The sequence below is a fragment of the Vitis vinifera genome, chromosome 17, assembly GCF_030704535.1.
Source record: "Vitis vinifera cultivar Pinot Noir 40024 chromosome 17, ASM3070453v1".
NCBI lineage: Eukaryota > Viridiplantae > Streptophyta > Magnoliopsida > Vitales > Vitaceae > Vitis > Vitis vinifera.
Window position 1 is genome coordinate 7552000 of NC_081821.1, and position 288358 is coordinate 7840357.

Consider the following 288358-nt stretch of genomic DNA (forward strand, 5'->3'; position numbering starts at 1 on the left):
AAGGCTCCAATTTTGACGCGTTGTAGTAAAGCTGAAACATGGGGCATTTACCTTCTCTCCCTTGAAAAGGAAGGTTGGGTGACATTTACATCTTTTCTTCCTTTTTTAGTAGTAAATAGCAAATGTATGAAGAATGGGAAACTCATATGTTGGTTCTCTTCACTATTATCAGCAGTGTGTAAAATGAAAAGGATTGCAAGAGTAGCAACTTTTAAACCAGAGTTTGTAACAGTCCTTATGGAAAGCAGTGATGATTCTAGCCTAGCAAAGGCAGGGATAGCCTCAGAGAATCCAGTTTCAAACATACGAATCTCAAATTTTCTACTGATTGGGGCATCATAAAGCCAAGGAATTTCCTTATGAGATTGGGGAGTTTAATTGCTTGCTGTGATACTTAAACGCAATGGAAATGATTATGGTATAACAGCACTAGCAAAGGGGCAATAGCAGGACAATATGCGGTATAAGCCAGTCCAGAAAGAGGAAAAAAATTCAGGGGAAAAGATGATGGAAGTGAATCACGATCTCCCGTAGCTACGAATGCGTGGTGTAATATCTGAGTCAAGAGAAGCAGGTCTGCAAGGCATGACTAAATGCCAAACTGAAAAGAAAACCGCATTGAACTCCAGCACCATCAAATGCAGAAGAATTGAATTTGAAGAGGAATATTTCTATTAACACAAAATGTTCAGCCTTCTATAAATAAAGGCAGTTCCAGGGAAAAAGACGTATAATAAAATATTAAAAAACATATAAAAATAAAAACAAAAGTGCACAGGAATCAGCCATTTAGCTGCTTCAAAGTTCAAACTATTTACATTTGATGGTAGTCATCTCCCAAGTGAACTGCTGAGCAGAAATCCACATTCTAGAACATGCAAATTTCATCACCTGGACATATGAAAGAATGAAACAAGTTGCAAGGAAGGTAAGGAAAGAATATCAGAGTGTAATCCAGTAGCATGGGAGTAATAGAGTCTTGAGAAAAAGACAAGAAAACCTTTGCCATTTAATAAATGAGAATACTTTTAACTAAAGATGAATCAAATGAAAGAAACAAGCAGTTTCCAACCCGTAGCCTATATTTCGGTTATATTACAACTACACTAAATGGAAACCCATCTCTAATTTCTCTTTCTGAACCTGACCTATACAACATATTTCGTGACGGGTTCCTGTCAAAATCTCCATAAATGAACAAAACCGGACCAACTTTTTTATGTTACATGGAAAAGAAAAGAAAAAAGAATCAACCTCATGTGTAAGTAGAGGGTTAGAGCTTTGTACAGGGTCTGATGGTACATTCTGGGCCTGTGCTATACAATCCTGACGGCATTCATTCTTGTGCCGCAAAGAAATAATGCCATATGAATGGTGAAAACCAAAACCAAATTGCCTTTCGTTCAACTGACCTTACCAAAAATTTCTTCCATCGATGAGAAAGAGAGGCCAGATCCATCATTTTGATAAATCGTAAAGAGCAGCTCTGCTACTGGGTCAACACAGTACTCAACCAACATTTGTAAGAATCTGGTTCCTGTGACATATAACCTTATACAACAGTACCACAATCATCTGATTGACCAAATGGCATCCCGCCCCAGCACGTCCAGCTAACCCATGCAAGCCTCAAGGATTAGCAATTTTGCTTCATTTTCTTGAAAAACCTATAAAGGCTTATGATTGCACCAATACTGGAGAAAGAGACTTCATGCCTGGATTTGAAGCAGTGCTCTTTGCAGTCACTCAGAGTTACCATGGTGAAGAACTCTGCCATATGGTGGGAACTCCGTTTCCCATGGAGGAGGTAGAGAGAAATCAACATCTGCTACTTTACACCCTTCTTTGTTAGGTTAATTCCCTTTGCCTTCTCCATTTCAACCTCTTTCTGAGCCTTCTTCCTCTCTAATTCAGCTTGCTTGCAGTTCTCTTCATGCGCTTTCCGGAACAGTCTTATAAAGTTTAAGAGGGTTACAGTGACTGCATCAAAATGCACCAATAAATATGATGGAGAGTTAGGATTCAGCATTACCAAAAAAAAAATGTATATGGATCACATAAACATTGAGTTCTTGACTTAGATGATAACCAAACACGAAAAAAAAAATACAACAAACCACCAAATTTTAAATATTAACAATAAATTGTGGAAGCATTAGCTTTGCAGGTGGGGAGTTTGGACTAGGCATTGCATTCTTCTTTCTCCTATTCTTGTATTGGTGGGTAACAAATACTCACTTTCCCAATCCAGCATATGGAGTGGCAAATCTGGCTAGATTCCAACTCCTGCAGTGGAACATGCAAAACACTGGTATCTCACTAGTACATTGCATTGAAATTGTCTGCAGCTACAAAGTCAACATGGACCCACCTAACGGTCCTAACCATTTAACATGATATTGTTTTCACCTAAACCACATTATTTCTCTAATCTAAATTGGTCCAAGATGTAATGTTTCAAGTACCATGAAGTTCACAGGAGGGAAGAGCAATCCACATGATAATACAACCCACTCCCTAGAAAGAAAAAGCACAACATTTGTTGTGTCCTAGCTAGATTGTCTCTGGATCTTCTAGTAAATTTGGTGAAACTTGATTTAACTCTAAAAGAGATAGCACACAAGTAAAATGTGGATGATAAGTCTGTTGCCAATAAAGAAATGCAAACTCAATGATAAAATGAACAAGAACAATGGTGATGTGGGCCTTCAAGTAAAAATGGAGAAAATTGCACACAGTTTTTAGGTGGATAAAGAATTATCCTTCAAGCTAACATATCATACGTGATTTTGGTCAATTGAAATAAAGGACAAGTAAAGAGAGCATCAGATATTGAAGACAAAGTTTGTAAAGTTTTCCATGTCTGTGACCAAGGCCATAGGAAAAGGCAATCATGTTACGCACAAAATGCAAATATTTGGCCAATAAAAATTGGTGGGGTAACTAGGCATCATTCTGGTATAGTGCTAAAGCCATCTCTAAACCCGCAAGTGAGGATTTTGCTATCAAGGCTGATATTGTAGCTCTTCTGGAGGGCCTTGTGCAAGCCAAAGTTTTGGATTTCTCCAACTTTGTAGTGGAAAGAAATTCCTTTCATTACTTATCAAAAAAAAAAAAGAAATTCCTTTCATCACTTCATGGACCTGGAGAGGCCTTACAGAAGCTGAGATTTTAGCCCTTCTACATGGCTTTGTGAAGCCCAAAATTTAAGGGTTTTAGAACTTCATGGCAGAGGGAGATTCTGTTTTTGCCATTTCATGGGCAACAAACAAGGAAAGGGACCCATAGAGGTTTGGTGGATGGCTTCACCAAATTTTTTATACCTCTAAGAGTTGGAATGTTTTCTTTCTTGGACTCCTCACTTAACTAATCAAGTGGCAGATTTTTTAACCAAACAAGGATAAAAACTTTTGGTTTCTCTTATAGGAGAATATTAGCCTGCTTGAGCTATTTTTGGTGGTCCTTTGAATTGTTGTTGTAATCTCTCTCAGTTGTGCAGATTGTTTTGGTTCTCTTGTTGGGATGTGTTCTTTTTATTTATTTTGTCATACTTATACTTCACATGAGAGGGTAATGTAGCATCTTAAGTTACCTTGTTCAAATGGGCAGCGGACAGGATCCTCGCCAAAATATAGTGCAAGTGCATCTGCATTTCTGCCCTGTCCACCGAGAAAAGATGATTAAAGACATGAACAACTTTATACATATCGACATCATCGCATAATATACCAAAGATATAGTTAAATGCTTAGCAAATTACCACCACAGAATATAGATTTGTCACAGACCCCACCTGTCCCTCAGCAACACCAATGAACTCTTTCAATGTCTAAATAAAAGCAAAACAACTTGTTAAGGCGATAGAAATATTAACAAGCAAAAATATATAATCAAGTATAGAAGACAAATGCCTATAGTAAGAATGCATTGGTCAAAATATGGAAAAGAACGAATAATCTTTTATAAAATGTCACAGTATCAACTATAGAGCTTGCATTAATAAAAATAACTTTTCCCCTAGTACTCTTGACTCATTGGAGCCTAGAATCCTTTTGAGTATCAAATGATAGATGCATTTAACAATTAACATCCCCCTTACAAACCTAACAAATTCCTTTATCTCACTTTTTCTTCTAGGAAAGGAATTTACCAGAAAGGAACAAAATGCATATGAAATTTTCCAAAGAGAAGTAAATATAAATGAATGCAAGGGGCAGGGAGGGAGGGAATCCTAGAAGAAAACACAGGCAATCCAGCAAGTCAGAACTGAAAAGAGAAGTATCCGTTTGGATATACTTCCTATTTTCTATTTTTAAAATCAGAAAATAATAGTAACTTTTATATAAGATATAAAAATTCTTAAAGGTTTACATTAAAATTGTAATGGTTTTAAAAACTGATTAAAAATTGAGGTATCAAAAAAAAACAAAAAATTAATATCTCAAATCTCAAAATTTTTCAAACTAATCTTTAAACACATAAGGTAAACTTGTATTTTTTATACAAAAAGTTCTATCTTTTATATAGAATTTATTACAACTTTCTATTTTTAAAAACAAAAAATAAGAAGTGTATTGAAAAAGACAATAAGCAAGTTTCAGATAAAATTCAACTAGAGAATCACTTCTCTTTTCAAAATAATACACTCCAAAATCTGTACACCCAAGTGGAAAAGGCAATATATTTCGAAGGGGGGAAGAATTACTCTCATCAAGAGCACTTTGGCCAGCATATCCATCTATCTTCTTTCCCTTATTCGCATTCCTAAGGCTGTGGCAGAAAGGATTGAAAAAATTCAAAGAGACTTCTTGTGGGGGGGGGAAGCTTGGAGGGGAAAGTTCACTTGATTAATTGGAAGGTGGTCTGCAGCCCTAAGGAGGAGGGTGGTTTAGGCATCCGAAAGATAGACTTGTTGAACAAAGCCTTGCTGGGAAAATGGGTTTGGCGATATGCCTATGAGAAGGATAACCTTTGGAAAACAGTGATAGGGGTGAAATACGGTCAAGAGGGATGCGGGTGGAAGACCAAGGAAGTGTGTGGGCCTTTTGGGGTGGGGTTGTGGAAGGAGATTATGAAGGAGGTGGATTGGTGCTGGGAGAGCATTGATTTTAAGGTTGGGAAGGGGAATAGAGTTTTGTTTTGGATGGATAAGTGGTGTGGCAATGAGGCGCTTGCTCAATCTTATCCGCAGTTGTTTACCTTGGCGGGTCACAAGAATGCCAAAGTTTGTGAAGTGTGGGATTCTAGTATGGGTCAAGGAGGTTGGAATCTCAGTTTGGCTAGAGACTTCAATGATTGGGAGATGGATCAGATAGGAGATATGCTGAATCTTTTGAAGGATTTCAGGACTTCTCTTGAAGAGGACTCGGTGAGATGGAAGCGGGAAGGCAATGGAGTTTTTGGGGCCAAGGGGGCCTACAAAATTTTGAGTGGCTCTTCAGCCGGGGTTTTTCCAAATAGGCGCATTTGGATGGATAAGGTTCCAACAAAAATGTCTTTTTTTGCTTGGGAAGCCTCGTGGGGGAAGATCCTTACTTTGGATAAGCTTCAGAGAAGGGGGTGGCAACTCCCAAACCGGTGCTTCTTATGCGGCTATGAAGAGGAAAGTGCGAATCACATTCTCTTACATTGTACAGTGGTTAAAACTATTTGGGAGATTACCCTTGCCATTTTTGGAGTTCAATGGGTGTTCCCAGAGACAGTTATAGAGGTGTTACTTAGTTGGAGGGGTTCCTTTGTGGGGAAAAAAAGAAAAAAGATATGGAATTCCATTCCGGTGTGCATATTTTGGACGGCTTGGAAGGAAAGGAATAGGTTAGCTTTCAGGGGAGGGTCTTTAGATATTCAAAAATTCAAAAATTCTTTTGTATGTAACTTGTGGAGTTGGGCTAGGGTGTACAATGGTGAGGAAACCTACTCTCTTTTAGGTTTTTCGGAGTGGCTTGCGACCACTTGAGGGTGGGTGGGGCTTTTTTTTCCCCTCTTTTTTTGTTTTTTCTAGCCTTGTGTAGGGCTGTTCAGTATACCCCCTGTATACGTGTGGCTTTTTAGCCTTTTCTAATATATTTGGTTGTTTATCTATCAAAAAAAAAAAAAAAAAAAATCTGTACACCCAAGGATCCACAAAACAAGCACCATCTAAGAATAAAACTACATTGATTCCTATTGTTTTAACCCAAAAACCTAATGCTATGTTTAAATAAACCATGCCAACTTGAACTCAGGTCAAGGTGAGGGTGACTTTGGCTTGGCATGAATGAACTGATCATCCTTGTTTTCTTTGCATTAAAATACTGTCATAATTCTACATAATAAATTTAATGGTACATTTTCAAAAACCCAAAATCCCTTCACAAATTGGAAGCATAAAGTGGAACGCCATATCTGCAGTCCATACATGCATAGTACATGAATGAATGGGAGGAACCATCTTATTGTGTTGGAAATGGGAGACCCCCGCTTCCAAGTGACATGAGAGGGTGGCGCTTTCCCCATATGGTATAGTAAGTTGATTTCTCAGATTGGGTAAATGATACAGGACCCACCAAAATTCAGCACTAAGTGTAAATTAGAGTTAGGGTTGGCTTAAGTTGGTTGAATAGTGTTTGGGATTGATAGACAAGAGTTTTTGGGAAAAGGAATGAGATTTATTAGGCTTAGTTGAGTGGTTTTAGGTATGGTTTGGTTCATAAGCAACAATAGTGTGCTTAATCACAGAAGGATGAATAAAAGAAATGCAGGGAAGAAAGAAAGAAATACCCCTTGAATTTAACCATACGTCCATACCTTCAGCTAGGTAAAAGGCTGTAACCACACCAACTAGCCTGCCGAATTTCCATCTACCAACTAAGATTGGGCTGCAATTTACAGCTAGTTTTAAGCTCTACTGGCTCAGGAATCATGTTGCATTTGACTGCGGGTTTTTGTCTTTTTTGTCTGTGTCTCTTCTTTTTTCTTTAATAAAAAACCTTTCAGTCTTTTCTCCTAGTTGCTATTTGTATTTGACTATGCCATTTAATGTTAGACATACTACTTCCCTGTGACAAATTCACCATGCCAGAAGCGATTGTTTTTTCTCTATAAGCTTATCCAAGTGAAATATTCGTTAAACCAGTGCTTTGAGGGCTTAGAATGCGATCATGTTTCAACAGGATCTCTGAACTTTCAACGAAATTCGTTTATTTTCCAATCTTCGTATTATTCTCCCACTTTATGCCAAAACAAAATTACCCCCATTAGTTTTATGGACTAGATTTTGAGGGATTGAAATTCACTGCCTTGCTTATATACATCAAAAGGAAAGAAGCAAATAGCTAAAGCAAAAAACCCACAATCCCTTCAGGAAACAGTACAAAGTAAAAAACATTTAAAACATGGACAAGATACAGCTTTCACAAAATCTGAGTAACTGCAATGTAGTGAAAAAAATTAACAAAAGAAAAGTGGATACCTTACGAAAAATATCCGATACAGGACCATCATTTTCAGATGCATTCAGCTCCTGCTTGACCTTTTCCAACCCCTTCATTATAGCCTGCATTTCTTCTGCTAAAGATTTCAATTGTATCTGCAAGGAAGCGCAATTCAGATCCCATAGTCTTCTAAATACACTGACTGAAATAGCATAGAAAAGAATATAGAATTAGAACCTTTGATGCAGCCTCCAGGCTAACAAGATCCTCATGGAAATCTAGAAGTCCTGGTGACTTAGAGGCAAGCACCTGAAGCACAAGAAAACCCATCTTGAGATTACACATGGTAAACCCAAAAACATATGATGCAAGCAGAACCCATATTTGACACGCAGTCATAGCTGATTCATGACTAGTGCATTAGACAATAACACCCAAGACCACTAGAGCATTAGTGAATTAGCCCACAGATATTTATGTTTTTCTTTTTTTTTGGAAACCATTTTGTTGGTCTAAAATAATCAAGCAAAAAAAGACTGAGTACCCATTTACCATACTAAAACAATATAAAGATGTAGTATGAAACACATTATCAGAGTAAAATTGAGAAACACTTTGAAGTGACATGGACTTGCAGTTGAGAAGTGGCTTTCTAGTTGGAAGTTAGATATTGGAAAGCCTATGATCACATCAACTGGAACTTCCTTTGCATTTGCTTTACCAAATGGGGTTTGGAGAAAAAGTTGATTAGCTAAATTAGAGCTTATGTCTCTCTGCTACACTATTCTGTTCTTGTTAATGGCCATCCAACTTCTTTGATAGATCCAGAGGTTTATGGTAAGGGGATCTCTTCACCTAATGCTCTTTCAATGTTGTGATGGAACTTGGAAGCCCTTAGTAGGTTGGTCGAGAGGGCTGTGAAAGGAGCCATGTTTCAAGAATTTCAGGAAGAGGTGAAAAGAGGGGTGAGTCTTTCATTTCCACCTCTATTTTGCTGATGACTCACTGCAGATGTGGGCATATCTCAGGTGTGTGCTGCTTTGTTTTGAGGCTGTTTCTAAGTTGAGTGTCAATTTAGATAAAAGTGAGCTTCTTGAGAATAGCTTCCTGAAAATGTTCATACCTCTTAAAAAGGCAATCAAGTGCCCTTGAGGCCTGGCTCAAGTGGTAAAGGGTTGGAGAGGGTTTGTGGGAGGTTATAGGTTCAAGTCTCAATGGGGACCAAAAATTTACTTATCAAAAAAAAACAAAAAACAAAAAAAAGGCAATCAAGTAACCTTGATCAAGAGCACATTGTCAAAGTTTACTATCATATTCATGTCTACTTTCATAATGCCATTTTCTGTTTCTCACATTGCAGAGAAACTTCAACAGAACTTGCTGTGAGGCAATCTTGAAAAGGAAAAGCCTCACCTAGTTGAATGGAAAATGGCATGCCTTCCCAGGGGAATGGTGGCTTGGGAATGAGAAAAATAGACATTCTAAGCCATGACCTCTTTAACAGATGATAAGGAGGTTTTCCATTGAGAAAAGCAATCTTTAGGAGATGGAGACTGAGGACAAATATGAGGCAGAGAGAGGAGGGTGGTGCATAGACTTATTTGGACAGTTACTATCAATAATCCTTGGATCAAAATTTCCTATCATATTTATTAATGATTTTATGGTTTATGTAAATTTATTACAACATCACAAATAATGCTATTTCATATTTCATAATTTTACCAAGTTTTAATCCCCATTTTCAACTGAATTTATTTATCATGTTATGACAGTTTTAGACATCCTTGCTCTTGCTTTATTATTTATCAGATTAAAGATCAACCATGTTTTCTTTGCTCATAAGAAGCAAATTTGTTAGCCCTTGAAGCATTATATTTATCAAGCGACTTTTATTTTGCAAAAATATAGTTTTTGATTCCCACAAGCTTCCAACTTAAACCAAATTTAGAGTATAAGATATTCTGTTGCACCAGAAAGAAATTTAGAGTATAAGATATTCTGCTGCACCAGAAAGACCTGATTTCAGAGGCACCACAAGGAAACATAATATGCAACCACCTTACCTTACAAAGATAATGCATAAGTGTCATCTTGCTGTTAGAGGCACGTGTATCAGTGAGTTTTAAAAGACTGTCCAACTTGAATCCAACCGCAGAACCTGTAAAACTTGGAAGTCAATGGATGCTTCACATCAACACATAAAAGTGGGCTATGTTTGAATTTTTATCCAGTCAACACTAAAAAAACACAACAATGTTGATACAGCTAAATCAGTATATAGAAAATAGATATGACAGTCTTGACTAAAAAAGGTTGTTCCCACTAAAACCAGCAACAAAGGATACAAAAAGTTGAAAAGAAGGCAGAATCCAATGGGGTATGCTCAACATGGGGTTGCAGGGAAAAGAAAGTCTATATGTGCTTGTGTACTTAAATGACCAATAAAACCTTTACTCCAACTAAAGATTCATAAACAAGTTCCTAGTGCCAACTTAGGCAATTATACCTACTTATAGTATGTAGAGTGCATTTCACTGGAAATGAAATTACTCACACGGTTACCTTAACCATTCACTAAAAGCTCAACTAGGGATGAACGAGATCCAAAAAGCCTCCAATTTCATACCATACAGCCATGTAATAAAGAACAGACAGTTTACTTCTCCTTTCATGTATATTATAAACATTTGAGATTTATCTTCTTTCCATTGTAAACCCAATGGCCCATATATTTGGTTGTTTATCTATCAAAAAATTGTAAACCCAATGGCCTTGCACCCTAGATGCTCCTAGTCTTCATCCTGGCTAGCCATTATAATTACTAGGCAGACAATAACTATCAGAATCTATTTCTTTCACATATTGCACATAAAAGTGAAATAAATCTACTAAACCAGTGATATTCAGTAACTTGGATCAGAATCGTGTGAGTAATTTAAGAGAATTGGAATTAATAAAAAGATATCTGAAAGGAATTAACAGAGAGTATGGTATTGTCTTCATGGTGCATTAGAATCACACAAAGTTCTTCATGCTTCCAATTCACAACAATTGCAAATGCAACTCTTAAGAATGTAAATTTAACTCCACATTTCACCAGAAAGCCCTAAATCTTCTTATCTAAATAAAATATATATATATATATATATATATATATATATATATATATATATAGTAAATAAACAAAAGAAATGGAAAATGTTTTTAATTTTTTATAAAAAAGCAGCATTACATATAATCATATGAACTCAAATTTCTATAGTAAACAAGGCACACAACCTCACCTTAAGGCAAGATAGAATAAAATCTTTGTATATGCCCTAAAGTAGCAGCTGGAATAAAATTAGATCTTCTAAATAACTATGAAAGTCCTCACCCCTTGCAGTTCCTTGGTTCAATGTATTCCCGAGGTAAAGAATTTTCTTCATGATTTCCTTCAATTTCACCGAATTGCGAACCTAATTAACCAGTAAAAGTACCTTAAAATTCAGAAGAAATAATGGCAACAAGAAGGAAGGTCATCATTGTCAGAAACATACCTCTTCACATGCAGAGTTTACAGTGTTCAAACTTTTTCTAAAATCTGAAATCTGCAAAATAAGTAAAACAATAAGACGGCTAAGGCAAGCTTACTTGTTCAAAGAAGGTCTATAAATCTTTCAAAATCAGATAACCAATGCAGATACCACCAAACCTGAGATCCAAATTGAATCTTGAAGGAAAATACTCTTAATTTAGACTCCACACGGGGCACTTTCATCAGCTCCAGAAAGAACTGAAACATGAAAGACATACAGATAAATCACAAATGAGCTTTCACAGTTTGGTCTACATAAACTATCAACAAGAAAAAAGTTAAATATGCAAAGTAGCCTTGTAGAGTATTTCAGAAATAAATAACGGTTTTCCAGGATAAACATGATAGGCATATACAAGCAAAAGTTCAAAAAGGAAAACAAAAACAGAAAAAATAAAAAATAAAAATAAAAAAATGAAAAATGGAATACATCACCAAAATATATGAACATGATAATAAAATGAAGAATTATAATCCCCTATGTTTGGAGCTAGTTTAGGTTTCAAATGAAATAGGATTCTTATTCGTTTGGTCATATATTATCTGATCCAAAAGACCATTATTTCTTTGATCAAACTTATCGCTCTAACTTTATTGCGTGGAGTTTTGATACACTTGTATATAATCTGACAGATTACATTCTCATCCTCTTTTTAACCTGAAACATCCTTCCAGGTTTTCCAATTTCATTCATTTTCCCAAGTAGTGACAATTTTTTCAAAGGACATCCTGAACCTTCTCATTAAAATTTTAAATTTCTACATTCTATTTTCCTTTGGATTCTCATAAAACATCTTTCCCAAATCTGCTAATACATTTTTCCATTTCAAACCAGTATTACACAATCTTAGCATCCAATGGTCAAGTTCCATCAATTATATCTCTCAAAAGGCATTAGCTTTTCTCAGTTCAGGTGACCCATCACTTTCATTCAGGGCTCCCTCTGTTTCTCATTTCTTCTCTTCTAACTCTTAATGTAAATATCAATATCAACAACAAATATTTGCATCATATAACTATACATTCTTGCATGGAATGCTCCTAATCCAGTAACAGAATAAACATTCTTGCACCTATCATCCATTCAAATACTAAATACTCTGGTGACAGTTACATTAAGAAGGGAGTATAGAGCCATAATAACTAAATATCAAAAACCATTTCAACTGCTTCAACTGAAATTTACATATGGATATCTGATAAGAGCTTATAATGACTTTAACAACAGAAAACTAACAAATTTTTGCTAGGAAAAAAATTAATTTAAAAAATAAGAACAACAACAACAATAACTATAATATGATTAAAGGCCCAATGAGGCATCACCTAAACCTGTCAGATTACATCATCATCATCATCATCATCATCATCATCATCATCATTATTATTATTATTATTATTTTGGTCAGAAACAAGAATTGTATTAGTATCATATAAAGATTTCATGAGAGGGATGAGGAATCCTTCCCATAAATACGCAAACCTGATCTAAACCACTAAAAACCTCCACTATACAAGGAGATTTGTACAGAAAGATAAATCACAAAAGAATGTACTAGAGGAACCTCTCCTGAAAAAACAACTAGGCTCCCCTCAAAGGTAGCCCAACCAAGGACGAGTGAACTTCTAGAATATCTGTGTTCCTTAGCCAAGGGCACAAGCATGCAATCTCTCATCAAGATATTAAGAAAAACACTGATTCCAAGCTACACATTCAGACTGACAAAATACTCAAGATCATAAAAGCACTGCCATGTGATAAAGAAAGAAAAGTTGACAGACCTGTTCACACTTTCCCAGGGCCTCCTTATCACCAGTATAGGCCTAAATAAACAAACAGAAATCATTAGTCTAAGGGGAAAAACTAAGAAAGAAAAACAGGTAGACCAATATACTCAACAAACATCCTCACAGCAGAGAACGTCTTCCATTGAATAGCTAATGAAACATAGAAGAAAATTATGACTTGTGTTATTGCTGCACCTTAAGAAGTTCCATCTCCTCTTTAGTAGGGCAGAACTTTATGAGATTTTCCACTTGATCAACATCTAAAATTGACTCATCCATTGCTAGAACTGCAGCCTGAGAATATGTACAACAGTAAACAACAGCTACTGCCTAACAATAAAAAAAACTAATAATCAAACTATAAATCATAGTTGGACCCAAAAAAGAAAGCAATTCAAAGGATTGGTACAGATATGATACATAACAAGACAACATATAAGATTCCATAATCAGCAGTCTTGCTAGCTAAAAAGTAAGAACCAACAAGGAACCAGTTCAGGATGCACAAAAAAAAGTTCTCTCACAGCTGGTTGGGATCACAGATACTAGAAAAACTTTATTAGTTTCAGACGGTTCAACAGAGATAATGGAAATTGTGGATTATGAATCATACTGAACCTGGTGCATGAAGATGGTTTATTTTCTACAATTTCTTTTTCTTTTTTCATTTTCTGATGTACTCCGTATTTTCAAAGTTTCCCAATTTTATAAACTTTCTTATCATTAAATTTTCTATATTTATATTGATTTATATTTAAGAAACTAAGTCGATTATGATTACAATTATGTTCCAATTATTTCTAGGACTAGAATGCCTGATAAGCAGCTTATCATAGTTAGGGTTTAGAGATTATTCATCAATAAAATTATTGTTTTTTTTTTGTTGGGTGAGGGGAGAGAATTCTATTCAAAGGAAACAGTATCATCTTACCTATTTGTTATTGTTTTTGGTATTTTTTGGAATCAACAAGACTTTAAATGCACTGATCCTGGTATTTTCTCTAAGAAAATCACCAAACTGTAAGAAAGATAATGACTCAACTTACGTGCTCTACAACTTGCTGCAACAAACTCAAAGCAGAAAGCAATTTCCTATTCATGTAGGCATCCTCCAATTAACTACATAATTACAAATGTCCAATAATATATAGACAATTTCTCCAGGTCAATGGATAATTCATCAAATAATTAACACAAAATGCAAGTCAATGAATGCAGCTAAAGTCTGACCAACAACCACTTAAGATATGCCCATCCTAATTTGCTTCAGATATGTATGAGAACTTGTCCATTATGATTTCTTATTGAAAACTACTAAGAAGTTATTAACTTCTTACTTTTAAAAATTGATATTTTACAGAGCTTTGATGCAAAGGGCACCAATTATATTGTTCATATGTAGCAATTATTTCTTGCTTTAGTTATCAGTAACAACTTTCTATGGTTCTCCTGCACATCTAGAAACAAAAATCTAAGACATACATTAGTAATCTAGTTCCTATTTATGATTTATATCAGAAAAAATGCCACTGAATCATGACAATCTTTTGCATCTATTTCAGAAAGAAATTTAAAAAAATAAAATAATGAATATAAGAACTTTGACTATATCCAGCTTACCATCATATCAGAAAGTGGCATCTTAACTTTTGTGAGCATAATTTCAGTGTTATTGGCCCTCCTCAGGTCAATCTACAATACATAATAAGAATATTCATTAGTAAAGGCAGAGAAATGAGAGAGAGGGAAAAAAAGTGGTAATCCTCAATCATGAATGTCATTTAGGCAAAATCTTCTAACAACTTTTATCCGGAATAACTACCCAAACTAAATGAGATATTGCCATCTACTGAAAGTAAAAAATTGATAAACTTCCAACTACTGAATAAATCATAAGAAAAACAATTATCACCAAGCAAGCGAAGAAAAGTATAGCATACATGGATATCTTTTTTCAAGAAAAAAATATTTTCTAGGGCACAGCAATAAATTCTTAATCAAATTACCAGGTTGACTCTGTCAGCTTTAGATCCAACAGACTTGCGCCTCCCACCGGATTTACCTCCTAAGCTATTAGCCGAATTTGGGACTGTGGCGGAGAAAAGAGTCTCCAACTCTGAGACATCAAATTCTGGCGCACTAGGATTAAAGGGTGATATCAGTGATCAGTAAGAGAATAACTCTAAGATGCAAAGCCAAAATACAGTCATAGTTTGGAGGCCATGATCTAAAAATACTAACAAAAATTTTTTAAAAAAAATGCCAAAGGAAAGCCAATAAACAAAAACCATACTAAACAGAAAAATATAGGTTATTAAAAATGCACCAAAGAAGTTCAACATTTAAAAATTAAATCAAGGATATGATAGTTTGGAAGTTAAGTAAAGATGGTGTTCATGCCAGGGGGCAAAATTGATCATGTTCTGAAGGGAAAAAAATCAGCAAGAGAAGTCACAATACATTTGAGGCTCTCCATATCTTTGCAACTCCTCCCATAAGCTTCCTTGCAATGCCCTTGTTACCTTGCTCCAGTGCAATGGCTTTAAGGAAGATCTACGAGGTGCTGTAGGACCCAAAGGGCGTGAAAGCCCTCTCCCTCTTCCAGAAGGCAAGCCTCTTGCATCAGTCGATGATCCAAGTGAATTTGATCCTTTGGCACCAAAGGGTGGAGGTGGAGGAGGTCCACCACCTGGAGGCCGAGGTGGTGCAGGAGGACCAGGTGCACGACCTCCAGGAGGAGGTGGTGGAGGTGGGCCTCTACCAGTAGGAGGTGGCGGAGGAGGTGGTGCTCCACCAAATGGGGGAGGTGGTGCTCCTCGCATTGGAGGTGGCGGCGGAGGCGGTGCTCTTCCCATTGGAGGTGGTGGAGGAGGTGGTGCTCCACGCATTGGAGGAGGTGGCGGAGGCGGTGCTCCACGCATAGGGGGAGGTGGTGGAGGAGGCACCCCACTTCTGGGAGGAGGTGGTGGAGGAGGTGGAGCTCCATGTAAAGGAGGCGGAGGTGGTGGAGGTGGACCTCCACGAGAAGGAGGTGGGGGTGGTGGAGGTGGACCTCCACGTGAAGGAGGCGGGGGTGGTGCAGGTGGACCTCCACGCAAGGGAGGAGGAGGAGGTGGTGGGGGAACTCCAAGGACAGGGGGTGGTGGAGGAGGAGGTGGCCCACCTCGCATGGAAGGTAGAGGAGGAGGGGGAGGGGGAGAAGGGACTCCAAATCCAACAAGCTTTGATGCAGCAGCTGTACTCATAGGAGGAGGAGGTGGAGGTGGAGGAGGAGGCGGCGGCAGAGAACCTGCTACCATTGTAGGAGCATTTGAAGAAGGCCTAGAGTTCCAAGATGGTGGAGATGGAGAAGGCGGTAAAACCATCCCAATATTATGCCTACTAGATGGAGTAGGAGGGGGAGGGGGAGGTGGAGGTGGAGAGGAAGTTACAGGAACTGCATTATGAGCATGCACCCGAGGTGCAGGTGGAGGGGGTGGGGGAGGGGGAGGGGGAGGGGGAGGGGAAGTTCTGCGGACAGCATGATGAATGAGTGGAGGAGATGGAGCAGGTGGAGGAGGTTTAGGGAAATAAGCATATGTTGAAGAGATCGAAGGAGGAGGTGGTGGTGGTGGTGGAGGTGGGGGCGGGATTGGGGCAGCCTTTGTTTCTTTAGCATATGAAGGTGTGGCTGAAGAAGACTGAGGGTTCAAAGCATATGAAAACACATTGGAAGATGGAGGTGGGGGTGGTGGAGGTGGAGGAGGCGGAGGTGGAGAAGGAGGAAGGGCTATAACTTGCTCTGGGCCAGGATGTGGCAATCCAAATGAGGAAGCAAGTGTATCTGATGCAGAATCTGAAATCTTCGTAGCATCCTCCCCATGACTTGCCGGTACAGGTTCATTGCCAGTTGGAGCCACTACTTGAGGAGCAGCAGCAACAGAAGGAACCTCTAGATTGCCATCAGCATTAGAATCCTTTGAAAGAGCAGTGATGACTAGAGCAGCTGGTGCACTATTATACCTTGATGGTGGATATGAAATATGCATGGAATTAGTGTAGGAGCCTTTATTAGGAGGAATCCATCGAGATACCAATGGTTTTTGCTTTGTAGGTTTTGCAGCAGCACTCTGAGGTTCTTGCTGTTTAACTTTTTGCTTGGCTATGACTGACTCTGCAGCTGGTGGTTTTGCAGTTGAAGCAGGCTGTTTCCTGGGTGCAGGTGGCAGTAATTTATCAGACTTTTGCCTACCAGAATCAGCATTCAACTTTTGCTGCGGCACCCTATTGTCAATCTGCTTCTGCATAGCAATGTCTTCTCTATCACGATTATTCTCCACCTCTTCTGATTTGCTAGATATGTCTGCAGCCACTAAGTTGGTTTCTATGTTTTTGGCCCCATCAGCAATGCCTTCTCTATCAAATTTATTCTCTATGTCTTCTAATTTGCTAGATACATCTGCAGTCACTAAGTTGGTTTCTATTACTTTGATCCCATCAGTAATGTCTTCTCTATCACATTTATTCTCCAGTTCTAATTTTCTAGATACATCTGCAATCACTACATTGGTCTCTATGTTTCTGATCCCATCAGCAGTGTCTTCTCTATTATCCTCCATCTCTCCTGATTTGCTAGACAAGTCTGCAGCAACTACCTTGGTTCCTATGTTTTTGAGCTCATCAGCAACTACTACCGGGGAATCTAATATTTTATCACCATCATCCAGGCACACATCTGCAGTTACCTCCTTGGTTTCTCTATTTCTAAGAACAGCAGAGACCACTACCATGGATTTTAACTTGTCATCCCTATTACCCAACGCAATGGCTTTTGCTGAAGGAAGATTAGAGTCTACTCTTCCATCTAACTTGTGATTCCCATCATCTGATGCACAGTCTTGAAATGCCTGAGGATCCAAATCCTCCTTCCAGACTTCTTTATGATTTCCATCGTCCATCATAATGTCTTGAACGGCATGAATATCATAGTCCCCCTTCACCTCCTGTGCATCTGCAGCATTGCTGAAGATCTCCTCAACCTCAAAAAACTCCTCAGGCGAAGCGCTTTCATTCTCATTCACATCTTCACCAGCTATTTCTGTGGTGCAAATAGACCCAATGGCATTGGCATCCGAAAAAAGTACCTGAAACAGATATGAGTATGCATTCAACTCCTACAGCTTCAGAAAAGGTCATTCCACAAGACAAAAAAATTGACCTACCTCTGCTTTGAAGTCTTTCGGGAACTGGTCCTTCACATCCCACAAGACATCAATCTCATCACGGTTGAGTATCAAAATATTTGAACGGACAAATGCTGTGTGGAACATAACTCTGAACATCATTTCCTCACGTACTAGATCTTCATCCAAATGGATACATTCAAGAACAACATCCCCTTGAACACGGCAATGAATACCTATTTTCACTACTGTACACTCTGCCTGCAAATAGAATTCATAAGAAAACTGTAAAAAAATTCAAGTTTCAGATATGTAATCTGGCATTACCTGTTGGTAGTGACGAACATGTTTTTTTGTCTTTGAAGTTGAAAACAGAAGCTTAGAACTTCTGTTTGCCATTGCTGAAGCATCCTGACCATAAACACGAACCACCGGCCTGCAACCCCTTCCCCCATTAAACAGAGGAAGGATTCTAAGAATAAGATAATCCAACTTTAGAGGTGTATCCGATGGAGGCCAATCTGAACCAAAGTTTCTTCTGGAAATATACTGAAGATATCTCAACTGGGAAGGCTGTGGATTCAAAGGGGACAACAGATGGAGCAGTTCCCTTGGAGCTTGCTTGTAGACCATTTCAAGAGTTCTCTGTTCCCCATTATACTGTTTTCGGTATAATAAAAGACCTGCAAGCATGAAAGCAAGCACCGGCCATCCTCCTCTTTCACAGTGCATTAACAAGACATTCTGTTGCCCCTCCAGTGACAACCAACTCTCACTTGATCGCAAGAAATGGTGGATCATCTCCAATGGTAGAAGAGGACACCCCTCATATTGCCGAGGGTAGTCCATAACTGTCATGTCATACTGAGACAATATGTCTGAGATTTGGCTTCGCCTATCCCCTTCTCTAAAGTTAAACACCATGAAAGAAGCATCAGTAAAGTAGTCTTGTAGTTGTGCTACAATGCCACCCATGTAAACTTTGTATTCATCTTCTTCCAATACGTCAGTGGAGAAACAACAATCAAATACTGCAAAGAGAGTAAAAATGAAATGGGAACCAAGACCCATAATTAGTATGAATAAAAAAGCAGCCCCCTAAAAGATAAAGAAAAAGACAATAATAAAAACTGCTCCAACGTTCAAACTCTGACATAGCTTCTTCAAAGAAAAGAAAAATTAAATTGCAATAACAGTGAAACAAGTTCAGAATTCTTGAGAAAAAAAAAAATAGAATCCAGGGAACTTACAGCCTGCACAATAGGACTAGTTCTAGGATTTTTTTCTAGAATAATTGCTAATTTACCAAGCTAAGACAAAAGCTTGTGAGGCTATAAGTCATGGATGACAAAAGATAAATCTAAGGCAACTAAAAAGACAGGACAAAATGTTTTCTTTTAAGACAGTAATATTATGTAGCAAAACACCATATGTTTCTCCAATGCAAATGAAAATTCTTTTGAGACAGCAATACCATGTAGCAAAGCAATATATGTTTTTCTAACATAAATGAAAATCTGATATTCATTGCCTGGAAGAACCAACTCAGCAGAAGAAAGCTTAATTCCAACTCCTTACCACATGAATCCTAGTACACCATTCAGCTCTACTTAGGACCTCAATACTTTACATACAATGTGACCCAAAATGGTGAATTTGTAAGCGCATAATTCCTCCCTCAACCAAGCATCACCTCAAGCAGATGCAAAACCGACAAGGGTTAAAAAAAGAGGGGGGGCGGGGGGCGGGGCGGGTGGGGGGGGTGGTGTTGTGGAGGAAACCTTTTTGGGAATGCTAGTCCACTAGATGTACAATCAAAAAACCAAATTGTATTTACTGAGTTCAATTCCTCAACTTTCCACTGATCTCACAACTCTGATTTCCCAATTAGTAAGCCATTTTTCACAATTGTCAGCTCAAAGTCATGTACAATTCAGAGTGAAAAATGTAGCAGGAATAATTTCCTCTTAACATATCTCTCAATTTTCTGAAACAACCCATTTGAAAGGCAGCCAACTGCAACTGCTTCCTCACATTCCTCTCAACCATCTGAAACAACCAATGTGAAGAAACCAAAAGCACGTAGAACTACTACAAAACTTCAAAAAGCAGAATATCCAGCAGTACCTCAATTTTACAAAAACTCAGATGCATCCGCCAAAATCAATGCCAAAAACTTCAAAGATTAAGCAAATTAAACACAAATTGCACAGGAAGAACATAAAACTGCGAATCGCACGCAACTGGGTGCATTCTGGTTAGAACGGAAGAGTCGAATCACAAAATTGACACCAAATTAAAGCATACCGTAGACTCGCTCGGAGATCTCGAGAAGCCGATCCGGTGGCTTCCGATAAAAGAACCGTCTGAACAGCGCCATCAGATGGCGCTGTTGCTTCCCCGATCGGATCCAAACCGCTGATTCGTTACACCCAGATCAAAATTCAACCCAATCCGCGCCAGATCTCCGCAATTTCCCAAATTGATTTCCACCCCAAATCAATGAAATTAAACCCAACAGAAATCAACCCAATTCTAGACACAAAATCACCAAATTGATCCAGTCGAGAATGTCAATTCAGACAGAAACAGAAAGGAAAAAAATTATATAAAAATGGATTAGGGTTTTGATAAATGCACGGTGAAATTAGCAAAGAGAGAGAAAGAAAGAGGAGTAGTGGACTGAAAAGGAGAATACTTAAGACCTGCAACTTAGGTAGGCTCGATCGATATGGAAACAAGTTGACACGTGGCAGCTGTGACATAGATTAACAGACAGATGAGAGAGAAAGAGAGAGAGAAAAAGGTCTGGATACTGAAGAAGGCAGAGAGGTGCATGGGCTTAGAGAGAGAAAAGAAAGGTAAAATAAATTGTAGACGGCAACCACTGTTAACTGTTTTGGGGATGCTCGCTGGTTTTGCAACTTGTGGTCCTCTGTCGTTTCTATGCGTTTTGTTGTTCCACTCCAGCTAAAAAAATTAACCTCTTGTTTGGCTACTGAGAAACTTTGGGAATTTTGAGATTCTCAAAAAGATTTTACATCGTATGTTGTTTTATTTTTCAAGAAATGGGCCACCAGTTGGGTGGATGATTTTATTTTTTTCCCTCCGTCGTTACTCAACGCTTTTAGGTTTGAAGTTTTTTTTTATTACACTTCCTTACCATTTTGAAGCAAGAGAGACAACCGTAAGGTAATCATGTAAAAGATCATGCAGGCAATCTCCACAACGGCTCCAAAAAGAAAAGGAAAACCAAAAGATCCAATTCAAAGTTGTGACCTTGGGAATAAGAAAGGATTTAGGTGTTTGTTTTTTTGAAATTAAAGTTAAATAATATTTAATAGTATTAAGACTGAGTTTTAATAGTGATTTTAAGAAGCCGTTTTAATATTTTTAGTACTTAATATAAATTTTTAAGCATTAAAAATATTAAAAATACTTTTTAAAATTATTATCAAATGAGTTTTAAATATTAAATTTTATTTTAATATTTTATTTTTATTGCATATTAAAAAATAATAAAAAAATATTCAATTATTTTTAAAAAATTAAATATTTTAATTTTTTTTCTATTCAATCAATAAAAATAAGTAATCCATGAAGAAAAAAAATTTAAAAATAAAATAAATGAATTAAAATCCGAAAACAAATTATTTTTAGTAACAAATTAAAAATTAAAAATAAACAATACCTTAATTGTGAAAAATTAAAACCAAAATATAAAAAGATAAAAACTAAATATAGAAAAATACCCTTGTGAATGTATTAAAAAAAGTCTTTTTATAAAATTATATGTCCTCTTTTCTAAGTATTTTCTAAAGATAATTTTATTCATAACTTAATTATTTTTCATATTTATATAATTATTTTTTAAAAATGAATAAAAAAAAATCAAAACAATTAAAATATATTTTTAGAGAGCAACTTTTATTAGAATACTTTTTAAATATATATTTTGAGAAAAAATGATAATTAAAAATGTTTTCTTATATTTTTATTTTAAAAAAATAAAAATTATTATTAAAAACAGTTGTTGTACATAACTTAGTCAACAAGTATCTTTGATTTATTACAAACTTTTTATATAAACCTAAATGTTGTATACTTAAGTTTTTTCTAAGCTCAGATTTTGGAGCGTAATATGACATAAAGTTGACCTTTTGAATTATGGGAAAACACCTAAATTATTTGTAGGGATTTTATCATATGGTATCCGCTTAATAATTATGAAGACCGACTTATAATGGAAATATTATGGTTTATGCCAAGGTGAGATGTTGAATGGATTGAGTAATTAGAAGTTATAATCTAAAATCATTCAAAACAAAGAATGCTTTTTATGTATTGACATGTGTTTTATATCATGATGTTTGGTTTCAATGATGAGGTGGTTAAAGGTCAATTTTAATCTAGTAAATGTTCTAAGGTAATAAGATTTTGTCCCTTCCCATAAGGTACATGCCCCTACTAATTTCCAAATTGGAAAAATTTAATCAATAATTACTAATTATTCCTAATAAATCCTATGATTAAGATTAATACCAACACTCTATCTCAATCACAACCTACTCTTACAATACTCTCTTCTAGTGAAAATTAGCATTTTTCCCACAATCATAATAAATATGCTCATAAATTGTTTTTTAAGAAACTTCCATTTAGAAATCATAATTAAAGTTAAAATAGTTGGAGAAAAAAAAGGTACTTAATAGATCCTTAATCATTTATTAGTTGTTAATAAATATAAAAATTAAATATTTTTATATTATTAATGAGTAGTGATAGTAATGAGATAAGTTTTTCAGATACCATTTTTCCTTTTACGTCCTTAATTAGAAAGGTTTGAAATAAAGAAAAATAATATTGATATGAATTTGAAAAGGTTTTAAAAACTCTCATCCCACCCCAATTATATAATTTTAAATAAAAAAATCATTTTAATTTTTTTTAATTTTTAAAAAATTTTAAACATAAAATAAAATATTACTTTTTTCATAAAATTAAATTATAAATATTTTTATATTTATAAATGATATTTATTCTTAATAAAATTTAAAAATGAGAAAATTAAAAAACATTAGAAAATTTTTAAACAAGAACGGTAAGAAAATTTCCTATACTTGTCTTATCCCTAAAAAAAAATGATTAAATATAATTAAATGACATGACATTGGGACGAGGGTGACCTATTTGGAATCTGGCTTATTATTATCTGATTAGATATTTTTAATATATCCTAATAAAAAGAATTAAATATTAAAAATAAGAATTTGAAGGAAGGTGGTAATATTCTAGTTATTTATTTTAATTTTTGGGTGTAAATGAATTTATTTTGTGAAGGTGGTAACACCAATGATGAAGAGGGTCTAAATCCTAAAATGCTGGTGAGGTTGCTAACGGGTAGCTTTGCCTGGTTGGTGCCATCCTGATAACGAGTGTCCCACACGCGGTCAGTGTCAACTTTCCTTCTTTCGTCTTGAGACGCTTACGCCGCTTCCTTGCTAGCGTGCGCCGTGGTTGTATCGCCCTCAACCTGTTCCCCACCCCTGCCTTATCATTGCTCACGTGGCTTCGTTGGGTCAAACTTGAGCTTTTTACCGCTTCTTTTTACTTATATTTTTTAAACACGTAATGAGCATTCTTTCATGCCTCATTGGAATTAACCAATGTGAAGTGCTTTTAAAGAGAAATTAATCAAAATAGTTTTAAATGAAAAAAAAAAAAACAGCTAGAGTTTGATAATTTTTTTAAAAAAGCGCCTATAGTATAAAAACGTTATTTCTAAAGAAATAATATATATTTTATAAAATTTTAAAAATACTTTCAAAAAATATATAAAATCAATGTGCTTTATAAATATAAACGGACAATTGTCTTTTGGATCCAATTGAGTCCAAAAATTAAGATTTTGCTCATAAAAATTGCATAATTGATAAAGAGGAAAAAACTAATATACTCTTCAAAACTATTTTCTACCTTGATAATTTTTTTTATCTTAATTTTTTTTAATAATTATTTTTAAAATTTATTATTTTTAGAAAACTAATTTTTTTTAAAAATGTATTATAAAAACGTATCATTTAAAAAAAATAAATTTGACATATTTTTAGTTATTTTTTTATGTACATAATTTTAAAAATAATATTTTATAAGATGTTTGATTTTTAAATAATAATAATAATTTATTTTTATTTTTTTGGAAAATGGTGTATTTTTTTCCAAATCACTAAATTATATTAAAATTTATTGAGATTTGCAAAATAAATAAAATTTAAATTAATATTTTTCTATTTTTTTATAGTCAATAAAGGTCATTCTTTGAAAGATAAAAACTTTCGTATCTTTTTTCTCAATTTTCACACTTTCTCTAGGTCTTAGGTTTAAATAGTGAACTTATACGAACCAAAACTTAATTTTTGGACCCGTCCAAAACACAATTATCTCTATAAAATCATGTTCATTAATGTTTTGATTTATCACCAATTATTCAAAAAATACTTATAAGAAAAACATTTTCATTGAAAGTACTTATAATAAAAATATTATCAAACAGGGTATTATAATGTATTTCATAGTATTTATCTTATAAATGTTTTTTATTAAAACATTTTATAGTTTTTTTAATTTTTAAAATTAGTTTTTGAAAAAAGAAAAATGTGGTGTTAAGCAAAATTTAAAAAATATTTTTAAAAAATGGAAAGTTGAATAAATAGAAAATCTTTTCAAAACTTATTGTTAAAAGTGTTTTTTGAAGTATTTTTCGTTGAAATCTTTTTCTCTAAAAACTTTTTTTTAAAAGAAAAACCATCAATTGAAATGTTTATCTTAAAAAACATTATTAACAAAAAAACAATTTTCAAGTTTTTAAAAATAAATTTTAAATTTTTTCAGAAACCATAATTTTCTTTTATGTTAAAGGTGGTTTTTTTCTTAAAAAAATTATTGTGAAATATTCTATTAAGATACATGCATATCACACTTACGGCATGTGATTTTGGTCACAACATGGAGTTATTTTGAAGCTTAATTTATGTCTAGATGTTTTTTTTAAATTATATTATTTTAGTGATAAACTCAATATCACTTTAAAACAATATAATTATTAAAAAAATGTGAATTTCCACACACTTAATAAAAATAATTACAAAATATGAATTTTTAAAAAATAATTCAAGTTTAATACATTTTTCATTACAATACTTATATCATTAAAAGATAGTACCTAAAGGGTCAAATGTAATTGTGGACCCCGCATTTCGGCTCAATGCATTTCCCACTCGATGGCGAAACTCGATTTTGATTTCGAAAAATTGATCTTTATTGATTAAGAAAAATGACTTGGAGTCGCCACTTATTTTTGTTTTATTTTTAAAGAGTAAACAAAATAACAAAGAAAAACCTTAAGTGTGACTCCTTATTTTGGAAAAGGCGATCTGTGAAAAACCGGATCGGGTTCGGGGGTTAGGTTACTTATCGGGAAGGTACGGTAAAGACCGTAGCACCCCTCTAAGCCCCTAAAGTCGGGTCTCTACTAATAAAATGAAGCTGACATGACAATCAATAGGAAAATCAATGGATACTAGAGTCGATTATGTACATATAGGAATCAAAACATGCATAGAGAATGACTAGAATAGGAACAGATGCATACCTGAGCCACGAACGAGCGATGCGCTATCATAAAAGCAGAGTCAGTGCACAATATAGAGCACGAAATATATCACATGCATTACCAAACATAAATTAAAATTGTTCGCAGGAAAAACTAGCTTTTTGAAATTCATTTTGAAAATCGGAGTCTTAGAGATTATTTGAAAATTGGGTTTTTAGAAATTAAATATAAAAATGAGAATTTTAGAAATTAAATTTGAAAGGAATTGGAATTTCAGAGAACTAAGTTTGGGAATCGGAATTTTGAAGAATTATTTAAAGACGAAATTTTAATAAATAAATAAGTGGATAAATAAATGAATGGAATAATAATAATGATGAAATTTTGGGAAATTATTTGGAGATGAGATTTTAAATGTATGAATAAGTGAATAAATAAATGAACGGGATAATAATAATAACGAAAATAATCATTAAACAGTTGAATGTGAATAGTGGAATTTTTGAGATTGAAAATTAAATTCGGAAATCAGATTTTTCAAGAATTGAATTTTAATGATTTGAATTTTAAAAAGAAATAAATAAATAAATATGGAATAATAATAATAATAATAACAAAAATAATGGTTAAGCGAATGAACGTGAATAGTGGAATTTTTTTAGATTGAAAATTAAATTCGGAAGTAAGATTTTTGAATAATTAAACCTTAATGATTTGAATTTTTAAAAGCAATAAGTAAATAAATATGGAATGATAATAATAATAACAAAAATAATGTTTAAACGAATGAACGTGAATAGTGGAATTTTTTAGATTGAAAATTAAATTCGAAAAAGGGAATTTTGAAAAATTGAACTTTAATTATTGGAATTTGTAAAATAAATTAATGGAATAATAATGCTAATTAACGGAAATAATATTTAAACGAACAAAATGAATAGTGAAATTTTTGGGATTGAAAATTAAATTAGGACACTGGATTTTTGAAGAATTGGATTTTAATGATCAAAATAATAAATAAATATGGGGTAATAATACTAATTAACGAGAACAGTATTTAAACGAGTAAAAATGAATAGTGGAATTTTGGGATTAAAAGTTAAATTAGGACGCTAGATTTTTGAAGAATTGGATTTTAATGATCAAAAATAATAAATAAATATGGAGTAATAATACTAATTAATGAAAATAATATTTAAACGAGTAAAAATAAATAGTGAAATTTTTGGGATTAAAAGTTAAATTAGGACATCAGATTTTTTTAATAACTGAACTTGAATAATTTGAATTTTTAAATGAAATAATTAAATAAATATGGGATAATAATAATAACGATAATAAATAATATTTAAACGGATGAAAGTGAATGATGGAATTTTTGAGATTGAATATTAAATTAGGAAGTCAAATTTTCGAATAACTAAACTTGAATGATTTGAATTTTTAAATGAAATAATTAAATAAATATTGAATAATAATAATAATAATAATAATAATAATAATAATAATAACTAAATAAACGAGTGTGAAAAATTGGAATTGTGGGAATTGGAGATTAGAATTTGGAATCCGGAACTTGGAGGAATTATTTAAATGGGTACACAATAAACTAGAAACATACATAATAATAAATAAGTAAAAAGATAAAACTCATGTCTTATATGCTAACACCTGGACCATAAAGAGGCTTGGGGTTTTTTTATTGTTACCCCAAGAACATTCCTTTGGCTTGCACGTGGCCATTAACTTTTTGCAACCAATTAAATAATCTTTTCCCTCACACTCTCCTTCTTCCACAAGAATTATTACAGAATTCCACAGTATTTATTTCTACAGAGATACACTATATATCACCAATCTTCAACATCAAAACTGAAAATATCAACTATGAAAACGACATCTGAACTGAACATGACAAAATCACCCAAAGATGCACACACAACATTCAACGTCAAACGCAAAAATTATATTAACTATCAAGGCAAGAGACGAGCTGAAAATGATAGAATCACCCACAGATGCCCACACTTCGCGGCCCCCGCAGCGTCGAAAACCGGGGGAAATTCAAAGACAACCAAGGCATATAGAATCATTTTTTTTTGCAGTGGAAGGCCGGGTTTCGAGCAAAATTACTTTTGAAGCCTGGAAACTCTGAAAAATCAAAAGCTAAAGCTTCTGCTCATATCCACCATTGAGGCAAGAAAGTGGAGAAGAAGGCAGAGCATGCATATATATATATGTAAAAGAAAACTGTTGGGTCTTGCCTCATTCCACAGATGCTGCCGGGAGGGGTTTCAAAAATCAAATGCAATGACGAGTCTACACTCGGGATATCCCAAAACAAGAAGCAAAAATGCACAAGTGGTCTCCAGATATCAAAGGGATCCGCAAGTGACTAAAAAAAAAAAAACAGAGGAAAACAGTTCAAAACAGGGGAGAAGCAAAATAAATTAGAATCATACCTGAACCCAGAGAAGTCAGGGTGAGTGGATCCTCAGATCCTTTTCCTTTCTCGTTTTCCTCCCGGATATCTTCCTTCTTGCAACCTCTAAAATCCCTCAGCTTCCTCTGTTTTTCCCTCCGAGCTCCTCCTCTCTCCCCCCCGGATTCCCTTCCTTTCTCTCCTTCTTCTTTTCTCTCGTGTCTTCCTCAGCAAGCCAGCCGTATCCCCGTCCCATCTGCCAGCCCAAAAGCTCTGCCTTCTCCCCCCGTTTTCGCTTCCAGCCGTCCTCGGGTGGATAAAGAAAGCAGCAAAAAAGGAGAAAAAAAAAAGAAAATCAATGCAAAAAATGCAAAAAAAAAAAAAAAACCTGCCCCCAGTTGAGGGGGTCTACAAATATGCCCCTCTTCGGTAGAGTTTACAAATGTAAGGAATATGAACACTAGAGTGAAAAGAAAGTGTGAATAATGAGTGTAATGAAGTGAACTCTACCGAAGAACCAAAGAGACCCCCACAGGGACACTAGTAAAATAAGAACTCACTCAAGCCAAACAGATGAACACAAAGGCTCTAACCCTAAAAGAAAAACGCATCTCAAAACGCCTCTAAGTTTGCATCAAGGATCCACACTTTCTCTAAGATGTCTCCAAAAGTGACCCAAGAGATCAACGTCAAAGATGAGTAACGGTCGAACCACCCTGGAGTACGAGATGAATATGCGATAAACACCGGGTAACGAAGTGAGGAAAGCCGAGGACGAATGCAAGACCATGAAGGTAAGATGCGCAATGCCAGTGGACATGAACGCCAGGAGTTGTGACTCTGGATGACAAGGCCGACTCTAAGCACTAAACTGAGAAAATAAAAGCTCTGGAAGCCAAACCAAAAAGCTAACTCTAAACACTAAACCAAGAAAATAAAAGCTCTGGAAGCCAAACCAAAAAAAAAAAATAACTCTAAAAGCTAAACTAGAAAACAACAGCTTTGGAAGCCAAACCAAAAGCTAACTCTAAACACTAACTAGAAGGTAACAGCTATGGAAGCCTAAACAAGACGACAGTGATGGCTCTGGAAGCCTAAACGAGATGGCAGAAATGGCTCTGGAAGCCTAAACGAGACGACAGTGATGGCTCTGGAAGCCTAAACGAGATGGCAGAAATGGCTCTGGAAGCCTAAACGAGACGGCAGAAATGACTCTGGAAGCCTAAACGAGACGGCAGAAATGGCTCTGGAAGCCCAAATAAGATGACAGAAATGGCTCTGAAAGCCTAAACGAGATGGCAGAAATGGCTCTGGAAGCCTAAACGAGATGACAGAAATGGCTCTGGAAGCCTAAACAAGACGGCAGAAATGGCTCTGGAAGCCCAAACAAGATGACAGAAATGGCTCTAGAAGCCTAAACGAGATGGCAGAAATGACTCTGGAAGCCCAAACGAGACGGCAGTGATGGCTCTGGAAGCCTGCATGAGACGACAGTGATGGCTCTAGAAGCCTGCATGAGACGACAGTGATGGCTCTGGACGCTGATACTGAGAAGTGATAATGACTCCAAACGCCAAACTGAAAATAGTGATGGCTCTGAACGCCGAAACCGGGAATGCGGCTCTGAACGTCAAACTGAGGAAGTGATGATGATGGCTCTGAACGCCGAAACTAAAAAGTGATGGTGGCTCTGAACGCCGAAACCGGGAATGCGGCTCTGAACGTCAAACTGAGGAAGTGATGATGATGGCTCTGAACGCCGAAACTAAAAAGTGATGGTGGCTCTGAACGCCAAACTGAAAATAGTGATGATGATGACTCTGAACACCGAAACTAAAAAGCGATGGTGGCTCTGAACGCCAAACTGCAAATAGCGATGATGGTGACTCTGAACGTCAAACTGAGAACAGATAACGGCTCTAAACGCCAAACTGAAAATAGTGATGGCGCTGAACGCCGAAACCGAGAATGCGGCTCTGAACGTCAAACTGAGGAAGTGATGATGATGGCTCTGAACGCCGAAACTAAAAAGCGATGGTGGCTCTGAACGCCAAACTGAAAATAGTAATGATGATGACTCTGAAAGCCGAAACTAAAAAGCGATGGTGGCTCTGAACGCCAAACTGAAAATAGCGATGATGATGACTCTAAACGTCAAACTGAGAACAGATAACGGCTCTAAACGCCAAACTGAGGAAGTGATGATGATGGCTCTGAACGCCGAAACTAAAAAGCGATGGTGGCTCTGAACGCCAAACTGCAAATAGCGATGATGGTGACTCTGAACGTCAAACTGAGAACAGATAACGGCTCTAAATGCCAACTGAAAATAGTGATGGCGCTGAACGCCGAAACCGGGAATGCGGCTCTGAACGTCAAACTGAGGAAGTGATGATGATGGCTCTGAACGCCGAAACTAAAAAGTGATGGTGGCTTTGAACGCCAAACTGAAAATAGTGATGATGATGACTCTGAACACCGAAACTAAAAAGCGATGGTGGCTCTGAACGCCAAACTGCAAATAGCGATGATGGTGACTCTGAACGTCAAACTGAGAACAGATAACGGCTCTAAACGCCAAATTGAAAATAGTGATGGCGCTGAACGCCGAAACCGGGAATGCGGCTCTGAACGTCAAACTGAGGAAGTGATGATGATGGCTCTGAACGCCGAAACTAAAAAGTGATGGTGGCTCTGAACGCCGGAGCTGAGAAATGATGATGATGACTCTGAATGTTGATCTGAAAACCGATAATGGCTCTGAACGCCGAAACTGAAAAGTGATGATGGTGACTCTGAACGTCAAACTGAAAAAATAATAGCTCTGAAAGCCTGATAAAAAAGCTAACTCTAAACACTGAACTAGAAGAATAATGGCTCTGGAAGCCAAACAAAAAAACTAACTCTAAATGATAAACTGAGAAAATAATAGCTCTGGAAGCCAAACCAAAGAGCTAACTCTAAACACTAAACTAGAAGAATAATGGCTCTGGAAGCCAAACAAAAAAAACTAACTCTAAATGATAAACTGAGAAAACAACAGCTCTGGAAGCCAAACCAAAGAGCTAACTCTAAACACTAAACTAGAAGAATAATGGCTCTGGAAGCCAAACAAAAAAACTAACTCTAAATGATAAACTGAGAAAATAATAGCTCTGGAAGCCAACTAAAAACTAACTCTAAAAGCTAAACTATAAGGCCCATAGGTGAAGACCTACGGTGGTGAGAAATCTGAAACAAAGGGAGATGCCCTAAGCGAACTGACGGTAGGAGAATGCCCTAAACAAACTGAAAATAGGGGGATGCCCTAAACAGACCAAAAATAGGAGGATGCCCTAAACAAGATGACGGTAGGGGGATGCCCTAAACAAGATGACGGTAGGGGGATGCCCCAAACGTAAATAACAGTGGAGAGATGCCCCAAACGTAAATGACAGTGGGGGGGATGCCCCAAACGAAATGACAGTGGGGGGATGCCCCAAACGTAAATGACAGTGGGGGGATGCCCCAAATGCAAATGACAGCGGGGGGATGCCCCAAACGTAAATGACAGTGGGGGGATGCCCCAAACGTAAATGACAGTGAGGGGGATGCCCCAAACGTAAAAGACAGTGGGGGGATGCCCCGATATGACATCGGATGTGTGATAGGTCAGAAGAACCAAATGAGCTCAGATCACCCGTCATCGAATGCGCGATCCAAATCATCCACGTGTACAACTGAATCAGACCCATAGATCAAAAGGGCGTCCCCCGAAAGGAAAGCATGATGACATCGAGGCGTCGCGAAGTGCAGCCCTAACTGGGTAACTCCTGAGAGGCTCCACGGAGGAAACATCGTGTCAACGTGTATCTCGTAAGTGGGGATGAGCATGCAACTCCATGAAGATCCGTAAATCTCAATCGAAACGGAAATATGCCCCAGTATGGCATCAGGTGCGCGACATGTCCGAAGAACAAATGTCATGAAATCATCCATCATCGCACATGCGACCTCCATGAAAGTCCGTAAATCTCATCCGAAACGGAAAAATATGCCCCAGTATGGGCATCGGATGCACGACAGGTCAGAAATTGAGCGACACGAAATCATCTGTCATGGAACATGTAACAATGGTCGTCCGAATCCATAACTGAATCATGCACACATGCCCAAAATGTACCTCCCAGGTGGAGAGGCATGATGGAATCCAAGTGTCGAGAAGTGCGGACCCGGCTGGGTGGATCTCAGAGGCTCCGTAAGGTAAACAATCATGTCCATGTCTCGATGAGCATCCAGTAAGTGATAATGATCGTGCAGATCTGTGAGGATCCATAAACCTCCAAATGAAATGGGATACGCCCCAGTGTGGCACCAGAGGTATGATAGGTCAAAAATCAGGTGACACCAAATCAATCATCATCAAACTCACGATCCTGGTAATCCGAACACAACTGAATCAGACCTACACATCAAAGAGGCGACTCCCAGAAGAAGAAGCATAACAATATCTAAATATCAACCAGATCTCAATCACCTGTCCAAGTAGAGGCTGCTGAAGACGACATCTGATCCCATGGCCTCAGGGTGGTCTTAAAACACGGGACGTAACGTAGGCCAAGGTGATAGGGTGATAGAAACGAAAGAAAACTAGGCTCAAATACCCGATGATCAAAGCTCATGCCCTCATATATGAAATGCAACATGTATAGTGAATCCCATGAGCCATGGACCCGAGAATGCCTAACGTGAATATGATATCGATAAGGAGACAAATGAAACAGGATGAACTGATAGTGATATGTGTAATGATAATGTGAAACGAGCATCGAACCTGAGATGGGTCGACGCGAAGGGAATGAGGTGAATCACAAGCAACGATAAAAATGATGGCGAAACAATGAATACGTGAAGAAAAGTGGTGATCGACCCAGATCAAACATGAAGTGAAGTCACATCAATAATGAATGCAATGATGGAAAGGACAATAACTCGGAGTCCTTAGGAGAAGGTCACTCATCTCTCTCACAAATAGATATGATGAAGCAATACAAATAACATGGGATCTCAGAGAGCTCACATACGAACTCCCAATAACGAACATACTCGATAAAAATGACCCCCAGACATCAATATACATACTCAATGATCGAGAACACTATGCACATACACACATGTGCTAATAATAATAATAATGATTTGATTTTTTCTTTTTCTTCTTTTTTTTTTTTTTTTTTTTTTTTTTTTTTTTTTTTTTATACATATATACAAATACGCATACCCTGAACATGAACAAATGAACCCCAAAGGTGATGTCGATAACGGATGGACACCGACCCAAGTGCTAAGGCAACCCAAAACTCTCTCTAACGAGATGACCTTCTCAAACTAAGGATCTCTAAACCAATGTCCGTGAGATAGATGGTGGAAATGATGTGACTATCCTCCATGTGATGAACTAAGGAGGCTCACCACTCGAGGTGGAGAGAATATGAGACAAACAAATAGTAGATAGGATAAGGAAGAAGAGATGAATAGCATAGCCAATAAGCTGAGATGAAAATGCAGAGATGTAGTGATAGGAAAAGATAATGAGAAAAACATGCCCCTAGGTCCAAAGCTCATGAAACTACCAAACAATGCATGCATACATAAAAGGGCCCCTATCCCGGTGTGAAAATGTGAGCAAGGCGATAAGAAAGAAAGGCTATAATGCACATGCGAGGCTCAATGGGCTAGCAACGGACTATGTATCACAAATGAATAACAAGGTAATGGCTAACCGAAATGACGACCACCCATCCTGCGACCATGGTCTCAAACATAGTACCTCTTTAGCTGATCCACATTGGTTGGCTCTGAGAATCGGTTTCCATCTAAATCCATCAACCATGCAGCGCCCTCTGGGGTCAACTCCCTGATGAAATAAGGTCCGCTCCAGTTGGATCTGAACTTCCCTCTAGGATCTCTGATCAATCCCCTGATGACTTTCAGAACTAAGTCACCTATCTGTAATGGTCTGGGCTTGACCCGCTTTTTGAAAGCGCGGGCCATCTTCCTCTGATACGCACGAACATGGTCTGCTGCTCTCAATCTCCTCTCATCTAGGAGATTGAGCTGATCGAATCGAGCCTGAGCCCAATCTGCCTCGGGAATCTGCTGCTCTAGTGCTACTCTCAACGAACCCATCTCAATCTCAACGGGTAGCATCGCCTCCATGCCATATACCAAGGAGTAGGGTGTGGCGCCTGTAGAGGTGCGAAAAGAAGTCCGATAAGCCCACAATGCAAATGGGAGCTTCTCTGACCAATCCCGAGAAGTCTCGACCATCCTCCGTAATATCCTCTTGATATTCTTATTCGCGGCCTCTACTGCCCCATTCGTCTGCGGCCTGTACGCAGACGATCTATGATGCCGGATGCTGTATCTCTGTACTAAGGTGTCAACCTCTGCTCTGAAATGTACTCCTCTGTCTGAAATCAACTCATGAGGGATTCCATAGCGACAGATAATGTGTGATCTGATGAAACTAGCAACTCCAGACGATGTCAATCTCGCATACGAAGCGGCCTCCACCCACTTGGTGAAGTAGTCGATGGCGACCAAGATGAACTCATGACCACTGGAAGATTTCGGCGAAATCTTCCCAATGATGTCGATACCCCATACTGAAAACGGCCAAGGTGAAGTCAGTGCGTGCAACTCTGAAGGTGGCACGTGAATGAAGTCCCCATGTATCTGACACTCGGGACATCTCTGAACAAACTGGCAGCAATCCGTCTCCATGGTCAACCAGAAGTAACCGGTCCTCATGATCTTACGGGCCAACATATGTCCTCCCATATGTGGTCCGCAGACTCCCGCATGAACCTCCCTCATCACCCGATCGGCAGAGGCGCGGTCCAAACACAATAATAGCATCCCGTCAGGTGATCGCCTGTATAGTGTCTCGCCGCAAATCACGAATCGAGTGGCCAACTGTCTCAATGCTCTCTTATCCTTGGCCGTGGCGGCCTCAGGATATACGCCGAGTCTCAAAAAGTGATATATGTCGTGATACCATGGCAAACCATCATCTGGCTCTACATCATCGATCAGGCAACAGTAAGCAGGAGCAGATCTCGACTCGATCAACAAAGGTCGAACAGTGGCATCAACGGGAATATCGATCATGGAAGCTAGAGTAGCTAAAGCATCAGCGAACTGGTTCTGCGCTCTAGGCAGATGGGTATATCTCAAATCATCAAATCTCCCAACCAGTAGCTCCAAATATGCATGATAAGGCTTAAGCTTCACATCTCTAGTCTTCCACTCGCCCTGAATCTGTCTCAATACCAGATTGGAGTCACCAAACACCTCCATCTGTCTAATCCCGAGCTCGAGGGCTGTCTCTAATCCCAAAATACAAGCCTCATACTCAACAATGTTGTTCGTGGCAGGATGTCGATCCGAGAATGCCAACCGAACAGATCTGGGAATGTGATCACCATGAGGGGATATCAACAGGACGCCTATCCCGTATCCAGAATGGTTGGCTGCACCATCAAAGTACATGCGCCAACCTGACAGACTAGTCACAGCAGCGACATCCTCGTCTGGAAAATCATCGTCAATAGCTCTGGCATCATAAACTGGTAATGAGGCTAGATGATCTGCTACAATGCTCCCCCTGATGGACTTCTGAGTGACATAATGGATGTCAAATTCAGTAAGAAGTACCAGCCATCTCATAAGGCGACCAACCAGAGCGGGTCTGTCAAACAAATATCTCAGAGGATCCAAGCGAGATATCAAATGCACGGAATACTCGGTCATGTAATGTCTCAACCGGCGAGTGGCCCAAACCAATGCCAAACAATAACGCTCAATCATGACATACCTCGTCTCGTAGTCTAACATCCTCTTACTCAAATAGTAAATGGCTCGATCCTTGCCCGAATCATCGAGCTGAGCTAACATGCAACCCAAGGCCACGTCTGATACGGACAAGTATAAGAGTAGAGGACGGCCTGGTGTAGGAGGCGCCAAAACAGGAGGAGATAACAAATACTCTTTGATCCTCTCGAAGGCACGCTGGCACTGGTCATCCCAAATAGTAGGTTGACTCTTCCTCAAGAGTCGAAATATGGGCTCGCAGATGTCTGTCAATCTGGCTATGAATCTACTGATGTACTGAAGTCTGCCCAGGAAGCCTCTGACCTCTCTCTCTGTCCTCGGCGCAGGCATGTCAAGAATGGCTCTAATCTTATCCGGATCTACCTCTATGCCTCGCTCACTGACCATGTACCCCAAGAGTTTCCCGGAAGTCACTCCGAAAGTGCACTTCTTGGGATTCAGTCTCAATCTGAACTGTCTGATCCTCTCAAAGAACCTCTCAAGAGCTGCCAAATGATCTGATCTATCTCGGGATTTCACTATCATGTCGTCTACGTAAACCTCGACATCCCGATGCATCATGTCATGGAAGAGTGTGGTCGCTGCTCTCTGATATGTGGCTCCTGCGTTCTTCAATCCGAATGGCATGACTCTATAGCAATAAGTGCCCCACTCGGTAATGAAGGACGTCTTCTCCATGTCCTCTGGAGCCATCAAGATCTGACTGTACCCGGAAAATCCGTCCATAAAGGACAACATCGAATGACCTGCCGTACTGTCAATTAGCATGTCGATGTGTGGAAGAGGAAAATCATCCTTAGGACTGGCCTTGTTGAGATCTCGGAAATCAACACAGACTCTCACCTTGCCGTCCTTCTTGGGAATAGGGACAACATTGGCCAGCCACTCCGGGTACTCAACCACTGACAAGAATCCTACACTGAGCTGCTTCTGGATCTCCTCTTTCACCTGCAAGCTCCAACGAGGGTGCAATCGTCTCAACTTCTGTTTAACCGGTCTGGCCTGGGGCAGAAGTGGCAGACGATGCTGGACGATAGAGGGATCAAGGCCTGGCATGTCCTCATAGGACCATGCGAAAACGTCCAAGTAGGATCTGAGTAGCTGGATGAGGCTATCTCTCTCATCTGTAGACAAATCCGATCCGATCCTCAACTCCCTAGGCTGATCCGCCGTGCCAAAGTCAACAATCTCGGTGTCCCCTACAGCAGGTGAAACTCTCTGATCAACGGGGTCTGAATCGGAAGCAGAAGACGAGTCATCGTCTGAATCGTGTTGCGCAATCTCATCATCAATGTCAAAAATCTGTGATGTGGGTGAAGATGGTGCAGATAAATCAATATCACAAGAGACAGGCAAATACTAAAAAATGCTCAAATCCATAGATGGAACATCGGAAACGATGTCAGAACGGGAGACGAACCCCGACAGAACGTCAAATGAAAGAGGTGGGTCCACAGAGTCGGACGCTCCCTCAACAATGCCAACATGGCTATCAATCAAATCATAAAAAACTATAGGGTCCTCAACAGACTCCAGAGCAGGGGCAGTCACGCTCTCCTCGGCAAGCTCGATGGCGGATACCCCGAAAAGATCGAATGATGAAGCAAGCCCAGGATGAACAGTCTCCTCAATCTGGCTCATGCTCAGGGCGAGCATCTCGTCGATGTACTCGTCGTGTGGGGCGGCTCCGTCCACTACGTCCCCGACCTCATCAAAGGTCCCATGCTCATCGGTCTCGTCCGGGAAGCAAAGCGTCATAAGGCTAGTGCGATCTGGAGAAGAAGGAGCAATCAACACAGAAGTCGAAGGACCAGGGGCTCCGTCTCCCAATCGTAACTGCTGGACAAGGCGCTGAAGCTCAACCTCCTGGGTGGTACTAAGTCCGCCAATGATCACGTCTGCGCGGGTCAATGGCTCTGATGCCCTCACAAAGTAATCAGATAAGCTCATGGTGTATGGGCGAAGAGGATAGTCGAAAGGTGTATGAGTCAGCCGAGCCCTCACTCTCTCCTTACGCAAACGCGCCATATAGAGATAATCGGCCTCAGTGGGGGTGAACCCGAGTCCGAACGGTACGTCATGATCAGGGATGGCTATGAACTCGCTCGGTCCATGCTGACGTCGGCCCAACCCCATGCCGGGTAGATAGGACATGCTCCGCATAATATCGAGCACCACTGTGCTCCCATGCTGGTCAAATGACATGGCCACAAAATCTCGGCAGAAATCCTCTATCTCTACGGTCTGCACCTCATCGAAGGTGAATCCAGTCAGAAAAAGATCCTCATCAGTGTGACTAATCTCGAGCACAGGCTCGGCAGCAATGAACATGTCTCCCACAGACTGCACCACGACGACCTGACCATCGTGAATAAACTTCACCTTCTGATGAAGGGAAGAAGGAATGGCCCCGGCTCGGTGGATCCATGGTCGGCCCAAAAGCAGGTTAAAGGATGTAGGAATCCTTAAAACCTGGAATATAGCGACAAAAGTGGCCGGACCGATCAGTAGCTCGATCTCCAATGTACCCATGACCTCCCTCCGAGTACTGTCATATACGCGAACGGTCTGAGTAGAGGGACCGAAATCAGAAGGAGCGTATCCAAGGGCGATGGCAGTGGCAAGAGGACATACGTTCAGGGCCGAGCCATTGTCCAAAAGGACAGATGGAACTCGACGACCTGAACAACCAACAGATATATAGAGAGGACGCGTGTGGCCAGAACCCTCTGGTGGCAAGTCGTCATCTGAAAAGACGATACAAGTGGCTCTGCCAGCCGTCATCATATGAATGAGTCCCTCAGGAGTGGTCGTGGTATCAACTCTGATCTGGCTCAGAGCTCGAGTCAGTGCATCCCGATGAGTACTGGAGGACGCTAAAAGGCTCCAGATAGAAATACGAGCCTGAGTGCTCTGCAACTGCCTCAAAATCTCGTCATCCTCTGCTCTGACCTCCTCCTGGGAAGCAGATGTACCCTCAACTGGCCTAGCTGCCGCGAGAGGTGGCTGTCGCATCACTCTACCCCCTCGGAGGATATACTGGATGTCCGGAGTCTGAGAAATATCAACATGTGGAGCTCGAACCTCCTCAACATCTGGGATCAGAATGTACGGCGCCTGAACGCTATAGCGTGTGAATGTCAAAGGCTCGGAAGTGGTAGTCTGTACAGACGCTGCCTCATGAAATAATCGGAATGGAGCAGGCATCTGTGGCTCTAGAGTCACCCCACTCGTCTCATAAATCCCAGCTGGCATGATAGGCTCTGGGTCTGGATCATCCCAACTCAACATATGGACATGATCATCAGTCTCATCAAAGTCCAAGAAATGAATACCACCAGCTGGTGGAGGAACTGCATGTGTGGTGTGGGTCGGCAACGGGTTTGTGGTCACACTCGGCTGGCCCAAGTGTACCAAACCCTGGTCTATCAGATCCTGAATAGCGTGCCTCAGAGCGGTGCATCGATCGGTCTCATGTCCAGGCCCCTGATGATAAGCACAGTGTAAATCCATCCTGAACTGAGCTGGAATCGGCTGAGGTAGTGGCCGAGGGGTGAGAGCAGTCAATAAACCAGCCTCCGTAAGCTTCCGAAGAGCCTGGCTCAACGGCATGCCTATCTGCGAGAACTGCCTCTGCGTCCTCAAAGCAAACGGAGCAGAAGTTTGCTGGGCTCCAGGTCGGGGATAAGGCGCCGCAGGTCTCGCGGTGAACTGAGCAGCGTAGCATGGCTGCCCTGTGGCTGTGTAGGAGACCGCGGGTCTCTCAATGCCCTGAGTGGCATAAGAAGGTACAACCAATGTCTGCGGCATGTGTGTCTGATCATAAACCGGACGAGGTGTCCGTGGCCTGTACTGATGAGATGCATAGGAAGAATGAGGCTCAGAAAACTGTGGGATCGGCTGATGGCGTCTGAAAGGCCTCTGACTGGATGAACTGATAGCGCCAACCTCTGTCGGTCTCGGTCCTATGAATGGTTTCTTCCCCTTAACATCACTAGGGGAAGAATCTGCCCATAAACCTCTCGTGATACCGTCCTCGACATCATACAAAGCCATAACCAGAGACCCAAAATCTGTGAACGGGGCCCCAACCACATGTCTGGCGATCCTCGGCTGTAGGCTCCTCAAAACCATCTGAATCTGGTCTCTCTCTGATGGTCTATCCACTATCTCAGCTATCTTCCCGCGCCAGCGGGAAATGAAAGAAGAAACGGACTCCTCTGTCCTCTGCCTCAGAGCCTCGAGCTCTCTCCTCGATACGTCTACAACAGTGTTAAACGAAAACTGTCGTAGGAACTCCTGGGCCAAGTCATCCCATGTACGGCGTCTCGAGGACTCCAGAGACGCAAACCAGCGCTGAGCCGCCCCACTCAGAGATAGGGGGAAAAGGGTGATCATCTGAGGCTCGTCTAGTCCATGAGCCCTCATCACGGTGCTATAAAGTCTGAGGTGGAGGCGCGGACAACCAATACCAGTGTACTTCTCAATATCTGGCATCCTGAACTTAGCCGGTAAACTGGCTACCGGCATACCCCCAAAATCATCCCAAACGACGGATCCATCTGACACTCTCATCTGTCTCATACACTGCTCGATGCGGTCCATGCGCGCATGCGTGTCATCAGCGACAACGGCCTGGGCGGCTGCGGGTGGAGCGATCTCAGAACGCCCGTGTAATACATATGGTGATGCCTGGTGCACTGAAGGAACGGGTGGGGGTGGTGGAGGTGGGTGTGAGTCATATGGCGTCTCATCCTGAACTGTCGGTGGTCTACCCTGCTGACCACTGATCTCCTGCCTGAGGCTAGCCAAAGCCTCCTGGATAGAAGCCATAGCGGCCGTGAACTGATCGACCGTGACAACCTGCTGATCCATATCAGGTGTATCTGAAACCCGAACTAATCTACCCTCTACTCTGATCCACGAAACTATACCCAGACTGAGAGTAAAAATCCTGATCCTGAAAGTACTCCTCCTCTGCTCTGATCCACAAAAGGTATATCAAGACGAGGAATCAAAGGTCCGATCCTACAAAGCACGAAGAACGGAATAAGGATATGGCTCGGGGAATGTATAGAAGAAAAGATAATCTGAACAGGAACAAGCAAAGCATCCAAATGAAGATGAGCGGTCCGACCGTACTCAAACTCGTCATGATCTCAGTGCACTCTCCACTGGAGACTAAACAGAGGGAAAATCGGATCCAAAACTGCGGCTACAGAGGCACGGAAAGCCCTCAGATGCACCCACGTGTAAGGAGGGAATCCTAATCGAAGGATCTACGGCTCAACCTACAAGGTCAAGGTGGCTCTAAATGGATAAGGGTGGACTTTAAAATATCCCTAGCAGAAGCGATCATACCCTCCTGCGGTACGCAACCCTCTGCACGCCTCAAAAAGAGACGGGGTGCTTCCATGCAAGGTGGTCATCACCTCCACACATGCACTACCTCGGCATCCCAGGGGGTTTCCTATGGTGAAACCTCTCAAACTCTCAACGCTCAATGGTCAACTAAAGTGCATAGTGAATGGTGTGGGTGCATCCGAAAATCCTAAGGATCTAGAGCAGAAGATGAAACACACTGGTCGCACGACTATCCATGAAACCTAGCTCGGGGCTATACAGGTCTTCAATGATCGGACTCCAATCGACATCAAAGTGCCGCTCTCCTCCAGAATGCTCCCGTGCATCGATATAGCCCGTCGCTAGACCCTACTCCTAATCTCTGGCTCGGTCAGAGAGCAAGCACACGGAAGGTCTCACACTTGCAATAGTGAGAACCAAGATGAAAGGAATGACCGAAACCAAGAGAGTTGGAGATAGGGGGATAGAAGTGAGACCCACATAGACAGACGACATGCAATCATGCAGAGGGAGGGCAGTCATGCATCATACAGTCAGGCAAAGCAGGATATATCACTCATGTACACACAAGATAAGCGAGAATACGACAATCAAGACGAATAGTGGTACAAACATCCTGCTCAAAGACGATCAAAATAGTATACAAGTCAAAGAATCAACATGTCAAGCTGAGTGATGTACAGTGGTGATTGTATGCATGTGAAGTGATCAGAACAATCATGGAAAAATCAGAGTCAATATGCTAAGCAAGGCAATAAGATCGATCAATATAATCAGCATGTCAATATCTCAAACGAATATATCAATGAAGCACAGGAGAAAACATGGCATCGAAATCCTCAATCAAGACAAATCAGTCAACATAATCAACATGTCAAAATCCCAAATGGACATATCATCTAAGCATGCATCAAAAGCTCTCAATGTGCAATCAAGAAATGAGCATCCACTGATCGTCCAATCGAATGCGACGTCTGCTTCACTCTAAGTTCAAGTTTGACCCTCTAAGTCATCCCCAGTGGAGTCGCCATTTTGTGGACCCCGCATTTCGGCTCAATGCATTTCCCACTCGATGGCGAAACTCGATTTTGATTTCGAAAAATTGATCTTTATTGATTAAGAAAAATGACTTGGAGTCGCCACTTATTTTTGTTTTATTTTTAAAGGGTAAACAAAATAAGAAAGAAAAACCCTAAGTGTGACTCCTTATTTTGGAAAAGGCGATCTGTGAAAAACCGGATCGGGTTCGGGGGTTAGGTTACTTATCGGGAAGGTACGGTAAAGACCGTAGCACCCCTCTAAGCCCCTAAAGTCGGGTCTCTACTAATAAAATGAAGCTGACATGACAATCAATAGGAAAATCAATGGATACTAGAGTCGATTATGTACATATAGGAATCAAAACATGCATAGAGAATGACTAGAATAGGAACGGATGCATACCTGAGCCACGAACGAGCGATGCGCTATCATAAAAGCAAAGTCAGTGCACAATATAGAGCACGAAATATATCACATGCATTACCAAACATAAATTAAAATTGTTCGCAGGAAAAACTAGCTTTTTGAAATTCATTTTGAAAATCGGAGTCTTAGAGATTATTTGAAAATTGGGTTTTTAGAAATTAAATATAAAAATGAGAATTTTAGAAATTAAATTTGAAAGGAATTGGAATTTCAGAGAACTAAGTTTGGGAATCGGAATTTTGAAGAATTATTTAAAGACGAAATTTTAATAAATAAATAAGTGGATAAATAAATGAATGGAATAATAATAATGATGAAATTTTGGGAAATTATTTGGAGATGAGATTTTAAATGTATGAATAAGTGAATAAATAAATGAACGGGATAATAATAATAACGAAAATAATCATTAAACAGTTGAATGTGAATAGTGGAATTTTTGAGATTGAAAATTAAATTCGGAAATCAGATTTTTCAAGAATTGAATTTTAATGATTTGAATTTTAAAAAGAAATAAATAAATAAATATGGAATAATAATAATAATAATAACAAAAATAATGGTTAAGCGAATGAACGTGAATAGTGGAATTTTTTTAGATTGAAAATTAAATTCGGAAGTAAGATTTTTGAATAATTAAACCTTAATGATTTGAATTTTTAAAAGCAATAAGTAAATAAATATGGAATGATAATAATAATAACAAAAATAATGTTTAAACGAATGAACGTGAATAGTGGAATTTTTTAGATTGAAAATTAAATTCGAAAAAGGGAATTTTGAAAAATTGAACTTTAATTATTGGAATTTGTAAAATAAATTAATGGAATAATAATGCTAATTAACGGAAATAATATTTAAACGAACAAAATGAATAGTGAAATTTTTGGGATTGAAAATTAAATTAGGACACTGGATTTTTGAAGAATTGGATTTTAATGATCAAAATAATAAATAAATATGGGGTAATAATACTAATTAACGAGAACAGTATTTAAACGAGTAAAAATGAATAGTGGAATTTTGGGATTAAAAGTTAAATTAGGACGCTAGATTTTTGAAGAATTGGATTTTAATGATCAAAAATAATAAATAAATATGGAGTAATAATACTAATTAATGAAAATAATATTTAAACGAGTAAAAATAAATAGTGAAATTTTTGGGATTAAAAGTTAAATTAGGACATCAGATTTTTTTAATAACTGAACTTGAATAATTTGAATTTTTAAATGAAATAATTAAATAAATATGGGATAATAATAATAACGATAATAAATAATATTTAAACGGATGAAAGTGAATGATGGAATTTTTGAGATTGAATATTAAATTAGGAAGTCAAATTTTCGAATAACTAAACTTGAATGATTTGAATTTTTAAATGAAATAATTAAATAAATATTGAATAATAATAATAATAATAATAATAATAATAATAATAATAATAATAACTAAATAAACGAGTGTGAAAAATTGGAATTGTGGGAATTGGAGATTAGAATTTGGAATCCGGAACTTGGAGGAATTATTTAAATGGGTACACAATAAACTAGAAACATACATAATAATAAATAAGTAAAAGGATAAAACTCATGTCTTATATGCTAACACCTGGACCATAAAGAGGCTTGGGGTTTTTTTATTGTTACCCCAAGAACATTCCTTTGGCTTGCACGTGGCCATTAACTTTTTGCAACCAATTAAATAATCTTTTCCCTCACACTCTCCTTCTTCCACAAGAATTATTACAGAATTCCACAGTATTTATTTCTACAGAGATACACTATATATCACCAATCTTCAACATCAAAACTGAAAATATCAACTATGAAAACGACATCTGAACTGAACATGACAAAATCACCCAAAGATGCACACACAACATTCAACGTCAAACGCAAAAATTATATTAACTATCAAGGCAAGAGACGAGCTGAAAATGATAGAATCACCCACAGATGCCCACACTTCGCGGCCCCCGCAGCGTCGAAAACCGGGGGAAATTCAAAGACAACCAAGGCATATAGAATCATTTTTTTTTGCAGTGGAAGGCCGGGTTTCGAGCAAAATTACTTTTGAAGCCTGGAAACTCTGAAAAATCAAAAGCTAAAGCTTCTGCTCATATCCACCATTGAGGCAAGAAAGTGGAGAAGAAGGCAGAGCATGCATATATATATATGTAAAAGAAAACTGTTGGGTCTTGCCTCATTCCACAGATGCTGCCGGGAGGGGTTTCAAAAATCAAATGCAATGACGAGTCTACACTCGGGATATCCCAAAACAAGAAGCAAAAATGCACAAGTGGTCTCCAGATATCAAAGGGATCCGCAAGTGACTAAAAAAAAAAAAAACAGAGGAAAACAGTTCAAAACAGGGGAGAAGCAAAATAAATTAGAATCATACCTGAACCCAGAGAAGTCAGGGTGAGTGGATCCTCAGATCCTTTTCCTTTCTCGTTTTCCTCCCGGATATCTTCCTTCTTGCAACCTCTAAAATCCCTCAGCTTCCTCTGTTTTTCCCTTCGAGCTCCTCCTCTCTCCCCCTCCGGATTCCCTTCCTTTCTCTCCTTCTTCTTTTCTCTCGTGTCTTCCTTAGCAAGCCAGCCGTATCCCCGTCCCATCTGCCAGCCCAAAAGCTCTGCCTTCTCCCCCCGTTTTCGCTTCCAGCCGTCCTCGGGTGGATAAAGAAAGCAGCAAAAAAGGAGAAAAAAAAAAAGAAAATCAATGCAAAAAATGCAAAAAAAAAAAAAAAAACCTGCCCCCAGTTGAGGGGGTCTACAGTAATACATTTGACCAAAAAGTGAATGCAATACTAATTATCTTAGATAGTTGGTTGAAATTTATATTTTATAAACCCGAGTTTCTATTTTATGGTTTTTTTATATATATAAGTGTATGAAAATATATTGTTTATGCTTAGACTTTATTTTTAAACTTAAAATTTTGGACTAATTTTTAATATAGAGTCAATTATTTGATGATAAAAAATTTTCAAATATAGTATAAAGTTTGATTTTAAATATTATTATGATTGGTCTTTCAATCGATTTTGTAGGTATTTTATTTCGTAACTATGATTTTATATAAACAGATGAAATATATTACTTATATTTTTAAAACAAAAAAATATACAAAAAAAAATTTACTTTGCATAAAAATAAATAAAATATTAGATTTCATTAAAAATGAATTAATTTATATTTATTTTAATTTAATTAAAATTCTTAATGGGAGCATGGAATTTTCTCAATCTTACCTTGTCACGCTTGGAATGAGATAATATTTATTTAAATTAAAAATTCTTATTAAAGAAATTACTGAAAAAAAATAATGTTATAATATATAAAAATAATTTAAGTTTTATTTCTGATGTCTTGCAACCCAAGTAATTCAAACTTATTTTGTAATTCCAACCTCCTCTTACTTAGCCGAGAAATACGAACATTTTTCGTAATCTCCCTCTAAAATAAAATTTGTTGTTGAAAAGACGTGATTGCCCCTGCATTTCCCAATAGTATTACGACACGTGGTTACTTGAAGTCAACGATTTGACTCCATTACTCAAGGCAGCCCACGTTGCTGAAACCTCAGAAACGGACCTTCCTGGACTTAGTGCTTTTCTGTCACCTTTCAATTATTTATTAATCAACCTTATTTTTTTATTATTAAAAATTATAATAAAGTAAACATCACATGAATCGCACGTGTGACCATATTGATTATAACACCCAAATTAAATCCAACGGTCGGTGATCCAATTCATACTTCATTTAATATAATAATAATTATTTTTAATAATAGTGATTACATGCAAAATCGCTTTTATTATATTTCCAATAAAAATCTTTTTATTTTGCAGCAATTGAAAAAGTTGATGCTCAAGAAAATATAACGGAAAGAAAATAAATACAAGAAAAATAAGAATAAAAAATAGATTTAAAAATAATAAATTATTATTATTATTTTTTTTCATTTTTTTTTTCCTGGTATTAAAGGTAACACTGAATTGAAGAGGAATAGAGGATGGAATAGAAAGAATGGTGGAATGAAGAGATAGTCCCTGCTATGAGTATAGCGAAGAAATTTGTAGTGGATAAAATGATTTGGGGCAGAGAGATGAAGATGTTGGGGATATCAAAACTTAAATTGTTTGGAGTGTTGAGGAAATGATAATGTGTTTGTTAGAGTCATGATGGGTGTAAGGGAGGGAGGTGGGATACAGGGAGTCAGGGACCACTTCCAAAATTCCAAATGGAAGCTCCTCTCTCCTCTCTCCTCTCTCCGCCCTTTCCAATTTTCGAAGCAGAGCAGCACTGTTAAAACAATAAAGCTGAAAACTGTCAATAAAATTTAATAATAAAGTCCTCAGACTCACACTGTCATCATTTGGCCTCTCATGGGTGTTGTCACTTGTGGTATTCAATCTCACCAAGTCACCATTAGGCATTAGACCTCTTGCTTCTTCAACAGAAGGGTTGAAGATTTAGTGAAAGCAATTATCCAACCGCCATATTTAAAAAAAATGGTGGTGGTGACACATAGGCCCAATGCTCCCTCATCCATCCCTAAGTCCTGTCATTGTAACCATGGAGGAGCCCGCTCTTCCAAATGCTCCATTGCAAACACACCCCTCCTTTAATTCGCCATTATCTCCTTAGTCCATAAATGGCTCCATTGGATTTGTCGTATGATTTTGTAGTTTTGTGCATGTGTCGGCATTGCATGCAACCACCCGATGTTGATTGATTTCGAATTCACATTCGTACATGCGCCTTCCTTCTCACCTGCTCTCTCTTTTCTTTTCTTTCTTTCTTTTTTTTTTTTTAAGTGTCGAGGATAATGAAGATTTGGGTCATTCTCATTTAGTTTTGAGGCTGAACATTGGTAAAAAAATTTCTAAATTCTCATTGGGAATACGTGAATGATCAGGATCAGGCCCAATAATGGTCCATGAATAATTACCAAGCCTGGCGGCTGGTGAAATAGCTAATAAGGTGGGCCAGGCGGGTAGGCTCGGGCCAAGCTTTTCACTTAACAGATGTGGTTTACCTAATAATGGGCCATGCACGGGTGCACAAACCTTGGAGAAGGGTAATCCGGTTGAAGATTGGGGGAGGATTATAAGAAAAAGGTCATTCCAGTATACTAAGGAGGCATATATATACATCCGACATGTTCAGATGGATCAAAAAAACTTCAAACAATCAGAAAAGTATCCAAGGAAACCGGATGTGATGGTGAGAAGAGGAAGCCTGATATCACAAGCCTTATGAACCATTGAACATGTACAAGACTATTCTCAGGTCCTAACTATACATTGCTGGGATGATTCCATATAGCTTGAAGACAAAAAAATTTTGAACAAAAAGACAAAATTTGAAAAAAAAAAACTAATTTTGTTTAAAAGATGAGAACGAATCATAATCCCAGACCTTCATTTGCTCTCCCCAGACTTTTAAAAGCTCTGTGGGCTCAACTAGCAGTTGCATCGGATTGCATTTTCTCAGCTTTTGTTGGTCACAAGCCTCAAGATAAAGATGCTGTTTGGTTGTTGAATCATTGGCATGACTGTCGCGTTTGGCAGCCTGGTTGGATGTCTTTCTTGAGTACATCCTGATCATCTGGTCCCTCATCCGAGGCTTCTCGTTCCTACATCCTCAATCTGAGCATATCTGAAGACTACTTCCCATTTTTCTTGCCTGTAATACAAATATTATTATTGTTATCTTATACTTGTCCCTCAAGTAATTATCTGATTTAGAGCATATCCACTAACCAAATCCTGGACAATAAAGGGCAAAGAGGCAAAAAATTGTGATGGTTGATCTAAGGATGGAAAGGAAGACAAACGAATAAGAAACTAGACTACAAAAGCCTAAGCTGGAACTGTACTTCCAAAAATAAACCTGTACCTCTTTGGAACCATGATCTTCTGACTGCTTGGCGGATATGGCGTTCATGTCTCTCTAAGAGTTCATCAACTCTATGTGATTGAGATAACAAGGGTCCTGAAAATTCAACCTTTTCCCCTTGATCCTGATAACTCTGCAGCAGTCCAAAATTGAGATAGTCGAAGAATTGAATCAGAAAAAGGATGAAAAATAGAATTGATACACATGGGTTCACAAGTATGTTCATTGGTAAAATTAGGGTTTGAATTTGCAGGTTAAAAAAATCAAAGGATTTAATTGAACTAGTTGGAGCCCAAATAGGCATCTCCATTTTGGTTAGTGGTTCCAAATGTTATAAATTTGGACAGAAATGGAAAATTTGCAAATTTCTTTGGACTTTAAGCCACTTCAAAATTTTGACAAGTTTTGGGCTTCTTTCTACAAACAAGCACAATAATCATTATCCATATTCAATTTCCAAGGAAACCAAGATTTAAAATTGTGATTAGTGCTAAAAACACCAAACTTACCAAATGATTTCTCTTAGCTGCCATTTCCTCTCTTCGATACATTGGCAGTGATAGTTCCTGTGAGTGGTACATATCAGAAGCATCAAATGAATCCGGACGCTCAAACTGGCCCCATTGTTTTAGCATCACACGCTTGGCAATTTCAGATGAATCATAGCCTCTAGAATCAGTGCGGCCACCATTTGAAACATCAGAATTTTCCAGCCTATTTGAATTATTCCTTGCATGCAATGCAGCGTTAGGTTCCAATGCATTACAACCAAGACCTCTTGAACTGGACCTACTGTGTGATCTTGTGGACGCATCATCTTTCCGCCTTTTTGCCCATGCAAAGCCACTTGATGTTGAAACTTGCAAAGGGCCAGAAAAGGGAATGTCCCCTTGAGATGCATTCTTCATGTGAGAAGCCTCTGTCAGTACATCAATTGAGGGCTTTGGAGGCTCTCCACCTAACTTGCCATCTCCTTCCTTGAAAATATGAAAGCCATTTCCATTAAGTTTATGGGGACCTTGGGTTTGAGCAGTAAAATTCTGCACAGAAAGGAACAAAACAATCAATGAGAATTACCGTTCTTACTAACTAGTGATAATACACAAAGGTGGTGGGGATGAGTATAGGGGGGAGGAGGGAGGTAGAGAGAGAGAGAGAGAGAGAGAGAGAGAGAGAGACCTCTGCTGGTACCAGTTTGTTGATTCCATTTGGTTTTCTTGTTGGTTTTTCAGACCCACGTACTCTTCCACCAACCTTTTTCCTGAAAGTCCAGAGCATTATTCTTTGATAATCTTTTAAAAACATATTACAGTATTAGTGCTAAAAGAGTGAATGAATTCCTAAGTACTTGCAATTATGTGGAACCTTCATCAAGTTGGCTTCAGTTAGTGCAATAATAATATGGAGAAATTTCCTAAACTTCAAGAAACACAATCTCAAAGGTAAATATAATGATGGGGCTTTCAGATGTCACATGGAAATTGAATACGTCCCTAGGGTTTCCATAAGATACAATAAGAGTCCAATGTGAGTCCAAAATGCCTTGAAACAACACGGTCTCTAAGGTAAGTATACTAATGGAGCTTTTAGATGTTCCATTGAAATTGAATCGACCCTTAGTTTCTGCATAAGATACACTATGAGTCCAACATGAGTTTGTTTTTCTTAGCACTTCCTTGAAACAAGGCTGTCTTAGAGCTTCAATATAAGTGATCAAATTTCCATTTTCATGTTAGTGATTATGGTGATCATATTAAGTACCAGCAAATGTATTCAAATTCTACGTTAAATGCATTGGATGGATTCAATTTGATTTCTTGCCACCACTATCTAAGAGATTGGACTCACAACACCCAAATCAAGTCAATCTAGAACAAATCCACATGCTTATTTTAGACTAGATATGGACAACAACCAAAGAAGAACCATACTTGTTTAAGCAAGGCTATCTAACAAAAATCTTTCATTAGATAGAGAAAAATGAGAAACCTCACCTCCTTGACTCCTCGCGATTTTTAGCATCAATCTCTTTGTTAGGTGAATATTTTGGCAAGCTCGAGGGGTCACATGCATAAGGCTTTGTTTTGAAATACTGAAGATGACATATAAATTCATGTTAGAGGGATTCTAGAGATGTAAATGAAACCTTCAACATGGATATAAAATTGGCACATGCATGCTTTATTTGGTTTAGTACCAAGGTCAAGGTGCAAGAACTAGAATTTTAGTGCACTTGATTAGAAGGAAAATAAATAACTAAATTTATCAATCATGAAATATAGGCTATGCAAAATAGAAATAAACTTCTTGAGCATATGGTAGGATAGAATTGCAATTGAATGGTAGGTTAACTTCTATGCATGCCAACGAATCAAGTTCATTTGGTGCAACCTGCATATCAAGAATTCAAACAAGAAACGATATGAACATTGTTTTGTATAAATACCTCAGATGCAAGAGCAGAGGAGGCAGTCCCACGCTTATATGGTTCTACTGAAAGCAAAGTTTCTATCAGGTCCACAGAAATTGTTGGGAGATCTTTAAAGGACTCTCGAAGACAACTCTCATAAGGCTGCTGTGGTTTGAATAGTGTTGCATGAGGAAGTTTAGACTTTTTCCAGTATTCATCTGGAGGGGAACCACAAAGCTTGAAAATCTTGTGTAATTGTTCAACCTGTGGGTGGAACAATAAGATTTCTTTAAGAACTTCAGCTGGCTAAAAATCAAAACTAAATAAATGAGAGCTATTCCTCACTTAAATTATTGTTATAATACTTTCTTGGAAATGAGAGCTATTCCTCACTTAAATTATTGTTATAATACTTTCTTGGATAAGTTCTTTTATATTTCATAATATCGTCGCATGGTCAGGGTATGTACATGAAATTTTTTGACAAGAAATGGTACAGGTACAAATATTTATGATTTCAGTCTTTGTAGATGGATCTGTAAAAGATTAAGACAGAAATCTTATACTTGTTTTCAAAAAATTTGATGCAAAGTATCCAGTTTTGATAATCAGGAATATCTGCTAAATAAGCAAAAATTATAAATTGAATGAGAATACAATTGAACACCATAATAAAGGGTCTTTAAAAGTGACGGATAGCCCCCAGTTACTGAGATTTTTAAAAAAAAATAGAGTTACCGATTTACCCTCTCTCTCATTTATAGTATACACACATACAATTTGTTTATTCCATTTTACTTTTATAACAATCACCATACACATCAGTTGGCTCAAGTGGCAAAGAGGTTGGTGAAGAGAGGGGAGATTCTAGGTTGATTTCATTTAAAAGAAAGTTCCCTATAAAAGGTATGGTAATGGACACTGCTTAACTATTACCCAATCACAATCACATTGTGACTAGCTGCCCAGTCATTGGATTATTGTCCATTTTTAGGCTATGACAACTAATTTAAATGTGCCTTAAGTAAGATTTTCATCTCCCTCCTATACCCAACCATTAAAAAAAAAAAAATCGCTTGAAAAACTAAGTTGTTCAAGTCAATTTATAATTCTTCAAGGGTGAAAAAAATTTGGTTTTTGAGGTTGTTTTGTCTCAGAAATGGTCTGAGAAACTTAAATCACACTTTATTTTTTCTTTTGGGTAAAATAAGGGTTTTAGACATATATGCTAGTTGGACATAGTTTAATATCACAAGGAAGTTTTACCCAATGTGAAAAACATAGAAATGATAGGTACTCCATGAATTTAGTGTGTTCCGCTTCATTTTATTTTGAATCTACTTCCAAATTGACCTATGAAACTAGAAGGTCCGCCAATCCTCCTAGTCATCAGAAGTCATTCTTCCTTAAAGTTTACACCATATGCATCTCTCCCCCGTTTGTGGATTGTTATACGTCAGTGGAACTAATCATCTGACCTAGCCAGTTCTGGTTAAAGAGCCCAATGTTGCTAAATCTACAATTTTCTCATCCTAGTCTCCATCCATTGAAATACTCAGATTATTGAGATGCTAAATTAACCCAACATATTCTTATGGGAAAACCATGTGCTTCAGTTAAGTAATTACCTCAGTTCTCCCTTTAAGGATGGGTCTACCAACAAGAAGTTCGGCAAACACACATCCAACACTCCAAAGATCCACAGATGCTCCATAATCTGTTGACCCCAGCAAAAGTTCAGGAGGACGGTACCATAAAGTCACAACGCGACTGGTTAGAGGTTGCCTGTACACAGAGCTACAGAAGTTTGCCAACCCAAAATCAGCAATTTTCAAAATCCCTTCATTATTAACCAGAAGATTTGCTCCTTTAATGTCCCGATGCATCACACCACGAGAGTGACAGTGCTCAAGCCCAGATAACAACTGCTTCGTGTAACACTTGACCTACAAAAGAAATCAATTTTCTTTTGAATATAGAAATAAACATAGCTAAACTCAGGGGGTAATCAAACACCAAGTGAAATTGAAATCATTTCTTTTGCTTTTATGCATTTAAATGAACTTTAAGAAAATGTGCCTGGGCAATCATGTTACTGTTGTTTTTTGGTATTATAGTAATTATTCCAGTTTATATAATTGGCTCATTTGTCTAATGCAATGGAATAAGAATAGAAACCTTTTTTTTTTTTGTCCAGTGCATTGTCCAAATACCATCACATAGAACCCTTAGAGAACTAATCCATGAAGAACAAACCTGTGACTCACTGAACTTGATGTCAGGGCATGACATGAGTCCAGAAAGATCGTGTTCCATGTACTCGAAGACAAGGTATATGCTACACGATAATCGGGAAGTAATCAAACCGTCCAATTTCACAATGTTTGGATGGTCAAGCCTGCGGAGTATCGTTATTTCTCGTGCCATAAACCTAACGCTCTCAGGCTCAAAGTTGTCAAACCGCACCTTCTTTAAAGCAACTACTCGCCCAGTTTCTAGTTCACGAGCTCGGAACACAGTGCTATATGTACCTTGTCCGATCTGTTGAAGCAGTTAAATTGAATAAGCTTGTTGCAAGAAAGATAATCTTGTAGGGAATCTAGAATTTCATGGAAGTGGAACCATGTTCTATCAATGAATACCCAAAACAGGAAAAAGAGACTATAAATAAAATTAGGAAAAAAAAAAATACATGATGGCATATGGAGAATCTACTTGTTCTCAAGATGTGTAATAGAGGAGTGAGACACCCGGGTGACTCTGCTTAGTCCTTTCATAAGGAAGTACTTTGGAAAAATAGTCCACCCATAAACTTTGTGATTAGTAAGGAAAAATCCATAATAAAAGAAGAAACTCAGCACCTAATTTGCTCCAAAAAAAACTACTATAACAGAAGTAGGTGGTCAAATTAGAGGAAGCTCAAAATTAAAACATTTACATGTTTAGAAGTAGGAGAATAACAGCTGCCTACTGAAAATTCAAAAGACTCTGTAAATGGAGGATTAAATATTGCCAAATGCCCTTTTTTTTTTTTTTCAAATTTCTGGTCCATGGAGAGGGAAGCTACCAGGACTCATCACAACACATTGGCCAACTCCAGTCTCCAATCCAATCGCTTGGGAACTTTACTACCCAGCAACTTCAAAGTTGTCAGGCAGTAATGAATTGGAAATCATCAGACATAGGCTCCCAAATGTCAGTGCACATTGGTAGACTGCATTGATAGCAAAATGCAGAAATTTTCAACTCTAACACGTGAACTTACACATCCTCCAAGAAACAGGCAATTGAAGAAACAACACATTATAGTCATGATACTCAGTTTCTTCACAAAATTCTAAAACTCACCACTTAAAACAAGATTCATGCATGAACTTATTTTTATCAGAAACTAATGTTTTATTACGCTGAAATTAATTAAGAGAGACACCAAATTAATCTGTGGACTGATTACACTCAGATCAAATTATCTGCATTAGACTCAAAAAATTAAGAAAAAAAAAATCTTAAGTGGAAGATGGGTGTGATGATTAATTTTAATAGAATTTATATTAATTCATTCAGTGCGAAACGGAAGTTGGAAAATTTATGTACTACAAACCTTCTCCAATGTCTGGTAAGAATCGGCTCGGAGAGGGACCCAACCCTGAATGGCTTCGCCGGCGACGGCGCTGAGCCATGCCGGCCATCCGGCGGCGACTTGCTCTCCCTCCACATACTTGTGCAAATTCCCCAATCTGAAGCTCAAGGAGTCGCCACCCCCATTCGAACTCACCCTCCCTGACTCACCTAACTCGCTTCCACTCAGCCCCGACTCACCACCACCGCTCTTTTTCTTCTTCTCGAATTCCGCGGCCACCACCCTACCTCCACGGCTCCGACCCGAACCCGCATTGTCCCTAAACGCAACCGAAACATCGAAAGCAGGCGTCACCGACACCGCCTGTTTCGAGCTCACACAACCCATCAGTTAACAGTCACGAGCCACGAGCCACGACCCAGAACCATGGACCGGAACTGGGCAAACCCAGATCGACCCAGATCGGGAAAATGGGTCAATTGGGTGAGTTTCGGCAACCTCAGCTCCGATGGAGGTCGCGGAACAACAAAAACGAAGATCACAGGAAAATAGCCTTTATACCAGATTTCCAAACATAGAACTTTCACATTCCTTGTCTCTCCACTTTGGTTTCTTTTTCTCTCTCTTCTCAATCTTTGTTGAGTTGTGCGGCAATTGCGGGAGGTGGAGGATAGAGCAATTTAATGGAGTCTCATAAACGGAATGAGCGAAATCAACGCAAAGTTGAACTTGTGGTTTGAAATATTTTTTGTGTTTTTGTTTTGTGAAATCATGAAAAACAAAAGTAAACTCCTTTTTTGTTTTGTTTTTTTTTTTTCCTTTTTCCTTCCCCTTTTTTGTTTTTTTGCTCTTGTCATTGATTTTAAATTCTGTGTCTTTGTTTTCAGCTGCCTTTGCTTTGCTGTTCTCACTTGTCAAAGCCCATACCAATACACCAAGCCCAACGTTTTGTTTTCATTTGCTCTATAAGCTTTGTCTCATCCTCAATTCCAACTAAAAAACAATTCTCATTAAATATATATATAATAAAACTAAATTTAATTATTTTAAATTCCATCAAAATTAAAAATAATTTAAATATGGGATTGTCACAAGTACAATGTCTTCATAAATTCTTTTACTTTATTACCCATCTTCTCATATGTGTAACATTAATAACGAAGCTGCATTACTCACATTTAAAGAACAACTGATACTTAACAAATTTAATTAAAACCATATGGAATGAATTTGAATTTGAATTAATAAATGGGTTGCTCAGTAGTATGAGTTTAAGACCAAAATAATATATTTGTAAAAAAAAATGATAAGAATAGTATCCATTTGAAAATATTTGTCAAAGTAGTCTTCTTTATCCACGTAAGCATCCACATGGATTTTAAGTGTAAAGAACCACCGTTGGTGACTGTGGTTTTAGAACTTACAAAAATTTCCTTAGAACCACAGTTACAAACTGTGGTTTTACAATTTCTCTTAGAACCACAGTTACTAACTGCGGTTTTAAAAGAAGTTTCCTTAAAACCACAGTTACAAACTGTGATTTTACAATTTCCCTTAAAACCACAGTTACTAACTGTGGTTTTACAATTATTTTTAATCCGTTCCCATTTTAATGGTGTTATAATTTTAATATTATTTTTAAAATATTTTTTTTATCAAAACAACCATAAAACCACAGTTAGTAACTGTGGTTTTATTAATGGTGTTGTAATTTTAATATTATTTTTAAAATAATTTTTATCAAAATAACCATAAAACCACAGTTAGTAACTGTGGTTTTATAATTATTTTCAATCCACATCTATTTTAATGGTGTTGTAATTTTAATATTATTTTTAAAATATTTTTTTTTATCAAAATACCCATAAAACCACAGTTAGTAACTGTGGTTTTACAATTATTTTCAATCCGCATATATTTGAATGGTGTTGTAATTTTAATATTATTTTTAAAATATTTTTTTATCAAAATTACAATTATGTTGTAATTTTCACAAATATTTTTAAGGGGACTCATGTATAAAAAAGTATGGGATTTTAGAACTTTGCTTTTCACAAATTTTTTTGTTACGACTGTTTTAAAAATATATATATATATATATTATCTTTATTTTTTCATATTTTCCTTGAAAATTTGAGAAAATAATTTGGTCTACATGCATTCCCATAAAAATTTATATATTTATAGTAAATAAAATATTTATTTGTTTTACAAATATTTTCACATATGAACTAAAGAAAATTATTTATTCATATTATTTTTAAATTTTAAAATAACTAAAGAAATTGTTTATATTGTTTTAAAATTTTATCTTTTCATATGAAAATTAATGCCAATGATTATGATTTTAGGTTATTTATTATTAAGTATGATTTGAACTTATGTCTTGGTTAAAATGTATAATTTTTTAATTATATGAAAGAAAAATAGGTAATGGTTGTAATAATTTATTTAGTTAGAATTTCTTTCATTTAGACTTTAGGATGCATTTGAGTTTTATTTGTTTAAATTATCAAGAAAACATGTGAATAACATAACATCACTAATTTGAATTACAACACCATTAGTAAAACCACAGTTAGTAACTGTGGTTTTAAGGGAAATTGTAAAACCACAGTTTGTAACTGTGGTTTTAAGGAAACTTCTTTTAAAACCGCAGTTAGTAACTGTGGTTCTAAGAGAAATTGTAAAACCACAGTTTGTAACTGTGGTTTTAAGGAAATTTTTGTAAGTTCTAAAACCACAGTCACCAACGGTGGTTCTTTACACTTAAAATCCATGTGGATGCTTACGTGGATAAAGAAGACTACTTTGACAAATATTTTCAAATGGATACTATTTTTATCATTTTTTTTTACAAATATATTATTTTGGTCTTAAACTCCAGTAGTATGGTCTGTCACAATTCTATTCAATTAAAATGATGTGACATGTTTTTATTGACGATCCAAAGCTGGGTACATGTGTCCTGGCCCAAAGGTAGGGCTAGTGCATCTTCTAGTAGGGGGTGGGGGGGAGGTGGTCACATCCCATGAGAGCCAATAAGAGAGCGCGTAGTGGAGGACTTGGTTGGATGGTTGGTTTGCTTGTTGTTGACAAATGGGGGTGTGAGAATAAATATGGGTTTTTCATACTCAGTTTTCTTGGGGTGCTTTGTCTGTACGTGTGAAAAGGCACAAGAGGGAGGGGGAGGTGGAGAAAAGAGGAAATTGATTAAAGGGGGGAAAGCAAAAGAAGTTGAGAGGGGAGATAATGAAGAAGACCACTTCTTCCTTTTTCAATGACCTCTATGGTGCAGTTCCCACTTCCCCCTCCTTTACTCCTATGGAATTGGGTCCACACGTTGAGTTGGGTGGGGGCCCATGAGCCAATATGGGTCAAAGCATCTCTATGCTAGATTTCTTTCTGCAAAAATGCCCCCCATCTTGTTGGTGCCACTCCTAATCAAAATATCTTTATTCAAGTTGTATTAAAGGGTCATATTTTGTACAAGCAAACCCACTGTATTGAGCTCATTTAACAATCAAAATATGCTTTTGGTGAATTAAAAAGTGATACCAAAGTTCTACCAAATGGGACCTCAATGTGGTGAAGAGTGGGTTGTCATTTTTTAAAAAAAAAATTATTATTTTTATTTTTTTAAATTGGTGGTTGTTCCTGAAGAAATACTTTGTATGTGGGGAATCTCGTAAGGTTGGAGACTTGGGAGTATGCACAGTGATGATGAGAGTTGGGAGCATTGATGGATGAGCAGTGATTGGCCAACAGCCTTGTTGGGAAAAAGTTTGAAAAGGGCACTCAAAAGGGCATTGTAGGCATGAAAAGAAGTGGCAATCCCAAAGCACATGCTGCACACAATTGAGGGTCTTTGCTTTCCTATGAAATTGGGAGGAGCAACATTCTCACCTTTACCACCTGTATTTTTCTATTCTTTTCTCTTTCCCCACCCCCCTCTTTTATTTTTCCTAAGATTAATTATATATGAATATGATGCCACCATCATCATTCATATGATCATCATAACAACATATTTCCAAAGAGTATTTTTCATCTACTACATTATTTAAATTAGAGCTCAAGTTTCAATTTTCAAGCTCAATAATGGGGTGGGTAGCTCATGTTTGGAAAAATAATTTACCCCATCTACTCTACTACCCAATTTTAATCCACAATAAAATGAAAAAGGAAATCCAGAGCTAAAACAAAAATTAAACATTATTAAAATCCTCATTAGCAATCTTGTAATAATAGAAGACCAAAACTTATTAGAAACCCACATGCATGCAGTGTTCCTTTTATCATAGTTTCACTGCTTTATGTTCTCCTTTTAAGAGTAGTTGCCCTTTGGGTAGATTTTATATGATATAAACCTTCTTTTAGCAGTTTGCATGTTGTGTGATTCCACCACTACTCCAACTCTCGTATAAAACCATGATTGCTGCCTCCCATGAGCTAATCAGGATATTTCTCATGGGACAATTGCACTCAATAGCACTCATTCACAATGATAAAAACAAAATATGAAGCCAGTTGTAGAAAATTTTGACAAGACCAATTTTCACTGTGCTCTAAACCATCTTCACCTTCTTGCCATTCTGGTGAATTCCAAGTAAATCTAGTGTTTATTTTCCTTCCCGACATTTTTCTTTGATGGGTAAATAAGGGTTTGTTTTAAAAGGGGTGCAGCAAGTACAAGAAAAATATCCAAAAACATTCTATGGAACATCCAAAAATAACCTACTTTCCACCTTCTTTTTTTTCCCTTGGTGGAGAGGTGGTTTGGGTCCATAAAGAGATGCCTGAGCATCATTGCTACCTTGTTCATTTTTCATTATCTAATAAACTATGCATAGAGGAATATTTAAAGACAACTGGCAAAAGGAATATGCCTATAGCCTTTTAATTTTGCTTAAAATTAGCTTCAAGGTTCAAGAACAAACACTCAACTGAATTGTTGAGTTCAATGAATTGCCTTTGGGTCTGATCTCTAAAGAGCGGAGGAAGAAAATTAGATTTGAATGCCCAAGTAGATATGCTTTATTAATGGGCAGATGGGCAAAGTTGATAAGCAATACCAAAACCAACTAAACCAAATTCAATGGCAAGTAGACAATGAAATATCAGACAGAAAAAGTGGTCAAAGGTAGCTCTGGTGGGGTGGCTATCTCCAATCACAATCCAACCACTTCACTCATCAGTAAGGGAGCAAGCAATATTAGGATTAGCTTAGTTTCAATTTGGTTGGTGAAAGCATTACATGGCATTCATGTGCATAAGAGAGGAGAGATGTGGACATAAATTTTGCCATTATATCAACTGTATATTCATAGACTCTATGAGATGGTTATTTTTCTCTGGAGATTGCAAAAATATGAACAAGAATGACTGGGCAAAGCAGAGTATCATGATCATGCAGTCCAGAATTATATGCCAACACACAAATCTGTACACAATAGGGTTTTGTGTGTGTGTGCGCGCGCGCGCGCAGATTGGTAATCATAAAGAAAGTTTAGTCATTACATATAGATTCCTTTCAATCTGGTGTGGACCCTTTACATAATGTTAAGGGGGTTGTCAGTGGAATACTCACAATGACATAAGTCAAAACTTCTAAAGAAAGCTAATGGTTGACAGCTTTGAGTTTACTATCATAAGGATCATTGCACAATACCAAACCAAGGGTTGAAGGAAATGATGGACTCAGAAGAGTGGTTGAGAAGGGACAGAAGGAGCTTCAAGGCATGCTTGATTTGAGGACTTCAACTCTAAATTTTTTTGACTTTTTCCACCTTTTGTGGCCTAAAACAAGCTTCTAGAGGGGGCGAAGTGGAATATTTGTACATTTGTCTAAAACAATGGCATGTATGTCCAGAAACCACATTTTATTCAGGAAAAACTCATTCATGGACCAAGAAGTTATTCCGCTGCTGCAGGAAAATAAGCTTCCCCATGAAAATCTGAACCATTCCCTGAGATATTCCCAGCAAGAAGTTTTTCAAGGTTCATGGGCTGCAGGTTAGTTGGAAGGCACAGCAGCAGCCCTGTGTTAGTTTCTTAGTTACCTGATGATCCACATATTGCCAAACTCCAGCAAGCAAAACTTCAATGTCTTGATCTGGCCCAGTTTACATGTACAATGTCTACCATGTCGGCTTGAACCCAGATTCATTTCATTGAGTTTTCCATGTAAATGCATGATGAAATAACAACTGCTGAAACAAAGTTTGTCCCCACTATGACTTCAATTAAAATCCATTTCAGACCTCATACTTTTGTAGTGGGAAGTCACAAATCCCTTTTCCATTATAGCCCACAAGTATTATATTCCTAAATATGTGCCTGAATCTCATCTTGTTCTCAACCAAACACCATTCAGCAGGGAAAACAAATTTAAAAAAGAAAATAGCTTTTATTATAAAGCACAGCTAAGCACCCTTTCTTACAGGGTTTTGAATGAATGTTCATTACAATCTGCTTACAGGTCAGATGGAAATTTCAATTACAATAATGCAAATCAAATGCATCAAGATGTACTTATCAATTAAAAAATGTTATTCAAGATATCTTGTGTGTCCACAAGTCAGAAATGACAAATTCAACAGAATGCCTGGTTCAATTTCTTCCAATGTAGATCTGCTGAAAAAGTTCAATCAGTATCTGTTATAGAGACTCGTCATTAAATGGCAACTTGCAAGCTGCCATGCGATCTTTGGGCTTGTATTGCCCAAGCATCTCAGCAACAGTTCTACAACGGCACTGGTTTCCTGGGCGAATCACATCCCCATAAACAGCCATTTCAATTATGTCGAGCTCCTTATCTACAAGGTGTAAAAAAAATGGGTTTTTTAGGCATATATTCCACCATTTTAGGCAAATGTTTCTACAGCAGCAAGATGTAAACACATTCAACTAAAGGGGAGATCAATTGAGAGGTGCAGCTTAGATCAACAGTAGAGCAGGAATGTTTTGAGGATGGGGTTAAGACCCAACCAAACTCAAGTTAAACCTCAAGCCCAACTACTAACTGTTAGTACTGACCACTAGTAAGTATGCATGACACATATCTTTAAGTAACTTTATTGCCTTGACTAAAATTCCGGTCAATGTACTTAACTTTTAACAAAACGAAAAAGATACAAATAGCCTAGCACAACCATACCAACATTAAACAACCTGCACGAACCCATGGTTCCACCCTTAGGGCAGTGCCACTGTTAGTTTCCAATCCAAACCAGTGTCAAGTTGCTGCTCTAGTTGAGTCTATGATGCACTGTTTGATTGGTACCAAATGGAAGGTTCTTCTGGGAAAATGCTATGTAATTCAATGATTATTAACTGAAGATGAAGGCAAACAATCTGCAAAGATGCCAGATCATTCTAGGATTCATGAAATAAGCATTAACTACTGTTCCCATTATTTTCTGTTGGCAATAGGCCAAGAAGGAGCCATGATCCTTTTTCAATATCTGTCATTAATCATATCTAGATAAACTAATTAGTGCATATTTTACCAAACTAAGTTCTTGGAGAAATAACTTAAGGCGTTTAATACAAATAATTACAAGGGATATCCACATCCATGAGCAAGGGATGAAAATTGGACAATTTTTTGTGTCCAAGGGACAAAAAGGCTTTGGAAAAATGGGCAGGAGAAGGTTGGGATATACAGCATAATGACATCAACAGAACATAAGACTTGCTCTGTTGGTGGATTGGTGAGTTAGTTTCAAGCCAATCTAGAGAAGAACATTGAAGAGCTGCAAAAACAATAATTTAGCCCCTAGAAACCAAAACAACAGTTCTATATTGGACCTAGTGACCATGTACTTAAAGGGTATTTTGATGCAAGTTTTCGCATGAGACCTGACTGAAAAATCTAAGAGCAGCCATGTTTTCTTGTTTGGCAGCAGAATATTTCTTGATAAAATAGAAGATTGTTGTGTGGTTACAGATATATCAAAAGTAAGTATATGGCTTATAATATGACAACAATTAAATGAATATGTTGTTTCTTAAGCAAAATTGAAACTTGACATCCCAAACAGAAAACAACAGTTCTATTTTGGACCTAGTGACCATGTACTTCAAGGGTATTTTGATGCAAGTTTTATCATGAGACCCAACTGAAAAATCTATGAGCACCCACATTTTCTTGTTTGGCAGCAGAATATTTCTTGATCAAACAGATTATAGATGTGTGGTTACAGCCTTACAGGCATATCAAAAGTAAATATATGGCTTATAATATGACAACAATGTATACTAAATGAATATGTTGTTTCTTAAGCAAAAAATTGAAACTTGACATCCCAAACAGATCAATCAATGTGTATTTTTTTTTTCTTCCTTTTTTTTTTTTTTTTGCCAAAACGTCCACCGTGTTTCCATACAATGGTGAAGTAAAAGAACACATTGATATAAATTTTAATAAAAACTACCATCTAGCAAAGCGAGGAGAGTCATATTCTCAAAAAGATGGTGACATATTCTAAAGATATAAGCATCAACTCTGGGGGGATTCATAGTGCTTTAAGTGTTAAACATAAGCGAATTACAAGTCTATTGGGAAGATCTCGAGGATGTTTGAGAATAAATGGAAACATCATTTAACAAAACCTCAGATTAAAGCTCATTAAGAACTGATGTTTTTAATTCGGTTAACAGCAATATCACAATTCCAAGATACCAGAGACCGGAAGCGAAGGATTTGTACAATGTTCAATAGTAGCAGTAATCGCGCTTTAATGGTCATCTAGAAGATGAGGCAGCCTTCAAATAAGTTGATCAGTTAAAGTTCCGTGAAGCGTAAGGGCAGACAACATTTTTTTAGCAAAATCACAATGGATTTTCAGGCAGAAATAATCGAGTATATACTATTCCAAATGGTGGTACTTGCATTGTCCCACTAAAGCATCATTGTCCACCAAATCATAGAAATACAGGAGAAGAACACAGATGGATATTAAGAGTGTAGGAAAGGAAAAGAAGCATAAATACCAGTGAACTTGACATCGCAAGAGTAACCTTGCAACTGAGTTTTGTCCACATTGTCTTTGTCTGATTTAAACCTGTTTACTCTTGTTTGAAGGATCTGACAATTCTCCGGTACGGACTCACCACCTGCAACCTCAACCCAAAAAACCCAATTCACAAAACTTGATAAGCATTCAGATCAGTTAAGTAAGAAAGAAGAAGAAGAAGAAGGAGAAAGGGAGAGGAACCTTTGGAGAAAGGAATGATGTGATCGTACTCAAAGCAGAGACAGCCTTGGCAGTTGCAGAAGCGCTTGCAGACGATGTTGCCGGCGGCATCTTTGCGCCATCGATCAGGGTGACGACCTGGCACTGCATCGGCTTTAGCCCAGCACAGACTCTTGGCTTTGGGGTCGAAGAACCTCGGTCTTTCCTCTTTGTCACGAGAACGATGTGGCGACGACGAACTCATCTCTCTCTCTCTATGCGCGATTCGTCAAGGTAGGAGAGAGAATTGAATAGAACTCTCCAGACATGGGTTTTTGGTCTTTTAAACTGTATTGGTATTGGAGGCTGGAGGTTTTGTCAGGCTTACGTGTGCCAATTGCCCCTTTTTATGCATTCAGCATTCACTCGTCTCTCTAGTTAAACATATTTTTGATTTATCGTGTTGAGTTAAACAATGAATTTAACTATAAGCAAATATATTATAAGCCCTGGGAGATTAAAAAAAAAAGCCCCAGGGAAATAGAAAAACAGCCTTCGGGCGAACTGACATTATCCTCTCGAAGAAATCAAGAGATTGATTCGTTATCAAAGCAAAGCGAGACGCTCTCAATAGCATCACAATTTCCTTTTCACGTTGTCCACTGGCAATCCCGAAAGACAGATCCGAGAGGCTAGCTTCTCCCATCCAATTCTTACTAGAACTGCCATTTCCTGAAACCACCTCCACCTCCTCCAAATAATCCTAGGGCGGCACACTCTGCAACGGCGCATAGCCATTGCCCTTACATTCTTCTGAAGACCCCTCGAAACATAACCCCCACCATGGAACTAAGCCATTGTGGCACCGGGTATGGCCCCCGTCAATGGAAGTAGAAGTCCGATCCCCTAACTATACGTATACTATATATTTAGTCAAAGTAATTACCCACATGTAAGCGTAACATGAATAAATGCATCTTCACCCACCTGAAGACTTAGACGACAGGTCAATGTTTCGGAAAACAATTAGACTGCAAGATTTTTAGTTAAATGCATGCTGGGTCCTTAGCAGAAGCAAAAAATAAAATGACAGACAATACAATTTTTCAGAAACAGGAGACTACAAGATTTTTAGTTAAGTGCATGCTGGGCCTTTCGCAGAAGCAAAATGTTACATGTAGTAGGCCATCATTTATCTTCCCAGAGTGGGATGGGCATCACATCAGTCAACAGAACCTTTGTCTAACCATTAGCAGTTCTTTAAAACATTGATTCCACCATACTGACTGCACATATGGCAAGACTGCAAAATTCTCTGTTTCTCGAGAGTTTTAACTCATTGTTTATATGGGTTCTCATTTGCATCAGCTGTTTAGATCCATGTTCCAGAACACACCAACACCAGAGTGGAACCAACAGTTTTCACAATAAAACATCCAAAGTATTGAATTAAGACTAGATAGTAAGGAAGTTTTTGAAGAAATAAAAGACCCACGGAACATCAAGACACCCAACATAAAGAAACCAGTACTGTTGTTTTTGCTTCCGAATCCACTTAAAACCATCCCCCACCCCTTCCCAGGCTCCCAGCCACTAAAACTATATCTGCTGAGACTGAAAATGCAAGCTGTAAAATGCTCTTACAAAAATCTTTCTGCTAAAATAGCAATAACAGTCTGCAAATAAACAAATAATCTACTTGGGGCCAATGTCCTTGAGAGCACAGATCTGCTCCTCTCCCATTGCAGACATCACACTCACAACCAAGTCTTTCCCCTCAGCAAAACCATCCTTGATCTGCACCAAAAAAATATACGATATCAACATCAAAATGCAAATACTGAATTGAATAGCGTAAGGGAGCAAAAGGATAATATAGCAATAGCAACAAAATGGAAGGAAAAATTCCTTGTGCAGAGAAATAGTCCATCCAACCGAACAATGAGGGTATGCTGTGGTATATTTCAAAAGAAAACTGAAACATAACAACACACATTTAACTCTGACCCATAGAGATGTCTTATTTGTTTACACAGACCAATAATGTTATATAAGGGACACCTAGTGTGAAAATTCCCACATCAACTGAAGCCTTGGGTTCCACATCAACTCAAATAACATGGTATAGAAGTTATAATATGATTTGACCCTGAATATCCTCGCATGACAGAAACAGGTTTGAAGTTAATTTCATCACTGATGGTCATTCTGTTTTGAATTAGAAGATGAACAGAGCTACATTCAAGATGTATAAAATGAACACATGGAAGCTCATATAATGGAAACAAACCTCCTAAAAAATTACTAAATCTGATCCTTTCCTATCTGACATGAAAAAACTGAAAAGCATAAAATTTATACAGAAAGTGAACTCCAAGGATGTCAATATTTAAAATGCAGCTCAAATAGAATAGTTCAAGATCCTAACAGGAATGTTAAGGGGGAATTTAATGTAAGTCCATTCCCGGAAAAAAGGGCACAAAACAAACCTGGGTCAGCAGATTGTCATCAGTTGGAAGCCTCAGATCATCCTTTGTGTTACCATTTTCAGTCAGCAAACTAACCTGAAATATTTGATCTCATCAGAACACAAATTTAGAGACAAACAAGACTCAGGTAAATGGCAAAACTTACAAATCCATCCTCAGAAATATCAATCAGCTGGTAATCAGTACGATTGACATGAGGAACCTGCAAACCAGAAACAACACCCATTAATCCTGAAAAAGTGTAAGCAGTAATAAAGCATCAAATTAGATACATGGCAACATATAGACCAACAAAAGCTCATACATCACAGTTGTGCGAAGATGGAACAATATCTTCAAGCTTTTTCCCATTGAAGATGTCAATCCCAACAAAGTGGCACTTAGCATGACCATGCTTACCAGTCTTAGAGGTGGAAACTTCCACAACCTGATAAAATAAACTCTAGGCATTAGTTGCTCAGAAACCAAGCAAAATAAATAATTCATATCAAATACTGTCACATTAATAGCAAAAACACAACTGAAAAACAAAGCATCCGTAAACATGGCACTCAAGTTTTCCTAACATATTATCATCATCAAAATGACTATGTGCAGATTCTTATACATGACCGAACCATCCTAAACAATATCATGAACTAGAAGAGCTAAACTGAGTAATAGCAATAGCATGAGAGTAAAATGTGCCTGAAACCATGATCGTTTTAAATCATATAATTTATATTACAAAATCCTACAACTAGGATTAGAACCTTTGGGATTTGGGAATCAATTCTACAGAAATATCTGCTTCTATCCTGTTAGAGTGAAACCACCACTCTTCATTCGAGCTCAGTGGACTGAGAAATTAAACTTTTGGGGCATATATGTTACCACTAGTACTACCTTCTTTACTTTGTTCTTTGCTTTGAGTATAACAGTAGTCGTAATTCAAGTTCTTCCCACATCTTTGAATTTGATCAGCTTTGCCAAAGAGGAATTATTGCTTGCAGAAATTGATTGAAACCAATGATAATTTGATATTTTAATAGTTTTCCATTTTAAATCAAAAAAGAAATTTCCATTTTGCAATTAAAATTGCAAAAGTTCGAGATCCATACGAAAAAACATTCAAGAAAAATCCAAAATCATAAACATAAATTTCACATCATAATAAAAATTTGAGAATCAAAACTCACAAAACGAAAACAAAAACAAAAAAAGGTAGCCCTAAAACTGGGAATGATACATTCACAACTGAGAACCAATAAAAGCCGCAATCTCAACTCAGATCAAGCAAAATAAAACCCCGGAATACAGCAACCTCCACCGAATAAATCCCAGGGTTGATTGAAAAATTACAAAGTAAAGGATCTAAATAAATTCTTAAAGCAGTATAATAATAAAAACCTAAAAGTCTGAAGAAACAAACAGAGCCTCAAAAATAACATTCAAAAAATAAAATCGAGAACAAATTTTGCCATGAAACAAGCAGAATAAGGAAAAACGACGGATCAAGAAATAGGAGATCGGAGCGAGAGTATACCTTGCAAGGGCGAGACTTAATGACAATGTACCCGTTCTTGCGGATCGTGCCAGCTTGCTGAGGATAGGTCTTGGAGGCTCCGGCGTCGCCCTTGGACTCAAAGTGATGCTCCTCGTCAGACATGACTCGCTAGATCGGGGACTCGGATGACTCGCTGGTTTCTGACTCACTGATTCAGGGGATGCGAGTTTTAGAATCGGAGCTGCAGAGTCCGAGGAGAGAGACGTGGGCTTAAATAAGGGAGAGGTGGGTTTGTGCTAGGGTTTCATAGCCACCGTTGATTTAGAGATGATGTAGACGGTCCGATTTTTATCCTAATTTTAATTTGGATTTTGGCGTTTAGAGTACGCTACTGCTTCTTCTTTTTTTTTCTTTTTTTTTCAGTTTTTATAGCAAAATTTCTTTCATTTCTTTTAGTATTAAATGCAAAAATTAAATAAACGCATAATTTTTTTTTTAAAAAGAAATAAACAGTAATTTTCAGCATTCTTTAAATTGTTTAAAATTCCAATTAAACACAAATAAAATAGAATTTCATATTTTTTTAAAATAACAAAAAGTGAGGGGATCAGTTAGGTTAGGGTTTTGAGATATTTTCAATTAATCGTTGAAATTAGAAATCATAATTCTTAATTACGGTTTCAAAATATGTATTTAAATTGTAGTTTAAAGTGCTATTTCCAATAATTTTTTAAAACAAATTAAAAAATGAAATAATAAAAAGAAAAGAATGATTTTTAAAAATTGAAATTAAAGATATGATACTTAGATATCAAAATGGAAGAATAAAAAAAGCGAGAGTAAAGAAAAATTGAAAGAATATATAAAAGTCAAAGAATCGAAAGAATGAAACTGACACGTTCACTTTTTCTTATTTTTTTCAAAGGTATGTTTGTCTTTCATATTTTATATCTTTAACATCAATTATATTACGTGCACGTTAAATCCATTATTTGCTTTAATTAATCCAAACATGGACAAATTCAATCAAGGGGTCGAAGAAACAGAAATGATTATTGTTTCCAAAGCTGTTAACATATACAAACAGCATTCAGAGAAGGGATGAATGCACCTATAAATTGAGCTCTCATGCACAACTTGACAACAAGAAGAATATCAAAATACTCGAAACCTCAAAACTCTTCTATTTTAACAGCATCGCGGGTCATTTCATAAGCATCTTTGGGTCTTGATTTCTTCACACCGGCTGTGAACCACACTTTATCAGACTTGTAGGTCTCCACACTCACAACAGTGACTTTAACCCAGACTAGGACCTTCGTCTTCATTCCTTCTATTCCAGTGAGCTTTCCCCTTGCCAATGTTCCTTTGACGCGAGTGGCATATCTTATGATGGACGAGTCCTTGAAGCTGACCTCGCAGGCAGAGGGCAAATACACGATCAGCTTGGACCTTGACTCATCAAATTCGTAACATGTTATGTTCCTGGGGAAGAGGCCTGGCGGAAGGTTGTGCTCTCGGAGGAGATCCGGCAAGGCTTTTGCTGGCTTACCTTTAGAACAGGGGAAACGCATGAGAGCTAGTCAACAACCTTTTTAAGCATGCATGCTTGTTATGCAGATGTAAATGTTATGGAATCAAATACTGGCTTGAAAAGTTGAATAACCCATTTGAGAGTACATTTTAGTTAAAGAATTTTTAATTTGTAGCATTTTTCTAAAGCCATTTTAGAAGAATCACCTAAGAGGTGATTTTCCATGATTCAGTTCAAGTGATTCTCCAGGTTTTTAAAAGCAATGTTCGAAAGTTCGGCAAACACCTGATTTTTAGAAGGAAACACTAGCAAGCATTAGGAAACGCTTCTAATAACCTCAAAATCACTCCTAATGGGGGCTTTAAAAATCCATTTAATTTATGAGTTGATTGGTACAACCACGGAATTCAAGCATAAGGGACATAAAAGCAAGGAAACTTGCTCATTTACTTAAACCACAGAACAAAAAATTTGATGGATGGTTAAGAACTTATGACAAGAGCATGAAAATTGAAATGAAAACGTTCTCACCCTACTCTTTGCCATTCCTATGTCAGCACCCATACCCTTTCTCACGTGGATTTACATTGCCAACACCTAAAAAAACCACCTTTGTTTTACAGAGTTTGCAAAGAATTCGTGGACCTTTCACAATGGAATGGCAGCATGGTCTTGCCCTACTATCACTTAAAAACCAACTAATACACTACAGTTAGATAAGCTGCATACCTTTTAGCTTGTTGAATACCCATCTTGCCTTCTCTTCAACAGTGTTTGAGAAAGTCTGGAACAATAAGCAACTTTTAGAAAAGAGCCAAGTGAACATAAATATTCTATTCCCAAGAGCGATGCAGCTTTGTTTTTCAATGCATATCTCTGAGATGGGCAGATCAACCAATTGCAAAATAGATATTGAATGCTAATCAAAGGTTTCAAAAGAGATCATTTCAGAAGTTTTCCTGCAGTTGTATGATCACCTAAAATAATATTCTGATTTGCATGTCTGAATAATTGTACATTCCTCTCAATCGGCAATAAACCTATGCTGAATCATATCAAGATGGACTTCAGGACTTCCAAACTACATATGAGATAGTAAGTTTAATGTTCAGCTCAATTATTCAGCAAACACATTAAATGGGAAAACAATTACAAGATGTAATTGATGAGGAATATGCATCTAGGGGCAATATATCATAATATCATTATAATCATATAACATCATGAGAGTGGTCACCTGAACTATTTTGGCTATGGCTCCAGTATGGTGAGGTTCCAAGATCCATTTAACTCACTTTTGAATCCTATAATGTTAGAATATAGTTCTACGATATTTTTTAGCAAGCCCCACATTAAGAAACCTTGTTTACTGTAAAAGAAAACAGTTTGCTTAACTAAAAAAATAAAGACCTGTTTGATATCTTTATCTCAACCCAACACAACATCTTAAATTGCAACTACTAGGATGACCATATGATCATCTTTTTGCCATCCAGCTCTATCCAAAGTCTCATCCTCCATCAAATCCTCAGAAATCATGTATTCATAAGCATGAATACTGAAAGATCTGACCAATAATGGATAAACAAATTTCACAACTTGAAGATATACTTGGAAAATCTTCAAGATTCAGCCTAAGCTCAATCTGCCAACATATTTAAATGGGTTCAAGATTTTATAGTGTTATTTTCAATCTGCAATTTTTAAATATGATGACAAATTATAAACCCAACCAAGCAAGGCAAGCCCTATTAAAATCAGTTTATTTTTCATCACATCTGCATCTCTTTGTTGTTATCCGCTATCCCACTTTTCTCCCTTCCTCCCTATGGCCTGCTACATAAAATAAATCGGAACGACAGAATGTCACACAAGTAAAAGGTTGAAAGTTCTACCAATCATAAGCAAAGTTCAACCAAATTAGAAAAAATGAAACACAATTACAAAAGGGAAAAAGGAACAGAGTATTGCATATAGAAGCACAGCACCAGAACCAATTAGATCTGTATGGCATTCATTTTGTGTCCCTCTTAGTCTCTCTGTTTTTTCCATACTAAGCACTGATAGATCAAATGAACATTATAAAACAACAAAACTTAACAAAGATTGCATTTTCAATTTATGCAGAATTGGTTTTGCAGATACAAATCCAGTCTTTTATAAGGAAACCGAACACTGTACTCGGGATTTGAGCTCCAATTCCAATTCAAGAAAATTGTATAGCCCTTCAGACCGAACATCACTACTCGTCTGGCAAATCTCTTTAGAATTTCCAAAGAACTTTGCATCTACATTACATTGACAACATCCACTCCAATTCATCAAATCTTTTCTATCAACCAGCACACACAAGCACACCTAAAGAATCTCATCTCACTCCATCAACCCCTACAGGTTTTTTCCCCTTTTCCTCTAAGTTCAAAGAAAAAAAAAATGCGGATCCTGAGTCTTGCATTTTCCTAGAAACTGTACACCTACAGAAAGATTATATGAACAGCATCAACTGGGTAGAGTTCAATCAATCAACATTATGCGGATAAAAAGATAAAACTCAAGAAACCCAGATTTTTTGGGACACCCATATGTGAAATGTGACTGGAACAAAGATGGAACAAAAGGAAGATCTAGGGATGGGCGCAGGACCAGTGTGTTCATACAGAGATAACATAGAAAAAGAGAGAATGTGAACGTACAGACAGGTCTTCAGTAATGTTGGAGATCTCCTCCTTGGCTTTCTTGGAAATCCAAAAGCTCCCCACCTTCGTCAGAGCTTTCTCCATCTTCTCTCTCCTCCGCGGTCCTGTTTCCCTCACGAGAGAGAAGATTCTCTGCAGCCAAACACCACCCACAACAAAAACTCTCTACATACAAGTGAACCCAAAAATCGGCGCGTAACAGACGACAAAGGAAAAGCTAGTGTGAGCTGTGATGCACGTGACCATCACTGCTACTGTCAGCCGTTGATTTTGAAGATAAGGATAAACTCTAACTTGTAGTAATGAAGTCCAGTGTGATTCTTGCAAGTTGTAACTTGCAATATGATTTGGGTGAAACGACACCGTTTAGGTTTAGCTGTCATGATCACTTAAATACATGCCCTCAATTTTTCTTTCCTTAGATTGATATTTAGTAACCACCACCAAATTAATTCTCCACCTTATTTCATATATTTTTTTATTAAAATGATATTATTTAATTTTATCATTTAATTTATTTATTTGTACAGTATTAAAAATTAATTAAAAAATAATTTTAATATAAAATTTTAGGAATAAACTTAAGAAAAGGGTAACGCTTGATTATGTTGCAACAGAAAAGAGACAATGACAGCACACCAGCAACATTCCCAACCATTTTTTCTCCTTTTTTTTCTTTTTTTAATTTTGGAAATATAATTTCAATCATGTCAAGAAATTAATGCATGAAAAGGATGTGATTTCTTTCCTTTTTCTTTTTAATAATAAAAAATATATAAATAAATAAAAGGATAAAATTTAAATAAAAAATAAGTAACTCGATATTACTTCAAATAATTTCATTTTCCAAAAATTATTTTTAAAAGAATTAATTTATTAAGCACCTAATTTTTATAAGAAAATATTTATGAGCAATAAAATATATATTAACTTTTTTGAAATGACTCATAAAAGATTTTTTATTTAATTAAAAAATATTTAAAAAGAAATATAATGTAAGTATCAAACCATCGAGTATTCTTAAGTTTTATACTTACACTTTAAATCATGAGTCCCTCCGAATCATCGAATATCTTTCATTATTCCCGATATTTTTATCCATTTCATATAATTTTTACATATTTATCACTATTTAATAACCTTTTTCTCTCGTAACCTACAATATTTGAAAAAAATATTTCTAACAATTTTTTTATATTGTAAAGGAATATAATATTACAATTATTTTTCTCTTATTATATGTTAATGATTTGGCGTTGGTCTGTCTAAGTCCAATGAAAATTGAATGATGGAGACAAATGATTAAAACATTTTCCCAATATTTTAATGAGACAAGTAAAGCCAGCTCACGTGGTGGACCAGGGCATGCTCCACCTCAAAAGGATATATATTTATTAATTAATATATTTATTTTATTGGGTACAAAGCTTTTATAGTAAGTCAAATTCTTAGGGTGCTTTGTATTATCATTTAAAATGTGAGAAAAATGCGATCATATTATCCATCAATTACATATTTTCTCGGATCAAGTAAAAATTAAATTTATAAGTTTTCCTTTTTTTTCCTTATTGTTTGTAAAACCAAATTAATAAAAAAAACTATTAAATTGGTAATTTTAACATAATGGGATAATATTTTATAATAATATAAATTTTATTAAGTTTTGATCAAATATAATCATGTCTTTCATTATGAGTTTGAAAGAAGTCAACTTAGAAGGTATTTGATAAAACTTGATACTTATTACTTAATAACTTAAAGTTGATTTTAAATCAAATCATACTTAAGTTATTGATTTAAAATTTATTATTTAATTTTTATTTTTACTTTAAATATTAAGATTATTTAATAAAATTAACTTAAAATTATTATAAATCATTATATTAACATATTTATCCTCATAAATTATAATTAGGGTAAAAGAGATCGTATAATAGTAGAAGTTGTGGAGTTGTAAGAGAGATCGTGAAAGTAATTAAAATAAATGAGGGTAAAAAGGTAAAATAAAAATATAAACTTAAGAATAAATTAGTTATTTTTACTTATTACTTAATAAATTTTTTTATTTTAAGTGATACTTATTTTATTAAATATACTTAATTTATTTAATGACTTAAATTAAGTTGTTAAGTTAATTTACGTTATTAAGTTGTTAAGTTAATTTACGTTATTAAGTTGATTTACCAAACACTCGATTAATTGTTTGTTTAATGTGTCAAAATGGCCTATTTATCAACCTATTTAAAATCCATTTATCTTGTATATATATTTAAAGTTATAGATATTAAATAATATTGTTAATTAAGAATAATTTTTTAAAATTAAATAATTTATTAAAGTAAAATTTTATATTTTCCAATCAAAAGGTACAAAGATTAAAAATATTTTACAATAAAAAATTAAATAGATTCAAAACAAATGTAAATTTAAAAGTTTAATTTATCCTCTATCTCATAGTATAATTAGGACTTAAAATCATTAAATCCATCGATGCTTTGAAAAAAAAAATGCAAACAAAAAACTAAATAAATAAAAAAATTTATAATTAAAATTAAATAGATTAATGAATTAGAATCAGGTTAATATCATAAGATTATACTGTTAAATAAAATTAAAAAATAAATAAAATATTTTATAAAATCAATTTAATATTCATATCTACTACTTTTTTAAAATAATTTATTTTTATTTAAAATATGACCTTGGTACAGCCAATTTAACTAAGGTACAAAGAATGTAGCCAAATTAGGAAAAATATGATTAAGGTATGAATAATGCTACCAATGTATGAATAATATAACCTTGGTAAAAAAAAAAAAGCCATCTAGATATAAATAATGTGATCGAGATATGAATAACGTGATATGGGTATGAATATTATGATACGAGAGAACCAAGGTATAAAAATTGTGAATTAGGTATAAATAATATGATAGTTGTGAAAAATATGATTGATGTGTGAATGATATGACTAATCCATGGAACAATGTAATCAAAATACGAAAAATATGATAAAGCAACAAATAATGTGATGAAGGTACTAATGATGTAACCAAAGTTTAGGTAAGTTGGTCAAAATAAGAAATGTGATCGAAATAGGAATAAGTTAAATGAGGTATAAAGAATATGATCATGGTACAAATGATCGAGTTATATTAGATTTAGATTTGCCAATTTGGTTGGGTTGATCGAGTTGTATGATTCAAAATTGATGGTTTTTAAAAACTTTTTTTCTACATATTTTCTACAAAAAATTAAATATTAACATAAAATGTAACAAGAAAGGATAAAAACAATGTAAGATACAATTTGGATGTATAATGTGAGTGAAGATACAAATAATGTAAGAAATGATATGAAAAATATGATTATGGTATGAAAAATGTAACTGTGGTAGCAAAATTTGATCAATTTGTACCTTGCTCACATATGATATAAGTATGATTGTCATATATTTTGTATCCTAGTAATATTTTTGTTTATTGGTCATTTTTTTTGTACATTAATTACATTTTTTGTACTATTATCATATTTTCTGTGATGACATTTTTATTTTATATATTAGATATATTAACATACTATTATTATATTTTTTGTACATTGATTTTTTTTTGGGTACATAATTTTTTTATATAATATTAGTTATATATATATTTTGTATCATAGTAACATTTTTTTACACATCAATCACATTTTTTATACTATTATCATATTTTTCGTACTCTAGTCATATTTTTCATACCATGGTAACACTAGTAGTTTAAAAAAATGCTATCAAAATTTCATAACTTCCTCTTCATATGGATAATAAAATCTCATTCTACATTGTCAATCTCTTTATCGCCCTATAAATTGTCAATCTAGCAATATTAATTCCTTAAACATGTAACAATCCCATATGTTGAAATTTGGAGGTACGGTAACTCCAAGCTTTTCTCGTTACATAGTTTGACCCAAATATTCAAAGATTTTCCCGGAATTTGGTTTTCTGAAATTTGAGGGAAGTGATGTGGCTTAGTGTTGCCAGCCTCGATCTCTTCAAGGAGCCGGCCTTCGATTGTGACGAAACTCCACCTCGACTCCTCCGAGAAACCAAAGCGAGTCCATTTGATAATATAATCCTCAACTCAATGAAGGCTCATTCTCTTTTCTACGTGCTGGAGCGAGTCCATTTGATTTTCGGAAATTTCAGGTGTGTCTCTCTGCTGGAGCTTGTCCTTTTAAAATGTACTAATGGTCCTGTTTGGTAGCTGAGAAACTGCACGAGAAGAGAAATGATTTTCTTTTGAAACAAAATTTCTCTTTTTCGCTACTAGGTTATGTTTGGATGTTGATCATCAAATTATGATGGTATCTAGCATCGCTTTTCTGAAATGTCTGGCTCCTTTGATACATGATTGTTTTTTTCCTCGATTATGTTTGGAAATTTGACAATTATGATTGAAAAATTGTTTTCTCGGCAGCAAGATATGGGTGAGATCGATACAAAACCAATTGAATCAGTCCAAGTTGCTCTATCCTTGTTTGAGGAGAAAACTGATCAGAGAAGAAGCCGGCCCACCAGCAGCGATGTGAGTGCGATTGAAATAGAAAGCTTTTACAATACTAATCAAATTGGGTTTTGGATAGAGTACAAGTCTTATGATTTTGAAGAGTATTAGGAATTACGATATATGAGTATCTCCTGGATTGTGGTACACCATCATTTCGGTGAACCCCAACAATCCCTCTCCAAACATAATGCTCCCGTGGAGTGAGCTCATGACCCTTGACTCCGATACCAATTCTTGAATTAAGTTTTGATAGTCTCATTTGAAAACGAGCGTAGATTAAGCTTTTTATGACATTTAACTACTATCATCCAAGTGACCCATCCTAGGCTTAATCTCGACATTATTATATCCTAACAGTATAATGACATTAAAGAAAACGCCATCAAATGTTGAATATTAATTAACCATTCGTGTTCAGTATGCACCCCTGTTGCTTATGTAGAGGGGCTTGTGATGGAGGTCTCAAACCGTGAATTTACTGTAAAATTGGATAGTTTTGATATTCCTTTCGTTGTGTGCTATTTCCTTCACCAGCCAGAGTTGGAGAAAGAACAAGAGCTTGAAGGCCTGCTAAAGGACTTAGCCAACTGCAAGGTGCAACTGGAGGCAAAGGACTCTGCCCACATGCAAGCCCTTCTTAAGCTGGATCACCATCGAAAAACAGCAGACGAGCTTTCCACCTTGCTGAAGAGCTCCGAGGTTGAGAGAGATAAATACATAAATGAATGCATAGAATCTAGAACTCGGATAGATGAACTTGAAACCAAGACGAAGCAGATGGCTGATCAATTGTTGGAAACTGCAAAGGTTCGAGAGCAGCTTTCACATGTTTTAAGCAAGTTGAAAAGTGCACAAGAAGAGTTACTTCGTGTGGAAACAGAACTTGCTGATGCTAGAGAATCTGAATTCAAGGCTATGACACAAGCAGAGCTGATGCAAACTGCTGTCAACATGGAAAGAGGCAAGACAGCTGAGCTTCTAAAGCATGTATCAGAGCTCAATGAAGCTATTCTTCATTCAAAGCTGGCTGCTATTGAAGCAGAGAAAGAGAACTCTGCAGTTCTATCTGAGAAAGAGGCAGAGTTACAGTTAGTGACAGCAACTTTGGCTCAAGCACAGAAACAACTAGAAGAGTTGAGGAAACAAACAGAGATAGTGCAGTTTCTGGAAAATGAGCTCCTGGCTAAATCGGTATTTATTGAAACCCTGCAATTTGAACTTAAAGAATCCAATGAACTTCACAGTTTATCTGCAAAAGCTGCTTCTGAAGCTATTAACAATTTAAACCAGCTAAAATCAGATTTTGAAAGGCAGGAAAGAGAGAACTCAGAACAAGCAGTATCCATTAACTCACTGGAAATGGAGCTTAATCAGTTGAAAATAAAGCTTAAGAATGCAAATGAGGAGGTAGGCTGTTCAAAGTGTGATGTTGAGATGCTTAGAGGGGAATTAGAGAAGACAAAAATTGAGGTGGATGAGATTAGAGGAAGGGAGAATGAAGCTCAAGTTGAAATAGCACTTCTGAAATCTGAGCTTCACAAAGGGAGGTCAAGAATTGCAGCAGCAGAGGCAGCTGAAGCAAGGGCTGAGAGTGTTAAGTCCGGGCTATATCTTGCAGTCCAGCAACTAGCAGTAGAAGCAGGAGAAGCCAAGAAGGAGAGCCAAAGGCTAAAACAAGGAGCGGATGAAGCAAAAGAAATAACTAGAGAGACTGTCTCTGTCAACCCCCAATTTGAAGTCTCTTCTCAAGATTTAGAACTTTCCCAAAAAGATGAATACAATAAAGAAGCTAAAGCAAGAAAAGATGACCACATCACAATTTCAGTGATTGAATATGAATCATTGGTTAGCAAGGCTAAGAAGGCGGATCAAATTCCAGTATTGGTATCTGAAAATTTAAGTCAATCGGCCACATTTGAAAATAGGGATGAGGCAGAAGTTCTGAAGGAGTTGGAATTTGCAATGGTGAGAATTGCTGAGTTTAGGACTCGGGCAGAGCAGGCAGTGAGCAGGGCTGAGATGGCTGAGAAAGCTAAGGCAGCAATTGAGGAACAACTAAGGCAGTGGCGAGAGCAGAGGCAAAGGAAAAGAGCTGCTTTAGCAGCGCTCCATGAAGAGTCTGTCCGAAAAGAGAACAATATTCTTAAATTTGAGCAGACTCCTACAACATATCAGCCACTGGGTAAGGTTCTCAACATGAAGTTCTAGTCTACCTGGAGAATTTCAGATATTTTGTCCTATTTAAGTAATTGTGTATGGCATAAACTTCTTCAAGGACTTCCAACTTATTTCTCTTTTAGCTGATTTGGTCCAAGGCCTATTTAATAGGTAATTATATATTCCTCTCATGTGATTTGCAGCATTTCAATAAGGTGCAAATGCAAGTGATCAAAGAAAAAAACAAAATTAAGATAAAAAATCTAGGCATATAGACCTTGGTGTGCTTCTCATGTATTGACATGTTGAATATTGAGTGCAGTTTGAGGCAATTGAGGTTTGGTTGATGCTGGTAATTGAATTTGAGAACTATCAATGTTAAATATGATGACTGTCTGGTTTTCAGTCACTTGTTTCCAACATTATAGTTTAGCATGAAACATAGGAGTCAAGGTCCTTTTTATTTCCAATTTCGAGTAGTCCAAATGGTCGAGGTTTTAAATGTTGCATCTTGTAAAACCTTTTCTGAAATACGTCATGGTTTGTGCTTAGAAATATGCAGACATTGTTATAATTCGTTTCCTTTAATTGATTCAAGCCAGGATCATAGAAATAGAAGATTTAGAGGGTATTGGGTAAATCCACTAATTTAATTTAAGTCATTAAACATATTAAATGTGAAAAAATAATATAAGAATTCTTAGACCCTGGTTAGGAAATCTTCTATTTTATTTATTTATTTATTTTAATTAGAAGTTGAAGTCAAAATCAAAGTTATTATTTTCCTTGTTTTCATATTTTTTTTTTCAAACATGAACTCATATTGAGCTTGTAAGCTTTTAAACTTCTTAGTAGACATCAAATAGGACAATCATATTTCTTTCTTCGTCCTCTTGCAGTGGTGTCATGATGATAGTTTTTGTGTCAAATTTGTTCTGTATATGCCTAGCTATTGTTGTTACTTGACAATGTTGCTACATAGAAGTCATGTTTCTTTAGCTCATATGAACACTGATAATTTTAAACTCAAATGAGAAGGCTGCTGGGAATATTATAGTTTTTTTTCCCCACTTGTAGTTTCAAATCTGAAGCTTTGGTGCATAGAGCTCAATTCTAACTTCATGGATGGTCTGATTTCCAGGTTATAATATATTCATCCTCCCAATCAGAAGGACAATGGTAGTTCTTGAGGATCTAAGATGCATGTGTATGCTATGCTATGTTTTGTCCCTAAAAATCAGTCCAACAATACGCAACCTTGGAGGATAGTATCTTAAAGCCCTCACCTGTCACTAATCCAAGGTCTTTTAGTCTATGGGTCTAAAATCTTATTTGAGGAAAGGCTTTTGGTGAGAAATTGGTAGTGAGAAGATTATCATAAGATTCAACATTTCTTATTAAAAAATGTATGTTATCATTTCAGTGAAAGTTAACTGCTTAAGATATGGAGCAGCAGACTTATCTCATGAACCTTTTAGACACTGGTACCCTGATAAGAGCATATGCTTAGAAGCCTCCCAGCATCTTTGTAAATCTTAGCATCTGTATTCATGCTGAATTTTTGGCTAACAGGGATATTAAAGTAGTAGTTTGTGTTTGCTGAGTCTTATAAATTCTTGTGAAATCGTATTTATGCGGAGTTTCCTGTACAAACTTATTCAGTATTCTTTTTCTCTTTGAACCTATTTGGTACGCTGTATTTGAAATGTAATCATGGTTTGAAGTATTGGCACAGACTGTGTCCAACACGCAAGTCAGTGACTCACATCCAAGTCGGGACTGGGTTGTTACTCATCTGGACAGATACTTGGAACCATGAGTATAATTCAAATACAAAGCCTGTCAAATTGTTTCAAAGAGAAAGGGATTCTTGACGAGGCTTCATCGGACACTCATCAAAGGCTATAAGATTTGGCAAGAATTTACACGACTCCTCAAGGCAAAGCTAGCCCTCCTTTTTAAAAATATTCATGTTAGCCAAATGACTAGTCGGTACCTTTTAAGTTCGGTAGGCCAAATAGTTAGTTAGGCAACAAGTTTGGTAGACCAAAAGGTTAGGCCAGCCACTCCTCCATGTTAGCCAACAAGTTTGTTAGACCAATAAGTTAGGTCACCCTTGGCCACCCACATTGCAGGGATAATGTTTTATCGGAATTTGGGGAAGAATTTTGAGTGAAATTAGCCGTTTAATCCAACATAACGTAGGTATTAGTATTTTGAAGAATAATTTATCCAGAATAAATTAACCCCTGTTCAAATAAATTAAAGGGCTTATCCATATCTTAAGCAGTTAACTTTCACTGAAATGATAAGATACATTTTCGAATAAGAAATGCTGAATCTTATGACAATCTTCTCACTACCAATTTCTCACCAAAAGCCTTTCCTCAAATAAGATTTTAGACCCATAGACTAAAAGACCTTGGATTAGTGACAGGTGAGGGCTTTAAGATACTATCCTCCAAGGTTGCGTATTGTTGGACTGATTTTTAGGGACAAAACATAGCATAGCATACACATGCATCTTAGATCCTCAAGAACTACCATTGTCCTTCTGATTGGGAGGATGAATATATTATAACCTGGAAATCAGACCATCCGTGAAGTTAGAATTGAGCTCTATGCACCAAAGCTTCAGATCTGAAAATACAAGTGGGGAAAAAAAACTATAATATTCCCAGCAGCCTTCTCATTTGAGTCTAAAATTATCAGTGTTCATATGAGCTAAAGAAACATGACTTCTATGTAGCAACATTGTCAAGTAACAACAATAGCTAGGCATATACAGAACAAATTTGACACAAAAACTATCATCATGACACCACTGCAAGAGGACGAAGAAAGAAATATGATTGTCCTATTTGATGTCTACTAAGAAGTTTAAAAGCTTATAAGCTCAATATGAGTTCATGTTTGAAAAAAAAAAAGACACTTAACATGAAAATAGGGAAAATAATTACTTTGATTTTGACTTCAGCTTCTAATTAAATAAAAAAAATAAAAAAATAGAAGATTTCCTAACCAGGGTCTAAGAATTCTTATATTATTTTATCACATTTAATATGTTTAATGACTTAAATTAAATTAGTGGATTTACCCAATACCCTCTAAATCTTCTATTTCTATGATCCTGGCTTGTATCAATTAAAGGAAACGAATTATTACTATGTCTGCATATTTCTAAGCACAAACCATGACGTATTTCAGAAAAGGTTTTACAAGATGCAACATTTAAAAACTCGATCATTTGGACTACTCGAAATTGGAAATAAAAAGGACCTTAACTCCTATGTTTCATGCTAAACTATAATGTTGGAAACAAGTGACTGAAAACCAGATAGTCATCATATTTAACATTGATAGTTCTCAAATTCAATTACCAGCATCAACCAAACCTCAATTGCCTCAAACTGCACTCAATATTCAACATGTCCATCATCCCTTAAGGGGGTCTTTAAAACCCTCCTCCTTCAGCCACATTTTGTTCTAATACCTCATTGATCCTCTAATCAGCACCAACTCCATATCAAAGGCCTCTACAAAATCAAAGAGAATGAGAGCATCCCCAAACAAAGATAGCTTCATACCACCATTCAAGCTCCAGGTCCTTGCAGCCCACCTCTTCAAAGAGGGTAAGTCTGGAGCTGAATCAGAAAAATCCCCTCTTCTCTCCACTAAACAACGCTTCAAAAGCTCCTCCCTAAGCTGCACATCCTTGACTCCTAGCTGAAACTGAACCGCCTCATCCATCACACTGTAAAACTTCTTAGCCATCTGTGCAGAAGACCTCCCTCAGACAAAACTAGCTTACTGCACCCTTCCAACATACTCTCATACACCGGCACTCTGCTTTGCGATTTGAAAGGAGGAAATCACTCCAAGATCCTGAAGCTTCCTAGCTAAAGTGGACAATCCCCCTTCCAGTAGAAAAATCAATGTAGACCTCTTGGCCTCTGCAAATTTAGCTTAACATTCAATCAACCTTCCTTCCTCGTTAGTTAGAGCGACTTTTCCAGCCTTAAGGACCTCCCACCTTCAATCTAAACCTTGCAAGTCTTCTTCCCATCCACTTCCCTATAACAAGATTACACACCATCCAACAACCAGGCCAAGCTCACCTCACCAAATCTAATCCAGTTAGAAATGCCATAGGACTTCCATACTGATAGCAAACTAAAGCCGTATTTGTTCAAAAGTAGGAATGAGCTTATTTAGAAAATAAAACAAGCAGATTCATGCGCTTGCATAAATTCAGTTATAGAATTAGACTGACCAAGATTATGGTTAACAATTCAAACTAAATCATATCAGGGAGTGATTTCGATTTTCAAGCAGTCAATGTATATTCATTTCAAAATGTGAGTACAGGAAAGCAAACAAAACTATTACAATTTTTAGGCAGTCAATGGGGCAAAATGAATATTACCTTTTAAAATGTGAGATAGAAAAGCAAACAAAACAATTACAATTTTCAAGTAGTCAATGTGGCATTACATTTCAAAATGTAAGCATAGCAAAACAAACGAAAGAGGCACTTACATATAGAAAGCAGCAGTTGTGCATGGCAAACCATAGCCAAACTCATCCAAGTTGTACAAACCCTTGTGCAGACAAGTGATGGATATGAAATCCTCTGGTATTGATTCAGGACATATTTTAGGGCCCTTGGCTCGCTTGGTAGGATGTTGTTGTTCAGTGGACGACGGTTTGGAAACTTGAAAAATGAATATGTAAACAAGGAACCTGTGGTTATGGTTGCCATGACAGGGGAACATGGCGCACATCTTCTCTTTGCCCAAGTTGAGAACTAATCCATTTCCAACCATGGAATGAAATGCATCAATTTTGAAAAGATCGTCATCCACCTCCTTGAATTTCTGACAGAAGACAGGTGCATCCTCACCAGACCCAGGCGGAGGAAAAAAAGAATGCCTCCATATGGTGGGGAGGAGGAAAAAAGGAATGCCTCAAAGCTACTTAAGCTGCTTTTTAAAAGTACTCATGTTAGCCAAATGTCTAGCCCATACCTTTTAAATACCCCATGGGCCATGCCAGCCAGCAATAAGTCAGGTTAGTCGGTTAGGCAACAAGTTTGGTAGATCGAAAGGTTAGGCCAGCCACTCCTCCATGTTAGCCAACAACCAGTTTGTTAGACCGTCACCCATGACCACCCACATTGCGGGGATAATGTTTTATTGGAATTTGGGGAAGAATTTTGAATCAAATTAGCCGTTTAATCCAACTTAACATAGGTATTAGTATTTTAAAGAAAAGTTTCATAACATGCCTAAAAATCAATGTTTTGTTTGGTTTATGAGTTTTAGAAAAACCATTGTTCTAAATAGTTTCTTTCATATATATATGTATATATATATTTTAATTAGCTTGAAATAGAATTGTGAAGCTGTGACTTTCAAGTTTATTCTAAAATTATAGTTTCAAGACACGGTTTTAATAATAATTTGAAAAGTAGGTCAAAATCCGAATGTAAGAGACTATTTTTAATTAATTTTAGTATTATTGATATTTTTTTATTAAAATTTTGTCTAATATATCTGTAAAATCCAACTACCAATATATATATGTGTGTGTATGAAAATCAATATTTTCATCCTTAAATACGAAAGCTAGGTTATCAAATGGAAGAGAGGACCACACAAATGATGAATTAATTAATGATGCTATGAAAGCATGTTAACTTTTTATAATACAAATAAGATGTTAGTCAATGAATATGAATCATGATCCATGAACCCTAAGGTTCTCCAACTTGAGTTAATACCACCAACCACTAAATCATTTGTGCTAAATGTCTTCCTAAGATATAGCTCTCTGTTCAAATAAATTAAGGTCATGTTTGGTATGTGAGAATGGAAAGTGGAAGGACGATCTCATTCCTCTTCTCATCCACTTCCATGTTTGGATAACTTAAGTGAGGATGAGAATAAAATTAAAAATGATTTTAAAGGAAATAAAATTTCACTTATAAGTTGGATTTCAATTTATCTCTTAGTAGGGGTATTTCGATTCCTGAGCACAATTTATTTTTAAAAACATTTTTTTTAAATTAAAAAATCAAAGAAAATTTTTTTGACTAAATTATTAATTTTAATTTTTTTTATTTATATTATGTTAAAAAAATAAATTGTAAATTCATTTCATATAATATTAACTAACTTTAATTCAAGTCTTATTAAAAATAAAAATAGTTTTTTAATTATAAATAAATTAAAAAAATAAATAGTTTTTAATAAAATTTGAATATTAATATTATAATAAAATCATAAATTATATTTTTATAAATATTATAAAAATATGGATATTAGTATCCGTATTAAAATATAATTGATTTATTTTGTTAAAAATAAATAATAATAATAATGTAAAATTAATAATTGTTAATACTATTTAATTTTAAATGAATTTTAAAAACAAACAAAGTTTAATTTTTTAAGGTATAAATGAATCAAAATTTTCATTACATCCATAACTTTAATATTCAACTACTGACATGATATTCTAAGTTTTTTTTATTTAATCTGTGAATTATTTTATTTAATCTATAATTAATTAATAGTTTTTGAATTTTATATTATTATTAGAAATTGGAATATTTATTAAAAAAAGTTGAAACATTAATTATGCCTATTAATTTTTATAGTCATTATAATTTTTTTAGTTTCAAATTATTTTTAAAAATTATTAAACTTCTTACTTTGTTTTTAAAAATTGTTTCCCAAGAACAACAATAAATCATAGAATAAGTTTTTTAAATAAATGTGTTCCTAAATTACCCACCAAAATAGTTTTTTTTTTATTTAAAAAAACTATGCTATGAGAGTTTTTCTTTTCAAAAATGAAAATAAATATTTTAACATTGAAATAAAAATAAATAATCATTTCAATCTTATATTAATCATTTAAAAAAAAACTATGCCGTGAGAGTTTTTTTTTAAAAAATTAACCTTATATTTCTAAATACATCTAAATGTAAGAATTGAAATTACCAAATCCATTTCTATTGAAAGTCGAATGAGAATAGAAACAAACTATTCATTCCTATTCCCATTCGTACCAAACATGTCCCAAAGGGCTTATAATTTCTAACTCGCTATTAACAATAGAAGAAAAAACTAACATCTATGGATTAAAATTAAGGATTAATTTATTTATTTTTTTAAACAAAATAATTCCGGATAAGTTTAAGTCTATTTTAAATAATTTTATCTAAATATTCTTAAGCTAACTTTTGAATGCTGTTATTAGGTGACTAGATTCAAGGATTGGAATCTGTGAGAAAGGAAAAAGGATGCTTTACCCCTCGTCCAAGCCGTGCTTCTGAGCTTCGTGGACACACTTAGTCAATTCAACTTAATGCATATAAGCCTCCATTGTCAAGCACGTCCAAAGCCTAGCCCACCAAATGGCTCCAAGAATTCATCACATTCTGATGAGTTTTGAGTTCTCAAATGGACAGTTTGGATGGTATACCCCTTTGAGAAAAGGCCCAACATAAACTTAGACACCCGATTGCCATCATACCATGGCATCGTTTACACTATACAGAAAGTACTGGTACTTCAAGCTCAGGCCAGTTCAAACCACAAGCAGGGTCCATTAGTTCCTGAGCCTTTAGCATTTTCCTGGTTCTTCAGAGCAAATGCATCATTTGCAAGCCTTTTTAACACAAATGGGCAATCTATAACTTACAACCAAGCACAGGACATAATAAAAATTACCTAAATAGGAAGGATCAAATCCCATGGAACCATTGAAAAACCAAAGGAACTTTCTCATGTTCAGTAAACAAACTAGAAAATAGTACTCTGTGACAAATGACTTCCCATGTACACCATGTACAATAAACAGATAAAAAAATTAATGTGTCATGCGCACACAAAAAAGAACAAATAGTCTGCTTATACAGTTCTAGAAACATCTCCATCTCCAACATGCCATTGGTTAACCCTTTTGAGAAGAAACTCTAAACAAAGCCCTGAAAGGAGACAACTTTACCACCAACCTCAGAATTTTCGCGCCTGCAAACAATATTTGAATTTAAGAAATGTGAGTTTAGGAATAAAATAGTTTCCACACCCTTCTCGACAACTTGCAAGTGACCCATATTATAATCCAATCCAACAAGATCATGCAAACAAGAAGGAGACTAATTATTAAAACACAAAGATGACAGATTGCCATTAATTGACAATTAACCACGAACCCATGGCTGGCCATATCAACAGAAACAATTCTTTTAGGTATGATTTCCATTTCATTTTTTATCAAAATCATCAAGACAACTTTTACTTGAAATCATTATAATTCCTTTCAGAAGGGTCAATCATGGAAGGCTGGAACAACATCTAATAGGATTTTTTCATGATTATACCAGATTATCAGTGAAATACTTTACATATTATTCCACTGCTATTTGTTGATATCTGCATCCAAGATTCATTACTAAACATTGGTTTTATAATACATTTTATAGCACATTTTTCACATCCAGGGCTTTGGAAAGTCTGGCAGAAGCAGGAATGTTCAGAGTGTAATTACAATTATTCTTCTTTGGGTGATTTGACTAGAGAGAAATGCCATTTTTTTATAATTATTATTATTTTTTAAATATTTTGATAAACAGATCCAAACAAAATCATTATGGCACTCATGTGTACTTTCTCTGTCCCCTATTTGTTTCACTTCCGACTTTTCAGGTACCCTGGTTGGCATGGTCAAGTTAGTTTAGAGTTCCATCTGCTACAACAGTAGGGAGATTGAGGACGACCATAGCTGAGCACAAAACCTTCTTCCCTAATTCTTAAGTTTAATTTTGATGGTTGCTCTTAGGAAACCCAGGATAAGTGGCTATTGGTGGAGTTTTCTGAGAGAAGAAGTGGATAGGGCTTTCTCAAATGTATTGGGGTGTGGTTGGCTAATGAGGCAGAGTCACTAAATTGCTTAGAAGTCTAACATTTGCTTCTCTAGGTTCTACAATTTAGTGCAAGGTGATTCAACCATGGTTATCTCTTGGGTTTCTCAGAAAAAGCAAGATCCTTAGGAATGCTACACCTAGCAGCACAAATTTTCAATTTATCTACAAAGTTGTGCTATCCATTTAGATGGATCCCTTGCCTAGACAACTAAACTGTAAACAGGCTAACTAATCAAGGTGCTTTCTTGTGAGATGCCTGTATTGGGGAGTTTCCCATGCCTGTGTAGGGGAGTTTCCCTAAACTTTGTACTTTGATTTGGTGTTGAACTTTAGTTATTTTTAACATTTTTGTTTCACCCTTGAGGTTTGCAGTTCAGTTATATTTTGTTGATTCAATTAAATTAGATAGTCATACATTTTCTTTCTTGGAGGAGAACTCATCCTTTCATGTTCTTTTTTGATCATTAATCAACAAATTCTTTTGCTTGCAATTGAGAAGACAACAAGTGTTATGAGTTGTCATTTCCCTTCAAATGTAGGTATTTTCTGATAGGCAAATAATATGATTTTATAAACAAATGCCAAAGTGATGGCGCACCATAGTACATAGGATGTATAGAATGAGCATCAAGAGGCACAAGCAAGAGATAACACAAAAACAACCTATCTCTTAGCAACAACCCAACCAATCAAAAAAATCATTTAAAGACAAAACCTATATCTATATACCTGTTCACCCACAAAAATTAATATCTAAGAAAACAACTTTTCAAGGCTTGATCAGATTGCTCTTCATGGTCAAAAGACCTTTTATTCCTTTCTTTCCATATGGTCTAAAAGATGCACACTGGAGCTGCTCTCCAAACCTTCTTGCGTCTTTTACCCACAAAGGATCCATGCCACCCTAACTAAGTCCCTTTAACCATCACAACTTACACCCAATGAACACCAAAACAAAGCAATTAACAAAGGACACTTGTCTTAGCACAATGGAGAGGGATGTGATCAATGGATTCTTCCTTGACTTTACTAAAAAAATATCCATTGACCAAAGGCCACCCTCTTCTCTTAAGCTGCTCTAAGGTGAACAACTCCCCCCTAACTAACCTCCCAAATGAAAATTTTACTATTCTAGACATACAATTCTAGAAAGCTAAGCTCATTAATTTTAATTTTAGACATACAATTCCTTCTTCTATGAGCATTAACCATTTTATGGAAGAACTTAGTGTTTCTATTCCCCCCTCCTTGAGCTAGATCTCCCTAGATTTCTACCTCCATGAGGTTGCTTAAAAAAGAATCCACTCATATTATTCCTCCCTAGCTGTCCTCACCTAATTCTTCTTTTAAGAAAGGACCCCTTCTCTCTCCTTTAAATCCCAAAGACCCATCTCAATGAAGGTCATCTTCCTAAGAATCCTAACTGAAACATTGTTGAACACCTCTTTTATTCCAAATTTTCAAATCAGATTTCATCACCTTCAGTTTCGCAGCCAAGATGAAGCTATAATAAGATTCTCTAAAATTGTATACCATCCCTCATCCCTTAAGGGGGTCTTTAAAACCCTCCTCCTTCAGCCACATTTTGTTCTAATACCTCCTTGATCCTCGAATCAGCCCCAACTCCTTATCAAAGGCCTCTATAAAATCAAAGACAATGAGAGTATCCCCAAACAAAGATAGCTTCATACCACCATTCAAGCTCCAGGTCCTTGCAGCCCACCTCTTCAAAGAGGGCAAGTCTGGAGCTGAATCAGAAAAATCCCCTCTTCTCGCCACTAAACAATGCTTCAAAAGACCCTCCCTAAGCCGCACATCCTTGACTCCTAGCTGAGACCAAACCACCTCATCCATCACACTGTAAAACTTCTTAGTCATCTTTGCAGATGACCTCCCTCAGACGAAACTAGCTTACTGCACCCTTTCAACATACTCTCATACACCGGCACTCGCTTTGCACTTTGAAAGGAGAGAGTCACTCCAAGATCCTGATGCTTCCTGGCTAAAGTGGACAAGCCCTCCCTTCCTATAGGAAAAATCAATGTAGACCTCTTAGCCTCTACAGATTTAGCTTAACATTGAATCAACCCTCCTTCCCTGTTAGTTAGAGTGGCTTTCCAGCCCTAGGGACCTCCCACCTTCAATCTAAACCTTGCAAGTCTTCTTCCCATCCACTTCCCTATAACAAGATTACACACCATCCAACACACAGGCCAAGCTCACCTCAACAGATCTAATCCAGTTAGAAATACCTCTTCCCCCACAATTCTACCATGAAAACATCCCTTTACCACCTCAACGACAACTTCAAAAGACTTGAAGTCCACTGCAAACCATCTCTTCTTTCCTTTCTTCATTTCTTCCATTTTTCAATCTCTAGCTCTCTCTTGTAACTCCATATTCTTTACACAATTCTTCAAGAGCCCTTTGTGAAACATTATTCGAGACACCAATCTTACTACTGGCATCCATCCTAATGCCATAGGACTTCCATACTGATAGCAAACTAAAGCCGGATTTGTTCAAAAGTAGGTATGAGCTTATTTAGAAAATAAAACAAGCAGATTCATGTGCTTGCATAAATTCAGTTGCAGAATTAGACTTACCAAGAGTATGGTTAACGATTCAAACTAAATCATATCAGGGAGTGATTCCGATTTTCGAGCAGTCAATGTATATTCATTTCAAAATGTGAGCATAGGAAAGCAAACAAAACGATTACAATTTTTAGGCGGTCAATGGGGCAAAATGAATATTACCTTTCAACATGCAAGCATAGGAAAGCAAACAAAACAATTACAATTTTCAAGCAGTCAATGTGGCTTTACATTTCAAAATGTAAGCATAGCAAAGCAAATGGAAGAGGCACTTACATACAGAAGGCACCGGTTGGGCGTGGGTAATCATAGCCAAACTCATCCAAGTTGTAACAACCCTTGTGCAGACAAGTGACGGATATGAAATCCTTTGGTGTTGGCTCAAGACATATTTTGGGGCCCTTGGCTCGCTTGGCTCGCTTGGTAGGATGTTGTTGTTCATTGGACGGCAGTTTGGAAACTTGAAAAATGAATATGTAAACAAGGAAGTTGTGGTTAGGGTTGCAGTGACCGGGGAAGATGGCGCACATCTTCTCTTTGCCCAGGTTGAGAACTAATCCATCTCCAATCCTCCAATGACATTTAGCAATTTTGGAAAGATCGCATTCCACCTCCTCGAATTTCTGAAACAGGACAGGTGCATCCTCACCAGACTCAGGAGGAGGAAAAAGGAATGCCTCCATATGGTGGGGAGGATCAAAATCGTATTCCTCCATGTTGCGGCAATAAGCAGAGACTAGAACATCCTCGCATCCCGACACAAACTGTCCGTGACAAAGATTCCGTCCCAGACCATGTCTATGTATAATTGACAACAACCTGGACCTGTGGTGGGGTATAAGCCGCCATGTCCCATTAGTGACATTGTAATAGTGGCATTGACTACCAGCCTCGAAACACAGATAATTCCCTACACGTGCAAATCCCGTTACAATGCGTTCATTAAATCCGTGGAAGGGAGGAGTCTGAAGCATCGTATTTGGTTCATAATAACGGCCAGGGCAATAGCTCTCGAAACTTGGGGACGCACATGTTCTAAACTTCGCGTAATAAGAATAACTGCTGGACATGACATATATCCGCCCCTCAATCTTTATCAACCTGGGCATAAGCTTCGCCGCTTCAAACTCGTGAACGTGGGTGAAGTTCACGGTAGGACCAGAGAGATCGGCCACATACAAGCTCGATGAAATCCCCTTGTCGCCCTTTGACTTGTCCAGCCTCAAAATGGCTTTCCAAATTGGATCTTCCTGAGCCCATTCTCCTCCCACCATATACAGTTTTGATCCATCTACAAAGAAACCCATCCCACATGGCAAATTTTCCTCGTCAAAATCAATCACTTCATCCACCGGTAATCGAGTCATATCGGGAGGAGCTGTTTGAAATCCACCGCTCAGCAACTTCTTCATGTTAATCACTAGGATGCGGTGGTAAGTATACAAGTACAGAAATTCTTCTCCTTCCATTCTTTGCCTGTTTCTACTCACGACCTTTCGAGGGCTTTGGCTTCGGCTTCGGCTTCAAGATCGTTCGGGTGACGACCTGTGTTTGGCGCCTAAAACCCTTTGGGTGCCTCCTCTATATATACTACTAGGAAAATTCTAGGGTACTTCCTTCGGTACCGTACCGAAATGTTTTTAAGCCATTGGATGTCCAAGATTACATCTTGGCCATCCATTTTAAATTTGAAAAAAAAATTCCACTTAACCGAGAAGAACCGGTTGTGGCCTTCCACTCTCTTCTCCTTTAATTTCTTTTTCCTCCGTTCTCAATAATTTTGGATTTAAATAAAATAAAGATGAGATAAAAATAAAATTGGAAAAAAGAATTGATATAAAATTTGAAAGCATATTTATTAAGAAAAAAAGATTCATCATATATCATAACTATATTATTTTATTTTTAACAAATTATTAAACATTTAAATTTGACATAAAAACAAATATGATAATATTTTAATATGAAATGAGTATTTGCATTATAATTCAATATTTTGATAATCATGTGTAAAGCTTAAGTAATTAGACCATCCTAATTTTTTTTACTCTCCAAATTTTACATGTTTTGAATTTAAGGTTTTTAAATTAAAATTACAATAAAATAAATTACTAATACTCTTTTGAGTCACTGATGATAGTATTTTCAAAAATAAATTTATAATTTCAAAAAATTTTAAAACTAAAAATCGATATGAAAAATGTAATGATCTTGACTCTGATGTCAATATTTGGATTAAGTTTTGATAGTCTCATTTGAAAACCAATTGACGTTTAATGAGGGTAGATTAAGCTTTTTATGACATTTAACCACTATCATCCAAGTGATCCATCCTAGGCTTAATATCGACATTATTATATCCTAACGGTATAATGACATTAAAGAAAAAGCCATCAAATGTTGAATATTAATTAACCATTCGTGTTCAGTATGCACCCCTGTTGCTTATTCATAATAATTTCTAACTCGCTATTAACAATAGAAGAAAAAACTAACATCTATGGATTGAAATTAAGGATTATTATTTTTTTTAAAAAAACAAAATAATTCCGGGTAAGTTTAAGTCTATTTTAAATAATTTTATCTAAATATTCTTAAGCTAACTTTTGAATGCTGTTATTAATTGACTAGATTCAAGGATTGAAATACATGTGAGAAAGGAAAAAGGATGCTTTATCCCTCGTCCAAGCCGTGCTTCTGAGCTTCGTGGACACACTTAGTCAATTCAACTTAATGCACATAAGCCTCCATTGTCAAGCACGTCCAAAGCCTAGCCCACCAAATGGCGTCCAAGAATTCATCACATTCTGATGAGTTTTGAGTTCTCAAATGGACAGTTTGGACGGTATACCCCTTTGAGAAAAGGCCCGAAATAACCTTAGACACCCGATTGTCATCATACCATGACATTGTTTACACTATACAGAAAGTACTGGTACTTCAAGCTCATGCCAGTTCAAACCACAAGCAGGGTCCATTAGTTCCTGGGACTTTAGCATTTTCCTGGTTCTTCAGAGCAAATGCATCCTTTGCAAGCCTTTTTAACACAAATGGGCAATCTATAACTTACAACCAAGCACAGGACATAATAAAAATTACCTACATTGAAATAGGAAGGATCAAATCCCATGGAACCATTGAAAAACCAAAGGAACTTTCTCACGTTCAGTAAACAAACTAGAAAATAGTACTCTATGTGACACATGACTTCCCATGTACACCATGTACAATAAACAGATAAAAAAATTAATGTGTCATGCGCACACAAAAAAGAACAAACAGTCTGCTTATACAGTCCTAGAAACATCTTCATCTCCAACATGCCATTGGTTAAACCTTTTGAGAAGAAACTCTAAACAAAGCCCTGAAAGGAGACAACTTTACCACCAACCTCAGAATTTTCGCGCCTGCAAACAATATTTGAATTTAAGAAATGTGAGTTTAGGAATAAAATAGTTTCCACACCCTTCTCGACAACTCGCAAGTGACCCATATTATAAATCCAATCCAACAAGATCATGCAAACAAGAAGGAGACTAATTATTAAAACACAAAGATGACAGATTGCCATTAATTGACAACTAACCATGAACCCATGGCTGGCCATATCAACAGAAACAATTCTTTTAGGTATGATTCCATTTCATTTTTTATCAAAATCATCAAGACAACTTTTACTTGAAATCATTATAATTCCTTTCAGAAGGGTCAATCATGGAAGGCTGAAATAGGATTTTTTCATGATTATACCAGATTATCAGTGAAATACTTTACATATTATTCCACTGCTATTTGTTGATATCTGCATCCAAGATTCATTACTAAACATTGGTTTTATAATACATTTTAGAGCACATTTTTCACATCCAGGGCTTTGGAAAGTCTGGCAGAAGCAGGAATGTTCAGAGTGTAATTACAATTATTCTTCTTTGGGTGATTTGGCTAGAGAGAAATGCCATTTTTTTTATAATTATTATTATTTTTTAAATATTTTGATAAACAGATCCAAACAAGCACTCAGGTGTACTTTCTCTGTCCCCTATCTGTTTCACTTTCGAGTTTTCAGGTACCCTGGTTGGCATGGTCAAGTTAGTTTAGAGTTCCATTTGCTACAACAGTAGGGAGATTGAAGATGACCATAGCTGAGCACAAAACTTTCTTCCGTAATTCTTAAGTTTGATTTTGATGGTTGCTCTTAGGAAACCCAGGATAAGTGGGTATTGGTGGAGTTTTCTGAGAGGAGAAGTGGATAGGGCTTTCTCAAATGTATTGGGGTGTGGTTGGCTAATGAGGCAAAGCCACTAAATTGCTTAGAAGTCTGACATTTGCTTCTTTGGGTTCTACAATTTAGTGCAAGGTGATTCAACCATGGTTATCTCTTGGGTTTCTCAGAAAAAGCAAGATCCTTAGGAATGCTACACCTAGTAGCACAAATTTTCAATTTATCTACAAAGTTGTGCTATCCATTTAGATGGATCCCTTGCCTAGACAACTAAACTGTAAACAGGCTAACTAATCAAGGTGCTTCCTTGTGAGATGCCTTTGTTGGGGAGTTTCCCTAAACTTTGTACTTTGATTTTGGTGTTCAACTTTAGTTATTTTTAGTGTTTTTGTTTCACCCTTGAGTTTTGTAGTTCAGCTGTATTTTGTTGATTCAATTGAATTAGATACTCATACATTTTCTTTCTCGGAGGAGAACTTATCATTTCATGTTCTCTTTTGATCATTAATCAACAAATTCTTTTGCTTGCAATTGAGAAGACAACAAGTATTATGAGTTGTCATTGCTCTTCAAATGTCGGTATTTTCTGATAGGCAAATAATATGATTTTATAAACAAATGCCAAAGTGATGGTGCACCATAGTACACAGGATGTATAGAATGAGCGTCAAGAGGCACAAGCAAGAGATAACACAAAAACAACCTATCTCTTAGCAACAACCCAACCAATCAACAAAATCATTTGAAGACAGAACGTATATCTATATACATCTTCACCCACAAAAACAAAATATCTAAGAAAAGAACTTTTCAAGGCTTGATCAGATTGCTCCTCATGTTCAAAAGACCTTTTATTCCTTTCTTTCCATATGGTCTAAAAGATGCACACTGAAGCTGCTCTCCAAACCTTCTTGCGTCTTTTACCCACAAAGGATCCATGCCACCCTAAGTCCCTTTAACCATCATAGCTTACACCCAATGAACACCAAACTGAGTAAAAAGCAAAGCAATTGACAAAGGACACTTGTCTTAGCACAATGGAGAGGGATGTGATCAATGGATTCTCCCTCGACTTTACTAAAAAAATATCCATTGACCAAAGGCCGCCCTCTTCTCTTAAGCTGCTCTAAGGTCAACAACTCCCCCCTAACTAACCTCCCAAATGAAAATTTTACTATTCTGGACATACAATTCTAGAAAGCTAAGCTCATTAATTTTAATTCTAGACATACAATTCCTTCTTCTATGAGCATTAACCATTTTATGGAAGAACTTAGGGTTTCTATTCCCCCCTCCTTGAGCTAGATCTCCCTAGATTTCTACCTCCATGAGGTTGCTTAAAAAAGAATCCACTCAAATTATTCCTCCCTAGCTGTCCTCACCTAATTCTTCTCATAAGAAAGGACCCCTACTCTCTCCTTTAAATCCCAAAGATCCATCTCAATGAAGGTCATCTTCCTAAGAATCCTAACTGAAACATTGTTGAACACCTCTTTTATTCCAAATTTTCAAATCAGATTTCATCACCTTCAGTTTCGCAGCCAAGATGAAGCTATAATAAGATCCTCTAAAATTGTATACCATCCCTCATCCCTTAAAGGGGTCTTTAAAACCCTCCTCCTTCAGCCACCTTTTGTTCTAATACCTCCTTGATCCTCTAATCTGCCCCAACTCCTTATCAAAGGCCTCTATAAAATCAAAGAGAATGAGAGCATCCCCAAACAAAGATAGCTTCATACCACCATTCAAGCTCCAGGTCCTTGCAGCCCACCTCTTCAAAGAGGGCAATTCTGGAGCTGAATCAGAAAAATCCCCTCTTCTCTCCACTAAACAATGCTTCAAAAGCTCCTCCCTAAGTTGCACATCCTTGACTCCTAGCTGAAACCAAACCGCCTCATCCATCACACTGTAGAACTTCTTAGCCATCTTTGCAGATGACCACTCTCAGATAAAACTAGCTTACTGCACCCTTTCAACATACTCTCATACACCGGCACTTGCTTTGCACTTTGAAAGGAGAGAGTCACTCCAAGATCCTGAAGCTTCCTGGCTAAAGTGGACAAGCCCTCCCTTCCTATAGGACAAATCAATGTAGACCTCTTAGCCTCTACAGATTTAGCTTACCATTGAATCAACCCTCCTTCCCCATTAGTTAGAGCGGCTTTCCAGCCCTAAGGACCTCCCACCTTCAATCTAAACCTTGCAAGTCTTCTTCCCATCCACTTCCCTATAACAAGATTACACACCATCCAACACACAGGCCAAGCTCACCTCACCAGATCTAATCCAGTTAGAAATACCTCTTCCCCCACAATTCTACCATGAAAACATCCCTTTATCACCTCAACGACAACTTCAAAAGACTTGAAGTCCACTGCAAACCATCTCTTCTTTCCTTTCTTCATTTCTTACATTTTTCAATCTCTAGCTCTCTCTTGTAACTCCATATTCTTTACACAATTCTTCAAGAGCCCTTTGTGAAACATTATTCGAGACACCAATCTTACTACTGGCATCCATCCTAATGCCATAGGACTTCCGTACTGATAGCAAACTAAAGCCGGATTTGTTCAAAAGTAGGAATGAGCTTATTTAGAAAATAAAACAAGCAGATTCATGTGCTTGCATAAATTCAGTTGCAGAATTAGACTTACCAAGATTATGGTTAACGATTCAAACTAAATCATATCAGGGAGTGATTCCGATTTTCGAGCAGTCAATGTATATTCATTTCAAAAGGCGAGCATAGGAAAGCAAACAAAACGATTATAGTTTTTAGGCGGTCAATGGGGCAAAATGAATATTACCTTTCAACATGCGAGCATAGGAAAGCAAACAAAACAATTACAATTTTCAAGCAGTCCATGTGGCTTTACATTTCAAAATGTAAGCATAGCAAAGCAAACGGAAGAGGCACTTACATACAGAAGGCACCAGTTAGGCGTGGGAAATCATAGCCAAACTCATCCAAGTTGTAACAACCCTTGTGCAGACAAGTGATGGATATGAAATCCTTTGGTGTTGGCTCAAGACATATTCTGGGGCCCTTGGTTCGCTTGGCTCGCTTGGTAGGATGTTGTTCATTGGACGGCAGTTTGGAAACTTGAAAAATGAATATGTAAACAAGGAACTGGTGGTTAGGGTGGCATTGACAGGGGAAGATGGCGCACATCTTCTCTTTGCCCAGGTTGAGAACTAATCCTTCTCTAATCGTCCATTGAGATTTAGCAATTTTGGAAAGATCGTCATCCACCTCCTTGAATTTCTGACACAAGACAGGTGCATCCTCACCAGACTCAGGAGGAGGAAAAAGGAATGCCTCCATATGGTGGGGAGGATGAAAATCGAATGCCTCCATATTGCGGCAATAAGCAGAGACTAGAACATCCTCGCATCCCGACACAAACTGTCCGTGACAAAGATTCCGTCCCAGACCATGTCTATGTATAATTGACAACAACCTGGACCTGTGGTGGGGCATAAACCGCCATGTCCCATTAGTGACATTGTAATAGTGGCATTCACGACCAGCCTCGAAACACAGATAATTCCCTACACGTGCACAGCCCGTTACACTGCATTCAGGAAATTCGTGGAAGGGAGGAGTCTGAAGCATCGTATTTGGTTCATAATAACGGCCAGGGCAATAGCTCTCGAAACTTGGGGACGCATATGTTCTTACCTTCGCGTAATAAGAATAATTGCTGGAAATGACATATATCCGCCCCTCAATCTTTATCAACCTGGGCATAAGCTTCGCCGCTTCAAACTCGTGAACGTGGGTGAAGTTCACGGTAGGACCAGAGAGATCGGCCACATACAAGCTCGATGAAATCCCCTTGTCGCCCTTTGACTTGTCCAGCCTCAAAATGACTTTCCAAATCGGATCTTCCCGAGCCCATTCTCCTCCCACCATATACAGTTTTGATCCATCTACAAAGAAACCCATACCACATGGCAAATTTTCCTCGTCAAAATCAATCACTTCATCCACCGGTAATCGAGTCATATCGGGAGGAGCTGTTTGAAATCCACCGCTCAGCAACTTCTTCATGTTAATCACTAGGATGCGGTGGTAAGTATACAAGTATAGAAATTCTTCTCCTTCCATTCTTTGCCTGTTTCTACTCACGACCTTTCTAGGGCTTTGGCTTCGGCTTCGGCTTCAAGATCGTTTGGGAGACGACCTGTGTTTGGCGCCTAAAACCCTTTGGGTGCCTCCTCTATATATACTACTAGGAAAATTCTAGGGTACTTCCTTCGGTACCGTACCGAAATGTTTTTAAGCCATTGGATGTCCAAGATTACATCTTGGCCATCCATTTTAAATTTGAAAAAAAATTTCCCCTTAACCGGTTAAGAGAAGAACCGGTTGTGGCCTTCCACTCTCTTCTCCTTTAATTTCTTCTTCCTCCGTTCTCAATAATTTTGAGTTTAAATAAAATAAAGATGAGATAAAAATAAAATTGGAAAAAAAAATTGATATAAAATTTGAAAGCATATTTATTAAGAAAAAAAGATTTATCATATATCATAACTATATTATTTTATTTTTAACAAATTATTAAATATTTAAATTTGACATAAAAACAAATATGATAATATTTTAATATGAAATGAGTATTTACATTATAATTCAATATTTTGATAATCATGTGTAAAACTTAGGTAATTAGATCATCCTAATTTTTTTTACTCTCCAAATTTTACATGTTTTGAATTTAAGGTTTTTAAATTAAAATTACAATAAAATAAATTATTAATACTCTTTTGAGTTACTAATGATAGTATTTTCAAAAGTAAATTTGTAATTTCAAAAAAATTTAAAACTAAAAGTCGATATGAAAAATGTGATGACCTTGACTCTAATATCAATCTTTGGATTAAGTTTTGATAGTCTTATTTGAAAACCAATTGACGTTTAATGAGGGTAGATTAAGTTTTTTATGTTATTTAACCACTGTCATCCAAGTGACCCATCCTAGGCTTAATATCGACATTATTATATCCTAACGGTATAATGACATTAAAGAAAAAGCCATCAAATGTTGAATATTAATTAACCATTCGTGTTCAGTATGCACCCCTGTTGCTTATGTAGAGGGGCTCGTGATGGAGGTCCCAAACCGTGAATTTACTGTAAAATTGGATAGTTTTGATATTCCTTTCGTTGTGTCCTATTTCCTTCACCAGCCAGAGTTGGAGAAAGAACAAGAGCTTGAAGGTCTGCTAAAGGACTTAGCCAACTGCAAGGTGCAACTGGAGGCAAAGGACTCTGCCCACATGCAAGCCCTTCTTAAGCTGGATCACTATCGGAAAGCAGCAGATGAGCTTTCCACCTTGCTGAAGAGCTCCGAGGTTGAGAGAGATAAATACATAAATGAATGCATAGAATCTAGAACCCGGATAGATGAACTTGAAACCAAGATGAAGGAGATGGCTGATCAATTGTTGGAAACTGCAAAGGTTCGAGAGCAGCTTTCACATGTTTTAAGCGAGTTGAAAAGTGCACAAGAAGAGTTACTTCGTGTGGAAACAGAACTTGCTGATGCTAGAGCATCTGAATTCAAGGCTATGACGCAAGCAGAGCTGATGCAAACTGCTGTCAACATGGAAAGAGGCAAGACAGCTGAGCTTCTAAAGCATGTATCAGAGCTCAATGAAGCTATTCTTCATTCAAAGCTGGATGCTATTGAAGCAGAGAAAGAGAACTCTGCAGTTCTATCTGAGAAAAAGGCAGAGTTACAGTTAGTGACAGCAACTTTGGCTCAAGCACAGGAACAACTAGAAGAGTTGAGGAAACAAACAGAGATAGTGCAGTTTCTGGAAAATGAGCTCCTGGCTAAATCGGTATTTATTGAAACCCTGCAATTTGAACTTAAAGAAGCCAATGAACTTCACAGTTTATCTGCAAAAGCTGCTTCTGAAGCTATTAACAATTTAAACCAGCTAAAATCAGATTTTGAAAGGCAGGAAAGAGAGAACTCAGAACAAGCAGTATCCATTAACTCACTGGAAATGGAGCTTAATCAGTTGAAAATAAAGCTTAAGAATGCAAATGGTAGGCCGTTTAAAGTGTGATGTTGAGATGCTTACAGGGGAATTAGAGAAGACAAAAATTGAGGTGGATGAGATTAGAGGAAGGGAGAATGAAGCTCAAGTTGAAATAGCACTTCTGAAATCTGAGCTTCACAAAGGGAGGTCAAGAATTGCAGCAGCAGAGGCAGCTGAAGCAAGGGCTGAGAGTGTTAAGTCCGGGCTATATCTTGCAGTCCAGCAACTAGCAGTAGAAGCAGGAGAAGCCAAGAAGGAGAGCCAAAGGCTAAAACAAGGAGCGGATGAAGCAAAAGAAATAACTAGAGAGACTGTCTCTGTCAACCCCCAATTTGAAGTCTCTTCTCAAGATTTAGAACTTTCCCAAAAAGATGAATACAATAAAGAAGCTAAAGCAAGAAAAGATGACCACATCACAATTTCAGTGATTGAATATGAATCATTGGTTAGCAAGGCTAAGAAGGCGGATCAAATTCCAGTATTGCTATCTGAAAATTTAAGTCAATCGGCCACATTTGAAAATAGGGATGAGGCGGAAGTTCTGAAGGAGTTGGAATTTGCAATGGTGAGAATTGCTGAGTTTAGGACTCAGGCAGAGCAGGCAGTGAGCAGGGCTGAGATGGCTGAGAAAGCTAAGGCAGCAATTGAGGAACAACTAAGGCAGCGGCGAGAGCAGAGGCAAAGGAAAAGAGCTGCTTTAGCAGCGCTCCATGAAGAGTCTGTCCGAAAAGAGAACAATATTCTTAAATTTGAGCAGACTCCTACAACATATCAGCCACTGGGTAAGGTCCTCAACATGAAATTCTAGTCTACCTGGAGAATTTCAGATATTTTGTCCTATTTAAGTAATTGTGTATGGCATAAACTACTTCAAGGACTTCCAACTTATTTCTCTTTTAGCTGATTTGGTCCAAGGCCTATTTAATAGGTAATTATATATTCCTCTCATGTGATTTACAGCATTTTAATAAGGTGCAAACACAAGTGACCAAAGAAAAAAAAAAAAGTAAGATAAAAAATCTAGGCATATAGACCTTGGTGTGCTTTTCATGAGGGTTACTAATTCACCTAGAACTTGTCAAATTCCATATATGTTCATGTACCAAAATATTCATCCTCCCAATTAGAAGGACAATGGTAGTTCTTGAGGATCTAAGATGCATGTGTATGCTATGCTATGTTTTGTCCCTAAAAATCAGTCCAACAGTACGCAACCTTGGAGGATAGTATCTTAAAGCCCTCACTTGTCACTAATCCAAGGTCTTTTAGTCTATGGTCTAAAATCATATTTGAGGAAAGGCTTTTGGTGAGAAATTGGTAGTGAGAAGATTGTCATAAGATTCAGCATTTCTTATTCGAAAATGTATGTTATCATTTCAGTGAAAGTTAACTTGGAATCACAACAATGTTTAATGTTTTCTACGTGACTTCGGGTATCAATAGGACCCTGATTTCCTGGAATGCTGCCTATGTGCCTTGTCTCAAAATGTCCTAGCTCTTCCAGTAATCTTCATCTCTAGGATGGGGACTCACCATCTGGTCCTTTTTAGCATAAGCATCACCAGGGTAGATGGCTGATATGCCAGCCATCTCTCAGTGTCTCCATGAAAGATGTTCTTCTCTGGAAATATAAGCTGCCAATACACATAAATTGCAAGAATAAGTGCATAGGTCTCACTTATTTTCTTATAACTTCCACAAGGAATAACAAAGGAAAACCAAACAACTGTAGGATAACACCAGATCAAGTGATCATACAAACCACTGGCCTTGTTCTCTGCACATGAATCCACAAATTTAATGGCTCATTACTGCCTAAAGACTTCATGCGATAGTCCACTACTCAATGCCTCAAGCATATGACAAGATCTTCATGCTAGCTGAACTGCTTAAGATATGGAGCAGCAGACTTATCTCATGAACCTTTTAGACAGTGGTACCCTGATAAGAGCATATGCTTAGAAGCCTCCCAGCTTCTTTGTAAATCTTAGCATCTGTATTCATGCTGAATTTTTGGCTAACAGGGATATTTAAGTAGTAGTTTGCGTTTGTTGAGTCTTATAAATTCTTGTGAAATCGTATTTATGCGGAGTTTCCTGTACAAGCTTATTCAGTATTCTTTTTCTCTTTGAACCTATTTGGTAGGCTGTATTTGGAATGTAATCATGGTTTGAAGTATCGGCCCAAAAGATTGTGTCCAACACGCAAGTCAGTGACTCACATCTAAGTCAGGACTGGATTGTTACTCATCTGGACAGATATTGGGAACCATGAGTATAATTCAAATACAAAGCCTGTCAAAATGTTTCAAAGAGAAAGGAATTCTTGACAGGGCTTCATAGGACACTCATCAAAGGCAATAAGATTTTGCAAGAATTTACACGACTCCTCAAGGCAAAGCTAGCCCTCTTTTCTAAAAATATTCATGTTAGCCAAATGCCTAGCCGGTACCTTTTAAGTTCGGTAGGCCAAATAGTCAGTTAGGCAACAAGTTTGGTAGACCAAAAGGTTAGGCCAGCCACTCCTCCATGTTAGCCAACAAGTTTGTTAGACCAATAAGTTAGGTCACCCATGGCCACCCACATTGCAGAGATAATGTTTTATCGGAATTTGGGAAAGAATTTTGAGTCAAATTAGCCGTTTAATCCAACATAACAGAGGTATTAGTATTTTGAAGAATAATTTATCCAGAATAAATTAACCTCTGTTCAAATAAATTAAAGGGCTTATCCAGAATAATTTCTAATTTGCTATTAACAATGGAAGAAAAAACTAACTAACATCTATGTATTAAAAATTAAGGATTAATTTATTTTTTTTTTAAAACTAAATAATTCTGGAAAAGTTTAAGTCTATGTTAAAGAATTTCATCTAAATATTCTTAAGCTAACTTTTGAATGTTACCGAAAAATGCATCCTCATCTCCAACATACCATTGGTTAACCCTTTGAGAAGAAGAAACCCTAAGCCTAGCCTTGAAAGCAAACAGCTTTACCACCAGCCTCAAAATTTTCACACCTGCAAACAATATTTGAATTTAAGAAACGTGAGTTTAGAAATAAAATAGTTCCCACACGCTTCTAGACAAGTTGCAAGTGACCCATATTATAAATCCAATCCAACAAGAACATGCAAAGGAGGAGACTGGTTTAACATAAAGATCCCAACAAAAATCATTATGGCACTACGGTTTACTTTCTCTGTCGTCCCCTATGTGTTTCACTTTTGAGTTTTCAGGTACCCTGGTTGGTATGGTCATGTTAGTTTAGAGTTCCATCTGCTATAGCAGTAAGGAGATTGAGGAGGACCATAGCTGAGCACAAAACCTTCTTCCGTAAGTCTTAAGTTTAATTTTGATGGTTGCTCTTAAGAAACCCAGGATAAGTGGGCATGGGTGGAGTTTTCTGAGATCATAGAGGAGAGGTGGATAGGGCTTTCTCAAATGTATTGGGGTGTGGTTGGCTAATGAAGCAGAGTTGCTAAATTTCTTAGAAATCTGACATTTGCTTCTCTGGGTTCTAAAATTTAGTGCAAGGTGATTCAACCATGGTTATCTCTTGGGTTTCTCAGAAAAAGCAAGATCCTTAGGAATGCTACACCTAGTAGCACAAATTTTCAATTTATCTTCAAAGTAGTGCTATCCATTTAGATGGATCCCTTGCCTAGACAACTAAACTGTAAACAGGCTAACTAATCAAGGTGCTTCCTTGTGAGATGCCTTTGTTGGAGAGTCTCCCTAAACTTTGTACTTTGATTTGGTGTTGAACTTTAATTATTTTTAACATTTTTGTTTCACCCTTGAGGTTTGCAGTTCAACTGTATTTTGTTGATTCAATTAAATTAGATACTCATACATTTTCTTTCTTGGAGGAGAACTCATCCTTTCATGTTCTCTTTCGATCATTAATCAACAAATTCTTTTGCTTGTAATTGAGAAGACAACAAGTGTTATGAGTTGTCATTGCTCTTCAAATGTAGGTATTTTTTAGTAGGCAAATAATATGATTTTATAAACAAATGTCAAAGTGATGGCGCACCATAGTACATAGGATGTATAGAATGAGCGTCAAGAGGCACAAGCAAGAGATAACACAAAAACAACCTATCTCTTAGCAACAACCCAAACAATCAAAAAAATCATTTAAAGACAAAACCTATATCTATATACCTGTTCACCCACAAAAATTAATATCTAAGAAAACAACTTTTCAAGGCTTGATCAGATTGCTCCTCATGTTCAAAAGACCTTTTATTCCTTTCTTTCCATATGGTCTAAAAGATGCACACTAGAGCTGCTCTCCAAACCTTCTTGCGTCTTTTACTCACAAAGGATCCATGCCACCCTAACTAAGTCCCTTTAACCATCACAACTTACACCCAATGAACACCAAAAAAAGTAAAAAGCAAAGCAATTGACAAAGGACACTTGTCTTAGCACAATGGAGAGGGATGTGATCAATGGATTCTTCCTCGACTTTACTAAAAAAATATCCATTGACCAAAGGCCACCCTCTTCTCTTAAGCTGCTCTAAGGTCAACAACTCCCCCCTAACTAACCTCCCAAGTGAAAATTTGACTTTAGAAAACACCCCTGAATTCCAAATTACACTCGTTGGACAAGAAATTGATTCCTTCGATTCCAAAGCAACTTATAAAGGCTTAACTGAGAACTTATTACTTCTTGAGTCCATCCACACCATCTTGTCCTCCCCCTCACCATCTATCACCACTCCTTCCAACCTTGAAAATAATTTATCTACATTGTCTAACTCCCAATCATTCAAAAGTTGAGAAAAACAAGGGTAACTCTACTTACCTATTTGATTTCATCAATCCGTTACCCAAGCCTCTTTTAAATGACTACAACATGTGAAAAATAAACAAATACACACAAAAGTTCATCCCCACACCATTTATTCTTCCAAAACTTCACCCTTCTTCCATTACCTACCACAAAGGAAGATCTATTATAAAAGGTGTCCCAATATTTCCCAATAGTCTTCCATAACTTGGTCTCATACCTGTCTCTCGCACCACAAGACTACTAACCTCCATCTTCCTCATATTTGCCACTAATGACTTGTTTAAAAAATGCTCCTCTTTCCACATTCACTTGCACAAAAGCATCTTATTAAGTGAAGAATGACGTCTAATTCCCAACCTCCCACCCTTTTACTCGTCTCCATGCCCATTATCAATCACTTCACAAAAATGCAAATTTTTCTCCAACACCCTACCCTCTTAAAGGAAATCCCTTTGAATTTTCTCTAGCCTCAATTTGACTTCCCCTAAAATACTAAACAATGACAAAGTATACGAGGAAGGCTAGATAATGTGCTCTTGATCAATGTAAGTCTACCCCCCTTTAGAGATATGAAAAGCCTGTTGCAAAACCTCTCTTCTACTCTATCCCAGGCTACCACTGATTCTAAAATGAGCACCTAGAGAAAGACCCATGTAAGCGGAGGAAAGCCCTCCTACATTGCACCCTAACTCAAAGGTCAACTTCTCAACATGCTACACCCTACCACTTGGAATCAACTCACTCTTATCTTAGTTCACTTTCATTACATAGCTTGAAATGACATCAGCAATTGACTTCAAAGGACCATTTAATTTTTGGAAGCCTCGCAAAAAATGAGTGTCATTTGCAAACAACTAATGAAACACCTCCTCTCCCTCTCACCCTAACTCCCAAAGGGTACCAATCCTTAGCCCTCTTGAGAAGGCAACTAAGGACCTCCATTGCAACAACAAATAAATAAGGAGATAGAGGGTTCATTTGCCTCAAACCCCTACAGCTTTGGAAGAAACCATAAGGGTACCATTAGCAATCATAAAAAACCTTGCAAAAGATATACACAATTTGATCCACGCTACCCATTTCCAACTAAAATTCATCTTATCAAGAATTGATAGCAACAAATTCTAGTTGATGTGGTCATTTCCAATGTCTAACTTACACATGACTCCTTGAGCATAGCTTTTCAACATAAAGTCTACGGTTGAATTTGCTATTAGCACCAATTTGTCCACCCACTACAAAAACATTTTGTGAATGGGATATCACCTTGCCCACCACCTTTTTTAGTCTCTTTGCTAAAACTTTAGCTAGAATCTTATACAAACCACTCACCAAACTAATTGACCTAAAGTCTTTCAAATTCTCTGCACACCCCCTTTCTTTGGAATTAACACTAGAAATGTAGCATTGAGACTTTTCTCAAATCTTCTTCGGTTATGAAACTCTTTCATCTGGATAAGCCTTTGGTAGTTTGGGATATAGTTGCAGCATTGTTGGCTTTCAAGCAGTCTGCACCTAACTATGTGGAACTTGTACTGCATAAGTGGCTCTCAGTTTCAAATGTGGAAGCCCATCTGGGCATTTCAACAGGAAAAATTTTGTCTCATGCCTCCAGAACTTTCTCAAATACTACTACCCAAAAGTTGCACCTTTTCAATATCATCTGTTGACATGCAGTACTATCTGAGCTGAAGGCAGATAAAATTAACAGCAAACAGCCTAATCTAGAAAATTTTGGTGGTGCTGAGGAGGAAAAACTGAAGTTCTGGATGGAGCTACTTCTTTGCAGTGAAAGAGAACTCTGTGAAAGGCTTGTGGGCTTTACTTTTTCTACTGTTTTAGGTCTCATGTCCTCTTTGGCTGCAAAAGTTCCTAGAGCTGAGGGCTGGGATCCTGTTGGATGAGCACAAATGGAGCAGTGGGTTGCACTTAATTATGATCATGTACAGGATCAACTAAAACTCCTTGCATCAGAAGTTAGAAACCTTGATTAGAGGTACTTCTTGTGACCCTGTTTTTATTTTGTACTACTTTTTTTTATTTGATCTTGTTCTATGTTATGGAAACCATAGAGATCCTCAATTAGTTTGTTAGGTTTTGGTAGGGAGACTGTCTGGATGTTGATAAACGAGTAGCTAATATATACCTTTATGCAAATGGTAGAAAATTAAGGGCAAACGTATGTCATAGGGAGGAGTGATTCTGACCATCTCCCTCGTATGTAAAGACATTTGTTGATGAAGATGGAGTTTATCAGCATAAATGATTGTGAAAAAACAGGAAAAAAAAAAAACACCATTTTGTGAATTACTAGAGACGATCATCATCTATAACACAACTCAAAAGGCTTCATCCAACTAATTTCCCAGTTGGGTAACAGGCTCCCTTCGGTTTCAGATGCCTGTACCTAAGGGTCTGACCATAGGCAACCCCCCTTCCAGTGCAACCAATTGTTGATAAGATGAAGCTGTGATGACAGATGAAGTTTTACTATAAAAGCTTATAAGCATAAAAATATGGAGAGAGAGAGAGAGAGAGAGAATCTTTTGCATAAGGGAATGAGAATAAGCTCATCTCCAAATGTTAAGGAAAACAAAATGGTTAAATCTTAAATGTTAAGCTCTTGTAGCAGCTGATGTTCATGTAGTGCCAGGCTCTGTTATAACAAATAAAATGGCTTGCAAAAATTGGAAGTTGTGTGTGTTAGTTTGTGTATGTACACATGCCTATGTATTTTCAATCACTCTTAATCTTATCTGTGTTTCATTCAACAGGAAGCTGCATTCCGTTTGTGAATATGTAGCAGGGGAGCAATGTAGCTATTGTTTAGCATCTGTTCCATTTGAATCTCCAGAGATCGCTTTTTGCCAAGGTGCAAAGCGCAGTGGTGGGGTTGGTCAGAGCCATAAACTAGCACAATGTGCCATTTGCATGCAGGTCTGCCCTGCTACACCCTTCTGGTTTTGCACATGTTGTCAGAGATATTCTTCAAAACTGGCTCCCCCACAATTTTTCTCATGCCCAGATATCCACTGGATTTCAAGTCTTCAACTGAATCCTGCACCTTAAACAATTTCTCTAAACCCTTCTGCCCCTTCTGTGGAATACTGCTACAAAGATTACAACCGGTATTTCTACTCTTTGCATCACCAGCATAATTTGAACTAAACACCATAGATATTTACTGTTGTATGATTGATAATAAAGGCTGTTCCAAGTTTTGAGTCCCACTGGAGGGGCAGCTATGATTACTGATTCATGCCCGATTGGTGTTCCAATTGATTCAACTCAATTGATGTGCTTTGATCTCAATCCTCAGACGGGAGTAATCAACAAAATTTATAAACCTATTTCACCATATACCGGGGTAGCATTTAGCTAGCATAGTATAGTGGCTCTAGGATCGTCCACAGAGATGGGTTTTCACTTCGCAATTGATATTAGTTCAAAAACTGAATTGGTGCTTTTTCTTTTCTTTGTTAGCTTTAAAAGAAGACATAAATTTGAATGAAAACGGATGGTATTAAGCTAACCTAACATAAAGTAACTAAAATTAACTAGAAATAAATTAGAAAGAAAGGTGTTTCTTGGGATTTTAGGTTACTAGGATCAGATGCCAACTACAAAGAGGGAGATTCCGGTCACTTGAATCTTTTCCTCACATTCGGAATTTAACCTATAGTTATTTCCCGAACCGGTGTGATACAGATGCTTGCCATTAATGGTTTCAACGTTAAATCTCTCTCACTGATACACCTTGCAATGGCTCGTACCTCTCACCTAGTATTTGCCATTCAAGGTGATCCTTACCATCGGATCATCCTTCACAAGCGAACAAGAGATAACAATTAGACCTCCATGGAGCAAGATTGCAAGCAATAAGAATCCATGGAATCCGAAAGCTTACCAAGTATTGGCTATTCATGGTAATCCTAGTTAACTAAAAATATAAAAACCAAAAACGGATCACACTTTCTCTTCATTAAAAACGGAAACAACAAAATCTCACACTTATGTAGCCGGAACCTTACTTAGCTTCCTTCACCCAAGAAACAAAAATCCTAGCCACTCATCCTCTGAAAAAACATCTCAGAGAATGTTTGGCTAGCAAGAAAATGAAAATGAAAGAGAAGGAAAAACAGAGCAAGGCTCTGTATATTCTATATATTGATCGATTCTACATACTTATATATCTATATCTTTTACAATGATGCAAGGGAATATATATAGAGAAGTTTTTCCAACCTTCCTAGCTAAGAAATCTTATGGTTGGTGGATTACAAGGAGAAGAATGGAAATTTATATAAAAATATCTGAAGAAAAGATCTAAAGAGTCGATGCACAAATATCCCAGTTCGCATGTAGATTTCACATGTTGCATGGTGACTTGCAAAAATCTCGCAAGTTGATTTCGCAACTTGGAATCCATTTTCGCACGTTGAGCACCAAGTTCGCAAGTTGCAAAATCACTTTCTCAAGTTGGGTTTCTCTGTGACTGTGCGGCTGTATTCCATTTCCATTTCGCCAGGTAGGCTTTAATTTCGCACGTTGGAGTTCCAAATTCGCAAGATGCGAATTTGTCCTTCAATTGGATGCAGTTGTCTTGCGAAGGCCATATCTTCCTCATTTCAGCTCCAATTCGTACACCGTTTGAAGCGTTGGATTCTTGACTTCCTGAGCTTTGAAATGGTATATAGCATGTAAAAAATGAACTTCAGGAAGTGCTCCAAAAGTGCGAAAGAAGACTGAAGCTGCTGTCCTCTGTTTTCTTCACTCTGTTTTTCCTCTCTCCGTTGTTCTTTCCTTGCATACTTTGAACGACTTTGGCAAAGGGCTATGGAGCTCCAAAGCTTGGTTCTTCATGAATTTGAGCTTCCAAAAGCTTTGCCGTGAACTATATACAGCTCTCCCTCATTCTTGGATTGCTTTGGTGTCCTCCTGGAGAGAGCTAAAACAGGGGAAGAAAAATGAATTGAACAGTGAGCTTGAGAGGAGCGTGTTTGTGGCTGAAAAAGGAGGGAGAAAAAGGAGAGAGTTGCAGACAGCTTGATGAAGGAGCGGGGTGTGGCTTGATCGTAAAGGTTGCTTGAGGGAGAGGAGAACTTAAGGAAATCGGTTAAGCATTAGAGGGAGCGGGGAAAGATAGCATCGAAAAACAAAGGGAGGTGGCCGGAGCTGAAAGGACAAGAGATCTAAGAGGGGCACTAGCAGGTCGTCGGTGGTTGTATCTGGAGGAGGGATAGCTTAGAGAAAAAGAGAATAGTTGGAGGAAGGACCTTTTTCCGGTCAATATGACAGAAAAAAGACTAGGCAGTAGCTTTCCAAAATGGGAGCTCAGGCTCTAGTTATGTTGACCCGTGTTACCCTAGGATTGGCCACACATTAATGGGCTGAAGGGGGAATGAGAGAATGACACGTGCAAGGAGGAGGTTTTGAATATTTGAGAGCTGCAGGCTGTTCCAGATAGAATGGGCTTTGAGCAGAGAGGAGAGCTTGTGGGGAAAACAGGGGGAGACCGTTTTGGAGTCAGAGAGAGTTTGAGGAAGAAGAAAACCAGTTGAAAGAAAAAATGAGAGAAATACAGAGATGAGAGGTCCTCCTGGAGAGAGCTAAAACAGGGGAAGAAAAATGAATTGAACAGTGAGCTTGAGAGGAGCGTGTTTGTGGCTGAAAAAGGAGGGAGAAAAAGGAGAGAGTTGCAGACAGCTTGATGAAGGAGCGGGGTGTGGCTTGATCATAAAGGTTGCTTGAGGGAGAGGAGAGCTTAGGGAAATCGGCTAAGCATTAGAGAGAGCGGGGAAAAATAGCATCGAAAAACAAAGGGAGGTGGCCGGAACTGAAAGGACAAGAGATCTAAGAGGGGCACTAGCAGGTCGTCGGTGGTTGTATTTGGAGGAGGGATATCTTAGAGAAAAAGAGAATAGTTGGAGGGAGGACCTTTTTCCGGTCAATATGACAGAGAAAAGACTAGGCAGTAGCTTTCAAAAATGGGAGCTCAGGCTCTAGTTATGTTGACCTGTGTTGCCCTAGGATTGGCCATTAGGAAATCTCATTAATGGGCTGAAGGGGGAATGAGAGAATGACACGTGCAAGGAGGAGGTTTTGAATATTTGAGAGGTGCAGGCTGTTCCAGACAGAATGGGCTTTGAGCAAAGAGGAGAGCTTATGGGGAAAACAGGGGGAGACCGTTTTGGAGTCAGAGAGAGTTTGAGGAAGAAGAAAGCCAGTTGAAAGAGAAAATGAGAGAGATACAGAGATGAGAGGTCCTCCTGGAGAGAGCTGAAACAGGGGAAGAAAAATGAATTGAACAGTGAGCTTGAGAGGAGCGTGTTTGTGGCTGAAAAAGGAGGGAGAAAAAGGAGAGAGTTGCAGACAGCTTGATGAAGGAGCAGGGTGTGGCTTGAGCGTAAAGGTTGCTTGAGGGAGAGGAGAACTTAGGGAAATCGGCTAAGCATTAGAGGGAGCGGGGAAAGATAGCATCGAAAAACAAAGGGAGGTGGCCGGAGCTGAAAGGACAAGAGATCTAAGAGAGGCACTAGCAGGTCGTCGGTGGTTGTATCTGGAGGAGGGATAGCTTAGAGAAAAAGAGAATAGTTGGAGGGAGGACCTTTTTCCGGTCAATATGACAGAAAAAAGACTAGGCAGTAGCTTTCCAAAATGGGAGCTCAGACTCTAGTTATGTTGACCCGTGTTGCCCTAGGATTGGCCACACATTAATGGGCTGAAGGGGGAATAAGAGAATGACACGTGCAAGGAGGAGGTTTTGAATATTTGAGAGCTGCAGGCTGTTCTAGACAGAATGGGCTTTAGGCAGAGAGGAGAGCTTGTGGGGAAAATAGGGGGATACCGTTTTGGAGTCAGAGAGAGTTTGAGGAAGAAGAAAACCAGTTGAACGAGAAAATGAGAGAGATACAGAGATGGGAGGCCCTCTTGGAGAGAGCTGAAACAGGGGAAGAAAAATGAATTGAACAGTGAGCTTGAGAGGAGCGTGTTTGTGGATGAAAAATGAGGGAGAAAAAAGAGTGAGTTGCAGACAGCTTGATGAAGGAGCGGGGTGGGGCTTGAGCGTAAAGGTTGCTTGAGGGAGAGGAGAGCTTAGGGAAATCGGCTAAACATTAGAGGGAGCTGGGAAAGATAGCATTCTAAAACAAAGGGAGGTGGCCGGAGCTGAGAGGAAAAGAGATCTTAGAGGGGCACTAGCAGGTCGTCGGTGGTTGTTGTTGGAGGAAGGATAGCTTAGAGAAAAAGAGAATAGTTGAAAGGAGGACCTTTTTCCGGTCAATATGACAGAAAAAAGACTAGGCAGTAGCTTTCCAAAATGGGAGCTCAGGCTCTAGTTATGCTAACCCGTGTTGCCCTAGGATTGGCCATTAGGAAATCACATTAATGGGCAAAAGGGGGAATAAGAGAATGACACGTGCAAGGAGGAGGTTTTGAATATTTGTGAGGTGCAGGCTGTTCCAGACAGAATGGGCTTTGAGCAGAGAGGAGAGCCTGTGGGGAAAACAGGGGGAGACGTTTTGGAGTCAGAGAGAGTTCAAGGAAGAAGAAAACTAGTTGAACGAGAAAATGAGAGAGATACAGAGATGAGAGGTCCTCCTGGAGAGAGCTGAAACTGGGGAGGAAAAATGAATTGAACAGTGAGCTTGAGAGAAGCGTGTTTGTGGCTAAAAAATGAGGGAGAAAAAGGAGAGAGTTGCAGACAGCTTGATGAAGGAGCGGGGTGTGGCTTGAGCGTAAAGATTGCTTGAGGGAGAGGAGAGCTTAGGGAAATCGGCTAACCATTAGAGGGAGTTGGGAAAGGTTGCATTCTAAAACAAAGGGAGGTGGCCGGAGCTGAGAGGAAAAGAGATCTGAGAGGGGCACTAGCAGGTCGTCGGTGGGTGTTGCTGGGGAAGGGATAGCTTAGAGAAAAAGAGAATAGTTGGAGGGAGGACCTTTTCCCGGTCAATATGACAGAAAAAAGACTAGGCAGTAACTTTACAAAATGGGAGCTCAGGCTCTAGTTATGTTGACCCGTGTTGCCCCTAGGATTGGCTATTAGGAAATCACATTAATGGGCTGAAGTGGGAATGAGAGAATGACACGTGCAAGGAGGAGGTTTTAATTCATGGTAAGAAAATTTATTAATTTCCGTCAAGGGCTTTCATTCAACCGTTCAACTGCAGTGTCATACCGAAAATTCTATTCAATGGTCAGTAATCAACTCGAAATGCCTAGCATTCCACCGTCAATGAATATGAAGACAAGGGGAGTCATAGTCACCTAGGTCGGGTGAGGCTCATCCCATCATGAAGATATAACCTATGCACACAAAAGTGATCCATACCATCTTACATGCAATGAATCTTGGATCCCCATATCATATCTTTTTGTAGTTGCTGCCAACTCCTAAGTTACATTCCTAAAAAAAAAATACAAACAAGCCAACTAGACAATGACCATTTTAATTTTAACGCATCTCTAAAAATATTAATGTCTTATGTTATGTCAGAAGGGTAATATATCAATAATACATCACATAATCAGAAAGGTAGAAAATAAACGTTAAACATGTAAAATACACCTTTTATATCATATTTTGTTGTAATAATTGCAACTCTAGGATTACATTCCTAAAAAAAAAAAAAAAAAAAATTAAGATTAAAAGCAAATTTAATTTTAACAAGTTTTAAATATAGCAATTAAGTGGTTTTGTATGAGACAACAAGAGAATCACTGGGGGAAATATTTAGTGTCCTTTTTCCGGTCAATATGACAGAAAAAAGACTAGGCAAAAGCTTTCCAAAATGGGAGCTCAGACTCTAGTTATGTTGACCCGTGTTGCCCCTAAGATTGGCTATGATGAAATCACATTAATGGGCTGAAGTGGGAATGAGAGAATGACACGTGCAAGGAGGAGGTTTTGATTCATGGTAAGAAAATTTATTAATTTCCTTCAAGGGCTTTCATTCAACCGTTCAACTGCAGTGTCATATCGAAAAATCTATTCAATGGTCAGTAATCAACTCGAAATGCCTGGCATTCCACCGTCAATGAATATGAAGACAAGGGGAGTCAGAGTCACCTAGGTCGAGTGAGGCTCATCCCATCATGGAGATATAACCTATGCACACAAAAGTGATCCATACTATCTTACATGCAATGAATCTTGGATCCCCATATCATATCTCTTTGTAGTTGCTTCCAACTCCTAAGTTACATTCCTCCAAAAAATAATACAAACAAGCCAACTAGACAATGACCTTTTTAATTTTAACGCATCTCTAAAAATATTAATGTCTTATGTTATGTCAGAAGGGTAATATATCAATAATACATCACATAACCAGAAAGGTAGAAAATAAACGTTAAACATGTAAAATACATCTTTTATATCATATTTTGTTGTAATAATTGCAACTCTAGGATTACATTCCTAAAAAAAAAAAAAAAAAAAATTAAGATTAAAAGCAAATTTAATTTTAACAAGTTTTAAATATAGCAATTAAGTGGTTTTCTATGGGACAGCAAGAGAATCACTGGGGGAAATATTTAGTGTCCTTTTTCCGGTCAATATGACAGAAAAAAGACTAGGCAGTAGCTTTCCAAAATGGGAGCTCAGGCTCTAGTTATGTTGACCCGTGTTGCCCCTAAGATTGGCTATGATGAAATCACATTAATGGGCTGAAGTGGGAATGAGAGAATGACACGTGCAAGGAGGAGGTTTTGATTCATGGTAAGAAAATTTATTAATTTCCTTCAAGGGCTTTCATTCAACCGTTCAACTGCAGTGTCATACCGAAAAATCTATTCAATGGTCAGTAATCAACTCGAAATGCCTGGCATTCCATCGTTAATGAATATGAAGACAAGGGGAGTCAGAGTCACCTAGGTCGAGTGAGGCTCATCCCATCATGGAGATATAACCTATGCACACAAAAGTGATCCATACCATCTTACATGCAATGAATCTTGGATCCCCATATCATATCTCTTTGTAGTTGCTGCCAACTCCTAAGTTACATTCCTCCAAAAAAAATTACAAACAAGCCAACTAGACAATGACCTTTTTAATTTTAACGCATCTCTAAAAATATTAATGTTTTATGTTATGTCAGAAGGGTAATATATCAATAATACATCACATAACCAGAAAGGTAGAAAATAAACGTTAAACATGTAAAATACACCTTTTATATCATATTTTGTTATAATAATTGCAACTCTAGGATTACATTCCTAAAAAAATAAAAAAATAAATTTAAGATTAAAAGCAAATTTAATTTTAACAAGTTTTAAATATAGCAATTAAGTGGTTTTCTATGGGACAGCAAGAGAATCACTAGGGGAAATATTTAGTGTCCTTTTTCCGGTCAATATGACAGTAAAAAGACTAGGCAGTAGCTTTCCAAAATGGGAGCTTAGGCTCTAGTTATGTTGACTCGTGTTGCCCCTAAGATTGGCTATGATGAAATCACATTAATGGGCTGAAGTGGGAATGAGAGAATGACACGTGCAAGGAGGAGGTTTTGATTCATGGTAAGAAAATTTATTAATTTCCTTCAAGGGCTTTCATTCAACCGTTCAACTGCAGTGTCATACCGAAAAATCTATTCAATGGTTAGTAATCAACTCGAAATGCCTGGCATTCCACCGTCAATGAATATGAAGACAAGGGGAGTCAGAGTCACCTAGGTCGAGTGAGGCTCATCCCATCATGGAGATATAACCTATGCACACAAAAGTGATCCATACCATCTTACATGCAATGAATCTTGGATCCCCATATCATATCTCTTTGTAGTTGCTGCCAACTCCTAAGTTACATTCCTCCAAAAAAAATTACAAACAAGCCAACTAGACAATGACCTTTTTAATTTTAACGCATCTCTAAAAATATTAATGTCTTATGTTATGTCAGAAGGGTAATATATCAATAATACATCACATAACCAGAAAGGTAGAAAATAAACGTTAAACATGTAAAATACATCTTTTATATCATATTTTGTTGTAATAATTGCAACTCTAGGATTACATTCCTAAAAAAAAAAAAAAAAAAAATTAAGATTAAAAGCAAATTTAATTTTAACAAGTTTTAAATATAGCAATTAAGTGGTTTTCTATGGGACAGCAAGAGAATCACTGGGGGAAATATTTAGTGTCCTTTTTCCGGTCAATATGACAGAAAAAAGACTAGGCAGTAGCTTTCCAAAATGGGAGCTCAGGCTCTAGTTATGTTGACCCGTGTTGCCCCTAAGATTGGCTATGATGAAATCACATTAATGGGCTGAAGTGGGAATGAGAGAATGACACGTGCAAGGAGGAGGTTTTGATTCATGGTAAGAAAATTTATTAATTTCCTTCAAGGGCTTTCATTCAACCGTTCAACTGCAGTGTCATACCGAAAAATCTATTCAATGGTCAGTAATCAACTCGAAATGCCTGGCATTCCATCGTCAATGAATATGAAGACAAGGGGAGTCAGAGTCACCTAGGTCGAGTGAGGCTCATCCCATCATGGAGATATAACCTATGCACACAAAAGTGATCCATACCATCTTACATGCAATGAATCTTGGATCCCCATATCATATCTCTTTGTAGTTGCTGCCAACTCCTAAGTTACATTCCTCCAAAAAAAATTACAAACAAGCCAACTAGACAATGACCTTTTTAATTTTAACGCATCTCTAAAAATATTAATGTTTTATGTTATGTCAGAAGGGTAATATATCAATAATACATCACATAACCAGAAAGGTAGAAAATAAACGTTAAACATGTAAAATACACCTTTTATATCATATTTTGTTATAATAATTGCAACTCTAGGATTACATTCCTAAAAAAATAAAAAAATAAATTTAAGATTAAAAGCAAATTTAATTTTAACAAGTTTTAAATATAGCAATTAAGTGGTTTTCTATGGGACAGCAAGAGAATCACTAGGGGAAATATTTAGTGTCCTTTTTCCGGTCAATATGACAGTAAAAAGACTAGGCAGTAGCTTTCCAAAATGGGAGCTTAGGCTCTAGTTATGTTGACTCGTGTTGCCCCTAAGATTGGCTATGATGAAATCACATTAATGGGCTGAAGTGGGAATGAGAGAATGACACGTGCAAGGAGGAGGTTTTGATTCATGGTAAGAAAATTTATTAATTTCCTTCAAGGGCTTTCATTCAACCGTTCAACTGCAGTGTCATACCGAAAAATCTATTCAATGGTTAGTAATCAACTCGAAATGCCTGGCATTCCACCGTCAATGAATATGAAGACAAGGGGAGTCAGAGTCACCTAGGTCGAGTGAGGCTCATCCCATCATGGAGATATAACCTATGCACACAAAAGTGATCCATACCATCTTACATGCAATGAATCTTGGATCCCCATATCATATCTCTTTGTAGTTGCTGCCAACTCCTAAGTTACATTCCTCCAAAAAAAATTACAAACAAGCCAACTAGACAATGACCTTTTTAATTTTAACGCATCTCTAAAAATATTAATGTCTTATGTTATGTCAGAAGGGTAATATATCAATAATACATCACATAACCAGAAAGGTAGAAAATAAACGTTAAACATGTAAAATACATCTTTTATATCATATTTTGTTGTAATAATTGCAACTCTAGGATTACATTCCTAAAAAAAAAAAAAAAAAAAATTAAGATTAAAAGCAAATTTAATTTTAACAAGTTTTAAATATAGCAATTAAGTGGTTTTCTATGGGACAGCAAGAGAATCACTGGGGGAAATATTTAGTGTCCTTTTTCCGGTCAATATGACAGAAAAAAGACTAGGCAGTAGCTTTCCAAAATGGGAGCTCAGGCTCTAGTTATGTTGACCCGTGTTGCCCCTAAGATTGGCTATGATGAAATCACATTAATGGGCTGAAGTGGGAATGAGAGAATGACACGTGCAAGGAGGAGGTTTTGATTCATGGTAAGAAAATTTATTAATTTCCTTCAAGGGCTTTCATTCAACCGTTCAACTGCAGTGTCATACCGAAAAATCTATTCAATGGTCAGTAATCAACTCGAAATGCCTGGCATTCCATCGTCAATGAATATGAAGACAAGGGGAGTCAGAGTCACCTAGGTCGAGTGAGGCTCATCCCATCATGGAGATATAACCTATGCACACAAAAGTGATCCATACCATCTTACATGCAATGAATCTTGGATCCCCATATCATATCTCTTTGTAGTTGCTGCCAACTCCTAAGTTACATTCCTCCAAAAAAAATTACAAACAAGCCAACTAGACAATGACCTTTTTAATTTTAACGCATCTCTAAAAATATTAATGTTTTATGTTATGTCAGAAGGGTAATATATCAATAATACATCACATAACCAGAAAGGTAGAAAATAAACGTTAAACATGTAAAATACACCTTTTATATCATATTTTGTTATAATAATTGCAACTCTAGGATTACATTCCTAAAAAAATAAAAAAATAAATTTAAGATTAAAAGCAAATTTAATTTTAACAAGTTTTAAATATAGCAATTAAGTGGTTTTCTATGGGACAGCAAGAGAATCACTAGGGGAAATATTTAGTGTCCTTTTTCCGGTCAATATGACAGTAAAAAGACTAGGCAGTAGCTTTCCAAAATGGGAGCTTAGTGTCACAAGCTGACCCAAATGAGCCTCCCCATGGCCTTATATAGGGCCAGGAAGCTTCTGGAGACTCCTAAGAATGGGAAGAGTGTGGAAGGTTCTAGAGAAGTTTGGAGAAGTCCACACAATTCTACACTATGGTGGAAGGCACAAGAGGGGTCCGGGGCTTTCTAGAGAAGTCTAGAAGACTCTTGTATATACTTGTATATAGGCTTGTAACTAGAATGATGTAGGACATTCTAGAATAGTCTTGAGATGTAAGGAACCCTCCAAGGTTCCAGAGAGTTCCATTGGTGCCTATAAATAGGTGAGGGCCTCATTTGGCCAAGGCACCAAGCAAGTGAGCATCCAAGCACTTGTAAAGGCTTTCTTGAGATAATAAAGCTTCCATTCTTTAAGGAGTTGCCTACCAAGCTTCTTAAGCTTTTGAGTTGCAAGTGTCTTAGCCTAGCAAGCTAAGCATTGGGGAGCAAGGCTGACTTAGCAAGATCAAGCGTCTTGGCTTGTCTAAGTGCCGCACGAGCTTAGTGAACGACTAAGTCCGTGACAAGTGGTATCAGAGCACGGTTACGAGGTGGGCATACCAAAGGAAGCATGTCGGGCTCTAACGTGGAGGAGACTAGCGAGCAAACCCGTGGACGGGAGATAGAACGTGCTGCACGAGGCCGAGGTAGGAAGGATAAGTCTCATGACGCCTTAGCCAACATGGAGGCAAGGCTAGCCAAGGTGGAGCTAGCCATGGCGGACACCCGGGAAGGGGTGGACTTGATCGAGCAAGGCATGGAGAAGGGATTAGAGGATCTAAGGGAACAGATCCAAGACCTTCGCGAGGGAGTGCTAGGCTCACAAGTTCAGCCGGTGTCACATGAGGAGTTCATGTCCTTCCAAGACAAGGTCATGACCATGTTCGCTAGTGTGGAGTCAAGGATGGAGGCCTTGGCTGCACGCATGGATGCCCGAGACCAAGAGATCCGATAAGAGCTGGCCATCTACAAGACTGCGGTGTCAGCACGAGTCATGGCCACTCATGAGGCACCAAGGGTGGAGGTGCCCAAGCCACACACGTTCAGTGGCAAGAGGGATGCCAAGGAGCTGGATAACTTCTTGTGGCACATGGAGCGTTACTTTGAGGCAATTACACTAACGGATGAAGCCACTAAGGTACGCACCGCGACCCTCTACCTCACCGATAATGCTACTCTATGGTGGCGTCGACGGTTTGCCGACATAGAGAGAGGGACATGCACCATAGACACATGGGATGCCTTCAAGAGAGAAATCAAGAAGCAATTCTATCCCGAAGATGTGGCTTATCTAGCAAGGAAGAGTTTGAAGCGTCTCAAGCACACGGGCTCGATCCGTGAGTATGTCAAAGAATTCTCTACTCTTATGCTTGAGATACCTAACATGGCTGAGGAGGAGCTGCTGTTCAACTTCATGGACAACTTGCAAAGCTGGGCCGAGCAAGAGTTGAGGAGACGTGGTGTCCAAGACCTAGCCACGGCCATGGCAGTAGCCGAGTCCTTAGTGGATTATAGAAGGGGAGACTCCTCCAAGCCCAAGCCACCATCCAAGGGTAACCCGGCCAAAGGTGGGGGAGACAAGAGGTCGCAGGACCACACTCCTAAGGAAGGATCGAGCAAGGGCCCTAGTGGCAAGGATGGCAAAGGCAAGGACAAGCGGAAGGAGTTCAAGCCCAGGACCAATTGCTTCTTGTGCGATGGACCGCACTGGGCACGGGACTGCCCTAAGAGGAAGGCTTTAAATGCTATGATCGAGGAGAAGGAGCAGGAAGACGATGCTAAGATGGGATCGTTGCAGCTCCTAAATGCCCTTAAGGCCAAGCCGATGCCTAAGACGCCTCAAAGCAAAGGGCTGATGTACGTGGAGGCCCTTGTGAATGGTAAGGCCACCAAGGCCCTGGTGGACACAGGTGCCACTCACAACTTTGTCTCGGAGGATGAGGCAAAAAGGTTGGAGCTCCAAGCATCCAAAGAAGGAGGATGGCTCAAGGCAGTCAATTCAGCCGCCAAGCCATCGCAGGGAGTAGCTCGCGGGGTGACTATGCACATTGGCTCGTGGGGAGGAAGGGTCGACTTCACAGTGGCACCCATGGACGACTTCAAGATGGTGCTAGGAATGGATTTCCTACAGAAGGTCAAGGCCGTGCCACTACCTTTCCTACGCTCAATGGCTATCCTAGAGGAGGAGAAGCCGTGCATGGTCCCTACGGTCACTGAAGGTACGCTCAAGACCCCTATGCTATCTGCTATGCAAGTAAAGAAGGGGTTAAAGAGGGAAGAGGTGACCTACCTCGCCACCTTAAAGGAAGAGAAGGATGATGGGTCGGGAGAACCCATTCCTAAGGAAATCGAGGGGGTCCTTGATGAGTTCAAGGACGTGATGCCGCCCGAGTTGCCTAAGAGACTTCCTCCTAGAAGAGAGGAAGATCACAAGATTGAGTTGGAGCCAGGAGCCAAGCCCCCTGCTATGGGGCCATATAGGATGGCACCACCTGAGTTGGAGGAGCTAAGGAGACAACTCAAGGAGTTGCTAGATGCGGGGTTCATCCAACCGTCCAAGGCTCCCTATGGCGCGCCGGTCCTATTTCAGAAGAAGCATGATGGGTCCCTACGAATGTGCATAGATTACCGGGCACTCAATAAGGTGACGGTGAAGAACAAGTATCCCATCCCTCTCATTGCTGACTTGTTCGATCAACTTGGAAGGGCCAGGTACTTCACGAAGCTGGACTTAAGGTCGGGCTACTACCAAGTCAGGATTGCGGAGGGAGATGAGCCGAAGACTACATGTGTGACCAGGTATGGCTCATATGAGTTCTTAGTGATGCCTTTCGGACTCACCAATGCCCCAGCAACGTTCTGCACCCTCATGAACAAGATCTTCCACCCATACTTGGACAAGTTCGTGGTGGTGTACTTGGATGACATAGTCATCTATAGTAACACTCTAAAGGAGCACAAAGAACACTTGAGGAAGGTCTTTAAGATCTTGAGGCAGAACGAGCTATACGTAAAGAAGGAGAAATGTTCGTTTGCTAAGGAGGAAGTGAGCTTCCTTGGGCATCGCATCAGAGATGGCAAGCTGATGATGGATAATAGCAAGGTGAAGGCCATCCAAGAATGGGATCCACCAACCAAGGTACCTCAACTCAGATCTTTCCTTGGTCTAGTTAATTATTACCGGCGGTTCATAAAGGGTTATTCGGCAAGGGCTGCCCCACTCACTGATCTCCTTAAGAAGAATAAGGCATGAGAATGGGATGAAAGGTGCCAACAAGCCTTTGAGGACTTGAAGAAGGCTGTGACTGAGGAGCCAGTGTTGGCACTACCCGACCACACCAAGGTCTTTGAGGTACACACAGATGCTTCAGACTTCGCTATTGGGGGAGTCCTTATGCAAGAGAGGCACCCCATCGCATTTGAGAGTCGCAAGCTAAACGACGCGGAGAGGCGTTACACGGTGCAAGAAAAAGAGATGACTGCTATCGTCCACTGCTTGCGCACCTGGAGGCACTATCTACTAGGGTCTCACTTCATAGTGAAGACCGACAATGTGGCCACTAGCTACTTCCAAACACAGAAGAAGCTGAGTCCTAAACAAGCTAGGTGGCAAGACTTCCTGGCCGAGTTCGACTATACGCTGGAGTATAAGCCAGGAAGTGCTAACCATGTGGCCGACGCCCTAAGTCGCAAAGCCGAGCTAGCGTCCATAACAAGTCAGCCCCAAGGAGATATAGTGGATCTTCTAAAGGAGGGACTGCAACATGATCCAGTGGCTAAAAGCCTTATTGCCCTGGCTCATGAAGGAAAGACTAAGCGATTTTGGGTGGAGGACGGCCTACTCTATACCAAAGGGAGACGACTCTACGTGCCTAAGTGGGGGAACATAAGGAGGAACCTGATTAAGGAGTGCCACGACACCAAGTGGGCTGGGCACCCTGGGCAACGACGCACTAGGGCACTACTCGAGTCGGCGTACTATTGGCCTCAGATACGGGACGAGGTTGAGGCCTATGTGAGGACTTGTCTTGTGTGCCAACAAGACAAGGTGGAGCAACGACAACCTAGAGGCCTGTTAGAGCCACTACCTATAGCAGAACGCCCATGGGACAGCGTCACCATGGACTTCATCATCGGGCTACCCAAGTCAGAGGACAATGGGTCTATCATAGTGGTGGTGGACAGGTTCTCTAAGTATGCAACCTTCATAGCAGCCCCGACTGACTGCACGGCGGAAGAGACGGCAAGGCTATTCCTAAAGCACGTAGTCAAGTATTGGGGGTTGCCTAAGTTCATCATCAGTGATCGCGACCCGCGCTTCACTGGGAAGTTTTGGACGGAACTCTTCAAGCTTATGGGTTCGGAGCTTCACTTCTCCACAAGCTTTCACCCACAGACAGATGGACATACTGAGAGGGTAAACGCCTTATTGGAGCTCTACCTAAGGCACTTCGTGAGTGCCAACCAGAAGGATTGGGCTAAGTTACTAGATGTAGCCCAGTTCTCATACAACCTACAAAGGAGTGAGGCGACCAACAAGAGTCCGTTCGAGCTAGCTACGGGACAGCAACCGTTAACTCCTCACACCCTAACAATTGGCTACACGGGGAGAAGTCCAGCGGCTTTCAAGTTCGCAAAAGGGTGGCACGAGCAAGCTGATATAGCACGCTCATACTTGGACAAGGCCGCTAAGAAAATGAAGAAGTGGGCTGACAAGAAGCGACGACACACGGAGTATAAGGTTGGAGACATGGTGCTTGTCAAGCTCCTTCCTCAACAATTCAAGTCCCTAAGGCTGGTGCACAAGGGCCTTGTGAGGAGGTATGAAGGACCCTTCCCCATACTTGGGAAGGTCGGCAAGGTGTCCTATAAAGTCGAGCTGCCCCCGAGGTTGAAGATTCATCCTGTCTTCCATGCCAGCTACTTGAAGCCCTATCATGAAGACAAGGATAATCCAAGCCGAGGGTTGTCCAAGAGGGCACCTACAGCGGTCGTGACCTCCTATGATAAGGAGATAGAACTCGTCCTCGCAGACCGGGTCATCAGGAGACGAGGGGTACCACCTGCTACGGAATACTTAGTGAAATGGAAAGGACTACCAGAAAGTGAGGCTAGCTGGGAGCCAGCAGAGGCACTATGGCAGTTCCAGGAACAGATCGAGCGGTTCCGGGCAGAAGGCGCGACGAGGACGTCTGCGGCATAGGTGGGGGAGAGTGTCACAAGCTGACCCAAATGAGCCTCCCCATGGCCTTATATAGGGCCAGGAAGCTTCTGGAGACTCCTAAGAATGGGAAGAGTGTGGAAGGTTCTAGAGAAGTTTGGAGAAGTCCACACAATTCTACACTATGGTGGAAGGCACAAGAGGGGTCCGGGGCTTTCTAGAGAAGTCTAGAAGACTCTTGTATATACTTGTATATAGGCTTGTAACTAGAATGATGTAGGACATTCTAGAATAGTCTTGAGATGTAAGGAACCCTCCAAGGTTCCAGAGAGTTCCATTGGTGCCTATAAATAGGTGAGGGCCTCATTTGGCCAAGGCACCAAGCAAGTGAGCATCCAAGCACTTGTAAAGGCTTTCTTGAGATAATAAAGCTTCCATTCTTTAAGGAGTTGCCTACCAAGCTTCTTAAGCTTTTGAGTTGCAAGTGTCTTAGCCTAGCAAGCTAAGCATTGGGGAGCAAGGCTGACTTAGCAAGATCAAGCGTCTTGGCTTGTCTAAGTGCCGCACGAGCTTAGTGAACGACTAAGTCCGTGACATTAGGCTCTAGTTATGTTGACTCGTGTTGCCCCTAAGATTGGCTATGATGAAATCACATTAATGGGCTGAAGTGGGAATGAGAGAATGACACGTGCAAGGAGGAGGTTTTGATTCATGGTAAGAAAATTTATTAATTTCCTTCAAGGGCTTTCATTCAACCGTTCAACTGCAGTGTCATACCGAAAAATCTATTCAATGGTTAGTAATCAACTCGAAATGCCTGGCATTCCACCGTCAATGAATATGAAGACAAGGGGAGTCAGAGTCACCTAGGTCGAGTGAGGCTCATCCCATCATGGAGATATAACCTATGCACACAAAAGTGATCCATACCATCTTACATGCAATGAATCTTGGATCCCCATATCATATCTCTTTGTAGTTGCTGCCAACTCCTAAGTTACATTCCTCCAAAAAAAATTACAAACAAGCCAACTAGACAATGACCTTTTTAATTTTAACGCATCTCTAAAAATATTAATGTCTTATGTTATGTCAGAAGGGTAATATATCAATAATACATCACATAACCAGAAAGGTAGAAAATAAACGTTAAACATGTAAAATACATCTTTTATATCATATTTTGTTGTAATAATTGCAACTCTAGGATTACATTCCTAAAAAAAAAAAAAAAAAAATTAAGATTAAAAGCAAATTTAATTTTAACAAGTTTTAAATATAGCAATTAAGTGGTTTTCTATGGGACAGCAAGAGAATCACTGGGGGAAATATTTAGTGTCCTTTTTCCGGTCAATATGACAGAAAAAAGACTAGGCAGTAGCTTTCCAAAATGGGAGCTCAGGCTCTAGTTATGTTGACCCGTGTTGCCCCTAAGATTGGCTATGATGAAATCACATTAATGGGCTGAAGTGGGAATGAGAGAATGACACGTGCAAGGAGGAGGTTTTGATTCATGGTAAGAAAATTTATTAATTTCCTTCAAGGGCTTTCATTCAACCGTTCAACTGCAGTGTCATACCGAAAAATCTATTCAATGGTCAGTAATCAACTCGAAATGCCTGGCATTCCATCGTCAATGAATATGAAGACAAGGGGAGTCAGAGTCACCTAGGTCGAGTGAGGCTCATCCCATCATGGAGATATAACCTATGCACACAAAAGTGATCCATACCATCTTACATGCAATGAATCTTGGATCCCCATATCATATCTCTTTGTAGTTGCTGCCAACTCCTAAGTTACATTCCTCCAAAAAAAATTACAAACAAGCCAACTAGACAATGACCTTTTTAATTTTAACGCATCTCTAAAAATATTAATGTTTTATGTTATGTCAGAAGGGTAATATATCAATAATACATCACATAACCAGAAAGGTAGAAAATAAACGTTAAACATGTAAAATACACCTTTTATATCATATTTTGTTATAATAATTGCAACTCTAGGATTACATTCCTAAAAAAATAAAAAAATAAATTTAAGATTAAAAGCAAATTTAATTTTAACAAGTTTTAAATATAGCAATTAAGTGGTTTTCTATGGGACAGCAAGAGAATCACTAGGGGAAATATTTAGTGTCCTTTTTCCGGTCAATATGACAGTAAAAAGACTAGGCAGTAGCTTTCCAAAATGGGAGCTTAGGCTCTAGTTATGTTGACTCGTGTTGCCCCTAAGATTGGCTATGATGAAATCACATTAATGGGCTGAAGTGGGAATGAGAGAATGACACGTGCAAGGAGGAGGTTTTGATTCATGGTAAGAAAATTTATTAATTTCCTTCAAGGGCTTTCATTCAACCGTTCAACTGCAGTGTCATACCGAAAAATCTATTCAATGGTTAGTAATCAACTCGAAATGCCTGGCATTCCACCGTCAATGAATATGAAGACAAGGGGAGTCAGAGTCACCTAGGTCGAGTGAGGCTCATCCCATCATGGAGATATAACCTATGCACACAAAAGTGATCCATACCATCTTACATGCAATGAATCTTGGATCCCCATATCATATCTCTTTGTAGTTGCTGCCAACTCCTAAGTTACATTCCTCCAAAAAAAATTACAAACAAGCCAACTAGACAATGACCTTTTTAATTTTAACGCATCTCTAAAAATATTAATGTCTTATGTTATGTCAGAAGGGTAATATATCAATAATACATCACATAACCAGAAAGGTAGAAAATAAACGTTAAACATGTAAAATACATCTTTTATATCATATTTTGTTGTAATAATTGCAACTCTAGGATTACATTCCTAAAAAAAAAAAAAAAAAAAATTAAGATTAAAAGCAAATTTAATTTTAACAAGTTTTAAATATAGCAATTAAGTGGTTTTCTATGGGACAGCAAGAGAATCACTGGGGGAAATATTTAGTGTCCTTTTTCCGGTCAATATGACAGAAAAAAGACTAGGCAGTAGCTTTCCAAAATGGGAGCTCAGGCTCTAGTTATGTTGACCCGTGTTGCCCCTAAGATTGGCTATGATGAAATCACATTAATGGGCTGAAGTGGGAATGAGAGAATGACACGTGCAAGGAGGAGGTTTTGATTCATGGTAAGAAAATTTATTAATTTCCTTCAAGGGCTTTCATTCAACCGTTCAACTGCAGTGTCATACCGAAAAATCTATTCAATGGTCAGTAATCAACTCGAAATGCCTGGCATTCCATCGTCAATGAATATGAAGACAAGGGGAGTCAGAGTCACCTAGGTCGAGTGAGGCTCATCCCATCATGGAGATATAACCTATGCACACAAAAGTGATCCATACCATCTTACATGCAATGAATCTTGGATCCCCATATCATATCTCTTTGTAGTTGCTGCCAACTCCTAAGTTACATTCCTCCAAAAAAAATTACAAACAAGCCAACTAGACAATGACCTTTTTAATTTTAACGCATCTCTAAAAATATTAATGTTTTATGTTATGTCAGAAGGGTAATATATCAATAATACATCACATAACCAGAAAGGTAGAAAATAAACGTTAAACATGTAAAATACACCTTTTATATCATATTTTGTTATAATAATTGCAACTCTAGGATTACATTCCTAAAAAAATAAAAAAATAAATTTAAGATTAAAAGCAAATTTAATTTTAACAAGTTTTAAATATAGCAATTAAGTGGTTTTCTATGGGACAGCAAGAGAATCACTAGGGGAAATATTTAGTGTCCTTTTTCCGGTCAATATGACAGTAAAAAGACTAGGCAGTAGCTTTCCAAAATGGGAGCTTAGGCTCTAGTTATGTTGACTCGTGTTGCCCCTAAGATTGGCTATGATGAAATCACATTAATGGGCTGAAGTGGGAATGAGAGAATGACACGTGCAAGGAGGAGGTTTTGATTCATGGTAAGAAAATTTATTAATTTCCTTCAAGGGCTTTCATTCAACCGTTCAACTGCAGTGTCATACCGAAAAATCTATTCAATGGTTAGTAATCAACTCGAAATGCCTGGCATTCCACCGTCAATGAATATGAAGACAAGGGGAGTCAGAGTCACCTAGGTCGAGTGAGGCTCATCCCATCATGGAGATATAACCTATGCACACAAAAGTGATCCATACCATCTTACATGCAATGAATCTTGGATCCCCATATCATATCTCTTTGTAGTTGCTGCCAACTCCTAAGTTACATTCCTCCAAAAAAAATTACAAACAAGCCAACTAGACAATGACCTTTTTAATTTTAACGCATCTCTAAAAATATTAATGTCTTATGTTATGTCAGAAGGGTAATATATCAATAATACATCACATAACCAGAAAGGTAGAAAATAAACGTTAAACATGTAAAATACATCTTTTATATCATATTTTGTTGTAATAATTGCAACTCTAGGATTACATTCCTAAAAAAAAAAAAAAAAAAAATTAAGATTAAAAGCAAATTTAATTTTAACAAGTTTTAAATATAGCAATTAAGTGGTTTTCTATGGGACAGCAAGAGAATCACTGGGGGAAATATTTAGTGTCCTTTTTCCGGTCAATATGACAGAAAAAAGACTAGGCAGTAGCTTTCCAAAATGGGAGCTCAGGCTCTAGTTATGTTGACCCGTGTTGCCCCTAAGATTGGCTATGATGAAATCACATTAATGGGCTGAAGTGGGAATGAGAGAATGACACGTGCAAGGAGGAGGTTTTGATTCATGGTAAGAAAATTTATTAATTTCCTTCAAGGGCTTTCATTCAACCGTTCAACTGCAGTGTCATACCGAAAAATCTATTCAATGGTCAGTAATCAACTCGAAATGCCTGGCATTCCATCGTCAATGAATATGAAGACAAGGGGAGTCAGAGTCACCTAGGTCGAGTGAGGCTCATCCCATCATGGAGATATAACCTATGCACACAAAAGTGATCCATACCATCTTACATGCAATGAATCTTGGATCCCCATATCATATCTCTTTGTAGTTGCTGCCAACTCCTAAGTTACATTCCTCCAAAAAAAATTACAAACAAGCCAACTAGACAATGACCTTTTTAATTTTAACGCATCTCTAAAAATATTAATGTTTTATGTTATGTCAGAAGGGTAATATATCAATAATACATCACATAACCAGAAAGGTAGAAAATAAACGTTAAACATGTAAAATACACCTTTTATATCATATTTTGTTATAATAATTGCAACTCTAGGATTACATTCCTAAAAAAATAAAAAAATAAATTTAAGATTAAAAGCAAATTTAATTTTAACAAGTTTTAAATATAGCAATTAAGTGGTTTTCTATGGGACAGCAAGAGAATCACTAGGGGAAATATTTAGTGTCCTTTTTCCGGTCAATATGACAGTAAAAAGACTAGGCAGTAGCTTTCCAAAATGGGAGCTTAGGCTCTAGTTATGTTGACTCGTGTTGCCCCTAAGATTGGCTATGATGAAATCACATTAATGGGCTGAAGTGGGAATGAGAGAATGACACGTGCAAGGAGGAGGTTTTGATTCATGGTAAGAAAATTTATTAATTTCCTTCAAGGGCTTTCATTCAACCGTTCAACTGCAGTGTCATACCGAAAAATCTATTCAATGGTTAGTAATCAACTCGAAATGCCTGGCATTCCACCGTCAATGAATATGAAGACAAGGGGAGTCAGAGTCACCTAGGTCGAGTGAGGCTCATCCCATCATGGAGATATAACCTATGCACACAAAAGTGATCCATACCATCTTACATGCAATGAATCTTGGATCCCCATATCATATCTCTTTGTAGTTGCTGCCAACTCCTAAGTTACATTCCTCCAAAAAATAATACAAACAAGCCAACTAGACAATGACCTTTTTAATTTTAACGCATCTCTAAAAATATTAATGTCTTATGTTATGTCAGAAGGGTAATATATCAATAATACATCACATAACCCGAAAGGTAGAAAATAAACGTTAAACATGTAAAATACACCTTTTATGTCATATTTTGTTGTAATAATTGCAACTCTAGGATTACATTCCTAAAAAAAAAAAAAAAAAAAAAAAAAATTAAGATTAAAAGCAAATTTAATTTTAACAAGTTTTAAATATAGCAATTAAGTGGTTTTGTATGGGACAGCAAGAGAATCACTGGGGGAAATATTTAGTGTCCTTTTTCCGGTCAATATGACAGAAAAAAGACTAGGCAATATCTTTCCAAAATGGGAGCTCAGGCTCTAGTTATGTTGACCCGTGTTGCCCCTAAGATTTGCTATGATGAAATCACATTAATGGGTTGAAGTGGGAATGAGAGAATGACACGTGCAAGGAGGAGGTTTTGATTCATGGTAAGAAAATTTATTAATTTCCTTCAAGGGCTTTCATTCAACCGTTCAACTGTAGTGTCATACCGAAAAATCTATTCAATGGTCAGTAATCAACTCGAAATGCCTAGCATTCCACTGTCAATGAATATGAAGACAAGGGGAGTAAGAGTCACCTAGGTCGAGTGAGGCTCATCCCATTATGGAGATATAACCTATGCACACAAAAGTGATCCATACCATCTTACATGCAATGAATCTTGGATCCCCATATCATATCTCTTTGTAGTTGCTGCCAACTCCTAAGTTATATTCCTCCAAAAAATAATACAAACAAGCCAACTAGACAATGACCTTTTTAATTTTAACGTATCTCTAAAAATATTAATGTCTTATGTTATGTCAGAAGGGTAATATATCAATAATACATCACATAACCAGAAAGGTAGAAAATAAACGTTAAACATGTAAAATACACCTTTTATATCATATTTTGTTGTAATAATTGCAACTCTAGGATTACATTCCTAAAAAAAAAAAAAAAAAAAAAAAAAAAATTAAGATTAAAAGCAAATTTAATTTTAACAAGTTTTAAATATAGCAATTAAGAGGTTTTGTATGGGACAGCAAGAGAATCAGTGGGGGAAATATTTAGTGTCCTTTTTCCGGTCAATATGAGAGAAAAAAGACTAGGCAATAGCTTTCCAAAATGGGAGCTCAGGCTCTTGTTATGTTGACCCGTGTTGCCCCTAAGATTGGCTATGATGAAATCACATTAATGGGCTGAAGTGGGAATGAGAGAATGACACGTGCAAGGAGGAGGTTTTGATTCATGGTAAGAAAATTTATTAATTTCCTTCAAGGGCTTTCATTCAACCGTTCAACTGCAGTGTCATACCGAAAAATCTATTCAATGGTCAGTAATCAACTCGAAATGCCTGGCATTCCACCGTCAATGAATATGAAGACAAGGGGAGTCAGAGTCACCTAGGTCGAGTGAGGCTCATCCCATCATGGAGATATAACCTATGCACACAAAAGTGATCCATACCATCTTACATGCAATGAATCTTGGATCCCCATATCATATCTCTTTGTAGTTGCTGCCAACTCCTAAGTTACATTCCTCCAAAAAAAAATACAAACAAGCCAACTAGACAATGACCTTTTTAATTTTAACGCATCTCTAAAAATATTAATGTCTTATGTTATGTCAGAAGGGTAATATATCAATAATACATCACATAACCAGAAAGGTAGAAAATAAACGTTAAACATGTAAAATACACCTTTTATATCATATTTTGTTATAATAATTGCAACTCTAGGATTACATTCCTAAAAAATAAAAAAATAAATTTAAGATTAAAAGCAAATTTAATTTTAACAAGTTTTAAATATAGCAATTAAGTAGTTTTGTATGGGACAGCAAGAGAATCACTGGGGGAAATATTTAGTGTCCTTTTTCCGGTCAATATGACAGAAAAAAGACTAGGCAATATCTTTCCAAAATGGGAGCTCAGGCTCTAGTTATGTTGACCCGTGTTGCCCTAGGATTGGCCATTAGTAAATCACATTAATGGGCTGAAGGGGGGAATGAGAGAATGACACGTGCAAGGAGGAGGTTTTGAATATTTGAGAGATGCAGGCTGTTCCAGACAGAATGGGCTTTAGGCAGAGAGGAGAGCCTGTGGGGAAAACAGGGGGAGACGTTTTAGAGTCAGAGAGAGTTTAAGGAAGAAGAAAACCAGTTGAATGAGAAAATGAGAGAGATACAGAGATGAGAGGTCCTCCTGGAGAGAGCTGAAACTGGGGAGGAAAAAGTGAATTGAACAGTGAGTTTGAGAGGAGCGTGTTTGTGGCTGAAAAATGATGGAGAAAAAGGAGAGAGTTACAGATAGCTTGATGAAGGAGCGGGGTGTGGCTTGAGCGTAAAGGTTGCTTGAGGGAGAGGAGAGCTTAGGGAGAACTTAGGGAGAGGAGAGCTTAGAGGGAGCTGGGAAAGGTAGCATTCTAAAACAAAGGGAGGTGGTCGGAGCTGAGAGGAAAAGAGATCTGAGAGGGGCACTAGCAGGTCATCGGTGGGTGTTGCTGGGGGAGGGATAGCTTAGAGAAAAAGAGAATAGTTGGAGGGAGGACCTTTTCCCGGTCAATATGACAGAAAAAAGACTAGGCAGTAGCTTTCCAAAATGGGAGCTCAGGCTCTAGTTATGTTGACCCGTGTTGCCCCTAGGATTGGCTATTAGGAAATCACATTAATGGGCTGAAGTGGGAATGAGAGAATGACACGTGCAAGGAGGAGGTTTTTATTCATGGTAAGAAAATTTATTAATTTCCTTCAAGGGCTTTCATTCAACCGTTCAACTGCAGTGTCATACCGAAAATTCTATTCAATGGTCAGTAATCAACTCGAAATGCCTAGCATTCCACCGTCAATGAATATGAAGACAAGGGGAGTCAGAGTCACCTAGGTCGAGTGAGGCTCATCCCATCATGAAGATATAACCTATGTACACAAAAGTGATCCATACCATCTTACATGCAAGGAATCTTGGATCCCCATATCATATCTCTTTGTAGTTGCTGCCAACTCCTAAGTTACATTCCTCCAAAAAAAATTACAAACAAGCCAACTAGACAATGACCTTTTTAATTTTAACGCATCTCTAAAAATATTAATGTCTTATGTTATGTCAGAAGGGTAATATATCAATAATACATCACATAACCAGAAAGGTAGAAAATAAACATTAAACATGTAAAATACACCTTTTATATCATATCTTGTTGTAATAATTGCAACTCTAGGATTACTTTCCTCAGAAAAAAAAAAAAGATTAAAAGCAAATTTAATTTTAACAAGTTTTAAATATAGCAATTAAGTGGTTTTGTATGGGACAGCAAGAGAATCACTGGGGGAAATATTTAGTGTCCTTTTTCCGGTCAATATGACAAAAAAAAGACTAGGCAAATGCTTTCCAAAATGGGAGCTCAGACTCTAGTTATGTTGACCCGTGTTGCCCTAGGATTGGCCATTAGGAAATCACATTAATGAGCTGAAGGGGGAATGAGAGAATGACACGTGCAAGGAGGAGGTTTTGAATATTTGAGAGCTGCAGGCTGTTCGAGACAGAATGGGCTTTGAGCAGAGAGGAGAGCTTGTGGGGAAAACAGGGGGAGACCGTTTTGGAGTCAGAGAGAGTTTGAGGAAGAAAAAAACAAGTTGGAAGAAAAAATGAGAGAGATACAGAGATGAGAGGTCCTCCTGGAGAGAGCTAAAACAGGAGAAAGAAAAATGAATTGAATAGTGAGCTTGAGAGGAGCGTGTTTGTGGCTGAAAAAGGAGGGAGAAAAAGGAGAGAGTTGCAGACAGCTTGATGAAGGAGCGTGGTGTGGCTTGATCGTATAGGTTGCTTGAGGGAGAGGAGAGCTTAGGGAAATCGGCTAAGCATTAGAGGGAGCGGGGAAAGATAGCATCGAAAAACAAAGGGAGGTGGCCGGAGCTGAAAGGACAAGAGTTCTAAGAGGGGCACAAGCAGGTCGTAGGTGGTTGTATCTGGAGGAGGGATAGCTTAGAGAAAAAGAGAATAGTTGGAGGGAGGACCTTTTTTCAGTCAATATGACAGAAAAAAGACTAGGCAGTAGCTTTCCAAAATGGGAGCTCAGGCTCTAGTTATGTTGACCCGTGTTGCCCTAGGATTGGCCATTAGGAAATCACATTAATGGGCTGAAGGGGGAATGAGAGAATGATACGTGCAAGGAGGAGGTTTTGAATATTTGAAAGCTGTAGGATGTTCTAGACATAATGGGCTTTGAGCAGAGAGGAGAGCTTAAAGGGAAAACAGGGGGAGACCGTTTTGGAGTCAGAGAGAGTTTGAGGAAGAAGAAAACCAGTTGAAAGAGAAAATGAGAAAGATACAGAGATGAGAGGTCCTCCTGGAGAGAGCTAAAACAGGGGAAGAAAAATGAATTGAACAGTGAGCTTGAGAGGAGTGTGTTTGTGGCTGAAAAAGGAGGGAGAAAAAGGAGAGAGTTGTAGACAGCTTGATGAAGGAGCGGGGTGTGGCTTGATCGTAAAGGTTGCTTGAGGGAGAGGAGAGCTTAGGGAAATCGGCTAAGCATTAGACGAAGCGGGGAAAGATAGCATCGAAAAACAAAGGGAGGTGGCCTGAGCTGAAAGGACAAAAGATCTAAGAGGGGCACTAGTAGGTCGTCGGTGGTTGGAGGAGGGATAGCTTAGAGAAAAAGAGAATAGTTGGAGGAAGGACTTTTTTCCGGTCAATATGACAGAAAAAAGACTAGGCAGTAACTTTCCAAAATGGGAGCTCAGGCTCTAGTTATGTTGACCCGTGTTGCCCTAGGATTGGCCATTAGGAAATCACATTAATGGGCTGAAGGGGGAATGAGAGAATGACATGTGCAAGGAGGAGGTTTTGAATATTTGAGAGTTGTAGGCTGTTCCAGACAGAATGGGCTTTGAGCAGAGAGGAAAGCTTGTGGGGAAAACAGGGGGAGATAGTTTTGGAGTCAGAGAGAATTTGAGGAAGAAGAAAGCCAGTTGAAAGAGAAAATGAGAGAGATACAGAGATGAGAGGTCCTCCTGGAGAGAGCTGAAACAGGGGAAGAAAAATGAATTGAACAGTGAGCTTGAGAGGAGCGTGTTTGTGGCTGAAAAATTAGGGAGAAAAAGGAGAGAGTTACAGACAGCTTGATGAAGGAGCAGGGTGTGGCTTGAAGCGTGAAGGTTGCTTGAGGGAGAGGAGAGCTTAGGGAAATCGGCTAAGCATTAGAGGGAGCTGGGAAAGATAGCATCGAAAAACAAATGGAGGTGGCCGGAGCTGAGAGGAAAAGAGATCTGAGAGGAGCACTAGCAGGTTGTCGGTGGCTGTTGCTGGAAGAGGGATAGCTTAGAGAAAAAGAGAATAGTTGGAGGGAGGACATTTTTCCGGTCAATATGACAGAAGAAAGACTAGGTAGTAGCTTTCCAAAATGGGAGCTCAGGCTCTAGTTATGTTGACCCGTGTTGCCCTAGGATTGGCCATTAGGAAATCACATTAATGGGCTTAAGGGGGAATGAGAGAATGACACGTGCAAGGAGGAGGTTTTGAATATTTGAGAGGTGCAGGCTGTTCCAGACAGAATGGGCTTTGAGCAGAGAGGAAAGCTTGTGGGGAAAACATGGTGAGACAGTTTTGGAGTCAGTGAGAATTTGAGGAAGAAGAAAACCAGTTGAACGAGAAAATGAGAGATATAGAGATGAGAGGTCCTATTGGAGAGAGCTGAAACAAAGGAAGAAAAATGAATTGAACAGTGAGCTTGAGAGGAGCGTGTTTGTGTCTGAAAAATGAGGGAGTTGCAGACAGCTTGATGATGGAGCGGGGTGTGGCTTGAGCGTAAAGGTTGCTTGAGGGAGAAGAGAGCTTAGGGAAATCGGCTAAGCATTAGAGGGAGCTGGGAAAGACAACATCGAAAAACAAAAGGAGGTGGCCGGAGCTGAGAGGAAAAGATATCTAAGATGGGCACTAGCAGGTCGTCGATGGTTGTTGCTTGAGGAGGGATAGCTTAAAGAAAAAGAGAATAGTTGGAAGGAGGACCTTTTTCCGATCAATATGACAGAAAAAAGACTAGGCAGTAGCTTTCCAAAATGGGAGCTCAGGCTCTAGTTATGTTGACCCGTGTTGCCCTAGGATTGGCCATTAGGAAATCACATTAATGGGCTTAAGAGGGAATGAGAGAATGACACGTGCAAGGAGGAGGTTTTGAATATTTGAGAGTTGTAGGCTGTTCCAGACAGAATGGGCTTTGAGCAGAGAGGAAAGCTTGTGGGGAAAACAGGGGGAGACAGTTTTGGAGTCAGAGAGAATTTGAGGAAGAAGAAAATCAGTTGAACGAGAAAATGAGAGATACAGAGATGAGAGGTCCTCCTGGAGAGAGCTGAAATAGGGGAAGAAAAATGAATTGAACAGTGAGCTTGAGAGGAGCATGTTTGTGGCTGAAAAATTAGGGAGAAAAATGAGAGAGTTGCAGACAGCTTGATGAAGGAGCAAGGTGTGGCTTGAAGCGTAAAGGTTGCTTGAGGGAGAGGAGAGCTTAGGGAAATCGACTAAGCATTAGAGGGAGCTGGGAAAGATAGCATCGAAAAACAAATGGAGGTGGCCGGAGCTGAGAGAAAAAGAGATCCGAGAGGGGCACTAGCAGGTCATCGGTGGTTGTTGCTGGAGGAGGGATAGCTTAGAGAAAAAGATAATAGTTGGAGGGAGGACCTTTTTCCGGTCAATATGACAGAAAAAAGACTAGGCAGTAGCTTTCCAAAGTGGGAGCTTAGGCTCTAGTTTTGTTGACCCGTGTTGCCCTAGGATTGGCCATTAGGAAATCACATTAATGGGTTGAAGGGGGAGTAAGAGAATGACACGTGCAAGGAGGAGGTTTTGAATATTTGAGAGGTGCAGGCTGTTCCAGACAGAATGGGCTTTGAGTAGAGAGGAGAGCTTGTGGGGAAAACAAGGGGAGACCGTTTTGGAGTCAGAGAGAGTTTGAGGAAGAAGAAAACCAGTTGAACGAGAAAATGAGAGAGATACAGAGATGAGAGGTCCTCCTGGAGAGAGCTGAAACAAGGGAAGAAAAATGAATTGAACAGTGAGCTTGAGAGGAGCGTGTTTGTGGCTTAAAAAGAAGGGAGAAATATGAGAGAGTTACAGACAGCTTGATGAAGGAGCGGGGTGTGGCTTGAGCGTAAAGGTTGCTTGAGGGAGAGGAGAGCTTAGGGAAATCGGCTAAGCATTAGAGGGAGCTGGGAAAGATAGCATCGAAAAATAAAAGGAGGTGGCCGGAGCTAAGAGGAAAAGAGATCTGGGAGGGGCACTAGCAGGTCGTCGGTGGTTGTTGCTGGAGGAGGGATAGCTTAGAGAAAAAGAGAATAGTTGGAGAGATGAGGAAATCAGCTGAAAAAGAGAAAGGGAGTGGGCTAGCCTGAGGGGAGAAAAAGAGAGAGCTAAAGCTAAGGAGCAGAGATTTCTTTGTTGGTTTTGGAAAGGAGGGAGGGCTTGAGGACGAGTAAATCTGGCTCGAGGAGACACTCCAGGTACATTCACTGTGTATTTTCTCATTTTGGATACTGCTTGATGTCTGTTGATTTCTGCATTGTTCATACACCTGTGCTGCTGGCATGGATTGAAAAATCGGATTTTATCGGCGATATTTCACCGATATATCGGATATTGTGTGGCCTCGAAACGAAATTCAACATCGATCAATGATCGAGAGGAATATCGGCAAAAAATCGGCAAAATCGGCGATATATCGATTTAGAACCGATAAATCGCGAGTGAATTGACGCGCCGAACAGCCGGAGCAGGATTTCAAAAAATGGCCGAAAATATCGCCGATATTTCAGTATTTTATTGGTATTTTTACCGATTTTTCGGGAAATTTCCCGATATTTCCTACCAGTCCACCCGCGCATAGGATACCAAAACTGTCCTATTTTTTTTTTTTTTTAAAAAAAAACATAAGATGCTATTTTGGTAATCTGATCATGATTTGCAGGCAAAGGTTGTGTTTTTCAATCTAGCTAAAAAATAGTGGATTTAGGGTTCGTGAAATTTAAATCCAATGGCACAGCAGCAAAGAGACCTTTAAAACAGATCCAAAAAACACAGGGAGCAAAAGAAAATCAATTTTTTTGGTTTTCCTTGGGGTTTTTGCTTGGATTTTCTCGGAAATCAAACGAGGATGAATTTTCCCGGAAATCGAATGGGGGATGGATTTTCTTGGGAATCAAACGGGAGTTGCAAAAATAATAATAATAATAATAATAACATGATTAGATTAGTACCTACGAGGATTGAGAGTGGCAGAGGAAAATAGGGCCTTTCTATCGTCTGGAGGGCAACTTCAAAGAAGGGCTTCTTGATGCCCGAGTGAGAGAAATGGGTGGCCCTTTTGATTTTTAGGTTTAGTAGAGATAAAAAATATATAAACAAATCATGAGAACAATTATCCTCTCTCTATATAAATCAACCTTTATTTTGATTAAATCACTATGAAATTTCGATTTTTATGGATGGTATTTTATAAATTAAAATTAATTTAATAAAATAAATTATTAATAATTTTAATTATTTAAATAAATTAATGTTAATTGAAAAAATTGTTACTACATATTTTTAATAAAATTTAAAAAATTAAATCTCAAATAAAATATTTTATATAAATTAATTTAATTTTTCATTTAAAATATAATAAAACATGTTTTAATAAAAGTATTTAAAAATTTTTTAAATAAATATTGTTTGAACGAGATAGACTCTCTTCATCTAACAAAAGTGGGCTTTGGGACTGTATGTTGAAGGTGGTCATGCATGGGTGCAAAAGTGGGCTCGGGGGTGTTAAGGAGCTGGTCATTGAACCACATCATTGAACATGTAACTTCTAGTTCTCTCTCACTTGGACTACTAGTTGTGCTTTGGATGCGCTTGGGTTTTGAATGTCTTGTGGAGTGCCTGTTCCAAAGATTTTCAAGTCTCCTCTAATACTTGTTTACTTCTTCCCAAATTCGGGTCAATTTTCCTTTAATCTTTGCTCGAGCCTGCTTCTTTCAGAAATCTATCTCATTTTTGCATTTGACCCTCATCACCATCCTATGTGTAACAGGAAAGTAGGCAACTTTGCAATTGAGAAGTTGGACAAAAAACTAAACCTCTTGATTCCATGAGCCACTATAAATTCTCTTAATATCCAAAGCGAGACAAGTTATGGGTCTGTCACGTTCTCAAATTTGGAACTTAGCACTCGGGTTTTGAGAACCTTAAGAAACTCTAGAGAGAAACAATTCCCTTTTAAAGCTGATTGATTGATTGATTTTTCATCGTTTTATCGCATCAAAACAAAATTTATAACCTAATTCACTATTATAGAGTGGTTTATACCTGATCATTTAGTACAAATTACCGTAGTATAATAGTTTTTAAGTGTCGTCCACTAGGATGAATTATTATCGGTAATTAAAGCTTGAATGCGAGGATAAGAAATGATTGTGATAAAGTGAAATTGATTTGAAAATTCATGGTGAAAAATCAATTTAACAATGGTCTCAAATTGAGAAAAACAATGAAATGTAAAATATAAAAAAATTAATAGGAAACAAAATTCTCGGAGTTAGGATTTTTTGGAAAACAATTTCCATGTTGAATAGATGTTGAGATCTAATTTTTATCATGTTAGATTGAAAACCTAAATTTTCATCTAAACCGATTTTAGATGTAGCTTTAAGTCTAGATTTAATTTCTCTTCAAATTAGATTATTTAATCCAAATGATTAATCCAAATCATATATTCAATTCATCTTAAATTATTTTCCAATGATTCACATAATACAACTATTCAATCTCATCAAATATAGCTTTAAGAATTCAATGAATTTACCTAGTTTGTATTGTAGTACTCATCCAAAATAATTTGAAGAGAAAATTCCCCAAAATTCAATTAATCAATCAATTTGATCAAATTACCTTGTAATTAAAGCTCATTTCTCTAATTCACCATAAATTTTGCCTCTAGGTCCTCATTCCTCCGAGAAAAACAAGATTTAGCTACTCATGCTTGGAAATTTGGCCTCATAAGGCATGTTTGGCTTGTAAGAAAATGAGAGAAAATGAAGGAAAATAGAGAATTCTTTTGAGAGAGAAAATCTAGAAAATACTACAATTAGAAATGTTTCTAAAAGCCTTTTTACATAAGAAAATCAAGTTTCTATTTATAGGTCAAGGTCAAGTGGACGCTTGGCATCATCTAAGAGGTTTTTCGGAAGCTCCTTCATCAAACAATTTGGAGTTTAACCACAAAATGACCATTTCGCATGAGCTCAACCAATTTCACATTGTTGTGCGAAATCAATAATTTAGCAGCAGTAGTTATAGCCTGTTAGAGTATTTTGCATGACTGTGCGAAAATTTTAACATGATCATGCAAAATCAACTTACACATCGTCCTTATCCTGCAACATAATTCCACATTCTGGTCCATTTTGTATGATCATGCAAAAATTTTGCATGATCCAGGTCACTTTGTGTATTGACACACTCATGATGTTGTTGTGGTTTGGTTTGATAGTATTAATAATTCTAAGCTTATTGGTGGGAGTGGTCTACCAAAGTCCTACATTGTGATAGTGTTAGAATGCGGTTACTGTAAAGAACTTAGCAAGGCATCAGCTGTTGCGTGTTGCTTGAAGAGTGATGAAAATCTATTGCTTGATGAGGTCATCAATGTTGCTAGCGAACTGAAACAATCAGGATTGCTACAGAACATGCTAAACAGAATGCTGAAACTGAGGCTGCATTGACCCAAAAGAATGCCAGAAACTTTTGAAAGATGGAAAGAGTACACTTGATAGTATGATTGACATTGACTTTTCTATATATGCCAGCTATTATTGGGTTTCATCACTGTGTCATAAATCTCATCAAGAATTTGCAGGATTCCATAAAAGTGCTCTTCTATATCTGACATACACATCAGTGGAGTCTCTTTCTAAAATATTTAAGCTGGATTTACCATTTGATGTATTGCTTTTCTCACTGCTGGGAGATAATATCTATGACTTTGGAGAACTGCTTGCTCATTCAATCATAGGAAGTCTCCTGGGAACAAGGGGTTTCAGAGACACTCTATCCACCATGCTACACTAACAAAAAGGGAAAAATGGATTATGGAGCTGGATTGTAAATAAACTAGAAATGATGAGCTCAAAAACACCAGGATTCATCAGGACAAGGTGATGAGTTTGGGAAGCTGATCAGTGTATGGAATGGGATTCAGGTCTTGAGGAAACTGATTAGTATAAATTGACGGAAGTCTTATCAAGCAAACTGCTGCTTCTAGATCTGTTAAGCTTGAGGATATTGTGATCAAGTCAAGAAACAATTTACAAAGTTGTCAGCAGATCCAACTATAGTTTTTCAATTGGTTGGGGAACAACCTGTATTTTTACTGGCTCTAAGGATAAGATGATCGATGATGATATTCATCTGACACAATTTGCAGTTGCTTTGAATGGAACATCATGAGCAAATCTAAATTCCCACAGATGGGAGAAATTGATGTTCATCAAGGAAGCCAAGTTAGGTTTTCTCCATTACAAATACAACAGACTGGCATCTCATCTGCTCAAAGCAGATGAAGTCAATTCCTTTCAGATGCTCCAAACAGGCAGTCAGGCATGTCAAGCTCAACAGTTCAGTAGTTCTTTGGTCAGTATGCAGAGGCGACATGGTCTCAGGTTTCAAAATCAGATGGGTTCAAGATTGTTGCACAGTCATCACACCACCTTCAGTGTGTCATTTTGCATTTTCTTGGCAGGTCCTTCCTCTAAGTGCGTAGGCTGCTACCATTCCCTACTTTAGATGTGCAGTGCACCATCTCTTCTACCACCTCCCTTCCTCTTGGTGCCCATTGTCCTTCTCTTGTTGCATTTCTTTCATCTGTGTGAATTTACGCGTTTTGAATTAGTTTTTCAAAAAAAAAAATCTGTTAAAATAATTCTTGTTTTTCCAAAAACTCTATCCTTAGGAAATTCTAGATCAAAAGAATTCAGTTTTTGATAAACTTGGTGCCATTCTCCTTTTGGCATGCATTTTTACTATTTTCTTTGACTTTTAACCATTTTCTCATTTCCTCGCATGAATAAATTTTATGATTTCAAAAAATAGAATTTATGAGATTAATTCATATAAAAAATAAATTTGATCTTGGTGAGGGCTCAACATACATGAGATATTTGATTATTGATTGTTATGCTTGATTAATATTGGTTGATTTTTCCATATTGTGATATATGAAATATTTTGTACTCGTTATTATGCACTAACCTCATTTCCATGATAGTGTATTATCATAAATAAAATGCAAGTCTTGCATAATAATAGTTTAAAATTCAATAAAAAAAGTTAGATACATGTTTTCTCTTTTCCCTTATATATAAATCAATTCTTTTACCCACTTTTAGATTAAAAAAGAAAAAGAAAAATGCAATTCATCACCTCAAGCTGCACGCCATGATTTTCAGGAGGGATTACTACCAGCTGAGAAACTCTAGAGTATAGAATTTCTACGACCAGACATTCGGAAGACTGTTGCAGTGCATCACTACATTTAGTGAGATATCATGTCAGTCTTCTTATCACCCAATATTAATTAATTTTCAAATCTTCTCTTTTGTTCAGGACATGATTATAGAAATGTTAGGCTTGCTTCTTGTTTAATCATATACTTGATTAATAATTATTAATGTATTATGATTGAGATTTCCTATACCGATTGATTAGTTTAATATATTTTTCTATATCTGAAAGTTGTTCTGATGTGTTCAATTTATTTTATTAATTATTGTCATATAATTTATGCATAATGACTTCATATTTCCCCTATTTTCTTGTAATTGAGCTTCATTTTGACTAATTGACTTATTCACATAAATTTTTTGAATTTCATGAGTATTAGCTTGTGTTTGATTGGTGTTTTAATGATTATCCAATAATTTTTAGGTTAGTTGTTTGCTTACTTTGATGATTTAACCATTAATTTTAATAAAATTCTGTCAACATGTTTAGTTTTAGGTGCATTTATTTTTATAGCTTATGTGCATCATGCACATTGCAACACAATGTTTCAATCCTTAGTGTCCTAGTTAATTCTTCTTATTATGAAATTCATTAGAATTCATCATTGAGATAGGATCAACGATGAAGTAATTACGGATATATCGGTATTTCAATATATCGGAAATATCGAAGAAATATCAGCATAGAAATACTTGAAAAAACTCCAAAAAAAAATGATAAAATAAGTAATTGATAGATTCAATATTTGAATTTTAAGAATAATAAATATGAATTTTAGAAATATATAAAATTAGAATTGAGTTAAGAAATATTTGATTTTATTGAATAAAATAATTTATACAAAAATATAATATATATGACATCTTGTTAAAGACAATATTTATTTTTAAAATTTTAAAATACTTTTATTAAAACATGTTTTATTACATTTTAAATGAAAATTTAAATTAATTTATATAAAAATATTTTATTTGAGATTTAATTTTTAAAATTTTATTAAAAATATGTAGCAATAACTTTTTTATTAATATTAATTTATTTAAATAATTAAAATTATTAATAATTTATTTTATTAAATTAATTTTAATTTATAAAACGTGGATAAAAACGAAATTTCAATCCATGGTAGTGAATTAATCAAAATAAAGATGGATAATTAATAATTATTTATATAGAGAGAGGGAAGTTGTTCTCATGATTTGTTTCTTATTTTTTTTCTTTTTATCTCTACTAAATCTAAAAATCAAAATGGCCACCCACTTCTCTCACTCGGGCATCAAGAAGCCCTTTTCTGAAGTTGCCCTCCAGACGAGAGACCCTAAAAAGGCCCTATTTTCCTCTGCCACTCTCAATCCTCGCAGGTACTAATCTAATCATGTTATTATCTTTTTTTTTTGCAACCCCCGTTTGATTCCCAAGAAAATTCATCCTTGTTTGATTTCCGAGAAAAACCAGAAAAATTGCTTCTTTTTTTTTGTTTTTTTTGTTTTGCTCCCTGTGTTTTCTGGATCTGTTCTAGGGGTCTCTTTGCTTTTGTGCCATTGGATTTAAATTTCACGAACCTAAATCCACAATTTTTTATGTTAATGACAGGTTTAACGTTCATAGGAATGTCAGCTACAATGGAGTCAGACATATTAGAGACAACATATATGAAGCGACAGCGGAAGCGGAAGGAGACATTCTTAAGTTGGTGACTTTGAAAGTAGTGGATCCAAATGACACAGAATATCTTTCCTATGAAATGGCAGAAGGTTTGGATAAGGAGCATGTGTTAGTTGGTTATGATAGTTATGAAGAACCAGGACGACGTGTAATTATTTATGAACGCCACCAAAGCCTACAAGATTGGCTCCAACAGCATCAAGTTGTGATTGGAGGGAGACTTAACCAAGAGTTGATATCCATTATATGGTATTTTTGTAATCAATATTTACTTTTTATTTTTTTTATTTGATATATTTTAATTTAGTTAATATTTTCTATCCAGGGACCTACTTAAAGCCATTCAATACTTGGTACCATTAAGAAAGCTGGAAGGTGGCTTTGACATGCATAATGTAGTAGTGGTGAAGGGAAGGGGGAAAATTACAGGATTATGCGATGACTATGAAGGAAAAAATCTTCAGGTTATCCGACTTGAAATTGCAAGTGTGTTAGAAAACATTTTCAGCCGCTGCTATGGGCTTGAAATAACTCAAATTGAAGATTTCAGATCCCTTATTGCTGTTTTAAGGAAATCAGACCTACCTCATGAGTAAGATTATTCTTATTATTCTTATATTAACATTTATTTCTTGTTTTAATTTATATTACTTATTAATTGTTGGTTTCATTTCTTATACAGCCATGTTTTCAGGATCATACACAGGCATCCCTTGCTTTTGACCCATTCTTCTCGTGTTGCTTTTCGATTGCTTGCCTACACATCTATACTTAGATATAATTCCAATTACCGAACATCACAATTTGTTGGAGACTATGATAATTTTTTGTCTGCTTGTTCTTTAAGTCGTCCGTGTATTAGCACTTCATGGACCCAATGGGTAAAATATAATAACAGACCAAACTACTATAGCCAAGAATTGAAGAGGGCTTTGGCATGCCGTCTACTCCGTATTCAGATTCCCCTTGGTCTTTTTTTAAATTCATGAGAAATCTTGTAGCTCGTGTGGTAAGTTTAATTTATTTAGATTTTATTTATACGTTTTTTTATTTTATAAATCTAAAAGATATATGTGTTTATGTAATGTAGGAAAATGCTGAAGATTTAGACAAAGAGTTAAACCTCATTTGGCCTGGTTTTCTTGGGATGATATTTGAAATGCTACTAGAATTTCAAGTAGTTTTGATTGATAGTAAGTGTTGCATACATTGTTCTTATTCTAATTTTTTTTTTCTTGGTTGTGTTATGCGTATATAAGTAAAATTCAACTATTTGAATTAGTACATTTCTTAAATTCAACTTCTGATTGCAGGTGTCTGAGGCTTTTTCTCAAAGGATGTTGTTGGAACTTCACGATGATATGCTGGAAGATGAGCTTCTAATCAAGGTTCCTGGAAGTGCATACTCTGGAGAGAAAAGCACCACCACTGGAGGTGAAATCGAGGAGCTAAGTCCTTCAAAGCTTAATAATTCAGAAACCCATTGTGAAGCATCAACAGGCAGTATCTGAATCATTTCCCATGTGGTTGTTGTATCCTGCAGATTAAATGAGTTTGATGATGAGAAATTTTGTATTGGAAGCATGCATTGCAATGACTGAGATTCTATGGAATGCTGGTGCTAAATATTTTGTATATTTTATCATTAGATAGACTTCAATTTCCCTAGTGGAACCTGCAATGACTGAATGTTACCACATAATTATTTACATAGTCAGGAAGATAAATGAGGTAGTTCTGTTGAGTCAATGTTGATGAGGAACTCAGAATTGTTTGACCAATATATTGCTAATCAGTGCAATGATTTTTCAAGATGGTGGACCATGTATTTGACTGTCCATGAAAATAGTAAATATGTGTGCTTTAGGGAACCCCATGGTGGCTGTAATATCACAGTTCTTAAGCTATGATACTGTTCATCGTCTTGCAAGTTTCAACCACCAAGTTCCTTTTCTTGTCTGGTGGTGATATTTGAGCAGGGTCAGGTTTATGTGTGTTTCTATATAATCTAAGAAATGACAGACTAATGTTGCATTAACCAAATCCAGAATCAAGGGAATTTGGAGATTCACGAGGATATACTGGAAGATGAGCTTCTAATCAAGGTTCCTGGAAGTGCATACTCTGGACAGAGAAGCACCACCACTGGAGGTGAACTCAAGGAGCTAAGTCCTTCAAAGCTTAATAATTCGGAAACCCATTGTGAAGCATCAACAGGCAGTATCTGAATCATTTCCCATGTGGCTGTTGTATCCTGCAGATTAAATGAATTTGATGATGAGAAATTTTGTATTGGAAGCATGCATTGCTATGACTGAGATTCTATGGAATGCTGGATTGATGCAGGGCTATTCTAATGATACTGGTGGTAAATATTTTGTATCTTTTATCATTAGATAAGACTTCAATTTCCCTAGTGGAACCTGCAGCAGGCTGTACAAGAAAAAGGATCAGGGTTCTGATTTTTACCATGTTAAATTTGAGTTTTCGTGATTTGTATTATTTCCCATGTTCGGATTGAGTTGGCATACATCTTTGTACCCCAGCCAAGACTCAACTCAACAATTATCAATTCAAATTCTATACAAAGCAATTTAACTGCCATTCCTGTTTGTCAAAAGCAAGTTCACATCCATAAGCATTAACATGAGGAAGCCCAAGCCCTGCTCTTTGAACGCCTGGTTATCATTGATATTAAATTTCAAAGTGTCTTCACAATTTGTGTACAAAGTTAACCAAATTTTGACCTACTTTTCAGAACTTTGGTATGGCCTGCCTCAAAAACCCTCAGGAATCCAAACTGAAACTTGGCTACTATTGGAAGAAATTTCACCGTGTACTCCTGTAAAGGTTCCCAGCCCTATGTTGGGAGAAGTACGCATATGTTAGCATCATACTATAGTCCTGATAATGGATTCTCCAAAAGAATCTGCACTTTTGATCATAGTGAGCTTACCAATGTTGTGTTTGTGGAGGGGACGCAGGCCTCCCTTGAAATACCTAGATGCAATCTTGCATATGGAGTCAAAGCAGATGTCATCACTTGGAGGGGAATTAGAATTACTGTCCTGGACGCGCTCAAACTTCATCACCCACGCTGGCAGTCCCTGCTGAAAAGAACTGCTCAGCTCTATCCATGAAGCTGCTAGGGAATCTAAAGTGCAACATCAAAGCAGAGGGAGTTTCCGGGGCTTGCATATTGTGCTTCAAGGCCATTTCTTCACATGTTTTTAATCCTTTGCTATCTCTTTGGTTTCGCATCTTGCCAAGTCGGAGGCTGTTTCCTGAGGCAACACCTTTACCTAAAATACCCCGGGTGCTTCTTGCATTATGACGGCTGGGTCTTAAAGATACGTCCATTAGAAGTTTTCTAGATTCAGGTCCCACTGTATTGCATTCACTAGAATCATCCATTCGAGAACTGTCTAGGATCGAATTGGATCGAACTCCAGGCAAAGCATTTCTACAAGACCTCAGTAATGAAAGAAGCATGTCCATACTGACTTCTTGTTGAACCACACCCTTGTTCTGTTCACATCCATAGCAGGCAGCAACTAGCGTGCCGGCCAAGATTGGCATCAACTCAGGGTCGCTGAAGAACACAAATGGTAGATCACACACCTGTTTACTTAAATCTCAACAGTTAGATTTTCTCAATAACACCTTAAGATACAAAAATCCTGTTAAAGATTCACCGACCTTGTGAATAATGGTTGGGCTTTTTCCCCATCGCAGGACAGGTTGGTTCCCAGGGTGGAACAAGGAAAAATAGCTAAGAAGCAACAGAGATTCAAGCAGAAGCAAACCAACCTGGCATACATAGAGGAGACAACAAATATTTAGCAAGGGCTGCTTCAAACATTAAAAGAATGAAAGAAAAAATCCTGTTCCATCTACAGCTATGATGTAACACAAACATGAGCCATGAACAATAGTTGACTGCACTCAAGAAAGCTTTGTCCTCACAAGTTAAGAATCAAGAACAATAAACTATTATCTCAAATCTTGGATGATGTAATATATGCATGAGCACTGGTTATATCTTCCTCTCAAAAGATGTGACAGACTCGTGCCTCAAGGCACTTGAGCTAGAGGCTTACACCCAAACAGTCCATGCTGCCTGCCCCAAGGTTTGCTGTATAAACAAGGAAGGTTACTTGTGCCTTGTATATTAACCTTGAGTAGGGTCTCATCATGGAAATGAAACTGAACATTTATTTCTCATTGAGGATTGTCTCCATAGACTTTTGTAGTTTGTACAGGTGGGGAGCAACTGGATAATAACGTTGTCTGAACATCAAGGAGTAGATCAATTTACATATGAAGCACAGTACTAGAGTAAATGACGAAAACTTGTCATGGATGTCTGGATTAGAGCTGGCCAATGTCCAAATATTTAAGTACACAAGCAGCAATTTTGGTAAGTCCTGGTAGCACTTATCAAGGGAGGCCTCCAATTGAATCATCTATCTTTATTAGAAAAAAACTAAGTCAATACCGCTAGCATCACAACTATCCATTATGGACAGCAGTCATCTAACTGTCCTGCATTTACAACTAAACATGAAACTCTAGGGTGAAATAAAAACACTAAAAATAATTAAACGTGGACACCAAAACCAAAGTAAAAAGTTTAGAGAAACTCCCCACAACGGTGTCTTACAAGGAAGCAACTTGCTTAGTTAGCTTATCTATAGTTTAATTATCTAGGTGAGGGATCCATCTAAAATGATAACCCAACTTTGTAGATATATTGAAATTTTGTGCTCATAAGTGTACCATTTCTAAGGTCTTGCTTTTTCCGAGACCCAATAGATAACCATGGTTGAATCATCTTCATTAAATTGTTAGAATCCAGAGAAGCAAATGTCAGACTTCCAAGCAATACACCAACTCTATAGGCTTTACAAGTTAACAATATACCTAGAGAATCTTGTTTTTTGCTATTTATTTTTTACTATATAAAAAATAAAAAAATTACAATGCACAAAAAAAAAATGATACACAAAAGGTTTTACAAGTTAACAAGTATGGTTATAGCCATTAAATTGTCAATTAATGGCAATTTGTCACCATTAATTAGTCTCTTTCCTGTTTGTGTGATCTCGTTGGATTAGATTTATAACATGGATCACTTGCAAGTTGTCTATAAGCTTGAGGGAACTATTTTATTTCTAAATTCACATTTCTTAAATTCAACTTTTGATTGCAAGCCTGAAATTAAATTCTGCGGCCGGTGGTAAAGCCGTTTGATTCAAGGTTTTTCCTAGAGTTTCCTCTTCTCAATGGGTTCACCAATGGCATTTTGGACAAGGATGTTGTTGGAGTTGTTTATTTGTGAACCCTGTGACATATTTTTTTGTGCACTTCACATGGGAGGTTCTTTTGGTGTACAAGTGGTCATTTTATCACTGTTGCACGGTGTACATGGGAAGTCATCTATCAGATGGGTGACTATTTTTTACTTTGTCTACTGCACAATAGGAAATTTATTTAGTATATATAGATGGCTAATTTTTGTCTTGGTTTACTGTACATGAGAAGTGCAGCCAATATATAGCAGGCAAAGGATGCATTTACTGTAAAGAACCCGGGAAAATGCTAAAAGCCCAAGAGCTAATGGAAGCTGCTTGCTAGTCCTCTCATAAAGCAAGAACGACCATGATGGCCCATTCTATGGCAGCAGTTTGTCTGAGTTTTTGGTGGGCCTTTTCTCTGGCGGTCTCTTATCCAAACTGTCCATTCGGGGACTAAGAAACTTACCATAATGTGTTGAATTCTTGAGAATCAATTTGGTAGGCTGGGCTTGGGACGCATGCTTGACCATGGGGTTAAGTTGCATTCGCTAGGTGTCCATTGAGCTCAGGGGAAAGAGGAAATCAGCCCCTCCCTTTCTCACACATTCTGATCCTTTTCTAATCTGGTCTCCCCTGGTCCATTTCATCAGCTCCTTGGTTTCCAACGTATCTTATCTTTAACATGTACCATGCCTCAGCCTCACTACAACAGACAACACCCTTTTTAACATAGACAATAACCCCAATCCAATGGGGCTGCTCCTCATAGACTTGATTCAATGTAGCCCATGCACCTCCAGCACTGCACCATTGCTGCCACCCCACTCCCTTCCAACCAAACTGCATACCACATGGGCTTGTTACTTGTATCTGGGAATTTTCCTCTACACCCACTCTATCCTTGGAGGTTATCGATATTAATCATCGCTCATAATCTCACATATGGAACCCAGGTATCAGAAAAGCAGGATAAAATTGAAGGCAAATCTAATTTATCTTCTTAGAATAGGATTCAGTTCTGGAGTTTTCTTCTGCACAACCTATTCCTGGTCTGGCTCTCCATTTGAAAAGGCCAACCCCCTTGTAGTTTAGTGCATGAGTAATATCATGAAATGGAAGCATTTTTCCAAATGGGTATGCGGTCAAAAGCCCTATCAAGGGCTGGTTCATCCATTTCCAAGAAAAAGACGCTGCATTCAGAACCAAAATTTCCATGGTTAGCAGGCTTCCACCCCACATTGTCTGGTCTTCATAAGAACCACATTTTTCATTCCACCCATATGCATGGGGACAAAATTTAATATTTCTCACCTCGGTCACGTTTTTTTTTTGTGGTCATATTTATTTATATTTGGGCTGAAAATTGTGGTCTGTCCATTGCACTAAAACGTGGTTGTCCCTTTGACAAATATGTTTGTGTCCATTGAATTCAAACTTTTTGTCTGTGGGTCTATGCGCATGTTAGATTACCAATTCAATGGACAATTTTTTTATTTTTATTTTTATTTTTTTTTTATTTTTTATTTTTTCATTTTGCTGAGATTTTCATTGAAAAGTCATGGTGGTGTGGACATCTCCACTGAATTTCACAAAAGGGTTCGACCCCAAAACCCTTCAAAACTTGGCACACGTGAAAAGAATGGACATGGTCCAACACCATCTTTGTTATTCTAAGGTTTCAAATACGTTTTATGGATGAGTTTGAGTTGTGCATGAACATGAACCTGCTGACCCAAAAATCAAGTGAGTTGGATTTTTTGACCAATAGATCGGGGAACCCTTTGATTGTGGGTCTTAATCCTGCACACGTGAATCCATATCTAATCTTTCCTGCTGGTTTCATTGTCAGGTTCCTACAAGATTTCATGCCAAATTAGCCATTTATTTCAACACAAATCGCTGAAATTTAAAGTTATTTCAGATAAACCCATAATTTATTTCAGCACAAACTTACCTTAGGCAGACATGTAATACAATTAATTTTTGTTATGAAGGGATGGTTGGTAAAATTTAATGCTTATTATTTAATAATTTAAATTTATTTTAAGTTAAATTATATTTAAATTATTAATTTAAAACTTATTCCTTAATTCTTATTTTAAATATTAATGTTGATTGATAAAATTAACTTAAAAACTATTTTAAATCATCAAATTAACATATTTATTCTTATAAACTTTAATTAGAACAAAGGAGATCCAGTAATACTGGAAGTAGTGAAATAGCAAAGAAGATCATGAAATTGCAAAGGAGATCGTGGAGGTAAGTATAATAAATAAGGGTAAAAAGGTAAAATGGAAATATGAACTTAAGAAAAAATTAATCAATTTACCTATTATTTAAAGTTGTTTTTAAATTATAACATTAAGTTATTTTATTAAGCATATTTAATTTACATAATAACTTGAATTAAGTTATTAAGTCATTTTAAATTATTAAGTTAGTTTATCAAATATTCACTTAATTTTTTGTTAAATATTTATATTTATATTTTTCTTTTTAAAAAATATTATTTTAAAATAACTATTTAAAAAATAAATATAAAAATATGACTTTTTCTTTTATCGTTTTTTTACTTTTATACTTAACTCATCTTTTTACATTAAACTTGTTTCTTACATGAAATTATAAAGTATGATACTTTTAAAATTATTTTTCATATAACGAATTTTCAAAAATTATTTTTGTACAACTTTCAGAAGCCCTTGAGAATTGGGTACAATTTTCAAAAGCTCAATAAGTTTTCTTGGGCAACTTAGTGGTTAGCAGTATTAACTAAAGTTTGACTAAGTATAGGGTTTCTTGGGTGATGATTCAAAGAACTAAATGCATTGTGTAGCGGCATCTTTATGTTAGAAAAAGTTGACATAATTTCACATCAACATTAATTTAATTAATGATTTCTCTGGCTCTATGTTGGGTCAATTTTAGCCCAACTGTCACGCCCCATGAGTCCTCTATTAAATACAACATAAGAAAATTCGAAACCTTGGGCTTAGGATGCTATGGACCAACAACATGTAGCAAATTTAGACTTTACTTTCAATAATTTTTATTACGAAACAATCAATGTATGATTCAATTATAAGATTTATATACGACATTGGCCCACATACAAATTAGGGAGAGAGATGCCAAATGGAAAACATGCAAATTGTCAGGTGGTGTGAGTTGACCATAACCAAGATTCGATATCATGTTGAATTACCACTCTCCGTAAAATCAAGTTTTGATACTATGTTGAATTTTTAATTTTCCTAAATGGTTAAGCTTGCAAAATTTGAACTTAATATGCATACCATGCTTCTTAAGAGTATTTTCTATATATATAAAAAAAAAGGTATTTTTTTAAATTACGAATATAAATCAATTTAAGATGGCTATTTAGAATTTAAATATAATTAATTTTTTTTTATGCCAACGGAATATTTGAAAATAAGATTTAATTTTTAAAAACAAATAAATAGAACCTAAATCAAAACATTTAGACTATGTTTGATTCCTGAAAAATTTGAAGAAAAGAAAATACAAAAAAAAAAAATTAAAGCTTAATAAATTATTTTTATTTGATACTTCAAACTCATTTTACTTATTTTAACTTATAAATATAAAGATTAAATAATTTTAAAATATATAAGTTTATAATTAATTTTAATCAAAATTTATTTTCTTTATTATTTTTTATAATATAACTAAATATAACTAAATTATGTTTTTTAATAATTTTTTCTTTTCTTAATATTTTATCAGGAATCAAACATAATTTGAATTTTTAATAATTCAATATTAGGATAATCATCTACCGAACTAGACAAATGAAGGGTCTTATCACGATGAAAAGACACTAAAAATAAAATAATTACAATTAAGGTCAATTCTACTGTCCATTTAAAACAATAGTAATTAAAGAATATTTTGCTTAATCTTATCATAAGTAGTTGAAAGCAAATCGGATAAAGATTCTTAGACATGAAGGAACTAAGCTTGCCTGTAATTTTCTAAGAACATATATTCTTGTAAATAAATTCACTGATCTGACGTCCCAATGACTTTCATATTTGAATTTTGGACCCACAAACTTTTGCTTATTTGCAACTTTTTTATTTTTATAAAATTTAATGACATATTTAACCCTCTTTTGCTTGGAATTTGGAACTCTTAGAATTAGATTAAATTAGTGTAATTGAAAAAGGTTTAATATTTAATTAGTAAAGTCATTGTCAGTTTGTGAAAGGACCACCAAGTTTGATTAGTGTAATGGTTGACAATAGACCCCTAAAATTGACTCTAATTTTATTAATGCTAAGAAGGGTGTAGGATTGGCTACACGTGTCCTGCATGTTGGTCTAAAAATAACCAAAACTTTAAAAAAAGAAAAATATCTTTTCCTTTTTCTTTTTCTTCTTTTTCTTCTTTTTAGATAAAGAAAATGTTAACGAACGATAATGTCGAATAGTTTTTTCTCGTTCTTTAATTATCTTATTTTCTAAATAAATAAAATAAAATTTCTCTCTTCTGTTTATTATATAATAACACTCATTAAATTTTTTTACGTCATGATAATTGTTTTTTAAAATGGTTTTTTGCTTTTCAAAACCAAAAAATAATAACAAAATATGTTTTGTTTTCTTAAAAACAAAAGATAATATATTTTGGAAAACATTTTTTAGTTGGCAAAATAATACATATAAAACACAATTAAAAATTTTAAAAATAGATTAAAAAAATTTATATATATATATATATAAAAGGCATTTCACATTATCAACCCATTTTAAAAATAGTTTTAAAAAACTATTATTTAGAATTAATTCTGAATACACTTCCCAAACAAGCCCATAGGTTTAGACGCCTTCATTAACAATATTTTTTAAAATAAACTAATGAAAGAGGAAAAGGGACAAGGCTCCGTGGAGGAAAACATCCCTTTCTTTTGACCCGTTATTGTCCACTAGTACAATATGCGTACACTATTCAATCTCATACACCACTTTTTCTTGAATTTTGTGTTGATTTTTTTTGTGGGAGGGGGACAGGGGGCATTATTCTTGTTTTATTTGCTTACATTTGTGATTTTTTTTTTGTTACATTCGTAAGGACTTTTCTTCTTGGTAGTTGGGGTGGAGGGTGTGGGTGGTTTAATGCTAAATCTATATGATCTTAGAAATTGACATTTATAAATATCATAGTCATATCATATTGCCATCTTTCATATCTTCGGAGTCATTAATTTTATTCGTCCCTTTACGATATAGGTAACGGGTTATTTGATAAAACTTAATATTATTACTTAATAACTTAAGTTAATTTTAAATTAAATTATACTTAAATTATTAATTTAAAATATATTATTTAATTCTTACTTTAAGTATTAATGTTGTTTGATAAAATTAATTTGAAATTTATTACAAATCATTTTTATCCTTATAAATTATAATTAAGATAAAAGAGATCAAGTAATAATGGAAGTTGTGAAGTAGTGAAAGGGGCTCAATGGAAAGAGGATTGTACCATGAGAGAAGCAAGGAGGTGAACCTCTCTTTTTTTAAAATATACAATATGAATTCTGACAATGCAATGTAGTTGGACTCTCATGTCGATCCGAATGAATCATCTTTTTAACAGAGGTAATGTCTGCTAAGTAAAAGAATAACAAGTTACAAATTTTGTCTTGAAAGGAATTTGTCCATTTTTTGGGGTCTCAAAATGGCGTGGAAATACATAAGAATTCTTGAATGGAAATGGAAAAGATATGTTAACTCCAGTATGAAAATAATTAAGATAAACGATGATAAAAAAGTAAAATGAAGATATAGACTTAAAAATAAGTTTTTATTTTTTATTACTTGTTGTTTTTAACTTTAAATCATATCATTAAGTTATTTTATCAAACATACTTAATTTATTTAAGGACTTAAATCAAGTTATTAAATCGCTTTAAATTATTAAATTAGTTTACCAAACACCCACTAAATATATTTAGAATGTATTCAATAGTAATTTTAGGAAATGTTTTAATTTTTATAACACTTATAAATTTTAATTTTTCAAATATTAAAAATGATAAAAAAAATACTTTTTAAAATCACTCTCAAACAAACTCTTCATCTTCAATGATTTGAAATTTTATTAAATACATTTTTTTTTAACAAGATAAGTAGCCGGTGAAATTAATCTTTTTATTTTTCTCTCAAGATAATAATGTAACCATAGATTTAATAAAAATTCAAATGAAAGTATAATGGAAATTTAATGAGAAAAAAAGAACAAAATGTTTCTATTTTCAATGTATAGAAAAACATAGGTTAGAATTTCCTTGGCAACACTTTTATTATTAACAAATCAACAATAGATAATAAAAATAGAAATGCATGACATTACACCCACAGACAAAGAATAAAGGGCTTTTGTAATGATTTTAAAATGAGGTGTTGACCAAATTGGCCAAGGCTCCTTTGATTGGCATCTTGGACTCTCTTTTAATTCTTTTTACTTTATGTAGACACGTGGCATCTTGTACCCAAAATCCAAGGCCGGCAGGCCCCACTCTTTAAAATTGGTTGAATTACGCCTTTACCTTGTTGTACGGAACAACTACCCATTCCCATATAACTTCTTGTATTTTCCATTTTTGTCGGTGTTTTGGGTTTCAACTTTCAATTCAAAGTATTTGACCCTCCAGCCAATCAAGAATTGTTATTTCAAAATTTAATTTTTTTTTCCAATAGGAAGATTATTACATAGATTTTTGGGAAAAAAAATTTAAATAGTTAAACTAAAAAGATAATTATAAATATTAAATTTTAAACGATAAAAATCATATCTGATATAGAGTGAACGTTTTTACCATCTTTTTTATTTTAAATCTATTGAAGTATGATTAAGTTTTTATTAATTTAAAGAATAATTAGAAGGAATAATTTGAGTTTGACCTTTTATTAAAAAAGTAAAAAGTTTTCAAAAACATAAAAATAGTAAATCTTGGGCAAGGCTTTGTTCATCTCAAATTATCCTCGATCATCATTATTTAAATAATTTATTCTCAGTTACTCAACAACCTCTTCTTTGAGAGGAGGATTACGTAGATGGAACTTATGATATTTCGTTTTGACATTAATTCTTAAATTGAATTTTAACTATTTCATTTGAAAATTAATTAGCATTTAATAAGGATAGATTAAATTTTTTATGATACTCAACCGTCTAATAACTCATTCTCGATTTAATAAATATTTTCTTTTGAATAATAATACAAGTAATATGTGGAGTTACTTTCTCATCTATTGAATATGATAAGGATATCAAATAAGAGCTTCAAATAATTTTATTTTAATATATTGGAAAAGAAAAAGGAGAATGAATGGATAATAAAGGGCACCATGTCAAAAATGAAAAAATGTGTGCACGTGAAGTTGGTAATAATTTTCAAAAAGTGCAATTGGAGTTGTGTACGTTCCAATAAAGAAAGGGAACCTGATCCTATGCCATGTCATGGGGCAGCTTGGGAATTTACATTTTTTTTTTTTTCATTTTAAAATCCCAAAGTGAAAGAATGTTTCCATGTCATTGGTTCTTTCACAAGCAACCTTGAAATTCTCAAACACTTTAAAAATTAAGAACATGGCAGAACGAGAATCCATGTTGGGAATGGAGATTTGATCTATTTCGAATCCGATGATTGAGCATTTATTATTCCAGGGTCCAAGGTTTCTTGGACTTAGGATTAGGAATCAGGATAGACAATTATCTTCTCATCAGGTATTTTTCTATTTTTATTTTTTAAAATTTATTTTCTAATGAAATATCACATCCATGAATGAAAACTATAGGATCCGATCAAACCCGATCAAACCATAATAGGAACTCTTATGAAGATGATATTAATCGACTACTTGTATCCATATCGACTTGAGCCTCGGGGTGGGAGACTGGACCGGAGGTTGCATTCTATATGATAATTTCCTAAGGTCAATGTACCCAACCACCAAGAAACAACGGACTGAAACTGATTTTTTTTTTGGACAATTGAAATGACTGGTAAATATAAGTCTAGATTCTAGAAGAGCCCAAAATGAGCTTGACGTGAAAGCATAAACTCAATTGCCTTGTGCCTTCTTGTTCTTAGAGTCAAAAGCCAAGCCGCTATTCTTGAACCGGTCAACATGGGCGGCTCGACCGCCCCCTCTCTCCCCTTCTTCGTCCCACTTTTGCATTTGCCGTGGACCAAACTACAATACTATATTCATCAAAAGGAAAAATGAGCCCTAAACAGCCCATTATTTCTAATTTAGTCGGTTTACTCCCACCATTAAAAAACAACACAAATTTTAACAAAAGACAATATAGATTTCCAAGCTTGGTTTTTGGTCCATCTGCAAGCAACAGTGCTCCAACCACATTTGAATATACCTCCAATTTCTGCACTTTGATCATGTTTTAATTTCATGATTCTTGTAAATTTGCAAAGAAGAAGAAGAAGCTGATCATGCGGGACGAGGAAACTGATATCCGGGTTGTCGGGTTAATGATTTCCCTAGTCTTGATCACAGGTGATGATTTAATTTTGAGTTTGTGTCGTGTTTCTTGACAGAATTATTATGAAAATATGAGTTTTGAGCATTTCGAGAGGATGATTGTTGTTAGACTTGTGTTTCAGGCAGAATTGTGGCTGGAGATTCTCTGGAGACTGACAGAGAAGTTCTGCTGAGTCTGAAAAAATTTCTAGAGGATAACAATCAAGTGAATCGAGGGCGATACCAGGAGTGGAATTTAAGTAGTTGGAATCCATGTGATTGGCCTGGAATTTTGTGCAGCAATGATGGGAGGGTGATCAGTGTCAACCTTTCAGATAATAGTATTTCAGGTGAAATTTTCCACAACTTCTCCGCATTGACAAAGCTTTCTCATCTTGATTTGTCGAAAAACACTCTGGGTGGCCGGATTCCGGCGGACCTGAGGCGGTGTGAAAGCCTTGTATATCTCAACCTGTCGCACAATATCATTAATGATGAACTGAACTTGACGGGGTTGAAGAGTTTGGAGGTTCTTGATCTGTCTATCAATAGGATTGGTGGCGAAATTCAGTTGACTTTTCCAGCAGTTTGTGACAGATTGGTTCTTGCAAACATTTCTGAGAATAATTTCACTGGGAGCATCGACAATTGCTTCGACGAGTGCAAGAGTTTGAAGTATCTGGATTTGAGCTCCAACAATTTCAGTGGGGAGATATGGCAGGGGTTCGCAAGGCTTCAGCAGTTTTCGGCGTCGGAAAACAGGTTTGGTGGGGTGGTTTCACCCTCCATTTTTGGTGGGGTTTGTGCACTGGGCCTGCTGGAATTGTCGAAGAACAGTTTCGGGGGAGAGGTTCCGGGAGAGATTGCCAATTGCACAAGCCTGCGCATTTTAAATCTGTGGGGAAACCATTTCACAGGGCCAATTCCCCCAGAACTGGGATCACTTTCGAGTCTTGAGGGTTTGTTCTTGGGGAACAACAATTTTTCAAGGCAGGTTCCAGAGTCCCTACTGAATTTGAGTAGCTTGGCATTTTTGGATCTGAGCAAGAACAATTTTGGGGGAGAGATTCAGGAAATTTTTGGGAAATTCAAGCAGGTCAGGTTTCTTGTATTGCATACTAATTCATACACTGGGGGTATATATTCATCTGGAATTCTCAAGTTATCCAATATTTCCCGATTGGACTTGAGCTTCAACAATTTCTCAGGTCCATTACCGGTTGAGCTCTCAGAAATGCCGAGTTTGGAGTTCTTGATTCTAGCCCACAATCAGTTTTCTGGAAGCATACCACCAGAATTTGGAAACATCCGGCGCCTACAAGCCCTGGATCTCTCCTTCAATAGCCTAAACGGTTCAATACCCAGTACTATTGGAAAGTTGAACTCTCTCTTGTGGTTAATGCTGGCAAACAATAGGTTTTCTGGGGAAATTCCTCCTGAGATAGGAAATTGCACTAGTTTATTGTGGTTAAACCTGGCCAACAACCAATTTTCTGGGAAAATTCCTCCGGAGTTGACAACTATTGGGAGAAATCCATTCCCAACCTTTGAAATGAATAGAAAAAACAGGGGAATCCCTGCTGGTTCAGGTGAGTGCCAAGTGATGATGAGGTGGATTCCAGCAAATTATCCTCCATTCAGTTTTGCGTATACACTCCTCACAAGAAGGAGCTGTAGAAGCTTATGGGATAATTTGCTTAAAGGGCATGGCCTTTTCCCAATGTGCCTTACTGGTTCTAAGGTGCGGACACTTCAAATTTCGGGTTACGTTCAGATCAGTGGGAATCAGTTTTCAGGTGAGGTCCCTCCAGAAATAAGGAATATGCAGAACTTTAGTCTCATCCAGATGGCTGCCAATAAGTTCTATGGAAAACTTCCTCCTGCGATAGGGCAATTGCCAGTTGTAGTCCTAAACTTGTCCGAGAACAATTTTTCAGGTGAAATTCCCATGGAAATCGGCAATCTTGGGTGCTTACAAAATCTGGATTTGTCATCCAATAACTTCTCTGGTACATTTCCAACCAGCCTCAACAACTTGAGTGAGTTGAACAAGTTCAACATATCATACAATCCATTGATCTCAGGTGTAATCCCATCGACTGGGCAATTGGCAACTTTTGAGAAAGAGTCCTTCCTTGGTGACCCACTATTGGTACTTCCACCCTTCATTGGCAACCCCTCAAATCACCCTCCGCCCACTGCGAAATCGGATGGGAAGCCAAAACAAAAATTTACTTCAGCTTTTGTGTTTTTAACTCTAACAGTGGCTTTCATCATGTGTGGACTTGTGTCACTTCTAGTCTGCGTTCTTTTGAAAAACCCAGTTGATTCATCAGGATATCTATTAGATGATTCCAAGTATAGACACGATTTTGCATCAAGTTCCGAAGTTTCATCACCATGGTTGTCAGGTGCTGTGAAGGTCATCCGTCTGGACAAAACAGCGTTCACATATGCTGATATTTTGATGGCCACATGTAACTTTTCGGACAGTAGAATTATTGGGAAAGGTGGATTTGGCACAGTGTACAGAGGGGTTCTGCCTGATGGAAGGGAAGTAGCTGTGAAGAAGCTACAAAGGGATGGCATTGAAGGGGAAAAGGAGTTCCGGGCTGAAATGGAGGTCCTAAGTGGAAATGGCCTTGGTTGGCCTCATCCCAACCTTGTAACACTCTATGGGTGGTGCCTTAATGGATCAGAAAAATTGCTGGTATATGAGTACATGGAAGGAGGGAGCTTGGAGGATCTGATTTCAGATCGGATGAGACTAACATGGAGGCGGCGTCTTGATGTAGCAATTGATGTGGCACGGGCACTAGTCTTTCTGCACCATGAGTGCTTCACTGCTATTGTTCATCGGGATGTCAAGGCCAGCAATGTTTTGCTAGACAGGAATGGGAAGGCCCGGGTCACTGATTTTGGTCTAGCTAGAGTTGTTGATGATGGGAATAGCCATGTCTCGACGATGGTGGCCGGGACAGTTGGTTATGTTGCACCTGAATATGGACAGACAGGGCAAGCCACTACAAAAGGCGATGTGTACAGTTTTGGGGTGCTGTCAATGGAGCTAGCTACTGGGAGACATGCCCTGGATGGGGGGGAAGAGTGCTTGGTGGAGTGGGCGAGACGGGTCATGGGAAATGGGAGGCAAGGGCTGAGTAGAGCAGTGATACCGGTCGTGATGTTGGGATCTGGGCTGGCTGAGGGGGCGGAGGAGATGCGTGAGCTGCTTCGAATTGGGATAAAATGCACAGCGGAGTCACCACAGGCAAGGCCTAATATGAAGGAGGTGCTAGCTATGCTGATCACGATTTTGAGCACCCAACAGGATTTCAGTTATGGGTCCTCTCCTCCTAGTTCTGAAATGTCTGGATTGGAGACTTGAGAAGGTGTTCATGGTTCCTTGATTTTCATATGGTTTTACGTACACGTCTAATATATCTGTAAAGATTTCCTTGCTTTGATTCTTCTTGTACATACGCATTCATCATTTGTTGTTATGAAGAAGAATTTACTCAATTTTGATCACAAACTCTGTCCAATTCTGTTAGATTTTTACAAGTTTTTCTGGGTGTTAGAGAACCGTTTGAATCCAAGGACATTTAATTTTAAGCTACCTGATGCTTTGTTGGAGAGTTTGCTGAGGTTTGGCAAAGGTCGCCCATGCGTGCTTCTGTCAAACACAAGGTTGTAACTCTCTTTCACTTTCATTCCTCCTTTTTCTGGATTGAGATCAGGACCTGTTAGACTGTTGGCTGTGGCATGGTCTAACCAAAATTGGCCCTTTCTGAACTGCCTTCAACTTAAATGCAGCAGTTGTGGGGATACCAAGAATATTGGTGGACCCACAATTTGAGCTCAACCCACAATTTTGGTGGTCCAACAATGGTTCCAATCTGAGGAATTAAAGCCAAACCAAATGTAGTGTGTGGGGCTTCACCCACACCCACCCAAGAGTCAAGACAACCCCTGCTTAACCTATCTTCAAGGATAAGTGGCTTGATTGATTAGTAATTGTAACCAATTACCAGTCACAAAAACGTTTTTTTGTAGATGCTTTTTATTCAATACCTGCAATTATCATTTGCTTCCCTTTTACTCTTCAATTGTTCAAGCTTGTGTCATAAGCATGAGCATTTTCTGCAATATTCAAGGGGATTGCAGATACATTTATATTCTTTAATTTTGTGAAGTAATTTGACTGAGACATTTCCTCATATAATTGCTCTGCAATATATAATGGCTTGACCGACTTTTAAGAAATGGATGTGGTCCTGTGGATGTGTGCCCTAGTTGCCAGTCGCACAAGGAACAAGGACCAAAGAGAAGAAGCCAACACTGAACCTTCCAGAATATCACACCAAATAAATATGAATAATTATTTAAAAAAAATAAAAAGGCATTCCAGTAGTTGGGAGTCGGGACGTACCGAATCACAGCTCCCGTGCCATGGTTGCCGGAAAGAAGTATGGGCCAATCGAAATGACAATAATGCCCCTGAAGTCCCATTCTATTCACCAAAAACACCTTCGTCCCAACTGCCATTTCCCATTTATCCATTGCTCTCACCTTCAGACCCTCAAGGTGAGAGAGCAGCACAGCAGAACTTCATGGCATTCTAGTTTCTTCATCACTGTGTAACTTTCCAAGATTCCCCCCCTTTTTTCTTCTATCATTTTTTCTATGACTTTGTTTTCTTGGGAAAGTGAGCTTTATTATAAGCATCAGAGCCTCTGTATGAATAATCATATTTTTCGTTTCAGTTTTGGGAGCTGTTTAGCATTTTTATAGACATCATTTTCATAAAAAATAAGTGGATAAATGGGTTTGATTATATGAAAATTGTTGAATTTGTGGAGTTATACTGTTGCTGTGTTACAGCTGTTGAAAATTGTTGAATTTGTTGAATTTTTATAGCATCTTGGTCAAGTTTTGGAGTGTTCTGCAGTGGCCTAGCCAAAATGTATGGTGGTGGATTTGGGTTTGGTTAGGTTTTTGTTTTTTTACAGCTGGAAGGGGGAAAATGAACTAAAATGGTTGAACCCATAAGTTTTGTTCAAATTTGCCTTGCTCTTTTCCTTCATTTCTCAGAAATTTCCCAGAAAAGGAGCATGTATCTTTATTATGTTCTGGATCAGATGTTTTTACTGGGTTGTTTTTGAATTTTTGTTTTTAGTGACTGCTAGGCAATTTCCTTTTGCTTTCCTCTAATTTCCTGGAATTTGTTTTCCCTAGGAAATATGATTTGTTTATGTATATTTCTAGAATATTTTATTGTTTATGTATATTTTTCATCTTCACTGAAAGCATGACAATTTTGCTTCAAGACTTCACACCTTTCCTTAGTCCATGAATCTGAGCTTTCCTATACTGACTGATTAGTTTATACATCTACTATATCAGATAATTGCTGTGATGTGTTTGGTTTAAATATCTTCTATACAATTTATTTTTAAGGGCTTATGTGCACTATGCACATTGCAAGACACAGTTCCAATCCTCTCAGCTTCCTAGTTAATTATTCTGATTAGAAAATGATTGTAATTCATCCTTGAGGTAGGATTACCGATCAAAAAAATTCTAAAAAAAAAATCATCCTTGAGATAGGAGGCCAAATAGCTTTACTAATGTCTATTTGTTATTTGGAAACTATGATAATTCAATCAAATATTGATTCTTGTTGTCATTTGATTGAGTAAACTTGAAAAGAGGAACAATTTCAACTACAATCTTTGTGGTCATAATCTCAAAGTGGACCTAGTCCTCCACACAGAGGGTATGCTTTGCAATGAAGTTAGTACCTTCCCATACTCTACTTCTAAAGATGAAGATTCTCTTTAGAAATCATTGTTAAAAATAGTTTTTCTGTTTTTAAATAGAAAATAGTTTCCCAACTTACAAAACATTTTTTACTATTTTTTGATTGAAAACAGTTTTTGAGAATTTGTTCTGAAAACGAATTATTTTTTGGAACAAATTTGAGGTGTTTTTTTAAGAGTGTTTGAGAAATAATTGAAAATATGGCATGTATCATTTTCTTTTGAGAATACCATATGCTTGCACACTGTGTATTATTCATTAGAGGGATGAATATCTTATCTCCTCTGTTTTGGGTTTTATCCATTTAAATCAATTATGGTTGTAGAGATTCATTTACCGTGTTCAGATAATTTTAGTTTTTAGCATGAAAGCCAACTTTTATGATCAAGAGCATTAGTATTTCTAACTAGAAATTCTTCCTAGCCTCTTTTCGTTAGTGCAATGAAATTTTCAATTGTTATTTTTTGTTTTGTTTTCTTCTCTTTTTCAGAATTCCAAATATTCTTGTTGCAAGTATTGGAACTATTCTTATAAAAATCATAGTGCCTTGTCCCCATGGTTAACATGTTTGTGAGACTTTTTTTTCTTTAGCATCAACTTTAAGGTTATTTTGTGCTTTGATTATGTTTAATATATTGTTTGCAGTTGAAAGGATCTCAGAAGAAGTAACTGAAAAAAAAAGAATGGATGATGGGAGGAGGGGGGATGTTATGCCATTAGAGCTTGCAATGAAGAGAGAGTCTGCATATCGAAAGAAGGTAGAGATGATGTTGTCGCAACTATATGGTGGTGAATCTAGGGAAGACCCTTTCTCTTCCCAGGTGAGGGTTCATTCAACTTTTTCCATGAAGCTGTTTCACCCTTGATTATGTGTTATTATTGATAACTACAAAAGCATATTTAGTTCTAGTTTTGTATGCTTTCTTAACTACAAGGAATTATCTTTATGATAAATGAAAGTGGAGGTGTCATTTTCTTAGCCATAACCATTACTTCATAGAATTTTGGATTAGTGATAACTGTAGAGTTCTGCTTCTCACCTAATTTACATCTTGGTTTTGCTGGCAGAATTGGAGCACAACATGTGCTTGTAAAATGAAAATTTCCAAATGGGTCAGTTTTTAATTATGATTTTCTGCAGCCTTTTAAAAAACAAATTATGGTTTTGAAAAGATAAAAACATGTGTCTCAAGTTTCCAAAAATTGCACCTATCTCCCCTGCAGTTTATCAAATAATATTACTAACCTCCCTGAAGGTTCCATGTTGACCTGCACTTGTTTCTCCTCCTTAAGATCATTCTAGAAGACAATTTGTTTTGTGTCATTTTGTTTTTCAAGTGCAAATCCATGATCATGAATGGGGTTGTTACATGAATGTCAAATATAACCAAAAACATTATGATAAAAGGGTAAACTATCATTTCATGGAATCCTAGCCATGATTCAGTGAGATCATGTATAGTGAGGGCACTCATATTCTTCAATGGTATATTCTTGATGATTGATTTGTAACTTCAAATGCCCACTTAAAAGGTAATAGAGCCATTCCATGTCAATGGAATGTCAAGACACACCCATATTTACTCGTGTTGTTGAAGGACAAAGCGGTACTTGCATGCACTTGCTACATGAATTAGATAGGAGGTGAGCTTGCTTTTGTACTAAATCCAGATGGAGGTTGGTGTTGTTTGAGCTGCTAATTTTCACAAGCAGCACAAAGGTATAGAAATTTAGTACTGCAGCCCCATAAGCTCCTGCAGGCAATTAACCATGGTCATAGTGTCCATGAGCATACATTATCTTTTGATAATTAAGATTACCAACACGTCAAACTCTTGCTATCCAAGTACCTATAAAGCTTCCATATGTTTGTATTATTAATTTTGAGTGTCCAGTGTTTTTCTGATGTGATCTTCCTTCTACTTGTATGTTTTATTGTATAGAATTCTGTGTTACTGAATCATTACCAGGACAGGCTTCTTTATCTCAGTTCTTTAATCTTGTGGTACACCATTTGCTCATAACAGGTGCCATCTTCAAGTCCAAGTTCAGGGCCAAGCTTATCAGGACCAAAGCGAAAAACACCGACTAGGACCTCCCAGTGCCTTCCACCTCAGCAGCTGCAACTGCTTTATAGTAGTCACACACTTGGAAACAGGAAAGATGACTTATTTTGCAAGGTCTGCCAAGTGGCATGCCCAAGCTCTTTTCATCTCAAGCAGCATCTGATAGGTCAGAAGCACAAGGACACACTTGACTTGAAATCTGGTAGAAACATTAGAGAAGAGGATGCAAATACCAGAAAATGGTGTGACTTGTGCAAAATTTGGTGCATTAACAAATATTCACTCGAACAGCATTTCAAAGGTAAAAAGCATCAAGACAACGTACAAGAGCTGGAACTAGGTGGGAAAGAAGGCCAAAGGAAAACAAATCAGGTAAAACTGTACTGCGAACTGTGTAAACTTTGGTGCATGGATGAGTATGCATTCAATCAGCACCTCAAAGGCAAAAAGCACATCCTTAACCTCCACACCTTTGAAGAGAAAAGGACGGCAAAAGGGAAAGGATTGGCTGTGGACCAAAGCTCAACTAGAAAGAACTGAAGTAGGAGATCATCTATTGAAGTGTAGAGAGTAGTTTAACCGGTTCATACTCCTTGTTTTGAAGCTAATGTTTTGTCACACAGAAGGTAGGATTTATTGTTCAGCCATGTTTTTCTCTGATGCAAGTTAAAACTCTTAGGTTTCAGTCTTCAATGTAAAATTCTTGTTATAGAACCAGATGATAGAATAAATATGGACCTGCATTATATTAACAATTATTCAGGATTTAGCTATCCATATATATACGATTTCTATTTGATCGAGAGTATGGGCCACCTATGTGTAGAGCTCATCGCCATTACGGGCCTTAAATGATGGACCTAAGACTCGTGAGGCCCAATAGCCAAAGGGTATGGTCCCTAAGGCAGGAGGGTATAAATCCAAAGGCTAAGTGTTTGTTCATTTGATCACATCATTTGAAATAAGAATAGACCTGTTTCACTCCCGCTCCCATCGTCAGAGAGAATTCAGTAAGAGGTGGTGCCCTCCATAGCCTTAGAAGATCCATACCTTATTCAAAACGAAAAGCAAAAATGGACTCAGGTTCGTTCATTCCCTATCCAGAGATCAAAGATCAAAGGAATGTTTTGAATGATTGATATACATATATCCTGTTTTTGTGTCTGCATGGCTCAAGCATGATATCTTGATTGAGTTTGAGGGGCCGAGAAGAATCGATCCTGTCCCACCAGGTCTGCTCTTTACATAGCAAGGCATATATATCCCCATTGCTCATGACTGAACACAGGCTTGATTTGAGAATGCTAAATATGTTTTCCATCCATCTGAAATATGGACCCAGTACAGGAAATGCATGAACCAACCTGCTAAAGCTGAAACAAGCATCTTTCAGAACTCAGAAAGAAAAACACAAATAATGAGGATGTGTTCAGTGAACGTGTTAGATTATGAAAAGGGTGCCCACCTGCCCATCCTCCATGTTTTCTAAAAGTGTCGCAAAAGAAAACAAATCAATGACAGACCCATGTTATTTCTCTTATTTTAAGCATCTTCCTTTATTTTTCCATAGCCATTGACATTGCTGCAAAAAGTTGTTTCACCATATTCTTTTCTTAAGGGCGAGTACATTAAAGGCCTCAGCTGATTGGATAAGATTTGGGATTCATGATGATACTGTTGCTTAATTGAGCTGATATTTTTTGTTGTCCTGCAGTGGCTCCAATTTGAGCAACTAAAGCTAAACCAACTAATATAGGTGGGGTTCACCCACACCTGCCCGAGAATCTAATAATTAACCCAATTTCATGGGTTATTTGATCAACAGGGATGATAATTCCCTGTTTGGAAAAATAACCATCATTTTCTTGATGCCCATTTGACATGAAATCACATTTTTTTTTTCAGAAAAAAAAAAGAGATTATAATTACAATTTTTAAGAAGTGAGAGGTAGTGGGAATTACTCAGTTTTTGGCACAGATATTTCCATTGAATGAGTGTTGGAATTGGCTATTCATCTTGAACTGATCCCACGTCTTTAATAGCATTAAGTGCTTTTGGTTAAAGCAGTTGGACTGGACTGGCAATGAACAGGAGTACCCCAGAAGTCAAAACATCTTTCTTAGAAGCTACAAGTTTCCACATCACGTTCAGAAGCAGAACAGAATGGGCATGACCATCAGGGTAAGATGTTCCATGTCCCTTTCCAGGATTTTCTTTCTCCTTTCCATTTTACGTCTGAATTGGGTTTTGCACTCCCACCTTCAGCTTTTATTTTAAACACATATGCCTCCTGTTGGTGGGTCCATTCTGAATCACGCGATTGGAAAATGATAAAGATGGGCACAAAAACTTACCCATCTTTTTCTTCTTCTTCATTGCTTGCTCCGATTCAATTTTCCAAACAAACCCTAGTCCTAAATCCTCCTTCTCACCTTAAATTCATTTCTTCGTCATCCCAAATTCACTCCTCCACTTTTTTCTTCTCTGTCCTACCTTCTTCATTTATTTCTTTATTATTATTATTTCTAGAAATAAAAATTGTTGCAAGGTTAGGAATAGGGACAGGGTTAGGGTTGGGATTTTGGTGAGGAAGAAGGGTGAGAGATGGAAGGGTGTTTTTTGTCTTTCACTATTTCCCTGAACACTTTTAGTAGACAAGGGGGAGTGTTGCTTTCAAAACTTCACTTGTATAATTCTTAGGAGTGTGATCATAATTATCAGGACCCTGAGTGGTACTATTTTATCCTTTACTTGGTAAAAAAATGAGCTTCAAAATTATGTGATTTTTTTTTTTTTTTTTTTGTAATGGGCAAAGAAAATTGTTATCAAAGAGCACCTAAGCAAAGATGGGGTGCAACCAACCATATCATTTGTTTGTATACTTTCTAGATCAGCTGATTGTTGGGCTGAGTTCTCTGTTATTAATGATTTCTATGGATCCAAGATTTTCTTATACTTCTCCATTTTCCTGCAATTCTTTTCTGGGAAATGAGTATTGTTAGGTATAATTTGCTTGCTTTGATGATTTCCGCACCTAATTTTTAATCTATGGCTGGTAGAAAATTTTCAGGGTATTTGTACAATAAATTCAAATTGAATGGTTAAACCTCTATAAATCAAATTTTGGTTTCTACTCAATCCTGATTGTCATCATATAAAATTGGATCTAACCAGCTTATAATGGCCAGCATGAGTGACATAAGTTTTAGCATTTAATAGCTTGAAATTCTTTTAGTCTCTTATTTTTAGTGCAAAAATGCATTGAAGTTCTCTCACTTGTTTGTTGTTTCTTGTTCTCATTTGATTTTTGGATTTGGTTATTGTAAATTTTGAAACTATTCTTACTGACATCATAGTGCCTTTCCTCCATGGTTATCTAGATAATTATATTTGAGCTTCTCTTTTTACCTCCAACTTTAAAGGTTATTTGGACTTCGATTATGTTTAATATATGACTTGCATTTGAAACATTGCAGAAGAAATAATTAAAAGATAAATGGACGGTGGGAGGGGGGAAGTTATGCCATTGGAGCTTGCCATGAAAAGGGAGCTGGCATATCGGAAGAAAGTAGACAGGTTACTGTTGCAATTACATGGTGGAGTCTCCAGGGAAAACCCGGTGAGGACTCATTCTATTTTTTTTTTTTCCCTTTTTTCCATGAGGCGGTTTTACTCTTGATTATGTGTCACTGTTAATGACTAAAAATATGTATTTAGTTCTAAATTTCTAATCCTAATAAGGAATTCTTTTTGTGATAGAGGAAGGTGCAAGTTGCAAGTGCCATCTTCTTCATAATAATCTTCATCTTATAGAATCTTGAACTAGTGATGGTTGTTTAGTACTCTGCTTGTCACATAATAATTTTTGGTTTTGCTGTCAGAATTGGATGGTAGTGTGTGTGTTAGCGAGATGAATTTTGTCAGATGATTCAGTTTTTAATTACAATTTTGAGCATAGAGTTAACATGTGATAAAGTTAGAAGACATGCCCTAAGCTTCCAAAAATTGCACCCATCTCCCCTGGAGTTCATCAAATTATACTGACCTCTGTTAAGGTTCCTTGTTGAGTTACACTTATTTCTTCCCGTGATGATTGCTCATGTGGACAGAAGTGTTCTAGTGACACTCTTGTGGCCTAGATGTTTTTGGGGCACATTCAAGCATCCTGTTTTTTCCATGCAAATCCATCATCATCTTGGCTGGGTTTGTTACAGAAAATGTCAAATATGATAAAAATTATAATGAAAAGATAGTGCTCTCATCTTCTTTAATGGGTGTACTCATGATGATTGATTTGTACCTTCAAATGCTATTTAGAAGGCAATGGAGCCATTCCATTTAGTGGAATGTTGAAACAGGTCCCTAATAACTCATGATGTTGAAGGACAAAATGGTACTTACATGATTTTGCTACATGAAAAATTAGATAGGAGATGGATTTTTTTTTTTTTTTTCCACACAATCAGATGGAGATTAGTCTTGTTTCAGATGCTAATTTCAGAGCAAGCACAAAGTTACAATCAACTGGCAATGAGCTGCATCAACAAGCCCTGCAGGCAATTAACCATGGTTGTAGTTTCGGTGATGTCACATTCTTTTTTGATGACTAAGATTTATTCCACCACCCAACTCCTGCTGCTCCAATAAGATCTTGCTGTATAATATCCCCTAAGCTTTCATATGTTTGTTTACTGGTTTAGAATGTGGAATTTCTTATATGATTAATGTGTGTGTGTATGTGTTTTAATTTTTATATTTCTTCTTACAGAAAAGCCTTTTATGTTGACGAACCACCAGGACAAAATTCTTGAACTCAGTTCTTTCATCTTGTGGACCTCTGTATTTACTTATAACAGGTGCCATCTTCAAGTCCAAGGCCAAGTTCAGGCTCAAAATTTTCAGGAATAAAGAGAAAAGCACCAACTAGCAGCTTCAATTGCCAACCACGTCAAATGCTGCAACCCGTTGATCATAGTAACACACTTAAGACACAAAGGGATGACTTATTTTGCAAAGTCTGTCAAGTCCCCTGCTCAGGTGCCAATAGTCTCAAGCAACACTTACTAGGTCAAAAGCACAAGGATAGACTACAAAACTTGACACCTAGTATGGGCATTGGAGAAGAGGGAGCAAAACAACGATTATGGTGCGAATTGTGTAAAATTTGGTGCATGAATAAAAACTCATTCAAAGATCACTTAAAAGGTAAGAAGCACCAGTCCAGAGCACAAGCTGTGGAACTACATGGGACAGATGGTGGAGAAATAGCGAACCAGATGAATAAGTACTGCAAAGTGTGTAAAATTTGGTGCATGGACGCATTCAATCAGCATCTTGAAAGCAAAAGGCATATCCTTAACCTTCATGCTGCCAAGGGAAAAAAGATGGTGTTGGAGGACAATTAGGCTGCATTGCCAAAGCCAAACTGGAAAGAAAGTAGGAGATTATCTAGCGAAGTGTAAGATTATTAACAAGGAAACTAACTTAATTGATGTGTTTGATAAACTCTTTTGTTTTGGAAGTGAATGTTAGAGAAGAAGGCTGGATTTTTTGTTTAGAACCGTTTTTCTTATATTCATGTACCAGTTGATTTGGGAGTTGCAACAGATAGATTTTGCATTTCAATATGAAATTGTTGCTGTAAAACAAGTTGCTGCAGGGCCCTAGGAATACTGCTTAAATGAATTTTCTGGGACAAGAAGATTCAGCACTACTGGGTCAGCTCTTTAGGAATTGAGGCATAAGCACATGGGAAATGGGATCTGCCCATTTCTCATGGCTGAACACAGCCCTTATTTCAAAATGCTAAACACATTTTTCATCCATCCAAAATATGGCCCCAATGCAGAAAATGTGATGCATGAACCAACCTGCTGATACAGCCAGCTGTATGGACCATCTTGTTATGTACTGATCTCTAATCCTGGATAGAAGATCATAATGAGGACTTGTACCTAGCAATGATATGGGCTACTCAGGAGCAGCTATGACAATCTTACTTTCAAATGGATTCATATCTTTAGTAAACCATGTAAATGCTTCGAATCAACAGGTATCCAAAAGTTTTCTGAAAAATGAAAACAGAAAGCTTATGTTATTTTTCTTATTTTCAAGCATCTTCCTTAGGCCTTAGCTCATTGCATAAGTTTATATTCTGATTATACTTCTGATTTTAAATTATTTACAATACTGCAGCCTTTTGCCAATCAGTAGGTTCCTAATTTTTCAACTGGAAAAACCAACTGAGAGAGAAGGTCAAACAATGGTGTGTTTGCTTCCAGAGGTGCTGACCGACAACGCGTAGTCAAGTATGAGCATTTCCTCTAATTCATTGACCTTGTGTCTTTAACTTTTTGAATCAAATCTTACTGCTTTATGTTTAGGATTTTATGTCGAATTCAAACCTTGTGGCATTCAATGAATGAATGGAATGATTTGCTATCAACGTGTCATATCTTGCTAACTCTTCATTAAAAATATGCACATTACCTGTTCCACCAAACACCTCACTGAAACCCGTGATTGGATTTTGAATGATGTATGATGAACTGTGTCAAAATGCAACATATGAATCTTTTTTCTTATTGCCCCCATGTAATGCTTGATGCTAGACTATCATGAAATGGATTCTTTATTTGCTTAATGAATGTCACGGGTTCTCCATGCTTTGTAATGCCATATCAGAGGCTTTGTAGCTTTGTGATTCCTCCTAGCTCCCTCCCATTAGAGAAAGTTCAACAATTGCTAGGCAAATCATATATACCTTGCACAACTCGGGACCCAACATCATAATGCATAAAGAATTCCCATTTGTAGATAATGACATGAACGTGACCATTTCGTAAACTTGCCGTAAGGGAAAAGACATTGTTGAGTATAACCGCCTATGTGAAATAGGCTTTCCCATTTGGCGTGTTTACTGTGATAACCACCAACTGATCTACTAAGGATACCAATATGAATGCCATATATATATATATAGAATGAAGTCGTAATTTTCGGAATATAAAGCAAAGAATAACCGACATTAAAACCAAAACCATAGGCACATGAGATCATGTACTGTCTTTCCTGTGCTCATGGATTTGTTGTCACTAGACATCAACGATTGTCCAGATTGGAATCGCAATTTTCGGAGTCTATAAAGCACTCATGATGTTGATTGTGGTTTTTGTGGACATGGCTAAAAACAAACAAATTTTTCTGGTTCTTGTCGTTTAATACTTCTAAAATTCACCATCAAGAAGTTGGGGGGATGAATCAGAGTTCCTTGAGAACAAAGTTAGAACTCTCAAAAGAGAAAAAAAAAATGTGAGAGCACATAGGAAATATGATGCAAGTAGAGTAATGGCTGCTATATTCCTAGTAAGGGATTTGCAGGTGGGAGTAAGTGATATCAAGTCATGGACGGAAAAATGGAGACATCTTTGCCAAGACTCACATGCTTACTGTTGTAAGAGAGCACTCGAGTGCTCCTCCACTTACCACACAGTGCAGTTTTAGTTAGAAAAAGGCAAAAATTAAAGGCTATCAAACCTCCCCTATTCTCTATCCCCTTTTTCCCCCCTCACTTCTCTCTTTCCTCTCCTTTAAATTTAAGTTTGCACGAGCTAGGGTGAGGCAGGCCAAAAAGAAGAAATGGAGAGTTCCGATGAGTTTTCTAGAAAAACTAAGGATGTTTCCCTTCAAGAACTTAGGGATAGGCTTGCAGAGTTTGCTAGAGTAAGGGGATGGGAGCAATATCACAGTCCTAGAAATCTCCTTCTAGCTCTAGTAAGTCCTGAATTTAGTGTCTCCAAAAGGGTCACAGATTATCATGGTCTCTTTTTCATGGCTCTGTTTGCTACAGCATATGATTCTTTATTTTCTAATTTTATGAAAATTTGCATTTGATTTTGCAGGTGGGAGAGGTTGGAGAGCTCTCTGAGATATTCCAGTGGAAGGGAGAAGTCGCAAGAGGACTGCCCAATTGGACCGCAGCCGATAAGACGCATTTAGAAGAGGAGCTGTCTGATGTTTTACTCTATCTAGTTCAACTTGCTGATGTTTGTGGACTCGATCTTGGCCAAGCAGCTCTATCAAAGATAATCAAGAATGCTCAGAAATACCCGGTTGTTAATCAGACAATTTCAACCACCTTCAACTAGGAAATGGATCACCTCCCCACATCCATACCTATCTTTTAACTCTTTGTCCTTTTCTTCCCATATGGAACTTTGCGAAACATAGAGCTTTTGTCTTGTTATCCATGTGAGGCATAATAACTAAGAAAGTGCGGAGAATCTGTTCTCCTCTTTTTTATCTATCTAGAGCTGCTTTTAAAAAAGGCGTGGCATCCATGCTTGTACCACTGATAGGAACTCGCGATGTTCTATGCCATAAGATACGTATATGGAACTATTTAAGCCGGCTAATGATGTGGATCTTACTGTATTAGTGAGTGTGGATTGGTTTTCCAATGTTCTTATTTCATTTTGTCGTCTTATCCACCGGACTTCTCATTATGGGTGAATTACCGGCAAGATTATGGGCATGCCCGGACTTGCCGGCACTTTGCATGAGCCTGGATTTATGCACCTAGCTAATGGTATGGAGACCTCATACCTTCTTTTTTCACAGGGTCTTGGTCTTCTGGCTCAGTTCTTCACCAGGCTTGGCAAAATTCATTCTACTGCATTGGCACGCGGAGTGCTGAGTAGATGGATTCTCCATTGTAGTCATTTCATGTGTGATTTCTTTTGCCAAATGGCGTGTGAGCCTGATCAAATTTGCTTGTGGCTGACATCAATAAACCTATTTCCACCCCTGCCTACATGGTGATTGGGACTATGGACGGCAACACATCATATATATATATATATATGAATATATATACATATAGGTAGTAGTTTTCTATGGCCTAGCTTGCCTGTATGCTTCAAATTTAATGTGCACAAACCCAGGCCACATAGCAGAAAGTCACAGTAAGCGCGGAAATCTTATCTTGAGAAGGTTTGGTGGGGCAGTAGTGAGGAGCACTTGCTGGGAACTAATCAATTGCATATTGGATGTTGTCAGATTGTGTTTTTCTGCCACTTACAATATTATGCAACTTCTCTGTTCCAGATAACCATTGTACATCACCCGTCATTGCCTTTGTCATCATCATCATCATCATCATCATTGTATATTCACAATTATTGTTTCTGCTCTTCCCACCCCATATTCTGAAATTCTTCTCCCTTGAAGTTGGAGGTTTCAACTTCTTAATCCTTGAAATGATTTTTTTTTATTAAAATCATTAAAAATATATATAAAAAATGAATTTATTTGTAATAAATGTAATAAAAAGAAATGAATAGTAATAAAAATAGTGTAAATATCAAAGAATTCAACAAAAAGGAATTAAAGTAGAAAATGGGAATCTATTGGAAGAATATCAAGTCTGTCAAGTGTGATTATGCCCCCTCTAATTTATTTTTATTTAAATTAAAAAAAAAAAAGAGAGAGTATCTAGACCGTAGATCACACCCATTTCCTTTACCAACTTTCCCACAAAATCCAAAGGAGTTGAGTAATGTAGAGGAGAGAGAAAGAGTGCTTCAAAGAACAAAAATTTTGCGTCCATATGTCTTCTGTGTAACGGGTCTGTTTTGCCTTTTTTAGCTTTGTCTCCGTTTTCCATTTGAGGCCACGCAAGCATCTTAATTTTGTGCCATCAGATTATAACAGGGCTTTGTCTCTCTCTTTTTTAAAAAAAATTATTTAAAAATCCGTTCTAATAAAAATAATTTTAAAACTATTATAATACACTCATTTTTTCAAAATACTTATTCAATATAAAAACTTTTTTTTTGTATAAAAATGAAATCAAAAAACAAATTTAATATAAAAACTTTCGGTATAAAAAAAGGCCTTATTTTTTTTAAAAAAAATAAGAATTAATTTAAAAATAAATTCAATTTTAGTCTTGAGTTTAATATAAAAATTAAATTCATTTTTTTCAATACAATTAAGTGTGAAAATAAAATGCATGGCCAACAAAAAATTTTAATGATATTTTAAAAAAAATTATAACTTTTTTCCCCCTTTTATTAGGAGAAACTTCCTCTATTTATAGAGAATTATAAATAATTATATAAATATTGCTATAATTTCAAAATTCACATAAATAATTTATTTAAATTTAAGATTTAATCTTTTTTTTAATTATGAGTTGTGTCTGGTCTTTACAAAAGGAAATCGTGATCCAATTATTTTTAGGATTTATTACCATAAAACAAAAAAATAATATATATATATATATATGAAATTTAGTAATAGATTCAATAAAAGGAAATAAAAATCAAAATATAGCGAATATTAAAGAATTCAACAATAAATTTAACGAGGAATTGAATAGAAATTATTGAGTTTGTAGTAAAAAGATATGATTTTCCTTCATTTTAATTTGTGTTTTTAATTTTTAAAATGAGGATTATAGCATAATAAAGGAAGGAATGTGTTTCCAATAATAATTTTCAAAACAGAGTCTCTGACCTTATTTGCAATTGCATTTTAAAACAATTTTTTATTTTTTAGAAGAAAAAAAAACACATTGGACAAATAAAATATAAAATAATGCTCTATTTAATAATTATTTTTTAAAACAGTTTTCTATTTTGTAGGAAAAAAAATTCTATTTTGTAGAAAAAAAAAGGGAAAACACTTAACCATTATAAAACAGAAAATAATTTTTTTATCCTTAAAAACAAAAGAAAAAAGTTTATTGTTTTTAAAAACAGAAAATATAGTGTTTTTAGAAATAACATCTTTTAATTATTTTTAATTGTTTTCACTTGTTTTCTGACTACTGTTTCTAAAAATAATTATGTGAAGAATGATTAAAAATAAAATACTATGAATAAAAGTTATTTTTAAAATATATTTAAAAACATAGAAAATAAGTTTAAAATGTTTTATATTCCCAAATAGACTTTTATTTTATAAAACATCATACATCAATTTTTCATAACTTTCTTTAAAAAAACTTTCCAAATAGAGCCAAAGATTCGATTGGATTTTGGAAAGTATAAAGAAAAGTAATTCGATTAAATCTAAAATTAATAACAATTTAGGCTATGTTTGGCTTCGAATAATGTGAGAAAAAATATGTAGAAAGGATAATACTTTAATCCATAATGCTTAACTTCAATATGGTTTCGAAAAATCTCCGAGTAACACCCTCAACGATGGATATGGAAAATGCTTTTGAGAGAATACAAGTAGAGAGAGACCAAGAACCTCTTTTACATGTAGGAGGTGCTTTATAATTCTTTCCATAACTAAATTGTTAATTAGATACTTCGAACTTTTCTACAAACTTAATAAGTGTTATACTTTCAAAATAAATATAATTTTATATCACCAAAATACATGTATAAAAAATGTAGATCAAAACTTTTCAGAGAAGAAAACTTAATATGACCATTAAGACTACTTATCGATTAAAAAAAGTTTTTGAGTTGATTTTGTACTCTGAAGCTTCAAGTTGGGGAGCATTGTATTGTCACATGATCTTTTGAAGGATTAACATAATCATGACTTGATCTTCCCATAATCTTGATCATGCTAGTAAGGAGAGCTAGTTAAGCATAAAATTCTTTCATGGATTTCATGAGGGAGGTCTCAAGTGTTTTGACATCATAACTGGTATGATAGCATTAGAAGATTCGACCATTCTGTTGCAACATCGTACATTTTCATTGGAAGTTACATGAAGATGTTGGTGTAAACCCACTCCTAAACTCATTGTCTTCTTGTGTAGAAAATGATTTAAAGTGTGAAGATTCTTTTTAGTGAAGAGGTCAATTTTGGTACCACTTGCTCAACCATGTACTTCTCCTTTGGCCCAATAAAACTAATGAAATGATCAAATTCTTGGAAGAAGTCTTCATGGCAATTTGAGTTTGGTGTTAGAAAGTAGCTTTTTTACCTTCAATTTATGGAGCCAAAACTTTTCTTGAACTCATGATATATTTGACTTGTGAAGATGAAATGAGAGGTAAATATAAAAAATGGGGCAAAGTTCAATTTGATAATTTGGATATGTTGAAAATATTTCATAATAACAAAAAAAAAAAAAAGGATATATTAGACTTTATTTGGGAAATGTTTTGACACTGGTTTCAAAATCCGTTTTTTGTTTTTGTAAAATAAAAATCTGTTTGAGAAATTGAAATGTACTTAAAATATTTTCTATGTTTTTAGATATTTTTTAAAAATAAATTTTATCAGTAGTACTTTATTTTCAACTATTCATCGTATTTATATAATTTCTTTTTAAAATAACTCTCATAAAATAAATAAAAATCATTCAAAACAACTAAAATATTTTATTGCTAGTGCTTTATTTTCAACCATTAGGATTTTGCATTTTATTTTTACTTAAGTACCAAAAATTATATAAATCCCAAATGATTTCAACGTCTTTTACAAATTGGATGTTTGCATATTTTTGCTAAAAAAAAATTGAACTAAATTCTTTCTAAACTTATTTTAAAAGGTTTTAAGAAATTATTTATCAAGGTTCTTAAGTACTTTATAGTGCAATTGAATAACCAAGGGTCAATTGATATTCCAGTCTCTAACAATCACTTGTCTAAGGACAACTACTAAACTAGTTGCTCAACCTATCAACCTCAAACCATGTCTAACAACTAGTTTGCACTTCAAACTCTTATAAAAAGGGTTCAAACTTCATAGTTTTGTAAGATTAATATTCCAAATTTTTTTTTGAATATATTTGAACCTTGGGGAAGTGTTTTAAGTGCACTTTGATTTAAAATTGCATGTTCATTAATGCACCTAAATCCTAGTTTTTTTATTTGTATTGCTTGAGAAAATATTGCAAACTATAAATCCTTTCTTCATTTTTATATCTTGTGAAAGTACTTTGAAACCATAATCCAAAAGGAAGAGTTTGGAAATTTTGTCTAGAAAAAGTCTTGTTATGAAGGGTGTTTGGAACCATAATTCAAGAGGTTTTCTTAGAGCCATTAATCCAAAAGGGTTGATTGCAACCATAATCCAATTGTAAAATTTGAAAACTTGGGTTAGAAGCCTTATTACTGAAACCCTCGCTTAATTAGAAATCTCAAGAGAGTGGACATATGCCAAATTACATCACATCACTATAAAAATCTTAAGATTGTATTATTATCTCTTCCTTACTCACTTTATTTTATATACAATTATCTGTCAATGTATTTATTATATAATATTATATATTTGTCACTTACATTCATATAATTTAAAATTGCAAAAAGTGATTATCACCATATTCACCATCGTTTAAGATGATTATCTTAGATTGATATAACTAAAATCCTAATAAAAGTTTTTTTAAAAAAAAAACTTACTCTTAAAACAAGGCATCTTATGGACACATATTTAATTATTTTCATTGGTTTTCTATCAATTATTATAAAAAATAATTGTACAAATATAGAGAATAATTGAAATTAAGCATTACAAGTGAAAGTTATTTTTAAAAAATATTTGGAAACACAAAAAACATGTCAAGAATATTCTAAATTTACAAATAGACTTTTATTTCAGAAAATATTTTTGAATTATTTTCTAAAACCATTTTAAAAGACATTCCTAAATATACCCCTATTTTTCGTTTTTTAATTGCCAAAAATGTTTTTGTATTTAGTTTTTTCATTTTTAAAAACAAAAAATTGTTTTTGAAGATAGCTTCCAAACACACCAATTTTAATTTTGAATATAATTCTCAAATCTTAATTTATAATTTTTTTCCCTATTATTAGTAATATTAAATTGCATATCTACAATATTAAAATTTTGAGGTTTTCTTTTTTTTTTTCTGTTTTTCAAAATATTTTTTTTAAAAAAATAAAAATAAAGAAACATCAATTTTTTTTTCTTATTTTAAAATTTTATTTCAAAAATAGATGAAAAAATGTAACATCTTTAGAGAATAAAAAATTAAAATGGGCAGAAAAATAAATTGGAGAGAGCTTGGAGAATTTGAAGATATGAAGATTTCTTAAACAATGGAAGCTTTATTATGCAAAAATAGAAACTTTAAAAGTTTAAACAAATTTATATAAAATAATTTGTGCTTTTAATTTGTTGTTTTTATTTATTTTTAAAATCTTACTAAAAATTATAAGCTTCAAAACACCAACCAAACAAGAATTCTTTAAAGTATTCATATTCATATTATAAGTTTCAACATGATATATACATATTTTTTTAAAAACAAGAATTTTCTTAATTATATTTTAGAAAGCTGCTTTTTATTTAATTAAAACCTCTAAAAATCATAAAATTATTATTTTATTTAAACAAAAAAAAAACATTTGCAAATACACTTTTTAATCATCTTCGTAGAGAAAAAGAGAAAGAAGAAAATTTAGGATTTATTATTATAAATTCTCTTAAAAATAGTTACAACACTTTTAAAATTTAAATAGACTTAATAAAAGAAAATAATAACTAATTTATCCTTACTTCCAAAAAAAAATCTAATATAGTAACAAAATAAATAAAAGATATAGCAACTAAATAAATATATAGTAACTAAATATATATATTGATAAAATATTAACTAAATATGTTAATTAGCCCCGAGGATTTGTTCTATGCAGATAGGGATTCTCACTGTCACTTCACCTGCATGCATGCAACGAAACAAATTGTAATCAGTTTACAAATAAAATTCTACATAAAATCAACTACTCTTTTTCTAAATAAATTCATACCTTCTCATATGTTGGTATCGGTGTTTCGCAAGAAAATCAACCATGGAGGATATGATAGTCAAACAGTGTCTTATTGGGCAGGGAGCATCTGGAAAAGTCTACATGGCCGTCTCTAGAAACGGTGGCGGCAGTCGACTGCTGGCAGTGAAATCTTCGGTTTGTTCTTCTTCCTCTTCTTCCCTTCTCAGGGAGGAAGAGATACTCCGCTCTCTGGGGGCTTGCCCTGATGTTGTTGAGTGCTTCGGTGGTTATTCAAGCATGGAAGTTGATGGCAGTTGGGTTTATAATCTAATTCTTGAGTACGCGCCCGGAGGAACTCTGAGGAGTTTGATGGAAAGGCGCAGAGGTAAATTGTCAGAATCTGAAGTTCGGGATTACGCAAGAATGATAATCAGAGGGCTTTGCTACATTCATCAGAAAGGATTGGTTCACTGCGATCTGAAGCCGGATAATGTTCTAGTTTTTCCTGGCGTAGATGGTGGGAATGTGGTTAAGATTGCTGATTTTGGACTGGCTAAAAGGGTGGGAGAAGAGGAAGTGCCCCGAGTCAGCTTCCGGGGCACGCCGTCTTACATGTCGCCGGAGTCTTTGGCTTTGAAGGAGCATGATGCGCCCATGGATATATGGTCCCTAGGGTGCACTATTATTGAGATGGTGACAGGACAAAGGGTCTGGACTGGCTGCAAGCGTGTGGGTGGGATGGTTGAGCATGTGGTGGTTAACAAGCAAGTACCCAAAACACCTGAATTTCTGTCCCAGTATGGGAAAGATTTTTTGGAGAAGTGCTTCGTGAGAGATCCGAAGTGGAGATGGACGGCTGAGATGCTCCTCCATCACCCTTTTGTGGCCCCCCCTCCCCCTCCTAACGGGACCCCGATACTAATGACCGGCTTGCTACCCTTTAGATATTGTCCCCTGAGTGATACGGGACGAAAGTTTTCTTCGAGCTTTCCTTCTTTGATGGGCCGCTCTTTAACACCGTTGCTTCCACCCGTTTTACTTCCTTCTTCTTCTTCTTCTTGTTCATCTTCCGAGGAGTTGCTTCCAACTATTTCAATTCCTCCCACATTCTTTAATTCTTTGCCTCATTCCTTACCTTCTTCTGAGGAGCCTTCTATTTGTGAATTGCTTTCGAATCTTTCTCTTCCCTCTGGATGGGACAGTGTTGAAGAAGTGACTCCTGGGTCTCGCAGTCAATGAACTGGTGGAGGTCTAGATCGCTGGTAGTCCTTTTGATCATCATCTTCTGGATAGTACTGTTGAAGAAGTGAGTCAAGTGACTCTTGGGCCCTGCAGTCAATGAACTGGTGGAAGGAGGAAGAAACAAGAAGACAAGATTACCAAGCGGTGAAGATTGGAGACATCATTTGAATCCATAGTAATTTAAGAAGGGCTGGTTATGAAAATTCTTCATTGTAAAAATAGACACGCCGATGTATGTATTTATTATGTTCAACAATCCATATGTATGCCGATTAAATCGTTTTTAATGTTGAATCTTCTTTTATTTTTCCCTTCCCTCGTACTTTTACTTGAGAGATTGCATATCTTTCCTCATCTTTCTCAATTTTAGAAAATTTTAACGGATTATAATTTTCATCCTCTTCATCTTTTACTATCTAAAATTAAGTTTAAAATGGTTAGAAGTGTCACAAATTCCTTTTTTCTTTTTTTTTTCTTCTTGAAAATATTGGATAGAAATATTTTTTTGATTAGTTATTATAATATTAGATTTATTTCTAAATATTTTTATAAATATTATAGTTCATGAAATAAAGATATGCTTGTAAAGATTATACTAGGTGAATTTTTCATAACATAATAATTATATTTGAATTATCTTCTTTGTAACATTTTTAATGGTATAGTAAAATGATTTTCTTTTATTTGTAAATATAGATATAATTTATCAAACGTTAAAACTTTTAATGGTATAGTAAAATGATTCTCTTTTATTTGTAAATATAGATATAATTGATCAAACGTTAAAACTTTAACATTCGTGTGAATTGTTTTATCTTTATGTTCTTATACTAATATTGTTCACATTAAAACTTCAAACGATACAATAAAAATAAAAGTTAAATCCATAACTAAAATTTTATCATATTACATAATAAGTTAAAAGTAATTTTAAGTTTAAAAAATAATACTTTAATATTATAAAAATAAGAGTATTTAATAAGTTGTTATTAAAGATATATATTTTCAAAAAAAAAAATTGTTTAGTAGTTTTTAAAATTTTTTATTTTAATTACATAAAACAATTGTAAATTCAATTTATATAATATTAATTAAATTTAATTCAAGCCTTATGAATATATTTGTTTAATTTAAAATAAATAGTTTTTATTAAAATATAAATAATAATATTATAATAAAATCATAAATTATATATTTTATATTAAAAAATATTTCAATATTTGTTAGAAAAATATGGATATTACTTGGTAAGGCATAGTTGATTTTATTTTTATTTTTTTTGTTAAAAATGAATAATAATGATTCAAAAATAATCATTGTTAATAATATTTTCTCACTAGTATATATATAAAAATAATTTTATCATAATTTTAATATTCATGTTTTACTAAAAATTATTTAGTTGTAATCACAAAATTATTTTTATTTTAATAACACTTGAATTGAATTTAACTAATATTATATAAATTGAATTTATAATGTTTCGCTAAATAAAAATAAATATATATATATATATATATATTTAAAAATAACTTATCAAAACAAGTTTTAAATAAAAACAATTTACCAAATACCTTGATTTTTGTACAAAATTACAAAAGAGGTTTTTGGTTTTTTTTTTTTAACTTTAAAACAGTTTTTAAAAATAAGTATCATAAAATATGGTAAATTGGACCATTTCTTTTAAGTTGGCATAAAAAAGATTTGAAGCAAATCGACATTGGTTTCGAGAAAATTTTAAATTGACCCTGAAACCAATATTGACAGTATTAACCCTAAAATATGAATTTGGGATAAAATAATTCCAAACTTATAAATCTAACCTTCATATATTTTAATACTTTTACAAAAATATTTTGAATCTTTTTCGGATAAAAATAATATTTTGTTTTAAAACTTACATGTTAAAAATAAATAAATAAATAACACGCACTGGAAAACGAAATAAAACGGACGTTTTGAAAAGGTGATAAGTGGGGACCCACTAGCACAGTACCAGCCCTGACCTGGATCTAGGGAGGCGTGGTACATGTGATCCCATTCTGGCATTTAGGTGGCAATCTCGCAATTTCATTTCCACCTAGTGGCACACCCGTAATTTACTTGGAAATAGGATCTCAACAGGACATGGAAATACCCGAACTTTTCCGAAACCCGTCCGCCATTTTAAAAAAAAATCTCAAACCTACCCCTAAATTGTCCAAGGCTAAAAAAATTTTAAAAATTAAAAAAAATTCCAAAACTTATCTCTAACTCATTTAAATTTCAAATATGTTCGATAAAGGTAAAAGAGGATAAGTACCTAAAAATACTTGCGTCATGACTCATTATCATCCCTATCACTCCATACAATGTCCCAATTTTTTAATTATTATTTTATTTTTATTACATATATTTTAACTAAATATTGATGAATTTTTTAACTAAATAGTAGATTAAAAAAAGGTTCAAAATTCTTATAATTATTTGAATATTCTTAAATTAAGTTATTAACAAATATTAATAAGTGAAATTATCTGATTCAAAATATACCTATTAGCATTTTTTCATTCTAATGATTTTTTAATATAAAATAATTAATTTTATTTATAAAACTTAAAAACTTTTAATACATATTTTTATCTTAATCAATTTTCTTATTTTATCTTATACTTTTTTTTTTCACTTCTCATATAATTCTTTCTTTCTCACATATTTATCTCATTCTTTCTCTTTGTTGAATGTTGAAACATGAATTAGTTTTATTACGTTTCATTCAAAATGTCAATGATCCTTTCTCTTTATTGAATCTTGAAACATGAATTTGTTTTATTATATTTCATTCAGAATGTCAATGATTGAGGTTATCCTGTGGGGTCGGGTTCATTTCATTATTATCATTTTTTAAATTAATTTTAATTAATAAATTATCAAGTGCTGATGTATTATATGAACGTATAAATTATATTAATTTTTAAGTCACGTTAAAAATATTATATTTTTCTTTATACGATAATTAATACTACAAAATCGAAATTCAACTTACTTGGTGTTAAATTAAAGGAGTCAAATTATTTAAATTTGCATTACGTGTATCACATGAAAAGTCTAAACATCGATCTTACTTTATATTTGGTAGGTTTTAGATTCCTAATTATACCAAGTTCCACATTTGACTTTCTTAAGATCAAGTGTGGTTGGATTGACCCAATCCTTGTACACAAGCATTCTTCCACAAACAAGAAGAACATCAAACCCAATTATTTAATTGAGATTTTTTTTTTTTTTTAATTTGTTAATAGACTTCCTCTATAGAAGGGTCCCACAATGCAGGGGTTTCATGCTATCCTCAAAAGTCACCTTTCTCCTCCATTTTTCTGTTATTGTTGTCTAGTCTAGTCCATAATTAAAGAATTAACATATACCCAACATGAAGACTGCGTGGAAAAGCAGCCAATTAATAATGATGGGTCCAATTGAATTTTATCTTTCCCTCTATGAATCATAACATACTTGAATTGAATCAAGTATTGGACGTCACTTGATTGGAAACCAGGTGAAGACTTATGATTTATGTGCCATATAATCTAAAGGAAAATAGAACAAAAAGAGATTGTAATATTTTTATGAATTTTGTTTTACGCTCTTTTACATTAAAATTAATCATTATTACCCAAATAAATAGAAAAATTAGTTATTAATTTTGTCAACACCTAATGTTTTTTCAAAAACAGTTTTTCTGTTAAAAACGCTTCTTAAAATTGTTGTCAAATGAACTTTAAGTCTTTAAGAATACTTGTATTTAATATAATTATGCGTGTTTTGTTTTTAAAATCAAGAAATCAGATATAAAATTAAGATATTTTGTAAAAGAAAAAAGAAAAATATCAAATTCCTTTATGCTTTAAATTTAAAAAATTAAAATTTTTTTTTTCAATACAAGCTTTTAAAAATTCTCATATTTTATATAAAAGTTATTATTAAAATTTTATTTTAAAAACAGAAAATAGGAATAGTATGGAATAGACATGTATATATATATTTTATTATTTATTATTTAAAAAATAATGGAAATTTCTGTGAATATAGGAATAACAACTAGGGTACATTTAGAATCTTCTTGGAAATTATTCCAATAAACCCTACCCTATGGAATATTAAGTTGGTAGGGAATAAAGCACGGGTAGGTCATATTCAAATAATTCAACAAAAGTTGGTAGACTAAGATAAGTTCAATTGACTTCACCATCAAACCAAACATTTTCTGTTCTAAGAAATTAAAACAAAATTTTCATTAGCAACTTTTTTAGACTGGGCTACCTTCCGTTATAATTAAAAACTACAAAGCTAAGTTCCAAAAAAAATAAATTTAGACTATGTTTGGTTCTCGGGAAAATGCGAGGGAAAAAAATAGAAAAAAAAATGGAAGGAAATAAAAAATGAGGAAAAATAACAATGGATTTAAAATCAATAAATTATTTTTACATGCTACTTCAAACTCATTTTACTTATTTTCACTTTTCAATATAAATATTAAATAATTTGAAAATATATAAATTTTTAATTAATCTTACTTATATATTATTTTCTATAAACAATCAAATATGAGAAAATTATTTTTCTTAGTATTTTTTTTCTTTCCTTAGTACTTTCTGAGAACCAAATATAACCTTAGACTATGTTTTTTTTACTACAAGACTACTTTTAATTGAAGGGATATGATAAGATATGTTTATTTTATGATATTATATTATAAAGAAAATACGCATTTTAAAATATGATTTAAGATGAAATATGATATTATCCTTTAATATTATATCTAACGGACATGAGTAAGGTAGCATATTCAATTAGACATGTTGTATTATATTATATTTATTAAATGAATAAAAAATAATATTAAATATATATTATATTTAGATATTTAAAATAAAAATTATATCCCATTTCAATATTTTCTACAATAAAAAATAAAATTTCTCTTATATTTAATAATATTCATAATTAAAATATTTAAACTTTATAAATAATTTTTTTTATATTATGTTATTTAATATATAAAATTAATTTATATATCATATATTAATATTATTTTGTACTATATTTTATAATTTTTTTTATTTTTTTAACCATAAAAATTGATAAAATGCTTTTTAATGAGTCATCTAATTATTCTCTAAAATATCCATTTTACTTGTAATGTTATTAATATCAATTGATAACTAGATAGTTATTTCCCTTTATTTTATATATTTATTATTATTATTATTATTCTATTTGAGTTTTTTTTCTTGAGAAACAAACACCCTCTGCAAAAAGTTGAGAATTTTTAATTTTTTTTAATTTTTTAATTTTTATTTTTATTTTTATAAATAAACATCTTATAGCAAAAGTGAAATAGTTTGAAAAGTGTGAACATTAGAAGTAGGTGAAACCCTAGTATTTTTTTCATAGTCATTTTAGGATTTTTTTCATTAAGGTAAGTTGAGGTTAATTTCAAGAACTCTAATTGTTTAGGCATTTTTTTTTGTTTTTAACTTCATCATCAATTTAGGAGATAGAGATAGGGATATAATAAAATGCATTTTAGGATTTATAATATAATAATAATAATTATTGTATGTATCTTAAAAAATTGTACGTATTTCAAATTATTTTTAAATATATAAAAATAATACTGATTTAAAAAATTTGAGGTTTTTTTTCATATATTTTTGTATTAGTGAATTAAAATTCACATTTCTCTAAAAAAAAAAATGATGGATAATATAATATGCCGTCATCCTATCATATTTTATTATGCAAACCAAACATGACAAACTTTTTATACGAGACAAAATGTAATTCAAGTAGGGCCATCTAAACAAACCAATCAAACATGGCGTTGAAAGTTTTGTTAAAATGAGGACAAAATTCTTCATCATTTTCTCAAGTGGCATGAGTTATTTATGTAATTATGGTCACCAACAATTAATTCAAGAAAAATGCCATGCTTAAATAATAATTTATGAACAGTAATGAGGAGACCAGGGACCTTTCAGTCATTTCCTTCTAAAAAATAAATTAATAATAAAACAAAAGAAATATATTGGATTATCGGATTAAGATTATATTTCCATTCACGCTTCCCAATGCAATAATTATCTAACATTAAATACCCAGAAATTTAAGTAATAAATTAATAAATATTAAACGGTAAAAATAACGGTGGCATTAAATGTTCACAAATATTTAAAAATACATCTACTAAAATTAAATTTTAATATATCTTCTTAAAATTAAAAAATATTTATTTTTTGAATTTTTTTTTTCATTTATGAGTAGGGTGCAATTCAATTTTTCACAAAAGTAATGATTATATTTATACATCAAACATAATTGTGAAAACAAAAATTGAAAAATCTCACTAAATTTAAGGTGCCCATAGAAAATTATTTCCCTGTCTGAAATCTTTAATGAATTTATTAAATTTTTATACATAAAAGGAAATTGTTTGGAAGATAATTGAATCTGTTTGCTTCTTTTATGAATTAACTCAATGCCCATTTCTTGATTCTCATATGCCATCTCAGACCTCCTCAAAAAAATCCAAAAAAAGAGATACAAACGGGGAAGAGATAGAGAGAGAAAGTGTGAGAAATGTAGAGAGATGAAGAGAGGGGGGGAGTGAGCTGGTGTTTCAAAGAAACTAATGTCTCTTTCCTTTAAATTTCCGGGTCTCATGTCTTTTCTTATACAAGTCTGTTTGCTTCTGAAGATTTGTCTCCCTTTTCCATTTGAAATTGCTCAGCAGATCCAATTCCTTATTTTTTTTCTTCATTTTGTGCACCTTTCGATGATCTGAGTCTCATTTCTTGGTGTTTTAGAAATACCCGCTTTGTTGTTTGGGTCCTTTGGGGGGGTTCTAGCCTTTGCTGTCTGGTTCAGAGGCTCTGCATGGTGTTGAAGGATGTGGGTTTAAGGTAAACTTTGCTTTTTTAGGATTAATTTGATGTTTGAAGAGACAAATTCTAATGAGGTTTGATTGGATTTTTTTTTAAAATTTTTATTATGTTTTTTGTGGGATTTGTTATGTGATTGTTTATGTAGAAGGGTTTATGCAGTTTTCCTTTTTTGTAGAATTGTTTGCTCATTGCTTTAAATGAAGTCTTATGTTTTCTAAGTGGTTTTAATTGTTTCCTCTCTGGGAATTTTTTCAGTAATTCTTATTTCCCCTTGGAATTCTATTTATTCTGATCACTGTGATGCTCCAAAGATTTATCTTCCCTCTCTGAATCCTTTTGAGAGCTGAAAATTGAAACAAAAATGAAAGCTCTTGTTTGGTTTTTGATGGGCCTTTTATCAATGCTAAGAATTGGGAATCTATATAACATGGTTCTTCTCTGTTCTCAATGCTTATGCTGTTAATTTTTGTTTTCTCTGAATCTGTTGCTGTTGTATCTCATTCAAGGGAGTCCCAATCTGAAAGCATTTCATAAGTCCCTAGTTCATCCCCATTAAGAATGTTTGGATGGCTTCATAACATTGCATGTCTTCTGTCAAAAATCCTTATATTATTCCCTAAATTCCCAAATTATTCCTGATTTTTTCTTCTAGTTCTTGGTTCTGAGTTTATCCCTTTGCCCAATTCCTGAATCATGTGATATAATTTTAGAATGATTCCACCTCCTTGTCTTTGTGTGCATTGCTCCTCTCAAATCAATTTTCGATTTTTCTTTAAATTTCTGACTAAAATCCAAAATCTGAATTACATGGCAGAGTTACTGTCAAATGCCGAGTTTGTCTCTATGTCATTCCAAACTATTCATTGTTTCTTATGAGTTCATATTCTGAATTTTTTTTTTGAAGGGGCTTCCTTTTTTCTTTTTTTTTTTCTTGTGTTAATGAAAAATGGCTTGGTCTTATTGGGTTATTAATTCTAATTTGTGCTTGATTTTTTATTTAATTTTTCCAAGGTTTTGCTAGGAATGGGAACAAATTTACTGTATGAGAGCTTCCCAGGAAACTACTCCACTAGGGATCTTAATATGGAAGCTGTTGGCAGTAGGTGCCTCCCTTGTAAGGATGATAAAACCTTGAAAAGTGAGCTACACTATAATGGTGTGTTGCCGCCACCTGCTCTGCCCAGACAGCTTGGGTCTGACAAGGAAGAATTAAGGCAGACCATCCTGAAGCAAGAAGTCATGTTTAACGATCAGGTATGTTCTGTCTCAACTTTAATGTTGAACTCTAATACACTTGTAGTCAATTTGATATGTTGCATAGACTTGGGCACATTATGTGCATTAGAAATGGAATTCTTTCATTTTTTGTTTCTCATATTATTTGTGGAAGCACATCCATTTCTTTGAGTGGAATCATTAACAAAACACTAGCAGAGATGCTTCAAAGAATTTCAGTCATTATGAAAATGAATAGAGAATTGTCAATGGTATTAGAAGGAATAACTTCATTTCCATGGGATACCCAAATGCTCTTTTAATGCTTTTCTAAGTTAGAAGTTAAAATCTGATTTTTCTAGCTCCTGCTTTTGGTTCTCGATACAATGTCTCATTCAGTTTGATAGCATTTGAAGTACTGTGTAAATTTTGCTTTTGAATAATTTTGGTGACCAGAAGGAATAATTGCTTGTCATCGATGTTAGATTGTACTATGCAAGGGATCATAAGAAGGGTTTATTGTGCATCTGCTTGGCAGTAAGTGTAGAAGTGATTCCAAAAAGTAGGTAATTCTGGCTTCTTGAGAGGAAAAGGGGGGATTTCAGTTGAATAACAGACAAGGCAAATTGAACTTGAACTTTCCCATATGCTGTTATGTTTCTTGAACACTTGAATGCATTTGAATTTTATCTTGGCCATCCAGGTGCAGGAACTCCATCGTCTTTATAGAAGACAGATGGAATTAATGAACGAAATTGAAAAGAAGCAACTCCATAAGCAGTCTGACTATGCCGTGAAGATGTCACAAGAGCCAAGGGATCTTGATTCAATTTCAACGAGACCAAACAGTTTAATTGACTTGAATCAACCTTATCAGGGGGAAGAAGCTGGAACTTCAACCTCTGTTTATTCTCTTGATCCTGGGATCAACCAGGGAGAGATCCCAGGCAGGGATCCATCTGCAAAAACAAATTCAGGATTTGGAGTTTCATCCATGGAAAGTTTTGGTAATAGTGAAACTAAAAAAAACGTGGATGCATGCTCAAGGCCGCAGGAGCATCCACCTTTTACCAATGAAGCTGGTGAGAATTCTTTAGCAAGGTTGGATAACATAGTCATTTATTGTAAATAAACATTCTCAGCTTCATTTGTGCTTCTATGATTTTTGACAAGGCTCTGACCTTTCTTTTCAGGGCATAATAGAAGCACATTGGTCGATTTTCAGTTCCCATCAGTTTCAACTCGGGGGAGGCCAAGACATCATTTGGAGCGGAGTCCAATAGTGGTTTTAGCACTTCCTGCCTTTAATGGCCCTGCCCCATTGAATAAGTTCTCCAGACGATCAATTGCTAGGCCTAGGCATACTGGCAACAAGCTTCATGTGGGTAGAAGTTCGAGATGTAGTCCACAACATGGACATGTGAGGTCCAAGATCACTTCCCATGACTCCCATTTCGAGTCCATGACAAGCAGTACTGACCATGATTTCTCTCCTGGACACCCTGCCCATAAGGAGCACTTGAAGGGTTCAGATATAATGGATGTGAAATCAGAGAGGGATATGGACTTAAATTCCATTCCCCCCGCCCGTTCTGCAGATGTGGTTTCCCAACAACAGATTTGTACCATGGATAAAGGCGACAAGTCTGAAGGTTTGTATCATATTTCCAGTTTTGATATGTCTCATATTTCCAGTAACCTGTTTTCTTCTCATACCTTGTATTGACTTTCTCACTGTCTTTAATTCCTCTGTTCTGAGGGAAACATGAAATTGACTTTGAATTTGAACTCGTGTGGAAATGTAGAGAGTTGGCCAGCACTTTCTGTTCCAGGAGCTTCTGTAGTGGCACCTATTAGTCCAGAAAACCAGGAGTGTCCTCGACCTAGAGGAGAATCTGAGGAGACTCCTCTAGATTTGTCCCAAGGGAAAGGTACAGGTCCACTAGAGAAGCCTGACAAAATTGCAGCAGAGGAATCACTTTTCACTTCTTCAACTGGGATTGAAGCTTGTTTAGAGAGTGCTGCTTGTGATCCATCCAACACTTCACCCCTGTATTGGTTTGTCACTATTTGTTTGGATCCTGACACTGAGTCTAAATTAGCTTTTAGTGGCAATAATGGTGCTGAACAGGAAGGGTTGTCATGTGATGAGGTTGATTACTTTGAAGCCATGACATTGAAACTAGTTGAGCTTAAGTCAGAAGAGCACCTGTGCAAGAACAATAGCCAAAAGGAGGAAGGGACATGCTCTACCATATTTCTGAGTCAACCAAAAAAGGGCCGCCGGTGGAGACGACAGAAGGACTTTCAAAAGGAAATCCTCCCCAGCCTCGCCTCTCTCGCGAGGCATGAGGTGGCTGAAGATCTTCAGACAATAGGAGGGCTGGTGAAAGCTGCAGGTTCTCCTCCAGGAACAAAGTTGGCAAGAGATGCTGGTAAAAACAAGGAGGCAAGGGGGAGGAAGCGGATGAGAGCCTCCGTCTCCAATGTGGTGGAGAGCACTGGGTCTATGCCATTGCAACAGCCAGCTGCCACTGCTGAACCGGGGTCACAGGACAGATGGCTAACAGGGTGGGGGAGTGTAAGGCGCCGGGGTCAGAGACATCGGACAAGTAATCCTTCTCTTCTTTTAACTCAGTTCTCATGAACTTATACTAAGCTGCTTTGGTTTGTTACAGGAGGGTGGGAAAGCAGAAGCTTGTTCTTATAGTTTTTATAGTTTTTGGTTTGGAGTAATTTTGAGTTATAGGGTTGCCTTGTACAGTCTTATAGAGTTCAGAATTTGGGAGCTTCTATACATACATGTGAATGCTTTAGCTTTTAAGAGTTACTATTTCTCTCAGAGGAGAATGAGAAAGAGTAGTGCCTCCATGGCACCTTGCATAAGACAATTTTTATGCCATGGAATTCTCTTACCTTTCAGTCCAAGTAGAACCTTACTTGAAAAAGGCGTTTTTTATTTTTTATTTTTTTTTTAATTTGAGAATAATGAAAGTCGCATTTGCAAAATGCGATAATATACATAATTTTTTTTTATGCTGGGTTTAAAAAGTCGCATTTACAAAATACAATAATGTATGCAATTTTTGTTTTTTTTTTTACATTAGATTCACGAAAGTCGCATTCACAAAATGCGACTACACGTAATTTTTTTTTTTTTTTTAATTTTAAATTTTTATGTATTATCAAATGAAACGGTTATGGCTATCTACACCAAGATTTCGTGTGGAAACTGGGAACCTGAAAGTCCTATCACTAGTCAAAGACTCCAGAGAACTGTTATCAATATGATGGTTTCCATTCTCATTGGATTTCTAGCTTTTAGGCTGAGAGACCCACATCCATAATCCAGCGTCCAAAAATCACATTCACAAATATGATTTAGGATGTTTTCAAAAACAAATTATTTGATTAAACAAAAGCAGGCACATCCCAAACAAGTTCGCTTCTGTGTTTTGGATTTTTAGGGAATAATTTTGAAAAATAGTTTTTGAAAATTGTTGTTTAATTTTTGTAAAATAAAAGTATGTTGGAAGCGTGTTTTTAATCTATTTTTAAATATGTTTTAAAAGTAATTTTTATATCTAATTTTATTTTTAATTATTTTATATATATAATTATTTCTTAAAACAATTTTCAGAAAACAATGTAATTTTTCAACGAGGTTTGTTTTGTTAAAATTTATTCTGTTATCAATTGGATGCATAAAATAGGTTGCCAAAATGAACAGGGGAGCGAATTTCCTATCCTGTATCCATTTTCTTCATTCCAAGAAAAAACCACCTCAAGATGTACAAACCAAACGAGCCCTTGATATCCAGTATTAGTTTTCAAGTTCCCCCACCAGCGGAGCTCAGAAAAAGGGCTGGAAATGAATTCCTGGAAAATGCCGACGGGAGGATTTTATTAATTCTCGTTGTCCACGAGCTCCACCAAAACTCAAAGCGATGAAAAGATCAGTGAAATCATTCCTACAAGCTCGAAGCAACCTCTCCCAGTGGACCCACAACCTAACCATCCGTCCATCTTCAACCTCTGCACTTACGCTCTGTGAAAATCCACCTCAAATAACAGAATCCAAGCATTCCCATTTGACAAAATCAATCTCAAATCATGCCCACATGAACCAAATGCTCAGCCAGATGATCATGAACTACATACCCATCGACCACCTCAATTTGATGAAGCTGATAGACTTTTCCGTGTCCTCGCATGGTTTTGCAGCCTCTGCTCTTCTCTTTACTCAGTTCTATGGATTCATTGATTCTGACCTCTGTAACTCCATGATCAGATGTTATACTGACTCGAACAAGCATTTACATTCAGTTTTTATATACACCCAGATGTGGAAAAATGGTATTTTTCCCGACTCTTCAACTTTTCCCACTGTGCTCAAATCAGTTGCGCAGTTATGCCGCCAAGAACTTGGAAAAGCGATACATTGTTGCATTATTCAAATGGGTTTTGAGTCAAATGTCTACGTAAGCACTGCACTCGTTAATATGTATGGTACTTGTTCATCGGTTAGTGATGCTCGTCAAGTGTTTGATGAAATTCCGGACAGAAATATTGTGTCGTGGAATGCTTTGATCACTGGTTACAACCACAATAGGATGTTCAGGAAAGTGATTGATGTGTTCAGAGAGATGCAGATTGCCGGGGCAAAGCCAGTGGAGGTGACCATGGTGGGGGTTCTATTGGCTTGTGCCCATTTGGGAGCTTTGAACCAGGGAAGGTGGATTGATGATTATATCGACCATAATAGATTGAGATTGAATGTGTTTGTTGGTACTGCTCTTATAGACATGTATGCCAAATGTGGGGTTGTTGATGAGGCAGAAAAGATTTTCAAAGCAATGAGGGTAAAGAACGTCTATACTTGGAATGTGTTGATCTCAGGATATGCCATGAATGGGCGGGGTGAATCTGCTTTGCAGGCTTTTTCTAGGATGATTATGGAGAAGTTTAAGCCTGATGAGGTTACTTTCTTAGGTGTACTGTGTGCTTGTTGTCACCAAGGCCTTGTCAATGAAGGGCGGACATATTTTACAAGCATGAAGGAAGAGTTTGGATTGCGACCAAGGATAGAGCACTATGGGTGCATGGTTGACCTACTTGGTCGAGCTGGATTCCTGGATGAAGCCCAGCAGCTAATACAAGCCATGAGCATGCAACCTGACCCTATAATCTGGAGGGAATTGCTAGGTGCTTGCCGGATTCATGGCAATATCCAATTGGGTGAGTTTGCAATTAAAAAACTTCTCGAGCTTGAGCCAAACAATGGTGAGAATTATGTGTTGCTAGCAAATCTATATGCTCGGGACCAAAGGTGGGATAAGGTTGGAGAAGTAAGAGAAATGATGGATTGTAGAAGAGTCCGGAAGGTCCCAGGTTGCAGTTCTATTGAAATTGATAATGTGGTTTATGAGTTTGTGGTGTCAAATTATATTAAACCAGGATTTGAGGAGGTATATAAGCTGTTGGCTGATATGAACAAGAAATTGAAATTGGCTGGTTATGTTGCAGACACTGGCATGGCTTCCTATGACATTGAGGAAGAAGAGAAGGAACACTCTCTAATGTATCATAGCGAGAAGCTTGCACTGGCATTTGGACTTCTGAAGTCTCCTTCAGGTTTGACCTTAAGGATAGTGAAGAATTTAAGGATCTGTCAGGATTGCCATGGGTTTTTCAAAATTGTTTCAAAGGTTTATAGAAGGGATATTTCTGTTAGAGATAGAAACCGATTCCACCATTTTGTTGGAGGTGCTTGTTCTTGCAAAGATTATTGGTGATATTGTTTTGATTATGGGCAGACTGTTGTTTGCTCTTGCTTCCAGTTTTCTGAAATTTTACCACAAACTCCCAACAGTGTCAACCTGGTTGAAGTTTCCCCATGTCACAAATGATAACCTGGGAAACATTCACAATCACATATCCTTTAGACTGGTGATAAGCAATTCTCTATGCAGCGTATCTTGTTTTGGTGTCAGCTGCCTTTTGTTATATGTTACTACCAAAAGTTATTCAGTGGCTTCTGTCTGATGTATTCCAGTGGAGAATTCTAGTTTTTCGCAGAAAAGAAGCTGAAGTTGAAGACACATTCTCCTATTTTGAGATCCTCAGGAAAATGTTATCCGTTGAACTATAGGTTCATCATCCTAGAACTCCAGTGGCCTGCACAGAAAAGGTACTTCGCCTATTTGATGATTTCTAGGCAGGAATTGCACCTCAACACATTTTGAAAGAGCGGGTAGTTCCAGATGTTGCCATTCGAACTATTGTATTACCCTTTTAGAATTTTAATCATGTTCAGTGTCCAGTCGGTGGTCCACTGCCATGGGGAGGAAATGCTTGTCTGGACTGAACAGCAAGGAGGAATAAGAAAAAGAAGGTCAGTTTAGTGGATGGTTCTTATTCTATTTGAATCGGAAGTTCTTCTATGGAGATCATCTGCTGAGGCAGCTTCTTGAGTCAAAAGTAGCCTATAAGCAAGGTTATATAAGTAAACAAAATTAAAAGCAGGCTATTAAATGAGGGGAGCAAGTCTTGAGTTTTTGTGGTCTGGTTAGATTGACGCAGCCAATGCTTTAGCCATTTCTGTTAGCATGGCCTCTGAACAAAAATAAAAATGGACTTGTTCACGCGCATGATATGAATATTTTGTCATATCAATCATATGATTAAATTTCATTTATAAAAGATGGTGGTTTAAATCTGATGTGTGGCTTTTGAAAGTCAGTATATGCGGTATTTTTGTCTTATCCTAGGATTTAGATATTTGAGGAAATTAAAATATAAAGAAAAAGTAATTTAATTTTTTGAAAAAATATTATTAAAGATATGGTGGATTATTATATGTAGAATTTATTTCGTAAAAAATATATTTGGCAGATGTTGAGTATAGGTTTTTCATCGGGAGAATGCTGTGAGAAGTAATGTTCTAAAAATGATTCATGTTAAAAGAAAATCCAAACAGATGATCTTCTAAAATAGAATCATTTAATTGAAAATTAATTTATGTTAAAAGAAAATGATTTTTTAATATAGAATTATTTAATTGAGAAATGTTTTGGTTAATTGTAACCAAATAAAACATATTTTATTTTATCTATAATAGAAATTGAAATTATTTGTTATTTGCAAATAAATAAATGTACCCTCTTATACTAATATTTTGTTAACTAAAATTAAATAAATTTAAATAAAATAAAATGAGACTAAACAATGAAATGAAATGACAATGGAATCGAATGAAGGTTTAAAAGCAACTCTTGTGTATCATTGAAAAGATTAATTAAATGAAGAAATAAAATATAACTTTATTATTGAAAAGATTAATTAAATGTAGAAATAAAATGTGGCATTATTCTGTATTATTGAGATGAAGATTAAATGATTAAACAATTAAATAAAATGAGGGTTTTTAATTTTGAAATGAGGTAAAAGTCAAAAGGTTTTTAATTCATGAGTTTTTAGAAAAATAATTTATGTTTTTAAAAACTGATTTTTTAAATAGAGTTATTTCATTGAGATATGATTTAATTGATTATAACTAAACAAACCAAACCAATGGAAAGTAGCAACATTTTATTTTGTTTATGATAGAAATAGGTTATTTACGAATAAAAGAAACAACTTCTTTTTCTAATAATTTGTTAATTAAAATTAAGTGAATTCAAATAAAATAAAATGTTGAAATAGAAATTAAAACAATGGGGTGAAATGAATGTTTCAAGAGCTATTTCCACTTTTTAAGTCATGATTGGTACCGCTTTGGATGACAATGAACAATCCACTTAATTAATCGAATTCACAACAATCTCTATGTGAATTAGTGGGACTTATTTGTTTGCCCTATAATTCTTTCATAGTCGTAGCACCAATAACTCTTGCAAAGAAAAAAAAACATAAAATAAAATAAATTAATAATTTAGAATTATTTCTCAGCATTATGATACCAACAACTCTTACATAGGACTTTATTGGTGTGGTAGGAAAAGAGATGTGCATAAATTTTGATTTTTCTCCAAATTTTTATTTATTTTTATTTATTAAAATATATTTTATCAAGGACACCAGTGAAAAAAAGAAGACATGGTAGAAAAATAGAAGGAAAAAGTGTACTTTTTGGTATATTAAAAAAAATCACAAAATAATAACTTAATTTTATAAAATACAAATTTTAAATGTCTATTTAAAAATAATTATTATTTTATGTCATTTTTTATTAAATGTATTATCTTTGATTTAATGATATAGACATTATGTATAGAAACACATTTTTTTTTTCCAAAAAGAGAAAAGCATAATGTGGACCCCGCATTTTCGATGGCTCGAATGCGTTTCCCACTCGATGGCGAGCTCGATTTTTATTTGAAAAAAATTGATATTTATTTATTGTTTGAAAATGACTTGGAGTCGCTACTTATTTTTGTTTTATTTTTAAAGGGTAAACAAAATAAGAAATAAAAACCCTAAGTGTGACTCCTTATTTTGGAAAAGGCGGTCTACAAAAACCGGATCGGGTTCGGGGGTCATGTTACTTATCGGGAAGGTACGGTAAAGACCGTAGCACCCCTCTAAGTCCCTAAAGTCGGGTCTCTACTAATGAGATGAAGCTGACATGGCAATCAATGAGAAAATCAATGAATACTCGAATCAATCATGCACATATGAGTATCAGAATATGCAATAGAGGATAACCGAAGTGAAAGTGGATGCGTACCTGATCAGCAAACGGCAACGCGCTATCACAAAATGGGATTAGTGCATAGTAATGAGCATAAAGTATATCACTCATATCATCAAACCATATAAAGAAACACTAATAGCATGCATGACATCTCATTCAAATTCATTTTTATTTTAAAGAAGATTATTTGATGTAGGGCCCCCACCAAAGCCCTTTTATTTTGCATGAATCAATTCCATAAATTCCATCACTTGGAATTACGGAATTGATTTTTGGCTTATTTTAAAACGTTTTAAAATTAGAGAAGTTATGAAAGTTGCATGCCGAAGAGAGATGGCAGCAAATTTTATTAAAAACAGAGCAAATTTTATTAAAAACAGAATTTTGGAATCTAAAGAAAACCTAAGGATGGAAGATGGAAAATATTGGAATTATTTGAAAACTGATGTTTAAAAAGTTATTTGCAAGAAAGGAGTCAGAAAATTATTTTCTAAGCCAAAAGATTGATGAAATGGGAGGTGACACGTGGCATAAGAGTGACTAAGCAAGCCATGCAGACTAGAAGCGTAAACTTGGGGCACCTGGAGCACTGACTGCATATTATTCCATCTCTGCCTGTGAAGAGGATTTCTCGTAATTTCCTGTATGTCCCTAACACCCTTTCCCAAGCATGAACACATGAATAACTCGGTCTGCTGCTAATATTGCTGGAAAACTGTAGCGACCATCCTTCCCTTGCATCAACATCTCAGCCATGTAGGCTTGATCCTCAGCTCACTTAGTATCCTAAATCCCTGGGGAGTTCGAGGGATCCATGCAGACAGTTTGAATGATGAGCTGCTGGCGATATGTAGCAAGATTTCCATGGATTTCTAGAGGCATTGAAGAGCTTCTGCTACAATTTTGAATCTGATGGACTGCTGAATATGGTGCCGAGGTATTGCTCGTGATTTCTCATATCACGCTTAGGAGGAATTTGCACTTATCAATGAAGGGTGCCTTAACAAATTTTCTGTGAGTAGATTCTTGAATTGAATTGCTTGCAGCACCACTTGCACCCTCTGAATTGGGTACAGCTGTAACTGAAGCAGGTGCAAGGGCTTCAATTGGAAACTATGTGTTGAAACAGCCTTCAACCGCCTACGGGAGTTCGAACTTCAACATTAAAGCTGCCTGTACCACGTGGAAGTCTTGTTCTTTTACACCATGCTTCATCATGCTACCTATCACCACATTTCCTTCGGAGTCAACAAGACGTCACTATTGACCTCAATGAAGAACAAACTGTATTTCTATCACTAGGATGAACAGTTGCAGGATACTAAGTCACCACATCTCCTCATTACATGTAAGTAGTTGTTCTGTCTTTGTTGGATAACTGAAATAAGCATCTCTTAGTTCCACATCAATCACCCTGTATCCGTGCTGAACATATTTCTATGTAAGAGTCTCCTCTGAGCAAGTTGACTTTAGCGCACTTCAGCTTGTATGGTGTTAGCTGGGATTGTCACCTCGAATTCAGGGAGAAGTTAACTGACAGTGAAGACAAATCAACCTGGGCACTATCCTTAGTTGATGGCCCATCACTTGCATTATTATGGACTGCACTATTGCAGTTGGGTGCGTGTGCAACAAGATATGACAACATCTGCTTCCTGTTAAGAAAATCCCGATCATGCGAGACGACAAGAAGAATTTTCTTCCACCTGCACAAGTACTCTTCTAACCAGAGAGTAGCCCTTTCCTTGGCTACAGTTATTCTTCATGCAATGACATTTGAATTTATGCAGCCCACAAGTTGTCAGAAGGAATGAGAATCGACCCAAATGTATCTTTATCTTCCCTGAACAATGCCGATAGGGATCTCAGTCACATATTAATGCAACCCTAGTAACGGAGATCCCACTGATCCACCACATAACCAGTGAGGCGTTGCGCACATCATCATTTCCCTTTTACTTAACCCTTGCTGAAATAAAGATCGAACTGCCGGAGTATACGATTCAGGTATATACGATACAGGTTCCAGCCTCAAGGTTCCAGCACCGAAGATATGAATGAGGTGTAGGGAAGAGAGAAATATGGTAGGTTTGGTAGATGAAGATCAATACGGAAGTATGAAGAGTGAGTATTGGAACAGGTTCAGCGGGTATGAATATAGCAGAGAAAAAAAAAAACAAGGGTGAGAAGATGGGTTTGCTTCCATGGGGTATGAGACATGAATTTAAGAATGAAGATATGGAAGTGAAGAGTGGAAGCATTGTGGTGATGAGTTTGAGTGGGTGTAGAGAGAGAGAAAAGTGGTGAGGACAAAAGATGGGTAAACGAGAGATCAATGCAAGGAAACAGATACAGGGAATGAAGTGGATCCTGGGACATTGAACCAAGTTAGTCTGGGATTCAGTAGTGTCCACGTTCAAAGCACCATCAAACCTCACGAAGGACACCATGCATGCATAGATAGCTTGACGGGTTTGTTCAACTGCACTAGCAAAGGAAGCTGAGCCCCATGACCAAAGATAATATCAAGGCCTCTGGGGAAATCACTAGCAACATTTCTTAGGGCCCCACGACCTGTTCACGAATATCCTCACTTGGAGGATCAAGGAGTTTCACAAACACCAGGATAGCCTCTCGATCAATTACCACATTAGTATTATCAGATGTCTCAAAAGCAATGTTTGTGAGAGCCCAGGTCTCCAAATTGAAAATGTGGGAAGCTTTCCTCTCAAAAACCCCAACAAAATGGCGAAAGATGTCCCGTCAAAAAGCATGCCAACATAGGACCTCTTCACAATTCTGTGCATCTTCATGCATCACGCAATCATTAGAGAGCCCCCAATGAATATCAGCTTCATCACCGTGTTATGAACTGAGATGAAGTCTATAAACAGACCCGAATACCGAATCAAGAGTACAAGCACGCAGGGCTCCGAGTTTTGAGAGAAATCCCGTCAGTTCATTAACATGTTCAGTCCTGGAAATGGTAGTATGGAGACTGTCGTTTGCACAGCTGGTATTGATGCCATAGAAACTGCCACGGCTGAGGAGGTTTGGCGCATAATGATAAAGAACAGAGAATCTGCTGCTAAGAAGAACATTGACATTGTCACTGCCTCAGGCTCATGAAGAAACTATGATCGGCTTGCATGACCCAAAAGCAACTGAGAAAGCCCAGGATGAGTGATGTGTAACAGGAATCTGGGTGTGGCCATTTAATAAGAACACCCACTGAGCATCTCATGCGGACATTTTCTGATTCAGATTCTATAGCTTCCAATATCCTCTTCACACCACCATCATCCTCCGTAAATCAACCTCTCCAGCTTCCCGGTCTTAAAGCCTGACAGTCTCCTTCAGGGGAAAACAGAGGAGCAAAAACAAAAACAGAAAGGAGAACAGAGCATGGAACTTTTAACCAGTATGCTAAACCCATGTCATTATTTCGTCCATGAGTTTGACAATCAGTGGGTTCGAACGGAAGATATTCGCCAAAGCAAAACATAAAATGCAGCAAACTCTTCAAATTTTAAACCAATAATCACCCAATCAAAGCAACTCAACAAGCAAAGTTAAAAATTACAGAGAATGAGATAGGAAAAGTATGAAGAATGGAAACGTACATGAAAACCATAGTAACCAAACCTGAAAGTCTCTTCCTCAGCTGGGTGTTTTGAGTTGTGACTTGTTGCTCTGTCTTGGGTGAATCCTCAGCTCAGAATCCTTCTCCCTAAGGTTCCTCAAGCAATCATCCCCCCTCCTTCTCTGCCAGTCCGGCTTGCTTTTCAAGCAATGCCCTAAAAAATCTCTCTCTCTAAGCTCTCCAGAAACTCACCTCTCTGCTCCAACCTCAAACCTCCCTGTTCTCTCTCTCTCGTTCTCCTCTACCCTCAATCACCAAACAAAAGCTCTTCTCCCCAAAAGATCTCTGCAGCCCCCTTCTCTCATGGAAAAAACCCCACCTGAAAAGCACCTTCCTCTCTAAAAGCAACCCTCTCTCCTCTCTGCAGGAGACGCTCCTCTCAACAGAAACGTACCTCTCCTGCATATCCTCCCACAGGTGTCGCCTCTTGATAGCTCCTCCAAAAATCATTATCTGATTCCATAGTAGCCAACTAAGAGATGCCATGTGGTCTCCTAGGGTTGCGACACTTGGCAACACAAGCTGCATAAAAGTGAGAAACCGAGCCCCAAAATGGGGGTCTACAAATATGCCCCTCTTCGGTAGAGTTCACGAGTGTAAGGAATATGAACACTGGAATGAAAAACAAGTGTGAATAGTGAGTGTAATGAAGTGAACTCTACCGAAGAATCCAAATAGACCCCCATAAGGACACGAGTGAGATATGAACTCACTCGGACTAACAGATGAACAACGAGGCTCTAATCCTAAAGGAGAAAGGTGTCTCAAAATGCCTCTGAAGCCACACTAAGGATCCAGACTCCCTCTAAGATGTCTCCAAAAGTGACTCGAAGATCGACGTCAAAGATGAGTAACGGTCGAACCACCCTGGAGTACGAACAAGAATGCGTATAAAGGAGACTGCCCTAGGTGGACTGCGAGATGAATACACGATAAGCACAAGGTAACGAAGTGAGGAGGACAAGAACAAGTGTAAATCCAATGAAGGTGAGACGCGTAATGCCACTGAATAGGAATGCTAGGAGCTGTGACTCTGCATGACAAGACTGACTCTAAACACTAAACTAGAAAATAAGAAAATAAAGCTCTGGAAGCCAAACCAAAAAGCTAACTCTAAACTGCTAAACTGAGAAAATAACGGCTCTGGAAGCCGAACCAAAAAACTAACTCTAAACGCTAAACTAGAAAATAAGAAAATAAAGCTCTGGAAGCCAAACCAAAAAGCTAACTCTAAATACTAAACTGAGAAAATAATAGCTCTGGAAGCCAAACAAAAAAAAACTAACCCTAAACACTAAACTAGAAGGCCCATAGGTGAAGACCTACGGTGGTGAAGTAACTGAAAGCCCAAAGATGGAAATCCATGGTGGTGATAACTGAAAGCCCAAGGATGAAAATCCATGGTGATGATAACTGAAATGCCCATAGATGAAAATCTATGGTGGTGAAAACTGATCAAAGCCCAAGGATGAAAATCCTTGGTGGTGAATCTGAAATGCCCATAGATGAAAATCTATGGTGGTGATATAATCTCAAAAGCCCAAGGATGAAAATCCATGGTGGTGATAATCCCGAAATGCCCAAGGATGAAAATCCATGGTGGTGACATAATCTCAAAAGCCCAAGGATGAAAATCCATGGTGGTGATAACTGAATCAAGGGCTCATGGATGAAAATCCATGATGGTGAATCTGAAATGCCCATAGATGAAAATCTATGGTGGTGAATCCGAAATGCCCATAGATGAAAATCCATGGTGGTGAAATCTCAAAAGCCCAAGGATGAAAATCTATGGTGGTGATAAACCTGAAATGCCCATAGATGAAGATCCATGGTGGTGAATCTGAAATAAAGGCTCATGGATGAAAATCCATGATGGTGAATCTGAAATGCCCATAGATGTCCGATCTATGGTGGTGATAATCTCGAAATGCCCAAGGATGAAAATCCATGGTGGTGATATAATCTCAAAAGCCCAAGGATGAAAATCCATGGTGGTGATATAATCTCAAATGCCCATAGACGTCTGATCTATGGTGGTGATAATCTCGAAAGCCCAAGGATGAAAATCCATGGTGGTGATATAATCTCAAAAGCCCAAGGATGAAAATCCATGGTGGTGATAATCTCGAAATGCCCAAGGATGAAAATCTATGGTGGTGATATAATCTCAAAAGCCCAAGGATGAAAATCCATGGTGGTGATAATCTCAAAATGCCCAAGGATGAAAATCCATGGTGGTGATATAATCTCAAAAGCCCAAGGATGAAAATCCATGGTGGTGAAATAACTGAAATAAATGCTCATAGATGAAAATCTATGATGGTGAAAATCTGAAAGAAGGGGGATGCCCTAAACAAGATGACAATAGGGGGATGCCCTAAACAAAATGACAGAAGGGGGATGCCCTAGACAAGATGACAGTAGGGGGATGCCCTAAGTGATAACCCGCAAAGATCGACAAATGCGTCTGACAATCATGAAATCAACATGAGACACGGTAAACCCAAAGAGAGGGGGTATGCCCCAGTAGAAAAACGCTAAAGGGGGGTATGCCCCAGTGTAACGACTCACAAAGATCAAAAAGTGGATCAAGTGATGAGAAAAATCGCAAAAGATCTGGTGAACTCAAGGATGGGGGGTATGCCCCAGTGTGACGACCCATAAAGATCAAGAAGTAGATCGAGTAGTGAGAGAATCTGCAAAAGATCCGATGAACTCAAGGATGGGGGTATGCCCCAGTGTGACGACCCATAAAGATCAAGAAATAGACTGAGCAGTGAGAGAATCTGCAAAATATCCGATGAACTCAAGGATGGGGGTATGCCTGATTCGCGTGTAACTCCAAATGGGTCATTTAATCAAAAACATTTATAAAACCTATGACCTCATACTAATGTAGCAAAGCTACTATAGTATAGTGGCTCTAGGGTCGAACTCTGGGATGGGTTTTCATTCTACCAGTGATATACTCAAAATTAGAAATTGTATTTAATGATTTCCTTAATAAAAAACTTAAAGTTTAAAAGAAAATAAAATTTGTTTTGAAAGTGTTTGAAACTAAACTAACATAAACTAATTAAAAATGGAAGAAAGAAAGTCTCCCGGAGCTAAGGGTTGCTAGGATCAAGTTCAGAATAGAAAGTGGAAAATTCCGGATTTTTCTCATCGCATTGGGGATTTAACCTATAGTTATTTCCCGAACCGGTATAGGTTTGACAATGAAGATTTAATCCATAAAAGGTCAATAGAAATGGTAGTCAAGGTCCATTAATGGCTTAAGACACTATGGGTCTTCACCTTGAATCACTTTCCAATGACTCGTACATGATAACTAATGGACTAATATGGATCTAGCAATAAGCATCCATAAAGACCTGAAGCTTACCATGTATTGGTCATTCAAAGTGATTCTAAGGGGTTTAAAGCAAAACTTTGGATTTAGAAGCCATTTATGAATTCCAACTACCTGAATTTAATGCATGGAAGCTTTCCACCTTTTCATCTGGATTTTTCACCTAGCTTCCTTTACTCCAAGAAACCGAAAGTTTAGCCTCTCATTCTCCGGGCAAACATCCTTAGAGGTTGTTTGGCTTCCAAGAAAAAGAAAATAATAAAGAGAAAAGAGAAACGAGAGAGCTCTGTAAAATTCTCAGTGTAAAAACGTAATACGTATTCTATATTTCCAAGAGGTGATTTCCACCCCTTATAAAGTCTTTACAAAAGCAAAAGCTTATGATTGGTTAGTTACAAGGATAAGAAAGGAAATTACATCACAAAATACAAAGGAAAATATCTAAAGTGGAGTCGGCTAAAACAGAGCAAAATTCGCAACACGCATGGGTTATGCGAATGTTATGCGAATTTCGCATAACACCTTGTGGAATGCGAAATTTTCGCATAACCTGGAGCAGTTGGCTTCCGAAGGCCATATCTTCCTCATTTCAGTTCCAAATCGTACACGGTTTGAAGCGTTGGATTCTTGACTTCCAGAGCTTTGAAATGGTATATAGCATGTAAAAAATGGACTTCGGGAAGTGCTCCAAAAGTGTGAAAGAAGACTGAAGCTGCTACATCTTGATTTTTTTCACTTTGCTTCTCTTTGCTTCTCTCCTTTGCTTGACTTGTCTTAATGATCCAAAAAGCTGTCAAAACATTAAAACTAGCCACAAATATGATTAGAAGACATTGCTAGGTCCTTAACATGCCAATTGGACTAAAGATGGAGAACTACTACACAAAAGTGCTTAAAACATAATGCATTAAAGGTGTAAAATAGCACTTTTTGGGTAGTAATCAATGCCCCAGTGTAGGATAGTAACTAACATAAGACACGGAATCTCACCATACAAGACACTCTGGGATATGCTCAATGATGATGCAATGCAAGAGATATACATAGCCTCAATGAACAAACGCTAAAACAAGTCCAAACATCACTGAAACTATGCTGACAAAGCAAAACTAAAATAATGGATCACACAAACGCTGACCAAAACTCTAGGTCTGAAATGTAAGCAAATCAAAACACGACATGTCAAATATCAATATGAGTACATCATCACAAGTGCATCAACAATCTAATAGGTCCTACCATCATGGGAGATGTTGAACCTAATGTCCAAAGACATGTGAAAACTCAACCAGAAAGCTCGAGACTAGTCTGTATCTTCCTCTGATCAAGAGAAATGGGATAAGGTCATGCAAGACGATGGAATCTGTGGGCTCAAAAGATGTAAGGCTCTGATAAGATGGGCGCAGGTATAACAGTGTCCAATGTAGGATGGATGGGTCTGTAACAAAGGAAAGTGGATACCCAAATCAAACTAGGTACGCTGAGAAGACTGAACCCAGGGTGCCAATGACTCTATAATCCATCGAAAGCAGCAATCACAAACAGGAGGTAGAATCTCAACGTCAACATCAGCAAAGTGGGTATGCCCCAGTATGAACGCATCATCTCGAAATGGATAAGCCCTCAATGCAGAATGATCTCTGGAAAGTGTGTGTCTGGCATAAACTGTCATCTCACAAAATCATCATCGATGAGTGGGCTATGCCCCAGTGTAAGCATCTCCAAATCGAACATCAATGAGAGGAGTACAACCAATATACATCATCTGATCAAAATGAACCTCTGCTCCTCAAAGTCATCGTGGTAATGTGAAGAGAATATCTGATCTCCTCTAAAGAAATAGCATGTCTCGATGTGAACTGGTGTCTCTGAGATCAACCTCTGATGAAAGGGTTATGCCCCAGTATAGGGCAAACCCTGGAATGACTAAACTCTACTGCATGCTCTCATCAGTGCCCGTGTCCTGATCCAATCATCTCAAAAAATGTCAACAATGATGAGAAGGCTATGCTCTCGTGATCACATAAAAGAAATCAACCAATCATATCCCGTACTCCAATGTGAAATGAATCTAAACACCTCCGAGGAACAGCTATACCTAAAAAACCATCATCGACCGAAAGGGGTATGCCCCTGTGTAAAGTACACCAGATGAAATGCGCCAATCATGTCTCATGCTCCAATGTGAAAAAGGACATGGCTCAAAAATCCGTCATCGACTGAGAAGAGTATGCCTCGACATAATGGTCATCTGATAATAAAACTCTCTGAGATGGCTATGCCTCAGTGTAGGGTCATACCATAACTCATAGTCCATCACAATCAGAATGCTCTCGAATCAATCCCAAGTATCGCTCACATAAGAGCTATCAAACACAATGTGTGATGTCATGGCCTCAGTGTGGTCTTAAGACTCAGGACGTAACGAAGGCTAGGGTGATAGGGTGATAGAAATGAAGGGAAACTAGGCTCAAATACCCAATGATCAAAACCCATGCCCTCATGTATAAAATGCAACATATATAGAAAATATCGTGAGCCATGGACCTGAAGATGCCTACTGTGAACATGGTAAGAGTGATGATGCAATGAAGAAAAACCGAACTGATGACGAGATGTATACTGATGATGTGAAGAGAGCACCAAACCCGAAAGTGAGGTCACTATAAGAACGGAATAAGAGGCGAAATAAAAAATGATGAATCAGAAGTGAAAACGAGGATGATGATGAAGCATAAAATACGAGAACAAGTGATGATCCGCTTAAATCAAATATAAAAGGAGGTCATGTCAATAACGAACACAATGATGGAATGGACAATGACCCAGAGCTCCTAAGAGAAGGCCACTCATCTCGCTCTCAAAACATACAACAAAATGAACACGAAGAATGAAAGGTCTCGGGGAGCTCACATACGAACTCCCATCAATAGACATATCCAACAAAGCGACCCTCGAACACTAATATACACATACTCAATGATAGAGAATAATACACACATGAGCTTTTTTTTTTTTTTTTTTTACATATATACAAATATACATGCTCTGAACGCAAACCAAGAAAGATCTAAAGACGAAGTAAAAATGGATAAACATACTCTCAAATGCCAATGTAGCATAAACTCTCTCTAATGATGTGACCCTCTCAAGCCAAGGATCCCTGGATCAACGTCCGTATGATAGATAGTGGAAATGACATGACTACCCTCCATGTAATGAACTGATGAGGATTACCACTCGGGGTGGAAGAAGATGAATCGGAACAAATGACAGATATAATACAGAAAAGGATGAAGAACCAACGAGATGTGATGAAATGCAATGACGCAATGATAGGAAAAGATACTGAGAAAGATGTGTCCCTCGGTCCAAGGCTCATGAAACTCCTAAACAATGCATGCATACACTAAAGGGCCTCTATCCCGGTGTAGAAGGTGAGCAAGGCTATAAGAAATAAAAGGCTATGATACTCATGCGAGGCTCAAAGGGCTAGCAATGGTCTAGATGTCAATAAAGGTAATAGGGTGTGAGCTAACCGAAATGAAGGCCACCCATCCTGCGACCACGGTCTCAGACATCGCGCTATCAAGCCCTCGAATGATCAATACTAAAGATCGATGTCCATATGATATAACCACGTCAACCCTCTAGAATCATGCACCAACCGTACTCCAAATGCTCCATAATAATCTCAAAGATGATCATCTCAAAGCAAAGTGAACAGTGATCTCATCGGGCACGACTGCTCATCACAAGCCAACTCTCATCATACAATATCAATCTCTATACTCACGACAAAATAAGTGACAGTCTCATCAAGCAATCGACCAATCCTCATATCGTAAGCCACCCAAATATCATAAGCCAACCCTCTCCATGCAAGATCAACCCTGGGCTCAAACTCCTCACACTCAACCTAGTCGAATCAGAAAGGGGATGTGAAAAGGTAGAAAAGCCGAGGATGGAAAGGTCATATAATGGTCTCAAAGGTGATGCTGTGTAAAGCTCATAATGGATGGATGTAGGTCAAAGCAAAGTCAAGGTGTGGGAAGTGAGCAAGGTACCGCTCTGATCATAAGAAGATGTGCCACAGTGTCGAACTCTCTAGGTCAAATCTCTGATCTTAGGCTAATAGGCTCAATATCCTCCATGAGAGGTCAAGCCTCAAGACCACAATATGCAAGTGAAGAGATGGCCCAAGTCGAAAGTACAACACATCATATCACAAAACACAAACACATGTCCATAAAGGAAAATGCATCCAATGGGATAATCTGATGAGTACATCATGCAAAAGAAGGATAACAAAGACAACACTCAAGAATCGAGTTATAGTCTCTAAAAGTCAAAAGCAAAATAAGACTAAACAAACAAAAACAAAAACAGTTACTGGTCCTGTCATCACATCTCTGGCCACAGAAGGAACAAAATCTGAGTGCCACCACACCAAGGTAAGCCAATCATGAGTCAATCGCCCAAATCAATAAGATCAGGGACTGCTGGTGAAGGGGAGTCTGCATGCATGGCCTGAGCTGAGGTAGGTATAGAAAACATATCAGACTGAGGATGCCCAAATATGCCAGAATCAACAATGTCTTGTATGGCATGTCGTAGAGCAGTGCAACGATCAGTGTGATGTCCTACTGACTGATGGTACATACAATATAAATCAAGCCGAAACTGTGAAGGCACAGGATCTGGAAGTGCCCTAGGAGCCAGAGGAGCCAAAAATCCCATGGCCTGGTACATCTCAAAAACTCTGCTCAGGGGTGCTCCCAAATCTGAAAAGTGTCTCCGACATCGTCGATGGGGGTGAAATCGCTCCTGAGGAACTGTAGCGACCAGAGGGCCCCGAAGCCGGGATGGAGGTCGTGCCAACGTAGCCAATGAAATGGATGAGGAATGTTGCTGGAGTACTAAATGTGGGCGAGGTCGTGGATGCGAGGCACCCAAAGTAACAGGTGTCGGTGAAGTCAAGTGTGGCAATGAAGGCATCGCTACTCCTGGAGCTCCTCTCGATGACGATGGATGCCCTGACAAAATGAGCTCAATCCTCTCAACCCTCCGTGTCAAATCCACCATCATCTCATAAAGAGCAGTAAGAGTAATGGGTGAGATCTCGTCCGACATGGTAAACCTCAGCTGAAGAAGTCTAATCTCAATGTGCTCTGTATCATAACCATCATACCATCAATATCTGCCCGGGGACCAGTCACGACACTAAAACCGTCCAAGACTCTAAAACAAACACATGCAAGAGACAAAACAAAACAACACACGATGCTACTCAAAACAACAACACATAAAATACATGATACGAAACAATGATAATAATAAAAAGAAAACATAAACACATACCCAAGAAAACAACAATATCACTAAGTGAAATGAGAGTACATCATGCGAAAAATAGGACAATAAGGTCTACTCTCGAAACACAGGGTACGACTCGAATCACTAACTACAAAACAAGACTCAAATATAAAATAAAAGAGAACAAAGACTCAAACGACCAACTAACAAGGTAGTCCCAAAATACACCAACAAGATCTGCAATATCAAGGTGTCTGGTGAATATCAGTGCCCTGAGTGTCTCAAACATGATGGTATAAGCCCGAAGGAGGAGGAACTGCATGTGTGGACTAGGCTGGAAAGGAATCAGTAGTCATGTCTGGACCAAGATCAGTAATCTGTGGTCGATATGGGAAAGCTAATTGCACCACTGTCAATAAGATCCTGTATGGTGTGACGTAGAGAAGCACAATAATCAGTACGGTGGCCTGCCATCTGGTGAAATGCACAGAACACATGAGCACGAAAACGCGGAGGCAGGGTACTCGGGAGTGGCCTAGGAGCCAATGGTACTAAAACACCAGTAGATCTGAGTCGCTCAAAAGCTCTATCCAAAGGCATCCCCAAATCAGAATAAATCCTCTGACGTCGCCGATGGGGACGAGACTGCTCATGCCGTGGGATGCCAGTCTGTGGACGCTGAAACTGAAATGAAGGTCGCACCGAAGGATACTGCTGAACTGACTGAGGATGACGATGCTATAAGGGTGGGAAATCACTCCTAGGTATCTGCAATGATATCGCATAGGGATGATAACCAGGTCGTCGATGCTGAAAGTCTGCAGAACATACGCCTCCATAGCTCTCAGATGATCCACCAACTCTCTTCCACTCAGTATCTGGGGAATGAATAATATCTGACCATAATCCTCTAGATATGCCATCATCTATATCGAACAAAGCCTGAACCAATGATCTGAAATCCTGGAATGGGACTCCTGTCAGATGTCGAGCGAACCTAGGATGCAAACTCCTCAAAAACATGCTCATCTGATCTCTCTCAGTAGGTCGCTCAATCATCTCCGTAGCCTTCTCCCTCCAGCGGGAGATAAAAGAAGAAACAGACTCATCTGATCCCTGTCTAAGAAACTCAAGCTCTCTACGTGTAACACTCGTATCACCACTGAAGGAATACTGTCTCAGAAACTCCTGTGCTAGGTCTGCCCAACTTCTCCGACAAGATGACTCTAATGAAGCGTACCATCTCTATGTCGCGCCGCTCAGTGACAATGGGAACAAAGTGAGCAACTGTGCCTCATCTAGACCAAGGGCCCTCATAACCGTGCTATAAAGTCTGAGATGAATACGAGGACATCCAACACCCGTATATCTCTCTATATCAGGCATCCTGAAACCGACTGGCAAAGTGGCCACTAGCACATCGCCAGGGTCATCCATATTTGTAGACCCCCATTTTGGGGCTCGGTTTCTCACTTTTATGCAGCTTGTGTTGCCAAGTGTCGCAACCCTAGGAGACCACATGGCATCTCTTAGTTGGCTACTATGGAATCAGATAATGCTTTTTGGAGGAGCTATCAAGAGGCGACACCTGTGGGAGGATATGCAGGAGAGGTACGTTTCTGTTGAGAGGAGCGTCTCCTGCAGAGAGGAGAGAGGGTTGCTTTTAGAGAGGAAGGTGCTTTTCAGGTGGGGTTTTTTCCATGAGAGAATGGGGCTGCAGAGATCTTTTGGGGAGAAGAGCTTTTTTTTGGTGATTGAGGGTAGAGGAGAATGAGAGAGAGAGAACAGGGAGGTTTGAGGTTGGAGCAGAGAGATGAGTTTCTGGAGAGCTTAGAGAGAGAGATTTTTGAGGGCATTGCTTGAAAAGCAAGCCGGACTGGCAGAGAAGGAGGGAGGATGATTGCTTGAGGAACCTTAGGGAGAGGGATTCTGAGCTGAGGATTCACCCAAGACAGAGCAACAAGTCACAACTCAAAACACCCAGCTGAGGAAGAGACTTTCAGGTTTGGTTACTATGGTTTTCATGTACGTTTCCATTCTTCATACTTTTCCTATCTCATTCTCTGTAATTTTTAACTTTGCTTGTTGAGTTGCTTTGATTGGGTGATTATTGGTTTAAAATTTGAAGAGTTTGCTGCATTTTATGTTTTGCTTTGGCGAATATCTTCCGTTCGAACCCACTGATTGTCAAACTCATGGACGAAATAATGACATGGGTTTAGCATACTGGTTAAAAGTTCCATGCTCTGTTCTCCTTTCTGTTTTTGTTTTTGCTCCTCTGTTTTCCCCTGAAGGAGACTGTCAGGCTTTAAGACCGGGAAGCTGGAGAGGTTGATTTACGGAGGATGATGGTGGTGTGAAGAAGATATTGGAAGCTATAGAATCTGAATCAGAAAATGTCCGCATGAGATGCTCAGTGGGTGTTCTTATTAAATGGCCACACCCAGATTCCTGTTACACATCACTCATCCTGGGCTTTCTCAGTTGCTTTTGGGTCATGCAAGCCGATCATAGTTTCTTCATGAGCCCGAGGCAGTGACAATGTCAATGTTCTTCTTAGCAGCAGATTCTCTGTTCTTTATCATTATGCGCCAAACCTCCTCAGCCGTGGCAGTTTCTATGGCATCAATACCAGCTGTGCAAACGACAATCTCCATACTGCCATTTCCAGGACTGAACATGTTAATGAACTGACGGGATTTCTCTCAAAACTCGGAGCCCTGCGTGCTTGTACTCTTGATTCGGTATTCGGGTCTGTTTATAGACTTCATCTCAGTTCATAACACGGTGATGAAGCTGATATTCATTGGGGGCTCTCTAATGATTGCGTGATGCATGAAGATGCACAGAACTGTGAAGAGGTCCTATGTTGGCATGCTTTTTGACGGGACATCTTTCGCCATTTTGTTGGGGTTTTTGAGAGGAAAGCTTCCCACATTTTCAATTTGGAGACCTGGGCTCTCACAAACATTGCTTTTGAGGCATCTGATAATACTAATGTGGTAATTGATCGAGAGGCTATCCTGGTGTTTGTGAAACTCCTTGATCCTCCAAGTGAGGATATTCGTGAACAGGTCGTGGGGCCCTAAGAAATGTTGCTAGTGATTTCCCCAGAGGCCTTGATATTATCTTTGGTCATGCGGCTCAGCTTCCTTTGCTAGTGCAGTTGAACAAACCCGTCAAGCTATCTATGCATGCATGGTGTCCTTCGTGAGGTTTGATGGTGCTTTGAACGTGGACACTACTGAATCCCAGACTAACTTGGTTCAATGTCCCAGGATCCACTTCATTCCCTGTATCTGTTTCCTTGCACTGATCTCTCGTTTACCCATCTTTTGTCCTCACCACTTTTCTCTCTCTCTACACCCACTCAAACTCATCACCACAATGCTTCCACTCTTCACTTCCATATCTTCATTCTTAAATTCATGTCTCATACCCCATGGAAGCAAACCCATCTTCTCACCCTTGTTTTTTTTTTTCTCTGCTATATTCATACCCGCTGAACCTGTTCCAATACTCACTCTTCATACTTCCGTATTGATCTTCATCTACCAAACCTACCATATTTCTCTCTTCCCTACACCTCATTCACATCTTCGGTGCTGGAACCTTGAGGCTGGAACCTGTATCGTATATACCTGAATTGTATACTCCGGCAGTTCGATCTTTATTTCAGCAAGGGTTAAGTAAAAGGGAAATGATGATGTGCGCAACGCCTCACTGGTTATGTGGTGGATCAGTGGGATCTCCGTTACTAGGGTTGCATTAATATGTGACTGAGATCCCTATCGGCATTGTTCAGGGAAGATAAAGATACATTTGGGCCGATTCTCATTCCTTCTGACAACTTGTGGGCTGCATAAATTCAAATGTCATTGCATGAAGAATAACTGTAGCCAAGGAAAGGGCTACTCTCTGGTTAGAAGAGTACTTGTGCAGGTGGAAGAAAATTCTTCTTGTCGTCTCGCATGATCGGGATTTTCTTAACAGGAAGCAGATGTTGCCATATCTTGTTGCACACGCACCCAACTGCAATAGTGCAGTCCATAATAATGCAAGTGGTGGGCCATCAGCTAAGGATAGTGCCTAGGTTGATTTGTCTTCACTGTCAGTTAACTTCTCCCTGAATTCGAGGTGACAATCCCAGCTAACACCATACAAGCTGAAGTGCGCTAAAGTCAACTTGCTCAGAGGAGACTCTTACATAGAAATATGTTCAGCACGGATACAGGGTGATTGATGTGGAACTAAGGGATGCTTATTTCAGTTATACAACAAAGACAGAACAACTACTTACATGTAATGACGAGATGTGGTGACTTAGTATCCTGCAACTGTTCATCCTAGTGATAGAAATACAGTTTGTTCTTCATTGAGGTCAATAGTGACGTCTTGTTGACTCCGAAGGAAATGTGGTGATAGGTAGCATGATGAAGCATGGTGTAAAAGAACAAGACTTCCACGTGGTACAGGCAGCTTTAATGTTGAAGTTCGAACTCCCGTAGGCGGTTGAAGGCTGTTTCAACACATAGTTTCCAATTGAAGCCCTTGCACCTGCTTCAGTTACAGCTGTACCCAATTCAGAGGGTGCAAGTGGTGCTGCAAGCAATTCAATTCAAGAATCTACTCACAGAAAATTTGTTAAGGCACCCTTCATTGATAAGTGCAAATTCCTCCTAAGCGTGATATGAGAGATCACGAGCAGTACCTCAGCACCATATTCAGCAGTCCATCAGATTCAAAATTGTAGCAGAAGCTCTTCAATGCCTCTAGAAATCCATGGAAATCTTGCTACATATCGCCAGCAGCTCATCATTCAGACTGTCTGCATGGATCCCTCGAACTCCCTAGGGATTTAGGATACTAAGTGAGCTGAGGATCAAGCCTACATGGCTGAGATGTTGATGCAAGGGAAGGATGGTCGCTACAGTTTTCTAGCAATATTAGCAGTAGACCGAGTTATTCATGTGTTCATGCTTGGGAAAGGGTGTTAGGGACATACAGGAAATTACGAGAAATCCTCTTCACAGGCAGAGATGGAATAATATGCAGTCAGTGCTCCAGGTGCCCCAAGTTTACGCTTCTAGTCTGCATGGCTTGCTTAGTCACTCTTATGCCACGTGTCACCTCCCATTTCATCAATCTTTTGGCTTAGAAAATAATTTTCTGACTCCTTTCTTGCAAATAACTTTTTAAACATCAGTTTTCAAATAATTCCAATATTTTCCATCTTCCATCCTTAGGTTTTCTTTAGATTCCAAAATTCTGTTTTTAATAAAATTTGCTGCCATCTCTCTTCGGCATGCAACTTTCATAACTTCTCTAATTTTAAAACGTTTTAAAATAAGCCAAAAATCAATTCCGTAATTCCAAGTGATGGAATTTATGGAATTGATTCATGCAAAATAAAAGGGCTTTGGTGGGGGCCCTACATCAAATAATCTTCTTTAAAATAAAAATGAATTTGAATGAGATGTCATGCATGCTATTAGTGTTTCTTTATATGGTTTGATGATATGAGTGATATACTTTATGCTCATTACTATGCACTAATCCCATTTTGTGATAGCGCGTTGCCGTTTGCTGATCAGGTACGCATCCACTTTCACTTCGGTTATCCTCTATTGCATATTCTGATACTCATATGTGCATGATTGATTTGAGTATTCATTGATTTTCTCATTGATTGCCATGTCAGCTTCATCTCATTAGTAGAGACCCGACTTTAGGGACTTAGAGGGGTGCTACGGTCTTTACCGTACCTTCCCGATAAGTAACATGACCCCCGAACCCGATCCGGTTTTTGTAGACCGCCTTTTCCAAAATAAGGAGTCACACTTAGGGTTTTTCTTTCTTATTTTGTTTACCCTTTAAAAATAAAACAAAAAATAAGTGGCGACTCCAATTCATTTTCAAATAATAAATAAAAATCAATTTTTTTCAAATAAAAATCGAGCTCGCCATCGAGTGGGAAACGCATTCGAGCCATCGAAAATGCGGGGTCCACACATAAATTTTGATTTTTCTCCAAATATTTATTTTTGATTTATTAAAATATATTTTATTACAAGGATAATGGTTCAAGAAAGAAAACTTGGTTGAAAAAGAAAATATAATAAATTTTGATTTTTCTCCTTCTAATTTATTAAAATATATTTTATCAAGATAATGGTTCAAGAATGAAAGCATACCCCCACGGATTTGAAAAATATCCAGCAATTTAAAAAATAAAAATAAAAGATAATTTTTTAATTCATATAGTAAAAAATGTCATAAATTTGAAAATAGTTTCAAAACTATTATATTTTATTAAATATTTAAATAAAAAATCATATTATAAGCTTATTTGGGTACATATTTTATTTTCCAAGGATTTATGACACATAGAATACGAAATTTCATTAAAAAAAGTGTGAATCAAAAGTTGTAGGAAGACATTGAGCTTATTATAAGCTTGGATACATATTTTATTTCCCACTTTTATTTGTTTTATTTTTACTAGTTTTTGTAAATATTCGTTTGTATATATTTATTGAGTGTGTACAGAATTAAATGTCGAACAAATTAGAAATTTTGTTTAAATGAGAGGAAGAATTCAGTAAATATGTTTTAATAAAATAATAATTTTAAAATATTTTTTTTTAATAAAAAAAGTTTTTTTTCGAGGTCTAGTGAAGCATGTGTAAAATACGGGGTCCATACATATATTTTTTTGGTCAAAATTCCCGATTAAATAGAACACAAAAAAAAAAAGTCATTTACTTCATAAGAATGCTGGATTTTTTATTTTATTTTTTAAATATCAATGTTATTTTTTTTTAGGTACTATACAAAATTAAATCCTCCTTTTAAATATCACCTTTGAACTGTGGAAAATACTTGCAAAGGGAAACTATATCTATACCTCAAAATTTGCAATGTCGTGAGCATGATGCTTTGGAATGCCAGCAGCATAGAGGTCTTCAATGGACTGCATCATCTCATGGCATGATGGTAATGTTCTATTTTATTTATTTATTTTCAGACGGCAGCTGAGTTGTCCATGCTGCTTGTGATTGAAAGGAAGGGAACCTGTCATCTACATCACATAATCAACGAGTCATAAAGGGCTTAGTATAGAAATAAATACAAGTAAAAAATATATCCATTGAAGAACTTGGAAATGACATTAATTGGAACAAAAATATCATCAACGAGGATGAAGGATGAAGAGAGTGCGCATCAAATTTGACTACAATTATTTCCAACCTCTACACTTTGTTATGTCCCAAAAATAAATAAATAAAAAATTATCTTTCAAGTAAACAAGAATGGATACAAGCTAATCACAAATTAAAATTTGGTTTATTCAAACAAGTCATAACTTAAAATATTTCAAAAAACCGACGAGGGGGAAGTTTATAAATATGTTTCAATTCTTTAATACAATCAAAAGCTAAAAAGTGGTGATGCTTTTGAAAGAATGAACCTAAACTAAATATTGCTCCTTGAACTTGAAATTGTAGTGATAAAATAAAAAAATAAAACAAAAATAAATATAAAGAAAGAAAAGGCATTTAAAAAAACACTTATGTCAAAGAAAAAGAAATTTTTATATGCAAGGTTTTTAAATCAATGGGACAAATTCCTTAAATTAAGAAAATCAATTTCTTAAATATAAATAAATAAATTTATTGAATTAAGGAAGTTAAATTTAAATATTCTAAATAAAATTATCAAGTTTTTCCTCTAAATTTAAATGTTTTTCTTAAATACAAGGACTTTTTTAAAAAAGAAGAAGATTTGATAGTATTTGTTTTTTGGCTAAATAGAAAAAGTCAAATATTTTGGTTTTTTCTATTCAGCTAAAAATACCTTATTGATACTAACCAACATAATTAAAGTGAACTTATTATCAATAAGTTTAGTTTAATGATGTTGGTTGATGTCAATGAGTTACTTTTAGCTGAATAGAAAAAGATAAAATATTTGGTTTTTTCTATTAAGCAAAAAAACAAACACAACCTTAGCTTACAAGGTAAATACAAAAATGAAGCTTCAAAAATTAGGATAACTCCAAATATTCTTCAATAAGGTCGTGAAATAATATCAAACATGATAAAAAAAAAGAAAGTGATATTCATATAAATTTAAAGCTAAAAAAAGACAAAGTCTAACTTTTTTTTTTTATAATTATTATTATTATTATTATTATTATTATTTGGAATATTTGGGAGAGTTCTTTATAAGTTTACTTGAAACAAAATCATCATTGACTTTCGATTAAACTCTATTTAAGGAACACATATTTACAACCCTTAAATCGAAGTGAAGTCTAAGCTTAAAAATTTCTTCAATAAACCTATAAAAAAATATCAAACATGATATAGAAGTATCATTCATCTACTTTTTCAAGGTAGAAGATTAAGATAAATTGAAATGATTTTCCTTCGTCCTCCAAAATAATAAATTAAGTTACATTTAATTGATGATAAATTGTTTTTGATCTTCAATTAAACTTTCTTCCTAGAACATGTGTTCATCACATCTAGATTAAGATCAAGACAAGTTGTATTTCTTAAATTATGGGCCTAAACTATATCTTGCTCTTAGTTTATATGAGTTTAAACTATATGACATAAAAAAGATTATCTACTAAGTAAAAAAACTTTAAGGACAACTTAAGGATATTAAGTTAAATAGTCTTGACAAAAGTTAGAGCTAAAAAAAAAGGTTAGTTAAAAATTTAAAAGGGTGACCTTTGTAAAAGTTAATACATTCTCGTAAGAAAAAAAAAAAAGTAAACTCGGCAAAATTTAGAACAAAAAATAAAATAAAAATCTTTGAAGTGCATTATTACTTGATCTTTTTTGGATGCGTAGGTAGGTTGGAAAATATTCCAGATTCAGTCAACATTTAAACAGAAAAAAAAAAAAAAAAAGATGAAGTTCTAATGTCACCTAAGTTAAGCTTGTAAACTTCATTGAAAAAAAGTTCAAAAAATTGTTCACTTTCTACATTAAGCGTGTTCATGAACTTTAGAGGGGACATTTGTAAAAAGGTAAAATTTAGTCTTTTACCATGATCATATACTTAAATTAAGTTTATCATGGACCAATATAAAAATTAAATATTTATAATTAATTTAAGTTGTAACCAATTAAAAATAGCCACATGTCATAAAACATATAATGTATGATAAATGTAATAAAATAAAAATGGTCTAATAGACAATAACTACCTGAAATTAAATTGTGGCATTTGCCACACGACCTTTACACAAAAGAAAGACAAGTTATGTTTAAATTAAATAAAGAAATGAAAATTTTTGGTAATTAAAATATAATTATCAAAATAAATAAAAATGGTGAATTTGATAACTAGAGAGAGAACTATCAATTCTCATTCCAAATAAATTAAAAAGTATCCAAAAATGCTTCTCCAATTTTCATAAATATTAAATTTTATTAAAGAATAATACTTTAAGGGTCAAGACTATTTAAATATGTATCAAAATCTCCATAATTATTAACTTTAATTAAAAATAGTATTCATAAGAAATCAGAACATTATTCAAATATGTTTATAGAGGGTTTTCCTTAATTTTCCAAATCATGCTTTCAGATATGGGATTTCCACACTCGAGAAAAGATGAAGAAGACTCGCTCAAGGATTCAAGAAAATTTTCAAAGCCTTCAAAAATTTGAAGATCAAGTTTATAGATTCAAAGATCAAGATTAAGGATGCAAAGAACATGTTTGAAGATTCAAAAATCAAGTTTAAAGATTTGAAAATCAAGTTCAAGGTATCTTTAATATGAGGTTAAATATTTGTATACTCGATGAATGTGAGTCAAGCCAAAGCCTAAGGCAGAGGTAAGATATGGTAAGGTCCATGCCCAAGCTCAAGACACGCCAAAGCTTAAGCCCAACCTAAGATAGGCAAGGCCCAAGTCTGGACTCAAGATATGCCAAAGTCCAAGCCCAGGCCTAAGTAAAATCCAAGCTGAGTCAAGGCCCAAATCAAGTTCCTTATCAAGAAAATTAGAGTGCCAAATAAAAATTGTACCTTAAATTAATTAAATTTTAATTTGGCCTCTTACTTTTCTTTCAAAGAAATTTGTGTATAAATTTGTTTAATGTAATCTTTCTAAGTTTGTTCCAGTTATTCATAAGTTTCTAGGATGGTTTTTTTTTTCTCGTTTATTAGCTGCTGGTCATCGGAAGCTCTTGCAGTGATCATTCATACAAAATAACCAACCAAATTGAGCGATCTGTTTTGGTGTCACATAGCCTGGCTAACAGTCACAATCACATATCCTTTAGACTGGTGATAAGCAGTTCTCTATGTAGCGTATCTTGTTTTAGTGTCCGCTGCCTTTTGTTAGATGTTACTACGGAAAGTTATTCAGTGGCTTCTGTCTGATGTGTTCCAGTGGAGAATTTTAGTTTTTCCCAGAAAAGAAGCTGAAGTCGAAGACCCATTCTCATATTTTAAGATCCTCGGGAAAATGTTATCTGTTGAACTATAGGTTCATCCTATAGTTCATCCTAGAACTCCGGTGGCCTGCTCAGAAAAGGTAATTTACCTATTGATGATGTCCGGCCAAGTATTGCACCTCAACACTTTCCGAAAGAGCAGTTAGTTTCAGATGTTACTCTTTTTTGAATTTTAAGGATGTTCATCGTCCAGTCGGTAGCAAGGAGGAAGTGCTTGTCTGGACTCAACAGCGAGGAAGAAGAAAAGGAAATCAGTTTACTGGATGGTTCTCATTCTATTTGAATTGGAAGCTCTTCAATGGAGATCATGTGTATGCCGAGGCAGCTTATTCAGTCCAAATAGCCTATAATCAAGTTTACATAGGTAAACAAAATTAAATGCAAACTACCAAATCTCATGTGGGGAGCAAGTTTGAGTTTGTTGTGGTCGGTTAGATTGATGCACCAAATGATTTAGCCATTTTTTCTTTCTCATTATAGGAGGCATGTCGGTAAACAAAAATAACATGATATGCTTTATTTGTTGGTTTTGAAACCAGATAAATAAAAGAAAAAACGGAAGCCAAAAAAATTTTCTCAAAATTTTTTCTCAATGATCAATACTTGTATTAATTTAATGAAATAACAAATATAGGTAAATTAGAATTGTACCTTGCGATTAGGCTGATAAATTTGAACTTCACCAAAAGGATCTTAGAATTCCAAATCCTCTAAAGCACCATGGATCTTTCTCTAACGTTCTCCAAATTATGATGAACTCAAAACGAGTGGGCGTTTTTCATTCTTGGGTTTTTTTTTCTCACACAACTTAATTGAAAACTTGTATTCTCATCCCATCATCCGAGAAACATTGAAATTTTTTTTTTTTTTAATACCACGAAAAAAAAAAAATAACTGACATGTTTTGAATTTTGAAAAACATGGGAGAGAATATCTCTCCCCATGATCCCCACTTAAAAAGTGTTTCTTTGAATTTTGAAAAACATGGGAGAGAATATCTCTCCCCATGATCCCCACTCAAAAGGTGTTTCTTAGGGAATACAAGTAAGTGTGGTCTTCACCACATTGTATCAAAAAATATTTTAAATAATCAAATTATAAAATAAATAAATCAAATCAAGATTGTGTGAAATTAATTTAGAATTTAAAATTCCAAACTAATAAAATCAACCCAACATAAAAAAAAATGTTCATATAATTTTAATGGAGCCGTTGAGAGGAACTATGGACATTATAATTTTAAGCTCCAATAATTTTGACAATTAATTAACAACTTAATTAAAAAATCAAAATTATTAATTCCAAAATTACTCCACTAAAAATTTGGAATTGCACTCTTAAAATTATAAAATTAAATATATTCAAAGGATTTGAATTGCCCATTGATATAGTCACTACATATGAGTCAATCCTCCATAAACGGTTCATAATTAAAGCTAGGTTTTTCCGTTAACCTCTTTAATTATATCTTTCTCCTTAAGTGCCATTGGTTCTCTAATGAATAATATATTTATGGTCAATCATAAATTGAGCGCTCTTATCATTCAAGGCCCGAACCAATACTTATGGGAACCGTCCATCTGACTTCTTAACGAAGGAATGGATTTCATCTTGTATATTAATATTCCCGGCTATTTATTTTATTATACTTCCAATACACCAAGAATTTGACACTATGTATTTGTGTCATTACCCGGTATGTCAAAAAATACAATAGAATAAATAGGAGTCTATTAATCACTCAGAATTAAGATCAATGCATATATGACCATCATTGATTAATATTGAATGCTCTATATTATAACGGAATTTATCAGAGATTCATAATTAATCGTGTTCCAGTCCTATATAATCAAATTATATAAAGCGCTTTCATTCCAATAATCTCATTATTAACAATCCGGATAAGATCATTTCATTCAGAATGTAATGAACCGCGCTAGTAATTTTAAATTAAAGATCCCAACTTTAATTTTTAATTACGAACATATTAGATTATTTTACTTTAAATATTATCCTCTTGTATATAACACTTATATACAATATTTAAAGTTTCAATTAAATAATCTAGGGTTTTCGATATTTATAAAGCATCTATAACATGCATGCAACAATAATATTGAAATAATTCCTTAAAAAAATATTAATAATCAGCAAAATAAAAAACATCTCATTTGTTTATGGGCACATATTCCAACAATCTCCCACTTGCCCTAAAGCAAATGTGACATGTCTCTAAGTCCCATCCCTTCAAGATGTTGCTCAAAAGTCCTAGCTGGTAAAGTCTTAGTGAACGGATCAGCTATGTTGTTCGCAGATGTGATCTTTTCAACTGAAACATCTCCTCTACTGACAATCTCTCTTACCAGGTGGAATTTTCGTTCTATGTGTTTTCCTTTGCGATGGTTCCTGGGTTCTTTGGCATTAGCCACTGCTCCACTATTATCACAATAGAGTCTGATTGGCTCATGCATATTTGGAACAACTTCCAGTTCTTTCAAGAATTCGCGAAGCCAGACTGCTTCTTTAGCTGCTTCACAAGCCGCTACATATTCAGCCTCCATGGTTGAATCAGCAACACAAGTTTGCTTGACACTCCTCCATATAATGGCTCCACCTTCCAAAGTGAAAACGGCCCCAGAAGTAGACTTCCGAGAGTCTCTATCTGATTGGAAATCAGAATCTGTATATCCGATAGGAATCAATTCCCTACCAGAGTATACCAACATATAGTTTCTTGTCCTTCTCAGATATTTAAGTATATACTTGACTGCTACCCAGTGATCTAATCCTGGGTTTGACTGGTATCGACTAACCACTCCCACTGCAAAGCATATGTCAGGTCTTGTACACAACATTGCATACATCAAACTACCAACTGCTGATGCGTAGGGAACTCGTCTCATTTTCTCCTCATCTTGCGGTGTTTTTGGACACTGCTCTTTAGAGAGATGAACTCCATGTCGAGAAGGCAAATTCCCTTTCTTAGAGTTCTCCATTGCAAACTTGACAAGCACCTTGTCAATGTATGCTGCCTGAGACAATGCCAGAAGCCTATTCTTACGATCCCTAGTCATTTGGATACCAAGAATGTAGCTTGCCTCTCCCAAATCCTTCATTTGGAATTGGCTGGCTAGCCAGTTCTTTACCTTGGATAGAGATTCTACATCATTTCCAATGAGTAGAATGTCGTCCACATAAAGAACTAAGAAAACCACTTTATCTCCTCCTATTTGCTTATAGACACAAGGTTCACCCAGATTTTGTTCAAAACCATAAGACTTTATGGCTTCGTTAAATCTGATATTCCAAGATCTAGAAGCTTGCTTAAGTCCATAAATGGACCTTTGTAGTTTGCACACTTTCTGCTCTTGGTCTTTGACCACGAAACCCTCTGGTTGGACCATATAAATAGTCTCTTCAAGATGGCCATTCAAAAATGCTGTCTTGACGTCCATTTGCCATATCTCATAATCATAATAAGCAGCAATGGACAAGAGAATCCTAATGGATTTTAGCATGGCAACTGGTGAAAAAGTATCCTCATAGTCTACTCCTTCCTTTTGGGTAAAACCCTTTGCCACCAGCCTTGCCTTGAAAGTCTCTACTTTCCCATTAGGTCCTCTTTTTCTCTTATAGATCCATTTGCAACCAATAGGCTTAATGCCTTCTGGTAGATCTACAAGTTCCCAGACTGAATTTGAGTACATAGACTCTATTTCGAGTTTCATGGCTTCCTACCATTTCTCTCGATCAACATCATCCATCGCCATTTTGAATGTCAATGGATCATCATCACTGCCATCAGTGACTGCAACTTGTGCTTCTCCATTTTCACGATAGCGAATGGGCAATCTTATTTCCCTCCCACTACGTCGTGGTGGCGGTGGTGTTAGATCTTGAGCAGTGGTTTCTTTTCTTTGTCGTTCAACAATTGTTGTTGGCATGGGGCTGATCTCATCAGCTAGCAACTCTTCTAGAACTACTTTACTTCTAGGTTTAAAATCTGCCATATAGTTATACTCGAGAAACGTAGCATTTGTTGACACAAATACTTTGTTATCCTGAGCGCTATAAAACATACCTCCTCTTGTTCCTTTAGGATATCCTACAAACATGCATACCTCAGAGCGAGGTTCTAGTTTCCCAGTCTTTCCCTTTAACACGTGCGCAGGGCACCCCCATATGCGAATATGTCTCAAACTAGGTTTGCGACCATTCCATAACTCTAGGGGAGTGTTAGGGATTGACTTAGATGGAACTATGTTCAGAATATATACTGCCGTTTGTAATGCATATCCCCAAAATGAGGTTGGCAGAGAAGAATAGCTCATCATTGATCTCATCATGTCAAGCAAAGTGCGATTTCTTCTTTCGGCTACACCATTTTGCTGAGGTGTCCCAGGTGCCGTGAGCTGTGATAATATTCCATTTTCAATCAAGTAGTCCTTGAATTCATAAACCAAGTATTCTCCTCCTCAATCTGATCGAAGAGTTTTGATTGATTTGCTAAGCTGTTTTTCTGCTTCAGCACGAAATTCTTTGAACTTTTCGAAAGCCTCGGATTTTCTTTGTATCAGATATACATATCCGTATCTTGAATAATCGTCAATAAATGTGACGAAATATTCATAGCCCCCTCTTGCTTTGACATTCAAAGGTCCACATACATCAGTATGTATGATCTCTAGAGGTACTTTTGCTCTTTCACCCTTAGCCGAAAATGGCCTTTTGGTCATTTTGCCTTCTAGGCAAGATTCACAAACTGGTAGAGTGCCAACTTTTAGCTCTTTCAAAGGACCATCCTTTGCTAGTCTTTCAATTCTACCTATGTTAATGTGACCAAGCCTTAAATGCCACAAATATGTGTCATTTTTATCATTAGAAATCTTTCTTCTTTTAGGGGTTGGTTCAGCGACTTTAAACATTTCGGTTTGAAGTAAATTTTTGAAAATTGGTTTAACAAAATATATACCATTATCAACATAACCTGAACAAATATTCATTCCATTCTTATAGATTGAAACAGAGTCAATATCAAAAGAAACGGAAATAAATTGTTCATGTAACTTTGAAACCGAAATCAAATTCCGTTTGAAATCCGGAATAAAATAAACATTGTGCAATAACAAATATTTATTATTAGCAAATGACAGTCGTACTGTCCCAACTGCTGTCGCTGAAACTCTTGCCCCACTGCCAACTCTCATCATGAAAGCTCCCTCTTCAAGATCCTTAGATGACTCAAGCATCTTCAAAGAAATACAAACATGGTTAGATGCTCCTGAATCAATAATCCAGCTTGAGAAATCATTCTCAACTAAGCATGTTTCCATTACTAATAAATCTAATTTACCTTGTTTCTTCTTTTGTTTCAGCTCATCAAGGTACTTCTTACAGTTCCTTTTCCAATGGCCGTCTTGATTGCAATGGAAACATTTCCCCTTAGGTTTAGGCTCAACAGCCTTCCCTTTCTTCTTTTGGATCTTCTTCTTGTCCTTTTGATTTCTCACATTTCTCTTCTTCTTATTCCTTGAAGAAGAAGCCTTTCCCACAACTGCATTAACCTCAGCAATATTTGCCTTGCCTCCCTTATCATCTATAAGGGTCTCATAAGATTGCAGCTCATTCAGGAGTTCTGTCAAAATTACATTTCTTATGGTTCATGATGTAGTTTGTCCTGAATTGGAGGAAAGAGGGTGAAAGTGTCTCTAAGATCATGCCAACCTGGGTCTTTTCATCAATTTTAGCTCCATTGATTTCAGCCTCATTAAAGTGATGAATCATTTTAAGGACATGCTCACGAACTGAAGAACCATTCTTCATTTTACTGTTCATAACAGCTTTCACAGCTTCGTGGCGGGCCTGCTCAGAGGGGCGTCCAAACATCTGCTGTAGAGATTCCATAATCTCTCTTGCAGTTTCAAGGCCCTCGTGCTTAGTTCTAAGCACTTCATTCATTGCTGCTAACAAGTAGCAGCGGGTCTTGTTATTTGCAATAATCCAACGATTATACTCTTCTGAGACAGCCTTGGAGGCATTAGCTGGAGGCATTGGAGGACAATCCTCCTTAAGGACAAAGTGCTAGTTCTCATTAATGAGAAGAATGTTCATGTTGCTCTTCCATTTTACAAAGTTTTCACCAGTTAAAACTTGAGAGGCGAGAAGTGAGAAAATTGGGTTTGACATATTTGCTGAACAAAAATAAGAAATATTTTCAATAAATAATTGCATAAATATCATAAGAAAATTAAAGGCAAAGTAAATATGAAGCAAGAATGCTCATGATAAAATACACCAAAAATTATACTTTAACAGCCTAAGGAATTTTAATTACCACAACTAAGTGCCACCGTAGGGTAGGTCAAAAAGCTGCTAATTAAAATGAGACTTTCTCAATTGATAAATATTATCCAAAATATCTCATATTTCTAATACTTATTAATTTCCTTTAAGTTCGGTCAAGAAAATAATTAACCAATTTAATTATATCTTTATGAGTGTAACCCACCATATCAGATTTTTAAGATTTAATTTAGAAATTGCCGCCGTAGGGTAGGTCAATTCTAAAATACATCTTAAAATCCTATCTCATGGAAGACAACCTTGTTATTGAAATTAGTAGACACTTTCCGTAGGGAGGACGAAATCAAAGCGTCTCTAAGCGCTACTAAAAACTCACAGTGTTGTATTAATGGTGGAGACCTAGGGTTTATATTGTAATATTACCCGCTCCCACTCATTATATTGCAAAAGGTGTATTTAATTTATAAAACAACTATTGTTTCATAAACCTTAGACAATTTAAACATTTTAAATTACTAAGCCTTTATAATTTTAAACAATTTAAAATTATAAATTAAGTCATCTGTGACATTATATAAAATAAAATAAAAATAAACGCATGAATGCATGACATGCAAAAATAGGTAGGCACTTTTCTAACTAAAATGACATGCTAAAACAAGGGTTGTGGTGGAGCCAGGGATAAAGTTAAGGGGCAACGTAAAATAAACCTTCTTCATATACATAACCAGCCAGAAGCCATAGCCTGGTGGTACTAGCAAGGAATACCCATCCTTCATGGGTTTGAATCCCCTGGCTCCACCCCTTGCAAGACAAAGTAATCATCAACTTTATAAATATAAAAATGGAAATGGCCGGGTTCCATGGACGTTAAATACAACCCAAATAAAAAAAATACAAATAATAAAACTGGGTCTTCCTGTAAATTTACATCTTCATCTTCTCCTTGAAAAGTGGTGGTCTCCATTGAATTTCTCAAATTCAATAAAATTCAAATTTCCTTGAATTGTGGTTGTCTCCATTGAATTTCTCAAATTCAATAAAATTCAACCCAAAACCGATTTATAATTACAACAGTAAACCTATTTACAAAAAATCTTATAAAATAGGAATTACAGCAAGAATCCTATTTACAAAAGATCTAATAAAATAATTATTACAAAAATAACAAAATCCATGGAACCAATAAAAAAACGGCCAATCCATTCCCACAAACATTCATCACCATGAACATAAAAATAAACAAACATCAATATGCAAAAGTGCCTACCAAAAGCCATGCAAAGATTATCAAATAATCATTCATTAAATTAATACAGAGTATCAACCTGCTCTGATACCAATTGTTGGTTTTGAAACCAGATAAATAAAAGAAAAAACGGAAGCCAAAAAAATTTTCTCAAAATTTTTTCTCAATGATCAATACTTGTATTAATTTAATGAAATAACAAATATAGGTAAATTAGAATTGTACCTTGCGATTAGACTGATAAATTTGAACTTCACCAAAAGGATCTTAGAATTCCAAATCCTCTAAAGCACCATGGATCTTTCTCTAACGTTCTCCAAATTATGATGAACTCAAAACGAGTGGGCGTTTTTCATTCTTGGGTTTTTTTTTCTCACACAACTTAATATATATTGAAAACTTGTATTCTCATCCCATCATCCGAGAAACATTGAAATTTTTTTTTTTTTAATACCACGAAAAAAAAAAATAACTGACATGTTTTGAATTTTGAAAAACATGGGAGAGAATATCTCTCCCCATGATCCCCACTTAAAAAGTGTTTCTTTGAATTTTGAAAAACATGGGAGAAAATATCTCTCCCCATGATCCCCACTCAAAAGGTGTTTCTTAGGGAATACAAGTAAGTGTGGTCTTCACCACATTGTATCAAAAAATATTTTAAATAATCAAATTATAAAATAAATAAATCAAATCAAGATTGTGTGAAATTAATTTAGAATTTAAAATTCCAAACTAATAAAATCAACCCAACATAAAAAAAAATGTTCATATAATTTTAATGGAGCCGTTGAGAGGAACTATGGACATTATAATTTTAAGCTCCAATAATTTTGACAATTAATTAACAACTTAATTAAAAAATCAAAATTATTAATTCCAAAATTACTCCACTAAAAATTTGGAATTGCACTCTTAAAATTATAAAATTAAATATATTCAAAGGATTTGAATTGCCCATTGATATAGTCACTACATATGAGTCAATCCTCCATAAACGGTTCATAATTAAAGCTAGGTTTTTCCGTTAACCTCTTTAATTATATCTTTCTCCTTAAGTGCCATTGGTTCTCTAATGAATAATATATTTATGGTCAATCATAAATTGAGCGCTCTTATCATTCAAGGCCCGAACCAATACTTATGGGAACCGTCCATCTGACTTCTTAACGAAGGAATGGATTTCATCTTGTATATTAATATTTCCGGCTATTTATTTTATTATACTTCCAATACACCAAGAATTTGACACTATGTATTTGTGTCATTACCCGGTATGTCAAAAAATACAATAGAATAAATAGGAGTCTATTAATCACTCAGAATTAAGATCAATGCATATATGACCATCATTGATTAATATTGAATGCTCTATATTATAACGGAATTTATCAGAGATTCATAATTAATCGTGTTCCAGTCCTATATAATCAAATTATATAAAGCGCTTTCATTCCAATAATCTCATTATTAACAATCCGGATAAGATCATTTCATTCAGAATGTAATGAACCGCGCTAGTAATTTTAATTAAAGATCCCAACTTTAATTTTTAATTACGAACATATTAGATTATTTTACTTTAAATATTATCCTCTTGTATATAACACTTATATACAATATTTAAAGTTTCAATTAAATAATCTAGGGTTTTCGATATTTATAAAGCATCTATAACATGCATACAACAATAATATTGAAATAATTCCTTAAAAAAATATTAATAATCAGCAAAATAAAAAACATCTCATTTGTTTATGGGCACATATTCCAACATTATTCACATGTATGATATGAACTTTTTGTCATCGAAAGCATATGATAAAATTTCATTTATAAAGATGATTTTGCAACATGAATGCCTTCAAGTGATGTGTAGTTGTGAGAATATCTTATGTTATGATTAGATATTGGAGGAAATTAAAATATCATGAAAAATAAATTTATTTCTAAAAATTATTGTTTGACAAAATATTATTAAAGATATGGGAGATTATAATACATAAAATTTATTTTTTAAAAAATATTTTTTATTCGATTTTCTTTATTAAAAGAATGGTCAAAAAGATAATTTTTCTATTTGACTATTTTTCTTCGAAGCAATTCTAACTTTGTTGTGGTCCGATGCACCTTTAACCATTTTTCTTGGTCATTACAAGATACATATCCAATAAATATACTTCATATACATGAATATTTTTGTCAAAAAGAATCTTTCTTTGAGTTTGTTCAAAAGGGCCTTTTTATTTTATTCCCACGGCCGGATAGGTACTGGCCTATCCAGGCCCTTTTTTGTTCCAATGAATCATAGATAGAAAAAAATTTATCTGATTTGAAAACAAAAATGCTTGTTATTAAAGCAACAACAATAATAAGAAGAACTATTTTCATTCCTATGATATAGAGTCAAAATAGAATCAAAATGTGAGTTCTTCTTATTATTTTATAATTCTTTTTTTCTTGTTTTTTTTCTTTACTATTTACATTTATGGACTAAAAACAAGAAAAAAAGACCTATTATTTAATAATTTAAAAAATTATTTATTAAATTCCTTTTTATAATTATAATGAATTTAGTTATTCAAGAAAAAAACTTTAATTGAACGCTTGAGTCCACAAAAAAGACTGTGATTTTATTTTTTATTCGATTCAGTTTTCCCGAATTTTATAAAAAAATTCGACATAGACATGAGGGAATACCTTAAAAAAAGATTCAAACTCTCTCTTTTTTGAGAAAATCCTTAACCATTTTTCTTCGTCATTACAAGATATATATCCGATAAATATACTTCATATACGAATATTTTTGTCATGAAATCATAGGATATGTCATGAAATCATAGGATAAATTCATTTATAAAGATGATTTTGTAACATGGATGATTTTAAGTGATGGGTAGGTTGTGAAGTAAGTATAAGGTAAATTGGTATTTCTGTTTTATCTTTAAGGAAATTAAAATATCATGGAAAAGAAATTAAAGGATTTTTTATTAAATAATGGTAAAAAAGATAACCATTTTGTATTGCTCTTCCTGTCGTGGTCTGATTAACCCAATGCTTTAGCCATTTTTCTTCCCATATCTGATAAACATATGAGAGTAAGCATAAGGTAAATTGGTATTATCTTATCTTATGATTAGATATTTGAGGAAATAAAAATATGATAAAAATAAATTTATTTCTAAAAATTATTATTTGAAAAAATATTATTAAAGATATGGTGGATTATCTTGAATTTATTTTAAAAAAAATATTTAAAGGGATTTTTTTATTAAAATAATGATCAGAAAGATAATTTAGGAGAATAGTTAGAAAAGTCATTTATGTAAAATAATTTGTATTAAGAAAAAAATGATTTTTTTTTAATATGGAGTTATTTAATTGAGAAATGATTTATTTCTTAATAACAAAACAAAACCAATAGTGGAAGAATTGGAATTATTTATTATTTGCAAGTAAAAATATTTTTTTATAATAAAAACGGAAATTATTTGATATTTGCAAATAAAAGAGTCTAATTTCTTATCTAATAATTTGTTAATTAAAATTAAATGGATTCAAATAAAATAAAATGTTGAAATGGAGATTAAACAATAGAATGAGATGACAGTTTGAAGACTCATTCCAACCGTCATCTAAAGTGTTACAAAAAAAATGTCCAATTTTTTTTGCCTGCTAAAAAGATTAAATAAATGAAAAAATAAAATATTGAAATTGAGAGTGAACAATTTAATAAATTCCTTTGATAATATAGAAAAAAAAAAATTAACTAACATAAAAACACAATAATTTTTTACTTGAAAAACCCTCAAATAATATGCAAAATTAAAAACAATGAGGTCAAAGATCTTAAATCTATAAACCATTTTATAAGAGTACAATACAATACACAACACCTCATGTGCTCTTAGTAGATCTCAGGGATGCAGAATTCCTTCATGTAGAAGTAAAATGAACTTCTTTAAGAGTTTTGGGAACATGAAGTCAAATTAGGGTTTTTAAAAAATCCGCATCAAAACCAAATACATTTTTATCATGGTATTTATAGGATACAAATCTTAGTGGACTCAAAATTGGAATTTTCCAAAATAAAATTGATCACCGAAATTTGGCAAATTAGGAAGAAAAAAATTGTCAATCTTAAACTATATGACCTAATGTACCAACAATGAGGCTTTTCATTCATAAGTGTTTAAATTGTGTACGTACCAAAAAAAAAAAAAAAAAAAGTCTGGTAAGTTGAAAATCTAAAATGACCAGTTATGTAAATAGTAAGGATGTTATTTTCTCAACCTAATCATTTTATTGATTTAGGAATAGTAATTTGATGCAGGGTTACTTTTATTTCAATTGTTAGTTGATTATCTTGTTTAAGGAGTTGGTTAATTAAAACTTGAAGACATAATTATTATGCTAAAGATATTTTATTTTAGATTGATTACTCTAAGTGGTAATGTTTCCTACTTGGATTTTTTACACAATTAACATTAATAGAAAAATATGTGAAACAAAAATTTATTAAAACTGATAAATTGTGGGCACAATCTTTGTGGTAATATTCTTTTACAAAAGAATAAATCTTTCTAATTCTTTTACCTTGATCATAATTTGGAAAGTAATGATAAAAATATTTTCTTAATTTTAGAGATTAATCGAAGACCACAAGGAGCTTATTCCCGAATGAATTTGTTGAAAGATCACATATATAGTACTTTTGCTGTTTTTTTTTTCTTTGTAAAACCTCTTTTCTCGTGTAGAGTCGTTTTTACCAATTCAAAAAAATCATTTATAATACACGATACTCACTTAGTGCTCCAAATCTAGAGAACTTGTAACTTGTTCCAATATATATATATATATATATATATATGAATTGATACTTTTTTGTAATAATAAAAATAATAAAAAAGATTAGATTTAGAACTTTACCTTATTTTATATATATATATTTTCGACTGACCATGTTAAAAAGAATTATAAATCAACCTTCCTCCTCTTACATGTCACCTTTGAACTAGGGAAAATGTTGAGATGGGGATTGAAGGGATTGGGTGAAATGAGGGCTCTGAAGAGCCACTTGCAACAGCTCATGGTCATCCCAAGCATCACGGTAAGTCTCCAAGTTGACTTGGGCATTTCCTATGCCTGATAAGATTAGCTCCTTCCTCCATTCTTCCAAGTGTGGAAACCCAACATTGTCTAGATATTTATCACGGTACTGCAATGGAAGGCAAGCATTGCTCTTAAAATTAATTAATGAATCAATCACTTTTGATTTTGAAGAACCTTGGTTTTTTAGAGGAAAAATTTACAGGAGAAGCATACATGCTGAAATAATCTTTACCTCAAAATCTGCAATATCGTGAGTATGATGCTTTGGAATGCCAGCGGCATCTCTTGACTGATAGAAGTCTTCAATGGACTGCATCATTTCATGGAATGATGGTAATGTTTTTCTCCCAGACAGCAGCTGAGCTATCCATATTGCTTGTGATTCAAAGAAAGGGAAACCTATGATCTACATCACATAATCAACAATATAATGGAATTGAAATAGATATATAAAAACTGGGATTTTTTTTTTTCCTATTACCTTCCTGGGAATGCCCACAAAAGATAGAGAGGGTGCGAGGGATGGAGGGAAGGTGTGCTCATACAATGGGCCTACTCTGTCATCATCCACTGCTACTATTCCTTTGGTGTCAAGAAATGGGAAGGCATATGAATACCTGCACATGGTTCATTCCACATTATTATTAGGAAATTTAGGCCTGAATTATTATGAATTTCATTTGCATTACCCGGTGCAGTATATGATAGTGTCTGCCAAGACCCAAGACCCATCTACAAATACTACTCGTCCATCTTCATGAAGGGATTCAATCTGCAATTCCTAACATTTTTAATGGTGATGACTTAAAGGTGGCATGGCCCAAGAGTACTATTAAAATTGATTACTGTGAAAACTTGCTTTCCTTGTTGAACAAAGAAATATGCAGAGTTTGTTAGGTTGTTACAAGTTAGTGGAATTTTTTTATTTTGTTATTTTTCATTTTCTGGATGAGCTAGAGTCTTCTCGATTGTTCCAAGCCTTCCTATATATGTTGCTACTGTACAATCAGTGAAGATGGGGGAATCAATGAATTAGTTTTATTTCTCTCTCAGGCCTTTGTTTGCCTTTCTTGCCATTTACCTTTTGTTTTTCTATTATGGTATCAGAGCATATTCCTTCCGTTTTTCCTTCCTTCTGAGCATGGCTAAGGGCAAACCTCCTCAGCATTCTTTTCAATCTCCCATGGAAGATCATAGTAGTCCCTATTTTCTTCACAATGGTGATCATCCAAGTCTCTCTCTGGTTTCTCTTTCACTTGCTAGATCTGGTTCAAACTATCATTCTTGGCGCCGATCAATGGTTACAGCTCTAAATGCTAAGAACAAACTTGGGTTTATCGATGGAACCATCTCACGTCTTGCTGCAACAGATCTCCTTGCTGGTCCTTGGTCTCGCTGCAACAGCATGGTCATATCTTGGCTCTCTAACTCGGTTTGCAAAGAAATTGCAGAGAGCATCCTCTATCATGAAACAACCATTGAAATATGGAATGATCTATACGAACGATTTCATCAGGGCAGTGGTCCTCGAATTTTTGAAATCAAGCAAAAAATTCTTGCTCACACTCAGGGATCGGCTGATGTCAATACCTACTATACTCGACTAAAATCCTTGTGGGATGAGCTTCGAGAATTCAAGGCGATACCAGTTTGCAATTGCGGTGGCATGCGTGTTTATATGGAAGATCAACAACGAGAATCTGTGATGCAATTTCTGCTAAGTTTGAACGAATCCTTCGCTCCGACTCGAGCTCAAATCCTGTTGATGGAACCGACTCCTCCTCTGAACAAAGTTTTCTCCCTGGTTGTTCAAGAAGAACGACAACGATCTCTTACCACCTCCAACTCTCCAGCATTCACTGCCCCTGTTTCCTCTAGATTTCAAGCGGCATCCAAAGCTTCTTCTCCTACTAATTCCTCTCGATCAAGAAAGGATCGCCCACTCTGTACCCATTGCAACATCTTGGGTCACACAGTTGATCGATGCTACAAAATACATGGGTATCCACCTGGATTCAGAAATAGGCCCAACTTCAAGCCCAATGGTTCTCGCCCAAATCAGATGCTACCCAATAGTCTTCACACGAATCAGTTGACTCTCATAGATGGCTCCACCGCCTCTGCATCTCCACCGCCTCTCACTCATGACCAGCACAATCAGTTATTGGCTCTCTTGAGTTTGCATAGCTCGAGTGGCTCCTCTACCTCATTCGGTGACAGCAACCCGCTTCAGCAATCCATTTCCAACTTCACTGGTATCCTTTCTCTTTCTCCTTCATCATCCACTCTCAACCCTAGCATTTGGATTTTAGATTCAGGGGCAACCCACCATGTTTGCACTAATTCCTCCATGTTTCACTCTATTCATTCATTTTCTTCCAACACTGTCACTTTACCCACTGGTACAAAAATACCAATCACCAAAATAGGCACCATTCATTTGTCACCTCATCTCGTGCTTGAACATGTTCTCTACATTCCAACATTTCAATTTAATCTTATCTCCATTAGTGCCTTAACTCAAACCAATTGTTTTTCCTTTGATTTTACTGCTCGTTTTTGCTTCATTCTAGACCATTCACAGGGGAAGCTGATTGGGATGGGTAGACGTCAAGGCAACCTTTACCTCTTAGATAGCTCAGTCTTTCGTTCTATTTCCTTTGCATTCGTTGTTGATAACAACACTTTTGCTCATGTAAACAAATTGTGGCATTTCAGATTAGGCCACCCATCCAATGTCAAACTCAGTGTATTGAAACCTCATTTATAGTTGCAAAGTAATGGCAATACCAATCTTTCTTGTTCAATCTGCCCTCTGGCAAAACAGAAACGTTTGCCATTTGATTGCCATAATAATTTATCTCCTTCTCCCTTTGATCTCATACACTGTGATATTTGGGGTCCATTTCATATTCCCACACATGATGGATTTCGTTATTTTTTGACAATCGTTGATGATTGTACAAGGAATACATGGGTTCATCTTCTACGTGCTAAATCTGATGTCAAGACCATTTTTCCACAATTTTTCTCCATGGTTAAAACCCAGTTTGGTCTCACAATTAAAACAGTTCGTAGTGACAATGCCCCTAAATTAAACCTGTCCAATCTCTTTACCCAACTTGGTGTGCTCCATTTTTTCTCTTGTGTTGAAACTCCTCAACAAAACTCGGTTGTTGAGCGTAAACACCAACACATCCTAAACGTAGCTTGGGCCTTATATTTCCAATCCAACATACCTATAGGATATTGGGGGGATTGTGTGCTTACTTCGGTTTACCTTATAAATCAAATTCCATCACCATTACTAAACAACAAAACTCCTTTTGAGCTATTTTATCATAAATCACCATCTTATTCCCATCTCAAATCTTTCGGATGTCTTTGTTATAGTTCAACTCTTCCTAACACCCGTCACAAATTCTCTCCTCGAGCCTTACCTTGTGTCTTTTTAGGATATCCTTTTGGTTACAAAGGTTACAAAATTCTAGACTTAGAGACCAATCGAATATCTATCTCCCGGAATGTTATCTTCCAAGAATCTGTGTTTCCTTTCAAGTTATCTCAGAATAATAACTCTGTTGCTTCAGATTTCTTTTCTGAAAAGGTGATGCCTGTTGTACCAGTTTCTACCCCTTCCCCTTCTTTTGATAATTCGACTTCACATCCTAACAGCCTTGACTCTTCCTCCAATGACATTTCACCTCATACCACCTCCCACACAACCACCAGATCTTCTAGATTATCCCAGCCACCCAAATATCTCTCTGATTATCACTGTCATTTAGCTTCTTCTACTCCTTATTTCGATATATCCAACTCCACTCCTTACCCCTTATCCGATGTCATCTCCTACAATAAACTTTCCCCTTCTTTTCGTGCATTTTCTATTTCCATTTCCATCATCACAGAACCAACAACATATGCTGAGGTTGTCATTGTACCCGAGTGGCAGCATGCTATGCGAGCTGAACTGCAAGCTTTAGAGTCCAATAATACCTGGTCTTTGTGCACTCTACCCCCTGGAAAAACAGCAGTTGGTTGCAAATGACTTTATCGTGTTAAATATCATGCTGATGGTTCTATTGAAAGGTACAAAGCACGACTTGTTGCCAAAGGGTTCACACAGCAAGAAGATGTTGATTTTTTTGATACTTTTTCACTTGTTGCCAAGATGGTCACTGTCAAGGTATTACTCTCTCTTGCTTCTATTTACAATTGGCATTTGACTCACCTTGATGTCAATAATGCATTTTTGCACGGTGATCTGTCTGAAGAAGTTTTCATGCATCTTCCTCCTGGTTATCACCGTGAGGGGGAGCCTTTATTACCTTCCAACACAGTTTGTAAGTTACACAAATCCATCTATGGCTTGAGACAAACATCTAGGTAGTGGTTTGCAAAATTCTCTGGTGTTCTAATCTCTGAAGGCTTTCAGCAATCTCATTCAGATTATTCTCTATTTATCAAGACAACAGGAAATGATTTTATTGCTTTGTTAGTGTATGTTGATGACATAATAGTTGCTAGTAACAACAAGATTGTTGTTGATAATTTGAAGAATTCTCTCAACAAAAGCTTCAAATTAAAGGATCTAGGAAATCTCAAGTATTTTCTTGGACTTGAAGTAGCTAGATCAGCTAAAGGGATCCTAATAAACCAGAGAAAATATGCTCTGGAACTCCTATCTGAAACAGGCTACTTAGGATGCAAACCTGCCAAAACTCCAATGCAACCGAATATGCAACTTTCTCAAGATGATGGAGAGCTGCTAACAGATCCCAACATGTACAGAAGGCTCATAGGGAAGCTTATATACCTTACTATCACCAGGCCAGACCTAACTTACTCAGTGAACAAGTTGAGCCAATTCCTAAGTCAACCGAGGAGACCACATTTGCAAGCGGTCTACAGGATTCTTCAATATATCAAAGGATCACCAAGCAAAGGTATTTTCTTCTCAGCTTCCTCATCTCTTCAATTAAAGGCCTTCTCAGATTCTGATTGGGCAGCATGCCCAGATTCTAGAAAATCAGTCACTGGATTTTGTATATTTCTTATAGATTCTTTGATATCATGGAAATAAAAAAAACAAAGGACAGTTTCAAGATCCTCAGCTGAAGCAGAGTATCGAGCAATGGCTCATGTGACTTGTGAGCTAACATGGTTGATTGCCTTACTCAAGGACTTAGGAGTTCCACACACACAACCTGCTTTGTTGTATTGTGACAACCAAGCTGCTCTACACATTGCTGCAAACCCGGTCTTCCATGAGCGTACTAAACACATAGAGATAGATTGTCATATTGTAAGAGAGAAGATTCAAACAGGTATGCTCAAAACTCTGCATGTTGCTTCACAACATCAATTGGCTGATATACTTACCAAACCTCTCTTTCCTGATCAATTCAATTCTCTCATAGACAAGATGGGAATGTATAACATATACATTCCATCTTGAGGGGGAGTATTAAAATTGATTACTGTGAAAACTTACCTTCCTTGTTGAACAAAGAAATATGCAGAGTTTGTTAGGTTGTTACAAGTTAGTGGAATTTTTTTATTTTGTTATTTTTCATTTTCTGGATGAGCTGGAGTCTTCTCGATTGTTCCAAGCCTTCCTATATATGTTGCTACTGTACAATCAGTGAAGATGGGGGAATCAATGAATTAGTTTTATTTCTCTCTCAGGCCTTTGTTTGCCTTTCTTGCCATTTACCTTTTGTTTTTCTATTAAGTACCATATACTCCTGCCTAAAATTTGGTGCTGGTAGATGGTAAAGGGGTACCTGCAGATGAAGATGCAAGTTGTGGAGTTTGGAAATGACTTTAGATAGACCCTCAGAAATATCAAGAGATTTGACACTTAGATGGATTTCTTTTGCGACCACCCACGAGCTCCATGGATATGTCCCGTCCACTCACTGAATTTCGTACAACCACCACCACCACCTGTGAGGAGTAGTGCTGGTGTTACATATGATACAAGGAAAAATGCTTTGGTACTGAAATGATAGGTACCGAATCATAGAGCTAGATGATTGGTGGTGTCTTTTCAATATGTATTCAAAGCCTTCTCAATGAGTATTGAGAAAGGTACATTTTTATAAAGTTGTGGGACTATTGATATTATTGGTAGAAAATCCCAAGAAGATGTTTTGAATTACATTACCTCATTGTGAAATGGGTGAGGAAACCTGTAGATGTGCATTTGCTTCCATTCCTAGACGACAAAATAAACAAATTCTCCTTCTCATCTTCCAATAATTTGGTAATTAATGATTGATCTACTTGGAACAATCAAATATTTACTTGTCAAAATAGCATTTCTTATGAGGTGGAAATAACAAAATGGTAAATCAAATCTCATTTCAATCTCTCATATCTTGACCCGAAGAATGCTTCCATCTTCTCAAAATGAGCCTAATGGAACCTAGACCCACTTCTGCTTTACATACATCATACTCACATAATTATATCATTTGGTTAGCACTTAGCACCACAAAAATATAACAATTGTCATATAATTAATAGGGTTAAGTATACTTTGTCCCTCGATTTTTCAGGCTTTTCATACTTTCTCCTCTTGTAATTAAAATTTAATAATTTGATATCCAGAGTTGTTAAATAGTGTCACAACCTTTAAACCTTATTAACGACTATTATAATCTTGCATTTAAGCCCAATTAATGACTATTATAATTTGACATTTTTGGTCTCATGCAAATATAGCGTGAGATAGAGTTTGTATTTTTTTTTTTTTTAAATTTCATTTTAAACAAAAAAAATATTTTTAAAAAATTGTAATGTTGTTTCATTATTGTTATTTGGAAACAATTTAATAAAAAAAAGAACAATTTTAGAAAACTCATTTTTAAAAATTTCTAATGTTGTTTCGCTTTTGTTTTTTGGAAATAATTTAGTAGAAAAAAAACAAACAACTTTTTTTTTTTATATAAAAAAGAGTAAGAGTTGTTTTCACATTTTTTAAAATAAAAGAAAAATAGAGAAAAAAAATCATAAAAAGTAAATAATATCATAATGAATAGAACAAATTTGTCAATCTTAAACCTAATGTAACAATAATGAAGCTTTTAGTTCACATGAGTTTAAATTATGTAACAGGAATGATGTACTTGTAAGATGTAAATATATATATATATATATATACTATTAACAAAATTTAAAGCAAAAAAAAAAAAAAAAAAGTAGCATTAAATTGAAAACCTAAAGAGTGACTTGGCATATTATTTGATATATAGGCAATTTGAAATTTTTATCAAATTTAACAAATGTTCATGAACAACTTTTTGAAAGTGTATTTGTAAAAATGCACAAATTAAGTTTATTATGGGTCAGCAAAAATATTATATATATATATAAAACATGTTATTTATTTACAAGATTCAAATCTTACAAGATGATACCTCAATTTTTAATTTAATAACATTTACTCGATCAAGGTTTATATTATTCCTTATCGGGTTATTGAGCTCACTCCTTTTCCTAAACCTCCTTCAAGCTCTAAACACTAGGATTAAAATGGGATTCTTCTCTCGGCTTAATCATTTTATTGATTTAGAGTAATTTGATCCGGGGATACTTTTATTTCAATTTTTAGCTGATTATCTTGTTTGAGGAGTTTGTTAATTATGCCAAAGATATTTTATTTTAGATTCATTACCCTAAGTAGGTTCATATGGTAGCATTTTCCAACCCATTTCATCTTGTTCAGTCAACCTTCCTCCTCTTACATCTCACCTTTGAACTACGGAAAATGATTTGGATCAAATTGGATAACTGTAATATAATCATACGGTAAGATGCTGAGATGGGGATTGAAGGGATTGAGTGAAAAGAGGGCTCTGAAGAACCACTTGCAACAGCTCATGATCATACCAAGAATCACGGTAAGTCTCCAAGTTGACTTGGGCATTTCCTACGGTTGATAAGAGTAGCTTCTTCCTCCATTCTTCCGTGTGTGGGAACCCAACATTGTCTCCATATTTATCAAAGTACTGCAATGGGAAGCAAGCATCGTTCTTAAAATTAATTAATGAATCAATCACTCTTGATTTTGAAGAACCTCCCTTTTTTAGAAGGAAAATTTACAGAAGTATACATGCTGAAATAATCTTTACCTCAAAATCTGCAATATCGTGAGTTTGATGCTTTGGAATGCCAGCGGCATCTCTTGACTGATAGAAGTCTTCAATGGACCGCATCATATCATGGAATGATGGTAATGTTTTTCTCCCAGACAGCAGCTGAGCTATCCACATTGCTTGTGATTCAAAGAAAGGGAAACCTAGGATCTACATCACATAATCAACAATATAATGGAATTGAAATAGATATATTAAAACTGGGATTTTTCCTATTACCTTCCTGGGAATGCCCACAAAAGATAGAGAGGGTGCGAGGGAGGGAGGGAAGGTATGCTCATACAATGGGCCTACTCTGTCATCATCCACTGCTACTATTCCTTTGGTGTCAAGAAATGGGAAGGAATATGAATACCTGCAGTAGTTTGAGGCTTTGAGCTCAATCATGGCCTGCATTTAGGCTTAAATTATTATGAATTTCATTTGCATTACCCGGTGCAGTATATGATAGTGTCTGCCACGACCCAAGACCCATCTACAAATACTACTCGTCCATCTTCATGAAGGGATTCAATCTGCAATTCGCAACATTTGTAATGGTGAAAACTTAGAAGGTGGCATGGCCCAAGGTAGATGGTAAAGGGGTAGTACCTGCAGATGAAGATGCAAGTTGTGGTGTTTGGAAATAATTCTAGATAGACCCTCAGAAATATCTAGAGATTTGGCACTTAGATGGATTTCTTTTGCCACATCCACAAGCTCTATGGATATGTCCTGTCCACTCGCTGCATTTCCTACAACCACCACTACCTGTGAGGAGTATGAATGTTACAAATAATACAAGGAAAATGCTTTGATACCATAATGGTATTTTCTGAATAAAAAATTTGGACTATGATAAAATCTACACCATCGAATAAAGGTACCACCACTAAATTGATGGTACCTTTTGATATGTATCAAAAGCTTTCTCAATAAGTATTAAAAAAAAAAAAAAAGTTAAAGTTGTGGAACTATAATGCAAAGTTTTGAGATGTTGATGCAGATTGATGTTGTTGGTAGAAAATCCCAAGAAGAGGTTTTGAATTACCTCATTGTGAAATGGGTGAGGGACCCTGTAGATGTGACTATGCATTTGCTTCCTCTTCCATGCTTCCATTCCTAGACAACAAAATTTTCACCCAATTGTTTATTTTCTGATGTAAGCCTTCAGCCTAAAATTTTATGGAATAATTAGAGATACCATGATATAAAAGTTTTATAAAATTGAAAATTTGATTTATGAATCATAACTCTAGAAATATATCACACATCCATATTGAGTACATGGACCTCAACAGAGCAATTTAGTTTATTTTTATATAAAATTATATATTTATAATATGAATCGTGAACAGAAAACTTTTCGGGTTGAATGATGAATCCAATTTAGAAAACATTGCTAAAATCATGAACTTTTTGTTTAGCCCATTTGAGAAGAGAGGATATTGAGAAAGAGGCTTTGACATACCTTTAATGGAAGGCAACCTAGGGTGAGAGTACTGGCCTGTGGCCACAACCACAGCATCAAACAGCTCCTCCACCACCTTTTCAGACTTGACGTCTCTGCTCCTCACAACCCACTTCAAACCTCCACCTACTTCATCTGAATCCAACATCCCCACATACTCCACCTTAGTATTGAACCTTATCGTCTCCCTCAGCCCAAACCATTCACAAAAGTCCTCAAGGTACCATAGAAGTTCCCTGTGCCCAGGAAACCTCCTCGTGTCCCTACCTTTCTTCACCACAAATGGAAAATCACTGAACCCCACGATCTCTCTAGGACTAGCCAGCCTCAGAGAAGCATAGATGCTACTATGGACCTTCAAAAATTTACTCCTCCCCAAAGGGTCCTCGCCCTCAACGTTAGGGTCATATAGCCACTGCCCTCCAACATCATGGTTCTGCTCCATCATCACCACACAGTGGCCCTCCTTCCTTAGCTCCCTCGTGGTCACCAGCCCCGACGGACCAGCCCCGATCACGCATACGTATTTGGATTGCTTCCTCTCTGAAAGCATATTGGTGGCCAGTGATGGAGGATTGCAGAGGTAGAATGCTGGTTTCTTAGGTACCCAGAAAATGGTTGTGGGTGAAAGGCTTATGAGTTATGATTTTTGGAATTTTCTACCTTAAATTTCTTATCTAATCTGAAACAACAGAGAAAAGAAAAAGCAGAGAGAAAAGAGTAAAGGTGTTTTTGGTCTTTTGAATTTCTAAGAACTGTATTCGGTTTCAAATAGCTCTTTGTTGTTTTATATATATATAAGAGTTGCCATGTTTCACCTATTAGAAAGCTTGTCTCCACCCAGTTTCCAAACTTACTCAAGTGGCTATAACAAAATGCACAAGAGGTACAGTTGTATTCTAACATCCCCACAAGCTGAAGGTCGAGGAAGAACTGAGAGCTTGGAACGAAGACTTAAAAATCGTTGAGTAGGTAGAGGTTTCATCATAGCATCTACTGATTGATGAGTCGACGACACAAATTATTGCCAATGTTCGTTGAAGTACTTGATCACGCACAAAATGGAAATCAATTTCGACATGTTTGGTACGAGAATGTAGAACTAAGGATGAAAATATCGGTAATTACGAATACATCGGTACTTCAATTTTATGGATATATCAACGGATATTTTAGAAAAAAATATTGATAAACCTAAAATTGATCAAAATTTATAAAAATATAAGAAAAAATTCATAAAAATATAATTATAAATATAATGATATTTTTAAGTTATTTTATTAAATAATTTGATATATCTATAATATGATTTATCATATTTGATAATAATATCGTATGCATCGATAAAAATATTAATTTTATAAGTGTATATTTATTATCAAATTACATCTAATATTATGATATTTGATTATAATATGTCTAATTTTAAAATATGTATTAATATTAAAATTATGAACCATTTAATTCAATTGTGTTAAACAATATAAAATAAATTCTGATATGTGTACAATTTTTTAATATTTAATTAATTATTAATGATATTAAAAACACTATGAAGAAAATTATATAATTTTTATATTTTTGGTAATCAATTAAAAGAAAATTTTGCATTTAATTATAAAATAATTAAATTTAATTTGCTCTTTAAAATATTCTTTTAATATTTTCTTTATATAATGAGTTTAACTATATATATATATTTAATGCGTATTATATAACAAGGGCAAGTTTGCCCAGACAGTAAGTGGGTTGAACCTCAAACTTTTTGGTTTGGGGGGTTCGAATTCCCTCAATAGCAAAAGGAATGACCTTTTTCTTAACCCGCGTTGACCATGTGATATATCGGGAAAAATTGGCGATTTATCGCCAAAATCGCCAGATATCGTCGATTTTTTGGGATTTCTCCCGAAATTTCGTTGGATCGATATTTCTCCATGAAATATTGTATTGACACCCTTCAATACACGATATATCGCTGACATATCGCGATATTTTCTTCGTTGTGTAGAACAGGGCTCACAGCCAACCAAGTAGGTAGTACTTAAATTGTCACATAATATAACCAAAGTGTGAAATAATGGAACCTTAAGCTCACGAATAAGGAATTGGATCGAATTGGATCCAAACCAATTCAGAAGTAGTGTTTGCAACAACTCAGTATTTAGATTCAATGCTGGACTGAGAGACTACCTTTTGTTTGCTAATGGACCAAGAGACTAAGTTATTGCCAAAGAAGACACAATAGCCCCCAATACTTTTGCGGTCATCGAGACAACTAGCCCAATTTGCATCAAAATAAGCAAAAAGATTCAAAGAAGATGTTGTAGAAAGGGTAAGACCATAGAGTGAAGAGCCTTTAAGATATCGAAGAAGTCGTTTAACGGCCTGCCAATGAGTGTTAGTAAGAGCATGCATGAATTGACATAGTTTATTGACAACAAAGGAAATCTTAGGATGAGTAATAGTACAATATTGTAAAGCTCTAACAAGGCTTCTGTACGAAGTAGGATTTGAGAAAAAATGTCATCTTTAATGGAAAGCACCAGTCCATAGGCCATAGGAGTAGCACATGGTTTCGAATCAACCATTTAAGCTTTAGTTAACAAGCTAGAAATGTACTTATGCTGACACAAATGAAGATGAGATCCAGACCTGGTTACTTCAAGCCCCAAGAAGTAACTTAAATCACTCAAATCCTTTAATGAAAAACATGAATCCAAATGAGAAATAAGTTATTGGATTTGAGAGGAATTATTGTTAGTAACTATGATGTCATCCACGTACACTAGAAAAACAATCATGTCTTTGCTACTGATGTAAATAAACATGGAAGAATAAGCCTTGGAAGAGTGAAAGCCCCATTGTAGTAAAGCACAAGGTGCCTACTTGAGTTCGTACAAAGCATTGTTAAGTTTGTAAACATGCTTGGGAAAGTTGGGACTCACAAAACCAGGGGGTTGGGACATGTAAACAACCTCATTTAGGTCACCATTCAAGAAGACATTATGAACATCTAGTTGCTTTAAGACCCATCCTCTGTTGAGTGCTAAAGTCAGAACAATTTGTATAGTGGTAGGTTTGGCAATAAGCTAAATGTCTCGAAATAGTCAAGTTTATAGGTTTGATAAAAGCCCTTTGCAACAAGATGAGCTTTGTACTTTTCAATGGAAACATCAGGACAATATTTTAACTGATAAACCCACTTCGAGCCAATTATATTCACACCAGGAGGTGAGGAGACCAAAGCCTATGTATTATTCTTTAAAAGAGCATGAAACTCATAATGCATAGCATCTTGCCATGAAGAAATATTGGCAGCTTCTTTGTAAGAAGATGGTATAGTGGTAGTAGAAGAATGAGCCAAAAATAGCTTAGGTTTAGAATGACCAGTTTTTGAACAAGTAAGCATAGGATGATGATTGCTAGGAGAGGGATGTAATGGAGTTGGAACAATTGGTAACTCAGGAGGGTTATCAATTGAAGAAGGAATTGTTGAAACTGATGGGGGATTTGGAGATAAATGAGGTGCAACAGACGTAGCACAAGGAAAAGCATCAAATGGAAAAATTAAGGGTAAGGTTGAATGTACAGGAGTGAATTGAGAATGAGATGATGAGGATGAGGCAAAAAAGAAATCAAATTCATGGAATATGACATGATGAGAGATGTATATCCTACTAGTGTTGATATCAAGACAAATAAAACCTTTGTGTTTGAAACTTAAGTCGAGAAAAGAACAATGAGTGGAATGCATTTATAGTTTATGAGAGTTAAAGGAAAGCAAAATAAACCAAAGACACAAATAGTGGGGTAATTTGGCAATCAATGATATAAATGTTCAAAATGAGATTTGTGAAGCTAAGAGAGATGTGGGCAAATAATTGATGAGATACACAAAAAATTGAAAAGCATAAGGTTAGTACTTAAGAGGCATAAAAGCATGAGCAAGAAGGCTTAGGCCAACCTTAACCATATGTCTATTTTTACATTCACCTCTTCCATTTTGTACAGCATTTGAATGATAGGAGAGATGATGAAGAATACCCAAGTGAGACAAGAGAGTAGAGATAAGACGATATTCTCCTCCCCAATCAGATTGAAAAGTGAGAATTTTAGTGTTGAACTGAGTTTCAACTATTGTTTTGAATTGAAGAAAGTATTTGGTAGTCTCATATTTTGAATTTAAAAAATACATCCAAGAAATGCGAGTGCAATCATCAATGACAAGTAGAAAATATTCAACTCCATTAACCGAGTTAACAGGTGAAAGTCCCCAAAGATTCGAGTGTACTAATTCAAATGGTTTTATTACATGAGAAGTCGATTGAAGAAAAGAAAGTCTATGACTCTTAGCCAATTGATATGAGACACACAAATCACAAGAATGTACTATAGGTAAAGAAGAAGCACTAAGTACTTTATTTACAATAGGCAAAGCAAGGTAACCTAACCTATTGTGCCACAACAATGAATTATTAATGGGAAGAGAAGTTACATTGGAAGAAAAGTAAGATACTCTGGAGTTGGTAGTACTACTCTAGAGACTTTTTTGTGGAAACTGGTAAAGATCATGATTAGTTAGTCCTTGGAGAAGAACCTTCTTTGAAGACAGGTCCTTCACCACAAAAATGATGGATGAAACTCAAGGAAAACATTATTATCAGCATAGAATTTTTGAATACTAATTAAATTGATGGAAAACAAGGAAAATGAAGAACATTGTGAAAGTGAAAAGAACAAGAATTAGATTGTAAAGAAGTTGAGCCAATATTTAGAATGGGAAGTTCTTTACCATTTCCAATAGCAACCTTGTCTGGACCCACAAATGGATTAGAGTTCTGCAGATTCATAGGTTTAGGGGTTAGATGATGAGTAGCTCCAAAATCCATGTACCACACAACGTCACCAAGTATAGATAGAGTTGTGAAGTTAGTGAAGTAGTAGGATTGGACTGAGTAGCTTGGTAATTATGATCAAATCGATGATAACAATTCAGTGCAGTATGACCGAATTTGCCACACACCTAACATTATTGTTCATGGAAATACTGTTAGAATTTTGGACATTAGGCCTTAACATAGTTTTGCCACTAGAATGTCCCGTTTGATTGGAGAAATTTTTATTAGGGCCTCTGTCGCCTTGACCTTGTCCAAAATTACCAGAATTGTTTATTGAACCTTGATTAGTGTATTATGGGCGACTAGAATTGCCATGAGAGTTGTTTTGATATGACTTCTAATTTTTATTTTTTTTGTTAAAATTGTTCTAGACATTTGCCATATTTGTCTGAATGAAAGAGATCTCTTCTGTTGATATTTGATGTTCCAAGAGACTTTCATAAGCCAACATGAGACTATTGATATCATCAAGATTGGGTGCATCTGTGCGAGAAGTGATAGATATAACAAATGAATTGTATTCATAACCCAAACCTCCAAGAATATGTAGAATATGATCTTGTTCGGTAACATATTCTTCAATTGCAGAGAGATTATCAACAATCTTCTTGATTTTGAACAAATATTTCAACATTAATTGTCTACCTTTCTTTGCAGTTTGAAGTTGCAATCTCATTGCATAATTCTAGCCTTTGATACAGTTGAGAAGTTTCGTTCAAGTGCAATCCATATTTCATGAGTTGCATATATCCCAACAATTTGAGACATTACACTTTTTGTGAGAGAATAGTATATCCAAGTCATAAGCAAGCTATTCTAATGCCTCCAAAGAGTAAATTCTGGATTTGTTGTACTACAATCTTCAAGCATCATGAAAGGACATGGATGAAGGTCGTCAATAAGGAATTCAAGGTCGTTTGTGATGATGACATTCAACAGTTGTGTTTTCCACAAAAGATAGTTCATTCAATCCAATCTCACGATTAGGGCTTGATTCAGTGATGGAAGTGACAGAGATTGATATTGAGAGTTTGATGATAATGCTCCAATTATGGTTGAGGATGAAGTTGTTGATGTCATTGTTGGCGATGTGAGATTTTCAACAATAGGTATTTTTGAATTTCTTTTAGGAATTGTGTTCAATTACAAGTAGTTCTTTTTGGTCTTATAATATATATAAGAGTTGTCATGTTTCACCTATTATAAAGCTTGTCTCTACCCACTTTCCTAACCTAACTTACTCAAGTGGTTATAAAAAAAAATGCATAAAAGGTACAACTGTATTCTAACAAAATCATACTACTTTTTTGGGATTCATTAAGCCACCAACACTCTTCGATAACCCTCCCCGTAAAGTTCCATCTTCAATATCTCATGCTCCTTTTCATCTTTAATTTAATGATTGGTACTCTCCAAATTTCTTCTTGGAACAATCAAATACTTACTTGTCAAAATAGCATTTATTATGAGGTGGAAATAATAAAATGGTAAGTCAAATCTCATTTCAATCTCTTCTTCTATCTTGACATGAAGAATGCTTCCATCATCCCAAAATGAGCCTAATGGAACCTAGACCCACTTCTACTTTACATACATCATACTCACATAATCATATCATTTGATTAACACGACAAAAATACAGTAATTTTCATATAATTTTTATACATAATTTATACAGTTAAATATACTCTGTCCCTCCATTTTTAAGGCTTTTCATATTTGGTCCTCTTATAATTAAAATTTAATAATTTGATATCCAAAGTTGTTAAACAGTGTCACAACCTTTAAACCCTATTAACAATTATTATAATCTCACATTTAAACCCGATTAATGACTATTATAATCTCACATTTTAGGTCCCATACAAAACATGGTGTGACATAGAGTTTGTTTTTTAAAGTAATTTTTTGTTTTTTAAAAAAAAAATAATTTATAACGTTGTTTCATTATTATTATCATTTGGAAACGATTTAATGAAAAAAAGAACGGTTTTAGAAAACTTATTTTTAAAATTTTCTAATGTTTTTCTTATATTTTTTGGAAACAGTTTAATAAAAAAAATAATCAGTAAAAGTTGTTTTCATATTTTTTAAAATAAAAGAAAAATAAAAAAGAAAGAAAATTAAAAAAATCGTAAAAAGAAAATAAAATAACATGAACTCTTTCTTCTTTTATATTTTTTAATCACTCATACCTAAAATATTCAAATGTGAGCTTTTTGGATTAATCATGTTTTTATATTTAAATTTTCTCAACATCTATACAAATATATTAAATTAAATATTAAACTAATGCTTTAATTGAACTAATCAAACAATTATCTCTAAGTAAATAAATTGAATAAAATTAAAATAGTGAACTAGACATATAATTTAAATTAATTAATAATAAAGTATATACAATTAATTTAAATTAAATTAAATATAAATGTAATATTAAAATTAAACTAATTAAATAATTTAAACTAATGAATTTTAATAATTTATAGTAATTTAGTAACATTCCTCAATAGATGAAGGATGGTAATGAGGTAGGTTTATCCAAGTACATATCATATTCCATCCCTAATAGGTTAGATTTGGGATAAAAATAAACGGCTTAGGGTGGTGTGGACCCCGTATTTCGGCTCAATGCGTTTCCCATTCGATGGCGAGCTCGATTTTCATTTTATTTGATGAAATTGATTTTATTCATTGTTTGAAAAATGACTTGGAGTCACCACTTATTTTTGTTTTATTTTAAAAGGGTAAACAAAATAAGAAAGAAAAACCTTAAGTGTGACTCCTTACTTTGGAAAAGGTGGTCTGTGAAAAATCGGTTCGGGTTCGGGGATCAGGTTACTTATCAGGAAGGTACGGTAAAAACCGTAGCACCCTTCTAAGTCCCTAAAAACAGGTCTCTACTAATAAAATGAAGCAATCATAACAGTAGACGAGTAGATCAATGAGTACCCATAATAAATCATGCACACGTGAGAATCAAAATATACTTGGACAATTATCAGAGTGAAAGTAGGTGCGTACCTGGGTGACGAGCCACTATGTGCTATCAAGAAAAAGGTTAGTGCATAATGAAGAAATAATAGCATGCATGTCGGAGAACAGGATAAATAAATCATGTATGATAACCAAGTCAATCAATCAAATCAATCAATAGATCATAAGATCATGTATGTGGGGCCCCCACCAAAGCCCTATTAATCTTTGCATGAATTATTTTCATAAATTCCATTAATTAGAATCACAAAGTTAAATTCGTGCTCATTGAAATCAAGAGGAACATGAGATTGTTCGAAAAATGGAATTAAAACTATTTAAGAGAAATTTAGATTTTTGAAATTTATTTGAAAATTTGGAATTTCGAAGATCACTAGAAAATTGGAGTTTTAGAGTTTATTTGAAGATCAAACTCTTAGAGGTTGAATGTGAGAATGTGAATTTTTAGAAAATTGAATTTGAAAGAGGTTGGAATTTTGAAAACGATTTGAGGGTTCGGGATTTTAAAGAAAGATTAAGTTGCAAAAATTGAGACTTTGAGAGTTGAATTTGGAAAGAGATTAAAACCGTAAGTTAATTGAGAAGTAGAAATTATGAAAGTTGATTTATGAAAATTGGAAATCTCGAAAATCATTTAAAGACAGACTTTTTAGAAATGAACAAATAAAATGGTAATAAAAATAATGATGATAACAAATGAGTGACTGGGTAAATATGGTAATCGGAACATTAGAAACTGAAAATTAAGTTCGGAGATAGGACACTTGGAATTTTAGATAGCTAAATTTAGAAATCAGAACTTTGAAGAATTAGACTTTAATGATTGAGATTTTTAAGAGAAATAAATGGGTAAATATGGAACAATGTTATTAATTAATCGAAACGATATTTGGACGGATGAATAGTGAATAGTGAGATTTGTGTGATTGAAGATTAAATTGAAACTCAGGTTCCGACAAAAATGATGTTTGAACGAGTGAAAGTGAATAGTGGGATTTTGAAAATTAAGTTTGAAAGTCAGATCTTTGAATAATTGAACTTTAATTATTGGAATTTTTAGAAGAAAGAAATAAGTAAACGTGGAATTTATAATAATGATAACAAAAATGACGTTTAAATGAATAAAAGTGAATGGTGGAATTTTTTAGTCTAAAGGTTAAATTTGGAAATCCGGTTTTGAAGAATTGAATTTTAACGATTGAAATGAATAAATAAATAAATATGGAATAACGATGCTAATTAAAAAATAATAATGTTTAAACAAATAAAAAGAATGAATAGTGGAATTTTTCTAATTGAAACTTAATTTAGGGCATTGGATTTTTTAAGGATTAGACTTTGAATAAATAGGTAGGTATAGGATTATAATACTAATGAACAAAAATAATATTTAGGCGAATAAAGATGAATAGTAGAATTTTTGGGATTGAGAATTTAATTCAGAAATTGGATTTTTGGAGAATTAGACCTTATATAAATAAATAGGTATGTAACAAGAATCCTAATTAACAAAAATGACATTTAGACGAATACTAGAATTTTTGGGAGTGAAAATTGAATTAAGACACGGGGTTTTCAGAAGATTGGACTTTGAATAGATATGGAATAATGATTCTAATTGATGAGGATAAAATTTAGACAAATTGTAGAATTTTTAGGATTGAAAAAAAATGAATTAAGACAAGAAATTTTTGAAGAACTAGGTTTTAAATAAATAGATGAATATGAGATAATAATCCTGATTGATAAAAATAAGATTTAAACGAATTACTGAAAAACTAAATTAAGACAAGGGATTTCCAAAGGATTAGACTTTGAATAACTAAATAAATGCGGGATGATGATTCGATTTATGAAAATAAGATTTAAACGAATTATTGAAAAATTAAGTTAAGGCGTTGGATTTTAAATTAATAAATAAATATTGGATACCAACTCTAATGGATGATAATGAGATTTGAACTAATCATTGAAAAATTAAATTAAGACATAATTTCCTTGAAAGATTAGAGGTATAGGGATTTTATTTTAAATTGAGGCAACCAAGTGGGCTAGCTTAACATGGACTTGGGCCAGGAGGGTGGCTAGTTTGAGGAGCCATGAGGCCCCCCCATCAACAAGCTTGGGCTGGGCTCCAACTTAAGCCTAAGGCACCATCACTATCAAAGCTTGGGCCCGGGCTCTAACTTAAGCCGAAGTTCAAGGCCAACATCGGCAAGCCCAAGGCACCCATTCTTAACATCAACTTGGGCCAGATGCTTTAACTTAAGCCCAAATCAATTCTCATCATGGGCAAGCCCAGGGCATCATCTTAACATCAACTTGGGCTGGGTGCTTTAACTTAAGCCCAAATCAATTCTCATAATGGGCAAGCCCAAGGCATCATCTCCTTCAACTTGCCCCTCCGCCTGGATAACCTCTTCAGAGGGAGGCTCCCAACGCCGGCGGCACCATGGAGAGAGGAGCAGCGGCGGCAGTTCCTTGGCTGGAGCCGTTGATGGCGGCTGGTGAGGGGCAGGGGCCTCGTTGACGCCGTGTATGCAGCAAAAAAATGAGGGATGGGGAAGATGGGTGAGGGTGGCGGCCATGCATGGAATGTGGGGTTAAAGCAGAGCTTCATTGCTCTCCAAACAGACCAAAAAAAAACGAGAGAGATAGTAGCATCTAAACCATAACTATGAACCATGAAACAAAACACATGCTCGGATGATATTTACTCGAAACTATTAAGAGAAAAATAAGAAGATCATGTACATCAAATGAGTCCAAGAGCCATGGTAAATATCATACCTCTCCCTTCTCCTCATTTCTTCTGTTTTTTTTTCCAGCAAAAATCCCATTGCCCCCTCCTTGCCCTCAGCTTCTCCAAGAACTCCTCAGCCTGAAGGTACTTAAACTTAAGAAAAGCTTGAAGATTATTAAGAGATGGTTGAATAATCTACTTTGAACTTGTGAAGACAATTAAACTTAAAGAAAGCTTGAAGATTATCGGGAGATAATTGAATAATCTTCTTTGAACATAAAAAGGCACTTAAAGAAAGTTTTAAGATTACCAATGGATAATTGAATAATCTTTTTTGAACTTATGAAAGCACTTAAAAGAAAGATCGAAGATTATTGGGAGATAGTTGAATGATGTTGTAAAACTTTCATATCCTTTTTCTTTCTCTTTTAAAATTCAATAAAAAAATTTATTTGAATTTAAAAAATTCAATCATTTGCCATTACCCACCCACCATGCATCTGAGTCATGAAGTAAACAAAAAGATATGTGGAAGACATTGTTTGACTTAGATCATTAAATTAATTTATCAAATACCCTCTAAATTGGTCTTTCTTATCTTGTATGGTATATATAGTAAACATTTTTCAAATCAAAATTAAAAGTGCTTTTGATAACATTTTTATTTGACTTATTTTTTAAAAAATTATATGTAAAAATATTTCTTCAAAAAACACTATAAGTGATTTTTCAACATTAGATATGTTTCTTTTTTTAAAAAAAAAAAAAATTGTAGAACAAACTCCAAGTATCAACTATCATTTAATATTCAACATTTTTTTATTTCATATCAACTCTTTGGAATTTTTTTAAAAACTTTTCTAAGGCCTTTTAAAACAAATTTCTAAATTACTTTTGAAAAAAAAAAAAAAACCTTAAACAATGCCTCAACAAGGGAATAATATAACAAAATAAGATACGTACAAATTGTATTAGAAGATGATTCACAACAATTTTTAAATCCAAACTTTAAAGTTTAAAACACCAATAAGAAAATTTAATCTCCAAATATTCTATATTATTAATACATTTCTTAATTAATTTATTTATTATTCTATTTATTTCCTTACAAATACTAAGACATTAAATAAGATTTAGTCTGACCAACAAACACATCAACCTCAAACCGATTTTAAGTTGAATTGGAAGATTATAATGAAATCATGTAGTAAAATGTTGAGACGGAGACTGAGGAAATTGAGTGAAATGAGGGCTTTGAAGAGCCACTTGCAGCAGCTCATCTTCATCCCCAGAATCACGAAAAGTCTCCAAGTTGGCCATGGCCTTTAGCACGGCCGATACGCATAGCCCTTTCCTCCATTCTTCCAAGTGTGGGAACCCAACATTGTCTCCATATTTATCACAGTACTGCAATCAAAAGCAACATTTACATACACTGTTTCGAGGGGAAAATTTGAGGAACAAGTAAACATACTGAAATAATTCACTTTGGGTGCGTTCCCATGTAGCTGAATAACCAGAGAATATTTCATCCCATGGGTAATAACTGTATGTTTACCTCAAAATCGGCAAGCTCATGAGTGTAACGCTTTGGGATGCCAGCAATCTCTCTTGATCGATAGAAGTCTTCAATGGAGTGCATCATGTCATGGAATGAGGGTAGTGTTTTTTTCCCAGACAGCAGCTGAGCTATCCATATTGCTTGCGATTCAAAGAAAGGGAACGCTATGATCTACATCACAGAACCAACCTTCAAAGACCAAAACAATATCATAGCTAGTAAGAACCAGTCCTTAAAATCTGTCTCCTGTTTTTTACCTTGCGAGGAATGCCGACAAAAGATAGAGAAGGAGCTAGCAATGGAGGGAAGGTGTGCTCATACAATGGTCCTACTCTGTTATCATCCACTACTACTATTCCTTTGGTGTCCAGAAATGGGAAGGAATATGAATATCTACACAGTACTCAATCCATGTGAAATTACTACTAGTAATAATGTATATGATTAGATCCATGCAAATTAATATGCAATGAAGGTCTATAATTTTATATCAAAGTGTATGATTGTTTGCAATTACCCAGTGCAGTATATGATGGTGTCTGCCATGACCCAAGAGCCATCTACAAATACTACTCGTCCATCTTCATGAAGGGATTCAATCTGCAATTCATAACATTTTTAATCGTGCCAATCAAACAAAGTGTCATGGCCCGGAATATTTCGAAACGATTTTCAAAAAGTGTTTTTCGAATAAACACTCGTGTTTTTCAAAAAATATTGATTTTTTAAAATTTTAAAAGTGTTTGTTTTGAATGAAACTTATCGAGAAAAGGAAAATAAATAAAAATAATGAGAATTTTATGAAAAATAATAATAATAATCACGTGGAACAGGAACATGCAGTGAACCTTTCAAAAGAAGAATTCAATTTAAAAATATTTAATTCAACCTTTAAGAAAAAGTTAAACATGACAATGAATTTATCTTTTAAAATGATATGTTAATATTTTTATATCGAATCCATCTTTTAAAAACACGTAAAATTTCATTTTATTTTTTTAAATATAACCCTTTAATGTTAATATAATGAATTATTTTTATACTAAATTTGTTTTTTTTTTTTAAACTCGGGTTAGACTTGGATTTAAGTTAATAAAACATGAGATCGTTTTAAAGGTTCCTAGAAAATCTGATCATAGTTTTTAAAAATAAATTTGGGAGAAGGAAATATTATAAATTTTTAAAAAAAAAGAAAAGAAAAAAAAGACAAATAATAAAAAGCCTGTTGAGAAATGGGGTACCTGCAAATGAAGGTGCAAGTTGTGATGCTTGGAGATGAATTTAGAGAGACCTTCAGAAAGATCAAGAGATTTGAAACTCAGATGTATTTCTTTTGCCACTTCCACAAGCCCTATGGATACGTCCTCTCCACTATGTGAGTTTCCAACTATCACCACCACCTGCATGCAATGAGAGATTTACATCTATTAACCTAAGCACCATACAATTAATCAATTTAAATCAAATTTATGTTATGTAGATTCATAAAAAAATAAATAAATAAATAACGGCTTATACCATACAAATTTGATCTTAATATTATTATATTAATATAAATAAGTATATTAAATTCAAATCATATACCTCATGGCGAAATGGCTCAGGAACCCTGTACATGTGACTGTGCATTTGCTTTCGTTTCCATACATCCATTCCTTGACAGCAAAAGACAAACAAAATGGTCAACAAAACTGGTCCCAAGAAAAAAAACTGCCCCGTGATACCTCTTCTTCAAGAGTCAGCTTCTTGACAGGATTCGAGCCAGAAAGAAATTATCCTGTTGGGAGTGAGAGAGGATTTGCATACCTTTAATGGAAGGCAATCTAGGCTTAGAATAGTGGCCGGTTGCCACCACCACCGCGTCGAACACCTCCTCCGACACCTTTTCAGACTCCATGTCTCTGCTTTCCACAACCCACTTCAAATCTCTGCCAACTTGATCAGAATCCAGCATCCCCACATACTCTACCCTTGTCTTGAACCTCATCATCTCCCTGAGCCCAAACCATTCACAAAAGTCCTGCAGGTACAAGAGAAGCTCCCTGTGCCCTGGAAATCTCCTCATGTCCCTACCTTTCTTTACAACAAATGGAAAATCACTGAACCCCATTATTTCTCTAGGAGAGAACAGCCTCAGAGAGTCATAGACGCTGCTATGGACCTTCAAAAATGTACTCTTCCCTAAAGCATCCTCACCCTCCACTTTGGGTTCATACAGCCACTGCCCTCCAATATCATGGTTTTGCTCCATCACCACCACACTGTGACCCTCTTTTCTTAGCTCCCTCGCGGCCACCAGCCCTGACGGTCCAGCGCCGATCACGCATACATGCTTGGATTGAATTCTCTCCGAAACCATACTGGTAGCCATTGATGGAATATCGTCGGTGAATGCCATCTGAATGAATCACGACAATATATGGACATCCCAGTTCTCTTGCAGTCTCTTTCAACGTGCCAAAACCGACCGTCCGTCCACAACAATTCACCCGCTCTGATTGGATATAAGACTTATTAATTTTCTCATTCTGTCTGAATTTTTAATTAATTTACATGCGATCAAATCTCATTCGAATCTCTTCTTTTAACCTGACTTGAAATGTCTAGTCAGATCAAATCCCACAATCGGCCAATTCTACTTAATTTTTTCCACTCAAAAAGCAAACAGGTGCCACATGTTTTTAGGCAGGAAGATGTTTAATAACCAATATTTAATTGCAAAAATACCCTTCTTTCATTATGAAACTCAAATCCACATGTTTTCTTCCAAACTCAACACTACGTGGCAGCAAGTGGCACAATAATTGTACATTTGCTGCCTCATCACAGGCAGGTAGGCAGCACAGATGGCCGATGACGTGGACTCCATTTTAAAATGAATAATAGCAATTTAAATTAATATTTTATTTCAAATAAATAACCAATAAAATTTAATTTAGTTAATATGTTAATCAGTCAAGCTTTTTATCTCAAACGTATATTTAGTACTTAATTATAAACACAAAATTTTGAAATGTTTTGACTTAATTTGTAATTAATTTGAGTGGTTTTTTCATTTTAAATTATTCTTATAAATTAAAAAGTTTATTAAAGAATTTAAATTATTAATTATGCATCACTTAATTTATAATTTTTTTACTTACACAAAAAATCTAAAAATCATAGTTGTTAAAGAGAAATAGTAAAGTCATAATTCATAATATATCAGTTTTAGTCTTTTTTTTTTTTTTTTCTTTTGTTATGATGAAATATGTTTTCTGAATTCTATACATGATCTATTGATTTTAGATTTATTTCTCTAGCGAGAAATTTATAAAATATAATCATGTGTAGAAAGAAATAATAGAATAATTAGTAACCAATTTTTATCAATAAATTTTTGGTATTAATGTATTCACCTTTTGAGTTTAAAATTATTTTTAAAAATTACTAAACTCATTAATGAATCAAACACATAAAATTTTGTTTAATTTTGAGTTTATTTGTCTAGTGAAAAAAATTGAAAAATTACAATTCTACGTAGAAGGGAAGTAATAAAGTTGTTCTAAACCAATTTTTTTTCTATAAAATATTTAGCATTAATTGAATCATTATTTGAGTTTTAAAGTTATTAGACTTGTTTGTGAATCAACCTCACTAAATCTTGTTTGTTTGAAGTTTATTTGCCTAATAAAAAAATTGTAAAAATATGATATGCATAAAAAATAAACTAACCAAGTCATTTAATATAAATTTTGGTTTATGGTTTTCTAATATTGTCGACTTCTATGAGTTTCAAGCACTAATTAAATCAATTTTTGAGTTTTAAATTATTTTTAAAAAATAAATAAATTTTATGTATCAAATATAGTTTTATTTAGATTTTTTTTCTATTAAAAAAAATAGAAAAACACAAGTAATTTAAAGAAAATCATATCTAAAGATTTTCGATATTAGTATCATTTCATGGAAAGAGAAGAAAAATGATATCATATTTAATTTTATTTGCTTTTTATGGTTTTTTTTTATTTCTCCATGTTTGTAAAAAAATAGTGAAAAATAATTTTTACTTATTCTCTAAAAACTATTATCCATTTTACTTTTTTTATAAAAAACAAATATAGAGAACAACGATCATACATTATTATGAAATTTAGAAAACAATTTTATATTTTTAAATGAGAAAACTGTTTTTTAATAACACAATCAAACAAACTCTTATATTTGTTAACTTCCTAAGGTTATGTTTGGTTTCCGAAAAGTATTAAGAAAAGAAAAAAAATGCTAAAGAAAATGGTTTTCTCATGTTTGGTTTCACCACAAATTTTTTTAAAGAAAATTAAATATAATTAAAATTAATTAGAAATTTATATATTTTAAAATTATTTAATCTTTATATAATAGATGAAACTAAGTGAAATGAGTTTGAAGAAATATATAAAAATAATTTATTGATTTTGAATCTTTTTTTTATTTTCCTTTATTTTTTTCTTTTCTTCCATTTTTTCTCTCTATTTTTTTTCCTCACATTTTCCCTCGAATTTTCCGAGAACCAAACATAGCCTAAAAGTTTATTAATTTAACTTTAAATTGGAATAATATCTTTGCTAATTTTTCTTAAGTCAAGCTTAAAATCAATCACACCAAGTATCATCTTCCTTGAACACATTTGTTTTTAATTGCATTATAAAAATAACCACAACTAATTGAATTTTAATCTATGAAATTCAAGCTTGATTTCATCATTTTTTTTCTAATTAAATCAGGTAATTAATCTTCATTTGTAGCACATATAAAATGTCATAAGTTTGTATCTTAATCTCATCCTTTGTATCTTAAACTTATTCCTTGTATCTTAATCTCATTTAAATAGACCTTCATATCATATATTTGTACAATCATTCAACAACCCAAATTTTACGACCCTTTCATTGGTCCAAATTTGATATTCAATAGGCATCGGTCCGACATCTTAGATTTTTTATATATATATATAATTAAATCGCTTCATAATCAACATATAGTTTTAAACCACGTTTATTTACTTTTGTTGCATAAACCTTTTTAAAAGACATGTAAAATGAACCTGACTTTCCATACATAAAACATCCAACCATGACAAGGATTTTAATTCAATTGGAAGATGGAAATCTAATCATTTGTCATTTATCTTTACAACTAAAGTATGTTTGACCAAGCAATATTGCAGAAAAAGCCAAAAATCATGTACCAACCTTACTTTTCTTGCCTAATCACAAAATTAAATTCCAACTTGATTACAAAAGCTGCATCATAAATCAACTTTTCATATATAACACATACCAAACATGAAAAAGTGGTCTCACTTTTCTTCAATAATGCATAAAAATTAAATCTAAAAAAGAAAAAAGGGGTCTGAACCTTGCAAGCTAAGGCTATTATTTATTAGTTTTTGTTTTCATTATCATTTTGGAAGTACTTTTTATTTTTTTGGCTATTTATTGAAAGTAATTTTGGAAAGCCAAAAAAAAAAAAAAAGTACTTCCCTAATGCTAAATAAACAATGCCTCACCAAGCAAATGAAATCATGTAGTCAAATGTTGAGATGGATCAAGTAGATCGAGGGAATTGAGTGAAATGAGGGCTTTGAAGAGCCACTTGCAGCAGCTCGACGTCGTCCCAAGCATCCCTGTAACCCTCCAAGTCCACCTCGGCCTTTACTATGGCCGATATGCATAGCTCTTTCCTCCATTCTTCCAAGTGCGGGAACCCAACATTATCTCCATATTTATCACAGTACTGCAATCAAAGAAGAAGAAGAAGAAGAAGAAGAAGAAGAAGCGGTGTTGTTAAACCAAGTACCAGATCATAGAGCTAGGCTTCAGTTGGTTAAAAATTATATGCAACGTTTACATATGTTTATGCAATGGGCAAAGCTTATTTTTACCTCAAAATTGGCAAGATCGTGAGTATTGTGTTTTGGGACGCCAGCAATCTCTCTGGAGTGATAGAAGTCTTTAATGGATTGCATCATGTCATGGAATGATGGTAATGTTCTTTTCCCAGACAGTAGCTGAGCTATCCATATTGCTTGTGATTCAAAGAAAGGGAACCCTATGAGCTGCATCACATATAATAAACATTGGTCTTTTTGATATTCATCAATAGGGAATATTCTAAAAAAATATAATGGGGATTTTTTTTTTTACCTTTCTGGGAATGCCCACAAAAGATAGAGAGGGTGCGAGGGATGGAGGGAAGGTGTGCTCATACAATGGGCCTACTCTGTCATCATCCACTCCTACTATTCCTTTGGTGTCAAGAAATGGGAAGGCATATGAATACCTGCACATGGTTCATTCCACGTTATTATTAGGAAATTTAGGCCTGAATTATTATGAATTTCATTTGCATTACCCGGTGCAGTATATGATGGTGTCTGCCATGACCCAAGACCCATCTACAAATACCACTCGTCCATCTTCATGAAGGGATTCAATCTGCAATTGGATATATATGTTTTTAAGTTGCCATGGCCCAACATACTCAAAATTTTGGTAGGTGGTAAAGGGGTACCTCTAGATGCAGGTGCAAGCTGTCGTGTTTGGAAATGACTTTAGCTAGACCCTCCGAAATTTCAAGAGATTTGGCACTTAAATGGATTTCTTTGGCCACATCCACAAGTTCCATAGAGATGTCTTGTCCACTCAATGAATTTCCAACAACCACCACCACCTGAAAGATGAGAGAGTTACATATACTACAAATTTGGAAAGCAACTTCATCAAACCGTGAAGTGTAGTAGCTATCAGTACAAATCATTCCTACATGAAACATATTGTTATTTTTTCCTGAAAGACCTGATGGTCAAAGTTGAAACAAATTACCCAGACAATGATACTTAGAATAAATGAAAGAGATCTTGATGCAGGTTGATAGTCTTGTTAGATTAGAAAACAGAGTTTCATCCCCTGAAAATCCAAGAAAAGTTTATAAAATGTGTTTTTGCATTAATACCTCTTTGCGGAATGGCTCAGGATCCCTGTAGATGTGGCTATGCATTTGGTTCCTTTTCCAGACATCCATTCCTTGAAAACAAAATAAACAAAAATATTGTTAAGAGAACAGATCTGAAGAAAGAAGGAGAAAAAGAAGGGAAGCCATTGATGCTTCTCCAACAGTGTCTTGACGTACCTTTAATGGAAGGCAACCTAGGCTTGGAGTAGTGGCCCGTTGCCACAACCACTGCGTCAAACACCTCCTCCACCACCTTTTCAGACTCCATGTCCCTGCTTTTCACAACCCACTTCAAATCTCTGCCAACTTGATCAGAATCCAACATCCCCACATACTCTACTCTAGTTTTGAACCTTATCATCTCCCTGAGCCCAAACCATTCACAAAAGTCTTGCAGGTACAAGAGAAGCTCCCTGTGCCCTGGAAATCTCCTCATGTCCCTACCTTTCTTTACAACAAATGGAAAATCACTGAACCCCATGATTTCTCTAGGAGAAAACAGCCTCAGAGAGTCATAGATGCTGCTATGGACCTTTAAAAATGTACTCTTCCCTAAAGCCTCCTCACCCTCCACTTTGGGTTCATACAGCCACTGCCCTCCAATATCATGGTTTTGCTCTATCACCACCACACTGTGGCCCTCTTTTCTTAGCTCCCTGGCCGCCACCAGCCCCGATGGCCCCGCCCCGATCACGCATACGTGCTTAGATTGGTTCCTCTCTGAAACCATATTGGTGGCTTTATTGGTTTTGAGAGAGGATTGTGATGGTAGAATATTGGGTTTGAAGGTGATGGAATGGGTGTGGGCGATGAGCTTTTATAGACGAAGTTGGTATGTATGAATCACGCGAACAGACGGGACTAATAATGTTGCACAGTGATATGAGTGTACCTGTAGGGAGACACACATGACCAAGTCAATAAATGTTTCTCAGGCTTCTCTACTTTCTATTTCCCTTTCTATGGCCATCAAATTTCCCAAAAGTTTTTCAATTTTGATAAATTGAAATTATAACATTCCAAGCTGCCGACAATCCACCAAAATTGGTTTTAACTTTCCTTTGATTTTTATTTGATATACTTGGCATGTGGAATTAATGTAGCACAATAAATGATATGAATCCTGATTATGGTTATTAGGTTTACTAGCTAAAACAATGATGATGTAGGCTTTGCTAATTAAGCATCACCTGCCAAAGCATACCTCTATAAGTCATCACCTGATCGATAAAATCATACTGACAAGACTACATTTCTCATTTGGAATTTAGTAAAAAAAAACTTGCAAACAACTTATAAAAGTCATACCGACAAGACTACATTTCTCATTTGGAATTTAATAAAAAAAAACTTGCAAACAACCTATAAAAGCTTGCAAAAAAGTCAATCTCTACACAAGAATGGTTAGCTCCTTTATGTGGAGAGTAGCTATAAAAATCACAAAAAGGTGATTCAATCTTTAGAAGGGGAGCATCATAGAACTCTACATCTCCAATTGCGGGAGAAAATTTATCTCTATATCAAAAAGTGATGAAATAGAATCTTTCATTTTTTTTTTTTTATGAAGATTTTAAGCATCTCTAGCAATAATAAAAAAAATATGCTTTACCTACACAAAATTTGATGGGACCATAAAAAACATAGTAGTATATGTTCAATTTTTTTGATAGTCAAAGTATTATTCAATTAGCTAAAACACAAGTTTATCATCAATGTTTGGTTCCATTTTGTGCATAAAATTATTAATGAACAAAATATTAGTATTCAAAAAATCGAAATTACTAGTAATCTTACAAATATGATGACCAAAGTGATTGTTTTCGTTTGGTTAATATTTTGTGAATCTTAAGTTTTATTAAGTAATTATTTTTTAAAATAATTCTAAAAAAATAGTTTTATAATATTTTATAAAATAGATATATGTTTAGAAATCTACAATATTTTAAACTTATTTTTCATATTTTTAATTATATTTTTAAAAAATAACTTTTATATGTAATACTATATTTTTAACCATTCTCGATATTTATATAATTATTTTTAAAAATAATTACAAAAAACAAATGAAAACAAGTAAAAGTTATTTTCTAAACATACTTTATTTTCATTAAAACATATTTTCCTAATTTTTTATTTTAAAGAATAAAAAAATATTTTTAAAAATAATTATCAAGTAAATTCTAAATACATTTTATGTATGACATTTGAATTAGAGGAGGTAACTATTAAGTCGCTTATCAAAGAATATTTGAATTATAGAAATCGATAATAAATGGCTATAACCCCATCAAAGTGGAGATTTATTAGTATTAACTTAATTAGTATTTATTATTTTATTAACTATTAGTTTTGTCAATGACCAAGTTGTAAATAAATCAGCATATATGATTGAGTCAAGACACCTCGGGGGCGCATCTCAATGTCTCTAGCAGACGTTGAACGAGAAGCAAAATTACAATCATAGTGCCTTGTCATGCACGTGACATTAGAATAAATACTCAAGACCAAGTTATGACTCATGATAAATATATTAGAAGGAGAAGGAGAAGCAGAGCTGTACATACTGAGCTGTCTAGGCATGACTCATGAGTCCGTTTTGACGTGCATGGCATGGGATCCACAACCGGCTGAATCTCTGGCGGCTCCCACTGAAATTGTGGGCCACTTCATTTCGTAATCTGAGACAGCCTCCATTATCATCTCTCCCTTCTAGGCCCCAGTCCCCACCCACCCCATGACCAAAATTCTCGCCTTTATTAAAACTTACACATATGTTTCAAGAAAACATTGATTAATGAAAGTAACTAGGTTTTAATTAATTGGTATAGGGAATGAGAGATGAAGAAGAAGAAAATATGATGGCATGGAGTCCCCACCTTAGGATGTTTGCCCCTTCTTCAAGGCAAGGGAAACACAGACAATCATGGAACACTGATCATGCCCATTCAATATCATTTTGACGTTAACTGTGGTCGACTGTGCCTACACCCTCCCTTTGCTTGCTTCTCATCTTCATTTACAAGTTGGTTTATTAAATTTTAAAAATAAGCGCTGGTTTGTTTATTTGATCCAAACTTTGCGAAGAAGATTCTTAGTCACCTGGCTAACATTAGAAGGGATAATGAAAGTGTAAGACTTTAAAGTGAAGCATATAGCATGGGAATTGGATAAGAAACCATACAAGTATGATTTGATAAGTTTTCAATCAAAGTGGTTAGGGGTTTGACCAGGGTGTTGAGGGGGGCATTCACAGCTAAGAAAATCGGAGAGAAATGAGTTTCAAACTTTATGGAGTGTGGGTGAGACCAACCATCTGTCTCAAGCTTGCCTACATTCATGATTCACACTCATGAGCTGGGGGGAGGGGTGTTTGTTTGGTAAACAGGAAAGTCACATCTGCCAAACATGATTCAACACCTATTTTCATGCAAAATCTTCTATGGGTGCATATCTGGACACTCCATAATGGGTCAAGCCCCAGGACATTCATGCTTTTTCTTTATTTATTTATTTATTTATTTTGCTTTATTAAAGTCGTGTTGATCGAGATGGAACCTTTAGGGGGGTCTAGCTTATTTGAACAGAAATTGGCATACACGCCTATTTGATAATTTTATGTAAGGTAACGTGAAATCAGTCTTTTGGGCCAAGGAAGAGACAGCCTTTTGTGTGTGTGGAAAGTAATAAAAAGTAAAATAAATTTTTAACAATAACATCTCATTTTAATTATAAAAAAAAAAAAAAAAAAGCATCACATTTCTTATTTTATCTAAAAAAATTAAATTTTTTAGCATATTATACCTCAAAAGAATATTCAATTTTAAGATAATTTTGTGACAACTAAAAGTCCGTTTAACAGCATTTTTAAAAAGTGTTTTTATTATTTTTTGCACTTAAATTTACATGTTAAATGGGTGCTAAAATAGTATAAATACTTTTTTAAAATACCGTTAAACAGATTCTAAATATGCTATAAAATAAGAAAAAAAGTTGTGATAAAAAAAAATAAGAATCAAGTATAAAAAAATAATAATAAAAAAAATGGTACCCAAATACTACAAAAAAAGGAAAAATTCAAATCATCCTCAAAATATATAAAGTAATGAGATTTTTTTTACAATTTATGATTGGGTGTTACCTTTCAATCTAATACCACTAGGTTGTTTTTTTAGCATTATATTAAAATTTTGCTTACTAATGCAATAAAGCAGCCCATATAATAAATTTATTTAACGATTAAATAATTTTAATAAAAAAAATTTCACATGTGAAGTAAGTTCAAGCACTAAGAATGTCAACACAGCCGCTAATATATTAATATATCAATTCTAGGTGGAACCATAGTTGGGATTAATATTCTAATGATTTGAATAATGTTGAAAGTGTAAGTATAACTAAAACATTCATCAAGATTTGATCAAATGATCATTTTGTAATTAGCAATTTCCCTGATAAATTTTTAATACATTCAACTAAGAATGCGTTTGACAGTATTTTTACTTGATATATTTTTAATGAAAATATTTTATCTAAAAATATTTTTCTAATAATCATCTATCAAGTGTTTCTTTAAAAATTACTATAAATAATTTTTCATATTTTTGATAATATTTTTAAAATTTTATTTAATATTTAAGTTTTTTTCAATCATACTTTTCAAGATAAAAATATTCTCTATAATTACTATCAACTTAACTGTTTCTATATAAGTCAATAAATTGTAAAATTAAGATTAGGGTATGGACCAAAACATCGATAATGTTCAACAATCTCATCTATCATTTATTCCAATCCATTTCAATTAAAAATTATAGTTGTAGGCCAAGGAATAAGAATCAAATGATACTATAAAAAATTGTGGGTTTCAACATGCATTAGTGCAAATTTTGGAAGGATGTGCATGGTATATAAAATAAACAAAAATTGAGACAAGTATATCCACCTCCAAATTTTAATGGTAATAGGGCCATAGAGCCTACTTGAGAACATTTGTCCTAATCAACAACATACCAAACATCAATTATTATCAACCACGTCATGTGTCAAGGTTGTTAGAATCACACAAAAATAACCTCTAAGATAATGTTGCATATTTTAATATTGAAAAAATTTAGAGAGATTTTGGGAGAGAGCACATGTGATTTTGCAATTCGTAAAAATTAACTTTTATTATAATTTAGGATAAATTGTATTATCAAATTACTATGTAACAAAAATCACAATCAATCAAATCATATTGTATATAAATATTGATCATATTTTTTTATATCAAATATGATATCATTACTTTATTTCTTAATTTTATTGTTTTTCACCGTGGTTTCATAGTTTATTAGTTGGTCACATTTTTTTGTTCCTTAATTTTATTATATCTAACAACTCAAATTTTATCAGGCACTTTCAACAACTGAAATAAAGAACTCAATTAGTACCTCTTCAGTACCTTAAATTTTTTCATTTCACTTAACAGGTGATTTAAACTATGTTAAAAACTCATTAAAGTAGAAAATTAATTACATTCATATCTCATGTGTTATTTTTATGTAACATTTACTATTTTATTTAATTTATTAAACATGATTCCTAAGAGAGGTTAGACAACAAGTTAGAAAGAAAGGTATTCACTTAGTTCTACTACACATATATCTCTAACTGTTCTTGTTTCGTTCTTTTTATTCTTTGGTGTCATAGTGACTGTTCGTTGAAATTGTTTTCATACAAACCCTAAAACTCGATATATATATATATTTACATTTGATTTTGCGCGTTGTCCATCAATGGGTACGTGCTTTGAGAGTTTCTAGAACGTCATTACGATTTAACCCTTTGCCAACATGTCTTCATTATTAAACGCTTTGTTGAATTTCATGTCAAATAAGTCCAAAAATGTTGAAAATTTTTCCAAAAAGAAGAAAATCTTACTCATTATTAACATAAACTACAAATGTTTAAAGCCACACTTGAATGGGATAATTCTAATCATTGAGATTTAAACTTTACAAATGGTTAAAGTATTACTTCACTTAAAAGCTTGAGATATTAAAAGGTGAGTCAAAATGTGTATGAAGCTAATAAAAACTTATAAATGAAATCATGGAAAGAAGATCCCCTCAATTATTATTCCATGGTCAAATTATACTTTGGCATGATAGCTTATTCTCAGATCTTGTAGCTTAGCAAACTTTACGTGTCTTGAGTTGTTTAAATGTCACAGTGGCTGTCTTGAATTCAGTTTTTAGTAGTTCTTAATTTGGTTCTGAAAGTGTAACATATCTGTCCCTTTTTGGGTTGGGCTCATTAGCCAGCTTTCTATATTTTTTAAATTGGTTACCAGGGCCTTGACCATGGAGCCCAACATTTTGGGCCAAGCCCATTAATTTTAAGGAAGGACTTGGGGTACAGTCCAATTACAAGACCCATCAAATAATTTTAGAATTTCTCTTTTAAGTTACGAATTTGTCAGAAATCATGCCTCACTACTCATGTAAATAGTTTATAATATTAAACTATTAATATTATAAATTGTAAATATAGTTTAATTTAAATATTAGTTTAAATTGGCTAATTAATTCAATTTTAATATTAATTTTATGTAATTTAATTGTAATATAATTCTTATCTTTTTTCATTACTTATCACCATTGCAGACCATTTCATCTCCTTATGAGATAAAGAACAAGTACTTAGTTATAGAGTAAAAAGAAATGTAAGCTTACTTACATATAAAATTGAAAAGGAGGAAGATAATATGTGATGGATAGAAAGGGTCAATAAGCCCAAGCATGTTAATTTCTTAGTGTATGCTGAAGACACTTCAATCTTCTTCACATTAGTGGATACATTCAACCAAATCAAGGACAATAGAGATACGTAAGTGATTTCATAAAAGATGTCGTAAAAAATATTAATCTGACAAATATGGTCCAAATTGTCGCAAATGGTTCAATGTTCGTTAAGTAAAAAAGAAGTCAATGTAGAGGTACAAATTACATTAGATTTCATGTGCGACATATTACATCATATTAATTTTTTAAGACATTGAAAAAAGCCAAGGTATTGCAAATGTCATAATCATTGTTAAAAATATAACCAACTTCATATATAATTATGATTGATTATTGCATAGATGAGAAAAATTTGTGATAGACTTTAAGTCTTCCTTTTCATAGTCTGTTCATGCTTTTGACTTGTATAACTACATTTTCATGCACCTTATTCTTTACAAGTCTCTTTATAAGAACAGATAGTCTTTTTTGAACTAATTTCTCATCTTCTACATGGGGGTTAAAATCTCTTCTTGAGATCTTGCATTTGCCAACAACAATAACATTATCGATAAAGAAGTTGAACATCTTGTACGCAACTGCAACCTCAACTCCTCATCATCTTTAACTATGCTTCATTTCATTGGCGAGAGTTCATTACCCTTTGAACAAACTACTCTTGCTATTATTCCTAATAATTTTGAAAGCTTTTCAAAGGTCTTCTTTCACATACTTTTCCACCTCCCCTAACCTCCTCTCTTCTTTCTCTTTGTCATCATAATTACAACTCATGTTTCATACAATAAAACAACGATTTGCTCATCTATCCATATTACCACTCATATTTTCCAAGATTTTGTAAAAAAAAAAGAAAAAACTTTAAAATTATTTTTAAAAATATAACAATTCAAACCTATTTTTACTTTTTAAGATAATAAGAAAAATAATTTTAGTTTAAGTATTAAAATTGTTTTTGAAAAAATAATGTCCAAAGTCAATTTAAATCAAATGGAAATTTTTTCAAAACCCTATGTCTCCGACAACATCATATCTTCAATTCGATCTCCACTCATGTTTCCCAACATCTTAATCAAATCAATCAAGCATCTGCCTTATCCTTTGGAAGAGCATGGACCTAGGAGGCTAGCGGCAGTTCACCCCAACTGCTCTCCGATGAAATTTTAGGAATTTCTTGAAGATTCTCCTACCAGATCCGTTCGTGCTTTCATAGACCTCCTTGGTCGGGCCCACAAACCATTTTCAACCGTCCAAAAAGGCACATGATTGGAAAAATAAAAAAATCAGGGGCTGAAATCAGGAAAAGCATTTATTATAATAGATGGGATTGTATCAGAATGTGGCCGGCTCCCTATAGTAGTGGGATCCACTCGCACCGAAGAAAAGATTTTAGGATGTAGTGTATGCATCGGAGCTAAGCCACTGCATCTAACAGTTTCTCTGGCCGAGACCAGGTCCTCAAGACCATCCATCCGTAAGATCTCCCTTCCAATTTCTGAAGTCTCTTTTCAATTCACCGTTCTTGACTACGATTTGGGTTTGTATGGATCGTTTGTGATTTGTGATTTTGATTTTGCCCTAAAGTTTAGGGTTCTTGTTTTCTTCAATTTTTTGTCTGTGCTTAAATTTTTACTTTCATTTATCGTTTTTTTTGCGGAATTTTTTGTGAATTTGTATGTTCGTGGCGTTTTGGAGGCGGTGTTATTGCATTTGGAAGTGAAAGTGGAGGGCAGGATCAAAATTAGAAGGGAAGAGGAAAGGTGTTTGAGTTGGTGGCATTTTTTTTAATGAAGAATATAGTATAAAACGCGGAGTAAAGATTGATTTGTTGGAAAAGCGTCGAAGTTCTAATTTTTAGTTTAGTTTAGAATTGAATATCTAAATCAACCCCGGGCAATGAGATTGGTTTCTTTTAGTTGGGAATTAAATGGCTATTCATGGCGATGTGCACATTCAGCTTCTGAGTGGGAGTGGGGATGGGGGAGGATCTAGGTTTGATTCCATTGTTTAATGTAAGACATCCAATTCGAAGAATGAAGCTGAGACCAGTTGGTAGCACTGTTCAATTTTTAAAAAGGTTTAATACTGATTGATTGCAGTGATGTTGATCAACGTCCCTCCTGCTCCCCAATGATATTCTTTGCTGTATCCTTGGTTCTGGACGCTTGCTGGTCTCATTTTCATTTTCAAGCCTGTATGCTGCTGTTATAGATTAAGGCAGTGATATTTATATTTTTAGGTTCTGGGGACCTTTTTCTTTGGAAGAAAAGTATTTGTAACAGTAAAGCATGTCTAACCCAACTGAAGGCTGCTCTAAATCCCAACTGCTTGGGATCATTGACCTTATTCTCTCTTTTTGTTTCTTGAAAAACAAAGGCTGTGTTTAGGTTCATATCAGAGTGATAACTACTTTGTTTCTTATGATCACCTTGACTGATGTTTCCACTTTTAGCCTTTCCTTTTTTTTCTTGGTAATGAGTCCAACTTGAATCAATTTATTCATCCTCATTGGTGCATCTGTTGGTCTTTGTTGTCTGTCTAAAAGACTGATAGATGGTGCATGACTACTTGGTGAAAGGCTGCTATGGCAACGCTATATCTTCCCTCGCTTTAGCCATGTGGCGGCCACCTGGTGTATTCGGACAATCTGTTTGGATCTCAAATGGTAGTAAGGAACAAGAAAAAACATGAATGAATCTTAACTTTTCTTGTTGGATTTGTCATGGAAATGTAAAAGGAAATAAATAATTTTTAAAAAAGTTGTATATTTTCACAATCTTCATTCACTGCATAGAAAAAGGAATAAAATTGGAGTGTGATATGGAAAAAATTATTGAGCTTTAAATCTCTATTATAGTTTTAAAAGGCATAGGGCACACTTAAGGCACAAAAGTCTCCTGTGGCATTGGCACAAGGCACACACCTAAGGAAATTGAAATGCTACTTATGATTCCTATCAAGTTTATAAAATATGATCTAAAATCCAATCCAATCCAATCAACAAAAAATCTAAGATTCCAAATATTTAAAGAAGCATTTAGGAAAAAAATAATGAAATTATGTAAATTTCAATATAGATTTAGAAATTTCAAGAATAAAAACCTTTTAAAAAGGAAAAGTAAAGTAGGCTATGCACACCATTCCAACAAGGCTCACGTCTTGGCAAGTGAGGCGCTTTAACTAGGGGGTGGTTGTGCCTTGAGCCTATGTGCACTTAAAGCACGCCTTTCACAACTATGATTTGTATATGAAAAGGAATAAAATTGGAGAATAAAGAGAAAAACTTTATTTATTTAAATTTATTATTTTAGTTTTCTTTACTTTTTGTGTCCTCCCTTTACATCCTAATTTTCTTTTGTTTATGCTTCTCCTCAAGCTTCCCATGATCCAATTAGTCTAAATATGAAAATTAGTAGTTGAAGCTATAAAATGTTGCGTATTAGTCTTGTGATACTTGGAGTACACAGGTATTACTAGGTGTGATACCTTTCTAACAGATAAATACAAATGTTACAGAAGAATGAGAAATTGCTAAGACAGTGTCATTCACTAATAACATATTTAACAATTTTATTGAAATGCAGCAGACTGCCCTGCTTAATCATTGTTCATATGTTCCTGTTTCACACTCTCGTGTTCAAATCACTTATATGGTAGAGCTCTCAAGTATTGCCTGCATTTCTAAGAAGTTGAACACTCAAGTATTACCCAAGAATGATTCATTGCTAAGAAATTGTTGTACGCTAATGGAACCATATTTAATAGTGCTATGTTCAATTATTTAACAATTGTATATTCAGTTATTTGAATAAGAATGCAGCTAACCAACCGGCCTAGCTATTGCCCATATGTTCAAGTTTTACACACTCTAGCCTCTAGGTGCAAATTGCTTGTAAGGTTGCTCAATTGGGAAGCTTGCATGTTGTTAATAGTTCCATGGGACTCTTCCTTTTTAGAATTGCATCACATATTATTGGAATATATTTTTTGTCTCTGCCAGTCTTCTCACTCATTGCTGAAATGTATAATTTTTTCTTTTCTTTTCTTTGCCTTTTTTTATTTGTGGGGTGGCTGGACAGTTACTTCCCCTTTAGGTTTTCAATAGTTGTAGAAAGCCTACAACTCTAGTCAACAAGCCTTAATCCAACTACCTGTATCCACTACATGAGTACTTTTGCCATTCCCTTTATCTGGGGGACATCCTCTGGATTACTGATGTTGTCGTATAATCCCACTCTTTAGCAAATTTGGGGACTGAGTGCTAATGACGTTAAAATGCTGTTTCATTTTTGTTGGAGACACTTTTACACGTATTTAACTTGTTGATAGAAAGGGGACTATATCCCCTTGTTTCTTCTAATATTTGGGGGGTAAAATATGGTTATTTATAGTCTATTAATAAGTTAAAAAAATTAAAAAAAATGGTGATTCACTGCCCAGCTGCCCCTTCTCTTTGTTACTACTGCGTACATCAGAATATTACATAATAAAACGTATCTTGCCACCACCATATTTGACTAGTTGACTTGAACTCCCTCGTGCTCCTGAAGTTTTTTCAGATGGCCTTCATATGCTAACCAACCTAGTGCTAAGTATAACATAGATTTATATGAATGAGTGTTAAAATATGGTAAATTTAATTATTTAAATTTTAGGGCTGGCACCCCCTGTCACAATGATTGATACAGTGTATTCTTTGTTTTGTTTCACATAAATCCTTTGACGCCATGACAGGGCCCTAGGGAAGTGTCTTCTTATTTCTATGATATCCACAGTTACTGATAGTATTCAGTGTCTTCGAAGCTCAGAATTATCTTGGATGCTCAGATGTTAATGACCCTTACGTGATGGAACTAACAACAGAAAGCAGAGATCTGGTGAGTAGACTGATTCCTTGCACAAAATAGTGCTAAAATCTAATTTGCATTTGGAGGATTTCCTTGCACAAAATGTGCCCTTAAGCCCAAGCATATAAGATGATTTATTTCCTTACTATTTACTATTCTTTCAGGTCTGACTTCAAGGGATGCTATTGACTGCCACAAGAGAACTGCTTCAGAACTTCAATGGTTGATCATACTTGAGCAGGCACTTGTTTAGCAAGCTCTTTCCACATTCACAATGTGGAATTTTGCTTCAAATGCCCTCTCAGGAACCAATGGACTGAAGAATGACCTCTTAAAGCCAAATCAAGCACCTTCAGAGTGCTCAGATGATGAAATTTCCACAAACACAAGCAGAGAAGAAGGATTGGAATGTCCAATTTGTTGGGAATCCTTCAACATTGTTGAGAATGTGCCCTATGTTTTATGGTGTGGCCATACCCTCTGTAAGAATTGTGTCCTAGGGCTCCAATGGGCTGTCGTGAAATTCCCTACACTACCCATCCAGCTTCCTTTCTTCATTTCTTGCCCGTGGTGCAATCTATTATCCTTCAGGCTTGTTTATAAGGGGAATCTCACATTCCCTCGCAAGAATTTTTTCCTCCTGTGGATGGTTGAGAGCATGAATGGTGATAGGGGGAAGTCACATTCTTCCTTTTGTGATCATCAGCCAGGCTGGTCTTCAAACAGAAATCTGATCATAGGAAATCAAGGTAGTCATGTAAACCATAGGCGACCTCCATATAGTCACCTCCCAGAACAGTCTGAGTCGAACCATGATGGAGGCCACCTGATCAATAGGTTCCTCAATATAGAAAGACTCCACTTATCCGTTCGTAAGTCCTTGGTGTTCTTTGTTCACTTGACGGCTAAGTTCCCATTGGTAATCATATTTCTTCTGATTGTTTTGTATGCAATACCCGCCAGTGCAGCCATCTTGGCCCTGTACATTCTGATCACTGTTCTGTTTGCTCTCCCATCTTTTCTAATACTGTACTTTGCTTATCCCAGTTTGGACTGGTTGGTTAGGGAAATCATTACCTGAATCACCCTCAATTTGTGCTTCCTGTTTCATAAACTCTGTAGCATAGTGGTGTAGTGAATCCAATAATGGTGCAATTTGACGACTTCACTTGGTTTTCATGGTTTTCTAGCTTGCTATATTTTCACACCAGAGAGTCATGGTCCTTCAGTTGGACCATTTTCAATTTTAGAATTATTCTGCACATTCTTAGGGCGTGACTGCTCTGATGCTAGTGGAATTTGGGCCACAAAAGAAGATCTTGGGATACCTCTTTGGTTGGCTAATAGTATGTTGTTTTTGTGTATTAGCAGAGCTCCAGCAAAGAGACAGTTGAACAGTGGCTGTAGTGTTTGCATCTTATCAAACAGTGCCCTTGTTTTTTATGGAGACTTGTTATGATTTTCATTCAACATTCACTATTATGTCTGTGCTGTTGTGCTTGACCCTAATATGTAAATTAAGTTTATTCATCTCCTTTTCAGTTTGATAAGAGTAATGCAAAACACTAGAAAGATCTTCTGCAATTGATTTTTTTATATTTTTTATCTATTCTTTTTGTCGGTTCTGCCTTGCACCTTCATAACTTTAAAAACTTTGCCTACTCCCTGGCTTCTCAGAGTTGATAACTTTCTGTTTCTTTGGACTACGCCCTAAAGCTTGGCCCAGCAACAGGACACATTTTGTTTGTGGTTCCATTTGATGAATTGTCCACATTCTCTCTAATTTTTACCCTCATGTCATTTCTTTCTTTTGTATGCTTTGCTTTGATAACACCATTCAGCGCACCTTCACCATGGATGAAGTCCGTTTGCATCCGATTGTTAATTTTATACCTGTTCTTTTTACAAGTTTGATGGGCAAGCAGATGAAAGGGGAAAGTGATTAGGCTCCACCCTCAGGTTGAACCATCCTTGAAGTTCAGCTGTGTTTGTGAAGGAATTGCACCATAACGCTTTGCAACATTATTTTTTATTTGGTTAGAAGGGAGATGAATTGTTGCGGTGGGTCCTATGGAAGGTTTAGATGTCATCATAAACCAACCAGAAAAGGTAGCCCATTGTAATAATTATCATCCCCATGAAAAGATAGGAAAAAAATTACTTCAGGATAAGAACCTTACTGTCACCTGATTCCTACCATGAAGAAGTACATCAAAAGGACACATTCCAAAGAATGTTCTTCTTATCATGGGAAGGAATGAATTCACTATAAAATTCCTGAGATTATCTCATCTACCTAATTCCATAATACTTTATTCCCCATAGGCAGAAAGAAGAAGCATCAGCCCTTGTGATGCGGATGCCATGATTACATTGAAAATATGCCAAGGGTTTGAACTTTGGGCCTCATGCCCTTCTTTGTTCCTTCTGCATCTATAATCCCCTCAAGCTCTCCACAAAGTTGGGTTCCAAAGCTGTTACCCATCAACCTGGGTGGCCTAGTTTTAAGGCTTTCGAGCTAGAAAGCTCATATTTATTTCTTGAATGTGGGGTGATGATCTGAGTTTAGGACCCTTTCTTCTTGAATGAATAATCGAATCTACTTTTATACATTTTTAGTTTTTAACTCTCTTGCTTTGCATTTTCAAGCATGAGATTCCAAAATCATCACTCCCCACTTCCAATAATCAACACCCACACTTTAGAATTTATACCTAACTCTCCATTAGAGTCATATGAGGTTTTATAGTATTTCAATAAAAAAAATTTTCAGTCTAACTCGGAAGACCCAAATTTAAAAAAAAAAAAAAAAAGAATAAAAAAAAAAAGTATTACAACCTATAAATTTTTTCAAACATTTTACTACATCCAATATAGTAATAGCACATAAGGGCAGAATGCATTTGATAATGTTTTTATTTGAACTATTTTTAATAAAAATATATATTTTTTTGAAAGTGTATTAAAGAGAATCACTTAACAAATGTTTTTTTTTTCATAAAATACTATAAGTGATTTTTAGACATTATTAATGATTTTTCAAAATTTTAAAAAGTCTTTTCTAAATTTTATCAAATATTAATCTTTTTAAAACACCATCAAAAAAATATTTTAATTAGCTAAAAAGGAATTCCTTCAACTTACTTGGTGCTACACATTGATTTTTTAAATTTATTAAAAAAATAAAAAAATTATAATTTAAATTAAGTATTCTCAATTTTACCACCAAAAAAATAAATGCAGCACTTCAAAATTATATATATATCAGTTGAAAAATTGGGCAGTTTGATAATGGGGGTCTGTGGGATAATGGCGGTTTGAATTGGGCGGGTCACCACTGTCCACCCTGTGTTTTCCTGTTTTGATTTATGATATGAGTTAGTTTATTGGGTTATATATATATTTGCTGCAACAGAAGTCTCATTTCACAACCATTCAAATAAAACCACCTTCCAACCTTTCAACCCAAGCCTCCAAAAACCCCACTGTCCAGACCTTGTTTGGTTGTTTTTTCTCTATGAAAATTCCGGAGAGGTATGATCTTCTCATATTTTCTCACTGCTCAAGAGATTTTTCTTAGTATATCAGAAATGGGTATGTCTCTATTTTGTTTATGGAGATAGAATTTGCATTTTCTCAATGTTAATTTATTTTTTCTGCGTATTTTTTACATGGGTTTACTCTTAATTTGCTTCCCGACCATTGGATAATGCTTCTGCTTTTTCACATTTTTTTTTTTTATGGATCGTATGTTTGTTTGATGAGAAAAGAAAGGAGAAAATGAATTGAACATTTTGAATATAAATTTTTTTATTGTTTGGGACCAAATAAGCAATTGTTTGGTTTAGTTAAAGTGAAATTTTCAGCTGTGGATACTAAAACAGCATAGAAGTTAAGATTAAAAATTTGAAATTCTTTTCTTTTTCATCCAGTTTTCTTAGGAACCAAACATGGGTGAAAGTATCCTAGTATTTGGAATTGCACAAATTGTATGACCTTGCCGTGTTTTATCAAAGTGTCTTAGGTTCTATTCTTCATTTCATATCGCTGTTTTATTTATTTTGGTTGATTCATTCAAAGAAACTCATTGGCTGATGTGTTCAGTGAAAGAAATGAATGGATAGTGTCATCAATCCTCATATATATTTTTCCTCTGTGCTCTTCTAATGCAAATTGTCTTTTATATCTTGTTCAACTCTGAATGAATTAGCGAAAACATTTGGATTGTGTTGTTGTGCCCAAAGATTCATTTGGCTAAAAGGTTGGATTTCTTTTCTTTGATGATGATATGCAGTAGTTACTTATCAAGAAAATGAAGTAGAAATGTCCTAGGGCTTTAGCTTATTCAATCATATATTTTCTCCTGCCTATTATTCATGTCCACTTAGAGCTGAAACATTAAATTACAGATGGGTTAACACCTCCTTGATCAGAAACAAAGACAACATAGGTTTTTTTTCCCTTTCTTTTTTTAATTTCGAGTAACAGTTGTTGATGTAATTAGGAGAAGAATGTTGATTCTGCCATAAAAAAATTTCTTATTCTCTTGTTTCTTTCTTTTTTTCTGCATGAGATTGTCGAAGATCAGCATATAGTCAGATATTTTTCATTCACTTCATCATGCAAAGAGACAAGGTTTCGGATGGGAAGAGAAATGAAAACTGAAGAAAAGTAAGTTCTGTTTGCTCTTAATCCATTGATTTTGTTAGAATTAACACTAGATGTTTGTTGAGATTATTTTGTATGTTCTTCTTTCTCCTCTTGATGCTGAAATAGTTTGCATGACATTGTTTTATAAGATTGAGCTTTATAATAAATCTGGAAATAAAACTATTTAGGTCATGAAAATTTTTTATTTAAGCCCTAAGAGGTAGTATGTTGAGACACTTTTAAGGTATTTCGAGCCCTTTGTAGTACTTTTTCCCCTCTTTGGGACAAGGGCAAAAGCGCTTCACATGGCATTTGTACTTGGAGGTGGCAAGGTAATATCAGTGCATCACCATGGTCACCATAAGATAAAATTGAGCTCATATATGCTCGGGAATCTATGAAACTCACAATGAACTGATGGCAATTGATCAATCCAATCAAAGCACCCCATTGCTATTCCTTCTATTGTAAGAAGTTGTATTCACTTTGATTATATGCAAAAATCATGTCTAAGATCAGTTCTCTGAGGCATTTTTTGTTTCTAGTGGTTTCAGGCTGACATTTTGTGAAGCTTTGGAGCTCAAGATAGTCTCTTCTTCATAATTATATCAAACTCTGGTGAGTGACTTGCTTTACATTATCTTTGAGATCATAAGAAATTCTTGATGCCTTTTTTTTTAATTGCTATTGCCACCCTCTGAGAAATTTCAGTTTGTCTGTAGGGTTGTGGGTTCTTGATTTCATTCAGAAGTCTTGTATCCCACAGCAATGACAGAGTATAGCATTGATATCCCAGTGGCTGCAGAGAAACTTGAGCTTGACTTCCCAGCAACCTTGGAGAAAATTGATCTTGATATCTCAGTGTTGCCAGAGAAAAAGGAGCTTGAAGGTGGCAATGTAAGAGGGAACTCTGCTGGAAAAACAGGTGGAGCAAATGGCAGAGCTAAGGTTCTTCCCAATTATCTCAGTTCTCCAACTGGCTCCTGCCATGATTTCTGCAAGTATGGAACAAAACCCGTCTTTGGAAAAAAGGCAGAAAGGGTCAGAGCAACATCAGGTGAAGGTGAAGATTTGAAGCAAACTGCAACTGTTAAAGAGCAAAGGAAGAAATCAGCAACCAGTCTTAAGCCTTCTCCTGATCCCAAAACACAGCTTCCTGACCATCCCTCAATCATCAAGAGAGATGTTCGGCCACTGGTTAAAAATGCAGTTGTCTCTTCAGAACAGCTTTCATCACCTGGCAAAGATGCAGATGTTTTGTTGAATCACGATAGTGATTTGAAGCTCAAGGCTGTCAAAACAAAGCCATCTCTTCTTCCAATGCCGAGATTTTTGAGCAGTAAAAGAAACAGTGACACTAGAGTAACCAAGGAAATTGGGATTCTACCATCATCTCCACTTGGAGATCGAAGGAGTAGAAGCAACAGTGGAATTGGATCTCCACTTGGAGGTCCAAGGAGTGGAAGAACCACTGGATTTGGATTAGGCAAAGATAGAGCAACCTCCATAATGAGCAAGAAAAAGGTTTCATCTGCACCAGCTGTCAAGAGAGTTGCAAGCAAAAAGGCTAGAACCAATACAAATGTTGAAGGGGTCTCTCCTGTGAAGAATCAAAGCAATGCTAGAAAAACTGAATTTGAGCGTCCCAGAAATGAGAATGTCCCTGAGAAGATATTGCATGTGATTGAACCTAAGGCTGCAAACAAAACTGTGGGAACCACTCGAAATAGTCTCCACACCACCAAATCATCTTCATCCTTAGAGGGCAAAAGTTTGACACTTGCTAAAAAGGGAACTCGTGTCACTCATTTGGCTTCATCTCCTGAGAAGAAAAATCAGAGACAAGCTCAAACTGGAGTTCATACTTCTCGTTCGCCTCCTTCGATCTCTCCACCCTCCATGAACAAAAGCTTACAACATACTCAAAATGGAATTCATACCAAACAATCATCTGTGTCTTCATTAGCATCAACATCATCACCCACACCTCCATCTGAATCTGTGCAGAGTGAAGACAGTGGCACCATCTCTGAACACTCTGCAACTGAAATTGAGAACCATTCAAAAGTAGAATACAAGAAAATGCCTAGAAGAGTTGGAAAAATTGGCTCAGGAGATAAAGATGACTCACCACGCAAGCTGAATTCCAGGAGAGGACTTCAATATGAGAACAATAGTCCAAGGAGACTCAGATTGAAGAAAGGAAGAGGTCTATGTGAGGCAGATTTCAGAAAAAGAAGCTTTAAGAGAACAGAAGTTGTTCATATTGATTTTGCTGATGCTAAAACCGAATTTGAGAAAGTTGTGCTGAGGCACCAAGATGTGGAAAGCAACAAAGACACCCAGACCTCCCTTAACAACAAGAATGAAGAAGTTGTATTGAAACACCAAGATGTTGAGGACAAAAAAGACAACCAGAATTTTCTTAATAATGTGATTGAAGAAGTTGTGCTCAGACACCATGATGTTGAAGACAAAAAGGAAAACCAGAGTTTGCTTAATCGCACGATTGAAGAGACTGCAAGTAAGCTCGTTGAGACCAGGAAGAGTAAGGTCAAGGCTTTGGTGAGTGCTTTTGAATCCTTGATCTCCCACCAAGATACGGCACACATGGCAACAACTAGAGCACACTGAGTACTATCAGGCTGTCTTGCTTCTACGATGATATAGCAGTTTAAGTACATTAACTTTTGAAGTTGATAGCAAAGTCTGTAGGTTTTGTGAAGCAGTGACACTGCAGCAGATAGAGATTCAATTGAGTTGAGAAAGCTTGAATGCTAGTACTTAAAAGCACTTTTTTATGTCTTCTTCTGCATGTTTGTTTTGCAGAAGGGTATTTCTCTCTGCTTTCTCCTCTTAAGTTTCTGTGAATTTTATTGGCTCATTTTATACCTTTACAAATAAGGTTCTGCTGTACTTGAATATACATAATGCAAAATAATATTGCCATCAATCCAAATTGTTTCTTGATTGATTATCACCTTCCTCTTTGGCCCTTTGGGGCTGATTACCATAACTTCATATTAAGTTTTATCTATCCCATTGCATACATGGGAGAAAATATTGAAATATTTTGACTATGCATCTTAAAAGATTGTGCCTCTTCTAACCATTTAAGGGTGGATTTCGAAGAGAGATGTCAATAACAGCAAATCACTTCAACCATCTTAGGAGCTTGTTTGTCTGTGATTCTAGAAAGCGTTTCAAGTCTTTCTAACACTTAAAAGCAATTTTTTGATAAAAAAAATTTTAAGTGTTAGAAAAATTAAAAGCGCTTCCTAAAATCACTATCAAATGAATCTTAAATATTAAAAATGAAAAAAAAAATCATATAAAAAAAATAAAGAAAAAAATGAAATGAAAATGAGTAGATTACTAGATATAAAACATGCTACTAACACCAAGGTTTCTTAAAGAGACTTAGGGCTGCAATTTGGGTGGCATGGGCAAGGTTTAAATGGGTTAGGTTGGGCCAGGGTGAGAAAAAATAGCAACATAAAAAATATTAAGGTTATCACGGGCTGAAGGTTCAAACAACCTGCCAAAACTCCGGCCCATACAATATTATTTATTAATTATATTATCTATTATTTTATTTAGAATATAAAAAAATATAATAACGATGAAAAATAAACTCTAACATTTCTCACTTTTTAATCATCCCAGGCTAAGGTTTATTATTTTTTAATTATCTTAGATTAATGGATTCATCATTTTTGTTTAATTGTTAAAGTATTTTAGAATGTTGAATTTTGAGTTCACGGATTATCTATTCATGTAAAATTAATGACTAATATATATATTTTAAAGTCTTGAGACATTAGGTGGTATTTGTTTTTTTACTTAATTCTAAATAGAACCTTAATACTTAATAGTATTAAATATTATGTTGTTTGTTTTTATAGTATTTTATTTCTATTAAGTATTAAAAAGTAAAAAAAATTATTGTGTTATTTTTTCTATTTAGAAAAAGCCACATATTTTGGCTTTTTCTATTTAGTAAAAAGTTTATAATAAGTCATGAAAAAGTAAAAAAACAAACAACCTAAATTCTAAAACTAAATAGTTTTTAGCAAAAAGTCAAAAAAACAAATACCACCTTAGCTTTTAACTTTTTATTTTATAATGTGGTTTCCATGACATAGACTTTAAAATAATTATTTTATTTAATAATTTAATAATTCATGAAAACCTGTGGAACCTTGAGTTGCACACTAGCTTAGCATGAGTTGGTAATTCCCTACTAGATCTTGGTTGGGGTATGACGAGGGTTAGAAATATTGATACATAGGTTTGACATGGGTTAGCTTTTTAACCTACCCAAGCTGCGGTATGAGACTTGTTATTGACTATAGTTAAGCAACAATTACATTTTTTTTCATAATTAGTTTGACAATATTAGAAGGATTGAAAATACATCTCATGAATGTAGTTACAACATATTTATATCAATCCATGTATCTTCGTAAAATGCTTAAAGTAATTAATTCATATTCTACTAATATATTTTCCATCAAGCTATCATGATCTTATATGGATTCAAGCAATTCAAACACTCATGGTATAATCGCTTTAACAAAATGGTATATGAATAATCTAATTTATCTGAGTCTTCATTAAGAAATCAATAAACAAATATGTAATTATTACAATGTACATAAATGATTTCAATTTTATAGGAGTCATGAAGAACAAACAAGAATAATTACTTGTTCGAAAACGGAAATTGAAATGAAAAATCTTAGAAAAATCAAATTTTGTCTTAGATGATTCATTAATTCCAAATTGAATTTTAGTCCATCAAACAACATGCATTAAAACTAAAAACATTTATAATTAAATATTTTATAAAATTTTAATAAAAAAAAAAACAAATAGGTTATTTATAAAATTTATATAAGATTTAAGCTAATTGATTTGTTTCTTTTTTTATTTTATTTTCATTTTTCTCCCGCAATCATTATTTTGATGTTTTTTTCATGATTGAATTTTGTGCTTTATTACTAATTTTCAAATAAAATTATATTTTTTTGTAAACATGTAGTTGATATTTCATAAACTATGAATTATAGATAATAATTATCAAACTTTCATAAACTATTTATATTTTACTTTGGGTTTTAGTTATTATGATGTTACTTATATTGTACTTGAGTTTTTAAAATTATGAAACATAATCATAATCAAAACTTTTATCACTTTCAGCTTTTTTATGTTTAGTTATTTGAAGAAAAAAATCTCAAAATTTACAATATAAATTATTGAATTCTTTAAAATTGTTTCTTAAAAAATGCTAAAATTTTTAACATTTTTAGATAAATTTATTGCTTTAAAATATATATATATATATATAAATACTTTTTAGTAAAATTTAAGAAGATATCCATTAAATATAACTAAAAGTTACTTCTATAAGAAATCATTAAGCAATAATCACATTTTATGTGATTAAATACATATAAAATATAATTGAACTCCACCCTCATAATTACAATGTGATCGGATACCCCTGAAATTAAAGAACTCATAATCATTTCCTAACCATGTATTAATGAGACATAGGTAAGTTTAAATTATTTAACAATTAGGATTGTTAACCCATAAAAATATTTATTTTATATTAATTTACAAGCAAGATGCTAAATTATAAATAAATAAAAATTGTAAAATAAATGTTGTTATCACTTTTTCATTCATTTGAAAATGTATGCAAGTCATAAATGAAAGGAAGCAATAATACACAAAACTCTGTTTTGATCTTAATAAAAACTTCTACATATATATATATATATATATATATATATATATATATATATATATATATATATATATGTAAAATGTCACATCAAATATTGTATTAAATTTGATTGAATACAAACATGGTAAGTTTTTGTCCTTTGATTCTTCTTAAACCATTATTAATATAAAGTTTTAACCATTTCACATCTTGCATATGAGAAATTTAGGTCAAATAAATTATGTAGATTGTAAGGTTTTTTCCGCAAGGATTTTGAACTCTTCTTTCCTCTATTTTGTTTTTAGGCTTATTTAGTAGTTACCTCAACAATCTTAAGTAGTTAATATTTATCCATGTAGATTTTTTTTTTTACTTGAAAGGTATTCTTATCTGTAGACCCCCCCGAGGAGCTGGGGAGTTTTTTCTTTTTATCATTTTTTTTGCTGCTTTTCAGGGGGCTCTCAAGTGGGTTGCTTTCAGGCGGCTGAAGGGGACTGATGGTGGGCTGCTCTCGGGGCGGCTAGATGGGACGGGTAGCAGCAGGCAGAGTGGCTTGCTGAGGAAGACACAAAACAGGAGAAAAAGAAAAAAAAGGAAAAAGGAGAAAAACACGCTGGGAAACACCTTGCAGGAGGGCGATACAAGTATTCTTCCTGCTAGCTGAGGATCTTTTTGTGTTCATCAGATTCTATTATGCTTTCTAGCTAGCATGAGATGCTATCTCAGTTCTTAGAGGCGAGTAGCTAAGATGCTTACTTTTTTTAGTATCTAATTTTGCTCACTCATATTCTGCATCTGATTTTCTGACTTATCCTTTAAACTCTGTTCTGCGTTTTTTTTTTTTTTTTTTTTTTTTGTGAGTTGTTAGTCATGCCCATATTTTCTCTTAGAAATCTATTTGAAATACATTTTGACACACCTCCTGCATGTGAGCCCATGGATCGTTATATGAAATGATGCGTGTAAAGGGTCATTTTGTGTCTATTGCTTGTGCTCTGTTTTTGCTGTTCTCCCTTTGTCATTGGTGCTCGGCCATAGAGGGGATCAGACTTTCCATCTCAGCTTGAAGGAGTAAGAGGACCCAGGAGATATGCTCCCTGTCTGTGGGTACTAGAAAGGCCATGGCTACGCTCCACTCATTTCATCTGTAAATGAGACATCTAGCTTGTTTTGTACTGGTGACTCAAATCTATCCATAGAGGTGGCATTCTTCCGTCAACTAAACTTGAAACCCTTTTAAGAGAGACAAACCATGTCATTAGCTGTGGGTATGAAGACAAGACCGATTGGGCAAGGAGATTGGAGGAGTTCATGGTTCTGTGACAGAAAGTATTCCGACCGTGTTCAAGATGTATGCACGAGGTTGGATTTCAATGTGTGGCCATAATGGGAGGTTCATTTCGTCAATGCCATTGCTCATCCCCCTCATACCCATGTCAGCCACTTTCTACACCCTCTCACCATCATTTCTCTCACTAAACCATACCTCATACCCATTAAATCTTTCACGCCTTTACCCATATTTCCATTACGCCCCTGCCTACCACGTATCCACCATGCCCACGTCCTCACTCACTCCTCCTTACACCCATATCTCATGTCACGCCCCAAGACCCACTCCAAGGGCGTGACGGTCATTTCACACCTCAAACCCGAAGGCTTAAAGTATAATCTGACCCAAACAGTCATATTGTAACTGGATGTTACCAATTACCAAATACCTGCTCAGAGTAGCGGAAACAAAATCTAAAATCCTCAAAATTCAATTTCCAAATAACTTCCAAATATCAAATGATCCAAATGAACATAACTAACAGTTAAAACAAATCCAACATAAAATCCTAAGTCAAATCCTAATGATGACCATTCTTCAGCCTAGCGATCACTCCTCACCCGAACTAAGAGTACCTGAAAATTTTCAACAATTGGGAATGAGCTCACAGCCCAATAAGGAATATTAATGCAATTCATGGATCAAATATTTTTATTTCAAATAGGAGATATCAATTTTTTTTTTCTCATCAAATATCAGAGTTCCAAAAATACCAATATATTCAAAATTCAACCAACCAATTTTATATCAAATTCAAACACTTTCACATAAGATTCAATCAAATTCATTTAAGTTTCATTACTCTGGTTATCAAATATCAAATGCCCAGTTAGGTGGGACTTTTCAAATGGGTGGCTAGCCTCAAATTGTTCCTGGTGGACGGAACCAAACACTACTAGTACTAATAACCTCTAACCAAACCCCTAGAGGCTGGGGTCCAAATCAATTACATTCCCACCATGAAATGTAAAGGTCAACTATTATATCCCGTTGACAGGGCCGAATAGTCAACTATTATATCCCGTTGACAAGAGCCAAATAAACCAGAGTGATGTTTTTGTTTAAGTATTCAAATTTACACAACATAATATCTCCATATTTTGTGTCATAAATAAAACAAAATATTCCAACATAACATTTAGTGCAAAACAATTTGATCCATGCATGGTAACAAAATATCATTTTCTTTTCCACAATTCAAAATAACATATAAGATAATTTAATTTTATAAATATTACATTAACTTCCCTTACCTCAAAAGAAGTCCTTGAAAGCTTGGGAGAAGAATAATTCTGAAAAAAAATATAATCTACTCTTCACCTAATATAACATAAGAGAAACAATTATTACTATTTATTTATAATTTAACTAATCTATTCCTTATTTAAATAAAACTAATAAATTCTCAATTTGTTTCTAATAACACATTACTAATTTAATTAAATTATAACTTTATTTCATTATAAAATTCTATATATATATATATATATATATATATATATATATATATTGCTAAATCTCTTATTCTATTTATTACAAAAATACCATTATTACTATTATCTTATTTGTTAATCTAAAACTAAATATCATTTTTTTTTATTATTATCCAATTCAATAGCTACCTAACCATTACTCATTCTCGGGTACACACCAAAAAGCAAGTTTTTTTTTTTTTTTTTTTGCCAATTCATTATATATATATATATATAAGGGGCTTCTTGGCAGGCTGGCACACGCACCTTTTGTTTTTCTTTCTTTTTTTTTTTTTTTTTTTTTGGTTCCATGCTTCCAGTAGCACAGTACACGTACGCCCCCCATTTTTTTTTTTTTTTTTCTTCCTTCCTTCCTTCCAGTGTTGTGCACACGCGTTCTCTTTTTTTTTTTTTTTTTTAATTAACCCTAACCTAAAATCGAAATATTCCAAGGAAATTTTTTTTTTTTCTAATAAAACTTAAGATCTCCCAAATTCCAATGCTAAAATCAAAATATTAAATTTTCACTATTTGATATTAAAACGAATTAAAAAATAATCTAACCCTAATCTAGATTTGGGGTTTTCCAAAAAAAAAAATATCTAATGTGTTTG

At 35.8% G+C, this 288358-nt stretch overlaps 22 protein-coding genes, 5 long non-coding RNA genes and 1 pseudogene across 38 annotated transcripts; 12 read left to right on the top strand and 16 right to left on the bottom strand.

The window, feature by feature from the left end:
* Positions 1-979: 979 nt before the first annotated feature.
* LOC100251932 (formin-like protein 20) lies at positions 980-21126 on the bottom strand. 3 transcript variants are annotated; one of them, XM_019226478.2, is made up of 17 exons: positions 20250-21126; positions 18270-18973; positions 17982-18203; positions 15241-17903; positions 14787-14919; positions 14401-14472; positions 12976-13074; positions 12775-12816; positions 11110-11190; positions 10955-11005; positions 10792-10873; positions 9479-9573; positions 7650-7721; positions 7451-7567; positions 3761-3829; positions 3593-3659; positions 980-1980 (listed from the first exon to the last, which is right to left on the bottom strand). In XM_019226478.2, exons 1-17 carry the CDS (start codon positions 20320-20322, stop codon positions 1829-1831), a joined length of 4794 nt encoding a protein of 1597 aa, XP_019082023.2. In that variant the 5' UTR covers positions 20323-21126; the 3' UTR covers positions 980-1828. The 3 variants fall into 3 exon arrangements, with proteins under 3 accessions (XP_019082023.2, XP_019082022.2, XP_059590196.1); XM_019226477.2 differs by having other exon boundaries at positions 12976-13110; XM_059734213.1 differs by lacking the exon at positions 980-1980 and having other exon boundaries at positions 3591-3654; positions 12976-13110.
* Positions 21127-27195: 6069 nt separating this feature from the next.
* On the bottom strand, positions 27196-29017 carry LOC132252810 (uncharacterized). The gene is made up of 2 exons (XR_009464590.1): positions 28017-29017; positions 27196-27705 (listed from the first exon to the last, which is right to left on the bottom strand). It is a non-coding gene; the product is annotated as an uncharacterized LOC132252810 (long non-coding RNA).
* Positions 29018-44385: 15368 nt separating this feature from the next.
* LOC104882404 (uncharacterized) lies at positions 44386-45392 on the bottom strand. Its single transcript, XR_009464573.1, has 2 exons — positions 45089-45392; positions 44386-44776 (listed from the first exon to the last, which is right to left on the bottom strand). It is a non-coding gene; the product is annotated as an uncharacterized LOC104882404 (long non-coding RNA).
* A 2524-nt stretch (positions 45393-47916) lies between these two features.
* On the bottom strand, positions 47917-55433 carry LOC100852764 (protein IMPAIRED IN BABA-INDUCED STERILITY 1). The gene is made up of 9 exons (XM_010665038.3): positions 54608-55433; positions 53263-53547; positions 52635-52952; positions 51043-51270; positions 50591-50688; positions 49776-49857; positions 49106-49636; positions 48597-48729; positions 47917-48383 (listed from the first exon to the last, which is right to left on the bottom strand). The coding sequence occupies exons 1-9, from the start codon at positions 54971-54973 to the stop codon at positions 48364-48366; spliced, it is 2061 nt and encodes a 686-aa protein (XP_010663340.1). The 5' UTR covers positions 54974-55433; the 3' UTR covers positions 47917-48363.
* A 5542-nt stretch (positions 55434-60975) lies between these two features.
* Positions 60976-65007, bottom strand: LOC100852985 (uncharacterized). The gene is made up of 3 exons (XM_003634257.4): positions 63808-65007; positions 63584-63706; positions 60976-61404 (listed from the first exon to the last, which is right to left on the bottom strand). Exons 1-3 carry the CDS (start codon positions 64028-64030, stop codon positions 61247-61249), a joined length of 504 nt encoding a protein of 167 aa, XP_003634305.1. The 5' UTR covers positions 64031-65007; the 3' UTR covers positions 60976-61246.
* A 177-nt stretch (positions 65008-65184) lies between these two features.
* LOC100852874 (eukaryotic translation initiation factor 5A-2) lies at positions 65185-68165 on the bottom strand. Its single transcript, XM_003634255.3, has 5 exons — positions 67780-68165; positions 66559-66681; positions 66400-66456; positions 66255-66329; positions 65185-65562 (listed from the first exon to the last, which is right to left on the bottom strand). The coding sequence occupies exons 1-5, from the start codon at positions 67900-67902 to the stop codon at positions 65461-65463; spliced, it is 480 nt and encodes a 159-aa protein (XP_003634303.1). The 5' UTR covers positions 67903-68165; the 3' UTR covers positions 65185-65460.
* A 609-nt stretch (positions 68166-68774) lies between these two features.
* LOC100852956 (hypothetical protein) lies at positions 68775-72269 on the bottom strand. Its single transcript, XM_003634256.4, has 3 exons — positions 71968-72269; positions 70004-70058; positions 68775-69292 (listed from the first exon to the last, which is right to left on the bottom strand). Exons 1-3 carry the CDS (start codon positions 72052-72054, stop codon positions 68913-68915), a joined length of 522 nt encoding a protein of 173 aa, XP_003634304.1. The 5' UTR covers positions 72055-72269; the 3' UTR covers positions 68775-68912.
* Positions 72270-75847: 3578 nt separating this feature from the next.
* On the top strand, positions 75848-78871 carry LOC104882303 (protein WEAK CHLOROPLAST MOVEMENT UNDER BLUE LIGHT 1). Of its 2 annotated transcripts, none has more exons than XM_010665036.3 (3): positions 75848-76162; positions 76434-76541; positions 77058-78871. In XM_010665036.3, exons 2-3 carry the CDS (start codon positions 76440-76442, stop codon positions 78729-78731), a joined length of 1776 nt encoding a protein of 591 aa, XP_010663338.1. In that variant the 5' UTR covers positions 75848-76162; positions 76434-76439; the 3' UTR covers positions 78732-78871. The 2 variants fall into 2 exon arrangements, with proteins under 2 accessions (XP_010663338.1, XP_010663339.1); XM_010665037.3 differs by having other exon boundaries at positions 75929-76162; positions 76438-76541.
* On the bottom strand, positions 76891-83686 carry LOC132252797 (uncharacterized). Its single transcript, XR_009464561.1, has 2 exons — positions 83220-83686; positions 76891-77729 (listed from the first exon to the last, which is right to left on the bottom strand). It is a non-coding gene; the product is annotated as an uncharacterized LOC132252797 (long non-coding RNA).
* Positions 83687-86406: 2720 nt separating this feature from the next.
* On the bottom strand, positions 86407-91756 carry LOC104877445 (uncharacterized). The gene is made up of 2 exons (XM_010665035.3): positions 90489-91756; positions 86407-86719 (listed from the first exon to the last, which is right to left on the bottom strand). Exons 1-2 carry the CDS (start codon positions 91679-91681, stop codon positions 86665-86667), a joined length of 1248 nt encoding a protein of 415 aa, XP_010663337.1. The 5' UTR covers positions 91682-91756; the 3' UTR covers positions 86407-86664.
* Positions 91757-93298: 1542 nt separating this feature from the next.
* LOC100853584 (uncharacterized) lies at positions 93299-98656 on the bottom strand. Its single transcript, XM_059734146.1, has 2 exons — positions 97356-98656; positions 93299-93619 (listed from the first exon to the last, which is right to left on the bottom strand). The coding sequence occupies exons 1-2, from the start codon at positions 98543-98545 to the stop codon at positions 93565-93567; spliced, it is 1245 nt and encodes a 414-aa protein (XP_059590129.1). The 5' UTR covers positions 98546-98656; the 3' UTR covers positions 93299-93564.
* Positions 98657-99546: 890 nt separating this feature from the next.
* LOC104882403 (uncharacterized) lies at positions 99547-100515 on the top strand. The gene has a single exon (XM_010665559.1). The coding sequence runs from the start codon at positions 99547-99549 to the stop codon at positions 100513-100515; it is 969 nt and encodes a 322-aa protein (XP_010663861.1).
* A 7-nt stretch (positions 100516-100522) lies between these two features.
* Positions 100523-101296, top strand: LOC104882402 (WEB family protein At3g13190). Its single transcript, XM_010665557.1, has one exon. It carries the CDS (start codon positions 100523-100525, stop codon positions 101294-101296), a length of 774 nt encoding a protein of 257 aa, XP_010663859.1.
* A 521-nt stretch (positions 101297-101817) lies between these two features.
* LOC132252798 (uncharacterized) lies at positions 101818-138331 on the bottom strand. Its single transcript, XR_009464562.1, has 3 exons — positions 138240-138331; positions 102251-103506; positions 101818-102122 (listed from the first exon to the last, which is right to left on the bottom strand). It is a non-coding gene; the product is annotated as an uncharacterized LOC132252798 (long non-coding RNA).
* On the top strand, positions 137364-146793 carry LOC104882302 (uncharacterized). Of its 2 annotated transcripts, XR_009464560.1 has the most exons (5): positions 137364-137486; positions 142470-142570; positions 144118-144781; positions 144872-145382; positions 145503-146793. It is a non-coding gene; the product is annotated as an uncharacterized LOC104882302 (long non-coding RNA). The 2 variants fall into 2 exon arrangements; XR_009464559.1 differs by lacking the exons at positions 137364-137486; positions 142470-142570 and adding an exon at positions 143744-143885.
* A 60-nt stretch (positions 146794-146853) lies between these two features.
* LOC104882301 (uncharacterized) lies at positions 146854-148131 on the bottom strand. The gene is made up of 2 exons (XM_010665032.3): positions 147889-148131; positions 146854-147781 (listed from the first exon to the last, which is right to left on the bottom strand). The coding sequence occupies exons 1-2, from the start codon at positions 148008-148010 to the stop codon at positions 147268-147270; spliced, it is 636 nt and encodes a 211-aa protein (XP_010663334.1). The 5' UTR covers positions 148011-148131; the 3' UTR covers positions 146854-147267.
* Positions 148132-157565: 9434 nt separating this feature from the next.
* LOC100258690 (probable LRR receptor-like serine/threonine-protein kinase At1g74360) lies at positions 157566-161531 on the top strand. Its single transcript, XM_002281568.5, has 2 exons — positions 157566-158035; positions 158143-161531. The coding sequence occupies exons 1-2, from the start codon at positions 157972-157974 to the stop codon at positions 161382-161384; spliced, it is 3306 nt and encodes a 1101-aa protein (XP_002281604.2). The 5' UTR covers positions 157566-157971; the 3' UTR covers positions 161385-161531.
* Positions 161532-162261: 730 nt separating this feature from the next.
* On the top strand, positions 162262-172191 carry LOC100853199 (uncharacterized). Of its 2 annotated transcripts, none has more exons than XM_059733930.1 (5): positions 162262-162583; positions 164465-164640; positions 165847-168067; positions 169363-169505; positions 170743-171492. In XM_059733930.1, exons 1-3 carry the CDS (start codon positions 162262-162264, stop codon positions 166423-166425), a joined length of 1077 nt encoding a protein of 358 aa, XP_059589913.1. In that variant the 3' UTR covers positions 166426-168067; positions 169363-169505; positions 170743-171492. The 2 variants fall into 2 exon arrangements, 1 of the variants encoding a protein (XP_059589913.1); XR_009464538.1 differs by lacking the exon at positions 162262-162583 and adding an exon at positions 172082-172191 and having other exon boundaries at positions 163181-164640; positions 170743-171938.
* Positions 172192-173030: 839 nt separating this feature from the next.
* On the top strand, positions 173031-174319 carry LOC100241572 (uncharacterized). The gene is made up of 2 exons (XM_002284650.5): positions 173031-173659; positions 173788-174319. Exons 1-2 carry the CDS (start codon positions 173525-173527, stop codon positions 174031-174033), a joined length of 381 nt encoding a protein of 126 aa, XP_002284686.1. The 5' UTR covers positions 173031-173524; the 3' UTR covers positions 174034-174319.
* A 6359-nt stretch (positions 174320-180678) lies between these two features.
* Positions 180679-181836, top strand: LOC100246704 (mitogen-activated protein kinase kinase kinase 20-like). The gene has a single exon (XM_002281542.3). The coding sequence runs from the start codon at positions 180679-180681 to the stop codon at positions 181834-181836; it is 1158 nt and encodes a 385-aa protein (XP_002281578.1).
* Positions 181837-188335: 6499 nt separating this feature from the next.
* Positions 188336-192892, top strand: LOC100853516 (uncharacterized). Of its 2 annotated transcripts, none has more exons than XM_010665023.3 (5): positions 188336-188780; positions 189784-190016; positions 190681-191059; positions 191171-191629; positions 191783-192892. In XM_010665023.3, the coding sequence occupies exons 2-5, from the start codon at positions 189786-189788 to the stop codon at positions 192622-192624; spliced, it is 1911 nt and encodes a 636-aa protein (XP_010663325.1). In that variant the 5' UTR covers positions 188336-188780; positions 189784-189785; the 3' UTR covers positions 192625-192892. The 2 variants fall into 2 exon arrangements, with proteins under 2 accessions (XP_010663325.1, XP_010663324.1); XM_010665022.3 differs by having other exon boundaries at positions 188339-188780; positions 189774-190016.
* A 726-nt stretch (positions 192893-193618) lies between these two features.
* Positions 193619-196698, top strand: LOC100256967 (pentatricopeptide repeat-containing protein At2g02980, chloroplastic). The gene has a single exon (XM_002281522.4). It carries the CDS (start codon positions 193925-193927, stop codon positions 195770-195772), a length of 1848 nt encoding a protein of 615 aa, XP_002281558.1. The 5' UTR covers positions 193619-193924; the 3' UTR covers positions 195773-196698.
* Positions 196699-234036: 37338 nt separating this feature from the next.
* LOC104882401 (flavin-containing monooxygenase FMO GS-OX-like 9) lies at positions 234037-240355 on the bottom strand (annotated as a pseudogene).
* A 1429-nt stretch (positions 240356-241784) lies between these two features.
* On the bottom strand, positions 241785-244492 carry LOC100265518 (flavin-containing monooxygenase FMO GS-OX-like 9). The gene is made up of 7 exons (XM_010665021.3): positions 243750-244492; positions 243330-243400; positions 242891-243049; positions 242732-242814; positions 242519-242654; positions 242276-242449; positions 241785-242152 (listed from the first exon to the last, which is right to left on the bottom strand). The coding sequence occupies exons 1-7, from the start codon at positions 244300-244302 to the stop codon at positions 241946-241948; spliced, it is 1383 nt and encodes a 460-aa protein (XP_010663323.1). The 5' UTR covers positions 244303-244492; the 3' UTR covers positions 241785-241945.
* Positions 244493-255493: 11001 nt separating this feature from the next.
* On the bottom strand, positions 255494-258406 carry LOC109121443 (flavin-containing monooxygenase FMO GS-OX-like 9). Its single transcript, XM_019226445.2, has 7 exons — positions 257755-258406; positions 257533-257603; positions 257190-257348; positions 256466-256548; positions 256206-256341; positions 255946-256119; positions 255494-255794 (listed from the first exon to the last, which is right to left on the bottom strand). The coding sequence occupies exons 1-7, from the start codon at positions 258344-258346 to the stop codon at positions 255588-255590; spliced, it is 1422 nt and encodes a 473-aa protein (XP_019081990.1). The 5' UTR covers positions 258347-258406; the 3' UTR covers positions 255494-255587.
* Positions 258407-261213: 2807 nt separating this feature from the next.
* On the bottom strand, positions 261214-263808 carry LOC100253651 (flavin-containing monooxygenase FMO GS-OX-like 9). The gene is made up of 7 exons (XM_002281431.4): positions 263101-263808; positions 262924-262994; positions 262483-262641; positions 262324-262406; positions 262116-262251; positions 261854-262027; positions 261214-261705 (listed from the first exon to the last, which is right to left on the bottom strand). Exons 1-7 carry the CDS (start codon positions 263651-263653, stop codon positions 261517-261519), a joined length of 1365 nt encoding a protein of 454 aa, XP_002281467.1. The 5' UTR covers positions 263654-263808; the 3' UTR covers positions 261214-261516.
* Positions 263809-274716: 10908 nt separating this feature from the next.
* Positions 274717-276136, top strand: LOC100241642 (uncharacterized). Its single transcript, XM_002284485.4, has one exon. The coding sequence runs from the start codon at positions 274827-274829 to the stop codon at positions 275631-275633; it is 807 nt and encodes a 268-aa protein (XP_002284521.1). The 5' UTR covers positions 274717-274826; the 3' UTR covers positions 275634-276136.
* Positions 276137-277833: 1697 nt separating this feature from the next.
* LOC104882300 (uncharacterized) lies at positions 277834-282155 on the top strand. 6 transcript variants are annotated; one of them, XM_010665010.3, is made up of 4 exons: positions 277834-278146; positions 279136-279223; positions 279748-279820; positions 279925-282155. In XM_010665010.3, the coding sequence occupies exon 4, from the start codon at positions 279971-279973 to the stop codon at positions 281834-281836; it is 1866 nt and encodes a 621-aa protein (XP_010663312.1). In that variant the 5' UTR covers positions 277834-278146; positions 279136-279223; positions 279748-279820; positions 279925-279970; the 3' UTR covers positions 281837-282155. The 6 variants fall into 6 exon arrangements, with proteins under 6 accessions (XP_010663312.1, XP_010663317.1, XP_010663315.1 ...); XM_010665015.3 differs by having other exon boundaries at positions 279757-279820; XM_010665013.3 differs by having other exon boundaries at positions 279141-279223.
* The last annotated feature ends 6203 nt before the right edge of the window (positions 282156-288358 follow it).

Coding starts and splice junctions, on each gene's coding strand:
- LOC100251932 (XM_019226477.2), bottom strand. CDS start 20,322: ATGGCGCTGTTCAGACGGTTCTTTTATCGGAAGCCACCGGATCGGCTT. Junction 12,817..12,975: donor AGGAGATGGAACTTCTTAAG/GTGCAGCAATAA, acceptor TTGTTTATTTAG/GCCTATACTGGTGATAAGGA. Junction 11,191..12,774: donor CCCTGGGAAAGTGTGAACAG/GTCTGTCAACTT, acceptor TTCATGTTTCAG/TTCTTTCTGGAGCTGATGAA.
- LOC100852764 (XM_010665038.3), bottom strand. CDS start 54,973: ATGGGTTGTGTGAGCTCGAAACAGGCGGTGTCGGTGACGCCTGCTTTC. Junction 50,689..51,042: donor CCTCTGCTCTTGCATCTGAG/GTATTTATACAA, acceptor TGTCATCTTCAG/TATTTCAAAACAAAGCCTTA. Junction 49,637..49,775: donor ACAAACTGGTACCAGCAGAG/GTCTCTCTCTCT, acceptor CTTTCTGTGCAG/AATTTTACTGCTCAAACCCA.
- LOC100852985 (XM_003634257.4), bottom strand. CDS start 64,030: ATGAGTTCGTCGTCGCCACATCGTTCTCGTGACAAAGAGGAAAGACCG. Junction 63,707..63,807: donor CATCATTCCTTTCTCCAAAG/GTTCCTCTCCCT, acceptor TTGAGGTTGCAG/GTGGTGAGTCCGTACCGGAG. Junction 61,405..63,583: donor TTGCGATGTCAAGTTCACTG/GTATTTATGCTT, acceptor TACACCTTGTAG/ATAAGGAGCTCGACATAATT.
- LOC100852874 (XM_003634255.3), bottom strand. CDS start 67,902: ATGTCTGACGAGGAGCATCACTTTGAGTCCAAGGGCGACGCCGGAGCC. Junction 66,682..67,779: donor TTAAGTCTCGCCCTTGCAAG/GTATACTCTCGC, acceptor TTATTTTATCAG/GTTGTGGAAGTTTCCACCTC. Junction 66,330..66,399: donor ATATTTCTGAGGATGGATTT/GTAAGTTTTGCC, acceptor CAAATATTTCAG/GTTAGTTTGCTGACTGAAAA.
- LOC100852956 (XM_003634256.4), bottom strand. CDS start 72,054: ATGGAGAAAGCTCTGACGAAGGTGGGGAGCTTTTGGATTTCCAAGAAA. Junction 70,059..71,967: donor ACATTACTGAAGACCTGTCT/GTACGTTCACAT, acceptor TTATTGTTCCAG/ACTTTCTCAAACACTGTTGA. Junction 69,293..70,003: donor GGTATTCAACAAGCTAAAAG/GTATGCAGCTTA, acceptor CCTGTTCTAAAG/GTAAGCCAGCAAAAGCCTTG.
- LOC104882303 (XM_010665036.3), top strand. CDS start 76,440: ATGGGTGAGATCGATACAAAACCAATTGAATCAGTCCAAGTTGCTCTA. Junction 76,542..77,057: donor GCCGGCCCACCAGCAGCGAT/GTGAGTGCGATT, acceptor TTCCTTCACCAG/CCAGAGTTGGAGAAAGAACA.
- LOC104877445 (XM_010665035.3), bottom strand. CDS start 91,681: ATGGAAGGAGAAGAATTTCTGTACTTGTATACTTACCACCGCATCCTA. Junction 86,720..90,488: donor CCAACCGGTGCCTTCTGTAT/GTAAGTGCCTCT, acceptor TATTGTTTGCAG/GCGCGAAAATTCTGAGGTTG.
- LOC100853584 (XM_059734146.1), bottom strand. CDS start 98,545: ATGGAAGGAGAAGAATTTCTATACTTGTATACTTACCACCGCATCCTA. Junction 93,620..97,355: donor CTAACTGGTGCCTTCTGTAT/GTAAGTGCCTCT, acceptor TATTGTTTGCAG/GCGCGAAAATTCTGAGGTTG.
- LOC104882403 (XM_010665559.1), top strand. CDS start 99,547: ATGGAGGTCCCAAACCGTGAATTTACTGTAAAATTGGATAGTTTTGAT.
- LOC104882402 (XM_010665557.1), top strand. CDS start 100,523: ATGCTTACAGGGGAATTAGAGAAGACAAAAATTGAGGTGGATGAGATT.
- LOC104882301 (XM_010665032.3), bottom strand. CDS start 148,010: ATGTATGCCAGGTTGGTTTGCTTCTGCTTGAATCTCTGTTGCTTCTTA. Junction 147,782..147,888: donor GCCCAACCATTATTCACAAG/GTCGGTGAATCT, acceptor TGTGTTCTTCAG/CGACCCTGAGTTGATGCCAA.
- LOC100258690 (XM_002281568.5), top strand. CDS start 157,972: ATGCGGGACGAGGAAACTGATATCCGGGTTGTCGGGTTAATGATTTCC. Junction 158,036..158,142: donor TTCCCTAGTCTTGATCACAG/GTGATGATTTAA, acceptor CTTGTGTTTCAG/GCAGAATTGTGGCTGGAGAT.
- LOC100853199 (XM_059733930.1), top strand. CDS start 162,262: ATGGATGTGGTCCTGTGGATGTGTGCCCTAGTTGCCAGTCGCACAAGG. Junction 162,584..164,464: donor CTCACCTTCAGACCCTCAAG/GTGAGAGAGCAG, acceptor TATTGTTTGCAG/TTGAAAGGATCTCAGAAGAA. Junction 164,641..165,846: donor AAGACCCTTTCTCTTCCCAG/GTGAGGGTTCAT, acceptor TGCTCATAACAG/GTGCCATCTTCAAGTCCAAG.
- LOC100241572 (XM_002284650.5), top strand. CDS start 173,525: ATGGAGAGTTCCGATGAGTTTTCTAGAAAAACTAAGGATGTTTCCCTT. Junction 173,660..173,787: donor GAAATCTCCTTCTAGCTCTA/GTAAGTCCTGAA, acceptor TTGATTTTGCAG/GTGGGAGAGGTTGGAGAGCT.
- LOC100246704 (XM_002281542.3), top strand. CDS start 180,679: ATGGAGGATATGATAGTCAAACAGTGTCTTATTGGGCAGGGAGCATCT.
- LOC100853516 (XM_010665023.3), top strand. CDS start 189,786: ATGGGAACAAATTTACTGTATGAGAGCTTCCCAGGAAACTACTCCACT. Junction 190,017..190,680: donor AAGTCATGTTTAACGATCAG/GTATGTTCTGTC, acceptor TTGGCCATCCAG/GTGCAGGAACTCCATCGTCT. Junction 191,060..191,170: donor ACCTTTTACCAATGAAGCTG/GTGAGAATTCTT, acceptor CTTTCTTTTCAG/GGCATAATAGAAGCACATTG.
- LOC100256967 (XM_002281522.4), top strand. CDS start 193,925: ATGAAAAGATCAGTGAAATCATTCCTACAAGCTCGAAGCAACCTCTCC.
- LOC100265518 (XM_010665021.3), bottom strand. CDS start 244,302: ATGCTTTCAGAGAGGAAGCAATCCAAATACGTATGCGTGATCGGGGCT. Junction 243,401..243,749: donor TAGGTTGCCTTCCATTAAAG/GTATGTCAAAGC, acceptor TTTGTTGTCTAG/GAATGGAAGCATGGAAGAGG. Junction 242,815..242,890: donor ACTTGCATCTTCATCTGCAG/GTACTACCCCTT, acceptor TGCGAATTGCAG/ATTGAATCCCTTCATGAAGA.
- LOC109121443 (XM_019226445.2), bottom strand. CDS start 258,346: ATGGCATTCACCGACGATATTCCATCAATGGCTACCAGTATGGTTTCG. Junction 257,349..257,532: donor CTGAGCCATTTCGCCATGAG/GTATATGATTTG, acceptor CATTGCATGCAG/GTGGTGGTGATAGTTGGAAA. Junction 256,342..256,465: donor ACCATCATATACTGCACTGG/GTAATTGCAAAC, acceptor AGTACTGTGTAG/ATATTCATATTCCTTCCCAT.
- LOC100253651 (XM_002281431.4), bottom strand. CDS start 263,653: ATGGTTTCAGAGAGGAACCAATCTAAGCACGTATGCGTGATCGGGGCG. Junction 262,407..262,482: donor GCTTGCACCTGCATCTAGAG/GTACCCCTTTAC, acceptor ATCCAATTGCAG/ATTGAATCCCTTCATGAAGA. Junction 262,028..262,115: donor TTGTGGGCATTCCCAGAAAG/GTAAAAAAAAAA, acceptor TATGTGATGCAG/CTCATAGGGTTCCCTTTCTT.
- LOC100241642 (XM_002284485.4), top strand. CDS start 274,827: ATGTGGAATTTTGCTTCAAATGCCCTCTCAGGAACCAATGGACTGAAG.
- LOC104882300 (XM_010665010.3), top strand. CDS start 279,971: ATGACAGAGTATAGCATTGATATCCCAGTGGCTGCAGAGAAACTTGAG.